Source organism: Neolamprologus multifasciatus, chromosome 6 (assembly GCF_963576455.1).
Source record: "Neolamprologus multifasciatus chromosome 6, fNeoMul1.2, whole genome shotgun sequence".
Taxonomy (NCBI): Eukaryota; Metazoa; Chordata; class Actinopteri; order Cichliformes; family Cichlidae; genus Neolamprologus; species Neolamprologus multifasciatus.
The window spans coordinates 12,673,460-12,917,252 of record NC_140444.1 but is presented as its reverse complement, the minus strand read 5'-3'; the positions used below and the strand labels follow the sequence as shown (position 1 = coordinate 12,917,252).

The window sequence follows — 243,793 nt, the reverse complement described above, 5'->3', positions numbered from 1 at the left end:
ATTAAAACTAACAAAACAAGTTTTAAAAAGAGACTTTTCCATTTGATTACATTTTGTATGATGGATTATGTAGAAAAAGTAGAATTGGGCTGAAAGATCTATCGCTTTATCACCTATTCAGGTTGTAAATCATGTTTTTAAAAAGTAACTAAGTAACTAAGTAACTAAGTAATTAATTACTTTTGAAAATAAGTAATCAGTAAAGTAACGGGATTACTTTTTTGGGGAAGTAATCAGTAATTAATTACTGATTACTTTTTTCAAGTAACTTGACCAACACTGGCCAACATACAAAAAAAGAACTTTGGATTTGCTTCAAGAAGTTTGTATAGCTATTCTTGAAGACTACTTAAAGAAAGAGAGTTCAGGCTGTGTTGAAGAATAAAGGTGGTCATATCAAATATTGACCTTCAAGCTTGTTAAACTACGTTTAATCCTTATATAATGTATACCCATTGTGTTTGCTACACGTGAGGGGTGATAGAAGACTTTTGTAAAGCACTGTATACTGGACAGCAAAGAAGCCACAAATAGGGCCCCATTAAGACAATAAAATAAGAGTAACATTACATGTGATTCCTTCTAGTCTTAGGGTCATTGAAATTGTAGGAGTCGAGATGCAGTTTGTGGAGTTTATATGATTAACATAATTTGGATTGCGTCTCTCATGTTTCCTGTTTTACTTTGACAGTCTCGTGTGCTATGTTAGCATTTTCCGTTTTCCTTCCCCCGGTCTCGTTGTGTGTGATTTCTCACAGCTGTGCTCTCCTCCTTTGTCTCATTCCCTCATTATCCATCTGTGTATTTAAGCCCTTTGTCTTCATCTGTTTGTTGCTGGATTGCCTGTGCATCATCCTCTGCTTGTTCCAGGGTTCTTTGGCTCAGGTTTTCGTGTTCTGTGTTTCATGTCTCCAATCAGGTTCTCAAGGTTTTTAGTTTCTTTATATTGCTTTTGTAGTTGCTTACTTTAGTTTAGTCTTTGACATTTTTCTGTTTTTGTTTGTATTCTGTCCTCACTGTAAATAAAGGCTCACTCACAGTTATGTCTGCACTTGGGTCCTGTCTCCCTCTGCTCCACACATCTGCCACTGCAGATGTGTGACATTAAAGAAGAGAAAACAGAATGTTGCTGTTTTTGTGGAAGTCTCATTAAAGGTTGTAGAGCAAAGTTGCATCAAACCTGTTGGTTCCACATTTTTCTATCTAAATTCTAAATTTGTGCTTTACATTGAAGTAAACATTTTGACATGTAAAGGTTTCAGTACTACTTAAAGCAGCACTGACTATTTAAAAATCAATGCCTGGTTCTGCTTGGTTAACTCTTTCATTTTTGCAACTGGGGGGGGGGGGAACCCTCAGAGTGCACACCCTTGGATGAGGAAAGGCAAGAAAACTGATTCTTTTCTTTTTCAGTAGATGATTTGAGTGAGTGTTCCATTTTACCTGAAATACAACAGCTATCAATCTTATTTCAAGTCTCTAATGTAACTTTATTCCTCTCGCTGTGTGAATTAATACTTCAAACCATCAAAGGCTCCATGAGTATATTGCAATTAAATTTCCTTGGATTGTGGGAACATGAAGTCTAACATATTTAATAAACTGAGGACTGCTTATATCACCTGGCTTTTTTAACTCTTAAAACACATTTTAGCAGGCTGACCAAATCGAAGCTGTATGACAAAGTTGTAAAATACACTACATTTGTTGACAATCTTCAGCTGAACTGAATCAAATGTAAAAATCTGTTGTTATAGTAAAAGCAATGCTCTAACTCTGCTGTGAGAGTATGTAATACACTAAATCAATGGAGTATTTTTCTAGGATGACAGTATTTCTCCATAAATGTGACTAATTTCACGCTATTGATGTCAACTCTGCATTCGCACTGATGCAAGAGATAATCTCACTAGATCATCAGGAGTTAAACATCAGAGGTAAAGACACTCTGTGTGAGTTAAAGAGTTAAAGACAACATCAAATAAGCCTCATTACTTCATACGTCATATCTTTGTACCTTTATGTATTATGAGAAAGTGGGAAAGGTCGAAACAAGTTTTTAAAAAAGGCAAATACAATAACCAAGTGAACTGAAAATGTATACAAATGTTTTGTTTCACAAACGTGCTTTTCCAAATGTGGTGCAGCAGATGGAGCTAGAGACCAGCATTGCCATTGCCGCTGGTCTTGCTGTTGCAGCTGGAGTCCAAAGAGAATAAGATGACTCATTCCACGGATCCAGACCTTCATGGTCATTTTGAAATTATATTATGTAACAAATATGGACAACAACATATACGTAGGCTCTACAAGAACACACAGAAAAACAAATGCACACTAAACTGAAAGACTGTCCTTCATGAGAGGACATAATGCACCTGGGGCCAACCAGAGCAGACTACACAAAGATACTGTGGCCTTCATACAAAAACAGCACTGATGGGAAAATGCTGCCTGTGAAGCGTTACCAGGAATAAGACGCTGTTACCATAGTAGAGAGAAGAGGTGAGGAAAGAAAAATGTTTCCTTTTCTGTATAAGATTTTTCAGATTAGCAATATGTATGTTTGGAATTGGTAAATGGTAAATGGCCTGTATTTGTATAGCGCTTTACTTAGTCCCTGTGGACCCCCATGTCAATCAGCAGGTATATTTACTGACATAACCATATATTTACTGACATATATCAGTAAATATATGTCAACCAATAGATTTTGTCTATTTATATAGCTAAATGTTATGATGTGACAGAAGTGACCAGAGAACTCAAAAAAACTGTAAAGAGAACCATAGTCTTCTTTGAGGGAGACACAAGGACTACTTGAACAGATGAGAGAAAATGCTATTAGTGAGGCTGCAGACATCATTCTTCAAGTTTAATAGTTTTTTTGTCCTTTTGTGCAAAGAAGAAAAATTGGAGACCATTCTTCTAGTTTCAGTTCTATTTTAGGAATATAAAAGCAAACTACTTTGAGAACACATCGTCCTCTCATCAGGCTAAAGAAAATGAAATACAAGACTGACAGCAGAGACGTTCACACCCTATTGGTAAATGTAGCTGAAAGAAATGAGAGTTATATGTTCCTACTTTTCACCTAGAGAATTTCATGGAGTTTCAGTATGAGATATCAGGCATTTCCTCGAGGCAATGGCCTACTCCCACAAAATAACTGCTCGCATGACTGCTTAGGTAAGGCTTCATTATGATACTGCTGCTTGCTGCAAGTTTTTCCTGTAAAAGAAATAACTAGCCTCAGCCTGAGTCACATTGTCAAAAGTTTTTGGACTCGCTTGTTAAATATGTTTAATTATGTACACATCAGTGTGTTTTGTTCAGTGTGCTGTGCATGGATTTGACACCAGGATAAGGGATTCTTCCAGGTTTCATGGAGACTAAGAGGCTGACCTAATCATGATGGAATCCTGTAGCTGGTTCCCGGGTTCCACTGGTCAAAGCCATCACATAACAGATTTATTTATATCCCCAAATCACTGGCTTTGCCAAAAATCGCCAAACCAGCTTTCAGCAAACCAGCTCAGGTTCACAGCAAAAAAACCCTAGCACAAGCACGTGCGTTTAGATGTCTTTTGGGGTCATCATCGTGCTATCAAATATACCCATTCTTAACATTTTTTCTTTTCCTTTTTAGACTCTTTCCATTTATCCTATTATCAATTCAACATTTAATTTACAACTTTTTTCTTATATTTGGCTTTAACTTGTCCTCACTGTTATACCAAGACATTTTAAACCTAAGTCTTTAATCAAATAACTTCTTAAGGAGGGTTTTTGGCTGAGAGATGGCGCAGGTTTGCCATGCAGTGGTTTTTAGCCCTTTTCTCCTCATTTCTCTGCTTCTCCCCTCCTTCCCCTTGTCTCTCACGTGGATGCGGCGAGAGCAGCATGAGGAGGAACGTTAAAAAAAGAAAAAGAGGCTCATCTTTTTTCACTGGGGCAGCTGTGCTGGTTTGCTGTCCCCTATTTGTGTCCTCTCTTCTCACAATCTATACACCTCTGCTCTTTTTCTTCATTTTTCCATGCTTCCTTCGTTTTTTTCTCGTTTGAGTTATTCAGCTTCGTCTTTTTGATCTCAACTAGGTTTTCGTTTAAATTGCTTTCATTAACATTGTAGCGGATCTGAAACATGTGCAGGCAAGTGCAGGTTCCAATAAAAGTGAATTGTGTGTTTTTGACAGTCACTGGACTGGAAAAATGAAAATCTACTCATGAAATTGAAGTGTATAAAAGACATTTCTGAGGCTTGAAGAACTAATCTTTAAAAATGTAATTGAAATGTTTTTCTTAGATCATGTTTTGATCTAAGAATCAGCTATCACCATCACAATGATGATCAGTCACATGTTTACACACATCTGGCATTCTAGCTGTCTGTTATTATGCATTATATGGTCAAGCGGGTCCCACAACAATTTATTGGTGTTGGTGTGCTACCTGATTCACTAGAGACAGAATGTCAGATGACTGCTTCACTTTCTAAATAGTTGTTGCAAGTTTTGGAGCAGTGCTTTGGGTCACTGCCCTGTTATGGGAGGAAAACAGCTCTCATTAATGTTTGTCCACAGGGTGTGGTGCTGTGTTAGAAAGGATGATACAGTAGCCTTTATCAAGCACAAACGTCCCACTTTACCTTCATTAAAATACCCCAAACTCACAATTTTCACAATGCTCTTTTTTAGTCACCTTAAGCTGTCTCTTTGTAAAACATTACAATCCCCCCCTCCCCCTCTGATATTCCATCCAGTATTATTTTTATTTAATTTTTGACTTTTTCCTCATGTTAGCAACTTTGCCTGAGAGTTGCAAAGAAGGCCAGAGTCTGATGCATTTTTTGCTCAGCTGCACACCAGGTCCTCCCAGATTAGAGCCAGTTTGCACTGTTCAGTGATAAGAGTATTAAGTACTTTTGCTGGAATTTCAGAGTTTTTTTTATAATGTCCCTTGTGGAACAGCAGAGTTTCTTAAAGCAAATATATGATGATGATGTGCTTTGGACGAATTTTATATAGAAAAAAAGAAAAATAATTCCCCACTCGCCCCTGTGGGCGGTCAGTCCTTCAAGCTTGGGTCCTCTACCAGAGGCCTGGGAGCTTGAGGGTCCTGCGCAGTATCTTAGCTGTTCCCAGGACTGCGCTCTTCTGGACAGAGATCTCCACTGTTGTTCCCGGGATCTGCTGGAGCCACTCGTCTAGCTTGGGAGTCACTGCACCTAGTGCTCCAATTACCACTGGGACCACCGTCACCTTCACCCTCCACATCTTCTCGAGCTCTTCTCTGAGCCCTTGGTATTTCTCGAGCTTCTCATGTTCCTTCTTCCTGATATTGCTGTCATTTGGAAACGCTACATCGATCACTACGGCCGTCTTCTTCTGTTTGTCTACCACCACTATGTCCGGTTGGTTAGCCACCACCATTTTGTCCGTCTGCATCTAGAAGTCCCACAGGATCTTAGCTCGGTCATTCTCCACCACCATTGGGGGCATCTCCCATTTTGACCCCGGGACTTCCAGGTTATACTCGGCACAGATGTTCCTGTACACTATGCCAGCCACTTGGTTATGGCGTTCCATGTATGCCTTGCCTGCTAGCATCTTGCACCCTGCTGTTATGTGCTGGATTGTCTCTGGAGCATCTTTACACAGCCTGCACCTGGGGTCTTGCCTGGTGTGATAGACCCCAGCCTCAATGAATCTTGTGCTCAGCGCTTGTTCCTGTGCTGCCATGATTAGTGCCTCTGTGCTGTCTTTCAGTACAGCTTTGTCCAGCCACTGGTAGGATTTCTGGATATCAGCCACCTTCTCTATCTGCCAGTGGTACATACCGTGCAGGGGCCTGTCCTTCCATGATGGTTCCTCGCCTTCTTCCATTTTCTTGGTTTTCTGCTGCCTGAGGTATTCACTGAGCACGCTGTCAGTTGGGGCCATCTTCGTGATGTATTCGTGGATGTTCCTTGTCTCATCCTGGACTGTGGTGCTGACACTCACCAGTCCCCGGCCCACTTCCTTCCGCTTAGCGTACAGCCTCAGGGTGCTGGACTTGGGGTGAAACCCTCCATGCATGGTAAGGAGCTTTCTTGTCTTGATGTCAGCGGCTTCTATCTCCTCCTTTGGCCAGCCTATTACCCCAGCAGGGTACCTGATCACAGGCAGGGCGTACGTGTTGATAGCCCAGATCTTGTTATTACCGTTCAGCTGACTCCTCAGGACTTGCCTGACCCTCTGCAGGTACTTGGTAGTTGCAGCTTTCCTAGCGGCCTCTTCATGGTTCATGGTTCCCATTCCAGGTACTTGTAACTGTCCTCTATGTCTGCAATGTTGCCTTCTGGTAGTTTGATCCCCTCTGTTCTGGCTACCTTCCCTCTCTTTGTTACCATCCGACTACACTTCTCCAGCCCGAACGACATTCCGATGTCATTGCTGTATATCCTGGTGGTGTGGATCAGTGAATCAATGTCTCGTTCACTCTTGGCATACAGCTTGATGTCATCCATGTACAGGAGGTGGCTGACAACTGCTCTATTCCGTAGTCGGTATCCGTAGCCAGTCTTGTCAGTTATCTCACTGAGGGGGTTAAGGCCTATGCAGAACAGCATAGGTCCTGATCCACAGATCCTTGTGGATCAGGACCGTCTGGCCTTCGGTTAGCCATTCCGGGTCTCTCGTCAACTAGCAGCTGGTCTTTAATCAACAGAGCAACTTGTAGGTTCACTAGCATATTTTTTTTCTAGTTAATAAGTAGCCTTTTAAAAATGTTGAACTTTATGTATCACAATGTGCCACTGCAATGCAAGATTGGTTGCTGTCATTGGGCCTCTCATTGGTATTATCTCTGTTTTTTTTTATTGATATTGCATTTAATAGCAAATGTGTTTTTCTTTTGAAAGCAGGCTGTTTTTAAAGCTCTAGTATAAGGTGTTGTACTTTTCACCTGTTGTACATTACATAAAATGAGCTGTGCATGTTAATAATTAACCTCTGAAGGTACCACAGACAGATCTGGCATTTACAGATAGACTTGTTGGTTTTCAAGTTTCCAGTTATCTACTGAAAATTACTTGAGAAAAATGAGGAGACTGTTTGTTTGTTTGTTTGTTTTGCTATATTTATAACTTTAAACTTCTGTTTTGTCATTTGTGTTAATGCAAATTATCTTACCAGCAATAATTTTGTCTCTCTCACTCTAGAGAGGATCACGGGGGTTATTCAATCCTTTTTCTATAAACCTCTCTCACTCAGTATTAAGTCCTCCACACTGCCAAAAATAGCCACGGGTTCTCCTTTGGGAACGACAGCAGAGCTTTGCTGTAATAATCTGTTTGTATATGTCTGTGTACATGCATGCGTGCTTGCATCTGTGTGTGCCTAGTTTCAAAAGCGTTTACAGAGACATCTTCCCCAACACAGCATCATTTAAGATTGAGAAAGAATAGCTGTCAGCTGTGTTTTATTACATGCAGGGGAACTTTCACAGCTGAAACCAAAACCTATTAGGAAATAAATTCCATTAGCTTTTCTAAATAAGTTATCTCTGAGCATGGCATTGAACTTGGTTGATGAGACTCCCTGTGTGTTGCTGGTTGTGCGTGTGGTTGTGCATGTGCGTGTCTGTGAGCATGAATAACTTGCACAGGACATAAATGTTGCTTGATCAGCACAAGCAGACAGAGGCCCTGACAGGAGAAAACAACTGCGACAGCAGAATCAGAGAAAGAAAAATATAGGACAAGAATTCCAAATGGTGGGGTGAAAGAGGCAGAACAGAAAGAGGGGGTCAAAATAACATAGCATTACTTCCCTGCAAACAGTGTGCAGAGATTCCTAAAATGGCTGAAAGTTGTCAGCAGGGGTGAAATGTTTAAAGAGACAGGAGCAAAATAAAGGAAACGACAAGAAGATCTGAACACATAAAAACAGGTTATCTCTGCAGAAACATTCTTAAATTATGTTTCTGTTCACCTTTTTAGACTGTGAGACCATCAGCGGTTAACATAGAATACATTAAAATTACTTAAACAACAACATATTTTATGCTTTTATAGCTAACTTTAGCTTTGCTTGCATGCATAGATATAATGTAATAATGACACCACCTACAGGTTACTCATCTGTTTTGAGTTAAAAATTATCAGGAAAACTGGTGAACCTACTTCTACATTATAAAAGCTGGCATCAGCCAGCAGGTCTCCTGGGTTCAGTCAAACAAATTACACCCAATGTCTTTCTACTTCATCTTCCTTCAACCTCTACTTGCACTGGGCTTTTTGAAAAGAATTTTGAAACACGTTTTTCTTTTTTTTTAACATTCAAGGCTCATATTTTGACCACTACTTAGATGCATTTTACACAATTTCAAATCTTCTCGATCAAAAATGACTAAACACCCTTAATTTTGGTCTCGCCCACAGTTAAATCAGTGTGTGTGACATTGGTAGGTTTGTTACATTTAATCTTGAACCCAGTAACCTTGTCGCATTGTTACTTTCCACTCCCCTGTGTTACAGGCTCACTCTTAGTGTTTTAAACATTTAGCACAACACTGAGGGAGGACAACAACACAACAGCAACTTATCGTTTTCAGTGAGATCGCTCTGTAGTGAAACAAAGTTACAAATGTGATCTCGAGCGTTACCTTTGAAAAAGTAAAGAGCATTTAAACAGACGTTAAATGGTGAGGCTGGGATACCACATGCAGTGTAGGGACCTAAATACTTACTAAATGCTAGACTGAGAAAAGAAAAGCAGACAGACAGAGAGAGAGAATAGGCGGAGGTCAGTGTGGTCGCCAGCTGTTTGAGAAGAATAGACCGTTATATAGAACAGAGGGCGGCAGATGGCTAGTCAGCACTGACACACACACACACACACACACGCACACTATTTACACACTCAAATGACAAAATATGAAAACTTGCCCACTGTCTGACTAATCACATATAATAACTTTTATATCATTTTAGATGTTTGAGGTCCCTTTCCTGTATTCCTCACACATTCAGCACAATGGACGTCAGTTAGAATTATTATATTCTGTGAGAAAGTCCATTTTACTGACTCAACCATTACTATAATTGTGACTGCTTTGTTTGTTTGCATAAAATATCTACATTAAAATTCTAATTTAACACAAAAATAGGGTAAACTAGACTCCAGTTTCTCTTATTCTGCTATATCTGAAAAGCAGTGGCAGAGATCCACAACAGCTGATTTTTATTATTCCCAGTATGATTTATGTTTTGTGTCTGGGGCGATCGTGGCTCAAGAGTTGGCCGTTTGTCTTGTAATCGGAAGGTTGCCGGTTCGAGCCCCAACTCGGGCAGTCTCGGTCGTTGTGTCCTTGGGCAAGACACTTCACCCGTTGCCTACTGGTGGTGGTAAAATGGCCCGGTGGCACCAGTGTCTGGCAGCCTCACCTCCGTCAGGGTGCCCCAGGGTGGCTGTGGCTGCAATGTAGGTTGCCATCACCAGTGTGTGTGTGTGTGTGTGGATGACTGAACATGTAAAGTGCTATACAAATTCAGGCCATTTTGCGATTTCTTGCATTTTTTTCGATTTTCAGCTTTAATCTGCAGATGTTTCTTTGATGGTTTTATTGGGACTTATCTGTTCTTCCAGAGGCTTTTTGTTTGCCAAAAACTTTTATTTTAATCACTATTGTTTATTTCACCTTCCAGTTTACTTTGTGTGTCTACATTTAAGTCCTTTTTGTGATCACGACATAAAACATGCAAGCAGCTTAGAGTAAAAGTGCAACTCTAATGCATAAATTTGTCTCTGTGACCTGCTTTCTGTGACCTGCAGAAGAGTCTTCTTCAGAGTTATCCAAACATGCAAGACTTGTTGCATTCCAAAAGGATATCTGATCATGTGGCCATAAATTATCCACATTTATAAGGAAAGGAATTCCTGTACAGGGTCGGGAATAAACTGACAAAAAGTAACATCGTGGTGTGGTTTACAACCCATTGGCAGCGTGTGAGAAAATATTTTACAACTTTTTTTGAAGGTCATCAAAGCAATGAATGCACATATAAATATGTTCACATAAACATCCTTAAATTCTCACACATACACTCTGGTCAGGTCAGAGAAAAGTTTACAATAGCACAATAACACTGTAAACACATTATGTAACATACTTTATTCAACAAACAAGTTTCACCTAAGCTAAATTATGTATTATACAGCGCTTACCCCGATGATTCCTTTTGATGAATGTTTTCGTACTATCATCAATCGAACTTGAAAGGAAATGTGTTTCTTTTCTTTTTATATTGCAAAAAAATGTGTCAAGGACAGGAGAGGTGTTATGAATGTTTCATTTATGAGTTTCTATATCTGTAACATTAACTGTAGCCCATTTATTTAAAAACTTTCAAAAAAGTTGTTTAGTGTTTTCCCAGAACACAGTGAATTGCATCATCATTGCTGTTTTACATGGGTATACATGATGCCATCAGCTGTAGGTACTGATCTTTAAAGTTTCCTGTGAGAATGACCTAAAAACAATAAAAAGAAAAGGTTTTCAAATCCTTGCCTGAAGATAACTGTATCATCTTGGTGACACAAAATAATGAAACATGGCAAGATGTAAAGTCTTTTCATGCCAGTAGGTCTAATTTTATCCAGTTTAACTCCATATTATTACCATATAGTGTTAATAAAAGATCGCTGTCTTTTTGATGAAAAATTGAAGTGTCATTAGCACCAAATACCTCGTAATTAGTGCTAAGTAAAAGACTAATAAGATAAAGAAATGTCAGGATGGCTCGCACCTTGCCGAGATAACCATCAGATAATCTCATTAAAAGGCTCCAAAAGAACAAAGACTACAAACACAGTTGAGATGTCCAGACTCACATTAGCAGAGGCGAGGTCTAACAGAGAGATACTGTCTACAGCTGCCTGTGTTTGCACACACCAACCACACCATAAACCTAACTTAACCCTTAGCAAAATGTAAAAGTTAAAAAAAATTGTAAATCAACCAAAATTAAACCTTTTCTTGTTGCTTTTTTGGTGTCCGACTATAAACATGTCCTTCTCATGACTAAAGTTGGGTGTTTTAATATAGAAGAAACCCTCAGTAGCCATACCAGAAACTACAGTTGTCCACTTGTCACTTTGTTACTATATGAAGTTAATGCTATATTTTCCCCATGCTTTTATTTCAAAGACTTTTCACACCCTTCAAAGGGGCCTTTGATATCATTTTAGAGATGATTAAACAAAGTATAAACAAGCTGTGAAGCCAATAAGCTTATTATAAGCTTCATCATAGCTGGATTTGTTGCAGAGATGTTATAATGGGAACCAAAAAATAGAACATTTTATAATTGTGTATGGATCTATTTGTACAGTTGGTCCCAAAAGCTGAAACACTTGTTTACCACTTGCTTAGAAATGCTTGCTTAGAAATAAAGCAGGACATAGGGCACATAACAGAATACAAATTAGTTTGGGTCATGACTTGTGAGAATACATTCTTTCAGATGGTTCGCAGAAAAAGAAATCAAAAATCAAAAATCTGAAACCCAGTGGAACAACAACAACAACAACAACAACAGGCTCATTCAACAACTGCGAATATGTAGGTCGTCCCCAGTGGAGTGAAAGAGCTTCATTGCAGCTACACGGAAAATCATTATTCAGTGTGTGAGTTACTGGTCATGAGTTTATGCAATAAATCAACAAAGAGACAAAATAAAGGAAAACAATGCAGTTTGCATTTTTGTTGCTAAGATTTTGAGATATTTAATAGCAACTGATAATAGCCCACATGATCAAAAAAACAACAACATACGCATATACACCTTACATACACACAAGAAAGCAGCTCAGTGACTGCACTGTACTCAACACAAAATTTGTACGGTCACCCAAAGCTTACTTATGTGCCTTCCTGGTGATTTTTTTCTTTAGATCTTTAAATTACAATACAGAAAAGTTTTTTTATTCCTTTGACTCTGTCATAGGTCAAGGATTCAAAGCTGTGATCCTTTCTCGACCCTTTCTTGTGATTTAAAACCCCCGGTCCTCTTAGAACTTCTTGCCACATCAGAGCCAATTAAATCTGATTTATTACTTATCCAGTGAAGCACGGATTGACCTCACAGCATATATAGTTCATTCTGAGCTGAGCTTGTGTCAGTTTCTGCTGTTGATGTGACCTGGTTGGATCCACAACACACAACTTGTTTAAAAAGGAAACAAACAGCAACGATTCTGAGATTTAATCTTAAATTATCTGCAGCTATGGATCTTTATATAAGTGTTGAAGTGTGGCAATGAAAATAAAAACAAACATGTTAAGTGAACTATTAACAAGTCATTAGTTGACAGATGAAAAGCCTCTTTGTTTATGATTATGAAACAGGAAAAAGGAAAGGGAAACAAAACTGTTCTAAGACTATCCGGTATAACTGACTCCACGTTAAATGATACTGTAAGTTTAAGAAATGTAAACTTAGTATCTGTTTCCTGTTCAGATTTAAAACATGCTTTAAGTGATAAATTATTCAAGCGTCTTCGCTGCTGTATTTATGCCCAGTAACCATTTCCAGTAGTCTCGGCGTCTTTATTGTTCTCATCCGTCGGCTAAGCAGTGACATCATTCCCCTTTCACCCAGTTCTCCGGCGGCTGCAGTGCGAGGTAACTTGCGGTCAAACCGCGATGCGTTCAAATGCCGTTCTTAACCTCCGAAAACCGTAAGAATAAAGATAGAAAAAAAAAAATAGAAAAAGAAATAGAAAAAGAAATATGTCTGTCCCTTGTTGGGCCTTTAAAAAATATTTAAATGAATAACATACACAATAAATATGATAAATATACATATTGTAACACAAAAGTCAAACACAAAAAATATCACAGGGCACAGACTGCAGTAGAATAAAGTACCATTTTCTAATTTATTATTTTTTTAATAACTCCAGCCAACCTCCTGCTTTAGGCAATGACTAAAGGCAATGACTTCCACACTGATGTTATATTCCATTAATGATGTCCACAAATAAATCGCTAGTACCTTCATCTAGATGTAGATACTAGCACACATCTTTAACGTGGGCTCATTTTTCCAGATAGGTTAAATATGTATGTCTGCTGACATCTGACAAATATGAATTTAAAGACTACGCTGATTCTGTTATGCATGTGTCTTTAGGCCATTCTGCATTTTTCACTTCCTGAGAAGAGAGGAAGGTAAACTCTGTGGAGCACTTAAGGAACAGTGACATTTGCTGCCATAATCATAAATGATACTGCCCTACACGAATACCAGACAATAAAACACAATAGTCCGGAATTTAGAACAAGTGGGAAAAAAACCTCATTATTATGTTATGTTACTAATGTTTTTGTCAATCAAATTTCCCACAGCTCCTTAATGTTACATAAGATGTCTACGTTGCATGCAGGGAGTCGATATAACAGAACTCCTGAATACGGGAGTCATTTTTGTAGCCTGCTGCACAGTTAGGAGAAAGGTGTCCTATTGTACGTAGACCAATTCAATGTTATCTGTGACAATCATTAGATAAATATATGCAAATATAAAAATAAAAAAAAAATTCCCGTGTCGTGTTTATCTCGCCGCATTGCTTAGTGCAAAAGACCACGGGTGTAATGTGGCACTGACACGGTTTTAAAAACCATGCAGTTTTAGGGCAGTAATTTCTTTAAAGCACAGCAAACAGATGTGACACATTTTTGCGATGCGGAGTTAAATTTAGGTGATATGTACACCACCCCCTCCTACTCTGCTTTTCTCCATCATTCTCTGCCGAGGTTACTATCGGACAAACCTCCCTTCCTCCACTGCCGGGGTTACTATCGGACAAAATCATCCTCCTTCTCCTTCTCCTCCTGTACTTCTTCATTTTCATCCTGACCTGTTTTATTCCTGTTTTTCTGGACCCGCATATTTTTCAAGCATAGGTACTCCTTAAAAATTACGATATGTTTCTCCAAGGAGGACAATTTACGAGCTGCACGGCTGAAAGTGAAACATGTTGCATGTTAATTAAATCCTGCAAAAAGAGAGAGACCCGGGTTACTATCGGTCAACCCGAAAACGAGGAAGCTGAGACACATTCGGTCCCTTATTCAAAAACAAAACAGAGAAACGATTCAGTAACTGAGACAAAGACACATTAAAATATTTACTCACAAAAATAGGAGATGAAAAGATCAGTAGATATGCTTTCAGTTGCATAAGCGAGAGAATCAACAAGCTGTATTTTAATGGAAACCCACATTCAGAAACCCAGAATAAAAATTGCCTGCAAGAAATTCTTGAGAAGTCCTTATTGAAGAGATTATGGCTTCTTCACCTCATCACTCAGGTCAACCTTGACATGGGAGCCTTGTTCCCCTGTTAAGTCCATGTGCTTCTCTTTGTGTTTTTCACATTTTAGACACAAGTAAGTGTCTCAGATAACAGGCTTTATATGATGATTGTGTTGTGTTTTTGAAACAGCAAACTACACCAGTGACACGGATATGTTTTGTTTTCAAAGAAGGCTTTAGTCCAGTGTAATAATAACTGTGGTTTTTCTCAATGGTTTCAAGGACTTAACCAGTTAATTAAATTAATCATTTTCAATGCCTTTTCTAAAAAGACGGACTAGATGTGCACCATAACTGTGGACCCCTATTATTATCTCAGAGTTTCCATCACAGTATCTGTGCAAATTGCACCTTAGCACAAACAAGGCTGCTAACATTGGCTTGATTTCTTAGTCACAATGAGTCACAATAAGAAAAAGTATTTTCTGGCATATTTCCCTTCCATCACTTTTTCACATTTTCAGTGGGAAGTACAAAAATGCTATGACAATGACATTTAGGAAAAATAAGAAGTCACAGTGTCTGGTTTCAGAGTATTTTAAGATAGCAAGAATAAGAGGAATAAAACTGACTCAAAAATCACACAGCAAAAACGGTGCACACGAGTACAACATTTTCGGCTCTGCTCAGTCCAGAGGGATAGTTGGAGATGCCTGTTTTCATTAGAGTGAGGTAGGAGGATTGAGAAACTGTGTGATGTAAAGTTAGTTTGATGAAAACTGATCAGAATATCTGTCATTCCTGTGAAGTGTTCTTCAGTTCATGTATTGCAATTATATGTAAAGGGTTGGTGTCTTTATTACCACTGTTCATTCAAATGTTCTTTATTGGTTAAAAAAATAGTTAGTTAGTTAACTTTGTACCGGTGATATATATACATTATTGGGTTGCCTGCTCACCAATGTATACTATTGTAATTTCAAGACACATTCCTCTACAAATGCTGTATCATTAACCCTTACTTTTTTTGACAGTGCATTTATTAAACTGTTTTTGAACATTAGAAATTCATTAGTCTTTATGTGTGAGAATTCTGGTTTATTGATATGGAAAACAAACTTTGCAAGAAAAATGGGGGGTGGGGGGTTATCATTTTGGCCCCTCGGTGGGCTACAGAGTTCAACAAGGAGCAATTTTGTCCCCAATAGTTTTTAATCTGCATGTTTATGAATTATCAAAGGCATTCAGAGCCTATAAAACTAAGTGCTTAGTTGGTAATATTATGTATGCAGATGATCTTATGGTATTTAGTCCTAGTAGTCTCTTAATTCTTCACACATGTTCTGCTTATGGTGTGGAAAACAGCATAGAAATACAGAGAAACAGACACAATGCCAGAACACTGCACAATGATTTGTAGAACCAAGGAGGACGAATATCAAAGATTTTCAAGTTTAAATAATCAGATAATAATCTTACTGTCTGTAATAAGGTTAAATATCTTAGACATCTATCTGCAGATCAAATGACCAACAATGATGATATTTAAAAGCAATGTCGGATGATGTATACACGAACAAACATCCTCATAAATTGCATGTACAGACAGAGTGAAGATCTGTCTAGAGAATATTGCTCTATATGGCTCATCTGTGAATGAATCATAGGAGAATGAGTTTACAGAAACTTCATGTAGCTTATGAAGTACGAAGAACTTTGAATGCTCAGGTAAATTGGAAAAGCACTATATAAGAACCAGTCTGCTTACCATTTAGTTTATAATGAGGCTCATATTACTGAGGAAACCAGCTGACTCATGTCAGCGCATGTGAGACATTTGTAACTGCTGGAGTCAGTACATTTGAAGCATTATTTAGAATGAGATCAGTGTGGAGGTTAATGGATCTAAGGTTTGGCACCATATCAGTCTTCATTGTGGAAACACTGGTATAATTGTCTCTTTGTAGGAAGGTGATTTGGGTGTCTCAAACATTGTGGTGTATGATTTGTTTTGTTTCAATGGAATAAATAAAGATAGAAGATTATTGTTGGTTTCACTCAAGATTACTTTGGATAGCCAAAGAAAATGGACAATTATTGGAAATATCAGTTTTGAGAAAAACACTTGCTGTGGTTGGACTCTCGTTTTTAATGCAGACACATGTTTTTAAAAACTATGGAAACTTGAGCAAGGTTTTGCTATATTTTTTACATCTTTTTACACAACAGAACTGTGTCACAATCAGTGTTGGGTAAGTTACTTTAAAATAGTAACTTAGTTACATTACTAGTTACTTCTCTCAAAAGTAACTCAGTTACTTCAAGTTACTCGTTACTTTCAAAGTAACTAGTTACTAGGGAAAGTAACTTTGGTTTTACTCAGAATTCTCTTGTTAATGTGTTGCTTCCACAACTTTGCCAGTCTTCTAGCTTGCTCACTTGCCACAAGTGCACTGTGCCACCTACCAATAGAAAGGAAAAGATAATGTGCATATTTCCACGAGAGAAATCCCATGCCTGGACCATCATTGACCGCTGCCATGATTCTAGCCTATGTCACAGCGTCATGTGTACCTTTTACATCCAACACAAAAACTGCAGTCGTGATGCTTTGATTGTACTCAACTTACTGTACTGTAACTCGGAAATTCTGCCTTCTGAATAGGAAGATGTAGGTAACACCAGACTGCAGATGAGCTGCATACAGGGCTGGACGGGGACAAAAAAATCGGCCCGGGCATTTTGACTAGAGACTGGCCATTATAGGAAAAATCATAAAGCCTTTGAATGAAAACAAACGCTGTTGTGACAGTGATGTAAACTGTTTTGATGGTATATATGCATCAATCGTTTGTTGTAAGATTGAGATAATTATTTTTTAAAAGCTAGACATTTTAAATGAGAATAAGAAAGAAAAGTATTTCTTTGTGCCCACCTCTCCGTGTTAATGCCCTACCTGCCCCCCTGGCAAAACTTTGCTAGATCCGCACCTGCACAGTTACCAGCTGTCAACTACCTAAAAAGGATCCTGGGGTTATCTGTCTCTCAGAAACAGTTCATAGCTTCCCTTCAACTCATTTATGTCACCTAAAAGGTAAACCTGTTTCTCCATCACCTGTTCAGCTCTGATGATTCAGTAAGGACATCTCCTGGTTTCATCTTCATGTTTCCCTCTCACCAGATAACCAAACCGATATCATGACCAGCAGCTTTTTTGCAGCTGTGGCTCCAGCAAACATCAGCTGATACTAGAAATTAATATTAAATCAATTCTAACAACAGCTGATCAAGCTTAAAAGTGCTGCTGTTGTTTAGCGCGACATCGGCTGGTTTCCTCTTTCTGGCGCAAAGTGGGCGATAAACAAACAAGAGAGCCGATAAGCTGATCATTGATCAGTTTTCATGATTGAAGTAGAAACGGGAAAGGGAGGGGGGAGAATGAAAGAAGAAGAGGCAGCTGTGCAGCGTAAAGACAGAATAACTCCAGCTTTGTGTCTTTTTCATTGTAGCTGAATTACGGGACAAACTGTTCCTTTTCGCCTCAATAAGAAACGCGTAATATTTTCTCTGAATACCAGACGGGACGGTTGGCAACTCTAATAACTTATGAACAAAATAAAGTTCAACATCAGTAACATCATAGCACCCACCCAGCTGTATAGAAACTCCGTCATGCTAGCTAGTACGCAGTACGGAAAAAGTCAGAATAACGAAAATAAACTCCACCTAAACTTGGTTTATATCTGACCCAGATAGACTGCAGGTCACAACTTCTTACCTGAAGTTCAGTTCACACTTGGACCGGCGGCCGCCTCGGGTCTCTTTTCCTTCTGCGTCCCCTTTCCCTCATCCACCTGCTGGCCTCCACCACTTGCCAATGTTACAGAATCTGTGGTGGAAGCTCCGCGATAGCCACCACACGAAGTAACGAGTAACGACCCTATCTAAATCTCAGTAACGACTAACGCGTTCCTGATTTTGGCATAATAACTAGTTACCGTGCTCGTTACCACAATAATAACGTAGTTACTGTAACGCGTTACTTAATAACGCGTTAGTCCCAACACTGGTCACAATGTGTCTCTTTATGGATAAAATAAGCTGTTTTCAATAAAGAGATTACACATCTTACATTTTATTTCAGTTCCCTTTGTTTCAAAGAGAAAAGAAACAACGATTTGTCCAGAGAACTTAAAGTGTGCAGCTCAGTCAAAAGCTAATTACCATTATATGTATCTAACTGAAAGACTAATTACCTTAGTGTTTGAGTACGCTGCCTTCAGTTTACCACTGACTGAGTTAACAAAACGTAAACACAGACTCTAATGAAACAATGAACTATCCAGAGTTGTTACAGTAAACTGAGAAGGAGACATGCATCTTAGGATCCACTTGGCTTTGTCAGACAAGCGTTCGTTTTGTCTTTAAGTACTCTAAGAGCTTTCATTTAGATCTCTGTAATGCCTGCTGGGTGAGTTCTGTAGCACAGAAGCAGTTTTAATTGTCCCTAGTTAGTCCAAAGTCTTCAGATAAAATAAACAGCTAAACAGGTTATTGTATAACTCAGTCAATTAATTACTGTTTCTGCATGACCTAGATAACTGTGATCCATCTTCACTGATTCACAAAATTCTGGAGATTCTGTAACTAATTACTGTGACAGACAGGAGATGGTGCTTTAATTTCACCCCATGTTTAGAGAACAGTGATAATTATATAGTTAGTTAAATCGAGGTTTATAATGTTTCTTTTATTTTCTAAAGCTGAGTAATATGAAGTTTGCAAGATCACAAAGGACGATAAGACTCTGTACAGATTCTGCAGTTCATTTCGTCAGAATTCATTGCAGTATATCAAAGGACATGTCATTGCCAGATGACTGTCATGTTCTTTGTACATCAGAGAATCTGTGTAATACATCATGCACCCATCTTGCAGCTTTTCTCAAACATCAACAAAGGCTTACCAGTAAACAAATAGAATCAGTGTTGGAGGGGATTGCTGGTCTTTATCCCTTTGATACCGACCAGCAAGAGAGAGAGAGAGAGAGAGATTGAGATAAAGAAAAGTCCAAACTTTTATCTTGCAAAAAATTGACAGTGATGGTGTTTAATTTGTCAAAAAATGTTTGTTTTTTTTTCTTACAGCAGAAGTTGTTGCCAATTGTCACTGACGTTGTGGACATGCAAAGGTTTTAGAGTTGTTCCTGAATGGAAGTTTGTTGGACAGCAGAGCTATCCAGTTATCCATATTTAACCACACTTAGCAAGTTGACAAAGGTTTTGGGGCTAGTGAGCAGGCAAAGTATTGGAAGGCATTGGTTATTAGCATTTCATTAAAGAGCCTGAGTTTACAGATACTTACAGATTCTGTTAAGATTAAACAGAATCTACAAGAATTTCTGTTTTTGCTTCTCTTTACATTCAAAGAAAAAGAACATTTAAAAAGGGATGATGTGAAACTTGTTGTTTTTTGTAAACTTGGACACAGTCATTGATCAAAGTGAAAGTGGTGGCCAGATAGACGCATATGAATGACCAGCAGCAACTTGTGGCAGCTATAATTAAACTTTTGAGATTAGTCAAGTTACACAAGTTATTAAATATTAACATTGTTCAGTCAGTCAGTAAGTTATGAACAGGCCACATTAAACATGTCTGACATGTGTCACATCAAGAGACCACAGTGCAATACAAAGCAAAGAATTACAAATAAAAGCTTCCTAGTTTCAGAGTTCGGTGAAAGACATCAAAACTCAAACTCATCTCGAAGGGGATTCTGCTGGATTGCATCCCTTTGAAGTGGATCTATTTACTTACCCCAGCAATGTTATCCCAGCTGACTGTGATAGCACTGCTGCAGCTCTGAAAGAGGATAATCTCATTTCTTATCTAAATCACTACAGCACATAGTTGCTGTACAGCATCTACTGTTTATTGTGCATTACCGCATCACTCCACGTGACCTGGAGTGGTCTTAGCCTGCCGTGATCTGAGTTTAGGTTTGAAGGATGAAAGCAGCAATTAGAAATGAAGCAATGACAAGCTAACATCCATGCGCTTTCTAAGCCGCTTATCCTTAACAGAGGGCCGGAGCCTATCTGTGCACACATTGGCCAGGAGGCAGAATACACATATACAGATAGAGCCACATTAATACTCACCTATAGTATTGCTTTTCAGGAAGAATACAAGTGTACAGTTTGTTGACTGAAAAATCCAATATTTTTGCAACTCCCTTGTTTATCTACAGGACCTTTTGAAATAGAAACTGTTCTGTGTTTGTATAGGCCTTTTAAACATTCATTCTCTAAATTATCAATATATCCATGCCAATTATCCACACAACATATGGATATGGAAATGTTATATTTACAGAATCTAATAGATGCATATATTGTGTTCTACATTTTTACGATTATGTTGTATACCTTATCTCATTTTAAATTTCTTGAACTCAATCCACTGTGCATAATTTTACTTAAATTATCAAGATAAAGAGATAAGAACGCATTATTATTATTATTATTATAATTATTATTATAATTATTATTATTATTAAATGGATATAGAACAATGGTCAGTAATCTGATTAAGTCTAAAAGAAGTGTTGTTGCTAATTGAATTTTTCCATGAATCATCCACTTATTGAAAAGCGGCACAGTGCACAGAGGCGCGCGAGTGTCGCTGGCCCTTTAAGACATGTTTTGCCTCCGCACGTGCTTTCCTTATATGGGAGCAGTAACAAACGGTGACCGTTAGTTACCTCTGCTGCTGCTCTTCTCTGCTCCGCATCGAGCTGCGGTATAAAACCCTGGCGGACAAGAAAAAAAAAAACATTTTGTCAGCCAGTGAGAGAGAGAGCAACGGTGCACCGTAACAACTGAGGAGAACATTTTATTCACCCTTTGAACGAAGGATTTCAATTTATGAGAAGGAGTGGATATAAACACCGTGCAGGATACAGGTCGGTGATTTGGAAGCGCAGTTTTGACTTTTGTGAGAAACTGTGCGTTTCTTTGTTTAACAAAGAGTGTGAGAATATCTCTTTTAAAGAAAAAAAAAATTCATATTACTATTTATGAAGATGTTGTCATCTTAATATTCTCAGTCGACGTGAGTGAAAATGTCGTTTTCTTCTTTGATGAAAATCTATATTGTTTAATTATTGGCTAATTATTAGTCGACGTTTTTGCTTTAACGTCGCGGAGTTAACCAGTGACGTTAATGTGCCTGAATAGACACTTTAAGTTTAAGTCAGTACTGTTGTTTGTTTGTTTTTAAATACAAGTGAATGCATTTTTTCTTTCCTTATTTTTGCTCTTTTGTGGCGCAAGTGTCTTATGTGGTGTTTAAAAAAAGCGATGTCAAGGTAGCTATAGTCAAGTACAGGACTTCCGGTGAGGTCTACCAAAAATAAAAGGCAGTTTGTTGCAACCCTTTGCGAACCCTTAAAGAAAAACTAAAAACGTAAAAACAAACAAACAAACAAAAAATATCTACATTCTTCCTCAATTAACGCAAATCCACGACAGAGCGCTTTGCATGGTAACAGTTGTATGTATAGGTGGTCTTTATTACATCGATATTTTGTCTTTCCATTTGTTGCCTCTTAATGCTGAAGGTATGCTCACCGTACTTCTGCCTTCACTTTGGCTTACTTGATGCTGCTGCTGTGGGTCAGCGTCGCAAAGCTGATGACCGCCAGTAACCTCAGCTCAGTAACACAATGAAACAGAAGCACAAAACTCTCTGTCAGACGATGATTTGAAGTCTGCTATATCGTTGACATTTGGTTGTAGTGCAAAAGGTGGCCAATTTCAACTATGACTATTAACTATATGCTGCTTATAATTTCTTCCATTATTTTAGTTTTTTGTTGTCAGTGAAAAAAAGTCTTTTTCTTTTAAATCTATGTGTATGTGCGCAGTGGTGACGAGAATGTAGGTTTTTTTTTATGTGTAGCTATGTACGCAGTGATGACGAGATGCATTACTGTAGGTTGTTTTTTTTTTTTTCATTCGTGATTTAGGGAAGCATAAACGCGTCTTTCCAGTAAAGCATCGACGATTTTATATTTCTTTTTTTCTTAATATCGAAAACGCTCTCTTTAAAAACTCTGAGTGATTTGTCAGGTGTTTTACACAAAGCAAGACAATGAAGTCAAGGGGGGGAAAATCATGTGTGAGAGTGATATAACACGTGAGCGAGGATTGATGGTAAACAAGTATTAAAAATATAATTTTTTGTGTGTCTACCACTAGAGGCGCATTGGCTCTGCACTGTACGGGCTTCTCATCACTAAGCAGAACCGCTCGTGTCTCTCTGTATGCGACGCATTTCCACCACGTCGTGTCTCAGAATCATACAAATCCCGGAGGGTGGACTGATCGATAATGATTTATCGGGATGTCATGTTGAGCTATATTTTTATTGGAGAAAATATAGATAGAATTAAAGGTAAATGAATGCAAAGGTTTGTAATTGGCAATAAGGACGCAAACGCGGGGTTCGGTTGAGGGGAGGGGGGGGGGCAGTTACAGAGCAATAAATTCTGCCAGTAAAAAGACAAAACACATGTTTTTCTTTTTAAATCCCATGTATTTAGTAGAAAAGTATAGTGACATCTATTCACTGTGTGTGTTAAATGACGAAATGCATAGAAAGAATGCATTGTATGCATAGTTCACCATCTGCTACAGCACCATTGCTGTCTCTGATATGGTAATAAACATGTTGTTCTCCGCATTCACCATCAGTTGTGATAAAACACAAGATCGTGCTGATGATGTTTGTTTGTCTTTGGGGTTTTCAGAATTCTCCCCCGCATCCTCAGTGAATGGTCATCACAAATGGTCAACAGCGTTAAAATAATAACGAAAACTCAGACAGCTGATGTTTTGCTTTTAGTTTTGTTTTTTCAGGGAAGAGGCTCTCAACACTTCAGTTCCAGGTATCTTACATTGTTTCTCTGAAACTGTTATATATGCCCCCGAGTTCTGTTATTAAATTAAGTGACTCATGGAGAAAACAGATGTAGGAGTACAGCTGAATAAGGACAGGGGTTAGAGTATTGTTTGCTGTTCCCAAAGTTCATGTTAGTTTTTATTGCGACATTTAATGCATTTAAGTGGATTTACTGATTACTTATAAATTCTCTTCATTCTGCAAAACACCTGAGAATGTGGTTAGATTGACTAAAATGTTATTTGCTTGAAATAGCAAAAATGCAGTGTAAAACCATAGAGAAGTGTATGAATGGCTTAATAAGGACAAGGTTTTTCAGCCCACAGGCAGATCAGTTAAGATCATGTTTCAACATCACCCTGTCCTTGACATTGTTATTTTGTCATCCTGCTCTTTGGGAAATCCAGCCAGCTTTTCTCTGTATAAAGGACTTCTGCGTAATAAACAGCACAGCATTAATTCTCCCACCAAAAATAATCCAACTTCATCACCAATAAAAGCATCAAATCTGATAATACATCAAGTGCATTACTGTTAATAGTTTTTGAGCTCAGTGAAATGTTGAGATGTCAGGAATGAGCCCTTATACTATTTTTGATATGTCATTTTATATATAGAAGAAAGTAGATATGGTTGAACATGCTACAATGTCTTCCTCTCTAACTGCAGTTAACATCAAGTAAAATAGATTTCAGTAACCTTAATTAATAATTGTATCAGCCTTGAGCACCAGTGACTCTTAAGTTCTTTATTAAAGAGTTTTTATGTTACCTTTTGATCACCAGGAGAACAAATTTACTAAGTCTTCATAATGCCGTGTTTCAGATTTCCAAGGCTTTCTTGTTTTAATTATTCACATTGATTCATTTTCTATCATCAGTTGTTCCTGGTATTAAAAAAAAGAAACTGAAATAAAACTATAAGTGACTTTATAGGTAGTCTCATTAGATCGCGTTGCATAAAACACATCTGAGCAAATATCCAAGGACTTTTCGAGCTGCAGATAGAGCAAACAAATAGGCAGGGAAAAGTTTCCACCCACGCAGATTTTCACAAGCATTTGAAAGAAACTCCGATTAATCAGTGGATTATTTTGTTTTAAACAATAGGAATAAATGGGTTTACGGTGATAACTTTAACTTTTAAACGAGACGCAGTATTGTGTGCGATACTGAGCGTTAACAGGATTAATTTTATTTTGTGATTAAAGAAAAGAAGGGGTTGGGGGGGGGGGGGGGTAGGGGGGTGGTAGCTAACAACTCGTACCAGATGACGAATTTGCCCCCCACCCACCCAGTCATTCTCCCAGAAGAAGCGTCACTTAACTTTGGTACAGACGGGGCTACATGAAGTGGACCTGAGTTTGCAGGGTTTAGCACCCTTCCTCAGTCAGTAGAGTTGGCTTCATTTGTCGACTGTAGCAATACTTTCGACTTGGCTCTGAGTTTCAGATTGAAACAGTTTGTTAAATAGGTGAATGTTTTTGCCATCATTATTATTTTTTGATTTCTTGTTTCTATGTTCATGGCCTACTGTCACATGACGAGGCCGAGTTTACAGCCATATTCGGTACAAATGCGTGATCTTGGTAATCATGGTTTTGCTAATGTAACATGTAACAACTTTCTGTTCTGTTTTTTTTTTTTTTTTGTGCGTCAGTGGGGTATATTTTTTGTCATCCGTGTCTTTATCCACAGGGAATAGAGGTTTAGTTAGTCAGTTAGCTGACTTTGTTTAATTAGTGGACTTTTCACGCAGAGCAGATTGTTATTGATGAGTCCTGTATACAGTGTTTGATCCTCTTTCTTGTCTGTGTGGATTCACAGTGAGGAGCAGGAGCGTGCTCAGTGAGGTTGGGAAGACGGCAACATGGCAGTCTCCACTCAGCTGGGTTTACTGCTTTGGAAGAACTTCACCTACCGACGGAGACAGACTGTAAGTAGCAGTGTAGCTCAATTGACTGATTAATCCTGTATTTGGGTATTTGTTTTATCTGTTTGTCATGACTCTTAAAATGTTTTCCTATTTATCAGTGTTTCACTAAACCATTTTTTTGGGGGGTTAAATACCTTTTATTCAGTACCCACAAGGAAATTGTGTACCTTTTATTTTTCTTCTTTCAATTTGGTTTTATCGTTGCTATAATTTCCTACTACTGCCCATGGTATTGTTTGTCACAAAAAAGACAGATACATCGTTTATGATTTCCCAGCAATGCTTTGTCTCACTTTTTAGTTGGTTTACTTTAAATGTGATCTTTGAATGTGATCTTCCAATGTCACATGCCTAGTGATAAAAGCATTGCAGAAGCTTGTTTATATGGGTTATTGCACTGCATAGCCCAATGTAATGGCAACAGTGTAATTGTCCTTTGAGCCACTTGGAAAGAAAAGTTCTGTTGTTTACTGTGAATCGGTTGAAGACAGCTTGATGACACAATTATGTGTCAGATCCATTATCCAGTTACTCTTGTGTTGGTTGATGCCTACACACTCAAAGTTATGTAAATGAAATTCAGTTCCCAAGTGTTGAATAGTATTCCATTATAAATGGAGAGGCTTCTCTGTGTACAATTAAGCCATTTGTCCATCAAGTCGAAAATGCTGCTCAAAGTGACGGCTTAGCTGCGTGACTTTCGGTCCAATTATTTGCAACAATGGGATACAGTAAATTTTCTGAGACGTTGGCTTTGTTCTTTATCCCTACATTGTATGTCTGGCATGCTGTTAAAGCCTGTGTCAGAAGCAGATGAAGTGAGGAAGCCATATGGAGCAGATGGACAAACCCACAGTCCTTAAATCCAGCAGATCTCTCTGTCTCACTCGGTCTCCTCTTATTAACCCATATACTTTACTTTAGAGTGATGCTGGGATTAATGTTTGAAGAGCAACAGCTGATAGCCCCTTTCCTCACGCAACTGATATTTTTCTGTCTTAAAGCAGTGGAAATACCCTTAGATGAACTGTAAATACACAAACACACAAAAGCAAGGTAAAAAATAGATTACCCATTGTTTTGGGATGATTAACTTATTTTTTCACATGAAGATTGTAAAGCCTGCTTTCTTTTCATTGATTAAGCTTTGTCATCATCCATTGTGTCTTAGATCCAGTTGCTGATTGAGATCGTCTGGCCCCTGTTCATCTTTTTCATCCTGATATCAGTCCGAATATATTATCCACCCTATGAACAACATGAATGTAAGTGTTGTTAAAAGCATCATCTTAAAAATGTCTGCAAGTTTTTCCTACTTTTAAGTGAACTGGGTATCATCGGTCTGAACTTTCTAACAGTTGTTCTGCGTTTTATAAAAAAAAATTTCAGGAAAACTATGCCAAATGGGTTAGATCACTACTTTACTCATCCAGGGAATTTTTGTTTTATTCATAGAAGAATCTGTTGGACTTGCCAATATTTACTTGCACTGAGTGAACATGTGATAAGACTCGGGGAATTACATTACCGGCTGTCAATACAGCTGGTTTCACAACTTTGGCCCCATTTAAGTCAATAAGATTGCAACTCATTGATTGAAAGCACAAAATAATCCTGGTAGTATTTGTAAAAAAAAAAAAATTTTCCACTTTTGAAAAGGAAAGTTGTCACCTCCAACAGAATTTCCTCAAATTTTCAATTCAGTTGCATCGCAATTAACCCAATAAACTCATGACAGAAAGTTAGTCATGGCTGTGTCAACTTTCTGACAATGGTTTGCTTTCTCTTCTTATCTTTTGTATTATAATAACTGGTTCGCCTCTGTCAATTGTGGTTATATCGGTAATGTTAGCTCATGAGAGTTCAAATTATGTTAAAGATAAAATCAGCACTCTTTAATACTGATGTTGCAATGATGTATATGTTCCCAGTTGGTAGTTTAATGCTATCAGGTTTTCTTCTGCAGTGTCTGTCATCTGTTTTATGACGTCATTTAACAAATGAACACATTATTACATCAAATTATATCTGAATTTGTAGGTCACTTCCCAAACAAGGCAATGCCTTCAGCAGGTACTCTGCCCTGGGTACAAGGTATCATCTGTAATGCCAACAACCCCTGCTTCCGTAATCCCACGCCTGGAGAGAGTCCCGGGGTGGTGGGAAATTTTAATGATTCTATGTGAGTACTTTGGCTGTCAAATGTATTAATATTTAACAATGTATGCACTGATTCACAGAATTCAAACAACACATTTTTTGTTTCATCCAATTCTCATCCTTCTCTAAACATCAGAATCTCCCGTCTGTTCACTGATGCCAAGAAGATCCTGTTGTACACTCAGAATGATAAGAGCTATGAAGGCTACAAGGGACTGCTAAGAGCCCTCAGGAATCTTCAGAAAAACACTGCTCGTAAGTTTGTGCCATTGATTATTTGGTATTTTTTGGGTTAGCAAGCGTTTGAGGATCAGGTGACTGATCATTGATCACCCTTTAACCCACTCCTCCTCCCTTTTTACTCTGAAAAAGACCCAAGAATATATTTCCAGGTACAAGTAAGAGCTGTAATGTCTTGTGATCTGCAGTGAGATAGACTTCAGTCGTTGCAGATCAATACACTGACAAAAATATGCTAAACGTAGATAAAGTGACTTAAGATCACTTTTGCAGTGTACCAGCTCGTGCAACTAATGGTACCCTGAGTATGCAGAGGCCCCTTATCTCAGTCCACCAGATGTCATGGGCCTGTTTTCTGAGCAGCTAGTGGGTGTTGCACTTCTCCACTTTTATGTGTCGCTGGTGGAAGCAAAGTCTAAACTGCCCTGACAATCACAGCATAATCATAATAAGGATTTTCTACTTTGTCTGGATTGGAGTATTGTTTCTTCCTGTCTGTTACCGATAAAGTTTGCACATTTAGGGAGGAAACATATAATGATGTTATGAAAAAAAACATTATTTAAGGATAAAAAGGAGGATCACAAGAAAGGCATTTCAGGACAGTGTATAAAAACATTAAACAGCAGTGATGTAACTACTAACCTCCCTTAATTGGTGATGTGAAACGAGGAAGTCTAATTAATCTGGCTGCTCTTTTGTTTGACTCATTAGTGTTTCCTTGCTTTTATACTCACGCAATAATAAGTACATTTATTTTCTGGTATACTGAGAAGCTAAAGCAATTATAAATTATGCAATAAAACACGGCAATCAGTTTCTTGTTATTTTGGGTACCTTAGCTGACTTTGCTGTTTTGTTAGCCTGGAGATACAGTTCATTATGCAATGATTCCTACAAAGCAAAGCATGGTTTGCGAACAAATCAGCTCACACAAAGAAAATATGGACTGGCAGTTTTCAATTGTAAAGATTTCCCAGTTTCCACACCTTGTGTGGCGTGTGATATCGTATTCCTTTTTTTTTGTCAGAATTTCTTTGGAATGCCTTAAAAACCAGTGATATATATTATCTGTGCGTTATTACATTTTATTTTAAATGGAGTGAACAGGGAGCCATGGGGTTTCTTTTTAACACAGTTTCTCTGTATCTGTGCACTTCATCATAATTGCTTTGTGAAAGCGCAGCAGTCTGATAGTCGTCAATCCCATATTCCACTCAGTATCTCTTTTAATCCACAAAAGGAAATGAGCTGATATAGAGCAGAGACAGCGCTGTGTGATGCCAGAGAGGGCAAACAGAGCTGGTGCTGCTTCAGAGTGATGCTATAAGAATAACAGCCTAGATCAAAGAGCTGAGAGTGGAGCCTCTCACATGTTGGTTAATAATTCAGCACTTGTAGGGAGGTCATTTCAATAAGACCTTAACTGATAAAGGTGGATTGTGAAGTGTTGTGGACACGGATAAGCTTTTTGACTTTAGATAACAAGACAAGTGGATGACACTGTATGTTATTTTCATTGATCAGATCTAACAGATATCTGTGGTGTGAGATGACATGGACAAATACATCAAAGTAAACAATTCAGCAGTAATTTGCAATATCCAATATGCTGCATATTGCCATTGCTATATATGCAATATGTTTTTGAAATGTGTTTAATATCATAAGAGTAGATGAGAGGTAAATATATTTTGATTTTGATTCTTAACCATATTGCTAATCTTCACAGAAGTAAAGCTTAATTGGAATTGCATAGTGAATCTTCCACCGTCTTCAATCTGCCTGACTGCTTTAAAAGACTTTATTTGAGTGTTGTTTTGTTTTTTGAGCTCGAGCTTTTGAAGTAGAGACTTTAACAACAGTTTGCAAAGACACTCAAAAACTTTCAGAACAGTGATTATAGTTCTTATTATGTAACATCAATAATCAGTGAATGGAGAGTGATCTACAACACAAATAGGCTCACATGCCAACATACTCGTAGACAGTCCAGCAGTTTTTTTTTTTTCCCCTTGAGGTTAATTTCACTTTAAGTCTGTTAGATGAGTTTTTGTGACAGATTTGGTATCACAGAAATGTGAGCGGTGTCAGCTTGATTTTGAACTAGTTTGACCAGTGATGCCACGGTCGCTAAGGTGTGTGATGTCAGTACTGTTTAATTACAAACAAGATTGATAGGTAATGCCAGGAACACGTACAGACTTGCAAATGTTAATATGGGACTCGCCCTCATATCAGGCTGGCACCAACGCAGGAAAAACACACACAAACAAATACTTCAAAAACTGTTCCTGCTCCTGATAAGTGATAAGTTGCTGACTGCACAAAGTACTGCTAGATTTTCCATTTCAACAAGGTTGCACCATCCACACTGGTGTGTCCCGAAGGGTCTTTGGATGCGGTGCACCATGGGAGCTTTGACTTCCTACAGGGGCGCTGATTAGACCTTATTAATACTCCCTAGCTGTTACCAGCTGGGACTTGAGGTCACACATAGACAAAGACACACAAAGGCACACAATTAGTTGTACATGCACAGGTCCATAAGGACTGGTAAGGGTATTTAGGACTTTAAAAGGATGTAGATGTTAAAACTTACACCCTTACAAACAATTCACACACTATGGCGCGTAGATATGCAGGCAGTAAAAAAGTGACACCACACATGTGGCCTCAAACACACAGAAACACACTGTTCCCTTTCATTTCCTCTCAGGGGATGTTCAGTTCAGTCGAGACAAGTGTTTCCTGTCTGCATGAGTTTGTGTGCGTTTGCATCTGTGCTTGTTATAAAAACCAGAGAGCAGAAAAAGATTTACTTAAGATGATGGGAAAGGAATGGAAGATGAGAGGGGTTGTAGGAAGATGTTTTTTAAACAAGCATTCCTGATTTATAGTTGAGAACAGACTAGATGAGAGCAGATAAAAACAGAATAGACGGCCAGTGAATCAGGCAGGGTGGTAAAAGAATGTGTAAACCTTTTTTTAAAGGAAAAAAGTTGATGTATGTCGTTCCACCAACAATCTATTCTTGCGAGCTGAAGGAGTTCCTGTTCTTGCTACATGATTATTCTAGTTAGTAGTTTCATTCACGGCTAGTAAATAGATGGCTTTCAAATGGTCTAAAATGTTAGTTAGAGTGCAGAACACTGTGTGAAAGGAGAGATGGGAAAATCTGGGGAGCTAAATCCTTATAGAGGAGAAGAAGACACAATATTTAGTCCAAAGTTGAATGCCCTGTAGTAACCCCGGCTGAGTTCCAAACCTGGAGCTGAGGAATAGAGAGAAGTCAGTGTGTGTGCGTGCATGTGTTTAACCACACAGCTTACTCAAGCCAGTTTCTGAAATGGTTTGACTTCACTGGAATGCAGCAAAGTACAACGAGTGCAGATGAGACATTGTGTTTCTGGGTAAAGCCACCATTGTTCATTTCCTTTATCTTTTTTTGGAATTAGCCAAAAAAAAGGATTATCTGTGTGTGGAGGTCATTTATAATTGAATCACTGAATCTTTAATTAAGGCCTTTAAATTTTATAATTGTAAGATTGAATTTTGACAATATAAAAACAGTCTCTTTGCAGATATGTGCTTAGATAACTTATAACTTTTTGAAAGCAGTTTGTTTAAACCTCTTCTCCTGGGATATCTGCTATTTGTCTTTATGTCAGAATCAACCACTAGAAAGTGGTATTATTATTATTTGTAATCAGTGTATCTGGATTTTTTTCCTTTAGGTTTCAAGCTGAAAGACTTTTTGCGTGATGATGAAACCCTTTCTCACTTCCTGCATCACAATGCGTCACTTCCTCGTCACGCCCTGAAGCACATAGTGGAGGCTGATGTCAATCTTGAGAAGGTAAATGAAGACAGTTGTCTAGAATCATTATTATTTATTTTAAAATCTTTCCTCAGTAACATTCACCAATGGGTTAAATGTTTTCGTGCAGCTTCTCTTACTACCTGAGAACCACTACCAATACTTGTATCACTGTTTTTTTTTCTTTTTTATGAGATAATCATAACCACCCCTGGCCACAGTGTTTGTGAATAAATCCAATGACCTTGGCTTCATAGCGTCTATTGGGCCACTGGATTCTGCTGTGGCACAGCTAAGCCCTTAATACCCGAGAGAAAAATCAGAGTGGGTGAGGGGCGGATGGGTGAAGAGGTTGTCCCCTTATCATTAGTCTTTTTGTTCAGTTTGTTTTTTCTCTAAACCCAGTGTAATGGAAACAATTTAAATGAGGTCATGTATGCTTATATATATATTTTTTTCTTTTTTAAGTCAGTAATTTAATTATTTTCCATTATTCTTACATTCAAAACTCCCTTTTCTGTTGTTACCTCCCTCACTTTTAAACGATTCCTCTTGTCTTGTGTTTAATTTTCCATAATTCAGAACATGCTCATGCGCAGGTCAACACACAGAACATTTCTTCTTCTATGCAAACAAACTCCATAGAACATACATTGACCGATCTGCCTACCCTCAACAACAGCTCCCACCTCAGCACAACACATCATCCTTGCTTAGCAGTTGGAGGGCTGAAGTCACATGGCCGCTCCTCTTCACTCCTCCCTTCCCCACATTTCTCCTCACGTGCAGAGACCAAAGCTCAGAGACAAATTCCCACTCTGGGATCATGTTTTACCATCTGTTCATCTCATTCCTCTCTCCCGGACAGCTATTGATCAGATAGGGCGATGTCCTTTTGGTCAGAAATTTCATAAAGAGCATTATTGAAGGAGAGGAGAGAAAATTCAAGGAAGTATGTGTTGCCATATATTGCTGTGTCCTTTGTTGTATAAAGTGAGAGTGATTCCCAGTCCCTCGACCTGTCTGCTGTAAGCACTAATGTTTTCCCAGTGAAAAGACTGGAAGTTGTGTCTGTCTGTGCAGATTGTGAAGTCTAATTGACATGATGGCATAACAAAAAATGTTCAAGGACATTTACAAAACAAGACACTGACACAAATACACACATTTCTACAGTCTTGAGGAAAAGGGGCCTTAATTGTGGCTGCGGCTGCAGCTGCTTAATAAAATTTCTTTCTATCTTTGTGAGTTTTTAAAAGAGAAAAAGAGGGATAATTTTTTAAGGCTAAATTAATTTCTTGGAATTGAGTTTTGCTTGGAGTACTGGTACTCCAAGTACTAACGTTTGTCCAGTTTGTTCTTGGCTTACCCAGCATCGCCATTCAGAACGTTTCTTACCTCATAATTGCTCAATAATATTTTTTCTGGGAACATCATTGTTTTGCTTACATGGTCAGCTTTCAGGAATTTATCAGTTTGTGCGTGTTTTTTGGATAGTAGTCATATAAGAGCCAGTAACAGTCACCTAGGACACTTTGTCATTCACCAAATTTTGATGCAGTTTTACTTGTAAATCCATCGTAGCTTAACTCAATATATAAAACACACACAGACATTAAAATTCTTCTGTTACATTATCTCACCTATGCTTTCTTTTTCATTATTCTCTATATTATCTCAATCCTGTTTTGTCTTTTTTCCCTCCTCTCTTTTTAGGTCCTCACAAAAGGTTTCGGCTTCCATCTCAGAGATCTCTGCAACACCACACCACTGGAGGAGTTTGTCCACATTGCTGACCGCAACGTGTCCCGCATGACTCAAGAGATCATCTGTAAGAGTTCCAGTGATTGGCTGAACAAGGCCCAGAGCCACTTCCTGTCTAACTTGGACTTCCTAAAACCTGTTCGGGTAAGTTGAAATCCATGAAATGATAATTTTAGAATGGATCTTAATTTTGACATCAAATGTAATATTGCTAATAATACCTATATAACGTCTTATTTTAGTATTTCTGGCATAAAATGAAACATAAGAAAACAGATGAAAAAAAGCAAGAAACTTGTAACTCAATAGTGTGTCAGAGTACAGCACTATAAATCTGCCAGCTGTGTTTACATATTTGACCGGGATGTGGTATCTTGTGTACCTGCCCAGAACTAGGAAGACATGCCCTTCCTGTTTAAAATTTTATAATATGCATTATTGTCACGGAACTGTGACGCTTCATGGTTATAGTAAAACTATTACTAGTGCTCATGTATTTATTCAGATATCCCCAAAGTGTTTTTCAGTCAAACAAAGTACTTTTTTTAGAAGTCCCTAGCCTTCTTTTGCAAGGAGAATCACAAATGTTCTTTATAAAAACACATTTTGACCAGTCAGTGGTCAAAAGGAATTATAGTTATCACCACAATCTCTTATATTTTGTGCTCCCATGTCTATTTTTTGTTTGCTTTGGGGTTTTTTTTTTCTTTTCAGCTTAACCTCCCTTCTCCCTGCATGTTTCCAAAAAGCCTGCCCTTTCCCTCCAAACCCATGATAGAAACGTGAGTCATGATTGGAAGGATGGGAAGAGGTCAGCCAACATTATGCAGCACAGAATGTTCAAACAAGAAACAAACACAGGAGGAGAGAAATGGAGAATATCTCTGAATGTCATCATTGTCAGTAAAGTTAATAACCATTGCTGGTGTTGTCTTGCTCACTCGCGTGTAAATAAGGAACAGTTCTGGCTCAGAGAAGCGTGATTTTATCAAGCCAAAAAATCATGTGTATGTCTTTTTAATTGAGTCTTTAAAACAATGATGCAAGACTGGGAAATTTTTCCAACAGGAAAAAATTTGAATTGCATCATATGAAGACCGGAACTTGCACAAGGCAGTTTCTCCCCATTTGTGCATGCGTATGTGCATGCATGTGTGTGTAAAACAGAGGGACAGTGGAGAAATTGTTAAGGCAGGAGAAAGTCAGGCAGACGAGCGAGCAACTTAGAGAGAAAGAACTTACTAGAAAGTTAAATTGTCTTTCTCTCTTCTTAGAAAGCCATTCTGTCTTCAGAAGCACCTGTGCTTTATCGAATTTCAGACATTCCACCAGCTGACAACTAAGTGTGATATATGAGAACACTCTCACGCACTTGTATACTCACAGCAGTCTGACAAATGGAAACCTAGGTCAAACTAACATTGACCTGTTGTTCTTTCTTGGGTCCCTCTTCATTCACCTTTGACCCAAATGTTATTCCTCCTCTTTACCCCACAACTTTCTCACCTTTCTCTGCCTGTGTGATAAATCTTCTCCTGTGGTCATTAGTAGTATATTTTGCAAGAACAAAAGCAATTAGAAAATAGCCAGTCTATTTTTATTTGTGCAGGCTACCTTAAAAATCTCTACAGCACAGTAACTGTCCTCTTTGTATCTCACAGAGGGATGTGAGGTCTGATCCAAAAGACATTCAGGAAGTCTCAGCTGCAACCGACAATCTTCTGGAAAGCCTGGGAGCACTGGCCGTTGAGGTAAACACACGATGTATACAGATAACGTAACCCCCCCCCATGTTAACATAACACGAACAAACAAGGTTACTGAGGTATTTGTGTCCAAAGTTCAGTCCCCTATAAAATCAATGCTTACCAAGAACCAAATCTCACTAAAGATATTTAAAGTTAGGGTCGAGGTAGTAATAAGTAATAGAAAGCACACTGTGCAGTTTGATTCGAAAAGGTTGTTCTTATATGAGTCTTTTATAACACCTCATATAAAATCAGATCTCCTCTACTGACACAGTGTGCTCTGATTTACTAGGGTCCCTCTGTTTTTAAGCGATTTTGCACCACAGATCACGTTTTTGTACAAACAGCAGAAAATAAATTATAGTCTAAAGTATAAAAAACTACAGTAATGCATCTTGTTGAAGCTTAGATAAAAGTAAGCAGGCTGTGAAATATTCCTGTAAAAGCTTTGCTCAGCAGGCAACCAGGTGCACTGTCTTCACTTGTCTCACATCATTGCAGACAAGCAGTATAGAATCACGTGCATGCACACTCACATCCACGTCTGAGCTAATGTATCTTAGCGTTGCTGGAGTGTAGTTAGAAACGAGAGAAGCAACAACACAGCCTTCTTTCTCTCAGGCCCCTGCTTGGTGAGTTGGCAAAACATAAAGATCCAGTCGCGAATGCAAGTGTGTGTATGTGTTGGTGTATGTTCCTCCTAAGCAGCTGCAAGAACACCAATGTACTTCTGTCTTCTCCTCTTCTTGGCAGCTGATGTTGCATTATTCCACTCTCTGTTCTGTGTAAATGATTGATAAGCATAATCTCATGAAAAATGGTTTTTTTTTAAAAAGAATTTCAACTGAAATCATTCTTGCACAACTTCCTCTGTGATTTACCATGCTTATATTCATTTTGGCCACAGCTGCTTAGAAACTTTTACACGTCACTGGAGACTTGGTTATGTTTTAGGTTGCTGAAATTGGGAATGAATTGCTATCATGCAGTGGCATAATGACCAAAAAAAGACTATAATTCTTTTCAGTCTGTTACTTTGTTAGAAGCAGATTATATGACGTTGCTTAGCTGGCTGATAGATGAGGTATGCAGCTGCCAGAATGGAGACATGCAATCATGTACCCTCTTGTTCCCAACCAAAAATCATTCACAGCCTGTGTTTCAAGCCAAGGCTTATCACTATTGAATGGCATAAAGAGCTTAATGCATTTTCAGAATTTCTCTTCAGGAGCAAAGAAAAAGCCCTTTTCCACATTACCAGTGACAAACCTGTGACAAACCTCATGAAAAAAAGTACAGATGTTAATGTTTTTAATGTGTCAGGTTTATGTTGTTGATTGTCATTTATGCTTAGAAATATCTACTCATATATGCTTAGAAGTATATAATCATTTGTAGATTGAAAGAATGTCTCATCCTAGGAGGTCTGTAACAACTCTGTGTAGCATGAAGAGGGGGGTGCGTTCACTCCTCTCCAGAGTGTTCTGGCATAGATCACAGACCTCTTGGGATCATGAGCAAGGTTGTATCTTTTCTTGCCGATATACGGTATAGCAAACACATCTATATCTGTTTTACTCTAAGTGCCTTTTGTTTAGATGAACTGCTGGACTTCTAGACCAGCAGGTTTAGGGAAGTCGATTATGGGGTCACGCTCTGCCCCCCCCCCCCCCCCACACACACACACACACAAACTTACACAACGCACAGGCAAGGTACTCTTTGTGTGTATGTAGACTTCATATGTTAATGAACCTATGTATATTCATGTAACCTCAATAAAAGAGCAGTGTTACGGGGGAGCGGACGAGAGCAACTGGGGTCAAGCGGTGGAACGGCGTTTGTCCAGTTCTCTCCCGTGCACGAGAAACATAAAGAACTTTGCCTACTCGTGTCTTGCTTTGCTGTGTAGTTAAATTGTCTTGAACGTTCCAGCGAATAGGTTTATGCTACAAACCTATCAAATGTTTGTTTGGGTTTATTTTTTCAAAAATGTCTACTTTTTAAAGTACACACAGCATGCAAAATGCTTGCAGTATGAATTGAATTGCATTGAATACATAAATATTCACATAACTGGGCAAGGTGGGCAGGGTTTTAGCTACCTCGTGGCTTTTCATTAAACACTGGATAAGTAGTATGAGCGAGCCTGGCATTATGGAGCAATAAGATGTAACTATTCTTATCAACCAGCATCTCATAACTACATGGAAAATTATGCAAAAAGAAATGGTCCATGTCAGACATACATAATGGTCGTTGTCTGAATCAGACAAGTCGCTGCCTTTTATTTCTCTGCTAGCCATGATGAGTTTAAATTTTTAATGTATTGTTAAACTAATTACTTAAGTACTTTATCTGAAGCCTTTTCTCAGTTTGTAAGTAGATTATTTTGTTTTTGCTGAGGAGGCAGGCATTTGTGCACTAATAATCTGGAATCCCCCCTTAGAATTTATACTAAAACCTTCATTATGATTGGTGGCAATTATTGAAAAGGGGGTCATGAATTGTCTTCTCTGGCGAGCCTGGCAAATGCAGACTATTTGTGAAAAATTCATTTAAAACTCTTTTTAGAGTTTGTAAAGTCAGCTGAATCTCTGACATGACCAGACGAACAAGAGAAAAGCTTTTAGCTTAACTTTTTTGACTTGTACAGTGTTCATTAGAATTTTTCACAAAGAAGCCCAGTTTACAGTGCATACAGCAACATTCTTCACTTATTTACTCTTTCCTGTTTTATAATGATCAGTGTATTGTTATGTGTTTTTCTAATAGGTTTACGTTATTAGAAAGAACAACTGTGTGCACCTGCAACTCCTATTCTATTGTTTTGGGTCACAAAGTTATGTAAATGTATTTTATACTTGTGATTTGATGTTCACAATTATTTTAGGATTGCCCTCCGAGGGTCTGTTCTCGTCTAAATAGCTGTGTGCTTGAGCGGAAACTTGAACTTTAGTAACCTCGCGTAGACTCAGCTGTGGGGTTACTCTAGGATGATCTTTCTCTGCTGCCTCCATGTCTGTGTGGATGTGCGTGTGTGTATTTTTGTGCAAGTTCCTGCATGGATGTGTGTATTAGTCACCTAGTCACCCAAGATAACATGGGCAGTAACCCACTAGGGAAATGACACATTAATTTAGTCACACAAAAACGTTTTCAGCACAAGGCAAGTACGCACTATATATAAATTTTGCCTGGTGGCTACATGCAGTGTTAAATACAAACACACACATACACATATGCATAGCCTGATATTTTTTTAATGTACTGTGACAGCTACAAAACAAAACTTCCTAAAAGACTCTGATATGCACCCAGTCAGCACAGACAGACACATGCTGACAGAAATCATCACCCACAGTTCTTTGTACATGACAGAGCAGGAAAGCATGTGACCATTTGATGTGGCTGCAGGATCAGCTGCAAAGCGACCGCATGCAAAACGAGCTCAGCGAGTGCAAATGTAGGACGCAACAGGTCTTTAAATTATGGCTCAGTTTCTCCTTGTTTGAAAACTACGTTGAATATTTGTTTGCCTGGCAAATAGCGAATAAATAAATGAATAAAAATGACATGAAACAGCTGATATTAAGTGACAAAGATGACAGAGAAAATTGTGGTTTTCAGTCTAAAGCAGGAATGCGTGGCATTTCAGAAAGGCGTGTGCGTTTCTACTTGTCTGGCTTGAATGTGTTTATATGCGTTTGTGTGTGTGCATGTGTGTTTCTGTGTCAATGAGCATGTACTCAGTAACAGTTGTCAGAATAATAGGGCTGTACTTGTGGAGCCTGCGGATGTTTGCCAGTTACGAGAACGCCCGATAGTAACCTTTCTTTGTTCTCGTACCTTCCTCTGCTTTCTGTGCTCATTTCTACCTCCTGCTGCAGCCTCTCACACACTGTCTTGTTTGTTTGTTTGTTTGTTTTTCTTCAGTTTCTTTCTTGCTTTCTTTCTTTCTCACATTTTTATCTCATTTTTTCAAGAAAGGGTCTGATTCCTTCATCCTCCATGCTTAAAGCACAAAGCTCAAACTTACCGTATGCCCTAGTACCCCCCTTCCTTTCACAAAAGTCCCCCTTTGAGTTGACTTGAAATGCTTGATTTTTTTTTTGTGCGTGTGTGACGCTGGAATTGCTGAAGTTATCGTCTGTTTTCTTTCTTTTTTACTTTAACAAAAGACATCCTTCTCTGTCACGAGTCGGTGACATAATTGCATGTGTAGGTAGCTGATGACCAGTTTGGAAACTTAACAGTGAACTAGTGTGGACTTGTCTGATGACCTGTAGTAACCTCAGTGTGAACCAGAATGAACTCCCTGCTTCCTTCAGTTTGATGTAACAATGCAAATGTATGTTGACATCACAATAATTCCAGTTTTTCTGGAGATTAAAACTGGAAGGATATGCAAAAGAAAATAATCTTGGTCATTTTAGATTTGTTACATTTTGTGCCAATGCCAAACAAATCTTTAACTGAATGATGAGTGAATGTCACAAATTTTATCTAACTTAAAAGTCAATTTTCCTTTATCTGTGTGCACATTAAAAACACATGCATAAGCAGCAGAAAACTAGCAGAAATAACTGCTGTTGAAATGCAATGCAAGTTCTGTGTTATTTGTTACAAAACGTACACATGTGAAATGTACACTATGATAAATATCATCATCACAGCTGCTTTTTATGTAAGACGCTCAGCAGTAGCATGCAAGTCACGTGCAGAAATACGTGTTACATTTTATCTGACCTCTCCTCATGCACACACATACGCAGGCATAACGATAGACCAGGAACACCAGTTAAATTTATCTGAGGCAGGCAGACAGCTAAGTGCTAAGTGTCTCCACCCCTCAGTGCAGCACTTGACTTCCACGTCCAGAATACCAACCATAGAGGAGATGATAACCTTCAATATCTTCACACCTCCAGTGTCACACACAGGCACTCAAACATTTTATATAACTGTTGTCACAAACGATCCCTTTTCAAATAAGGATGTGGGCATATTATTTTCAATTTGCTCGTTATCCGTTTACTCATTCAGGACATTTGAGAATACCTGAAGAAGAAATGTGTGCAAAGCAACTTCGAACACGTGTGGGATGACACTTGAAGTGATCAGTGGTGCATTAAACACACTCATGTCGTCATTCAGGATGAATTTCAACCATGTGGATCTGCATAATTAAAAAAAATAAAAGTGACAGTCTTAAATATATGTAGTTACTTTACTGTAAAAAGGCAATATGGTTAAAAAAAAAAATGCCTCCTGCCTGAAAAATAAAAATTGTTCTAATATTTTAAGATGATATTTTGTGTCTAAAATAGGTCTTTTCAGGAGCATTATCTCTATTTGTGTAGACAAACCAAAGATTGTCAACCGATTTTTTGAGGACATGAGAAGTAGATCTCTAATTTGACCTACTGCCACCTAGCAATCATCAATATGTTGACATTTCTATCTGCCTGTCTCTACTACAGCTTTCCAGTATGAAGAGTTGGAAGGATATGCGAAAGGAGATCCTGTATCTTACCGCAAATGCTACAGGGTCTCCAAATCAGATGTACCAGGCCGTGTCACGTATCGTCTGTGGACATCCTGAGGGAGGGGGCCTCAAAATCAAGTCTCTCAACTGGTATGAAGACAACAACTACAAGGCCCTTTTTGGAAACCACGGCAACGATAATGACAGTGAACCCATCTCCACTTACGATAACTCCTCCAGTAAGTGTCCAGAGCTCATCTATCAATTTAGTTTCACAATAGTACAGTTTGTTAGTCAAATATTTTGTTGTTACTAATACAAGGTTCACCATTTAAATGTCTCTATTTTTATTTTTCAGCTCCTTATTGTAACAATTTGATGAGGAACCTGGAGTCCAGTCCCATTTCCAGAATGATCTGGCGAGCTCTGAAGCCCCTTCTCATGGGGAAGATCCTTTATACACCAGACACTCCAGCAACACAGAGGATCATCCACGAGGTATAGTTATCGCTTAACATATAAAATCCCCATTAGAGGTGTGTATGAACCATTAAATGAAATTATCTTTGGTGGGTCTTTCAGGTTAATAAGACCTTCCAGGAGCTGGGTGTGCTGAGGGACCTTGGAGGGATGTGGGAGGAGATGAAGCCCAAGATTTGGAACTTTATGGAGAATAGCGAGGAAATGGACTTGGTCAGGGTGAGTGCGTGCAGGGGCATTTTCCTTTGGCACACATCAGAGCTGTCTGCTTTGTGTGCTTCCTGTTTACATGAAAGGATCGCCTTTACTGAAATGTAATTATGTATAATTATATATCTGATGTGACCTCAATAGCAAAGAGTGTTTATGTTCTGGGATTTTTTTGATGAATTTATTTGAAGCTATCGAAATGAGAATTTGGCAGCTGAGGAAAAAAAAGCTCATAAACAAAAAATAAGAACTGATCTCATTTAGGCCACACTTGTTCTCATTCAAATAAGAAAAGAGCCGGACCAACCACACATGTGCTTGGTTGACTACTTGTTCTGCCGAGATTAGTGAGCATCGTTCTGGATTCATCCTATTGGAGTCAGTTTACTTGTTATTATGTTCTCAAAAATATATCACAATAAGAAGACATGTAGTTTATAACATGGCTGTGCCTGAGAAATCTGTTCAGCATTTTCATGTGGGAATTACATAAAGCACCACCTGGTGGTGAAGGGTTGTAAAAATACTTTGATGTTACTTACTGATAATGAGCTGCATTTTGAGTTTAATGATAAGTTGCTGTCAGGGATAAACTGCCCAAACAAGCAAGAATGCATGCAGGATTTTTTCACAGTTTGGCATTTTGCATCACAAAAAGAAGAAGGTTAAAAGACAATTTAAATGAAAAAAAAAAGAACTTTCAGCTTTTCCAGCATCTTAAATATTTTTTTTATATCAAAATCAGCATTGTTACTTTGATTTTATTGGTTATTAAATGTTATTTTTTCTTTTTGCAGACCCTGCTCCAGAATAATGCCAGCGCTATGTTCCTTAACACCCAGCTTAGTGGGACTGAGTTGCGCGTGTCAGATATAGCAGCATTCCTCTCTAAGACCTCAGTTAACAAAAAACACGCAGGATCGGTCTACACCTGGAGAGATGTCTTCAATGAAACCAACCACGCCATACAGACCATTTCTCGTTTCATGGAGGTTAGTGTTAATAAAAGCATGTATTAGCAAAAAGTGCACACCAAACTGTCATGTGCTGCCATGTTTTTTGAGATTTTGGGATTAAAGCCATAATAACGTGAGTCTGAAGTTGTGTCTGTAGAATAGGTCTTCATGCATGCAGACAAAACCCCAGCTAATTTTACATTTTTTGGCATCACAGTACAAATCTGCCATCATCTTCCACTGTTCAGTGCATTTGAACTGCTTTCAGATCCTCACAGCTATTTACTTCCCATAGATAGATAATTTTATTACTGTAATTGATCATTTTAGTGTGAATCTCAATGTGAATCTGACCTGGTTTTGTCTGACCTGTTGTCTCTAGCCACTGTGGATAATGTTATTAAATGCACAAATGCAATACAAATCACTTAAAAAGCTTCACTTAGGGTCAATTACATGTTCCGCAAACTCACAAACAACTCACTGACCTACTGACTGTTTCACCCTTTAAGATCATATGATGTGTGAAGCTTCTTGCACTGTGAACTGTGTCGAGGACAACCGTAAACAGTCAAAAATGACATACATATGTAGCATATGGTGTATTTTAATTGTTATCGTCCACCCACATTTCATTATGCTTTCTAGCTTTCTGTTGGCATAGTAGAGACTTGCTGTGGGAGGATCTGGTACAAGTCTGCTTCTGTCAACTAAAAAAGTCTGAAGCTAATCTGTAGGAGCTCTCAACAAATCAGCTAAACAATCCTGGTGTGGTTACAAAAGCACCTGAGTTTGTGCAATCGGGTGTAAAGTTCATTGCTGTTTTCCAGTTTAAATAAATGTAATTCTGAGAAACTGTGTGACTACTTGAGCTGAAACTTTTTTAGCATTCGTAAGAGCGGAGTAGTTTGTTTTGGAGCTGTTAAGGATTTAACACTTGAACTCGATGTCTGCAGGCTGATGGCGTCTTCAGTATGAACAATTTTCAGATAAAAGTTATTGCAAAAGTGCCTGTTTCTAGCTAAACTCTAATTAAATCCATTCTTTATCAAAATCCTTCAGTGTGTGAACCTGGACAAGCTGGAGCCAGTGGCTAATGAGGAGCGATTGGTCAACAAGTCCATGGGTCTTCTTGATAACCAGAGGTTTTGGGCTGGAATCGTGTTTCCTGACATTGCCCACAACAACAGCACTGACCTGCCACCCAATGTCAATTACAAAATCCGTATGGACATCGATAATGTGGAGAGAACAAATAAGATTAAAGACGGGTAAGTGGCCGTGTTGAACAGACGGTTTTTATTTATTTGACCCTCCTTTGACCCTTCTGTCAGTCTGCCCCAGGGCAGCTGTGGCTACAACTGTAGCTGCCTCCACCAGTGTGTGAATGTGAGAGTGAATAGGTGGATGACTGGGTGTGTAAAGCACTTTGGGGTCCATAGGCGGGACTAGTAAAAGCGCTTTACAAATACAGGCCATTTACCATTTACCCTCTTGATTTTCATCTTGTTTTGCAGATATTGGGACCCTGGTCCCAGGGCAGACCCCTTTGAGGACCTGCGGTATGTCTGGGGTGGGTTTTCCTACCTGCAGGATGTAATCGAACAAGGAATTATCAGAGCTGTCACCGGCACCAAGCAGAAGACAGGAATCTACATTCAGCAGATGCCCTACCCCTGCTACGTTGATGATATGTAAGTGAATGCTGTGGTTAAAAAAAGAATGTGTTTCAGTTCTACAGAGGACATGTGTGTAACATTCAATGCGCTTTTTCAGATTCCTGCGTGTGATGAGTCGGTCAATGCCTCTCTTCATGACCTTGGCATGGATGTACTCAGTAGCTATCATCATCAAGGGAGTGGTATACGAGAAAGAGGCACGCCTCAAAGAGACCATGAGAATCATGGGACTGAACAACGGCACCCTTTGGCTCAGCTGGTTCATCAGCAGTTTAATCCCCCTGCTGATCAGCGCTGGGTTGTTGGTGATGTTATTGAAGGTTGGTGCAGCCACAGGCACACACACACACGTATGCCCAATATGTCACCATGAAGGAATGTCAGCAAATTATAGAAAACAAGTGAACATACTCGCACCGATCATTGCAGATGTTCATACTCAGCACAATTAAGTCACTCTTTTTCCATGATGTCTCCAAATTTAATTAAAAGGTGGAAAACAACTGACATCATTCTTTTCTCTCCTTGTCTCTTTTGTCTGACGTCCTTCTCAGATGGGTAACCTGCTGCCTTACAGTGACTCCGGCGTTGTGTTTCTCTTCCTGGGATCGTTTGGCGTAGTTACCATCATGCAGTGCTTTCTCATCAGCACGCTGTTTTCTCGTGCCAACTTGGCAGCCGCCTGCGGTGGCATTATATACTTCACTCTCTACCTGCCCTACGTGCTTTGTGTTGCCTGGCAGGACTACGTGGGCTTTGGAGCAAAAATTGTTGTGGTGTGTTGAATAGATTTAATTACACACTTATGAATACAAACATGATTCTTTTGCATTTTGTACTCTTTCCTCGTGCCTTTGTCTTAAAATATTACTTCTATGTTTGAATATAGGGATTAAAAACAAGCTTGCTGTATGCAGGGATAATTTTCTGTCCTAAAATTTGAATGCTCTTTCATTTTCACAGAGTCTCCTTTCTCCTGTGGCTTTCGGTTTTGGATGTGAGTACTTTGCCCTCTTTGAGGAGCAAGGAGTGGGAATACAGTGGTCAAACCTACTTGCCAGCCCTCTAGAGGAAGACAGCTACAACCTGACCACCTCCATCTGCCTCATGCTGTTTGACGCTGTGTTGTACGGAATAATGACCTGGTACATTGAAGCTGTGTTCCCTGGTGAGTTGTGCAAAAACTATGCAGTTTGGGTATTTTTCCCTTTAGCGGACAAATTGCACATGAGCAATATGAATTATTTGACAAGCAATACATTCTGTTACAGGTCAGTATGGGATCCCTAGGCCCTGGTATTTTCCCTTCACTAGGACATATTGGTGTGGAGAAAAAGAGAACAAGAACATCTCCACCCCTCTGTCAAAGAAGGGTAACGCTGATGGTACATATCATAATCATTATTATCATAATTTTTAGATATACAACACATCTTCACTTTAAACTACGTAAAGTTTGGATGGAATACCAGGATAAATTATGCTGTTTTTTTGTGTCTGATTTGCAGCTGTCTGCATTGAGGAAGAGCCAAGCCACATAGAGCCAGGTGTTTACATTGAGAATCTCGTGAAGATCTACAGCCATGGAAACAAACTGGCCGTGGACGGCCTGTCCCTGAGATTCTATGAGGGACAGATCACCTCCTTCCTCGGACACAATGGAGCTGGCAAAACCACAACTATGTAAGATAGTGCACATGTCGTCTACAGTGCTCCCAAGTTTTGCTGAGCTGAGAGTTCGACACTTGATAAAGGATTTAAAAGTTTGCCCAGCTGAAGTGCTGACTGTATTTTTGTGTTTCCTTCTTGTTTCTGATCAAGGTCAATCCTGACAGGGCTGTTTCCACCCACCTCTGGCACAGCCTACATTCTCGGCAAAGACATTCGTTCTGAACTCAGCACAATCCGGCAGAATCTGGGTGTATGCCCTCAACACAACGTACTTTTCAGCATGTACGTATGCGTTACTGGGGACAGACTTTTGTGGAAACTTTCAGTCTTTTGTGCTTTGGCTGTTAAGTGAACTGTTGCTTGCTGTAATGCAGGTTGACAGTCGAGGAACACATCTGGTTCTACGCCCGCCTGAAGGGTCTTTCAGAGGAGAAGGTGAAGGCGGAAATGGAACAAATTGTGAATGATGTTGGACTGCCTCACAAACGAAAGTCTCGCACAAGCACCCTGTCCGGTCAGTTTAAATTTGATTTATTTCAGTGGGCAGGTTGTGCAAAGGGATTTCCTGTTTAACGCTTTTACAGAAAGTCTGACACTGACTTTTATTTCTTGATGTCTTTTTAGGTGGGATGCAGAGGAAGCTGTCAGTGGCCTTGGCTTTTGTTGGTGGTTCAAAGGTTGTGATCCTGGATGAACCCACAGCTGGTGTTGATCCCTACGCACGCAGGGGCATCTGGGATCTCTTGCTCAAATACAGACAAGGTAACTAGAACTGATATTGTCTTAGCTTGTTATTTTTGTAGTTTTACATAGAATTTGAGTCAAGAAATCCACCCCCAAGAATGAAATGACAAATTCAGTTTTTTCTATTCTTAGGCCGCACTATCATCCTGTCCACTCATCACATGGACGAGGCTGACATCCTGGGTGACCGCATTGCCATCATTTCGCACGGGAAGCTGTGTTGCGTAGGCTCCTCTCTTTTCCTGAAGACCCACTTGGGGACAGGCTACTACCTGACCCTGGTCAAGAGAGACTATGACTTGACACTACAGTCATGCAGGAATTCTGCAAGCACAGTCTCCTATAGCAAGAAAACAGAAAAGGTACAAGAAATTTAAAAAGCAATATTAAGCTTTTTCAAATGAAGAAAAAAAAACTTTCTGTATCATTAATACAGAAATATACTCTACTATAGTAAAATAGAAAATATGCATGCCAGTTGCTAGTGAAGGACAACTGATTTAGTCTTTTTCTTCCCTCTTAACATTGTCTTGTCTTTTAAACAGGAGGACAGTGTATCAGAAAGCAGTTCAGATGCTGGTCTTGGCAGTGAACCAGAAAGTGAAACCACTACTATTGGTAAGAATCAATAACAAAGTGGCTGTCTTTCTTATAAAATTAAGCCCACATTATCAGTTTGAGCTCCAAAAAGGAAAGCTGTAATGTAAAATGACCTCTGTCCGTTTACTAACTTCTCACTCTCTCTGCTTTTTCTTCCCCACAGATGTCTCTCTCATTTCCAATGTGATTTTCAAGCATGTCCCTGAGGCTCGCCTGGTGGAGGATCTCGGCCATGAACTCGCCTATGTCTTGCCCTACCAGGCTGCAAAAGATGGCGCCTTTGTGGAGCTCTTTCATGAGCTTGATGACCGACTGACTGACTTGGGAATCTCAAGTTATGGAATATCTGATACCACCCTAGAAGAAGTAAGATACTACATTTTCCTTTGGTTGGAGTTAACTTTTTTACATATTTATATGTCATTTGCATTATTTTTTGCAGTCTGTTTTCACCTTAGCTAGTATTTTAATTTATTTCCCTCTAACTCTTCAGATTTTCTTGAAAGTGGCTGAGGACAGTGGAGTGGATTCAGTTGAGCTCTCAGGTAAATCTGGGATATTTATTCCAACATTTCCACACCTAACGTCTCCTATGCAATCTACATTATAACACCATTTGTTGGTAAACATTAGATGAAATAATTAGAAATTAAATGCTGTGTACACCGAGTCTTAAATAGGAAGCATCAGGGAACATAGAGAAGACAAAACAATGGAATTTAAATAGTTTAGCTTAACTCACTGATTCTCATGTGGCTGCAGATGGAGTCGTGCCCACCAGAACCCGTCGTCGTCATGCGTTCGGAGATCACCAGAGCTGCCTGAAGCCCTTCACTGAGGATGACTTTGATTTCAATGACTCTGAAGGTGACCCAGGTAGAAATGGATTACCCAGCATGAAGTGCAGTGATAGCAAAGATCTTTTTTGCTATCATTCATCAAATCTTTCAGCCTATGCTTGTACCTAAAGTTTCATTTTACCAGATATATACATATAAACAAAATTACAAATTTGCAGACATTAAGTTATTACAATCCATGTGTCACAAGTTATGTTTCCATGTTGTCACACTGCAGTTTTGCTGATGGGTATCATGTTGTCTGTGTCCAGAATCCCGTGAGACCGACTGGCTTAGTGGAACAGATGGCAAAGGGTCATACCAAGTGAAAGGCTGGAGTCTGAAGAGACAGCAGTTTGTAGCACTACTGTGGAAACGATTCCTCTATGCTCGACGCTCTAGGAAGGGCTTCTTTGCCCAGGTATACTGGCATTAAACCCACATATATGGGCTCTACACACACTGTTAGCCATTATATGAATGTTTATGCCTCGCTCAATCATGAGGCTCTTCCTAACTACTAACTTAATTGCCCCTTGGGGATAAATAAAAGTCTTTCTGATGCTGATTCTGATTCTATAAAATAATAGCTGTATTTTTCTCTTTTAACATCAGTGCTGTTATCTTTCAGATTGTGCTTCCGGCAGTGTTTGTGTGTATTGCCTTGGTCTTCAGCCTGATCGTTCCTCCATTTGGAAAGTACCCCAGCCTGGCTCTGGATCCTGGCATGTATGGAGAACAGTTTACCTTCATCAGGTAAGATCAAATCTGTCTGCAAAGAACTTTAATCCATTGTTTTGCAAAATAGCCCATTTTCCTCAGCCCATTAAAGATGTAAAACGTTACATAACGCTGCCTATCCTTAAGTGTTCTTACCAAAGCTGTAAATGCTAACTAGAATTTTGTGACAATGTTCTTTTAACATGTATTTCTCCTACTTTTAGAGATAGTGTAAAATGTCATGTGTTATTAAAAGGAATGCGTTTTAATGCAGTAATGACATGCCTGAAGACCCTCATACCAACAATCTGCTTGGAGCTCTGACAGCAGAACCTGGCTTTGGAACACGCTGCATGGAAGGACAGCCAATACCGTGAGTTAACTTACATTTAGGAAAACTATTTAGATCTATATTATAGATTGTGTAAGAATCAGTCAGAATTTCAGGAAGAATGCTCAATGCATATGGACAAATTGGAGATTTTAATATGAGCGCCCTCTTTATGCTCCAGGGACATTCCCTGCACTGCAGTTCAAGATGAGTGGTCGGTCCCTCAAGTCTCTCAAAGTGTGAAGGACATGTTTGACAAAGGAAATTGGACCATGCAGAATCCGTCTCCATTGTGTGAGTGCAGCTGCGAAGGGCGCAAGAGGATGCTGCCCGAGTGTCCATCTGGAGCTGGGGGGCTTCCACCACCACAGGTTAGAGGTCTTTCCTTCTTATTGTTACCAAAGCACTTGCTCATAGGGGGTCATATGATTATATTTTCTCTGTTTTCTTTGTATTATTCTAGGGTCTGTACTTTACAACATAAATTACCTTGAGGCGACTGTTGTTGTGATTTGGCTCTGTATAAATAAATAATTGAAATTGAGATGGCAAATATAATCTAAAACCAGTTAAAACAAAATATAATAAGTGTGAGCAACCAAGTAGATGAATAATGAACACGAAATAACGGATTTGTCTGTTTTTGTATCCAGATGAAGCTCAGTGAGACAGACACTCTGCAGAATTTAACAGGCAGAAACGTTTCAGACTATCTGGTTAAGACCTACGCTCAGATCATTGGCAAGAGGTAACACTCCTCTGACATGTTATTATTATTTACCTTGATTTTTTTTAAATGCAAATTGTTCTCATTCAAGCAACTATCAAGCACTGAGTAATTTCTTTTCCTTTCTTACAGCCTGAAGAACAAGATCTGGGTCAACGAGTTCAGGTACAGTAACAGACATGATGCATCTTTAGTTCCTTCACAAATCAATAATACTGAGTGAGTGCTTCTCAGCTGTGTCCTTTCAAAGTATTAAAATGGCTGTAATCTATTGTAGATATGGCGGATTCTCATTAGGTGCAAGGAGTTCACAATTTCTGGCCCACACAGATGAAACTGATCGGGCAATTGCTCAGCTGAGGAGACGTTTCCATCTTGAAAGAGTAAGAGATTTTATTACATTATGTACTGCATAACCCATAAACCGTTCCATAATGGCCTGCTTTGATTTTGTCGGGATAAGACTCTTACAGGGGGTCTGTCTGTGCTGTTATAATTACAGCTGTACTGATGATAAACATGGTATCTTATTACAAGTCTGAGCAGTGTCAGTTTACACATGTGCTAAAAAAGACTTGGCTCACTTCTTCTGTCTGCTGCCTCGCCCATTCTCCAGGGAGCTGCAGCAGATCGTTTCTTTCACAGTCTTTCCAGTTTCATCCAAGGATTGGACACCAAGAATAACGTCAAGGTTAGCACACACACGCACACATGCACACACGAGACAGCAGTTATACAACAGCACGTGGCTCTGGACATTACAGTAAAGCCTCCTTGATCAATTCCTTCAACAATGCCATTGTTAAACCTGCAGCTTGCACACAAAATGTGTAGTACTCAACCTACATGCTATTTATGTTGAGTATGTCATAGATAATGAACATTACATAGATTCCCCTCCACATTGGTGAGATTTATTGCCCTATGTTTTCTTTCTTACAGAGTACCAAGTAATGTGTATTTTTCTTATACTTGTACTTTCACATTTTAAATGCAAATGGTGTCTGGCACTATTTGGTGTCCAAAATAACAGCAAATGCACTATAACATTAGAACCTAAGTGGGTTTTTTTAAGTGCTACTTTGACTGTGGAAAGATAATAAGTGCTCAAGAGGGGGTAAAATAAATGAGTGCTGTAGACTTTCTTTACTCTTACAGACTTGTAACACTTAGCTGATCTCCAAGCTGCTGTTTTATGTCTAAGCTCCTTTTATTAGTCTCTAATGTTACATCAAGTGAAACTATCACAATTACCTCTCTTAATGCAGATTTGGTTTAACAACAAAGGCTGGCACAGCATTGGTTCCTTCCTCAATGTGATGAACAACGCCATTCTACGGGTGAGTCTGCCAGGTGGAAAAGACCCCACAAAGTTTGGCATCACTGCCTACAATCATCCACTCAACCTCACCAAGGAGCAGCTCTCACAAGTCGCGTTGTGAGTATTACAGTGACTACAGTGCTGAATTCAAAGGTTTAACTATCTCTTTGGCCTCTCCTTACTCCCGTTGTGTCTTTTGTTATTTCTTTTCCAGGATGACAACGTCGGTGGACGTGCTCGTGTCCATTTGCGTCATCTTCGCCATGTCCTTTGTGCCCGCCAGTTTTGTGGTCTTTCTCATCCAAGAGAGAGTGAACAAGGCTAAACACATGCACTTCATTAGTGGAGTGCAACCCTTCCTCTACTGGCTGGCCAACTTTGTCTGGGATATGGTAAGTTATTTTAGTTTTTCTAAACTTAAGGTTCATTTCGCTCAAGTCCGTGTAAAAAAGACTTGAAAATTTCAGACTACAGTCGTGATAGAACATCTAGCTTATTGAAATTACATTTTTTTTTATCCCATTTGCAGTGTAACTACATCGTTCCCGCCACACTGGTGATCATCATCTTTGTGTGTTTCCAACAAGACGCCTACGTCTCCTCCACCAATCTGCCTGTGCTGGCTCTGCTGCTGCTACTATATGGGTAAATTAGGCACAAACACAATTTCTTTGTCTCTTTCCGTTTTTGTTTATCTTTAGCCTGTTTTCATATAAAATTCTGTTTGTGTCTTTTTTCAGATGGTCAATCACCCCTCTGATGTACCCAGCTTCATTTTTCTTTAAAATACCCAGCACAGCCTACGTGGTTCTTACTAGCGTCAACATACTGATAGGAATCAACGGCAGCGTGTCCACATTTGTTCTCGAGCTGTTTGGAAGCAATGTAAGCAGTTATTAGTAGCAGGAGACTTGTAAATTTATAAGGAATTACTCAAAAATATCTAGAGTTGCAGGTTTTTGAATGACTGACATTGAATTTTCAACCTTTCTTGGCTAAATGCTGCCTTCATTCCTCTTTCAGGAAATCGGTGGCATTAATGATATCCTGAAGAATGTGTTCCTCATCTTCCCTCACTTCTGCTTGGGAAGAGGACTTATTGACATGGTGAAGAATCAAGCAATGGCTGATGCTCTGGAGAGATTCGGTAAACACAGCAGGCAGTTGTTAACTACAGCAATAAATGTGTCCTTATTAGTTTTTGACAAGGCACAAAAAATAAGTGTTTGTTCCTAAAATGTATGTCCTGTTGTAGGTGAAAACCGGTTCCGCTCTCCTCTGGCCTGGGACATGGTTGGAAAGAACTTGTTTGCAATGGCCATTGAGGGTGTTGTCTTCTTCTGTATAACCGTCCTCATTCAGTATCACTTCTGCTTCAAGGCCAGGTGGGGGAAACTTATTACATACATGTGATTATTCTGTTTTAAATGCATTAAACTTTGTTCACCATATCACAACACTCAGACTTAACTCCTTTCCTCCCTAACTTTCAGGTCATCCACTAGTCATCTGAAGCCCATCGGAGAGGAAGACGAGGATGTGGCAAGAGAGCGACAGCGGATCCTCAGCGGTGGAGGACAGTCAGACATCCTGGAGCTCAGACAGCTCACCAAGATTTACAAGCGTAAACAGAAGCCAGCAGTGGACCGGCTGTGTGTTGGCATCCCTCCTGGAGAGGTATTGCTGTCTTTTAGCTTTTATACATATGAGGATAAGTAATTTCTTTTTCAGTTAAGGATTAGCAGATGGCATTTTGAATGTGAAATATTAAGTAGAATATATTCTTCCTCTTTCCTGCAGTGTTTTGGTTTGCTGGGGGTGAATGGAGCAGGAAAAACCAGCACCTTCAAAATGCTGACAGGAGATTCTGTGGTAACAAGTGGCGAGGCCTACCTGGCTGGCAAGAGGTGAGAGACAAGAAAAGACGTCATATCATACGACACTATGTAGATTACAACACTACTTAATTCATGAAAAGGTGTTACATTTCAGGTTTCTTTTTCTTTCTTCATATCACTTAAAAAACCCACTTTAATCTATTTTCTCTTACTGCAGTGTAACCACAGAGATTGATGAAGTCCATCAGAACATGGGCTACTGTCCTCAGTTTGATGCTATCAATGACCTACTGACTGGCAGAGAGCATCTCGAGTTTTATGCTATCCTGAGAGGAGTGCCCGAGAAGGAAGTCTGTGAGGTCAGCAACAAGCATACACACGTGATACATATTTGCCTTTTACACGTAAACTACACCTATAATTCTACTTGTGCAGTGTTATTGTTTGTTTGGTTTTTTTTTTCCTATTTTGTATTTCAACTAGACACTTTACCTGATAACGATAACACTTTCAGCCATGATGTGTCATGTTTCAGCCAGAAGACAGTTTAACACACTCAAAACTCTAACCCTCCACTAGGTGGCAGACTGGGGCATCCGTAAACTGGGTTTGATGAAGTATGTGGACAAGGCAGCTGGCAGCTACAGTGGAGGGAATATGAGGAAACTGTCTACTGCTATTGCTCTAATAGGAGGACCACCTGTTGTGTTTCTGGTCAGTGAAACTAATAATAATAATATAATAATAAAGCATTGCTGAATGTTAAAGCTCCTAAAGTCAGTGAACTGTGTGGCAAATATGATTGTGTAGCAGCAGCTGAGTACCTGCTCTTACATGTTCGCAGGATGAACCAACTACAGGCATGGACCCCAAGGCACGTCGTGCTCTCTGGAATGCCATCCTGAGCATCATCAAAGAGGGGCGATCTGTAGTCCTGACTTCTCACAGGTTCGACAGGCCCTTCCGGTCCATGTGTTTGTTTACCTGGACATTCTTTCCCCTTATGAATATTTTTCTTATGTGTCTTGTAATAGTATGGAGGAGTGTGAAGCTCTTTGCACCAGGATGGCCATCATGGTCAACGGCAGGTTCCGCTGTCTGGGCAGCGTGCAGCACCTCAAAAACAGGTGAGACCACAAAAAAATCACTTCTCACAACATTGTAGCTCACAAAAAGCCGTTTTACACTTTTAGCAAGATTAATGGTATTATTTTATGTTTATGACTATATATGGCAGCAATCCCGATTCTGTATTTCTGTTAGCTGCAGTAATGATTCATATGAAGGAAAGACTGGTCTTTAGCCCCATAGCAGGGAAAAAAACTGAATGTATATATATATTTAATATACTTGTTAGATTTGGAGATGGCTACACAATCATCCTACGGGTGGCGGGACCAGACCCAGACCTTAGGCCAGTAATGGACTTCATAGAAAGGGAGCTACCAGGGAGCACGTTGAAGGAGAAGCACCGCAACATGCTCCAGTACCAGCTTCCCTCATCCCTCACCTCTCTCGCCCGAATCTTCTCCCTGCTCTCAAAGAACAAAGAGACTCTCAGCATAGAGGACTACTCTGTTTCTCAGACCACTTTAGACCAAGTAAGCAAACTTACAAACAATCATTATGAACATCCAACTTCAATTTAAGCATGCTCATTTGTTTTTCCTCTTCTTCGCCCTCCTTTTCCAGGTGTTTGTAAATTTTGCCAAGGACCAAAGTGACGAGGACCACTTGAAAGATGTCCATCTGAGCAAGCGGGACGCTGTTGTAGTGGACATTTCCCAGCTGAACTCTTTTCTCACAGACAACAAGACCAGGGAGAGCTGTGTCTGATTCCACAACATACCATCTGTGGGAGTTGCAATGCTTCGCCCACCCTCCCCACGACCGAGAAAAGATGGACCACTAAACTCTGGGGAGACAGACTGCGTTCATTTTTTTTTTCTACTTTTTAGTCTTTTTCAATTGTCATCATTTCTCAGTGGACCTGCATTTCAATGCACAGCCTCTTAAAAAGGCAGAGACTGCAGGTATTGTGACAGACACTGAAACAATGAAAGCTCAATGCAAATCAATGCAAGAAATATATATATAATTATGTTTAAGATGACGAGATATTTCTGTGAGGGTAGGAGACAGGTGCTTCTCCTTCACTAGACTGACAGAAAGAAAGGAAAGACTCAGAACACTTGAACTGACAGCAGAATTTTAATACTGTATTAGACTGGAAAGCATGTGTAGCCTAGCTACCCACTCAATGGGCAAGACCAAGGGGACGGCAGAAGATCTCTCAGTTTTAAACCCCTTTCCTAAAGTAGTTAGCTGTGGTCAGTGAGGGTGTTTATATATTTGCCTGTATGGAGAAATCAGGATGATATAAAAAAAACAAAAACAAATTTGGATCAGTCACTGCCAGCTGTTAAATCTGTTCAACCTTTTTAACCTGGTTAAAAACAGACTGACTGCTTTTTTATTCAGGGTCAAACCTTTCTAGATTTCTTTTCATTACCAAGCGCAGTTTGGGGGATTTTTTTCTATGTCAAATGATGGTAAAAAAAAAAGCTTTTACAATCCACTTTCAGTCACAAATGTGCAATCATCAGCATAGTAATTTTTACTAATTACATTTTTAAAGGTAATTTAATTCCTCCAGGCAAACATAACCTTGACAGAGTTACTTTTCTTCGAATAACAATTAAGAACTGCTAACCAAGTTGTTTTGTTTTTATTTGTCGTACTTGGTGTCCTTGACATTATCCAGCATAGTGCCTAAACTGGTGGAGACAGAAATTTGAGCACTCCATTAAAACAACAATGTATGTAGGCTGCCAAGGAATGTATAAGACAGATACCAACATGCATCATAGCACAAAAAAAGCCCAATTTCTTTGTGTGTATAGAGAAACTTGACTGTTTTGTTTTAAAGTGTGTCCTTCATCGTGAAAAACAACAACAACAACAAAAAAAATCTTGTGGTTCTTTGTTATATGCACAAGATGTACAGTCTGCTATGCTGGCTTGTTGTTACTCATTCTGTCCAGTTCGGACAAAGGAGGGCTAAGGATTACTGAAGAATTTTTGAAAGTCAAATGGAAATATATAGTGCATGCTTTCCAATGGGCCACACACCTGGACTGTCCGGACTTTTTTCTGTGTACCAAAGCATGCCGCCAGATCTGAGTGTGACCAGGATGTGCTTTTATAAACATCAGTGCAAGGGTACCACGGAAGCTTTTCAGATCTGAGCCAGTGCCGATGTGGATATTATGTACAGTAGCAATTTTGTGACGTCAAGTCGAAAAAAAAAGATGTTACCAGTGGAGTGAACAAACAGTATCTGTGCCAAATGAAGATGAATATGTATCCTTAACCAACCAGCATAATCTGGAGGAGGCAAATGTTTTTAAAAGTTTGTGTTGTGCTTTTATCCATCAGCTCAGTCAAAATCCTCCTATTCTCATTGTCAACAGCGTGAAACAAACTTGTGCTCTCATTCAGTCTTATTTAGACTGCAAGTTCTTTCTATCCTCTGGTCATGTTGCCAAATTCTACTCTGTCCACGTCCATAAACTGCCACACTGAAGGTATCTGTGCTGTCAGTAGCTCTAATATAGGACAAGCTGTTGAGATATTTTGTTTATAAGAGCTAGTCAGTAAGCCAGGCTAAAATCGAGGACCATGTCAATTAATATTTTTGCTTGTAATGCTTTATAGTTCAGAAGTCCAATCCAGGCTTTAAGGTGATAACAGGTGCTCTGTTTCATGCAGAATCTTAGAAGGGGGTTCCAATATCTCGGGGATAACTGCTCTGGGGCTGACTCTGTTACCAACACCAAGGGTCTGATCCCCATCCCACCAAACCCCTGTTTTAAATTTGAGCACTTTATAGGTTTAGTATAGTCTTTTATTTCAACTATTATAAAGTGGAAATCATGGCAAAAGAGACATGTAAAAACAAATCTCTGCACTGGAATACAGACAAAACAAAGTTAATCCACTGCATAAAAGGATTTGTTTGAAACTTGAAATAGAGAATAGGCTTACATGTGATCGCGAGAAATGAGTGAAATAGTCAAAAGCAGAGATAGTAGCAAGTTAACGAGAGAGCGAGACAGTACTAAGGTAGGGATTTTTCTCTTCTCATGCTCAATATTATTATTTGTTTACATTTTTAAGTATTATGGCCGTTTGTGGTTGTTACCCATTGTGTATAGTTATTCTTTACATTAATAAATTCATACATTTTCAAAAAAAAAGGCTTGATGTGATTACTTTGACTTTGCTTTCACAGTATATGTGTGTTAGATTAAAAAAAGAAAAAAAGGGTGGGCTTGTCACATGGAAGTTTGTAGCTACTGGATGAACAAAAGATCAGTTTATGTTTGGGTGTGTGGGTTAATGTGTGCTGGTGACTAAGTTTCTAGAGATTTCATGCGTCTGTGTGTCCATTTTCATCTGCTGTGTTCCCACACACGTATACCAACCCACCACACACACATTTTATTTGCCTTTAAAAAGAGAAGCATACTCACGGGTTCCTGTCACTCCGAGTTATTCATCCACCAACATCATGATCGGGAGAGTTGTTTTTCTGGGACTTCTGCTCATCTGTGTGACTGCAGGTAACAAAGAAAAGCCCTCTATTCTAAACAAACAATCATTCTTCTGTATGTGGGGTACTTTTAAATGAAATTATATTTGTGTTAGATCGGGGTTAGTTAGTTTGGGGAGCAGCTGCAGTTGTAGAAGCACACTGACATAATGAAGTTTTGTTTTACAACACTGAGTTGAAGGGTTTATGCACTTCAACACTGATCACCAAAAACAACAGTCAAATGTCACGGAAAAAATATCTGTAAAGTATAATTAAGTTGACTTCATTATAAATAGGAAATACAGAATACTTAGTTACATATGCATACGCATTTTGCAATATGGGGCTGTTATGTCAGGTGTGTCAGTATAATGACTGTTTACTTTAGTTATTAAATTCTATGCACTCATACACTTAGTGAACATTTTACATATTAACAATACAGTTTGAATCAGTGTAGTTACTTCTTTGAAGGCCAAATTATTTTTTTGGCCTTTCTTTATTTCTTGACTATTATATGAACTATTTTTAATATAATTTTTTAAAAGTTTTCTTTGGGTTTTTTTAAGGTGCAGAAGAGAGGTCTGGACTCATGAGAAAGGTGACATATTTTTAAATAGAAACTTTATATTTGAGTACTTTCGGGGATTGGATTTGTTTTAACTGAAGCTACAGCTTTGTTGTTAGTATTATTGTATCTATTATAGAATATAAATGACAAATGTTTACCTTTCTGCCAGCCTACTTGTCCTGACACGGCAGAGATTGTGGCGTGTCCTTTGAACCTCTCTCCTGTATGTGGCAGCGATGGAAACACTTATGCAAATGAGTGTCAGCTGTGTGCCCAGAGACAGTGAGTACACACAGCTGCTCTACACTCCCAGTATTCACACATTACTTCAACATCACCCAAGCCTGCATTGAGGAGGATATAATACTTGCACATCCCTCTGTTTGTAAAAAATAAAAAAATAAAAAATTAGACAAATAATTGCTTCATGATTCAAATAATGAAGCTTTCCAGTTCAGTCTTGATTCACTTTTACGAGTAATAAGCATGTAGATGTTATGTGATTTTTTAGGAAAGTAATAGTTATGTCATGGGAAATTATAAAGTTCTACATTTGAACAGGTAATTTAGCAGCAATGCTCTTATTCAATACTGCCAAAAAAAATACTGACAAAACTATAGAAGATAGGATTAAGATAAGATAAAATCCTTACATAGGAAATATTGTGAGTCTGAGTAAAATAAATAAAGTCAATGCTGCGGTAATGTGAGTTTTTTTTTAATTTTTTATCAGGTAATGAATAAAATAAAACATTATCTTGGCTTATATAGGCTTGAATCTTCCTCAAATGACAGACAGGTTTAGCTACAGGAAAGTAATGCTATTTTAGGATGATGTCATTCTTTTAAAAAAGATCTCTGTCTCTGTTTCTCCCTCTTTCTGTTTGTTCATGACCCGGTAACTCCTGACACATTTTATCTCTGTTCACAGATGAAATGTGACCTGTGGTTAACATGACCTCATTTTCACTTTTTATCATATGTTAAACTAAAAGTCATCTGACATAAATCATCCCAGTCATGTCGTTATTATTTTCTTATCAGATCAACGAAGATGGACATTATGATTGTCAAAGAGCAGAGCTGCTGACTGCCACACCTGGTGATGTCACTGTCAAGGGCCCAATCAGAATCAAGTGAAATGATTCCAACTGTTTTAAATACTTGCCGCAATCAATAAATATCATTCAACAGTGTGCTTGGGGTATTTTCTTTTGTTATCCACCAAATTCACATTTCACCAAAGCAGACAATAATAAGGAGGGTGAAACAGACGAAAGATCAAATAACTAAAGGCACTAAACAAATGTTTCCCCGAAGACAATGCTGAATAGAACATGGGGAAGAAAAGAGAGAGATTTGTTATTTAGAGACAGGAATCAGTGTAACATTCCTTTGTAAAGTCAAGACACAAGGTGAATGAACACTTGGTTATCTAACTGGGTGAGCTGACTGTTTACACTCCTTTCACTGAGTAACACAGTGGTCGATAGTGTATGTGTGTGGCAGAAAGAGTGACAGAAAGAGGAAGGACTGGACAGACAAAGAACGAGAGCAAACGAAAAAAGAAAAAACACAGAGGACAGTAAAACAGCAGAGTTATAAAAGTGTTGAGTCCTGAGGTCAAAGGTCAACTTCATATTAGTCACATGACTAAAACCAGGAAAAGGAGAAGTGGGATCACTCCACAGCCTGCTTTATCTTTACAGCACAGCAGAAACAAAGCTTTCTGGACAGTAATGAACCAACTTATTGAAAGATGATTCGAAACTTGCTGGAACATGAGTGAGTACAAACTTTAAACACTAAATGTTAAATGTGTTACATTACAGATCTTTACTTTGTTGTAATCAGCTGTATATTGTTGGCGCAGTTCGAGTTTACAAACTGATTCTAGGAGTTTGAAACAAAGACACAGGGACAGAACTTGAACTGACTTTATCAGTGCACTATGAACCCTTTTTATTAAATGCTCTTTTATCTCTATCTGATTTAGTAAGTAAAGCTTTGGTAAGGTTTTGCAAGGCTTATTCCACTCAGATCAGCACTTTAGTTTAAATAGGCTCTGTCCTGTTGGTGTCTTTTTAGTCTATCAAATTAATTTGTACTCAGCAGAACAAAGGGGAACAAACTAGGTGTTCCTTAATTTGTCATGTGTTACAGTGCATTATGTTACATTGTGTTCATAGTACCGTTGTTTCTCCAGGGTCTCCCCGGATGAGGATTGTCACCAAAGAGTGTCTGTAATCTTGCATCTTTCACTCATACCAGCAGTAAGCTATTCATTCATTAAAACTGCATCTTAGACATGGTCAACTACAACACTGCCTATATTAAGACCATATTAATAATGCAGAGTTTCAGAAATTCCCTTAATAATTGAAATTTGTTTTGTATTTGAACAACTCAAGTATGTAGTGTCCCAACTTAATTTCAGCCAGGCCTATTTTATTCAAAAGATGTCTATTATCTGTGGTGGGGTGTTTTTTTTATTACTAACTTTTTTTGTAGAGAATTGAAAAACATTTGTAATGTGTTAAATTACTACGTTATCCAAAAAAAATATTATATTTACTATTCCACCCAACAGTGGCCAGAAATACAAGCCAAAAACTGTCACCTAACTCAAGAAATGAATAAGTGTTGTGTGTGCTCACAACAGAAAACTTAGCACTCTAACTTTGGATGGTAACTTTAGTCACTTTTACTGAAGACAACATTAAAAAAATAAAAGAAAGTCTGGGGTGACTCTAAACTTTTGCATAGTATTGTGTAACCAAGGATTACGAGTAGCACTAGCGCAGTGCTACTGGGAATGCAGGGTAACAGCATAGCAACATACAAAAAACTGCTGCCACAATAAGTGAGCAGCACTGACTGGTGCAGCAATATATAAGGATCAAATAAAGCCTTTATAAGAGATCCATATGCTCACCCTATTTCCTTGTTCACACAGTTGATGCGAACGTGACATTATTATTTATTATAGTATTTATGATGTGATATCTTTTCATCCAGGTGTTGATTGCAGGGGTGCTGTCATTCCTTCAGAAACGAGCCCAGAGGCTGGCCATTGACGACAGACTGCCATTCCTAGATCGACGTTTTGCTATAGTTGTGTAAGTCGACAGGAGTAGTAACAACAGATGGGTCCTCAAGTCAGTGTCTTATCTTTTATTATACAATATCAGTCATAAGTTTGTAGTTTTAAACTAATGTATTAGTGTAAAAATTAATGAATTACGTAATCATCTAGGTAAGGAATTCTCAGAAAGTTGATTTTGTTCTTCGTTTTCAGCGGGAGAAAGTTTTCGTCACTCTCCCTCTCATGAAAACCAGCACCACTGAGGAACAATGGGAACAATTACTCGTCAGCCTGTTGTTTGTCAGTAGTGTTAGTTTCAGTCATTATGCAGAACCACTGTTTATAACGTTGGGGAAACCTGCATTCAGCTGAGACCAAGGAAGTCACTTGGATGGGTGACGAAACCGTTGTCCTACTGAAAACGCTACGTCCAGATGACCAGAATCAACTTTTTGGGATATCCCCTACTAAGTTTCACTGACATCCTTTAAGAATCATTTACTTGTGTCTGTAATGTATGACTACAGCATCACTATGGCTTTTTCTGTACTTATGGTTGTTTTTCTATTAATCATTGTGCCTCAGCCCTTTGGATACTGTAGGCAGCCTCAGCAATCGTTGGTCTTATGGCTTTGCCTTTGGGGCCGTATCAAGCAGCGTCTTGCTCCTGTTCTCTGAAAACTACGTCCCGCTCACTGTTCCATCCTGGGCCAGAGGTACATTGTTATTCAATTCAATTCAATTCAATTTTATTTATATAGCGCCAAATCACAGCAAAAGTCGCCTCAAGGCGCTTCATAGATACAGAGAAAAACCCAACAATCATATGACCCCCTATGAGCAAGCACTTTGGCGACAGTGGGTAGGAAAAACTCCCTTTTAACAGGAAGAAACCTCCGGCAGAACCAGGCTCAGGGAGGGGCGGCCATCTGCTGCGACCGGTTGGGGTGAGAGAAGGAAGACAGGATAAAAGACATGCTGTGGAAGAGAGACAGAGATTAATAACAGATATGATTCAATGCAGAGAGGTCTATTAATACATCGTGAGTGAGAAAGGTGACTGGAAAGGAAAAACTCAATGCATCATGGGAATCCCCCGGCAGCCTACGTCTATTGCAGCATGACTAAGGGAGGATTCAGGGTCACCTGGTCCAGCCCTAACTATATGCTTTAGCAAAAAGGAAAGTTTTAAGCCTAATCTTAAAATTAGAGATAGTGTCTGTCTCCCGAATCCAAACTGAAAGCTGGTTCCACAGAAGAGGGGCCTGAAAACTGAAGGCTCTCCCTCCCATTCTACTTTTAAATACTCTAGGAACAACAAGTAGGCCTGCAGTGCGAGAGCGAAGTGCTCTAATAGGGTGATATGGTACTACAAGGTCATTAAGATAAGATGGGGCCTGATTATTTAAGACCTTGTATGTGAGGAGCAGGGTTTGGAATTCAATTCTGGATTTAACAGGAAGCCAATGAAGGGAAGCTAAAACAGGAGAAATGTGCTCTCTCTTTCTAGTCCCTGTCAGTACTCTTGCTGCAGCATTTTGGATTAGCTGAAGGCTTTTCAGTGAGTTTTTTGGACATCCTGATAATAATGAATTGCAGTAGTCCAGCCTGGAAGTAATAAATGCATGAACTAGTTTTTCAGCGTCACTCTGAGACAGGATATTTCTAATTTTAGAGCTGTTGCGCAAATTATCCTCTTACTTTTTTACTGTAGAGTTTCCAAGAATTGTGTTGACAGATACACTGTTCTGACTGTTATCCTCAGCTTTTGTGTACCTGATTGGAGCTTTAGAAGTGGGCTTGGTGTATTTGCCTTTCTTTGCCTGTCTGTCCACACCATTCAGAATGACAGGGGCAGTGCTGGGAATACTCTACTCTCTATTTTGGTAAATATTCAGACATAGTCTATGTATGCATGTTTTACAACATCATTTAAAGCTTCTCAAAAACTAAAACAAAAATAAACTAATGGTTAATTTAAAAAAGGAACTAAAAACACAAAATATAATAAAAAAGTTGGAGATTAAATAGATGGATTAACTGGTTGATGTGTGGGTGATTTAATTTTATTAACAACCGTATTACACATTTGTGTTTTTATGTTGTAGGATAGGAATTACAGCCTGGGAAACAGTCACTTGTCCCAGTGGTAAGGTAAGAAACCCAGCAATGTACCGTCCATCAAGCTTTCATAATATTCGACCCATGTTAATTAAAAACATTCAACTCTGCTGAACATTTAGCTATGAAGTTGCCTAGTGCATTTATGATTGTCTGTGTTTATGGTTTTAAAGATACTGGGTAAATACCAGAAGGTGATTTCCCAGTGGCCCCGTATGCTCTCCCTCATCTTCCTCTTCGGGCGATTTATTTACATCCTGGTCAAAGCTATTCGAATACGCCTGCACATGGAACAAGAGGTCAGAAATACCAATACATGGATTGTGATGATTCCTACTAAATACGTGTAAAACATAACGTCATTACTGCCATCAAGAATATTATGTCGTTGGTAGCAGGTTTGTGTGCATGTGCCCCATTCTGCCTGTAAACACAATAGCTCAAATATTTTTTATATTCTGATAAAACTTTGTAAGGGTGTAGAGTGGGGATGTGTTAACATTACATTAAAATTTGATTTACATTCACCAAGGTCTTCAAGTTGAACTTAATGATTTATTGGTTAAAAATGGACAAAAAGTCTCATTACCTCATCACACAAACTATTATTCTTACCAGTGTAGTTTGTATTTTCAACACACATACACATTTTACTAAAAATAATTACAATAAAAAATTATGTCAGGTATTCTCTATTGAAATGGGCTTCAGGGCAAACAACAATAGCCTGCAGTACAAACTTCCTTACATTTAAAAAAAACAAACAAACAAACAAACAAACAAAACAAAATTCATACATTAAAAATACAAAGATAATAAAATGAATACTCAGATAGTAGCTGCCTTGGTTGAAGTCAATGTCAGTTGCTATCTTAATAACATTTTTTTTCATAATAGATTAGAAAGTTACAATTTTTTATGAATATAGTGAATTTTGTCTGAGTATAAATGTCTGAATCTGTTGCCAGGATTCTGCGGAGCTAACTGAGCGACACCAGGTTCAGCATGTTAAGAGACTGCTGCGAAAGACACCCGGACATAGGTAAATACACCCACTCATGTACACAAATGAAATTGGTTTAAGGCTGCCGGCAGCCAGCACCATCTTACCCTTCCTCCCGTACAGACATTATACAGACATCACATGGGGAAGACAGGTCAGGTCAGAACTCCACCCATACTGATACTGAGCTCCTAAAGTGAGATCAGTTTGAGAACAAAATAGACAACAGAATAGACATCCCCCCTCATTGCATAGACAGCATGCATCTGGGGGGGGGGGGGGGGGGGGGGGGGTGCGTTGTATCTATGTGTCAGTGTACATGCGTATGCGTGCGTGTGTGTCTGTGTGTCCCGTGTTTAACTAAGAGAAAGTGTCCATACACCGAAAGTCAACAGTCCTTCAGTCGATGCAGGTGGCCTTGAAGGATGTTTTGACCAGAGTCAAAACACGCTCCCGCTTACAGGGAGAAGAATTTGTTTTTCTGGAGCCGCATGAGTGAAGAAGATGGTTGTTTGGGTTAGTGCGAACAACTGCCTTCCAGTTTCGCAGTTGGTCTAATAAGTTACTGGTCACCAAGTCTATCAATTTCCACTGAAGAGCTGTGAGCTTCTCCAAGATCTTATCCATATTGTGTTCAATAAACACAGTCTGAGTACTCATGGCTTGCCCATCATCAGTCATGTCGGCCAGCCTTGTGGTGGTTTTGAACAGCTGTAACCTCTTCCTTTGTTCTTCGATAAACCAGGTCTGATCAGCCAGAACTCTGTTATCATGGTTCCGAATAGGTAGATGTCATTCAATCTCCTCCATCGAGAGTGTCACCAGGCACACAATGCAACCGACCATCAAGTATCCATCAGCAAACTTCTGCAGGACAATTGAGAAGCTCTCCCGAGCCCAAGCTTCTCAATGGGGTGTCAATTTCGTTAAGGGACCAGTTGATCAAATTCATAATTCTTTAAGTTTTAGAAAACAAGACTGAGAGACTCTCAGAGGGTTAGAGTTAGACTAGACAAAGACATGAGAAGCCAAGCAGGGAAAGATATTTGAGATTTCCTGAATTTTTATGTATTTTTACAAATCTTCAGGGCATCCTAGTTTCATTCTAATATGAAATGTGACTCAACATTGGATGTTAAGTTTTAATGATTGCATTTTATAGAAACCGAGCTTCAGACTGATTTAAAGTCCAGTCTGGTGTGTTCAAGCCATTTCAAAAGGTTTTAGTATCAAAAATGTGAGAGTTAACAATCCAGCTAATTGAAAATCACACGTGTCACAGTTCTGTAGAGAATTTTCAGTGCTGTTAAAAAAATGCTGCAGCTGCTATTGAACCTAAGAAGAGGACAAATTGAAACTTTTAATCCATCTTTGTGTTGCAGTATGCCACTTACCTGGTTCCAAAGGAGAGTTTATGAGTGGGACCCCTACTTCAAGTTTCCCAGCAGAATCATTGGCACTGTTGTAATATCCCTAATAGGCCTATATACGGTACGGAAAAGTATATTTTATGATTTTCTTGAATCGTCTAATTGATTCCCTTTGTTTGGTGTTATTTAAATGATTTATGCTTCTTCTGCGGGGACTCCTATATTTATTTGTCTTTTCCATTCCTTTAGATGACACTAGCAGACTACAGTGTCAGTAGTTCTACTTTTGACAAAATTGAAACTTGGAAAAATACACTGAAAGATGTGGTTACTGCATGTAACGAGACAGAATCCCTGGGATACATGGTACCATGGCTGGAAGAATTTATCGTCGTGGCCAGGAGTAAGTTGTTCCTTCAGACTTTTAAAGGGGGAGCATTTATGAACCCTGTGATTAATATCACATATTATGTGTAAAGTGGATATCAGACACATTTTATTTCCTGCTGTTTCGAGAGTTAATATTGCCAGTAGGAATTACCAAATAAACCTGTATTAGAAAATTGAATAATATTTTTGTTAAATATTAGGAACACAATGGTCATTGCCATTTATAAGAATACAAAGTAATATACAGTAATATAAAGTTATGCATGTTTGCATTTATGTTGGTTTGTTTATTTAAGAATCCTGGCTAGCCACCACCATCTTTGCCAGTCTTAACTCTGTTGCCTACACCTTCCATGTTTTGGCATGTTACAGGTAAGAAATTTAAGAAACGGGTAAAATGACTGTTAGCTATATTTAGTTTACAGCAAGACTACCATTTCTACTACCAGCAAGCAGACAAACAGATCTGAATTTGTCTGTAATTTAATGAGCTTACTTTTGCATTAGGAAACACTTAAGGAGGCTCTGGAAAGGACAGAAAGTCTTTCTTCCTGAGAAGTTTCATAAGCCTAGATCTGCTACGAGTGTGGTAAGAAAAACACTTGGATGCAAACACACATACTGTAGAGCTGAAGTGATTTTAAATTATTGCATTCTTAACAAAGTACACAAAAATGTTTGTGCCATGAATTTTACCAGGCTTCCATTGCAAGATACTCGGGCTGGCAAATCGCTTTCACACTGTGGGGTAAGCTTTTCTTACCGTAAACTTTCAAAACAAGGACAACTGGCCTGATCTACATAGGACATCCTGTATTAGGACTTGAGAACCAAATCTTAAGAATCATTTTCATACAATAGATTTCATCAAAATGCAAATCTATGTAGATGTAATCTATGCCAATAGATGAAATTAATCACCGAAAAGCTGTCTGATTTATTATACAGGCAGCTATTATAAGGAAAATATTTTTACAGTTGTTAATTATTTCTGCTTTTTTTTAGGCTACCTGATTGTCCATTTTGTCTACTTCCTGTTTGCTTTGCTGATTGCTTACGTGGTGGTTCTTCCTATAATGAATGGGAAAGTGCTTAGCATGCTCTCCACACTGGGAACTATATTGTAAGGCTGTTTTTTCTTTCTATAACTGTGTTGCTATGATTACATATATAAATTAATGTGCACTCTGGCTGACCTTTAATGTTTTTCTGTGTCTCTTTTAGTCTGACCATCTGCATTGTAATTAGCCTGGTGATTCTTCAAATAATTTTGGTTCAGATCTTCTTCCTTCAGAACAAAATAGATGCCACAGACAAAGAGAAACCTCTAGCCCTCAACAACAGGTAGGTGTATCTCATATAAAGTGTGTTCTTGAGTCACACCGACACTCAGGTCTTTCATTTGGCAGCAATTAGTCGTGGTAGAAAAATGCCAAAAGGCTGATGTAATTTCACTAACCCACCTTTTAAAAATCCAAAACTCTCGTAAATCTCACATACTCATTAAGTGGCTCATTAGATAGCAGACACAAAATATTTAAAGTAGTATGAAAGCATTATTGGCACTTTTTCAAGGAGATTTGCATATTCACAAGCAACCAGATGACCACCAGAGTCATAAAGAATTATAGTTAATAGTTAATAGTTAATAGATATATATTGATTTCCAATACTAACATCACTTAACAATTATTTTTCAAATATTCATAAGACAAAAGGATTTAACTCAAAGCACATTAACTTGAAATCACAATTTCCCCCTTTTTAGGAAGGCATTTCACTGCTTCAACTACTTCTTCTTTTTCTACAACGTGGTTATGGGGATGAGCACCTGCATACTGAGGCTTCTTTTAAGCATTGTGGTGGGAACATGGTTGGTGTCTCGCATAGACCGAACTATTATGCAGAGGGGGTATGAGAACATGGATGCTGGTAAGCTTAGATTCAACTAAAAACATATAGTTAAAAAAATATATATCACAGTCAAACCTAAACTCTTTGGTATTTTTAATATACTGCAGTAATAATAAAAAATAATTTTATCATTCATATTATTTGATGTCCAGAAGACCACATTCAGATGCATCCACGAGATGGCAGCATTTCAGTGAGAATTACAAGTTACTTTGTCTCAAGGCAAATATTGGTATCAGTCAAATATTGATTAAAGCTAGTAAAAAAAACAACAACAACAAAAAAATATGTTATTTCACAATAAAACATGTAAAAAACGTGTAAAATGACAGCTTTGTGCTCATTTGTTCTTATGTTACTGCAATACCCTGTCTGATGGTGTGTGAATTTGTATCTCTGAATAGTGATAATTGTATTTCCCCTTTTATCCAGGCTACACTACATGGATTGGGATGATCTTTGCTGACCATTATCACAACAACCCAGTCCTGGTATCTTTCTGTCAGATGCTGGTGTCAAGTACGCTGCAGAGACACAATTCATCTGCTTACTCCACATTCGACAATAATGTGTCAGGTCAGTGGTGTGTCTGTGTGTCTCTTCCATTTATAGACACTTTTATACTGCTTTGACCTTTCTGTCATCTAATCTTTCTCAAACTTCTGTTTTATTATCACTTTCCATTTGTTCAGAACCCCCTGTGAACAGTCGGGCCAGGAGGCGTTGGGCTTTGCTTTACACATTACTAAGGAACCCTCCCCTGATCATGCTAAGAAAGCACCACCTCTCCTCATCATCTCCCCCAGCAGACACAGTGCTGCAGGCTTGGATTTTGGCATCTCAAACACAGAGGCAACAGGCATTGTCAAAGCTGCCACCAGAGATCAAATTGTCACCAGAAGAAGACTGTTAATAACACATTTGATTCCGGTTCTTTAAAAAAATATAAGCTGGAATCCTATTGAATGACGAAGACCTTTAATGGGGACCTGTTATAAAGCAGAAGGAAGTTTTTCAGCACTGCCATCTGACTAACCTAGATAATCTCACTACCTGTTATGTCACCAGCTGAGAGTGCCATAAATAAGTTTAAAACAACTTCACTAATTTGCTAGTTAGTGAATGTACTTCTTTTTAATTGAGTTCTGTGGCCTAGGGTCTGTGGGTTTTATGTGTGTATTGTTTTTCACAAATACATAGTTTTTACTCAGACTTGGCATAAGAATTCAAACATGAGTTCATGCCATCTCTTTCCCTGACTCAGAATGAAAGCATCTGCTGTGAAGGCAAATTAAAAAAAATATAAATGTATAAATGCAAGGATAAACAAACCTTTGTATATTGTCACAACCTCTATAACATCTCGAGTTGGAGCTGGCCATACAGTTACTTGACCTACACTACACAGCTATTGTGCTTGTTATTTTTATTTTGTCTTGGCAGCATAAAATCTAACTGCTAATAAACACTACTTTTTCCTTAAATGTCTGGTTGTGTTTAATAGTGAGCGTTCATACAATTTTTTATAGTAGTACATATATAGAAAGGCCAGTGTAGGTTGTCAGCTGAAAATAAAATCAAAATACAAATTAATAAAATGATACCAGAAATCCTAGAGTTGATGTTATTTGGATTAATACTTTTGAACAATTATACCAGATGCAAAATTACTGGTATATTGTATGAATGATGCAAAACAGCATACTAATAATAAATTTACAAGAAATTTGCTTTGAGAATAGTGAAATAGTCTTTTTCTGCGATAAAAGTTTACATTTTCCACAACACTTAAAAGCATATTTTCAAAAAAATTGATTAAACCTTTTTTGTGTGATGTAAGAAAATATGTGTTAGCTAGTTAAATGTTTACGAGACAAATTTTTAAAAAAGCGACAAAATTGTGCTATTCAGGATAATTAACTACTGGGAGTTGTGGGCGTGCGCGAGATTTTGAGTTCGCGAGAGAAGAGTTTCCAGGCGTTTGGTTATCGACTCAAAACAGGTGCAGGTACTATTAACTTTTAACCGTCTCCCTGTCGATAAAATTACCAAATTTAAGTTGATGTTAATTGCGCAATATAGATGTTTTTTCGCTGGTTTATGGTTTATGTCAACTGTGGGCCGAAATGAAGGACTGTTTCCGACCTCCGAACGAGCTACTTTGTACTAACAGTTAGCCGTTAGCCAACTCCCGCGTTTTGCGCCATTTTTCTCCATGAGGATTAAAAAGGAGTTCAGTAATGACGCACTGAGATGTTGCTCTTTGCATCAATGATACAAACGCGGTATACCAAAATCTCACACACCAAACTTATTGGTGAGGTTTTCGACACCTGAAACTCCTACCTAATCTTTGGTCACTTCTGTGACTCCCTTTACAGGCTAAATTCATGAACCTGAGTGGAGAAAAAAAAAGATTTCGGACATAATGAGTGTTCCCCAAACGTGTTAACGGTATGTTAACTTGGGGACCAAAGATTTGTAGATTTTTAAAGTATCCAAACTGTAAAATATATCAGAGCTCTTTGAAAATAAGAAATGTGCTGTCGAAGCTCACCTTTTTGTTACAATGTTATGTTTTTTTTTTTGTTTTTTTTTAAAGAACATGTTTTGCTTTCTGTTTTTCTCAGTTCTGTGCAAGTCTCAGTTTGCCAAGATGGCAGATGCTGAGTTCGTCAAGAGGATATTGCGGGCTGTCCTCCAGTCCAGCAAAGACGGCGTGTCAATTGACAACCTTCAGTCAGAGTACCGGTCACTGTGTGGAGAGAACATCCCACTGGAGAAGCTGGGCTTCTCAAAGCTCGAGGACTACCTCAGAAGCATTCCCTCCGTTGTGAAACTTGAGTACCGCATGGGTCAGGTGAGTGTATTGTTTAAAAAATGTTTTCCCTCTACACTACTGCCTCATCAAACATCAAAGAACTGGGAGACGTATAACTGCTAGAAATTTTTATTAAACAAATTTGTATTAATCTTTACCTTAGTTACAGTGCTTAGCTGCAGTGTATGAGGAGACTGCCAACATTGCTCAATTGGTTGCCAGGCAGAAAACCTCGAAGAAATCTGGTCGCTCCCAGATTGTGAACTGCAAGATGAGATTCAAGCCTCCCACCTCGTACATGCTCAATGGTAGGAGATGTTTCTTAGTTGGAACAACTAATTAATCATGGTCTCGTCTTAGACAGAGAAAAAAAAGATTAATGTCATAATGATTGGGCAGGTTTTCATACACTGTATCTGTGGGGAAACACTGGTCATTATTTATATGGTTTGCTTTTCTTTCCTTGGTTTTAGTGAGGCCAAGGACTTCACTCCGCCAACCTTCAGCTCATAGTAAATGTTATTCACCAAAAAACCGTTCTTGGCCCTATGGTGGCTATAGAGGTTTCAGTGCCTCAGGGGACTACAGGTAAATAATATCTGCTTTATTTATTTATTCAAGGAATTATAAGCAATAGTTAGACAATAGCTTTATGTAACTGTAATTTCAGCTTTGCAGAAATTCTTTGTCACACTCTGTCATGCTCTTCTCAAATGCTAGGAAGTTGGACCAAGGTTTAAGCTCCATCACACCAGTTGAACACAGACAACCAGCTCCTCAACCAGCTTTAAAACCAGCATGTGTTACAGTTAACAGGTGAAGATACACTTGTGGGCAAATTAAGCTCAAGCTCTCCTCAAAAATGTACTGTGTAATTTTAGCATGTATAGCCTTTAAGAATCATAGCTACATGAATGCAAAAGTCTGTGTCCTTACTCCAGTTATAATATAAGTTTAAACTAAAACATGGCCCAAGTAATCTTATATCAGCATTAAAGTCAGATTTGATGGCTTTGAAAATGTGACAAAACCAAGAAAAGAATAATTGAGAAACATTTGAGTGAGACACCAGGCCAAGTTATTTAGCTTACTATTGAATGAAAAACAATATCACTGTTGAGTGACAGCTTATTGTTATGAAATCACATTGTGCTTTAAGATATCTATGTTGCTAACAGGAAAGAGAAGAACTTGATGAACTCCAAAGGTATTTGAGATTTTTCTTTCTTTTTTCTTCTTCTCATAGCACAACTTTCTAAGTTGAATCCAAGTATAACAAGAGTTACACAAATATAGTGCTTTTGCATATATCTGCTTTTACTAAAGAAAAGTACAAACAGTACCAAGCTTGTTAAAGTGAATTTGGCTGTGCAGCATCACAATATATCACTCTTGTAATCAGCTGCACAGATGACAGTTTAACCAGCACCATATTGAAGTGTTTGACTTTTTATCAGCTATAGTGCTCAGAACAATGCATGGTCACAATAATCATAGGATCTGAAACGAAACAAAGTTTTGCTCTAGTGCTCATGATTGATTTAAGAAGTTAATACAGCATATGTATAAAGATTAACAACAAACAGCAGTGCTCTGCTTTTGAGACTGGCTTGTATCAAAGTGTATTTACTTAATTTCTATCTTTTCAAACATTTTTCAGAAGTGAACCTACAGAGAGTATCTATGCCCAGCCAATCCCAGGTACGGTCTGTTGCTGTTAATTTTGTCAATATTAGAATATAAAGTGCTCTTTAGATGGTCAGGACAATCTTAATACTTCTGAGTAAATACATACACTTAGAATCCATATTTATACTATTTCAGTTAAACTATTTGATCACTGAAGTCACATCTGATGCTTTCTGTTTAAGAAAATAACTTTTGCATAGTTTTGATAATATGGTATAGTAGAAAGTTTTAATCCATAGGTGGCAATGCAACACATGATCGTTCAAATCCCTCCATGCAGGATAGTGAGTATGACGTGGAGCTGGTGCAGAGTCAAATAAGTCAACTTCTGGAGAAGTACTACAGTGGACTGTGGATGTCAAAACTCTCAGAACTCTATTGTGATACGTTCAGTCGGAACCTCCATCCTCAGGTGCTCAGGGACATGGTAAAGTGGACACACGTGTGTATGGTAAGTTGAGTATTTTGGTTTTTTTTGTTCTTTTTAATGTCTTGTTTTATATTAGGTTGTAAACCCAGTGACAGTTTTCAATTTCACACTCAGTTCTGAAGTCTCAGAATCAATTATTTTGAAAACTTGTAGTTTATAATGCCAAAAAAGGGTTAGTAAGGGTGGTTGTGGACGTATCGTGATGCCTTTTAAAAAAAGTACTTTTAGTCAAGTTTTTTTTTTTGTTTTGTTTTTGTTTTTTTAAACAAACTCTTAGGAAGTGATAGTATTTTTAGTTGAAATCGTTACCAGTACTAGTTTTCAGACCTATAGCAAAGGAAAAAGTAATGCTATGCCTCAGAGTTGTTGAAGCTAGCTTAAGAGAGGTGGCAGTCAATGAGCAGCAGTATGGCTTCCTGCCAGAAGAGTGCACTAGAAGGAGCTTCACTGTGGCCTTTTCTCAATTCTAAATACGCGAGTACGCACTCGCGTTCTCGGGGAGACCGGACTTGCTGAGACCGCATGGGAGTACGGACTTGCCGAGAACGTGACCACGGACTCGCGATTTGTACAATTGGAACACCAGCGTACTTGATGATGTCACAGGTCCGGAGTTTTTACTGCCGTCCCCTCTTAATTTAACTGTGAGTAATATGCTATGAAGCGTAACTTTAATCACAGCCAAACCGATTTACTCAGGAACAAATAAAACACTGAAATAAACCTAACATTTAGAAGTGATCTAAGTGACTTGTATATCATGTTTAACCTCAGTAGCGAAATAAAATAAAAATAGTGTACATGTATGTTTTAATAAAAACAAGGAGGTGAGATGTTAGAACGCTTTTATTTATATTTTAGTGGACACTCAATACAATAGACAGCTGCTGGGGTTTGGGGTTTGTGGTTTGTTTAACCTGAGTAGCGAAAAGACCGTGGGGGGATTGAAAATGATGTGCCGGGAGTCCGCTGCTCTTGTTGGCTCTAGTGATCCTCGACCTCGCTATCTGCTATAGAGCTGGCGGGTCACAGACGTCTCCAAAAACATCAGAGCACGTTTGGAAATATATGATATCTTGATAAATCGAGCAGATATTTGAAGCTTACACAGCTACATTCTCGCTTGAAAATAACTTAAAATTAAATGTAGATTTAAAAATACTGTCAAAAACACTTGCTCTCAGGCTAGAGCAATATCTACCATTGTTAATTTCTCCAGATCAGACAGGTTTTGTGAAGGGTAGGCATGGATTTTTCAACCTGCGCAGGTTTTTAAACATATTACACACCAAGTCAACTACAACCCCTGAAATTGCCTTATTACTCGATGCTGAGAAGGCATTTGACCGGGTGGAGTGGGATTATCTGTTTTATACTCTACATAAATTTGGATTTGGCCCTAATTTCATTTCATGGATTCGGTTACTTTACTCCTCACCTATGGCACGTGTTAGAACAAATTCGTTATTCTCTTCTTATTTCCCACTTCTCCGTGGTACGAGACAAGGTTGTCCCTTATCCCCTCTTCTTTTTGCATTATCAATTGAACCATTGGCGATTAAACTGCGAGCTGACAGTTGCATTAAGGGCATCTTCAGAGGTGACCAGGAGCACAAAGTATCCTTATATGCTGACGACCTCCTGCTGTATATGTCAGAGCCTTTATGCTCTCTTCCCCGTGCTCTTGCCATTTTTGAATGTTTTGGTAATATTTCAGGTTACAAGTTGAACCTACATTAAAGTGAACTTCTCTGTGTCAACTCTATAGCCCGGAAGATTTCATTTTCAGATTTTCAATTTAACGTTAAATCAGGTTATGTGACCTATCTGGGGGTTAAGGTTACCCACTCATACAAAGGTCTTTATGAAAGAAACTTTGTCCCGCTGCTTAAGAATACTGAGACAGATCTTCAGAGATGGAACAATTTACCACTGTCATTAATTGGCCGCATCAATTCTATCAAAATGAACATACTACCCAAGTTCCTTTATTTATTTCAATGTATCCCATGCTACTTACCCAATAAGTATTTTATAACACTGAATAAGCATATCTCTGCATTTATTTGGAATGGCAAAAGTCCACGAATTCGTAAAGATTTCATGCAGAGGACTAGGCCAATGGGTGGATTAGCCTTGCCAAACTTTCAGTCTTATTATTGGGCAGCAAATATTCGAAATATGCTGTACTGGATGAGTAATTTTACTGCAGAGACTCCAGCTTGGCTCCAAATTGAGTCATCCAATTGTGGCAAATTTTGCCTATCAGCTTTGTTGAGTTCAGCTCTCCCATTAGAACTATACACCTATAAACGTAACCCTTTGTTGTATGACTCGCTCAGAATCTGGGTGAAATGTAGGAAAAGGTTGGGGTTACACTTAATGTCAATTAAAGCACCTATCTGCGCAAATCATATGTTCCCACCCTCCATGATGGATTCTGCCTTTAAAATATGGGAAAGTAATGGCCTTAGACATATCAAAGACCTTTTTGTAGATGGGATTTTTGCCTCATTCACGCAGCTCCTGAAGCAGTTTAATGTTCCTCTGCAACATTTTTTCCGCTATCTACAAATTTGCCACTTTGTAAAGAGTCGATTTCCTTCATTTCTGGAACTACCTGAGGAAACTTCTTTGGATAAAATTATTAATATAAACGTTCATAAGAGAGGGGCGATTAAAGAAATCTATGCTATATTATTAGATCTTCAATCTCCTTCTCTCTCCATCCTTAAAGCGCAGTGGGAGAAAGACCTTGGGATGACTATAACAGATGAACTCTGGCAATCTTTTCTCCGGAGGGTACACTCTTCTTCGATATGTGCCAGGCATGGGCTCCTTCAATTCAAGGTCCTACACCGATTACATATCTCCAAGGAAAAGTTAGCCAAGTTCTATCCAGGAGCTGACCCTCTGTGTAACAGATGTAAAGCAGAAACAGGTTCGCTCCTTCATACCTTTTGGACATGCCCTAATCTTCATAACTATTGGGTGTCTATATTTAACACTCTGTCAGAGATGTATAGCGTTAAATATGATCCTTCTGCTCTAACGGCTATCTTTGGGGTGATACCTCAAGACATCACTTTGCCAAAATACTATTCGAATTCTATTGCCTTTGCTTCACTTATCGCAAGGCGCCTTATACTTTTAAGATGGAAGCAGGAAGCTCCTCCCACACATGAACAGTGGCTTGCAGAGCTCATGAGGTTTTTACATTTAGAAAAGATGAGATATACACTGGCAGGTTCAACCACCAAATTTCTTAAGGCATGGCAGCCATTCCTGATGTACATGGAAACATTTAAAATGACCACCTTATCATGACCGGATGCCATATCTCTATATCACTATCATAGTTAACTGTACACCGAATGTCCCTTATACATTTTATTTTTATATTTGTTTGTTGTTGTTTGTTTGTTGTTTTGTAGGGGTTTCTTTGGTTTGTTTGTTTGTTTCCCTTCTCTATTTCTGTTATCTTTTGGGGTATTGTAAATACTGAACAGCAAACTACTGTATGTTCAATGTTTTGTTATTAACATGCTGCTGTGACTGAAAATAAAATTTATTAAAAAAAAAGAAAATAACTTAAAATTTTATTTTGATACCCAGAAAGAGTAATATTTAAAAGTTTTTAGCCCCGGTCGTCCGCCATTGCTGCGTTTGAGTTTTGGACGAAATACATTCTGGGATATTTAGCTGTACCAAGTCCACACAAGTTACCACTGATGCATGCTTGATAAAACAGGTGGAGCAAGAACACATCCGGGACTTTTTCGCGTTCTCGGCTTGATGCGTACTTTGAATTGGAACAGTACTTGGTCTTCGACTGATGATGTATCACGAGAACGCAAGTACGCACAAGTACGCATATTGAGACAGGCCCTGTGTCTCTGTGGATGTAGAGAAAGCATATGATAAGGTGCCAGCTAGTCGGGTCAGGAGTGGCAAGGAGAAGCATGTGAGGTGGTATAGGATATGTATGCGGACACTGAAATGGTGGTGAGGTGTGTAATGGGAGTGACCGATGGGTTCAAGATGGGGATGGGATTACATCAGGGATCAGCTCCGAGCCCCTTCTTGCTTGCAGTGGTGATGGGCAGGTTGACAGATGAGGTCAAGTAGGAGTTTCCCTGGACTTTGGTGCTCACAGATGACATTGCAATCTGTAGTAAAAGTAGCGAGCAGGTGAAGGAGAGTCTGGAAAGATGGAGGTATGCACTGGAGTGAAGAAGAAAGTTGGATGCAAGACAGAATACACACACATAAAATGAGAGGGAGGTAGCAGAGTTGAAGATGCTCAGAATTTCACTGGGAATGACCAGGATAGACAAGATTAAAAATGAGTCAAAGTTTGAGGAGACAAAGTTTGAGGCAAGGTTGAGATGGTTTGGAATTGTGTAAATGAGGTACAATGGATTTATTAGACAAAGATTTTTAATGGAGCTGCCAGGCAGGAGTACATGTAAGATTCCTGGATTTAGTGAAGGTGGTCATGGAGAGGGTTAGAATGACAGAGAAGGGTGTTAGAGATGGGGTAAGTTGGAGGTGTGTTGCTGTCTTTGATTGTATGCTTAATGGCTTTATTTAAGGTTTTCACTTTTTTGTGTGTCTCATTTATCTTTTTCCAAAGGTAGAGGAACTTTCCACCAACCGAGCCGACCGGCTGGTCTACCCTCCTCTGCCTAACAAGAAATATCCTGTTCCTTTAAAGAGCACCACCAGCACTCCACAAGCATCGCCCAACAATTTAAGCACTACCAGCACACATTTTTCTTCATGTCCCTCAACACCTGAAAGCCCTTGTACACAAGTCACATTCAATCCCACTTCTGATTCTACACCATGTCCTCCATCAAAACAGTGTGCTGTCTCAGCTGATGTTCGTCAGAAAATAAAGGAGCTCCTTTCCAAATACAGCCAGGGTCTGTGGGCCCATGCTATGCCCAAACTTTTTATGGAGACATACAAGGTGCCATTCCCTGAGCATGTGCTGGACAACTTGTCTCTTTTGCTTGATATATGCAATGTGGAGTACCCCTCGCCACATGACAAGAAGAAGGTAAGAGATTGATGCAGTGTAGGTGACGTATAAGTTGAGTAAACAGCAGTAGGTGTTCTGATGGGTAACACAGAAACTGTAGGGGTGAAAATGGTGATTGTTTGCAGCTAAAACAACAATGATTCTAACAATGGTTATGTTTTCGTTCTTTCCTGTAATCAGGCCATCCTCTACAAATCAAGCAGAGCAGACATAAAACCCACAGACGGTCGAGAAAACCAGCAGGGTATAAGGCATCCTCTTCCTTCTGGTCTGAAGGTCCTGAGTCCTGTGGTTCCTCCCTCTTTAGTTCTTCCCTCAGTGCAATACCCATCAGTGCTGGTTACTGAAGTCAAGACCACCAATGCCGTTACTGTAAGGTGAGACAGACTTTATTAATGCAGACATTTTTGTACTTCTTAATGCATTATTAAATCTAAAAAATAATTTAAGCCCAGTCAACAAAATGGAAGAGAAAAATCTAAAACCTTTGAAAAATAATTTTGTTATAAACATACCGTGGTACAGGGGGTTGGGAAGTTCATCTTGTAACCGGAAGGTTGCCAGTTCGATCCCCGGGCTCTGTCTGTCTTGGTCGTTGTGTCCTTGGGCAAGACACTTCACCTACCGCCTACTGGTGATGGCCAAAGTGGCTGATGGCGCAATATGGCAGCCTCACTTCTGTCAGTCTGCCCCAGGGCAGCTGTGGCTACAACTGTAGCTTGCCTCCACCAGTGTGTGAATGTGAGAGTGAATGAATAGTGGAATTGTAAAGCGCTTTGAGGGTCTCGAAAAGCGCTATATAAATGCAATCCATTATTATTATTATTATTATTATTATTACATAATATCAATTCAGTCTTTTTTTTGTTTGTTTGTGATTTATTATGACTAAAATCATGTCTTGCAACCTTCATTATTTGGATTTAATTTGAAAATACAAAAATGTTTTCCCCCACAGTAAGTTATGACAAATTGAAGAGTGAATTGATAAAAATCTGTCTTTCTTCAGGTATGTAGGTGAGAACTACTCCAACGCCCAGGAAGCCATGGAGGATGCCATGCAAACCTTTTACAGCCAAAACTCCATTCAGCATCCTGTGTCTAATCCCATAGTTGGTCATCTTGTAGCCGTCAGAGGTGAGGATGGAGCTGAGATGGCCAGAGGACAGGTCTTAGAGGTCACAGGCCCCAACAAGGTCAAGGTAAATTTCTTGAATTTATTTATTTTTAACTATAGTTCTGTGCTAGTGTGTTTATGAGTCCTTAAAGTCCTAAATGTTTATATTTAAAATATTTAGTTGCACCCACTACAATTTTAGTCACCCTGAGAGTTTCTGACACACAATGTCACTGTTTTTGTTGTTGTTGTTTTTTAATCCCCTTTATGCGTCTCAGTAAATTATATTGATAGAGCCAAGCTTTTTAATTTGGCTAAACCATCAGGCAGTTTTTATAAGTGTAAGAGCATTTAACTGTCCGAAAGTCTTGATCCATGTCTCATTTCTCTATATTTTGCTGGCAAAATTGGAGATGGTGGCAGTGATTTATGAAACATGAATAGAAGTAAAGCATATAAAGTTTGAACAGACTTGAAAGTCCATATTGGTATGCCCACATGTTACTCTTTAACACAGACTGAACTCTGTTTCTTGGAATTTCTTGGAAGTGGTGCTCAGGAAGTGTTCTCCAGGCATATTGAGGGTCATTCAAAGCTCTTCTTTTTGTTTCATTCTCAGTCTAGATGATCCCACATATTGGCGGATTAAAATCTAATGGTACTACTGTTTCCCTTTCTTAAGAATTAGTTGAAGAAGATGAGTTTGATAGTGTGGCTGTTAGTCTATGTAAAAAAAAAAATGCAAGTTTAAGGAGAAGTGGCTTACGAAAGTGGCATGCTTACGCAAATTAAGATAGGCAACATAGTTTGCTTTGAAAGTGTTTTAACCTTGACACACTGGAATATTTGTATTTGCATGGGTTTCTCCAGTTTCTCACAATACAAAGAAATTTTATGGCACTGCAACCAGGAAGTGTCATTTTGACCTCTCCTGCAACAAAAAAATGTATTTCCCTCGGATTAGTTCTCCATACTGTGCACTCTCAGTTGGGTTCAGCTATGGTTTCCTCGCTGCTCTGTACAGTCAGTAAAATGGCCAGTTCTCCACGTTTGGTCGCACACTCCCATCTCTTTCCCACTCTGCTTTAGTTCAGAATCCCATGCTCACCTTGGGAGCTTTTTTTTAAAAAATCTAAATACTATAACGTATACATTTATTTATCTATAACATCTGTCTAGCTCTGGCTCATGTTATAGCATCTTTCATGTCAAAATATTTGTTTAAAATTCAGCACACCTAGAAATTCAGTATTTGATGAATAAGCCCTGTGTAGGAATATGAGATGATGGGGTTTTATTTTAACAGAGGTAAAAGGATTTTTTTAAATGCCAAGTGGTTAAAATGACCCCCTTTGTGGTTCTAATGTTAAACTAAACCAACTTTATGTACACTTGCAAAGAGGGCATTCTTACTTTTTAAAATTAATACTCTGTATGGGTTTTTTTGTTTGTTTGTTTGTTTTTTTGTTGTTGTTGTTTTTATTGTAAGTTCAGTCTCAACATGCGTGAGACTGCTGTTTAAGCTCCATCACAATACAATGTGTATTAAAAGGTCTCCAAAAGTCTTATAATATTTAACGTGTGTGTGTGTGTGTATACGAAGACATGTGAAACCAAAGAACCTCTCTGTGTGTCTGTCAGGTTTACTACATGGACTATGGCTTCTCTGTAGAGACTAACATGAAAAATCTGCTGGAACTACACAGGGACTTTCTTTCCCTGCCCTTTCAAGCCACTAATGTTCAGCTTGCAGGTCCGTAAAACATTAGGAAATTCTGTTTAACTGTTTTATACAGAACAAACTCAATCTCTAGATAAAGAAGGAAATGTTTTTAGGAATCACTGTTACCCTGATGGTCTTGCCATTTTCTTCATCTTTTTCTATTTCTTTACTATCCTCCTGTTAGGCCTAGAAGGATTCAGCTCCCATCCATTGGTGCTCTCACTTATGGATAATGTGGCAGTTGGAAAGATCCTGCTGATGGAAACATTAGAGCCATGCCAAGAGAGTGAAGTTCCTACAGCAGTACTTTATGATACTTCACAGGATAACGACCTCAACATCAACTCCGCCTGCCTGAAGGTTCTACAGGACAAGACCATGAACAACCCTCTGTCTGTAGGTTTACATATTATTGAGGATATACCTCTTTTTTTTTTCTTTTTTTTTTTGTGGTCAGACAATTAGTTCTAGTGGGGAAGACTTAGATTTGTAATTATTTTTCCTCCCCTTTTCATATTTTTCTTTAAACTCAACATAACCACTAAGTGGTGCTGTGTTACCCGTACTTTATTGTGTCTTATGTTACAGTAGGGGGTGTGTGTTTGCGCGTGTGGGTGGTTTGGAAACTGCAGTTTTATATTCAGCTTGGAGCAAAGTGATTTGTTAGCCCTCAGGCAGAGCTTGCTGCTTGTTATTTTATTGTTAGTTCATTATGCTTCAATAAATGAATCTGGGTTTCATTTATTGAAGCATAATGCACTCATTTTAGCTCATCAAATGGCCAGAAATAATATGAAAATGCAAAGACTGTTTTGTGTGTGAGACTCTAACCATTATCATCATTGCTGCATCACACAAGTTTTTGATGAATTCTTCCAGCATTGTCTAATATGATTCTAATATGATACTGTTGCCTGCAGGTAAATGTTACCTATCAGGATGTGTCTGTCACAAATGTGTGTCAAGATGGCACCTTGTACTGCCAGCTCCCTTCCCGTGGAACTGCAAGACTGAGCAAGTTACTAGAAGAAACAGAGGCCTACTTCATTTCCCAGGTATATAATACTTTATAGTACATACATTCATGGAAGAGTGGAAGACAGTGAGAAGTTATAAACAGCTGAGAGAATGTAGTGATAAAGATAAGGAGGGGAAAAATACATTCCCCATACTGGGCCTCAGGGACAATGAGGTTTTTGTACAGTTGTTGTACCTCACATTGGCTGTTTAAATTGCTTTTCAGAAGCATGCATTTATTTTAAATACAAAGAACAATGAATGCAAAAAACATCTAGTTTTTAAAAAAATGTTCTTGTTGGAGGTTTTTCCTTAAGGATGACCTTTGAGCACGAATGGCTTCCTTTCTTCTTCTTTTTTGTCCCTGTCTTTTATCTTGTTGACAGTGCATTTGATCCCCACCAAAGACTTCAGACACTTGTCTGTCATTTACTGGGTTTTATTCATTATTTGTACTTCTCTCAGATATGAGTTTCTTGCAATTGCCGTTTCACCTGTGGAATGGGCGAAGCTTTCTGACACTGTTACTGTGATTTTTTTATTTTATTTTATTTTTTTCCCTCCCCCCCTTTCCCTACTAGATCACATCTGAGTTCCTGGTGTCAAGGCCCTTCATTGGCAAGTTCTGTCTAGCTCGCTACAAAGAAAAATGGGCCAGAGTTGAGGTAGGAATCAAATATTGGCAATGTATTTGTTTGAAGACTAAAAAATAATTTAAAGAAATATTTTGAGAATATCAAAAATCATGACCAGTAAGTTCTTCATCATCATCATCATCTGTTGCTTTTATTTTTAGATCACCAACATGTACGGTAACAGAGTGATGGAGATTTCCGTCATTGACTTTGGTGTCCCAGCAACACTAGAACTCACTGATCTTCGGGAGATCCCCCCTCTTCTTTTGAAAGACTTCATTATCATCCCACCACAGGTTAGTTACTTGTCTTTGTTCTAGGTGATGGAGAAATCAGTGGTCAGACAGGCTTCACGAGTTTTGTAACACATGTAAAGGTTTGTAATTGGGTCTTCCCCAGGCTATTAAATGTCGCCTAGCTGACCTTCCTGTTCCTGAGGGAGACTGGAGCCAAGAGGCCATTCTGTGGGTCAAGGAGGCTGTTATGGGCTCTGAAGCCTGTAAAATGAAGGTAATATCTACATCAAAAAATAGACTTGGTAAATGCTGCTGATAATAAAATCTTCACTTTGAAGCACAGTAACTTGTAATTGCATTCTGGAATAATGGCCAGTGTGAAAGACCGGAGTGATTTTTGACAAATTTTCAGGTAAATGGAATGAAGTATCTCTAAACAGGAAAGATGTGACTGTTGAGACATACCATAACCAGCATTGCTAGTGGAAGAGCTATGGACAGCATCTACTAGCACTGGTCTGGGGATCCACAAACCATGAACTTCTGATGGATAATGAGAATGTGTTGGACCAAATATGATTTGTGTTGGCTCTTTCACTCAAAATGCACAAAATAAAGGATCTGCTGGCACTGTATTAGTGCTGTACATCACAGGGCAAATCACGGGTCTTGTAGGTTCTAACAGTGTGTTAGACTTGTGGTTGTCGTATTTTGATTCATTAGTAGACGTGCAGTTAAATATCAGTTAACTCCAGTCTGTAAAGCAGTCACGATAAATTTAAGCTCTCAATTTGTACATTTTGTCCATGTATTCTTTGAACCATTCTTTTCATTTTCAGATCTTGAAATTAAACCAGGACACAAAGGACACGCTTGTCTATATGTATCTTTTCATTGGCGTTGACGGTCAGCATTTGGACGAGAGCATCAACCATCACTTGGCCCAGTCAGAGTTGTGGAAGAAGCTCACAATACAAAACAACAACACAATCACCAGTTGCAACATGAATACAGGTAATGGTGCACATCATAAACATTCTGGGTCTGAAATACTTCCTACCAGCAGTCAACATTTGACCTGAAACTTTTATTTTTTATTTAAGCACATAATCTCTAATATAATATTTTGAATGGGGTGCTGTTTAAACTTGTAGGTCTCACTCCTGTGATGGAGAGGTCGTCTCTCAGCAGCTCAGTCTCGAATCCTACAGATCCCACTGTGAAGGCTTCACCCCAGGCATGTCACGTAGCAGGGGGCGGGGATGCTACCACCAAAACTCAGACGCAACTACTTCAGCTGCCACCTCCGCTGGATCTCCCCTTGGTGCGTGAAGATGAGATAACCTTCTATTGGGAGTAAAAGATGGCTGCAAGAATAGTAGTCTCAAGCACACAGCCCTGGCTTTAAGCACAAAACTCTTCCCTACCTCTCCTTTAAATGCTTTTGTTCCCAGGGGAAGCCAATCTGAAAAAAGTTGGTTTAGAAGGGAGCATGGTGAAGCCAAAGTGGTTTGTTTCAGAGAGAATAAACTGAAGCTCATCAAGGCTTAGTTTAAAATAAAACAATTGTTTTGCATGGTGAAACATGCAGTTACTCTACTACAGTCCAACAATAAAACTGTAACGTTGAAGCATAATCTTGCTGTTCAAATTTGTCCAAAGTATGTAATGTGTGTGTATAAGCAATTTCTCACATCGGTTTACAGATTATGGTCAAATTAAATATGTAAAGAATATGGGTTTGGGGTTATTCCAGACCCAAAAAAAGCTGGAGTACCAAGAAGTCATTTTCCTTGTCCTCTTCTTTCAGCCTGGTCAGAATATAGATGTGTTCGTACCAGTGGCATGCCACCCTGGTTACTTTGTGCTGCAAGCTTGGCATGACCTGCATAAGCTGGTGGTGTTGATGGGGGAGATGATGCTTTATTACAACCAGACAGGGAAGACCAACCCAACCACCACCATCCAGAAAGGACACATCTATGCTGCCAAAATAGACAAAAAGTAAGTTGACACATGGCTGCTAAAGGTCTGTCAGTTTTTCCAAAACAAATCAACTACTTTATTTATTCTCTCTCCTTCCCTAACACATTGTTGACTTTGTAGCATATTTTTGAGATTACAAAATTATAAAATATATTCTTAAAGAATTCTTCCTTTATAAGTTTATATTAGGAAGAAAACCTTCAACTGCTTTGCTGTGTGATGCCAAGGTTCACAGTTTAAAATCAATAGGTTGCTATTGTGTCAGGGTCACTGGCTTAACCGATGCTTACCTGTATGTAGTTGGCACCGTGTGAAGGTGAAGGGGAGTCTTTCCAATGGCTTGGTGTCTGTCTACCAGCTGGACTACGGTAAGCATGAGCTGGTCCACAGTACGCTCATCAGGCCCTTAATAGAGGAGTTCAGACAGCTGCCCTTCCAGGCTATGACTGCACAACTGGCAGGTGAGTTATTGTCTTCATATAGCTTCACTGTTTGTTTGTTGTTTTTTTTTTACATATAGATAGATATAGAGATATATAGATAGATAGTAGGGGTGCAACGATACACAAAATTCACGGTTCGATTCAATACTTTGGTGTCACGGTTTGATATTTTTTTGATACAAAAAATGTTTATGCCTTTTTAATTTGTCATTCATTAAAATTATAAATATATATTTTAACTCAAAAGTACAGTTTTTAAATTTAATGTTGCTGAAACAACAAAGTAATAAAAAATAAATAAATCTATCTGATCGAGAAATCACTCATCTTTGGAAAAGAGTTTATTACAGAGAAATGACTCTTTCCAAAATAAAAGCTATACTATATGCTTCTTCTGGGCTATATTCTCAGCAGCATATTAAACATCAGGTCCCCATAAGGAGAATCATGTGCTAACGGCTGTCTAAATCAGCAATCTCCAACCTTTTTTGCGCCAGGGACCGGTTTATGCCCGACAATATTTTCACGGACCGACCTTTAAGGTGTCGCGGATAAATACAACAAAATAAAACTAGTACCGGTACCGAAAAAAAGAAAATTTATTCATAACACACGTGAAAAGACCCAGGAAAACAGAGTTAACGATAAAAACGATAACAAAATAACACTGAAAACCGATAAAAACCCTGAAAACCATACATTTCAGACCTGAGCCTTAACTCTCATGGCCCGGTACCAAACGACTCACGGACCGGTACCGGTCCGGGGGTTGGGGACCGCTGGTCTAAATGACTCGGGTAAAGTTTGTAGCATGCGTGCTTGTTGTTTTTGTCTGCTTCCACTTGTCTTTGCACTAGGATGATGTCAGCGTAAATGTGCAGTCATATTCATTGTGTTCCCACTAGTGCTGTCAGCGTTAATCTGAAATGACGTTAACGCCACAACACGGCAAATCTCCGTTAATGAGCTACCGCGGATCGCCCCGTGCGTGGGGCTGGACAGCGTCAACACGTTAACGAGCTAACTGCGCTAACGCAGTAGTTCCCACCCATGTAATTGAGCATTGCGGGGCACATCCGACATACTGTTTTACTTTTGTCCATGACGTGCTTACCTTCAGGGTCATGCTTCACATGAAGACCAAAATAGTTCCAAAGGCCAGATCTGAATGAGGGTGGGGGAGGTTCAATTTGCCATGTTGCAAGGAGCTTAGCCTCTGTCTTGCTAGCTTGCGCTGCGCTCAGTGGATCTGTGCTCGAAGTGCAGCCTAGGCGGAATAGTCTAACACAGATCCACTGAGCGCTCAACACAGACAGCATCGTCAGAAGAAAAGTTGATAAAATAAATTAAAAATTTTGTATTGTTCAATACATATGCGTTACGAACCAAAAGCACTGTATCGAACGGTTAAATATCGATACGAGTATCGGTGCGTGTGTGGGGTTGAATTTTATTTCTTCCATTGGTAGGTACAATTAGCTTGCCACTTGCAAAGAAGTGTTCAACAAGTAAATCTTGTTGCATGTGACTTAACTTGACAGCCCAACCTAGTATCCAATCAATCAATTTATTTATAAGCACGTTTTAAAAACAACAGTTTGACCAAAGTGTTGAACATTTTAAAAAGGTAAAAAGTAGAACAAACACAAAGAACAAAACAAAAACTCAGTCAAAATTAAAAGCTAGTGAGTAAAGATGTGTTTTCAGACAGGTTTTAAAGATGTTGAGTGTTGGAGAGATCTTAGTATGAACAGGCAGACTGTTCCAAAGTTTGGGCGCCGCAATTGCAAAGGTCTATTTTAGCCTGCTTCTAGGAAAATCAGAAGCAACTTACCAGCTGACTGAGAGTTCTATTTGGAGGTTTTGTTAGTTGAAAGATCAGAGAGGTGTGACGAATGTAATCCAAACATAGTCACTACTACCAATCAGTATAGTGGAAGCCAAAATGCAAAAGGCCGTGGGGGGGTGTTGTAGTAGACATGTCCATGTTTTATATGAAATCTGTGGTGTACACATACTAGTTGTTTCCTTTTCCTGATCACACAGGCGTAACACAGCACCAATGGTCAGAGGATTCCTCGATGTTATTCAGAAATCATGTAGAGAATCGTGCACTGGTCGCAGTGGTGGACAGTGTGCAAGATGTGTCGGAGGTCAAAGGTGAGCCTTGGGAGCGCAGGTTGACAGTTTACCTAGTGGACACCACAGTGGATAATCAGGACCTTTGGATCCACACAGTTATTACTGCGATTGATGTCGAGCTGTCTTGAACTTCCTAGAATGGAAACACAAGCATGGGGATAAATGTCCTTTGTTCTGTTTCAGTGTTGCATTATTCTGTACGAAGACTTTTGAGATTTGGTAGGGTCACAGTCTTGAAGTTAATAAAAATTTCCTGCATTTTTCTTTTGGTTCTAGTTAAGCCATATGTGTTCTTTATTGCATGTTTTGCTTTTTCTTTAAGCTGAGCTGACTGTGCAGAGTTTGATATTGCAGTGAATCCAGCTGTTTATTTATATAATATATATTTGAAATGTATACTTCTGAAAAAATTGGGGGGTTTTTTGGTTGTTGTTTTTTTTGTGTGTCTTTTTTTTCTTTTTCTTTTTTTTGTAGGAGGTTTGCATGTGTGTGTCCATACCTTCTGGCTCAAAAAGTTTAATTCTGATTAAAATTTTCTAGGTAGGGTCATAAATCCATTAAATTTTTCCTTATATCATCAATATCAGTTTAACGGTTTGTTGGGCAAATATTGGGGGGATGAACAATTTCTTGTCAGCAGATTCTTGCAAGTGTGATGTGTATTTTCAAAATATAGAAAGCATGCACTGTATAAAGATTTCAAGTTTAACCTCTGCCTTCCAGTATCATTTTGTATAATGGACAATATAGTTTTAATGTTGTAAAGTTAGTGTTTGCACATTTAACCCCTGATTTCACTTTTACATTTCTACCTTTCTTCTAACCTTTAAAGGCTCTTTTGTCAAGCGAAAGAGCTGTCTAGTAAGTTTGAAATATGTTGTTTTATAATATTAAAGAAGCTCAGATTATTCATGTCCAGTTATTTAAAATCGATACCTGTTATCCATTACTTATCTTAGTCCTACATAATGTCTGTGTAATCAAGTAAACATCTGTCATGCTACCCTGACCTGACTAACTGCATTACAAATGTCTTCAAGTAGCTTTAAAAAGAATATATACATGAAATATAGTAATACAGTAATATTACCTTTAAACTAAATAATGCTCAGAGTGAGCTGCTTTTGAGAGAGTGCTGCACACACATTATGAACTGTAGCTTCACCCACATTAAAATGAGTATTTTAAACAGTTTTATTTGGCTGTCTGTACAAACTGAATCTGACTGAATTGTAATTTCACAATTTTAATGGATTTGAGTGGACTTGAGTTTTCAGTGTTAGAAACATACTGTAACGTGTCTGCACAAACATCTGTTACTCCACTTATTCTACACAGTGTTTTAAATACAAGTACTTTTTAACAGACAGTCATCTGTCTGCGCTTCAGCCAACCTAAATTTAATTTGGTGCTTATTGCAGAACCAATATAAACTGATTGGTACGGGTTTGCTCACTGTACTTGTAAGAATACAATAATTTATTGCACAGTAAAGTAATAGGGATCCAGAGTCCAGCACTTAAGCGGTTAATAGTCACCAAACTAACCGATATCCTACCCAGACTTTTGCAGCTCGAATGTAAACCATAAACGTTATCGTGAGCTACGCTACATAGTGAACCATTGTCCGATAATGGAGGCAGCGCATCTTCGTGACATCACAGGAGTGACACAGCAGCCGTGAGCGAGGAGAGGAGGAGGATCTCTTCCCCAGAAGTTTGGTTTGCCCTTTGCTGGAGATGAGATTCAGTCCCTACAGTTCCACAGAGAGTCGACCAGAGCCGGGGGAGGAAACTTTGTGAGCGCTGAAATCTTCTGGATTCAAGATTGTCTGCGGGTCATGGACGGTTTGATTTAGGGGGAATTTGGCGAATTCCCGGAGTTGCGCGCTTGCAGCGGACCGTACTTCGCACTGCTGCGACTCCAGGCGGCTGTGAAGGAAACCATATCTGGTCAAAGTATTCGTTGCTGTCACCCAGCGGGACCAGCCGGCTATAAATAGCGCTGGAGGAGGTAGGGAAATTAATGCATACATTATACTGCGGGCAGCAAAGCAGTCAAGTAAGTTAAGGTCAATTCTCCGTGTTAAAGCCGTGAACCGGATTACAGTTTAACATTTACTTAAAGTGGGAAAGTGGTTTTCTAGGAAAAATTAACACCAAATATAAGTTCCCCGTTTCTGTTTTTCATCATTTGGCTGCTGCAGGTTAAATATTAAACTGAAAGATGCAGATTGGGTGGTTTATTATTATTATTATTATTATTATTATTATTATTATTATTGTGACTGTATTTGGACCAATCATAACTACATCTTTTAATTTAATTATTAAAGTTATTAAAACTTTGCAGAAACAAGAGTTCAGAAGTATATAAAAGTTGCTGGTTTTCTGTGACCTCCACACATCCACTCTAGAAATAACTAAGCTGTGGAACTTCTGTTTGTCAGTCATTTTTATTTTATGAGCACAGCTCTTAATGGTGCTTCAGAAGTCTGCTGTTTACCTCCTGGTTTAGCCTTGTATTATATTATCAGCTGGATTATAACAGCACTGGTGATGTTACACTTAACAAAAACAGTATGACACTTTGACCTCCGCAGAATGAACAAATGGCCTGACCCCAGGTCCAAGGCAGCAAGTGAGCTACTTGGTCTGGTATACAGATCATGATATATGACTCTGTGCTGGCCCCAAAGCAAAAAAAAAAAAAAAAGTGGCCACAGATGTGTTCAATGTCCTCAGCAAAATGAAGGATTATTTAACGTGTGGTGTTTAATGGTTTTGGTTGTATGCACAACTTCAATGCCAGGTCTAAATCTACGAACCAAACTGGCTTTTCTTTGGAGTGGCAGTAATAAAACACGCCATCCTTTCCACAGAGCTTATTTTCTGCCACATGCATTGTGACATGTGGCTGAGTAAAGGAGAACAGTTGTCTCTCAGCTGTTGTCTGCTGGGACATTTCAGATATCTGTGCAATTTTTACAACTGCTATCTTTCCTTTAGATTGTGTGGCACAAAACTAGGGTTTAATTCTTCAACTTTCCCAAAAATGAGCAGAGTTAAGTGTGATTATTGTAGTTTTATTCCATTTCAGCATCAGACCTAGAACAAACTGAGCAGTTAAGATATGTTAGGGGTAATTAATTAAAATCACTTTTAATTTACTTTTTTAGATATGTAGAGTTATGCTTATATTTCAATGTGAATCTGTGAAGTAGTTATGCACAAAGATGTTGTGGCGGTCATTTCAGCAGCCAGTAGAAGATGGCAACAAAGGCTTCACGTGCCATTTGTATGCTGTTTGAAAGCAGTTAACGAGGAGTTGCAAAAAGAAAAATCAAGTTACTTTAATATTGCAGCATGGGCTCATTTCTGTGATGAATATTTCAGTTTTCTTCACTCTGAGAGGATTTGTGAATATTGCAGAAATCTCTGCGTACTTCATGACTGAAAAAAATCTTGCCTTCACCCAGGAGTAGCTAACTTGTATACACGCAGTTTTAAAGACTTTAGTTCTGAAATCTTCTTTTTATCTTCTGCTCTCAGTTAGTGAAAGGCTGTGCTCATGCAAGACCAGTTGCCCTCCCAAGGTTTTACACATATCTGACTTGATTAATTATCCCGTATCAGTGTAGCTATTCTTAGAGGCTTAAGGATTGAATAGGCCTGCTTTCAAGGGCAAGAGGCAAGTTAGAGGTTTATGACTGCAGAGGGTACATTCTGGTTCAGGTCACTTTTAGTTGTTTTGCTCTTTCTGCTCAGTGAATGTCCTGTAATGAAGCAGAGGCTTATAGAAATGTTCTAAATACAGGCAAGTGTCTGTTCGATATCATCAGAACAGGTTGCAGTCTTCCAGTGGGCTTGCAGTGCTATTTGGAGTGCAGCCCAGTTCTTCATCTCTGGTTTTGGAAACTTGTCTTGACATGGAGTGAAAAGAGAAAGCAGAACAAAAGAACAACATGCTTGACCCCGCTTTTTAGGATTAAAGCCAAAGCACACTTGGTGACATCCCTAAGATCAAAAAGATAGGCTTTCTTTCACATTTGTGCTCCTCAAAAACACAATTTTCTGCACTTTGAGCTCCAGCTCAATATTTTCTGCCTAATTTGAGATCATTCCCATCGCCTGATACAAGCTCAGTGAAGTTATAGTTAATGTTGTTATGTGGGCATCCATCGGTAGCAGCTCAACACTTGTCAGAGTCTGAACTAGAGCTTTAAGGAACTTGGGGCTTAGAGACCGTGTCCGCGCCCAGTGTTTGGTGCTCTGATCCACAAATGTTCCACTGCAGCTCATCCATTTTCAGTCATCTGGTCACAGAGCCAAGACAGAGTTCGAGAGCAAGATTTGGAATGAGTCTTCATAGCTGTTTGAGAAAGAAACAAGAGCAAGACACGTTTACGGACAGCATATTTGACCTATCTAACATTTATAAAGTTTTCAGGGCAACACTTGGAGAAAATAAGCAGATGATCAGCAACAGGATATGTGCAAAATTACCAAATGTCAAGCAAGTAGGTGAAAACTTGTAAGCAAATCCAATTGAATCAGTGTTTTTTGTCTAATTGAATCAAATTGAAATGGTGACAAATAAATGGAAAAATTCTTGCAGAGAAGAAGAATAAAACACCTAGGAAGGCTTCAAAATATTTCTCCTTAAATATAATTAACGGTGCAGTTTGTCCACCTGTCTGCATTTGTAAACTCATTCATATTTAGTATTAAGTCATTCAAAAACCTCCATAAAAGCTTAAAGATGCAGTTATATACCAGACTTGTCTTGGCTAGGAGCAGTTCCATCTAGCAATTCTGTTAACAGCTTAATTGTATATTTGCTGGTAGATGGGAATTGTTAGCTTTGAGAAGGCCTAGGTTAGCACTTTTTATCTTTCCACTCTGTGCTAAGTTGTACTAACCTGCTGGCTGTAGCATCATATTTAATCTAAAGATGTGAGTGTGGCACATGGAAACCTTTTGAGGGCATGAAAATGAACACTCCAACAGCTCTCAAAAACTATGTGACGATATAAGAGAAATGAAAAGAAGAACATTTAAAGCATTACCAGTGAAAATGTTTGACAAATTCTCATACATTTCTTTTGCACTCAAAGAATTTTGTATTTTCACGCCTTCTGTATTTCCGGACAGTTGCTTTCTGGGAAATCGGAGTAGTAGAGAAGAGATGACAAGCAGAGAAATATGATGTTTCACTTCTTTCCATGTTCATGACGTACTATTGTTTTCTAATTCTGCAAGCTATTAATCTCTCTTCACACTATTTACTTGTGCCTGTTTCAGGTGTAATTGCTTTCCCAAGAGGGCTACGGGCACTTGGCTGCCTTTACTGTTATTTTACCCGAGGTGGGGGTCATTAAGGTCAGTCTGTCTTCTGAATTCCACTGTTAAAGCATTGTGTTGCTTTTCTCTGATCCTTTAAACCCACTGTTATTCCAACATTCATTTTAATTACTCGCTTCTTGGTTGTTTCCATCCATAGATATAATCTAGGCTCCTGATCTCCTACAGTTTGCCTTTTTCATTTGGAGGCGTTGCTGAGGTGAGAGAACAGTTTGAATATGCCTCACATGTTGAACACATCCCAAGAATAACAAAGAGCAAAGAGAATACAAGAAAATGATAAATACTGTTATGCTTTATTGCCACATATATTCCCTCAAACGATACAACTGTCAAATTGATTGCCGTCATTGCTCATAATTGATGTGTAAATATTTTATTTCTGTTGTTTTCCAAGATATTGTACTCTTTTTTTCCCCCCCAGGTGTGCTGTCCACAATGGCGCTTCTGAGGAAGGAGATGGAGAAGTACAGAGACATAGACGAGGACGAGCTGCTGAAGAAACTGTCAGAAGAAGAGTTGCAGCGGTTAGAGGATGAATTAGAGGAGCTGGATCCTGATGTAAGTTTATAACATTGAAGTCCATAAGGAGAAGCTATGTCAGTATGTTAGTATCAGTGGGGATTAATGGGGGCATACATGCTCAGCAGACAGCACAATGTAATGTATCACATTGTATATCACTGGAGCTGCAGTGTGCTTTCGTTTGAGTTGCTGTTAGCTGGTAATTTCTGTTTTTAAAATAACATAAATCTTAGTTTTTATAGTGGTAGTACAGTAGCAATTGTTAAAATATGTTTGAAGGAAAGGACTGAAAACAAAAGTCTACAAAGCCATGGCATTTATGGTCAGGAGTTTACATAAACTCATCATGGGAATGAATGTCATGATAATTTTGAGCTTTTAATGATTTCTTTGAGACATTTTTTCCCAGGGTGCATTGATTATAACCAGGGGTGCACATAAGTGGTCCGCAGGTGCGCATTCGCTGTCAAAATAAAAGACGCGCACCAGATAAGAAGTTGCAACGCGCGTTTGCTTACACATAAAAGGCACTGTTTTTGTCCGCTAGAGTGGGATTTTCACGCTATATTCTGCACCACATATCTGTGTGTTCATCATTTCTTTGAAGCCAGCTCACCTCCTGCAACTACTTTTCTGAGAATATGCGCTTCTTTTGCGGTCCGGACTCCTTATGACATTTCTTTGGAGGTGGAGAAACACCAAAGTAATTGCTTAAAGCAGCTTGCTTCTTTGACATCTTTAAGAGTTCTAAACAAATGTCTGTCCTCCTCCAGAAAATCCTATGTACGCAAACACGCGTTGCAACTTCTTATCTGGTGCGCGTCTTTTATTTTGACAGCGAATGCGCACCTGGGGACCACTTATGTGCACCCCTGATTATAACAGCATATATCTCTAATGACTTGTAAAAACAAGAATTGGGTGCACAAGCAGCAATTTATTTTGGATTTCCTCTGATCCACACCGGTCAAAAGTATATACAAAATAAAATAAAATATACATACACTCACTTACATTTTTTCATAAGCGGTGCTGAAGGTTCCATAGTCTCTTTTAAATTGACAAAGCCAAGGCCTACAACTGGTACTTTCTCTTTGCCAGCATAAGAGGATTTGTTTCATAGCAGTTGTCTATTGCTCTGAATATTGGTCACTACTCAGAGCAATAGAAAAGAGTAGATTTGCACAGGTTGGGAAGGTCTCTTGGAGCCATTTCTAAACAAGTGCACATTCCAAGATGATTCAAAACAATTATGCGTAAGCACATCTTGTCTGGATGTGTCACCACTTTGCCAAGGTCTGGAAGAAAACCCAAACTGTCACCCTCAGATGAGGGATGGTTGTTCAGGAAAAACCCAGGTTCAAGGTTACCAGAAACCAGAAACTACTGGAATACCAACTGCCACAGGGAAGCCAGTTTTTACATCGCCATGCACTGAGAGGGTCCCACATGGACAAGTTAAAATCCCTCTTAGTAAACGTTTTTTGGTCAGATTTGACAAAGATTGAGCTCTTTGGCCACAATGGCAACAGGCATATTTGGAGAAGTAAAGATGAGGCTTTCAAACCTATGAACACTGTACCAACTCTCAAGCACGGTGGTGGTTGCATCATACTCTGGGGCTGTTTTGCTGCTAGTGGTACTGTTACATTACTCAAATAGATGGAATTCTTCAACTTCACTTCACACTAAACTAAACATGGACAGAATTGGGTGTTCCAAATAAAACAGGTCAGCATTAAGCTTCTTTAATGGCCTTCCCGAACCTCCAGCCTTAACCATGTTGAAAATGTTTGGGATAACCTGTAAAGCTTACTCCGTGCCACAAAATGAGCCAAAATAAATGAGCTCCACCAATTTGTTTAACATCTATTCCAGGTGCAACTTTCTAAGGGACGTTTAACCAAATATTAGTTGGGGTGTAATCTACACTTTTGACCTTGTGTGAATTAGAGAAAATCCTAAATGAAATAAATTCTTTATTCTTTATTTTTATGTTTTGAAGTCATTAAAGATAGATGCTGTATATTCATTCCACCCTGGAAAAATATCAGTTCAAATAAACAATTTAGTGCATTTACCACAATGAGCGTATCCAAGCTTTGGACCGTGACTGTATTAGAAGTTGCTGAGCGCAGATTAGATTCTCTGTGTAAAAGTATTACAACTAAACATGAAGGTCTTTTGTGTCTGTGGCAGTGTTTGATTCAGTAATACATGTAAAAATGGTGAAACAATAGAAAAATGAAGAGTGAAAGTGTGAAAAAGTAAAATACTAACCTTAAATTAATAACCTCTTGTTACTGTTTAGTCTTCCCTGTTATTCAAAGTATTTCTCCTTTTGTATTAAGTACAGCTAAAGCACTTATAATACTACATCAGCACTCGTGTTTATTCGCTGCTGCTTTTTATGATATGTTTATTTCTGCATTTGATTCTCGTCCACCGACAGACCACCGAGTAATAAATCAGGGGTCGAGGTGTGGACAGCTGCTGCAATAGCTGCCAGATGAATGTCTAACTCCTCATAAAGAGACCGGAGTCCCCCTCAGTGCCAAGGGGATAACTCGAAGGGTATAATGTGGAGTAGATATGTGCGTGTGTTTGTTAGTGAGGCTCATGCCAGCAGTGAGTGACTGCAGGGACTCGCTGACGTAAACAGAGGAAACAGAGAGAAGCAGTGCGTATGTCCTTACCTTGTTTGTGCCTGTTTATGAGGGTCACCTGTTACACAACAGTAAAGTGCCCATTTGCTCTGACTGTAACATTCCCGGCACGGTTTCCCACATCAGTTCCAGTAAACAGACTGAAAGTTTGCACGCATGTCTGCCATTATTGATTATTCAGCAACAATTACAAGAACATTTTGTGTTTTACAACACACAGTACTGCCTCACAAGTGTACTGACCCAAGCTTGCTTCATACTCAGTTGTTTGATTGTGTGGATGAATACAAATTACACGTAGAAAAAGTTCCAATCAAAGTGAAACGTTTGACATAGATTAAACCATCAAAATGGCTCTGAGACTGCAACTTCCCATTTTAAGAAAGTTGTAGAGAGCCTGTAGCTACAGAATAGATGGATATTTTCCTGAGAAGGTGGAGGTGGTGTTTTGCTAGCAGGTATTATTGGATATGTTTATTAGAGCGTATGAAAGTTGAAATCTGTGCTGATGTTTGTTTGCATTTGTTGCAGGTGGTCGTTTTTATTTGCGTTATAAATATGCTGGTATCTGAAATGGATCTTGATGTGTCGTATATCGTGAAATGATATCGTCTCAGCTTCAGGCTCATAGACACATAGACACACGTATTGTACATGTGACAGTTAGTTGATGGTTGCTGAGGGAAACAGAGGCCGACTCGTGCTGTTAAAAATAAAATACTGGGACTGAGCGCTGTAACCTACAGCTGATATAAGCTTTGTGTTGGTGATATCTTAGATTGTGCTGACTGCGCAAAGTGTTGGGTATGTTCGGTTGGGTTTTTTTTTTTAAATTGCTGTACAACCAGATTATTATTTGGAAGCTCCTAATGTAAGGAGAGAGTCTGACTGAAGATGAACAACAGTGAGAAGCAAAAAGAGAAACCGACTTATAAAGAAAGGGAGGCCCCTAAGTGCTGAGAAGCAGATAAGATATGCAGCTATAAGTAGCACTTCTAAGAGCATGGGTTTGAATGTTGCTTTAGGTTCAAAATAACTTGGTGTGCACTAATGGTCTGGGAAATTTCTTGGTCCTGTGTTGAGCTAGAGAAGAGAGAGAGAGAGAGAATTATATGGTGTCATGCTGTCTAGGCCTGACATCATACAGTTCACTCAGCAGCTCATAAAACTTGTTACAGAAGAAAAAAAATCAAAGTCGTTTGTTCTTAGCTTTATGTTTTGCTTCAAAATATTACAAGACTTAACTAAAAGAGTTTGAACAAGATAAAGAAAATAAAACCACATAAGCACCTGTTCGAGGCCACTTTAGCATGAGATAACTGCTGACAGAGACATAGGGAAACATAAACTAAGTGATCCGGTGCCAACAAAGCTACTTACTGACTTTAATCCTAATATAAAGAAAGATATGCTATGCTGTGCTTGAAGGATGTGATTGAAAAGTCTGATTAGTGTAATTTTATCATAGACTTTACACTGCCCTGCTTTTGCAGTCAAAGAAGCTGCCCTGTTGACCATTAGAAAGAATGCAGGTGTAAGTCACTTTACTTTAATTTTTGTAGCTCAGATTCAACTTGGTGCAGGAAACATTCCTCTGGGATTTTGGTCCATGTTTACACGATAGCATCACACAGTTGCTTCGGATTTGTTGTCGGCACATCACCGCAACCTGAAGATGCCCAGTTGAGCTCTTGTGACTGTGGAGGCCATTTGCGTACAGTGAGCTCACTGTCACTGAGATGATTTGAACTTTATGACATGGAGCGTTAATGTTGCAGCAGCAAAAAATCTCATCATCTCATCATCATCTCATCTGTTCTTAGCTGACAGCAGGTGTGGTCTTGTGCTATAAATCAGAGATGACTGTGTGGGAAAATCCCAGTCGATGAGTACTCACTGAAACATTCAGACCAGCCTGTCTGGCAAAAACAACAATGTTACATTCAAAGTCGCTCAAATTATCTTTGACTCCAGTTCTGGTGCTCGATTTAGACCTCACCAGGTAGTCTTGACCATGTCTGCATGATTGAGACCAATCATGTGCTATGTGCTTGGCTTCTTAGCAGGGATAGCTCAGTAGGTAGAGTGGTGGCCCCATGATCGGAAGGTCGGGGGTTCGATTCCCCTGAACAGCTACCCTGAGGTACCCCTGAGCAAGGTACTGTCCCTACACACTGCTCCCCGGGCGCCCAATGGCTGCCCACTGCTTCACTGAGTGAATGGGTTAAATGCAGAGAGGAATTTCCCCACGGGGATCAATAAAGTACACTTTCTTTCTTTCTTCTTTCTTGGAGCGTATACAGTCTCTGCTACCAAGTTCTGTGGAAAAAAAACGAAAACCTTTTTAACATGATAGAATGAGTAGAAAGGTACTTTGGGAAACTCAAGGATTCATTCTCTGGGGAATGAATGTTGAGTTACATTAGGCTGGATCGGAATTGTAAAGCAGGGAGCAAGTCTGGCTAAAAGCATCTAAAAATTCCTTCACACTTCACACAGTGTAAAGCATAGACTGGTCAAGTTAGCAAAAGTATGGGTTATTTTTCCAACATGCAATACCAACATATTGTAAATATAAATCCGTGTCTAGAATGCATTGTTGCCTGCTGGGATGCGCCAGAAGGACCAGACAAAGAAAGCACCAACAGGGACGTTTCAAAGAGACAACCTCCTGGCCCATCTGGAGAAACAGGCCAAAGAGCATCCTGACAGAGAAGACCTGGTGCCCTACACCGGGGAGAAGAGAGGTAGGAACTGGTGTGTTTAATAAAAATCAAGTTAATCAGGCAAATGTTTTCATGATTAATCTTTTTATTAAGATATTATTGTTATTATTATTAATAAATGAATGCTGTTTAAAGCTTCCTTAAACATGATTTAAATGATGGTGTTACTTTGTAATTAAACAAATATCTCTGGACTCATGGATGGATTTTAAAAAGGCAAATTGATCAGTGAAAACAGCCAACCTGTAGCTCAGGTGTTAACACTAAAACTCGGTTTATCAGAAATCCACAGCGTAGACACAGATTTGGTGGTGAAGAACTTCAGCCATGTCAAACTCTTTAAACTCTATAAAGTTTCTTTCTGTTTTTCTGACTTTTGTTACGTTCTGATTTGCTGGTGTTGTTGCTTTGGGACTCACTCCACTTGCCACAGCTTTTGCCGTGCCCTCAGCAGTGCCATGACATTTAACCAAGACAGGTCACACGTGACCTTCCAAAAACTGCTCTCACAGAGCCATGTGTTCATATGAGCATCAGAAAAAATGTCTGGCTGAAACTCGAGGAGCAAGCCACACAAATACAGACATAGCAAACCTATCGTTAAAGACATCTCTGGGCTTCTAGAGTCAGCCGCTTGTCAGGTGTGACATGAAAGCATACTCACCTCACACAGCTTGTGTAACAGAACTGATTTTGGCAACTGGACTGACCTTGTCTTACATGTCCTCACCTTAGACTGACAGTTACATTCAAATTCCATACTACTGTATGTACTGTATTCAGGTTCTAACAGGTTGATGGTCTTCATTGTTTTTGTAATTCACATTTACTTAGCTTTTGTTCTGTCTTTTTTATACATGACTTTCTATGACAAAAGAGTGAGCCTTTGTTAATGGTAGTAGCAATGAAAATGATTGTTGTGTTTCAGGAATAACAGAGAGTGACAGACAATCATTCATGTTCACATACACACCTACAACCGATTTAGAATGTCCAATTAACCTAACATGGGAGGAACACAGGAGGAAGCCAGAGTATCCAAGGAGAACCCACAGAGGCACAGAGAGAACATGCTAACGTCACACAGAAACACCCCGACTGTCTAGTGGATTTGACACCCCTCGCTGTGAGGGGACAATCCACTTCCGGAAAAAAGTTGTTTATGCCATTATTTTAAGAAATAAAAACAATATATCGCAGAGTTATCATAGTTTTTTATTTTTTCTTTTCTTACTAGTTTTTAATTTTACTTCATTTTGACTTTTTGTTAATCCAGTTTAGTTTCAGTTTGTTTCCAGAGTGGGTTTGCTTGTTTCAGTTTAGCTTTTATTGTTTGAAAATGTTCAGCTTTCATTAGTTTCAATCTTTATTTCTTGTTATTTTATTTACGGCAAACGCCAGAGGCAAGAACTATGAAAAATCAGTGTAGATATTACAATGTAAATACAAACTTTTCAACTTTTTGGCCTCAATAGAAGCATTCATCAAATCCTCATCAGGCAGTTTATAATAAATGACAAATTTTAACATATTAACAAATACAAAAAGTAAAGACATTTCATCTGTAATTGTATTTTAGTTTAGTTTTCCAAATTCACAAAATCTTTTCCATCAGTTTTATTTTTTTTCAAAGGTGTAGTTTTGTTTTGTTTTTTTATTTTAGTTCACAAAAATATGTGTTCATGCCTAGTTTCAGTTTTTATTACTTTAGTTTTTAGTTTTATTTTTAACTTTAATATCTTAATACACAGCAGTTCAACAAATTCAACCTTAGAGAGAAATTCAGTGCATATACTATGAAGTTGCATTTCCACTGCATGCAGTCACACCACACAGAATATGTAGAAATTTTGGGTAATTTTGAGAAAAAATGCTACTTAAGAAGCAAATCTGTAGCCATAGAGGTCCCTAAATTGACAAAAATCCAGGAAAAACTGGAGTGTGTCAAATGTAACTTCTAAGCTAAATGCTAAATTAAAGTTACTGATAATTGTCATTGTAATAGTAGTGCTTGCAGTCACTTACTTTGAATATATATATATCCCCTTATATTACAGGGAAAGCCTGGGTGCCTAAAACAAGAGTGGATCCAATCATAGAGTCTGTGACTCTGGAGCCAGAGTTAGAAGAAGCCCTGTCCAGTGCTTCCGATGCTGAACTCTGTGATATTGCAGGTAACTATCACACAACATCTCTCTGTAGGCTAATTTTCTCTGTAGGCTAATTTTTCCAAGAAAACAAACAAATAAAAGTACTTAAGTTTAATTGGATTTTATGTCTGCACATGTAGCTGAACTGTAACTTTTCTCCATTTCAAGAGTTGTTTCTATATATTTCTATATGAAGATTTTAGGAATGCTCTCACTAATGAATGTAAGTAGACTACCATAGGTTTAACTAGCCCTTGTTAATCTAACTTTCACTCATTTCCTCTAGCACTCCTTTCATCTTCATTCCACTCTTACCATTCAACTCTTCATCATCATCATCCGTACCTTCATTTTCTGGATCTTTCTATCTATTAGTTCATCACCGCCCAGGGTATCTGTACGCTGCACATAGTCCTGCATGGAACAACTCTGGTCTTCTGTGACATTTGTGCTTATTGTTTTACTTTGTAGTCGGCGTATCGTTGCATGTGCGGACCGTGCATTGTATTTAACAAAAAACTTAGTTCATGCAGGGCGATTGGACCTGCTGGTACATTTTTTTTCATAGTGGGGAAGGACGATGTAAGCTACATCACAAAAATTTTTAAAAATGATATTAATGACGATGTAGAAAACACCCAGTGTTTTATCAGCTTGCAGCTTGCAGGTGGCGGCAGTTGGGAATGTAAGTGCATGACACCGCTATAGCAGGTATGATATGATATGACGCAGCTCATTACACACTGCAGTTATTGTCATTTGCTGGATTTTGTCTGAATAGTGTTTGAAGTTATTTTTCTTTGCCTTAAATTATAAAATAATAACTTTTTCAATGTCCATACCATCAGGAGAAACTCGAGCTGCCATTAAAACAGTGTTGCTGATGTTTCAGGGTTTTTTCTGTCTGTTTTGTTTGTTTGTTTTTAGCCTGCCTGAGTTATTGCAGCAATGTGCTGGACTTATTATATTAAGGATGACAGTGAGTTGACTTTGTGGGAAGTATACTTACTCATACCATGTAAACACATGTCGTTTTAACCACTGTCAGAGTAATTACAAGACAATGCATACTTCATGCGTGACAAAAATATTATCCAACCCTGCTGCTGTTAGAAGACGGGGATTTAAAATGAGAAATGCTCGTGGTGAACAAGCCTCTTAGCTTGTTGCAATACACGCACTTCACTGCATTCAGTAATCAAATAAACAGTCAGATACTCTCAATCTCTCTGACAAAGAAACAAGGCAAAGATGCTCCGTTAATTGTGTCCTCAGAGTAACTGCTTGGCTGGAAACATATTTCAGATTTCCTGCTGCCAGAGCACATCATAGATTTTTTGCCTTGGCTGGCTGATATCTCATTATTTTTTATAACAAATAAAGTATCTTGCACATTGATTTGGCTTCGGTCCGCTAAGAGCAGAAGGTCAGCTGTGGTTGCAGAAGTCAAAGCCAGTACACAGGAGCTTTTTTTCTTCTTCTCATGCTTGACTTGATTGCGATGCTGAAAGTGACTGGTGCATGGTGGTCTGGTGTAAGGTTGCAAGCCAATCAATAAGTCCACTCAGTGTCAGCACTGCTCTCTTGCTTTCTCTTTCTCGATCCTTTTTTTTTCTCAAGAAATGTTCATTCTTCAGTCTCCTTCTCTTCTTCCAGCCATCCTGGGCATGCACACGCTGATGAGTAACCAGCAGTACTATGAAGCCCTGGCCAGCAGCACTATAGTCAACAAGCAAGGCCTTAACAGTATGTGAAACACATACATGCTTGCACTCACCTACCAAAATGTATACTACTGGACACAAGTACACATGAATTACAGGGACTTTCGAGAAACAAGTAAAAGGACTCTAAAATAAAGCAGATCACTCAACTAGTACCAAAAAAATTGCATCATTTAAGAAAAATGCTGCAGTTGGATTGGAATAAAGTGTGATCTCATGTTTGCAGAATGTTTATTTTACCAAAAACAGTGTATGCTCATATTTTTTTTCTGTTTTGCACTTGATACATGCACAAATAATGTGAAACAGGTTAAAGTAAACTAGATAGGTAGATAAAAGAGTATAAGCACACATACATTTTGCTATTATCCTGCCAGGAATACACTATCGCTGGTTCATCTGTTTGCACTTCATGTTATGCTACATCGTGTAAACGATTGAGTTCTGGGATTACTTTTAGCTCTCCTTCACAGGTTAATGAGCTATTGTTTATCTTGTGTGGTGGCTCATCCTATAGTTACGCTTCCAGCTCTAAACAGAGACTGAGCATCTCACATCCAAATATGACTACCTTATAAAGCAACCCAGAGTCTCCTGCTGAAGTTGTCACTCTGTTTTGAGTAGCGATACAGAGGAGGGCACAAAAACCCTTTTTACAAAAGCATTGGTCCATATTAACCTTAATGACTGAATCTCACAGATTTGCAATCCATTACTAAAGTAGGTGCACATTTCCCGTGCTGGTAAACCAAACGGATTCTAGTTTTTCCATATTTCAGATCTTCTGCTGCAGAGCACTTACAACGAGGTACTCTGTACAGCTTTTGCAAAGTATAAAAAATATCTTTTTGAAAATCTCCTGAGGTTATTGTGGCCAAATACTAATACTCTGCCTGTACTGTGCTCTGCAAAAAAACTATCGTTGGAAGTACGCTTAATCACCTTCTTAAGATTGATACCAATCCCCTGTCAGTAAAATAAATGTGAAGCTACACAGATGTTTAGCCTGGATTACCATAAAAAAGGGGGCAAGCATGGAGAAGAAGAACAGCATTTGTGAACCAGCAGAGTACTCCATGACCAAAAGCAACACTGAATGTGGAAAACTATACTTTCACCATATAAATGTGTTCGCTTTGCTTGACACAAGTAAAGTCTCAAGCAGTCATCCAGAAAATGCTGTTTACAATGTTTAGAGTCGCAGATTCAGAAATTGGGTCAACTAGTTAATGGAGAGGCGTATTTTTTGTGCTGCTTTTAAAATGAGATTTAGTCCAATCAGACCCTGAGTAAAGCAAATTTATCCATCAGCAGTCTGATTTTGTAAATATATTTTTATATTATACGTGTGTTGCACCCCAGGTGTGATCCAGTGTACCCAGTACAAGCCAGTCCCTGATGAGGAGCCCAACTCCACTGATGTAGAGGAAACTCTGTTGAGAGTAAAGAGGAATGATCCCGACCTGGTAGAAGTCAACCTCAATAACATCAAGGTAAGAATGCTGGGTTGTGTTAAAAAAAAGAGAGAGAGACAGTGCAGGTTTAATAATCTATATTTATTATAAAAAATTATATTTAAATTTGGATGTATATTGGATTTGGGTTCAAGTTTTATACATAAACTTCAAGCATTTGTTTCCTTATGAATCACAGCAATTACTAGTTTTTACTGTTTATGATAAGGGAAAATGCAAAAATACATAGAAATAAGTTTTTCAACATTTAATTTTTTTGTTTTTCTGTACCCAGAATATTCCTATCCCAACTCTGAAGGCATATGCCGAGGCTCTGATGAAGAACACAGTGGTGGAGAGGTTCAGTATTGTAGGAACAAGGAGCAATGACCCTGTAGCATTTGTAAGTCTAATGCTTTTCAACCTAAGTTGCTTTTTTTTTCAGTTCTCTTTCCTTTTTATCTTAACAGCTTCCCAGTTTTTCACTTTTTATCATTAATGGGGATGAGTCCTATTTTGACACACACTATGAAGATTAAAATAAACATGTTGTGGTTTGACAAAGTTCTCCTAAACAGATCAAAATACACAAAGAGGGTAAAAAAGCAGGGCGTAAACAAAAAGAAGAAAAAGCTCTGCAGAACAAGAGCAAGATATCCAAACTCAAGGCAACAAGGAAAATTAGTCCCAACAATACAGAAAAGAAATGTGACACAAATAGGAGTACATGTGGAGTCAAGAAGATGATCAGACAAAGGAAAAATGGTAAATGGCCTGCATTTGTATAGCACCTTACTCAGTCCCTAAGGACCCCAAAGCGCTTTACACTACATTCAGTCATTCACACACACAGGCAATGGCAAGCTACAGTGTAGCCACAGCTGCCCTGGGGCGCACTGACAGAGGCGAGGCTGCCGGACACTGGCACCACCGGGCCCTCTGACCACCACCAGCAGGCAAACATGGGGTTAGTATCTTGCCTAAGGATATTTGGCATGCAGCCAGGAGGCAGCCTGGGATCAAACCACCTACCTTCTGATTAGTGGCTGACCTCCTCTGCCACCTGAGCTACAGCAACCCCAGATTTTAGAATGAGACATAGGTGGACATAAGTGGCAGATAGCACAGTGGAAGGAACTCGGATAGGCGAAGACACAGATGGAAACAAGCAGGAAATGAGAAGAAAAACAAAGACAGGAAGTGAGGGCACAGATGACGCACAAGGAATAGCAGTTACCAAAATGAAGCAGGAGATGGAAACAAGCAAGACGAGGGAACTAACACAGACAAAACAGAGACTAAGAGTAGGAAACAGTGGAGACATTTGTACAATATGAACAGAAGAAAAACCAAATCAAAATCAAAACGGGGACCAAACCACAACGAAAGCCTGACAAGAACAGCCTGGCTTCAAAGCTGTTCCTGAATACAAAGTGCTGTGTGTTTTCTCAGGCCCTGGCAGAGATGTTGAAAGTTAACACGATGCTCAAGAGCCTGAACGTTGAGTCCAACTTCATAACAGGGACTGGAATCCTGGCCCTCATAGAGTCGCTGCAGAATAACACCACACTATTGGAGCTCAAGATAGACAATCAGGTAAAAGCTCACACCCTCCATAGAGTACAGACAGATTTAAACACACTGGAACAGTATGTATGTGTCATGCAGTGTACACAGTTCATCATTGCCACTTTGGTCTAATGCTCGCTGATTGCATTGCAATGTCTCATATGCCATAGTTGGACATCTGTGACTCATTGCCCACTAATGCCTACTTTTATTTCTCTCCTTGTTCTTGGCCCTTTCTTTTTTGCTTTTCAAGTCCATTTATTGATTGAAATCAACTTTTTTTAAACCCTCAATCCCACCACTGATTTTTTATTTTTTTTGCCTTTAATCATCTATTCCTCTCTCGTCTTCCTCTCTCCACCATCCTTTCCTGCACTCTCTGTGAACTCCAGAGTCAGCCCTTAGGCAACAAAGTGGAGATGGAAATAGCCAACATGCTGGAGAAAAACACCACATTGCTGAAGTTTGGGTATCATTTCACCCAGCAGGGTCCACGCCTCCGGGGCTCCAATGCCATGATGAACAACAATGACCTGGGTGGGTACACACACCTGCATGATCACTGTATGGATGTGGCATTAGGTCTCGAACTGACAAAACATCAACTAAATACTCTAATTAAAGTTTATTTTCATTCTTTTAGTTATGTCTTTTAGTAATGTTTCATTTGGCAGAGTTAGACGTTAGTATGGGCATGAGTGCACTTTATCATCACTATATCTCCTTGAGTTCTACTTCAATCAGAGGCTAATAGAAGAATGAGAGTGATATCATCAGTTGGTTACTCAGTAGAGCTGCCAAAAAGCCTCAGCCAATCATAACAGTACCTTCCTGAGTTATGACCTCAGCACTAAGAAAAGCCTGTGAGCGTGAGAGAGAACATAATGAAGCGAGTGAGTGGAGTGTTTCCTGTCATGCACAAATTACAAATTTCACCAGTAATTGTTGTGTTTGCTGACCTGATTTTCAACTTTTTTCCCCCAAAATATTTACTTTGTACAACAAACTAGGGCAGAATAAATCCTCTCTGACTCGATTGCTGTAACATTCACACTACAGAATGTAGCTTCAAAACTAAATTAGATGTGGATATGATTTTGTTTGTGTTTTGTTTTAAGTGGTCTTACTATCTTCTTGTATTTTGTGTATTTATATGATGTTCAAAACCACTTTACATCATTTATGATGCTTTCTCTTCCCCACGTCATCTTTAAGCCCGGGTCGTCAGGTCGGAGACAGACGGCTCTTTCACCCTCACTCTATCTGTCCCTGAGCTGGAGAGGGCCTTTGGGAAAAAGTTCAAGTCTAAGACTAAGTAAAAAAATTTAAAAAAAGTACAGTACAGTCACACACTGTATGACCGCTCAGCCTTGCCTTTCTGCTGCCAACATCTCCCAGTTCTTCTCCGGACTACCGGAAGCTCTGCTGCCTCCTGTCATACTCTTCTGAGAGTTTCTGTTGCTTGTCCACATCTTCACTCTTTTAATCATCTCTAGCTTACGGAGACTGCTCTTTAGTCCCACGACATTCCTGAAATAGCGCAAAAATCTTGCAATTTTGGAAACATGTAGATGAGATAACTACCTGTATAAAAAAAGAAAGAATCTCATAGCACAGAATTTGACTTTGAAATTATGCTGTATTTTTCTATACTGACTTTGAGTGATTAGTCTTTGGTTTTTCTGCTCTTTTCATCTGCATTTTTGGAGGAATTTGATTCCTCCTGTTTTTTCACTCCTTTCAAGAGCCCCAAAAGTGGACCCACAGGACTCTCGTGGAGTCTGATCACTTTTTAGTAATTAGTTTCTGGTTGTTGAACATGCATTATTACGTGATCTTGAGACAGAATTTTCTTCAGAGCTGAACATATATTCTGTTTTATTGTGCGCAATAACCACAAAGTAATTACTGACAATTTCCTAAGGTCACGTTTAAGAAGACGCTGTCCTGTTCTTTCCACTTGCTTACGTTTGTCCTGTGTATTTATTCACAAAGAACTCTTCTTACACGTTGCAGCCACCAATTTGTTGTGCTGTTCTTTTTGCCTTGCTTTTTTTGTCAGCTATCTTGCTTCCTGTCGGTTAAAGAGGTCAGCTTTGCTGTGCTGTTGCTTAAGATGATGAGGTTGATGTTGTCTTTCATCTTTCTTTCTCCTGTAACCTTCCATTTTCCCTCTGTCTACAGTAAGAAAGAGAAGGCTTGAAGGAGGACCCATTTTCCCAAAGTGTCGGACAAATGTGTAGAAACCAGGGCTACCTTCAACTCCTGCCATCTGTCACCCCCTTCCACTCTATCAGGTTCAATTGTTTTGGTTTCAGAGACAGTGTCTGAACTTTTTCACTTACAGACTTTTACTTAGTAAATGTTAAATGATCCATTTGGATTGATTAACAGATCCTTCTGAGTTTCCAGTGCATGCAACAACAAAAAAAGTGACATTAATATTATTACATTGTGCTCTGAAGTTTGCATTTTGACATATTTTCTAGGCTTGGACAGCTACAACTGCAGCTTTTTGTACAAACCAACTCCTACTCTGTAATTTTGAGTCTTTCAATGCTTCACCGAGTGTTTAGACCTCAGTGAAGGGCTTAAGGTCTGGTTTTGAATGTGGTCCCATATGAAAAGCGATGGGCAACTTTTAGCAGTCTGCTGAGTTGAATTTTAATAGTTATTATTATTATTATTATTATTACTACTACTACTGTGCTGTAAATGACTGGTGTTGTCACTACTGCTGTTGCTTCCAGGACACCTTACAAGACTACGAATTTCTGCCATGTCAGAATTATTCATTTAAATTGAATTGAGAAAAAAAAATGAACATCTGGTTTTGCCCCCATCTTCTGATGTTTTTCTCTTTTCATTTTTCAGTGTGAAAAAAGTATTTAGTGACTCATTTCGATACTGAGCTACACAGATTCTTGAGCAATTTACAAATAGCTGTATAAACCTGGCAACTGTGAGATTTGTCACTACATACGTATTTATTGAAACAGACCTGGGAAAGAGTCAGAAGCCATTCATATGACTTGGTTTGACTATGCTGGATCATCAAATAACCAGTAGTAAAAACGTTGCTGTAAAAGAAAATGTACTGTCAAATTACACTGTGACGTTATCCAGCGTTTATATTAGCACTCGCTGCCTGTTAATGTGCAATATTCAAATGCCAGTGTAATGTGCTTTATATTTTCCTTTAAATATCCAGCGAATACGGCACTGTTATATAGAAGTGTTTACAGCAGCGGCATTGTAAGAGCGCCAGAGAGAGAGAGACAAGAAGCTCAACAAATTCTGAGAGAAATTCCTAAAAATAAAGATGGTGTTAGAAAAAAAAACTCCCAGAGAGTAAAAAGCTTTTGAAAAACTTTGCGATGGGACAAAATCTGAAAAAAAATGTAACAATTTTAAACAGATAATTTGATGAGATTCTTTACATGCAGTTTTTTAGAATAAATGTTACATGGCTGCTGAGTGGCAAGAGGGTTTTGCTTACAGTCACCAGATTATATTAACCCAAGCAACTTGTGAATATTTGAATGGATTTGTTTTACACTTTCAGCCAGGTCTGGTTTGTTGATTGTTTGTGTTGATTTGTATTTACTGGAGCTACAATGTGTGTTTTAGTATGAAATGACTTTTTTACTACAGGTTTCACATTACTCCCTAAATCCAGGTTTGTTGTATTTTTGTATGCAGGAAACCTTTCATGTCTTTGCAGCTTTCAGACTATAACAATCCCCCTTATTCATATGAAAAACAGACTATTTACAAGCATGTCTAGCTATGACAGGTACTGAAAATCAGAAATATGGTATTGCACCATAATCCTAAAGAGATCAAAATGAAATGATTCTCATCATAGGCCAAAAAACCACCTGAATAAATGTTGATTTTATGCTGCTGTATACTTTGGAGCAGATAGCGGGATTTCTCATAACTTTAAAAGTCAGCAGTGCAATGAGGGAAAAGTAGAGTTAGCTGTTATATAAGCAGGAATTAGAACAGTTCCAGTAAAAATCACAGGATGGTTTGTTAGCTTTTATTAGCTGTCGATGAATTATTTGTTTTAGGAAACGTTTATGTCTTCCTAATGTGAACAACTCTTGCTCAAAATTCTGATTGCATGTTTAAGGGCTAATAACACATTCAGTGTTATTATTTATCACCACTTTGTTACTGACAGTGTCAAGGCCAATGTCCAGTGAATGGTCGATATCTTCATTATAAAGATGAAGAATTGAAAGCTAAAAGTGAAAGAGGACTCTGCTCTCACAGTCTCTGTGTGTCATGTTCTTTTCTCCTGTGTAGGGCTTTTTTCATATTGTACTGCTTGACTCGGTTTTTTTCATAGATAGTTCACATTTTTTTGTTCTGTTTTATGAATTAAATAAAGCTTGAAAATTGTCTTTGTTTATACACCTTCAGCACATTTGATACAAAGACCGCAGGGCCCACAGTGCCACTCTGTGGCGAAAGAGAAGAATTACACCAAGCTGGTGAAGCTTTCTATCCCTTTTGGCTCTCTTGGCTACGGTCCTCAGTGGTGGCGCTTGGTTGCAATTGATTTTAAACAGCAACAAGGAAAAAATCCACATGTCATATGTCATATTTATGAAAAATTACAGGTTCTCATTGTCATTCCAGGGAGGTTGTAAGCAATGATCTGAAAAATTTTTTTTTAATTTCATTGGAGGGAAAAATTACAGTTTTATGGATCATTTGTTTCAGTACAAGGTTATTACAGTTAACTGGACTAAACTAAAACGATTTTAGTTAATCGTAATAAAAAATAAAAATGAGACTGATTCAGTGAAAGGGCTAGATGTTACAATCCCTGATAATTGTGGAATGGAAATGGAATTGTGTTATTACAAAAGTAACTAAAATGAAATAAAATTCAAGAAGGAAGGTCTTTAGTTTTTGTTAATTTGGTGAAATTCAACATGGCAAACACAAACACATATTTATATTCTATATTGTACCATTCAGAACGTCGTAATTGTTCCAATCTAACAAATACTGCATGTATACTGAGACTGTAAAGTGCAACTTACCATCATGATTTAAATATGGAATATCACAAATAAGACAGCGACACGCTTTTATGTGTGAACAAGGTTTTAAGTTTTTATTGAATCTCAGGCAGAAACATACATGATAAACCTTTATTGCTCATGGCAACCTGCATTGCCCTCATTGGACCATCATCACATCTAAGCCAACAATAAGAAACTGAATCAAGCATCACTTTAAATCGTCTTTGAAAACACACCAGCTTTTTTTCTGTGTAGCTAAATTAGAAGGCAAACTGCAGTATTCACTGTGTGTCTGTGCGTATTGAGGGAAGGCAGTCTTTCTCTCACAAATCATTGTATAATGCGAAACCTGGTCTTATAATTCACTCTCGACTCAACGCTGCTTATTCAAAAACACATTTTTTATTCACACTGTTTTGTTATTATTCTTTCCCTTTTAAGTGATCCTGATGGTAATAGTATATATGCTGTAAATTCTGGTTTTATGGCTGAAAGCTTAAGGTTTTTGGCTATTATATGAACAGCCAAGCAGTCATTCTTCATCAAAACAATAAAATAACAAAAGGAAAACCCTGCAAACATGTAAATTAAACTTCCTGAAAGCATACATATTTATATATATATATATATATATTTTTTTTTTTATTACTAATAATATTAACGGTTATATAGACATGAAAACACAGTCAAACTCAGGTGTTATTGCCATATTATTTTTTGCATGATAACAAAGAGGATAAAAGGAGACCGAGATGATGGGAGCACATAATCACACGACTAACTCTTACAGACAAATGGCATGCAGGACGTGAAGAGACACAGAATGTGAGAATAGAAACATTTTAAACACTATACTACATGAAGGGCATTGTGGGAGTGTGTGAGGAAAGTAGACGACAGGTTTTACAGAGATTTTAACATTGTGTGCAAAAGGTTTCACATTAATTTTAGACAAGGCTGAACATAAAACGAGCTTTAGGAGCACACAAGAGTAGTCTTTAAAGTTCCTTTTTAAAATATGGCTTATCAAGTTATTACTTTTTTCTTTTATAGACAGACATACAGAATAATATTTTTTAATATATAATATTTTTGATTGTTTTTTTGCCCACATGGAGGGTTGTTATGCACTGCCTTATTTATGTACAAACTGAATGAATATGGTGTACAAGGGTATTATTTTCCAGTGGTGCAAGAAAGCTTTTGCATCCCTTGCAGGGGACAGAAAGGGGAGTTTAAAACTTCTCAGACTAGAAGGATAAATCGTCTAACATTTGTCTTTGACCTCTGCTTGCTGTTAGCTTTGTAACATAACTAACGTTCACATGGCCGGTAAGCCAGCCTAGCTTAGTCCAATGGCTGCAGTTCACACTGTTGGTGCATTTCTTCATCACAAAACCTTGACTTGCCAAACAACATAACACTTTGCCAAAATGTAACTTCATGTTATTTGTTTAGATGTGTTTGAAAAAGGAGAAAAACCAAATTAAAGTAACTGTAGCCTGTGAACTAAGCTAGATAGTGTTAGCTAGCTACCTAGCTTACTTCTTGAGCATGTCTTGCAGTGGGCCTGGCAGGTATTTCATCACTGTGTCCATGATGCTTTCTTCCTCCTCCTCATCACCACAGCCAGCTGGCACAGCCTTCTTAGGTCTAGTCAAGCTGCCCGCTGCAGGCTCTTCTTGGGCGGCTGCTGCCTCAGCCTCGGCCTCTTCACGCTTTTTCAAGCCATACTAGAGTTGAAACAGAAACACAAGTTTGCTGATAAGAGTTCAGACAAAAAATACATTGCAAATTTGTATTTGACAAAAGCACACAAAGAAAAAAAAATCCATTTAAAAAAAGATGTTGCAATCAAAACATCATGGAAAAAGAAGTATTATTGCGCTGTCAGCCAGCTTTTTAAAGAGTGAATGCTTCTTGTGAATCACATTTTTATAGACGCCTACACACTACATTTGTAAGATGCCATTTCTGGTTGACAAATGTCAGTCAAGTAATTTGGTAATCATAAAATAAAGCAGCTATGCATATGACACTGCTAGCTTTGCCATGCTCCAGCAAGGACATGCACATAGTGTGGGCATTTTTCACACAATCTGGCACAAAGGAATGAAGCTGTGGAGGAAACTGACAGTATCCTTTTGGTGACAAGCACTTTAGGAGCTGTTCCTCACTCTTTGTTTTCCTCCGGGAGAACTTAAGAAGTATAGACGAGGTGACGAGCCAAGGGAGGAGTGTTGCTTTTCAACCCGCTGATTCACAGTGGGCTATTCCCTTCAGACCTGTCCCACCCACAGACTGCCTGCCTTTCACACTGCAGTGAAGTGGTTACACTGCAGCCACTGCAGTTTCAGCGTCTCTACAGCCCTGACTAGTTTGTATAAAAGAAATACAGTGTGTAATCATGGAAAAAAGACAAACGTCCAAATAATGGCCTAATAATATATATGTATATGTAGCTTCAATTGTATCCTGGCTACCATTACTGTTTCTAAATCAATCCAATCTCATCTCATTTTTCAACAGCTTTTTACTTCTCTACAGCTCCTTCCTGATCTACTGATCTATTTCATGTGTACGAGAGCTTTAAAAATAGCACAAAGCAAGCATAACAATGTCACGGTAGTCTATTTTAAACAAGTTTTATATATATATATAAATAAACAGTTGTGCTGTCAAGCCACCAAGATGAGAAGCCTTTAGAAGGTACGTGAAAAACAAAAGAGAGAATGGTTTCTAAAAATCCAAGTTTTTTGCCCATATGCATCTCTCGCGCAGTAAGCAGTGCTCATTGTATGACATTATTTAATTCTGCATTAATTGTTTCTTTATTGTCTTTGTTTTGGTGGTTGTTTTCCTTACAAGACTGACTGACGTATTATAGTTCTGTTTGTTGGGTTGATAACTGTAAATTTTACTTTATGACTACCTTAGCTAGCCACAGTGCAAAATCCATTTTTTTCATTATACCTTATCTCTGATGCCTTGTCTCATCGATTCCCTCTCAGCCTCCATCTTGGCATATTTGGCCTTCCTCTCCTCCTCCTGCTGCCTCAGTGCCTCCTGTCTCTCCTCCTCTTTTTTCGCTGCATCAGGGTCCTCTTCCTTTTCCTCCCCACCAAGCATTTTGCCAACATCAGGAGGGCCTCCTGAGAGACACGAAACAAAAAAGAAACACATTAGACACAACAACTGCTCCAGCAGGCTTTCAAGATTGAGCTGTCAAATTAGTTTGCGAGACACGAGATGACGAGCAGATAAACTGACTGAATGAAATAGAGGCAGATGTATTTCACAAACACAGGTACAACCTTCAGCATTTCACCTTAGAGCTATTATTATCTGCCAGTATCCAATGCTATTTGACATCAAATGCAAAAACATTTCCGTTTTTGGTCTTTTGTTGGCCCTTTTCACTCACTATTTAATTTTCTTAAACAGATACTGTCTGAGCAGTTATTAATGGCACCTCTAATATGTTTACAAGCTGATTTTAAAGATTCTTTTAGAACAGCTCCTTTGCTGCCTGAGTTAGTTACAAGCATGGTTTAAATTAAAATGTGGTACTTCCAGCTACACCACAAAAGCAAGGGCTTACCTTTACTCATGATTAGCTTTGGACACCACAGTTCTTCTTATTAATCTATCATGCCATCCACTTTGTTGAATGCAAACACTGCACTACAAGGGCACCCAATAAAAACAAGTACTCTACCGTAGTATCTTCAGTTACCCACAACTGACTGAAATTATTCCTGATGTCTTTACTATTTGTATTTGTTTTAGTCCTGCACAGTTGCCGTGGAGCACCCATAATTTCGCTTTATTGTCATTGCTCTTTGTTGGCTCTCTGATTCTTATATTCTAATTCCAACCAGATACTGCCTCACAGTCCATTTGGGGAACATGTGTTTATAGTTGGTGCCCTCACATGTCGTGTCACAATAAAATAGAGGGAAATGGATGTCTGCATTGACCATGATGTTCACCCTCTGCTGGTAACACTTGGTTATTAATTCAGAACTCACAGTATGGCCCATTTTGCTTGATTTGGGGAAATGAAACCAAAACATATCAGGCAAAGTCTATTTGAAAGACCAATGCAGATGATCTGGTCCCAACAATCATCTGACTCATACAAAACTGAGACACATTTTGATTAAATGGACAGCAAAGTATACCAAAAAAGGCTGCAAAAAAGAACCTTATGTTAGACCCTATTTAATATTGCTGGAAAGGCATTTGCAAGTCCTTTGTAGATGAGATCATTAAAGGCATTTTTAAAATAAAAAAAGCAAATATTGGCTACTGGTGGCAATTAAAACATAGCTGAATTTGCCCTTTCCTTCTAAATTCCAGTCTTCCACAGAGCTCTGTGCTGAAAGCAATGGATTTTAGATTATACATGCTTCCCTGAAGTCATGTTATCATAAAACACTGGATACATGTTCACTATTATGCAGATGATACCCAGCTGTTCTTATCTAAAAAGGCAGAAAAATGAATACTTCACGTGAATGGATGTCTTAAAGACACACAGGTCTGGATGACCTATAACCTTCCACTTCTAAATGAAAACAAAGCTGGGATTATTGTATTTGCCCCTAAAAATCTTGAATTGAATGTAATAAACTTCTCCTGATATACAAGGTTTTAAAAAAGTCAAACAACATAGAAACCTCATAGAATCACATTATTTAAACAGAGCATTTTGCTCCCACACAGCATGTTTGCTTGTGGTTCCTAGAGTTTTAAAAGTAAAACAGGAGGCAGAGTCTTAGGTTATCTGACCGCTCTCCTATGGAACCATCTCCCAGCTTGCATTTGGGAAACAGACACGCTCTCTACTTGTAAAAGCAGGATTACAATTTTTCTATTTTTCCTTTTGAAGAAGCACATAGTAAGGGCAACAGCAGGTGATGCTGACCTATCCCTTTGTTAATCTGCCTTATGCTGCTGGAAGATGACCCATGATGCACTGAAAATGACTTCCTTCAGCTAGTAAACAGCATGCCATGAAATGTCTTTTCTCCCACAGTTTGTGTTTTGTCCTTATGTCTCTATGCTCTCATTTTTTTCCCTGTTCTCTTTCCCCTCATCCCATAACCTGTCCCTAATGAGTTTGGTTGTGCTGGGAATCTTCATGTTGAAAAGGAATTCTTTTGTCCCACTGTTGCCGAGTGTTGCTGCCAGGTAAATGCCTGATGGTTGAGTCCTTACCTTGCAATATAAAGCACACTGAGTTAGTGCTATGTAAATATAACTGAACTAAATGGAATTCTGCATTAACTAAGTAGTTTAAATGTTAGTGACCCCAGTAATGGCTGAAGTCCTAATAAGTCTCAATGTGGAATTTGAGGAACATAGATGACATCAGATAGGCTATGGATCAAACGGTTTTTGCATAGCACACTGTTGATGTATACAGTTATTTGCCAGATGACACGGCATACGCTGTTTCTGCAACAATCAGAAGCAAACAGGAAAGAAAGACGTAGTCAAGAGACTAACAGTATAATCAGTATGACACAAGATGAAAGAATGGTGACAGATTTCAGAGAGTACACAGTTCTGTATATTAAACTACAAGGCATAAGCCTTTGAATATGCTTTACACAAATCTGCTTTCTGTGCCTGTCAGAGTTATACATCTAATAAAATAATACCTCCTGATTTCAGTACAGAAAATGTTGACTTCTGCAAACATGAACAATAGAAAACAGTAGAAACAGTCATCAAGCATCATGATATAAAAGATTAGGAGAAAAACCAGTGGTCTGAAGAATCTTGGCAAAGACGGGAGGAGATAAGTAGCGAAGAGGCGGAAAGAAGAACTGGAGAATAAGGAATCTAGGATATCAAGGCAGTCTACATCCGAACATTTTGACAAAACAAGAAGGGAAGCAAGAAGAGTTTGATGAGAAGGAGAGAATCTGTCAAAAATAATCAAGTCCAATTTGTTGAAGTGTTCCAGTTAGTGGGATTATCCAACAGTTCATGTGAAGTTACAGTGTGACACAGAGAGAGGGAAAGTTGGAAAGGAAGCAATATGGAGAAAGTGCTCAATGAAGGAATAAGTTGTGTTAGAAAACAGTGAAGTAAACGAGAGAGTGAGGTTAGAACGAAGAGTGGGACGTGGGACTGAAAAGATAAGAGGCGGGCAAGGACGTTGGACGAGAAAAATCAAGCAACCAAAACACAAGACTGACTACTCCTTCAGTCTTCCCCTGGTGCTGTTAGTTTTTCTGATTCATCAGCATAATAAAAACAAACTGTAGTAAAATGTGGAGAGAGATAAAAAACATTTAAGGCAGAAGACGAGAAAAAATGAGTTGGCAATGGGCGAGCATAAGGGTGCTGAAGGACAGAAAACGAAAAACACATTTTTGTGTTGGGTAATTAACAAAACACAAATGACACCAGTTTTTCTGCTCACACCTCAAAATAAATTGCATCAAATATTCAAACAGAATTTAGCATAAAACAAAGCAACCTGAGTAGTCACAAAACACAAGTTTTAAAGGATGCCTGTATTTACATAAGCAAAAAAGGTTATCTGGGCTTTGTTAGAACAGACTAATAGTAAAACTGCTGGACAACACTCGTAACATTGAATCATTACAGCTTGTATGGAGAAGTAGGCTTATTTGCCCTCTTAGTTAACCCCCAAATTATATATATATATTTTTTTTGCAAAAATTCTAATTGTAATAAAGGCCCTACAGCTCATTTGATCTATAACCTCAATAAAAATACATAAAAAAAAGTCACATTTTTTATTTTAAGTCACATTTAATACAACAGATTATACACATTATAGCACATATAATTTACAACTTATAGTCCTAAAATGGAAATAGGGTACGATTTAGCACAGAACTACTTTAACTGACAAGATGCTAACTTGAGTGTATTGAGTGTCCTCATTTTCTTAGTCAGATCCACTTCTCACTCATGATTTAACTAAACAGGATGGTGATGGTAGAAATGCTCACAATAAGGCTTCAAAACAGGACCTCAGCTAAAGGGCCGTGGCTACACTTAAGTATGCTGAAAGATGCCCTAGAAGAACACAATATCAAAATCTAAAAAGCTCTCCAGACACAATGAGGAAGAGGGCGATTGAAAGACATCAGTCTTAGAAATGTTACAAGGCTATTTCTAAGGCTCTGGGGCTCCACAGATTCAGAGACTTTATTACAAAGGAAGAAGACTTAAAACAACAGTAAAACTCTGACAGCTCAGGTTGCAAACACACACTGTGCCAGTGCTTATGTAAAAAAGTACACTCAATGGAATAAGCTCCAACTCGTGTATGAAATGGAACACATTAATGTTCTAATGTTAAAAAAACATAAAAATAAAATCTATAACAGGGAGGAAAAGTTTTCTAACCCTGGAGCTACACCACCTACGGCTGGTTTCACCCGCTTGTACTTTGCTAGTCTTGCAAAAATAAGGGATTGACAACTGGAGAACTAGTAATAGCTCTAGCCCAGGGGCTAGGAAAGAAGACTGTAATCTCAAGACAGTTTGAACAGGTGTTGTATGGAAAGTGTAGAGCAGCAAAGCTACAATTATTAACAAGCTCAGTGGTTCTCAGACTTTTTTCCCACTGCAGAGGCTGAAAAAGTTCACACTCCAAATTCCTTCAGTTCTATCATTCAATGAGAATAAAAATAATCCAAACTGAATTTCTTCTATTTCTTTTTCCATCAATACAAATTATGTTCGTGCAAGTTAGTTTCACTCCATATCTGTGTTCCCTGCTTATCCACACCCAACCAGCAGTGAGTTTATTCTCAACCAAGATTTTAGGCATTGCAATAGCAGCACTTTTTTCAGCATTTAAAGCAATTTATCAACAGCATTAATGAGCCACTTGTATTAAACTGAAAAGGACAGAGAAAGACAGAATCTCTTTATTAAAGAGAATAAATTCAGAGGGAAGGGAAAAAAATACAAGGTAAAGTGAGGTATTAGCTGCATCAGCATTGGATGAGTAGCACATAGAAGCCAACACAGCAACATCTGGCAGAGCATGCTATACTTGCTCCTTTCAAGTCTGCATCTGTATCAGACAGTGAAAGAGAGGGAGGTTACAGCTAAAGTCCTTAGTTGTCAACATATATGGTCAAACATGAGGTTTTGCATGGTTATGCAATTTCTTTTTATATGTCTTTGAATGCAAGTGCACATTTCATATACTAAAATGTGTACACATGTTCACACGATGATAAACATTGTATTGCTTTCATATGTGCTGAGAAAAGGTGCCATTTAAATGGTAAATGGACTAGCAGTTATAGAATATATAGTACTTTTATCTAACATTCACACACACACTCAAATGGATGCATTGGTGGTAACTCGGGGTTCCGTATCTTTCCCAAGGATGCTTCACCACATTGGAGGAACTAGGGATCAATCAACCGACCTTCCAATTAGTAGAGAACCTGAACTGAAGAGAACTGAAACACCACTATTCTTTGACCACTGGTTTAGTCAGGAAAAAGGCACTGCACTATGCGAAACTATGGAAACTGAAATAAATGTTTACATGAATCGATACTGTCAGTGTCAGAAAATCCCAGATAAACATGGACTTCAAGATCAGCTTATGGCCCAGATCTGGAATATTTCCAACAGAAGCTGTGTAAACAATGCCGCTGAATCCTGTCAGTAATGCAATGACTCACAACTAGCTGAGCCTCACTGTCAAATAATTCCCTAGAAAAACACGGTGAAAAGGGCCCTGAGCTCTTATTTTAACAACACTAAATCAAACCAAAATAAACTTGGTCTGATTTCACAAAATCCTATTTGTGCATTCAGATCATATTTGTTCAAATAGAATAAAGGATGATAGCTTTAAAACTGAGCAATGATGTTGTTTTATAGGCCATTTGCCACAGATACATTAACGCCCTTTTAAACCAAAGTAAATTTATTTAGCTTGCTCTTATCACAAAGCTGTGGTGAGCTATGTTTTTCAATTAAAATCAGTAATATCAGCCACTTTATCCATAACAGACATAGACATGCCCTGCTGTGCCATTGGATATTGTAGATAATCTTGCTACTGACCACATCGAAAATACAATTCCAAGATAATCCAAGTACCGGTACAACAACATTTTAAGTCATTTTCCTGTATCACCTCTCTTTTTAATTAATATACTATGATTTCTTTCCTCCATGTTTGGGCATTTCCTGCTTAATAAGAAGTGTCATTTCTTTAATCCCTTCCTTCTGAAAGTTCTTCAGTAAATCTTTGTTAAATCCAAAGTCTTGAGGGAAAGTGGCAAAGAAGACTTTCAACTTTTGACAGAATCAGATAAACAGTACTTATCTCTCTTTTCCCACTCAAAGTTCTCGGGCAAATCCCCTCTAAGCCCAGTGTGTGGCGAGAAAGTTCGCAAGTGTGCTGTAAAGATTTCCAGCAAGTTTGGCCTTTGGGATATAAGTCATTGTCTAAATAACAGCTTTGTGAGACGGTGGAGGAGATGGTGGGGAGTATGTTGACTGTGATTTTGATTTTTTTTAGCCTACTAATTGGTAGCAGCTTTAATGTCAGCTTATATTCCTCTCCCAAAAGTGTCCCAAGGAAACATCTCCACCCCATTACACCAACAGCAGCCTGACCGTTGCAGCTAAAGTCAAGATGCGGTGAGCAATCAGACCAGACCAATCTTCAATTTTCTAATTTTGGTTAGCCCATGCAAACTCTACTCTCAAGAAGAAAATGGGAAAATTATGTGTGGGTGTCAGCTGTAGACCTCCACACCAATCAAGTAATGAAGGCCTCACTCCCTTTGCCAATCATGTTAGAAGCTTGCTAAATGTGATTATCTCTACTTTGAGGTGATGGGGTGAGCAAGCAAAATCTCAAGGTGTCTCTTCTGTTCATTCCACCTCAAATAACACAGTTTTGTCAGACTTAACTAATGAAAATGTCTTATGATCACATTTATGTGTTAGAGTAAATAACTAAATATTATTACAGCAGGGAAACGATGGGGTGTTCATATTTTTACCAGGAAAAACTAGCATGTTCTCATTTTGTTTACAATATGTAGAACACTAATTTGCTGATGCAGTAAATTCTTTGTAGTTTTTAGCCAACAGTTAGCAGTCTGTGTGAGCGTGTTTGATCATGGTAAAATGTGGTCTTGGAGTCTTTTACTGCAGCAGGAACTACCAGATATGTGGTGAAGAAATTATTACTGGGTGCTCATGGGTCAGAAGATGGTATCTAGCCTTAATGGTTTCCAGACAACAGCAGAAATGAGCGATTCAGCTATGCTGGCATACTGATCTTTTAATTTAATGATGAAGGAACTGTGTGTATTTAATTATGAGACATTATTCATGTCATGGTCTCAGGTCTTTGACCAAGCATTTCAAGTTTGGGACTGAGTCTGATTTCTTAGCTCCAGCTTTTGGTTATAGTTTGATTTTCATTGTTTTCATTAGTCTATGGCCTTCTGGTTTTTCCATATAATTGTCATGCCTCAGTGTTTAGTTTCTTTGTTCTTGAAATCTTTTTTATTTGGTTTTATTTTTCAGTCTTACCTTGTTTATCCCCGAGTTCCCTATGGGTTATTGTAAAATTTTTCATCACTATTGGCAATTTCCTGTTTGGTTACTTCCTCTGTTATTTTGAAAGTCATATGTTCCTTGCGCTTTTTTTTTTTTGTTTACCTCCCCTTGCCTCTTTCCCCATTTTCAGTATATAGGCCCAGTCTGTTCTTTTCTCCTTTGTGAGAGCATCTGTTTAACCTCCTCTATGTTTCTAGTCAGTCTTACATTATGTTTTACCACCTGTTCATGGACTTTTGCCATTCATGGACTTTGATCTTCACCCAAACAAAGGCCAGCTTTTTTGTTCATTGGTTTCACATGCAAGTCTCCATATCATTCACAACATCTGACAAATAAAACATAATACTCAATATAGGTTTTACCTAATATTTATTGATTTTATTCTTATTCATTTTTTTTTATCTTCTTACGCTATTTATATTTATATTGTATCCCATTCTTATTTATTTTATCTTTTTATCCTGTATATATTCTTATTGGGTCATATCTCCAGTGTTTCCTTGTAGGGGGCTCTCTGCACCGGGGCTGTGATCGACCATGGCTGCTGGGGCTCTGTCGGTCTTCTCAGCCTGGCTGAGGGGCTTCTTTGCCTCCCTCCTCCTGTGTGCCCAGCCTGGTGGCTGCGGTTCCCGGTGCAGACGGCTCCCTGTGATAGTGTTTCCTCACCTGGCTCATGTGTGCCCAGCCCAATTTTACTCTTTGAGTGTGTGTGTGTGTGTGTGTGTGTGTGTGGGGGGGGGGGGGGGGGGGGTATGTATCCATGATCGCTCATGTTAATGAGAGTGTGCGGAGTGAGTTGGAGGGCGGGGTGGGCTGCTTTTAACCATGTAAAGCACTTTGTGCTACATTTTTGTATGAAAAGTGCTTTATAAATAAAGATTGATTGATTGATTGATTGATTGATTGATTGATTGATTGATTGATTGATTGATTGATTGATTGAGCATCAGCAGCTCTATTTAATTTCTAATTCCTGCCTTTTATTCTTTGGGTGTCATATTGATCAGAATCAGAATCAGAATCAGAATCGTGTTTATTGGCCAAGTATATGTGCAGACACATACAGGGAATTTGGTTCCGGTAGATGGTGGCTCTCAAGAACAGCAATGTAAATCACACACACACGTCTCTATATACACACATTACACATACATACACATACATACACATACATACACAACGCTGTGTAAGCCAACTATAAATAACTAATCTAAACTTATATACATAAAATACAGAAATGAAATGAGGTGGAATGAATACTACAGAATGTACATAAGGCGCAGTTGCAGTCTGGCAGTGGGAGCAGTGTGACAGGTCAACTGTTAAGAAGGGAGATGGCGAGGGGAAAGAAACTGTTCCTGTGCCGGGTGGTCCTGGTCTGCAGGCTTCTGTACCGTCTGCCAGAGGGCAGCAGATCAAAAAGTCTGTGTCCAGGGTGTGAGGGGTCTGTGATGATTTTCCCTGCCCGTTTCCTAGTTCTTGAGAGGTACAGATACTGGATGGAGGGCAGGGGGGCGCCGATGATCCTTTCTGCTGCCCGTACAGTCCACTGCAGTCTGCTCCTGTCCTGTTTAGTGGCTGCTCCATACCAGACTGTGATGGAGGAGCACAGGACAGACTCAATGACCGCAGTGTAGAACTGGATCAGCAGCTCCTGTGGAAGACTGTACTTCCCCAGTTGTCTCAGGAAGTACATCCTCTGCTGGGTCTTTTTGAGGATGGAGTTGATGTTGGTCTCCCACTTCAGGTCCTGGGAGATGGTTGTACCCAGGAACTTGAAGATCTTCACAGTCGACACAGGGCTGTCTGATATGGTGAGGGGGAGCAGAGTTGAGGGATGTCTCCTGAAGTCCACTGTCATCTCTACAGTTTTAAGAATGTTCAGCTCCAGATTGTGCTGACTGCACCAGAGTACCAGCCGCTCAACTTCCTGCCGGTATGCAGACTCATCACCATCCTGAATGAGGCCAATGACAGTGGTGTCATCTGCAAACTTTAGGAGTTTAACAGCCGAGTTCTTGGAGGTGCAGTCGTTAGTGTAGAGGGAGAATAGTGGTGAGAGGACACATCCTTGAGGGGCACCAATACTGAGGGACCGAGTTTCAGAGGTGATCTCCCCCAGCCTCACTTGTTGCTTTCTGTCTGTCAGGAAGCTGGTGATCCACTGACAGGTAGCTGGTGACACGCTGAGCTGGGAGAGTTTGGAGGAGAGAAGTTCAAGCACAATGGTGTTAAAAGCCGAACTAAAGTCCACAAACAGGACCCTGGCATAAATTCCCGGGCGGTCGAGATGTTGCAGGATGTAGTGCAGCCCCATGTTCACTGCATCATCCACCAACCTGTTTGCCCGGTAGCCAAACTGCAGAGGGTCCAGCTGGTGGCCTGTAATGTCTTTCAGATGGGCTAACACCAGTCGTTCGAAGAATTTCATGACCACAGACGTCAAGGCGACAGGTCTGTAGTCATTCAGTCCTGTGATGGGGGTTTCTTGGGAACAGGGATGATGATGGAGCGTTTGAAGCAGGAGGGAACTTCACACAGCTCCAGGGATCTGTTGAAGATGCGAGTAAAGATGGGAGCCAGCTGTTCAGCACAGGTTTTGAGGCAGGAGGGTGAGACGCCATCTGGTCCGGGGGCTTTCCTGGGCTTCTGTTTCTGGAATAGTCGGCTCACATCCTCAGTGTGTATTCTGAGTTTCAGGGAGGAGGAAAGGGGGGTGAGAGGTGTGGTGGAGGTTGTTGAGTCTGGATTGGAGAGGGTGGTGGTGGTTGTTGGGTCTGGATTGGGGAGGGTGGGGGTGGTCGTTGAGTCTGGATTGGGGAGGGTGGGGGTGGTCGTTGAGTCTTGATTGGGGAGGGTGGTGGTGGTCGTTAGGTCTGGATTGGGGAGGGTGGGAGTGGTCGTTGAGACTGGATTGGGGAGGGGGAGGGTGAAGGGGGGAGAGGTGGAAGGTGTGTTGGGGGTCAATGTCTGAAGCAATGTCCCTGGGGAGGGGAGGGTGGGGCGTGGGAGTCTGTCCGTCTCAAACCTGCAGTAGAAAGTGTTTAACTCGTTGGCCAGGTCTTTGTTTGTTTCAACAGTGGGTGGGTGGCGTCTGTAGCTGGTGATTTCCTGCAGGCCCCTCCACACTGACACTGGGTCGTTGGCTGAGAGCCGTTCTTCCAGCTTCTGGGAGTAGATGCTTTTAGGTGCTTTGATCTCCTTGGTCAGTGTGTTCCTAGCTTGCTTGTACAGGGCCCTGTCACCACTTCTGTAGGCGTCCTCCTTGGCCTTACGAAGATGTTGGAGTTTAGGAGTGAACCATGGTTTATTGTTGTTGTATGTGCAAAAGGTCTTTGTTGGCACACACACGTCTTCACAGAAACTGATGTATGATGTCACTGTGTCCGTGAGCTCATCTAGGTTCTCAGATGCAGCTTCAAAAAAGGTCCAATCAGTGGAGTCAAAACAGTCCTGCAGTTCCTGCTTTGCTGCGTTAGTCCACTTCTTCACAGTTTTGACTACAGGCTTCGCACGTTTGAGTTTTTGCCTATAAACTGGAATAAGATGGACCATGCAGTGATCAGAATGTCCCAAAGCTGCCCGGGGCACAGAGCGATAGGCATCCTTTAGAGTGGTGTAGCAGTGATCCAGTATGATGTTGTCCCTGGTGGGGCAGTCTATATGCTGTCTGTATTTAGGGAGTTAGTAGTTTAGGTTTGCTCTGTTAAAATCCCCAAGAATAATTGTAAAGGAATCCGGGAATTTCCTTTCCAGGGTGGTAATCTGGTCAGCCAGCTCGCACAGTGCGTTGGCCTGTGGAGGGATGTAAACTCCGACCAGCATGAAGGAAGAAAACTCCCGCGGTGAATAAAAAGGTTTACAGTTGATGAAAAAACTTTCCAAGTGTGGGCTGCAGTGTTTCTGTAACACTGTGACATCAGTACACCAACCTTCATTAATGTAGAAGCAGACTCCACCACCCTTTGTTTTCCCTGAGAGCTCTGTTTCGCGGTCTGCCCGGTGAAGTTGGAAGCCCGGCAGATTTAACACAGCGTCTGGGACTCGCTCACTGAGCCAGGTTTCAGTGAAGCAGAGGGCAGTAGAGCGTGCAAAGTCCTTGTTAGTCCGGTTTAAGAGCAGTAATTCGTCAACTTTGTTTGGAAGAGAGCGGAGATTCGCGAGGTGAATGGAGGGGAGTGCCATGCGGAATCCTCGCCGACGTAGTTTCACCAGCGCACCAGCGCGACTCCCCCGTCTACGTCTTCTCCAGAGAGCTGCTGCGCCTCCAACTAAAATCTCCAAAAAACTTTCCGGGTTTGTGAAAAATGGATAAGAACTATAGTGAGACGACTGCCTGATGTTTAGCAGTTGATCTCTGGAGAAAGTGATGTGGTCTGAGTGACCAAAAGCGCAGAAAATAAACAGAAACAAGAAAAGTGCGAGAGAGCGCAGTACCGAGGCTGCCATCCGCGACGCCATCTTGTCACCTTGTCACCTTGATAATTATATCAATATGATTATATCAATATCAATAATTATTCCACTGTGCCAATTCAATTAGTTGTCTACTGTCCTACTGCAAAGTCCCCCTAAACAGATCTTCAAAGCTGGCCTTCAGGTGTACTTGAACTTCACACCTGTAAAGTTTCATGACTGTGTTTTGCACATTTGGTGCCACCAACAGACAAACATATAAACTCTAGTGTACACGAATTGTGTAAATTGTAAAATTCTGTGTAAAGACAATCTTCTTGGCACATCTAACCTTCCCATAGCTGAAGAAATTGTTGAACAAATGGAAAAAATATAAAACTTGCGTTAACGAGCGTTAAATGAGTAATTAAATGTGACTATTGACTGGACGATTGCACCTCTGACCTTTCTGCAGATGCAGCAGTCATGGTGTCACTGCTGTTGCCTGAGGCCTTCAGAGTTTGATTGAGCTCCAGACCTTGGGACTAAATGACTAGCGCATTTAACAGCTTCCCGTTCTGCAGCCCCCTCTAGCTTCTGCCCGGTGGCTACTGGGTGACCCCTCGTCTGGGGATCTTCAGCCCTTCCCATGAAGGTGGCACGGATGCCCCTCCGGTGGTCCTCCTTGGGCTCTTGCACTCTGGGGCCTCTGGATGTCTGGGGCCTGGATCTCCTCCATGCCTGCTTCATGCCCTGGGGGACAGGGCTATGGCTCTCTACATCCTCTTGCAGACCATTACATGGGGAAACCATTTGAATACAAGCGCGCCGATCCACACAGGTGTGCACATGGGTGTTCACTGTTCATATACTTAAATCACACCTTTCTTGGCTGCTACTTCAAAGCACATTGTGCGCTGTCTGTCCTGCGTGCTGCACAACAACATTCAATATTTAGTATTTACTGCTGTTTACACTTAGCTAGATTAATGCGATGGTGTTGTGTTTAGTATGTTGCTTTGGTTTTTTTTGCTTGTTTTCTATTCTTTTTCTCTCAACAGGTGATCCCGGAGATATTTTTTTCCCCCCCTTTCTCATTGTCCCTCTCCCCTTCTGTTTTTCTTTTCCTTCCTCTTTCTTTCTCCCTTTCCTATCCCTCACTCATGTCTGTAACAACTGAAAATAAAATAAAATAAATAATAAAAACAAAGGTCGATCAAATGGACCAATACGGCAATGCCATGATGATCCATTTGGCAAAATTCAGCTTCCCGTTCTGTCAAACTAACTTCAACTTTTAGTTAGGAGTCAGGAGGTGCCAAGTCAGCACCCAAGCACTCAGAGGTCGAAGCAATCACTTAATAAGGAGACAAAAGTGGATCCGGAATTTTAAGATTGAAAGCAAAAGCTGCGTTACTCTGTACCATAACTCAGAACTAGCAACAGATCTTCACGGATGAATCATAATAATAAAATCTAAATGCATAATTTTTTGTTTCCATAATGGAGATTTTTAGGATGCTGTGTGCTTTTAAACTGTAGTCCAAGAAGCTCAAGGTACTGTATAATTTAATTTAATTTAATTTAATTTAATAATTTTTTAAAATGATATAAACATGCCTAAACATACCTGTTCAAGTGGTTGTAAGCACCCCTCATTTGTATGTGCCCATCCGTGCATGCCATTTTACTCTGAGAAGTTCCTTAAGTTGGATTAAAATACTTGTTTCATCTCATTACATCTCGTTCTTTTCTTTGTATTTTGTTTGCTTCTCACTAAGACAGAAATTTATAAAAACAAAGTAGTTTCATTGTATTTTAAAATGTCTGCATCACCAAGCAGGTGCCTACAAATTTTTCAATTACACTGTTTATATCCCATCTAGGAGCTTTCTGCAGCTTGCACACAGCAACAGTATAAAAATATGTTGGTAGGTTTTCATTTTTTTATTTTTTTTTTGTAGTTGTTGTGTGAGGAAAAATAATGTGTCTGGGAGTCGCATCACCAGCGGTGTCGATTGTGGCAAATGCAGCAAACTACCCAGCACTCTTCAAGCTTTGGATCTTAGTCCTGCTGAATCATCACAGTTAAACATCGCTCTGTTTTCTTTCAAGTATCTGTAACTAAAGAAGCCTTGGAGGATTACTTAATGCACTGGCAGCATCCTCTGTCACACAGACTCCGACATCCGCACATCGCCAAACATACTCAGCAAAACACTCAGTGGCAAGATAGCAAATCCAAAAACAGGTAAAAAAAAAAAATCATCACTGGATGGAAACGAATGCTGTAGAAATGAAGAAATGCTGCTTGATTTATTCTGTTTTCTGTCTCTCAGCAAGCTACCTTTCTGCAGATTGTTTAAATTGTCTCATTAAGGTTGTCTGAATATTGACTTAAGGAGGAAAAAAAAATAGTCACAGGAATAAATGGAGGTCATATAAATGTTTCTGTCAGGAGTTTTTCAGTGTATACATGCTAGTGTGGATAGTAGGGGTCAACACTAACAAGGTCAACACTCCCGAGCCAGCTTTTCCAGCTCTTCTGAGGGAACACCAAAGCTTTTCCAAGCCAGAGCTTCTGGGTCTCCTTAAGGTTGCCCATGACTACACAACCTCTCTGAGACAGCATTGTTGAGGGGTTCTAATCAGATCCCCAAGATACCTCAGCTAGATCCATTCTGAGACCCTTCCAAAGCCCATAACCCTATCTCTAATGGTGCCCCTAAACAGCTGATGAATGGTAAATGGACTGGCTCTTATATAACAATGTTCTACTCAAAGCATTTTTAACTTCCGACATGGTGAATGAGTTACTTGTAAGCATATTTCCCCAACGGCACCACAAGATGTTCCCTCTAGTCTAGTGCTATGGAGACCAGGCTTTTGCCGAAGTCTCCATTTTGACATCCAGGATATTTCTAGCCTGACAAGCCATGCCACATCCCATGCTAGGCAGGCTAGACTAAACATGTGTTGGAGGTTTTACATTGACACCATTTCACATTACAGGTTGTGCATCCAGCCTGTAAGTCATTGTTTGACAGCTCCACACATAGCAGGGAGAGAGGGGTTTGACACATAACAAAGGTCACTGGTTGGAATGAAACCACAAGCACTGTATAGCTCAAACTGACCCCCCCCCCCCCCTTCAGGGAGCTTTAATGATGTTTTGCAGTGTCAATACTTTGCGGACATTTTCGTTGAAAGAGGTCACTGTGTCCAGACTGGAACTACAGTTTGCATAACATACAAAGGCGTTAACAGCAATGCATCCCAGAAGGAATAATTATTAAATATTAAATATGACACCCATCCTGATAATCGTCAAACTTTTTCTCTGCATCCTTACTCTCTCACCTTTCTCTCACATATACAACAAGGATCTGTTCACGCAGACAGGCCTTTGCATTCACTGTAATTTATCTTTTATAAGGCGCACACATCTATATAACACACCACCCCGCCCCTGCACTGGCAGTGTACACAGATAAACACCCACACTGTCAAATCTATTCCCAATGTCTGCAGGGGGAGTGCAGCCCAACCTATGCAGAGCAAAACTACATCCAGTGCAGTGCAGTTGATTTAAGAATTCACAGCACAGCTACACAGCACAGGAGTTATGCAGAACAAGGCAGCGCTTGCATCCTTTGCATCCCAATGAGGAGTTGGGGCTATGCTTTAACTCCAGCTGTAACTGCCTAACATCTCTGTAACCTGGACAACAGCTCAACATCATGCACGACTGACCAGGTATGAGTGAAACCGCTGCATTGTAGCTACTGGTACCACTTTCCTGCCCTTCACCTTGAAGCTATAGCTGACGAGAAGGATGAATTACAGAGCTATAATGAGGATTAATTAGGGGGCAAATAATAGCTGAGATAATATTCTAAGGGATAATACCTGAAGGCTTTAAAGGACAAAAGTCAGCATTAATTCTTGGCAAAACCGCCCTTCTCTATCTCTCTTGCCTCAAAAGGTGCCACTGGTTGGACTTGAAAAGCCGAGTCTGCTTGGGTATTAAAATCATGTGAAAACCTCATGCATTAAAATCAGCCTACAGTAAGGCTGCCTCTATGCTCAGAAGGTGACATTTTGGAGATACACGGCTTTTTCACTTGACCGACGTATTATTGGTATATGACTAGATCTATCACTGCTGCTGCTGCCGTCCTATTTCATCTGCAGCGGTCCTTAACCTGGTTCCAGACTGATATGCTGGCCATAAAGACAAGGTTAAAACACTCAGCAGTTCTTGACAATAATGAAGCACTGGCCAACAGGATGCAGTTATTGAAACAAGTTATGTTGCAGCCTTGGAGGTTTTAAAAAGCAGTTGGCATAAAACAAAGAAAAAAATATGATGCTATAGAGAGTAGTTTGATGTTGGATGCAGTCCAGTGTCTCCATAACTATGAGGCCAGTACCAGTATACTGCTGCTACTGCCGCCAAGCATCCTGTTAAATCCTTTACGCTGCAGTGCTGTTAAATCAACCTCACGCCAGGCAGTCTACTCACCTCCCAGCGCAGCTTTCATTACAAAATTCATGATGAAGCAGTTCTGTGTTCTCCTCCTTCAGTGGTCGCGTTACAGGGACAGACCTGCAGCCAGGGAGACAGAATACACAAACTGTGACTGTAGGAACACCACTGTTTTACTCCAGTGATTCCTACACAAGTTTGATGGGATGGGTTTGGGGTGGGGGTAGAAATGACGAGGCACAATGCGGACACAACACGATGTTCAGACGGAGATCCCTGTTTGGTAAAGGAGTCACTCTAAAGAGAATATCTTCATATTTAGTAGCTCTCTGGAATTTTATTTCCATTAGCTGCGCTAAAAATCTACAGAAACCATCTCAAAATGTGAATAAAACGGGGAATAGTTAAACTTCGAGCGGTTAAAACATCGTTACCCTTCAGGATAACACTGTGTCCTGAGTTTGGTTGAGGTACCTGTGCCCTCAATTTACAACTGCGCTCTGTCTTGCGCATTTTATGCTGACACTGCTGGACTGCCTGCGATTTGTCTTCATGGAAATAACTCCCAGAAGCAGAGGGAAACAAACACGGGGTCAAAGATGAGCAAACCTAGGCACAATTTGTGTCACTGCCTGGGTCTTAGAAAGCTTGACCACACTGCTTTTAACATGCAGTCTGCTGATTTCTTATAGTACGTCTGATTCTTTTGTGTGAGTATATTGGTAACTGTGGCGTTTTACTGCATGTCTTATTCCTATAATAATCCTTTACATTGGATTTGTAGGTATTCAGAACAAATCAACAGTTCATTTATAACTTTAAAAAGAAAAAGGCTATGATTCTCTACGCTGCTGCTAAGGGGCTCACAAGTGAAACGTGCAAACGTCAAGATACTTTGTAGTCATTTCAAAAGATTATAATGTCCAAAAGACATTTCTACAGCATTCAAAGCTTGTGTTAAATCCCTTTTTAGGACATAACAACCATGTAAAGTTCTGCAGCATTCGCACCATCCCACTGACATTGCAATACACACTATAGCAGATTTTTTTTTTTTTTAAAAATCCACTTGAGAACTTGCTGCACGGTTGCGGCATCGCTCTTTCGTCAGCGATTTTATGCTCAGATCATTTCCTGGATTCCTTCCTCTTCATCAGTCTCCTTAGCTGCACCTTTTTTCCTTCCCCCCATATGAACCCTCGCAGTTAACACTGTATTAATATCTGCAGCATGTCGCCACAGTTCATGCACAGAATGTACTATCTACTCTACAAGCTTAGAGCGATGCATCCCCTACTCTTTTCAGGGGACACAACTTACACACATGCCAGTGTTTTTGTTTCTTTGTTATTTTTTGTTGTTGTTTTTCAGTGGACGGAAGCATCGGCATCTTATACCAAGTGCCCGGACCTATCACGCACCCTGTCCCGTACAGTGAAGCCACACGTCAACATCCCAGTGGTTGCTCGGGACATCCTTTACCTTGTTTTTGATCCTCGTCCAAGTCCCTTCTAAAAGCTTCGTCGCGGTGTTAAAATCTTCTCTCCTTCAAAGGGAAGGCGCAAAATACAAGCCTTAAAGGCTGGCTTGTGTCTTTCTCCGTGTCTCACCGCTCACGCTCTCAGTTTGCGGACATGCCGGGCTGCAGCGGTGGAGGAAGAAAGACTATTCCTGCAGGACGAGGGAAGAACATGCAGAGGGAGAGGGAGGAGGGAGGGGGCAGGAGGGATGCTCATGAATCTAATCCGGGCTAACTGGAGGTTCTATCTAGTTTCCAAACTCCATTTCTTGTTCATTATAACAACGTTAAAAACTAACAGTAACAGTAAGTAAAAAGAGCGCCTTAATTACCCGGTACAACGTGCAAGAAGTAGGCTATAACAGCGTTGGTTCGTTACCTCAGATATTCTCACACCTCTTAACTGATTAGCTCTTGATTTGTTATTATTCACAATTCAAAATTCGTATTTTTATTGTCTTTTTATAGAGAACGTAATCATAATGTAAATAATACGGCACAGGAAATGGTTAACATAAATAATTCATACATAGATAAATACAAACTGACCTCAATTGAAATGACCAGTGTTCACACACAAAAGAAACATGCTCCGAATTTGTTTGTTAGTATTTATGAATTCACATTATACAAAGTTCATTATAAACAACAACAACAACAATAATACTAATTAATGAATAACTAAAGCTATAACGAGATACGAAACAGGTATTATTGAGTAGACTGCCGTTATTATGACGTCTTCCGTCATTGTTGAGATCAGACTGTTGCAAGTTTTGTTTTTAGTGAGTCAAGCCAGATGTTTTGTATCAGTTGTTTACTGTCATGATGCTGAAGGAGTCCTCATATTATTTCCTCAATACACTGTGTCACAGTGCTTACAGACTAGCATTTATATAACACTTTTGTGATCTTATTGACACAGTGCCTTATTCTGATTTCTGACCTTATACACTTTAAACATTTTATCTGCTTCTCATCCATAATCCGTTTAGGGTTAAGAGTTAACCCAACTGCATGTCTTTGGACTGTGGAAGCTGCATCTCCTGGAGGTAACAACAACATAACATACAATTTGAAACAGGAAGTTTCTCACTGTGAGGTGACAGTGGCAACCACTGTACCGCTATGTCCACACCAGTTTATGTAGTACTATGGATTTAAAGAAGCAGGATAACAAGTAAAGTAACAAACACAACATGTTGTAAAAGAAATGTCAACGTTCAGGGATTAAAAAATGAAGATAGAAATACCAAAAACTGCAGTTCCTGGAATAGCCATTTGAAGCTTGCTCAAAAAGCACAGACACAAATACGGCCAGATGCTCCACATATTTCTGACACTGCCTCCTGGTCTCACTCCATAGCTGCAACATGCAGATGACGCTCTGTGTAGGCTCTTGTAGGAACTCCAACACACAACCATGCAGGGCCTTCAAGAAGTCTATGCTCCAGTTTTGATGAGATTTGATGAGATAAATTTTAGTATCTGTTTCTTTGCAATGCTAGGAATTGAGTAGGGAGGCCGGTACCGTGACTTTAGTTCACAGTCTGAACTTGTATGTTTTAGGTTTATTGACCATTCATAAGTCAAATTCACTTGTGCAGTGCTTTGTGACATACAGTGTGCATGGTGCTTTTATCACACGCACCCACACAGTAATGGCTGCGTCAACTGGAGGTTCAATATCTTCCCCCTCTTTAACCTGTGGACTGGATGAGTTCAGATCAATCTGCCAATGTATGCTGGACAACCCGCTCTATTTCTCCTGAGCCACAGTCTGTGTGAACAATGTCTGGAGCCAGAAAATATCCACATTTTCATCCAGAAAGCATATAGAGGTATCACAGCAGCTGGATCAGGTCAGTTCTCAGTTCTTTTAGGTTTATAGCTTGTTTTGTCTCCACCTGAAATCCACATCTTCACCTGTTCCCTGTTTGCCTACAAGCCCACCATATTTGCCCTTTCTCCTCGTTGGTTTGTAATGCTCTGTGCCACAGTTTTACTGCCTCCTGGGGCTGTTTGTCTGTCTATGCTTCGGTGTCAAGCTGTTTTACTGTGTGGACTCTTGTGTTTGCAGGCATTTGTATATTTCTAAGGTTAGAAACTCTTAATAGTTCCAGTCTGTCCTTATGCGAGTCTTTCTCTCGTACACACCCTATAGGAGATGACCCACATAAAGGACAAAGTATATATTTATCACCTGAACTTAACCTTGTTTCAGATGCTACGGGCCTAGTGAACCTCCAGCTCTAAAAGAAGATTTTTTTTAATGCCCTTGTAAGTACTTATAATGTCCGTGCTTTTTTTTTTTCATATTGCAACATTGACACGCTTTGCAGACATGGTGAGACAGACAGGCAGAGAGAACACTATGCACCAAAGGGAGCTTGTACTGCTGAATCTGCCATCAATTAATCAAGACATAGGAAGCTGTGTCCAGTCAGCACACTCTGACACACACATCCATCATGCAGTTTACAACCTAAGAATATTTAGTAACAATAGCACCATGCATACGCACGGAGATACGCCATTGTCCCGTGATTGTCCTCCATCACTACAATGTGTTTCTTCTAATTTGGGTTGAGGCTTCTACTTAGACACCTCATTATTCAGTAGCTTGAAGAGTCACCTTTAACTGTAGTATTCATTTTCTGGGAGATGTTAACCGTCTCTGTTCTTCTAAAGGAAATTTGGCCCACTATTCTTCAGAACTTTAACTCAGTCCATTTAGGGTTTCAGGCATTTCTTTATGCACAGCTCAATTAAGGTCCCATCACAGCATTTATTTGGGTTGAGGTCAGGATTTTGTTTAGCCTATTCCAACACCTCGATTCTTTTCTTTTTCAGCCATTGTGTTGTAGATCTTGCTGGTTTAGGATGATTGTACTGTTGCATAACTAAATTTCGGTCAATTTTTAGCTGTAAGGCTGATGGGCTCACATTAGGCTCTAGAATAATGGGAGGTCAGAGTCAACTCATTACATATATGGTGCACAGGTCCTGTAGCTGAAAAACAAGTCCAGATCAGCAGCCCTGCACCACTGTGTGGGACAACTGGATGAGGTAATTGTGTCTGTCAACACTACCAAACAAGCCATACATGTTCCATGTTCAATATTTTTCTAATTGTACTGGCATGAACTTTAATGTTTAACATGATAACTGAGGCCTGTAGAGTCTGAAATTTGACAGTTGGATTTTTTTTTAGCAATTTCTTTGAGCATTTTGTGGTTTGACCTTTGGGTTAATTTGCTGGCGTGTCCACTCTAGTGAAGATTTTCAACAGTTTTTTTGTTTTCCACTTATGTATAATCTACTGTAGAATGATGGATTTGGGACTGTTTGGTCTTATAATCCTTTTCAGATAAGCAGAAACAATCGGTTCGCTGCTGATGTCTTTTCATTGGCATCATATCAACACACACCTGAATGGTCCATTCTAATTCTCACAGTGCTCGTATTTTTTTTCATTGCAGCATAGAGTCATTGACAACTTCATATATTTATTTATTTACATGACTGTACAACATCATAATGGGACCTCAAACGTTATCTTATCCAGCATCTTAGTTTACAGTGTGAACATCTGCCCTTTAGCAATTTTGTCAGGTTTGAAGGTATGTGGCTAGAAAATCCTTATCAGAGAATAGTTATAAGTATGGAATAAATGAAAACGCCAGCAATGTTAGAATAAATGAGGGATAATCAGCAATGGCCTTCAATTTATAAACTTCAATTTCCATTGTAGAAATTGTTACTTGGACCTGGTCTACTTAAGCTGGTGCCATAGGAAATAGAGAAGCTGACAGTAAAATACAACACAGTGGGTGCTAAATTTCTGGCTTATGGCACTGCTGTTGTTGAATATAAGGAGGATTATGGCACATGAAGAACCATAGTGCTGCTGTACCATTTCTTAAAGAAAGGTTTTTGGTTGTTTTTTTTTTTTTAAGCCAGCTGTTAATTTCCTTGCAGACAACTCTTCTTCATAGCTGTATGTTTAAATGCTGCCTGCACACATCAGTAAATATGTGGATTGTATCTTCTTAGACAACCCAAATCCACCAATCCAATCCCCCTAGACTGTTTGACTAACCAGTAGGCCCCTGTTTTATGACCTTTGACTGGTGGTCCATTCAGTACTTAAAAAACCTCCTCCACAGAAATAAGTGTGACCTTTTCACATGATGAAGAATAAGAGTAAGAGTTATTATGAAATTAAGAATATAAACACCTTGAGGTTTTGTGATTTAACACTAAATAAACTGAACTAAAATGAACTGAAATAAAATGAACCTAACTGAATTGAATAAGATTAAAATATGTATTTCGTTGAAAAGTTATTTCTGTTTTATTGTTATTTACAATTTTTTTTTTATCACATTACATATGATATTACATATAATCCCTGCTTTCATTTCTATCCCCTTGCAGACCCAAGCAAGTTTCTACATAGTTACTGTCCTAAAATAGCATAGAGGGTTCATGCATCACCTCCTGTGTGTAGTCAAAGGTGCCTCTAATGATCTTCACAATGTTAAAAACGTAAGATCCATTCTACTTCCATAATTGTAGTCTTAAAATGTTAAATAGCATGATTCACTGGGGACATTGTGTGCATTAGTCATATTTAAAGTCCCCAGTGAATCAGTGCATTCACAAGGTGATAATTGCATGACAATGAAATGTCTATGTCTCTAGAGCAGATGTTCAGTATTCATATTTTAAAGAACAGATTATAATATTGATGACTTCTCAGCCCACCCTTTTTTCTTAGTGCTGTATCATTGCCAGCATTTCCTCTCTTCAGTGGTAGGTCATGTTATTTATTTATTTATTTTTTCTGAAGGGCATACTGGCCTCTCTCCGGCTATTCTGTGAAGTCAGAGGGGAGGGGTGGTTTTCTTTGGATATTAGTCTGCTGTCCATCATTCCTGCTGCACTCTGAGGTCCTCAGAGATGCTGAAAGAATGAAAGGGAGGAGGTGAAGTGAGGGATAAAAAGGAGGGGAGGGCAGTTGAGGGATTGCATGTAATTTATGTGTGTGTCTCTATATGTGTGAGTATGTGTGTGTGTGTGTCCATCAACCTCTGAAGTCCCAGACATAGGGAGGTGTGTACTGCTGCAATGCGTAAAGGCATTACAGCTTCAAGCAGTGAGCAGACACTGAGTGTGACTGACTGAAATGCTGAATGACTGACTGGTTGACTGATGGGATCAGAGTTTCATACAGTACAGTTCTCTTTATGAAAAAAAACAACAACAACAACCTGTCAAAATAGTTAACTACCGAGCTGTCTTTATAGGTTTTATAGGCTTTTACAGCCCTTGCACATCTCATAATCACAGACCCACTGGTCTGCTTCATCTTGTGATAAATCTACTTTATTGTTCTGATCTTTCCTCATCAAACCAATCTAAGTCAGCCCTAGAGTTAATGCGATGATCTTCACTATGTTAAAAACACTAAAAAGCATTCTTCCAATCCACCCTTTGTTTGTTTTTTTCTCCCATATTCACAAATTCATATGAACTACATGGTTTCTCCCTTCAAAACACTCAGAAAGTAAAAGTAAAAAAAGTAAAAAGAAGAGAGTTGAAAGTGCTGGGCAATTATGAAATTTTATACAGAAATCATTACTTACTAATTAAGAGAAGAGAAGGTGCAGCAGGTGATTGAGAATGGCTATTTTTCCTCTTAGTTCAGGAGTGCAAAAGCTGGGCGTGAAGGATTGCAGGAAAGCCATTCAGCGGTGTCTAGTCTGCACTGCTGCTTACCTTTTTTTTTCTCCCAGAAGGAGGGTGTTTGATTTAATTTCATCCTTCCTGTCAATGAAGGGTGGTTCAGCTTTCTGTTGTGCAAATGTATATATTGTGATGCACATATATACTTATTTTGAACAAAGGTAAAAATTTTCCTCAGTTATCCGTTATTTCAGCTTTCACACACCAATGTAAACGCCCCATAGCTGAGAAGTTCATACTCGAGCATGATGTCACCATAGCTTGCCATATTGTGGTGTCAGAAGATCATTAACTTCCTGAGGTCTGACAGCAGGGCAAAGGAGTGGTGAGGGAAGCATCTCAGTGTGACAGCTGGAAACGCTCCAGTTTGAAGAAACACACGGACAGATTTTAGAAAAAATATAAGGAAAGGAAAGGAAAGGATTAAGTCATAGCCGAGCTACAGTACAGTAATATTTTTCCTCCATCTGTCTGTGAAAAAAACATAATTCGGACTTGACATTTCCAACTGAAAGCACAGCCAAGACTCAGAGCTGATTTGTTCCTTCACTGTGCTCTGGTGGCAAGGTCACTGGACACTATTGTTTACCAGTGCAAATTTCTTGAAACCTTCAGTATCCTTTTGAATCTCCCCCTGTACCTGTCTGAAGGCATAAAATACTGCAGGAGGCTGGGCTCCCCACTCTCCTGTACAAAAACGCTTGGAAAGCATCCAGAGTGAACGCATCATGCCCCAGAAAGCTAGTGCAGTAGAACTGTCAACAGGACGGCTAGAGCTGAATTCACACCCACCACAGTACCAAATATGAGCCTGCAGCTAGTGCAGTGGACGGGAACCCCAGAGATTTGGGGCTTTTCTGAAGACATTTGAGCTACAGCTCAAAAAGCACTACTAAGAAACAGACTAACAGTGAAGGGGGTCTAAGGAATTATATTTTAAGGATTCAATCATTGTTAATCTTTTGAATCTGATATGTCAATTTCCATTATACAAAATGGACACACGTGATTAAAAATGAATGATGAAATGCTTTATGGCTGTACGTGACAAATTATAAAAGACATTATGGTTCAAGTGCAGTTTAAGTTTAAGCTAGATCAAAAGCTACTGTGAATGCTCAAATTAGCCTGCTCTTATAAAGTGACACCCCCTCTCAGCCCCTGGAAAGGAATGAAAAACAAAGCGCAGAGAATCAGGTCCAAAGTGTCTTGTTTCCTTTGGGGAAGCATTTTCCAGTGCACTACATCTGACAGTCTGACTGTCTAACCAGCTTCTCATTTAAGATACCAGAGAGAGCTGCTTGCTGTCAGACATTCTGCAGTGCAGTCATTCACACAAATATTGAAGAGATAAATGCATGAAAAGCAAGGAAATAGGATTTTAGTTTTTCAGGAGCAATCTAATCTTTTTCATGGCTTCATTTGTTTAGAGACCAATCAGACTCGATATTTTTTTAACATGTTTTTAAATCACATCTACCCCCACATCAACACCAGCATCCTGGTGTTGATGTGGGGGTAGAAAATATGGACAAAAAGCAGAGCACAACAGACTTGTGATTCAGGTGAGAGAGAAAAAATGTGAGTGTGATACATGGGATATGAGACGCACCACCCCCACCTTTTAGAGACTGAGAATAGTGTGTTTGTATGTGTGTGTGTTTTTGGCTGGTCTGTGAAGTCAGCCTAATTAATAGCCAGGAGTGTTTGGCTTAAAGCAGTATTCTTAAATTAGAAAAAGCTTTCTGGTGTCCAGCTTGCCAGAATAAAGCAGCCACATTACTGCTATGTTCCTGAAAGATATGTAAAATATCTTTTCTGAATGTTTTACTTTCCTAAACAAAATAATACAAAGCTATATTCATCACATACCTGTCTTTCAGTCTACAGGTCTCCAGACTGGTTGGTGACCATCTGCCAACCATCAGTTGCAAGGGTATAATGTGTATTCTCCGCCTGATATTGAGTGATTATTGGCAATATCTGTGAAATTGATTGCTTAAGCCCCATTGAGACCAGTTGGAGACTCCCTGGTAACCACCAGTGAAAGTGTATTCCATGACCATCAGGTGACATGCTGCTGGAGGTTACCTGCAGTTGCTAGTGTGAAACTGCTTGTAAAGAGTTATAAAGTGATCTGCCCAAAACCTTGCGATTGCTTTGATTGGCAATATTTCGCATGGAAGATGTCAGCTTGTCTTCAATCAAAAACTAATCACCAAGGGATAGTGAAACTAAAAAATACCACTTAAACCAGAAATGGAGAATATTTGCCTTTAAAGGAAAAGTTGGGCCTTCTGAAAAGTGATGGCAAAACTTCTGCTTTGTAGATGAATGTTTTCAGTGCAAACCATAAGCAGCATTAATTATTTTACCGATAAGTTCCGTAACAGTTTTCGTCAACAACTTTTCTTTTTCTGACAAAAAGGAAATGATAACTAAATAAAAACTAAGGCATGGGGACAAAAACTATTACGAAATGTATTGACATAACTGAAAATATATTGGAGAAGCAACATCCAATCTAAACTAATTAAGTTGGGTAGAAAGGCAGGGTAAGTTTGGAATTGACCCGATCAGAAGTAATCTCCTTGTGTTGTAAGGTTATTTGCTTAGGAGGAAGAAAAGAGTAGACATATGGGCACATTTTGCATTTCATGTCAAGGAAACTAAAATGCTTCATGTCAGTCACATTTCTGGCTCTAAGCCCAGCAGCTCCACCCAATCACTGTTCAGATCTTCTATTTTCAAGAGGGAGCCAATCAGAAGAATTCGGAGTGAGGAACTAAAACAGCTTCTTTCAGACAGTGGCCAAACTGAACGGCTGTGTCGAGAGATACACTCTCAGATAAATAATTATCATTTGAAACAGTGTATCATGCGATGATACTCTATTAGATTTAAAGAATAAAAAAAATGGAGCTGCGCATTTAAGAGGCAGTTTCTGCAAGATCAGTATTAACCACACCAAAGGGGAGGACTCTAAGCAATATGGTGGATTGGTGAATTTAAAGATGTGTGGGTCTTTTGGTATGTGCATGTTGATTAAAGTAGCCTGACTGTAGTGATCAATACTCTATGGGTCACAGTAGCTATATAAGCTATGGTCCTTTTACTGCTTTTATTTCATGAGTCAGTCACCAATGTGCATTGTTTCTTTCTCTCTGTCTCACACACTGACCCAAAGCACCTATCCTTTGAGGATAAAGATTCTGCTGACAGAGCAATCTTGCATTAACCACCCCATGGCTCATGTCCAGTGATTTTGTGTGTGTGTGTTTGTGTTTGTGTGTGTGTGTGTGAGTGCGCGCACGCGCATTTCTTCCATGTATCATTGCTGAGTATAAGCCCTCTTGGGTGTACTGACAGTAGTATCATTCAAACATTTTTTAAGTATCATTTTAAAAGTTTGAAAAGGTTTACTTCCTGCTGCCAACATTGCCACTTAGTGAACCATACAAATCCTGCACAAAATGTCAGAGACCCAAAAGTACAGTGAAGTCATGGAATATGATGCACTTCTCAATAGGCTTTAATAAGAAAATATATAAAGTCATAGAGTTAAAAATCAGGACGTGAGAGTTTTTTTAAGTTTACTTATTATTTCAGTTTGTTTGTTAGTAACCCATATATGAGAAAGCATTGTTTTTTATTCTTTTTGATGATTGCACAAGCTTTTAGATATACAGAAATGTTTGCATTTTTAGTGAAATTTGGTTAAAAGCCTGAGCACTAGAGCCCCACAGAGCTGTGTGTTCTGTGTGCTGAGCACATATGATTACTCCGATTTCAGCAAAACATTCACCAAATTTCCAGATGACACTGCAGTGGTGGGGCTTATTTCTTGGGGGAGGAGTTTGCTTATCAAGATGAGGTGGAGCAGCTGTTTGAGTCGTGCAGAGGCAGAAACCTGATCTCTAACATGTCTAATACTAAAGAAGTGCTCATTAGCCTCAGGAAGACATTAAAATATTAAGCCTTTATTTATCAGCAAGGAGTATGTGGACAGAGTCACAGACTTCCATTTTCTGGCGGTTTCGGGGGAAATAAACACCACAGAGCTGGTTGGGAAGGCATAGCTGAGACTTTACTTCCTGAAGGTCATCAGAAAGAGCAAAAAAGACTGTTGGTGTCCTTCTACCGCTGCTCCATATTTGAACATATTGTTTCTGTGTGTGGTTCTCCTGTTCACAGTGGCACAGATAAAGGAGCTCCAGAGGGTTATCAATATAGCCCAGGAAAATTATTTCTTGCTCCTCTCCCTACTCTGGATGACCTATACATGTCTGGCTACCTCAACAAAGGGCAGTGACATCATAAGGGATGGATTGTTAATGTCAGTTAGATAGTACTGAACAATTTTTTAAAAAAGGATAAAAAGACTGAAAAACCATTTTGGTCCCAGAGCAGTACAAGCATTAAATGCTGCAATAACAATATCCATATAATTGTGCTTGGTGCAATAAGAGATTTGTGTAGTTTGGGAGAATATAGAAGGGTTGTGTTTGTCCTGGTGTGGTTTCATCTCGTAGATGGTTTTATATAGTTTATATTTTTATATAGGTTTTCTCATGATTGTTGTGATCTTCACACTTTTGAGAAAAACATTTAATTTCGTTGCACATGTTCCATGTTACAATGAAAAAGATATTCTGTTCTATTAAAATGAAAATACATTACACTTTTGTTGACATATTCAGAACAAGCAGTCCAAAGCCGCTCACGCTACGCCTTTCTTCCAGAATGGGTCTTCCATGAATCATTTTATTGATTAGGTTTTCTGTCTTATTCTGAAGATGCACACACAAACTGCTGATGCAGGGTTTTCAATGTGCTGGAGATCTGTGAATACATTATATATACACACTCAGAGGGACCATACATATTTGATGACTATAAAAAGGTAAGACCGGGGGAGAGCTATGATGGCTCTCCTGCCCTTTCAGGTTGAATAACACAGCTTCTACCTTAATATGCATCACTATGTATAATAGCACATAGATTTTCATTAGAAGCAGCGCAGCAAGGATGCTGTCTGTCATTACCTTGATTGAAAATCTAATTTCTTGCAAAACAAGATGCATTTGTTATATATGCATCTGTCCTTTTTTTTTCATGTCAGCATGTTAGTAAACATCCTTTATCTGCTAAACCTACATGCTTGCAATTTATGTTTACTGGAAATTAAGGTTTCGCCCTTGAATATTTGCAACTACAACAAGGTGTCAGTGAGTGATTTGTGATTAGATATTTAGTGACTGTCTAGACTAAGCTTCAGCATTCTCTGCCCTACTGCATAGTCTGTGTGATAAGCCGAAAACGCCCATACAGCCTCTCCCTGCTTTACATGTGACTTTGCAGATATGATGTGTGCCCTTGAAAGAAACCTTGGCTTGCATTGCAGTCACGATGATGGCTATGAGAGCAGCAATGTGGCTGCGCTGCTGCTCCCCTGTGGACAAAATGAAGAAGTGCAACTGCAGAGGTTTTTATTTTTTTTTTAAAAATGTGCTGCAAATAGTTTCAGCGTAAGTACAGAGGGGAAAACCCATTGAATGACTAAATATGAGCTGAGCTCCTCTAGCACTGTTACCCACATCTATGATAATGATGATTAAAATGAGAGATGTGTTATGAGGATTATTTTTGTTAAATATTATGTGTGACAAAACCAGAACAAGTAAAGATAGGACTCGTTATCTTTATCTCTTCCTTTTCCCACCTCTTCTTCTGCCATTCCTTCTTTTTCTCTCAGGTGGAGTTGTAGGCTTGTTTTCCTCCCTGGAGGAGCCTTTTCTTCCTGGGATCTCATTTCCACAGCTTTTCTGCATTCACTGGTCAGCTCAAGGTACTTAAGGACCAGCTTGTGCTGGCCAGATTGTTGTAACCTCTATAGTGGTAGTTAGGCGTTTCATGTCTTCACCTACTCTTTGTTTTTCCAAGCTCTTGAACCCTGTTCTCTTGTCTGTTCTCCAGTACACTGCATGAAGGCAGAGCAATAGCTCAGCTTCCTTGGAGTCCTGTTGCTTTGGGGAGATTAATTGAGTTCAATTCAATTCAATTCAATTTTATTTATATAGCGCCAAATCACAACAAATGTCGCCTCAAGGCGCTTCATAGATACAGAGAAAAGCCCAACAATCATATGACCCCCTATGAGCAAGCACTTTGGCGACAGTGGGAAGGAAAAACTCCCTTTTAACAGGAAGAAACCTCCGGCAGAACCAGGCTCAGGGAGGGGCGGCCATCTGCTGCGACCGGTTGGGGTGAGAGAAGGAAGACAGGATAAAGACATGCTGTGGAAGAGAGACAGAGATTAATAACAGATACGATTCAATACAGAGAGGTCTGTTAATACATAGTGAGTGAGAAAGGTGACTGGAAAGGAAAAACTCAATGCATCATGGGAATCCCCCGGCAGCCTACATCTATTGCAGCATAACTAAGGGAGGATTCAGGGTCACCTGGTCCAGCCCTAACTATATGCTTTAGCAAAAAGGAAGGTTTTAAGCCTAATCTTAAAAGTAGAGATAGTGTCTGTCTCCTGAATCCAAACTGGAAGCTGGTTCCACAGAAGAGGGGCCTGAAAACTGAAGGCTCTCCCTCCCATTCTACTTTTAAATACTCTAGGAACAACAAGTAGGCCTGCAGAGCGGGAGCGAAGTGCTCTAATAGGGTGATATGGTACTACAAGGTCATTAAGATAAGATGGGGCCTGATTATTTAAGACCTTGTATGTGAGGAGCAGGATTTTGAATTCAATTCTGGATTTAACAGGAAGCCAATGAAGGGAAGCCAAAACAGGAGAAATATGCTCTCTCCTTCTAGTCCCTGTCAGTACTCTTGCTGCAGCATTTTGGATTAACTGAAGGCTTTTCAGTGAGTTTTTTGGACATCCTGATAATAATGAATTGCAGTAGTCTAGCCTGGAAGTAATAAATGCATGAACTAGTTTTTCAGCGTCACTCTGAGACAGGATATTTCTAATTTTAGAGATGTTGCGCAAATGGAAGAACGCAGTCTTACATATTTGTTTAATATGTGCGTTGAAGGACATATCCTGGTCAAAAATGACTCCAAGGTTCCTCACAGTGTTACTGGAGGCCAAGGTAATGCCATCCAGAGTAAGAATCTGGTTAGATACCATATTTCTAAGCTTTTCAGCGCCGAGTACAATGACCTCAGTTTTATCTGAGTTAAGAAGCAGAAAGTTAGTGGCCATCCAAGTCTTTATGTCTTTAAGACATTCCTGCAGTTTAACTAATTGGTGTGTGTTATCTGGCTTCATGGACAGATAGAGCTGGGTGTCATCTGCATAGCAGTGAAAATGTATGCTATGTCTTCTAATGATGCTGCCTAGGGGAAGCATGTATAATGTAAACAGAATTGGTCCTAGCACTGAACCCTGTGGAACTCCATAATTAACCTCAGTGTGTGAAGAGGACTCTCCATTTACATGCACAAATTGGAGTCTATTAGATAGATATGATACAAACCACTGCAGTGCAATACCTGTAATACCTACAGCATGTTCTAATCGCTCTAATAGAATATTATGGTCAACAGTATCGAATGCTGCACTAAGGTCAAGAAGGACAAGCACAGAGATGAGTCCACTGTCAGAGGCCATAAGAAGATCATTTGTAACCTTCAATAAAGCTGTTTCTGTGCTGTGATGAACTCTGAAACCTGACTGAAACTCTTCAAATAAACCATTCCTCTGCAGATGATCTGTTAGCTGTTTGACAACTACTCTTTCAAGGATTTTTGATATGAAAGGAAGGTTGGAGATTGGCCTATAATTAGCTAAGACTGCTGGGTCTAGAGATGGCTTTTTGAGTAAAGGTTTAACTGCAGCCACCTTGAAGGCCTGTGGTACATAGCCGATTATTAGAGATAGGTTGATCTAAGGTTGAGTTAAGTTTAAAAGCTTACCTGCCATCTCTCCACTAATAATCTCTCCACTTTGCTGGAATCCCAACTGCCCATATACCCCTCCAGATTACATTCTCAAGAAACAAACAATAAAGTCTCCAAATCAAATTGGGAAAAACTGCAAGAGTTTGTCAAACTCATCTTGGTCACCACTAGCCTCTTTGGCATACAAACACTTCTGCAGATTAACTACCTGTCAGTGCCACTGACCTGCTGATTAAACTCTGCTCTCACTATTCAAATAGAGTTGATAAAACTGCTGTCGGCTTCTGGGTTCTGATGCTTGACTAAACATCTTAGGGAAAACTTTGGGTTCAATGTGAGTTTAAAAAAAAATTGATGTGGACTTATTGTGAATTTGTGGGGGAAAACACCCTAATTAAAAACGAGCCACTACTGACAGAGCATATTGTGTGTTACTGTGCTGGCTGCTCACACCCAGATATCAAACTGCTCCAAATCTGTCAGCAGCTCTCAAAAGGAAATTACCCTGTTCTTCTGTGAGCGCTCTCAAATTAAAAAAACAAAACAAACCAGGCATCATTCTTTTTTTTTTTTTTCAGACAAAAGAAGTCTGACACTTAATTCTGGATTCTTTTCCTTTATTTATTCCTAATGCACCTGGAGGGATGTATTGACCAGTGAAAGCAGATAGTGACAATGGGCCATAACAACTGATAACATGTGTATATGGGTTTTGTTTGTCTGCTGTTTGTTTTGCTGATCTCGTGTAGGTGTTTGTCTTCAGGAAATCTGACACTCTCTGTTATCTCACAGAGCCGCTGAGATAAGCTTCTTTCTGCACCCCAACTGGGTTAGTCACAAAGAGAAATACAACATAGAGATGCTCAAGCCTGCAATGGCATGGATATAAAGGAAGAGGTGGTGTGATTAAGGAAGAAAGAAATGCTTTGTGGGTATCCTGGAGCACATGCTCACAGCTGGATAAGGAAGGAGGTGTAATGTGTAAATGGGCTCACGGCCCTCATTTCTTTGCTGGTCCTTTGTTACCATAATTTTAAAATCTTTTAAACTCCAACAAATTGTTTGTCAGACCAATTTCACTGTATAAAGATTTTACATTTACAGGTAAAAAGAAAGGCACTGTCTTTGCGAGTTGGTCTGTAGAAATGGTACTAGGCCTAGAACTGTAGCTTTAATCATGCCTATGCACAAAAGCACATCCACATGATGCAGTCACAAGTTCCCCACATGACTGTGTCACTCAAGCCTATTTTTCCTCATTCTCTCCCTCCCATCATTTACAGCAGATGTTCGGTGGCTTTTTAAAATCATTGTCAGATATCAAAAGCTGTCATTTGTGCAGGATTAAAATACCCAAATGTACACATTTTCCCAGTGTTCAATTTATTAATATGGTATAAACACTGATATAAACTTGTTTAAATGGGTAACATTTTTTCATCAGAGATTAATTTAACATATATCTGTGCAAATTTTATAATTTTAATGGATATAGTTTTTTCTCTTGATACATTTTTCTACATGTTTTTCAAGCTCCTCAGCAACTCTTCAACTGCCAAATGGTTCAAGTAAATCTTACACTGAATGCAGTGGACTGCTCTTTTACACAGGCAAGCACTCTCATTTCAGCAGCTGGGAAAACAGGTATTTTTTACCCCTCAGCCATAAAAGTCTAATGGGGTATTGTTTTCACCATGCCGGACAGGTGGATTGGCAGGCAGCGTACACACCAAAGTTTATGAACGTGATAACTTGAGAATGAGGCCACATAGGAATTTTCAATTCATACTATAGGTGCATCATCTAAAAATCTTGGACAAGTTAGAATCACTGTGATCTTGACTTGGTCAAAGTCAAAGTTTTCATAAAATCATCCAGGATTTTCAAATTTATACAACAGGTGCATCTACTAGGAGGCTAAGGGATAGCACTGGTGGCCACCAGTATTTTTTAATATATTAAAAATGATGGCACCATGTCGGTTGTGACAGCACATGGGACAGCTTTTACCCAACCACTATCAGGCTGTTTAATTCAGAATGCACTCATAATTGGATATAGTACACCTTAGCCATGTATAGTTTTTATGTAATGTTCTTACACAGTGCAATATCATTTTTTATTTTATTGTTCATTATGTAATAGACAGTTGCATCACAGTCCTTGAACCAGGTCGACATAATTTCACACATACACAATATAACACTGCCTGGTGTTTTGTGAAATCTTAAGGCTAATTGGGAGGAGGAAAGAGCAAAGGGGGGAGGGTATGTATGAGTGCATCTCCTAATGCATTTCACACACTCACTCCTTTACTTGCTTCCTTGACTTCACAGGCCAGTTTAGTGCTCAGTCCTACACTTTTCATGCTTTTCAAACGTCTTTCCACCCTCTGCTGAGTTTCCTCTTAGGGTCTATCCAAACCACCATGATGCAGTCAGTTCATGCTACTTCAGTCCTGCTTTTCAGGAAATGAACTCTGCAATGCAGCAGTTATAAAATAGCATCAGTCATTGTAGGGGCTGCATCCAAGGCGAAAACACTGCTGTGTAAAGGTACTGCTTAGAAAGACATTCATTTATGTGTTTCTCTAGCTGACTAGGTTCATGCCCAAAGAAATAATGTCGTCGCAATGTTTTCCTCAAGGTTAAATCATTGTAACCTGCTAGTGCTACAGTTTCTAGATTCAACATGCCCGTGCGTGTTGCACTATGTACTGTAACATAGTTTTAAATCAGTTTTAACAATTCCAAACCATGCGTTCAGTTTTCTTTTACACAATATAACCAGTGTGTACAAATCTTTCCAGAAGAGATGTGCAGCATTCCGATTTCCCCCACCATATTTGACTACGTGTACTGCGTTATCCATATGCGCAATTTCGTTTAATTCTACGTTGTTGCCGGGTTTTTTGACGTATCTTAGCATTCCCCTGGAGTAATGATAAAGCTTAGGGGGAAAACTCAACCAATAGCATTTCCGGGTAGGGTTCAATAAAATAAAAGCTTAAAAGCGTGCACAATTGTGTTTTTAGCTACTATAGGACAGTAACTTTACAAGGGTAAAAATAACGCACACACACACACGACCGGTATTGTTACAGATTGTGTTGTTGAGTCCCGCCGTGTAAAAGGCATTTTACCAGGCGTTGATCGTGAGCGCTCTGGCTTTTATTTTGAAGGTCCAAACTATGTGCATCTGGTGTCGTCGCGATTTGCTTCATGTTTGTGTTAGCTTGAAACCCCCTCGTGTGAGAGCACCAATGTATAGTACTGGGGACGTAATCACAGAAACCCAAAAGCGGAATAGAAAAAAGTGTGGCCATCGATGGTTTTAGCGTGAGATGAGGACGGCGTTTTTGGAGGATTCATGGTGAGTGTCTGTAAGTGGATTTCCACAGCAATCTGATTAAAATGATGGCTACACAGATGGAAACTTAACGGAACTTTAGTATAATTTCGCCAGCTAACCATAGCTAGCTTGGAGTGTCAGGCCACTCCGAAACGTTTGTTCACTTTTTGGGGATTGTCCGGATAAAGTGTCACTCACTCAAACTGGGAAACACCGCGCTGTTAGGGGTGTGCTGATGTTAGCAGCACTCTTAGCTCATTTACTATATTGATTTCTAACGTGCTAGCTAACCCTAGCATAAGTTTCTGGCTAAACCAGGCGACAGCCGCCCTCGTTTAAAACAGTTAAACTTCCTTGAGACAGCTATTCGTTTGAACTTAAGGCGAAAATAACAAATTATTCCGATTGTACCCGCCCGAGCATGTCTTAAATTCTTTAAACATTATTTTACGTTTAGAGAAGTCCGAAGGCAATAATTTTAATCTTTATCTAGTCTAAAAATATTTCTGGTTGCAGAACGATAACTTTCTGCAACTGAGTTCAGCGATACGTAGTGGTGATTAATTTTTAAATAGAAATAAGGGCATGCACTTGCAAACTTGCATTATGTAAGGGGCTTTTAAGTTAACGGTCAGTCACTGGGTGTCCCTGTACCCCCTGAGCTTGAAATTAAGTAAAAGTACACACGGCCCAGTGTCACTGTACCCTCTGAGCGTTACGGGGCCGTGTATATTTTTACTGACCTCCTGAAAACAACTGAAAATTTTTATAATGGTTAATGTTGGCATTTAGTGTGTTATGGTCCACCGATTGCACCGGTCACCTGTAAAACATCCACACAAGAGCATTGATGTAATTTGAGCAGGTGGGTGTGGATGAAAGTTCCAGTTAGTAGTGTAACCACATCTACAAGACACCAGTGGTAGAACTGCCCTAAAAAGCTTGCTTTCTTAAAAACGACATTAGATGGCAGTGTGGTATTAATGTAACGTCTCAATTTGTTTGAACTGGATGACTTGAAGATCATGGTTGGTTGGATAGAATACTCTGTCCATATTTTAGATGTCTGAATGTTGTGTGTAAGCCTTTACAGGACAAGTGAATGAATATCATAATTGTAAAGTAAAGATCCTACAATAATACAAAGAAGACAGCAGAAAACAACCCCAACAGTCATATGACCCCCTATGAGCAAGTGCTTTGGCGATAACCAGTCGGGGTTATGAATGAGTGATGTAAAGGTGAAATAAAAATACCAGAGTGTAATGGATTGAAAATTGTAATAAGGTATTTCTGCATATATTCAAACAGGTGTGATTACATAGCAAACCAGTAAAGAAGGATGGAAGCAGGATGTGTGCACATTTCCTGATTTATTGCTTTGTTTGCTCATAAAAAGTATGGGAATAGTTGCTGCATATTTAAGAGTCATTTATGATTGTGTTTTATGATGTAAGCTCCACCACCACTGTCCCACCCTTGTAGATAATTATAGACAAGCAGTATTTACTCGGTCTTACTTGAATGCTTCAATATGTTAAGACAGTGGTTCCCAAATTTTTTTGCTAGGCTTCCCTAGCACATCCTCCAACCACACACACACACCCTTCTTTAACAACAATTAAGCAGATACAAGTAAACTGCAATAAATTACAGGTAGTACTAAAATAAACTACTAACTCTTTTACGCTACGTCCACACCGACACGAGTATTTTTGAAAACGCAGCTGTTTCTATGTGTTTGGGTCTTTCGTCCACACGTAAACGGCGTTTCGAATCACTGAAAACTGAGATTTTTAAAAACTCCCTTTTTGTGTTTACATGCAGACAAGGAATACAGAGTTCGTCACGCAAGGTCAAAGGTGTGTGCCTTTTTTTTTACGTCACGCTGTGGGCCATGTTATTGTTTACATGAGATGAATTGCAGAATGGCAGATAGAGACAAAATACTGTTGCTGTTAATCTGACTATCTTCAGGTTTTACACTCTTACATACACACACACAGTTACTGTCCCTCCATTTAGAAAGGCAGAGGCGTCATGGTGTAATTATTTTATGTGTAGTTGTTTTTTTTTCCTGTGTAATAATATTCAACATTGCTATCAATACATTTTTCAAAAAATGCCTCTCTGTGCAAAATAGGTTCAAAAACAAACAACTGTGGGATACTGTTTGTCCGTGATTTGAACCGGGGAAACAAATTGTGGCAGGATCAGCCTGATATTATTTGCATCCCACTGTAACTTTACTGTATAAAGAGCTAACATCTCCAACATGTCAGGAGTAGTCATTACAAGAAGTGTTTGTGAACTAAAAATCAAGAATGTGGGATACTGTTTGTCCGTGATTTGGAGAGCCCAACGCTGCTCCCGACGCAGGGAAAACCAATTCTGCAGGGGAGACCTACCTTGGCACTTGTGCAGGGGAAGTCAAATGGAAGATATACTTCACCCTATTTTCTAGTCTTTGGCTTGGAAGGAAATTGGTTTGGAAACACATTTATCTCCTGCATATATTTATATTCATCTCCTGCTTTGCGTTTGTGCGGAAGCCCCGTCAAAAGTCTGTCCATTATGCTAGCATGTCCAAGTGTTCTTTTTTTTTTTTTTTCTTCTTACCGCACCCCCCTGCAATGGCTCTGCCCCCCCCCCCCCCCCCCCCCAAGGGAACAGGCCCCACACTTTGGGAACCTCTGTGTTAAGAGGAGCTAAAAAAAAGTGTTGTGATGGTCTCCAGTATGAGGAAGATTTGGTGTGAGTTCTTTTGTATGTGTTTTTGTTCATGTGTGTAGGTGTGTCTGTGTGTTTTTTAAAGAGCATGAAGAAAAGCGAGTAGAACAAGATCATCCGTGCTGACAGTTGGTGCTGACAGTTGGCCTGTGCTTTGATGCCACGTTTACTGCTGCAGAAAACAGATGTACTGATGATTTAGATGTTTAAAAATAATGTTAGTAAAAATTTAGTATCCAGCATAACAGCTCTGGGTCCGTGGCTCTGAGCTTTACTGGCCCATGTATATTTTTACTGGCCTGCTGAAAAAAGCTGAATAAATTATAACGTTTAAATATTAAAGCAGTTTAATTAATTTATTATTTAATTTTATAAGTGTGCATCTACATTGAAACTAATCTTGAAACAGTGGATGTGGTATAATCTGTCAGGGATTGGAGGATTTCTGGGCTGAAAGCTTCATGGACAGAGAAATAGAGAGCTACTGAGTGGGCTGTGGGCTGGAAATCTCTGTACAACATGTTCAAGTCTTTGCAGCACACTGTAAAACAATGTCCACACAGGAAGACCCTTACATTCAGTTCTTGGTCAGCTTAATGGGAAAAAGTGCAGATTATTCATAATGCCCTTTTACTCTCTTGGTCTTACCTGGGAGCTGCTTTTGACTCTGTATTGCTATTTTTGTGTTATTTGTCAATCAGCACACCTGATCTGTATAATTTGTATACCAGGATGTTCCAGCTGTATGCGGATGGTAATGTATTTGCATAGTTCTTAATAGAATTGACAGCTTGTTGAGGCAGTGCAAACCCTGATGTCAAATATTTAGCTATCATGTGTCATAACCATTATACAGTTATACTGTAGTATGTAGTATACTGTACTGTAGTATAATACAGTAATAGTATTCTCAGTATTTCCTTTACATGGAAGTGTCACTAAGGTTACATCGTAGTTGTCTTTAAGGTCCTCAACTGTCATTTTGTCAGGCTTTATTTGCAGTTTTTATGAGCAGTGTGCAGGAGAGAAGCAATCATGTGAAGACGTCTGGGCCTAGTTGTGACTACTCCCTATTCTTTGGAAGACGGTGTGCTATACTGGTTGGCATTATACCACTGTGTTACATAAATTGGTAATACAAGAAAAGCCTAGACTGCAAATAAGGTGCTGTTGGCATTTTGGCAGCCATATTTAATAAATATTTGGTGTGGACTTTGGCCTATTTGTGTCTTTGCAAACATTTTAACTGCACAACAGAACTACAGAAACTGGGTACCTTTGAAAAGGAAAGCAGTTAGATCAACTTTTAAATTCAAAGATTACTGTCATGGATGAAGAGTGTTCTTCGTGTGGATTTCTCTGTTGCAATATATTTACTTAGGGCAAAGCAGGAAGTACTTCCCTCTGTGCTTTTTAATGAAGACTTTATATATCTGAATGAACATTTTAGCTGCTGTTGTTCCTATTTTTCAGTGTTCTGTCACTTTTGGCGTGATTTTCATCGGTGCAACACAACTCTGTTACTTAAGCAAAAAATCTATTTTCCTTACAAATGTAAAACATACTGTGAATAGGCATTGTTACAGTAAACAAATAATCAACCAAACACAAATTACTTACTTTTTGTGCCAAGTTATATAAGTGATTTCTTGAATCAGTAGGTTAACAGTCAACAGCTCTTGAATGAGTTGACAATAGACTCTTATTTTGGTTGGCTGGCCACTCCTGGGAATGTTCACCACTGTTTTATTTTTAATTTTATTTCAGAATATGTGCTTTCTTTGGTCAATATAATGGCAGTGAGAGATATTTCAAAAAAGAAATAATCTTTAAGAAAGCAACTTAACAATGTGTTACACTTCCTTTTCTTTTAACGTGTTGTGAACTTGGGAAGCTTGGTGTATAGGTTGCATGTATCGCCCGCTTAGCTGTTTAGCACTGCCTTTGCATATTATTGATTTTGCATAAAAAGAAAGTCCTGCTTCAATATTTATAAAAAATATAAAAAATACATTACATTCAGAATTATTTGTATTTATTGAATAGCATAAAGACCAATATATTTCAGAAATAAGCGGTTATCTCTTTGTAAATCTTCTAACATTTGGAGATGAGTTCACTGTCACATTCAGTGATTGATATGACTGGCTTTTGAACTGTACACAGATTTCAAGCTAGATTCTCCAACTCCTCTTTAGCGTGTTTTTTAAAGATGCGTTCAAATTTTTGTATAAGACCATTAGGGATGGGTATCGAAAGCCGGTTCTTGTTGAGAACCGGTTCCCACTGTTTCAATTCCTTGGAATTGTTTGCAATTTTTGCAAACGATTCCCTTATCGATTCCAGTCGCCCCGAATGACGTCACCACGTTGCGGAGCGTCATTTACCTGGCAGGAAACATGGCGGCTCAAACGCTCAAAAGTTTGGTTATACTTTACGAGAACAGATGACAACAGGGCAACTTGCAATACTTGCAAGTAGATATTTAATTTAAGATACACACGATAACCTTAAATGAATGTCATGTTTTTAATTCCGCTCCCGCCTCATGAATCTCAACCCAGCAGCAGCGGTAACGTTTGCACATCCTCTCCCGTTAATGCGGCAGGTAAATAATCAACTAACAGTGCATATTATGTTAGCGAGATCTGCCTTATTACAAAACCTGCCATTACTGTGCATTTAGGGGACCATGATGAGAGAGACAGACAGAGTCTGGCTGGCTCAGATGCTGGCAGTTCTCGCTGCAGTCTACCGGTAGCATCTCCTTTCAGGCCAGGATAGACGAATGTCACCGAGCAGTGACTAAGTTTGTGGTAAAAGGCTTGAACCCATTTGCCACAGCAGATGCCCCCGACATTCGGTAAGTGAATGTGTTTAATTGTAGGCAGGGACATTACTGGATATTCTTGTGTAATTGCTACAGAATAATTTGTGTTATTCTTTGTTATTGCTACAGAAGAATATTTATTTTATTATTCTACATTTACAATTTTTTTTTCCTGGGGACCCTGTGACACCCCATTGAAGAGCCGTAGGCTGTGGATCTCTTAAGATGTCACTGTTGGGTTTGTAAGGCCATGTTACTTCTAAATTTCTATCTTGTTCAAAGAGAAGATATAAAACAAAGTTCTAAGCTAATCGACCTTTAGGCTCTCCTTTTTAAAAAAAAGAATCGATAAGAGATTCGATAAAGAATCGAATCGTTAAACAGAATCGAAAATGGAATCGGAATCGTGAAAATCTTATCAATACCCATCCCTAAAGACCATGCAGCTTTCAGCTTCACCTATTGATCTTCAGTCAGCTTGGACCCAGGCAAAGCAGGATGCTTTACAAATGGTATAATATTTGCGTGTTTGCATGCTAAAGTGTTAGCTGTTGATGCAAGGACGAGCTGTTTCCTGATATTGTGATTTTTCACTACATAAACATATCTGTTTTCATTGCTTCCTTAAAGCCATTTTAAGAGATGCAATGCATAGTGACGTTTCTGTCAGTTGTGAAATGTCCCTCATTCATGACTTTATTCAGACATCCCCACATTTGCCTTCTCTCATGATTCTCTCTCAAGTCTCATGCCCTATAGGGAGAATGGTCAAAACCCGTCTGAACATAAGAATTGCCTGAGTTGCACACGTCTGCTTACAAAAGGTTAATAATTAGACCCACCACTGAATGTAACCTTTCCCTACTGGTCAGTTACAAGTCGAGGTTGTATTTGTATCCAGCTATTTGACTTTAATAAATACTTTCAGCTTCATAGGATTAATAGCGTGCTGCTTTAAATGTGAATGTTGCATGTTTTTAGGCACATGGCCCAGCACTGATGACCTCGTTAATTATTCAGAGAGAGAGAGAAAGGATCGTTAGGGCCTAACGGTAAATTTCAATCTGTTTTTCTTCTTCTACTGACATAGGTGAGCTGTGACACAGACTAAAAGATTAGTTGTCAAATAATTTGTTAAACATAATGTTGTAGTCTGTTTTGTTTTTTTTATTCTTTGTAATTTGTTTTTGCAAAAGCAAAAATATATTTGTAAAGTTAATATGTTTATATGTATAAATTCAAAGTCAGTATTTGCAGTAGTGGTTATTGTATCAATATATTGTGCATAAACGTTTTCCTGTAACTATCCCTACTATGACCCCTTTAATCATTCATTTAAATTGACTTAATGTAGTTCAATTCAGTTTGTGCAGTTCAATTCATTTTCATGCTGACAGCAGATTTGGTTTGATAATCACTGAATTAATTGGAGTCAAATTCTTGCACCTTTTAAATGTACAGTGGCAGCTAAACACTATTTAAAGCTGCTTTAATAATTTTTGAAATTATTAGTAAATCCTTACTATGTGTTTTCGTTTTAGTTTAACATCGCATAGACGTTTTTTTTCTTTCTTTTTTTTTAAAACAGGGTCATGAAAAACAGCACTTAACAATTTTATGTCTATTACTGCAATAGGGAATTACTTTATTTTGTCATAATAACTAGAGGCATATGATCTAGAGTATGAAGTGCCAAGCCTTTCTTCTTCATTGTTTGCTGTCACATACTGGGTGAATCATTGGCATTATTTCAATTGAACCCTACCCTCGTCTCCTACAGCTCCTCCTACAGCTCCTCCTACAGCTCCTCCCCCAGCTCTATGTCTGTGTCGGGCTCCCTCTCTCACTTCTTTTCTCTCGTGCTGTGTGCTGGGTTGCGCATGCCCTCCCTTCATTCCTCAATACGTCCATGATAAGGGCCAAAAACAAATCCTTGGATAATAAGAATATAATAATAACAATCAAAGATTGCTTTTTAGCCAAGAATCTGTAGAGGTGTGGCATGGATATGCGTCTGGGTTCTGTGCAGATAAGTCCTCACGTAAGTCAGATGGGCCTTTTTCTCATTTAGCATGATTCTATATATATTTTTTTGTTCGTTTGTTTTAAATCATCATCTGATTATTGCTGGTCATTTTATTTTCTCCCTTCTGTACGTTGAGCATCTCTGTCTGCCTCCTATTGCTGTGTCATTCCTGCCTTTGCCTTCTGCATGCATCCCTGCCCCCTCCCATACCTTAATGCTGGCTGCTGATGCTGTCTTGTGATGCTTGAGTGGAACCAACCGCATGCTGAATAAAATTTAGGGTAAATTACAGGATTTACCAGTGTAGGTAACACCAGAATTAATGTTGCTTTCACTAAATCATAGATATAACACTTGGCATGAATACTTGGTTGAAATTGGGTTGAAGAACATGGTGCACCACACTGCTGTGATAGCTGATTGAATTCTTAATTATTAAAGTGAGGGTGCCTTTTCCTGCAGCAAAGCCCTCATTCTAAACAAAACAAAACCAGCTTTTCTATTAATTAACGGTTAACAACAGACATCATCCACATTTCTTTCAAGGTACTTGATTTTGGAGGCAATGATGGAAAGCTACAAAATGCTACTGAAAACATACACTATATTTGAAAGATGTAGAGGTCCAGGCCTGAAAGTGAAGCCAATGTGGATACACCTTATACCTGCTATCTTAGCAGAAGGAAGTGGTTTGTGTAGAACGCTACACATGGAAAATAGCGCTACTACCCATTTGATTTGTGACCCCAGTAAACACTTTCAGTGGAGCTCAGTGGCTAGATTCATGGCTCTGTCCTTCAGGGTAGGACCATCTTATGATACTTCAGCTTCTCAGTCTCAAACCTTGATTGTCAGATGTGGTTTCAATAGACTAGCTTCAGTTATTTCTTCAAGGCCAAGCTTAACTTACTAGTTTTTCTTGTGTTATTTCCATTAAACTCAAAAGTTTGCAACAGAGGCAGCATAATGATAACAACACACTGACTATCTGAGTTGCTAGCTGTATGTTCTGTGGAAGAAATATTGGCTAAAGTTTTAGGATTTCTGCTTTAAAATGGTGTTAGCACCTGACAAAAGCAAGACTGTTGATTTAGAGCTTTATGCTAACAAGTGAAATGTTTAAATCTTTACCGTTGTACTCAAATGCCAAGGAAAAGAAAATGTTAAGCATCACTGCATTAGTTACATTATTGTATAACGATAGACTAACTTGGTTGTAGTTTCATATTCAAATCTTTCTCAATTTCACGATTTATTTGCATTTTTATATGTAAACATCAGTTTAAATAATTTGAATAACATCTATTTATGATTTTATTTAGATTGAACACACTATTGTATACACAATATAGTGTGTATACACTATATTGCCCTTGGTGCTAAACAAATTTCCCCTTGTGGGACAATAAAGTACTGAATTGCATTCAAACTTGTTTTTTTCTCTAATCTGTAACCATAACATTATTCTATAAGGCAGAGATCATAGAAATTGATAAAATTAAGAACAAATTTGACAGCCTGGAACTTTTACCCCTTATGTCCTTATGTAAATTGGTCTTATTTATCTTTAGTGACAAAGGAAGATGAATGTCTAGATTTGAACAGGCTCATCTTTTACTGTTGTGTTTTTAGGTGTGTCTTTATGTGCCTATTGCTTCCCTTAAATGACATTGTTCAGGTTGTTTCATTAAGACTAGCAGGATCTGGAACAACCTGTTTAAGCAACAGAAAGACACAAAGGATGTTTCTTAGACAGTACCTCAAGGCAAGATCATCACAACCAGGGCATTTTACATTAGCAGTCAGGATAAACAGGCGCACAAAAGTGTTTAACCCAGGGTAACTTAACCCAAGCTAAAAGGAGTATTTCACAGGTCATATGACCTCCTCCACAAAAAACAATCCCTATGAGTGACAGCTGTTCTATAGAACTTATCAAATGGTGATTAAAAATCTATAAAGAACAAATAAAAACCAGTAAAATGCAACACTGGCAGAAGAAATTGCTGCATAAAGGCATAAATCTAGTTATTTATCATGCAGAGCAGTAAGATAAACATTTTAATTCCAGTTAATTAATGTATGGCCTAGCATATTTTCAGTGCTGCTGTTTATTTTTAAGGTAATGGCTACACATTAGAGCTCTGAAATTTTAAACTGGATCCATTTAAAAACTTGAAGCTTACTGTCCCACAGTTTAATAAATGAGACATGGAAATTAGTTTGTTTGTCGATAAAAGTGAAATCAATTTCAGTGATTGAACGGGCATTCTTAGTGTGGATTAGAAACAGTAATTCCAGCAGTTTAAAATAAAGTTGCATTTAAGAATGAATTGGTCAATAGGTGGTGATTTGTTGCTGCTGATCTCTAATCTTATAGCACAAAAAACACGGGTTAACCATAAGGTTATCTGGATAAGCCAAAATCCTGATTCATAATAATGGCCTCTGGACTACCCCCCTGTTAATACTTATATTGTCTATGGCTGCATTTGGGTTGCAGTTGAACTACCTGGACACAGGACACATTTTAGGGTTGGTCATTCTGAGTTGCAGAATTATGATTTAGATATGTTTTTACTATGTAGAAACTTGGACTAAATTCTATACGCCATCCAAATTGTTTGTCTTGTAGCTTTGTTAAGCTCTTTCACAGAACATCTCAAGCACATTATGGATAAACAGGGTTTTGAAACCTTCATCCATGCCACGGCTCCTCCCCGACCTTATCCTGGACTTTTTAAAAAAAGTATTTTTTGAGACATTTTTTCTACATATTAATGTACAGAATTCACCTGCTTGCTGCTACTACTGCACATTCACCCAATGTATATACTATATATTTATAATGTTCTTCCTTTACCTACCCCCCCCCCCCTTTTTGCACATGTCGAGGAGCGTGTCAGGCTACATTTCACTGTGTGTTATACTTGTATAACTATGCATGTGACAAATAAAGAACCTTGAACCTTGAATATTATATGTTACCAGCATTAGTGATATACCTCATTTGCCTAGATATATAGACACTTAGACTGGTAAAACACAACTGATATGGTTTCTTCCTTGCAGCAAATGGAATCAATATTATCTAGTGAATAAACAAAGCTATCATCAATGAGGAATTCAGCACATTATATTTCAGCTGTTGGAGGAGCTATAAATCCTTTAAAATGACATATTGCAGGATCTGGTATTTATTCAGAATAATGGGTGAACGGAAGAGGAGCAATAGATTTTTTTCTCACAGAAGACAGTATGACAGTTTACATTTAAAAAGTACTGTAAATGATGTCTTTGCCAATCCAAAGTTCTTGCATACGTCTTTCTGTGTTTCTGTTAAGCTGACAGCGTTATTAGCTGCATGGCTGGTGCTACAGGTTTTCTTACATCACATTACTAGGTGTGTCACTTTGGCCTTGTAAAGTAAAGCACTGTTGTAGAGCATGTTTTCTGTCTGATAAAGAATGGGTTTGTGTGTGTTCTTCATGTTAAATATGAATCATTTTTAGTGTAGTTTTGTTTATTTTCATGCTTCAGCCTCTGAATATTTGGAAGGCCCAAGTGAGTATGATCTGTGGGTGTTGTGTATAAAGAAAATAATGTATAAGATAATGTTTTACACATTCTTATTTTGATCTTACCTACAGCATTTTTATTTTTTCTCCAGGAGCAGTATTTTCTGAGAATGCAAAGGAACAAAGAGAAGAAATCAATGGAAAAGATAGGAGAGTCAAATCAGGTATGATTTTATGTCTTGGCTTAATAAAAAAAATGTATATAGTTGTTGTGAAGCAGATGCATATGTAGTATATAGTTGAAATTCAAGGATGTGTGGAGATGATAATATTCCTTCAGACATCAGTGAAATAACTGAGAGGAACGTATTTCTTTGTTTTGCATACTAAATTAAAATGACAAAAACTGTCTGTGTGTGTCTCTGTGTGCGTGTGGTGCTTACACTGTTTTCTGGTTTAGTGTAAGAGGAAACTGAGGGTGTGTGTGGCAACATGCAACAGAGCAGATTATTCCAAGCTGGCCCCCATCATGTCTGGGATCAAATCCCACCCAGAAGACTTTGAACTGGAAGTTGTGGTGCTAGGTTCACATCTCATTGATGACTACGGGTAAGACGACCCAACTTTTTTCCTTTGCAAATGCCACTTTTTCTTTTCTTTTTCACTTGTGGACCTTCAGAAGGTGCTCACTAAATAGCCAACAACATTTTGTTTGCTCTGTGACCTGTAAAATAAATGAACCCTGAAGGACACCAGTGCATCCAAACCACATAACTGATTTACTAGGAGTAAAACTACATAGCAACTCATGGGGTTTGGTTGCTGAGGAAAAGATTACAGTTGTGGAGTGACGGCAAAAAACATTGATATCAATAGTGAGTTTGAGATTTGTGATATTTATCCAGTTTTGGTGTGTAACGGATCGGATTCGAACACTTGTGAAGGAGTCAAACAACTGCACAGACAGTATAACAATGGTCTGCATGTTTTTAAGCAAGACAGAGTATATAAGCCTAGAATATTCATAGAGACATGTCATATTTTCCATACTCACTCAATATTTGTGTGCAAAAGATAACTCAGATAACTTGGTCAGCATTTAAAATTTGAATCTCACATTGCCAAGTTCCAAAAATAAGCTTCCAGTCTTTTTTTTTTTTTTCCTCTTGCATCTCAAAAACATTGGAAAAATGAAACCTTTTGTTGCCATCCCATGGTTTGGAACTTTCAGTATACATTGTGCTGTTTGCAACTTACCGAAATGTTTTGTTTTTGCAGGAACACTTTTCGGATGATTGAGCAGGACGACTTTGACATTGGCTCGAAGCTCCACACTATTGTGAGAGGAGAGGACGAGGCTGCCATGGTGGAAAGTGTTGGGCTGGCACTTGTAAAACTCCCTGATGTTATACAGAGACTGAAACCTGACATCCTGGTCATACACGGTGACCGTTTCGATGCTCTCGCTTTGGCAACTGCTGCAGCATTAATGAATATTAGAATACTTCACCTGGAGGGAGGAGAGGTGAGGAAACCCAGTTGAACAGTTTCTCCTTCATTAGAGGCAATTACATTTCTTGAAAGCAGCACACAATGACAAGAAAATTAAAATATGGGGGCAATATTGCATCATAAGTACTTAGATTTTTTTTATGCATTCTGCCAGTGCAGAATCTTTTCTTCTTCTTTTTGTTTTACCCCTCAGCTGTAAAAGGCTGATGGGCTCGGCAGGTGGGCAGCTTGGACACCCAACTATGTCATAACAGTATCTCAGAAGTTGTCATCTAGAGTTTTCTAATTCATACAATAGGTGCATCTTCAAAAACATGCCAGAGGAGTTTGAATTTTGGTGACATTGACCTTGAGATTAAGTTCAGAGGTCAAGTTTTCTGAAAATCTTGTTAATGTGATAACAAAAGAAGGGAGTCACCTAGAATTTATAACATAGGGGGCACTAGCTACTGGAGGATGGGGGTGGTTATATCATTATTATTATTATTATTTTTAACTCTATCCTGTGCTGCTTGTTCCAGGTTAGTGGTACAATTGATGACTCAATCCGCCATGCTATCAGTAAACTGGCCCATTACCACGCCTGCTGCACACGGATGGCAGAGCAGCATCTCATAGCTATGTGTGAGGACCACTCTCGTATCCTCCTTGCTGGCTGCCCTTCATATGACAAGCTGCTATTGTCTCATCACAGAGAGGACTACATGGATATCATCAAAAGCTGGTTGGGTATGCAGAAATATATTCACAGGACAAAATTATTTAATGAGAAATGAGTCTACGTTTGTATTTTATGTGATATTTGCATCTTGCAGGTGACAAGGTCCAGGAAGGTGACTATATTGTAGCATTGCAGCACCCGGTCACGACGGACATCCAGCACTCTATTAAAATCTATGGGCTGATGCTGGATGCGCTGATTTCCTTCAACAAGAAGACTCTCATCCTCTTTCCTAACATTGATGCCGGTTAGCTCCACCTGTGGTTACTGTTTTTAAAGTCCTCTTTTCAATAAGGTTTGGACACTCAAACAGAAGTTGAGAAAAATAACATAAGCATTTCTCCTATAAACAGGAAGTAAGGAGATGGTACGTGTTATGCGAAGAAAGGGGATTGAGCAACACCCTAACTTCCGTGCAGTGAAGCACATTCCTTTTGAGCAGTTCATCCAGCTTGTGTCACATGCTGGCTGCATGATTGGAAACAGCAGCTGCGGGGTACGAGAGGCTGGGGCCTTTGGCACACCTGTCATTAACCTGGGAACAAGACAAACAGGCAGAGAAACAGGTAAGTGTAACAAGAATGTCAATTGTCCTGAGCTTATCTCATACAAAGCTTCACAGGAACTAAACAAAGGCGCAACGTTTTCTTCTTCTTCTTTTTTTTTTTTAAGTCACGCAATATCAAGAGGAAAAAGTGAAAACAAGTTACAGCGGGAATGATTATCCCATCATGAACTTTCTCATACTTTTCCCATAATATACGCTATCAATCCCATCTCCAGGAGACAAACACCCAGCACTATTAGTAGACAGTCAGGTCATCATAGTCCAAAAGACTCCACTGAGACTCATGTTTTATTTATTTTTTTAGTATATGTTAATGATTGAGTAATATAATGTCAGTATGTGTGGTATAGCTGGAAAGAATCATTTACTGGGACATGAATTAATTGTCCTTGAATATTTAAAGGATTGAGGCTGCTGGAAGACAAAATAGTACAAAAACATTAAAGTTATTTTCCTCAACCTACCAAGCTGTATTGTTCTGCTAAATTTGTCTCAGGTTGTTTTTCTTATTAACTTGAGGACATTTTTGTTTTCTCCCAGGTGAAAATGTTTTACATGTCAGAGATGCCGACACTCATAATAAAATCTACCATGCTCTGGAGCTGCAGTTTGGAAAGAGATACCCCTGGTATGGCCAGTGTACAATCTTCATTTGTCCCCTGGGTGTTTGACCAAATTTTTAACTGTGTATTTTCATTTGCCAAGCCTTCTTTCAATGAAGGAACTGCTGTGTATTTTCAATAACTTTACTTACAGTGCCAGTTAAAGTCCTGTTAAACAGGATTTCAAAAATATGTTGGAAATTACAGTCTGTCATTATCAGTTTGTCACATTCAAGTTGTGTGACCTGCTTTTCCTCTGCCAGCCAGTACTTACTTTTTGCATATCTATCAAATGAGTCAGTTGATGAATTGTATTTGTTAAAGCCCTTTAAGATATTAGAAGTAGAAGGAAATGGCAAGATGTATATCCCAGGGTATGTTTAACATAACATGTTTTGTACAGAATCAGGTCAGGCTCATTAACCAACAATAGACATGCAGATGAATGTTATATATGTCTGTGATTATTGTGTGCAGTCTTAGAAAGAAGAAAACTGTGTTACTTTACCAAACTGTTTGTCTATAAGGCAAATTTTATCCAAATTATTTTAAAAAAAATGGGTTATGGCAGAGTCACTGTCTGTGACATAATTTAAAAAAAAGGTTTGAGAATCAGGAGAAGGTAATAATGTAACAATGGGTTACACTGAATTGTATTTGGAGTCAAAACAAAATTTAAAAAAATGTTTATATTAGCATAATGCAAAAACGCAAATATGTTTGTTTGTTTGTTTGCTTAAATCAGTTCTAAGATTTATGGTGATGGCAACGCAGTGCCTCGTATTCTCAAGTTTCTTCGTTCTATTGACCTGGACGAGCCTCTCCAAAAGACCTTCTGCTTCCCTCCTGTGAAAGATCCGATTTCCCAGGACATTGATCATATCCTAGAGACCCAAAGTGCTTTGGCCGTCGACCTGGGAGGGACCAACCTCAGAGTGGCCATTGTCTGCATGAGGGTAGGCTGGATGAACACTAAACTTTAAAAGTTTTTTTTAAATGTTTCTTCATTTTCACTTTCAAAAGCTTTTGTCTGTTCTGCTGTTTTGTTTTTTAAACTTTTCCAGGGCACCATAGTGAAGAAATACAGCCAGCCCAATCCAAAGACTTTTGAGGCCAGAATGGAGCTCATATTAAAGATGTGCAATGATGCCATGCGGGATGCTGTGGGCCTTAACTGTAGAATACTTGGTGTCGGTATGAAAACACACTAATACTAAAACGCATTTACACATGGGAAAAAAACCCAGCACAACAACTTCAGATTTACTTCTGCTCTTTAGGAGTGTCCACTGGTGGGCGTGTAAACCCCCAAGATGGTGTGGTCCTACACTCCACAAAGCTGATTCAGGAGTGGTCTTCTGTGGACCTAAGAACGCCCATATCAGATGCTTTACACCTACCCGTCTGGGTTGACAATGATGGCAACTGTGCTGCACTGGCAGAGAGGAAGTTTGGTCACGGCAAAGGACTGGAGAACTTTGTCACAGTCATCACAGGAACAGGTGAGAAGTTTTTGTTTTTTTCAGATGAGGATCTTTATCTATTTGCATGATAACTAGTGGTGCAGCGGATCACGGTTGATCCGTAATCCGAACCGATCCCACTCCACGGTTCGGCACACACGTAATCCGAAGATTTGAAAAAGAAGAAAAAAAAAAAGTATGTGTATGGTGCGCGTGGTGGGTCTGTCAAGCAATAGTTATGGCCAGCGCTAGCGGTCCAAGTGGAGGAGCAGAGGAGTTTGCGGTATTTAAGCAGCCCTTTGCTGCCCAGTCCGATCGGGCTAAAGCTATTACAAAAGCTATTGGGGTGTTTAGCTGCAGACGGGAGGCCGTATTCCGTTGTGCAAAACAAAGGGTTTAAACTATGATGAACGTGCTTGAGCCACGCTATGATATCCCGTTCGCGTCCACTTTAGTGGCAAGATCATTCCAAGCATGTATGAGCAGGAAAAGATTTAAGTTGTGGCTGAACTGTCCCAGGCATCTTCTGTTGCTCTAACTACTACAAATGGGTGGACCTCCAGGGCAACGGAAAGCCACGTGACCGTGACAGCTCATTATATCACAGCGGAGTGCGATATAATGAGTGATATAGTGTATTATTGTAGGGTCTACCTTACAATATAATGCGCCTTGAGCCGACTGTTGTTGTGATGTGGCGCTTTATAAATAAAATTGAATTGAATTGAGTGGTAGATACAAAGCCCTATACTGCCCTATATTGTACCATAACTTTTTTTAAATAATTGCGTGGAATGAGTCTTGAGTTGAATGTTTTTAACAGGCAAAAAATACTTCAATAAGTAAATGTTAAATTTTTGTCTTTTTTTGCTAATCCGAAAATTGATCCGATCCATGACTTAAAACCGTGATCCGATCCGAACCGTGAGATTTTTGATCCGTTGCACCACTAATGATAACTGTGAGACCTGTATGAATTCAAACAAACTACGATGATGATTTTTACAGCTGAAATCATATTTACTGCCTTATTCTTTTTGTAAATTACATCATCTGGTTAAGTCTCAGGAAGTAAAAAATATTTTGACTCTGTGTGCAGGTATTGGAGGAGGAATTATCCATCACAATGAGTTGGTCCATGGCAGTACCTTCTGTGCTGCTGAGCTGGGTCACATCATGGTTTCCCTGGAAGGCCCAGAGTGTATGTGTGGCAGCCGTGGCTGTATAGAGGCCTATGCATCTGGGATGGCCCTTCAGAGAGAGGCCAAAAAACTGCATGATGGTGAGCGATTTGTTTGTTTGTTTTTTTGTATAGTGGATATTGGCTATGCGCTTACCAACACTTGGCTTTAGAAACCTTTGAAAATGTAAAAATTGAAATCTCTCCACAAAAACATAAACACAAAATAAATCTTTATCCAGCAGCTAATCTTTTACAAGTTTTCTTACGATACCAGAGCAACAGAAAGTGCAACTAAATTTTACACCATCAACTTTTTTTTTTTTAATAGAGCATTGGCAGGATCGCCTCTAACGAAATGAAAATACTTTGTCAGTGTCGTCAGGAGCAGGGTTCATATCCATGTTGCTTGTATGCTGCTGTCATGATGACAGACTATCCAAGAGTGTGAATGTATTGACACTAGGTGGTAGCAGCAGCAATCAGCATTATAGTGCAATAGTACTGAAACAGCATAAGTTCAATGTAAGCACAGAAGTAGCCTAAGTAGTGTTTACCCAGGAAATTTTAAGCAGATGCTAACACATGGCTCCTTCTTTGAGTGATAGAGATTTAACCTGCATTGATAGATGGAGTGGTCAACCAACCCCAATCATGTTTCTGACCTGTTGCCAGTTAATATTAGTATAATTAGTTCCCAACTTTTGAGATGCGTTGCTGGCATCAAATTCAAAATGAGCAAATATTTTTCATTAAATATTAAAGTGACTCTGTTAAAATGTTTGATACGATTTTATATTTTCTGTTTTGAGTAAAATGTGGGTTTATGGGTTTGGGAAAGTGTTGTATTCTGTCTATTTACATTTTACACAGCAGGCCGGGGTGGGGTTTTTTTGTTTGTTTGTTTGTTTTTAAATTGGGGCATGTATTTTCTTGATGGGGTAGAGAAAATTGTACCTCAACTCTTATGTTTTTATGTTGTATTCTATAATCTTTTTAAACAAATATATATTTATTGAGTTTATGTTTAGCAACTCAGTCATCCATCACATAATCTGGTAAATGGTGAGATTGGTATTATTTAGATAAAACTGTATCCTGCAATGCTAGTTCCTGTTTCTTAAGCTGTAAAGTCAGTTTAAATCCAGCACAGGAATGAACGACGTCAGGAAGTAATTAAACATAACCCTTCTTGTTGTATGTCTCAAGTGGCTTCATTCCATTTATCATTATCCATGTTCATTATCCATGTGGTTTGTTTTTTTGTTTGTTTTTACAGAGGATCTGTTGAAGGTGGAGGGGATGGATATGAAACTCTCAGAGCCAATCACTGCTGCACATCTTATCAGTGCAGCCAAAATGGGAAACTCCAAAGCCGACGCTGTTCTGACCAAAGGTTAGTTCACAAAGGACACAGAGAAAATGGTAGAGAATAGTAGGTTCACCTAGCTTGAAAATGGGGTTGACAATATTTCTACCTCAGCAGTGGTCTAAATTAGAGATGGCACGATACCACTTTTTTATGTCCGATGCCAATACCAGTATCATAAATTTGGATATCTGCCGATACCGATATGAATCTGATATAGTGTGTTTTTTAATTAATAAAACTCTTTTTTTAATATCTTGCTGCATTTTGTGTAAGTTCATACTCAAGTTTAAATAAACAACAACACTAAAGCTATTCTGTTATACCTGTATGTAAAAAATACACTGCACCCAAAATATTTCATAGTTCTGCAATACTGATAAAACTAATAAACTTGAACCTACTCCATCCTTCCTATTCTGGTATTTTAAAGAGTACTTAGCAGAACTATTAAGCAACCTAACTAATAACTAGGGTTGCAAACTCCCAGCAAAAAAAAAAATAGGGAACCACCCCCCACCCTCCACCTCATGATGCTTAATCGATGTGGTCAACTTTAATTTGATGCAGGTTGGGGGAAAAAATGCACAGAAATAAATTATTTTTCAAGAATAATTAAATAGATTCAACATCTTTCTTCTACAGAATTGCAGACTGCACAGATGGTATCTTTCCAAAGGAAAAAGTAGTATAGCTTACTAGGGTATATTAGACTTAACAGTTACTATATACAGTAATGGACTTCTATATATTTTATATAAGATTAAAACTTTGGGTGTAAGATTCAGATAATTATTTATTAAAAGCTAGACATTTTAAATGAGAATAAGAAAGAAAAGTATGTCTTTGTGCCCCCTTTTCCCTGTTAATGCCCTATCGGCCCCCCTGGCTAAACTTTGCTAGATCCGCCCCTGCACAGTTACCAGCCATCAGCTACGTAGAAAACGATCCTGGTCTAGAAAGTAATATTAAATAAATTCTAACAACAGATTATCAAGGTTAAACGTGCTACTGTTGTTCAGTCGCTGGTTTCCTCTTTCTGGTGCAAAGTGGGCCAAAAACAAAGAAGAGAGACGGACTCGCGACAGAAAAGCCGATCAGCTGATCATTAAGCAGTTTCATGATTGAAGTAGCAACAGGAGAGAGAGAGAGAGAGGGAGGCAGTCGCTCCATATATCGGTTGTTAAGCTTAACGTGGGAATGCTTTACAAACATTCAGAGATGAACTTACACACTTGCTTTACTTCTCTCTGGGATCACAGATGAAATGCCGGTTGAGGCTACAAATCCACACAGCCGCTCTATCATGTGAGCACACTGCTCCGACGTGCTACGGTTATGGGCCGAGTTACGCCGTGTCGCAAGTTATGTGAGGTGCTTTTTTGATATTTAATGGATCGGATTACATTTTTTATTTCTCCGATATCCGATCCAGTAATTTACGTCAGTATCGGACCGATACGTAATATCGGATCGGTCCATCTCTAGTCTAAATCTGATTTATTTTCACATGTACACAACAGCCTGAATTTAACTTAAGAGTCAATACTATAAATAAATTACTCGTGGACATATTACTGGGCATCTTACATTTACAGTAGGCATTATTTGAGTAGGAGTTCTTCTGTGGGGTTAACACAGCCGTGTGTTACCGTTTATAAAGAAAATCTCCCCTTTTGTTATATGAAAGAAATCACAAAACCTGGCATACACGTGAAAACAGATGGAAATAGGCAGCCTGTTATTTAGATTATGTGGTAATGTTTTAAAAGATATATTTAAAAAAAGATCAAATATAACTTCCTTATGTGTTCTTACCCTTTTTAGCTGCCACTGCACTGGGTGTGGGCATCATCAACATCCTCCACATAGTCAACCCTTCACAGGTGATTCTGTCTGGAGTCTTGGCCTCTTACTACCAGGCGCCAGTGCAGCATGTCATCTCGCAGAGAGCGCTCTTCTCTGTCCAAAACATCAAGGTTGTAACATCAGACTTGGAAGAACCAGCTTTACTTGGAGCAGCCAGCATGGTGTTAGACTATGCAACCAGAAGAATATATTAAAGAACAAAATCATTAAAACCTGCAAGGCAGTTTTGTCCCTGTGGTCTAAAAAACATACAAGTACAGTTATTATTCTCCAAAGTTGAAGTCTGTTAGTCGGATTAAAATCCGGAAACACGTGTGAAGTGGGAGTGGGTCTGGTGCACGAACCAGAAATCCTAATTCTCTTTTGTACAGTGCCTAAAGTATCGAAGTTGAATTAATCTCCAAAACTTATCTGTACAAGCCAGAACCTTCCTTCTGTGCTTGTGGTGTGGATGGATGGAATAGTCTATTTATAGAAACCTTGTGACCAAATTATAGCTGAATCTTGCTTCTGTTGCTTTCTTTCTATTGTAACTTTAGTTTTCTATCAATTTTGTGCGGATGTTGCATTTCCAATTGTATCTGTTTTCAACATTACACAATTTACATTTTTAGTTTTTTTGTGTGTGTTGTTGTTGTTGTTCTTCTTCTTCTTTTTTATGAATGAAATAATCTAAAATGGTATTAAGTAACTTTAAATATACACCAATCTGTCACAACATTAAAACTACTGTGAGGTGAAGTCAGTAGCAGCAATTATCAAATTGTTCCTTTGTTGATATTGTTGGCACAAACAACTCACTTACATGAAGAACACCCAACAATGTGGTAGTAGTCCCCAACAGCAGCACCAGCCTTGCCTTACTATAAAGATTCAAAGGAACCCACAAGACCTTTGCCCCATTTAGAGGACAAGTGGGACATGCAGAGTACTAGGCAGCTGGTTTTAATGTTGTCGGTGTTTGGTGTATAATAAACATGATTAAAAGTGCTTTGGATCTATGGATGCTATAGTATGATAAGAGGTGGTGGGGGGGGGGGGGGTTGTTTGTTTGTTTGTTTTAAGTTTTTCCCAGGCTTGTTATGAAGTTGTTGTTTTTCTGAAGGTGTACAACATGGTTTTTATGTACACCTTTATACTGCATTGCACATTACATGCTATTCGTAAGTTTTAAATACATTTCTGTGGATGTTTGTTTAATATTCATCTAGAAAATAAGTTTTAGACAATTGTAAGAAATAGACTAAGTTAATTAAGTATTTATTATTCAACTTTTTAGTTAGTGTCCAAAGAAAAATTGAAACTGCATAGCAATTCAAACATTTTTTTCTTTGCATCCTTGAAATGTTAAAGTGATTATACATCTAAGGTGTCATTTGACCAGATTAAAATGTTTACTGATTAGAAGGCAAAATGTTGAAACACCTATTTAATCAATTTTTTCTTTCTTTTTTTTTTTAAATTAATTTTCAAATTTTGATGTCTTCAGTTTTGTTTTAAAACTTATAAATGTTTAATTTATGCATTAAACATGCATTGAGGTCTTTATGAGGTTTTCACCTGAAATGCTTTTCCAGTGGACCTGAAGGAATTCCTACAAATGTTGAGCGCTCGATAGTGGCTCCTCTCCTATCTGTTGACCAGATCAGTTTTAATATTAACGAACAAACACTGAACACTTTACGCCGATTCATCTGCTTGTTAACGCAAATATCTAATCACGTCACAAAGCTCAGAACTTCTTAAACTAGTCAAAAAAAACCTCCAAAGTCACCAGATCTCAATCCAATGCAGCACCTTTGGGATGTGGTGGAAGGGGAAGACTGGCTTCATGGATGTCTAGCCGACAAATCTGCAGCAACTGCGTGAGGCTATCAACATGGACCAAGATGTTTATTTTATCTTGTTGAATCTGTACTACCAACAGTTAAGCCAGGTTTGAATCTAAAAGGCTGTTGATATTTGTGTAATAAAGAACTTTTAATTACCACCGTCTGCGAGTTTCACTGCCGAGAATATGAGGCTGTTTTTTGTTGTTTTTTTTACACCTGCTTTGTTCTTTTTGCTCATTGATGAAATCAATGACTGAAAAAGCAAGAATTAATAGGTCGAAAAAAAGCCAATGGTGATAACTTCTAACAAGTTAGGTCATCTTGTAGTACATCAAGCTATCAATTTTCATCTCATTTATGATCCCTTTCAAAGCCACCAGACCTCAAACCTTTTTTTCTTTCCACTATTGCCAGTACTTGTTGGGGTGGAATCCCCAAGAAAGATCTGCCGACTTCAAAGGACAGAAGAAATATGTCTTATCAGACATTGGTGATCCAAGGACACTGACATAAAGGCTCTTAAAAGCTCTTAGCATGCCTTGTGTTGTGTGGGTGTTTTCGGTGTATTCTGACTCTCTGTTGAACTCAGCTGCCACACATTTTTCAGTGTCCACCTGTCCCCAATCAGCTACCCAACAATATGAATGCTGGCTAGGAGCTACTTGGTTGGTTAGTGTGTGAACTGGCCTTGAAAGTGGAGAGGTGTTCAGGTGTCCTTTGTCCATCTGTCCTTGAGATTAGTGTTAGTTGGGTGTCAGTTTGGGTTTGCTGAGGTATTTTTCTTTGCTGCTATAGTAGTGTAGGCTTCTCTTTGTGTTGGGTCTTTATATATGTATATATAATGTATATATATATATATATATATATATATATATATATATATATATATATATAAACTCTTTAATTTATACAAACTACCCTGTTTGGCTTGTTTTTCTAATTGGTTCTTAATTATTGCTCACCCCCCTTCCCTGGCCCTTGATGGGGATAGACCAAAAGCCATTTTGGTTTCTTCTGGTTTGACTCACATTCTGAGAAAAGGGGCAATGATCAGTGAGAAGCTATAAAGCATCATGTCAAGAAAGAACACGACAAATTTAATGTTTGTTTTGAAAGTGTTAAAAAAGGCACATACAGAAGGTTCACTGTATTTTTTGTGGATCTAACGGTAAATGGATTGTCTCTCATACAGTCCTTTTCTGCTCCAGTGATGCACTCAAAATGCTGTATAGAACATGCTTCGTTCACCCATTCATACAAGTGCTTTTTTTCTATGCCCAAGTGCTTCCTAACATTTGTGCACAATCAAACACTACTGAATCAAGGCATTGCAGAGCAAATTGGGGTTCAGTATCTTTCCCAAGGATACTTTGGCATGCAGGCTGGAGCAGCTGGGAACCACCAAATAGTGGATGGCCACCCTGTGTTCTTTAGAACACAAATGATAGGAGTTGTGGTACTACATGAGGAAGTCAAGAGTGACAGAGAAGTATGTGAGGCTGGTACAGGACATGTTTGTGGACAGAGAGACACTGGAAGGGTGTGTGGTAGGGATGACAGATGGGGTCAATTCTGAGCCCCTTCTTGTTTGCAATTGTGATATACAGGTTGACAGATAAGGTCAAACAATGATGGCTTCAGCATATTGGACAGAGGAGGCATGAGTCTTAGTGGACTATGTTTCTAGACAACATTGTAATCTTAAGGGAGCAAGTGGAAGAGAGCCTGGAAAGAAGTGGAATGAAAAACAATTACATTTGCACAAATAAAAGGGGGATCTAAAAGTGTATAAGTTCAAATACCTTGGGTCAACCATCCAAAGCAATGGACAATGTGCAAGAGAGGTGAAGAAGAGAGTACAGACAGGGTGAAGTGGATGGGCACAAGTGTCAGGGGAGCAGTAGTGAAAGAGAAAGTTTACATGGTAGTCAGACCTGCTTTGATGTACTGTTTGGTGAAGGTGGCATTAGCAAAAAGACAGGGGTGGAGCCTATAGAATTCCAGTGGCTAAGATTTTCATCACGAGTGACTAGGATGGACAAGATTTACAAAGAGTACATCAAAAGGGCAGCTCAGGTTGAGCAGTTGGAAGACAAGGCTGAGTCTGGGTTGGACGTACGGAGGGATAGTGGATACACTGAGCAAAAGATGTTAAATATAGAGCCAGTCATGAGAAAAAAGGAAGACCTCAGAGAAGGTTCATGGATGTAGTGAACAAAGACATGCAAGGGGTTGGTGTAACAGAAGAAAATGAAAGAGATGAGCTGCTGTGGCAACCCCTAAATGGAGAAGCTAGATGATCTGCTGCACTACAGGTCATGTGGTTCACGACTGTTGCCTTCTTTCTGTAACCAAGCAGCACGGTTTCTCCCACTAAACACAAACTGGATTAGATTGCCTTGTAGTAAATAAATTGCCCATTGTTTTACTATTCAATTCCATCATCGCATTCATGCTTTGTAGTTGTAGCAGTTAATTTTTGTGAATGTGCTTGAAGAGGCTTCCTGTCTAAAATAATGATGGACTTTTAAAAAAATCTTTACTTAGTTTAGCAACTACTTCCATAATGTAGATTGCAACAGTAGTTAAATAGGGGTGTTTAGGGCATACCAGCTTGTAGTCACAAACATAACTGACTGTCTTAAATGTATTGTTTAAGAGATTGCAACTATTGTGCAAAGCTATCACCTGTGAAACTGTGAATACTGTGAGTTTAGCTCAGGTGTAGGCAACTCCAGGCCTTGAGTGCCGGTGTCCTGCAGGTTTTAGATCGCACCCTGGGTTAACACACCTGAATCAAATGATTAGTTCATTTCCAGGCCTCTGGAGAACTTCAAGAAATGCTGAGGAGTCATTTAGCCCTTTAAATCAGCTGTGATGGATCATGGACACATCTAAAACCTCCAGGACACCGGCACTCGAGGCCTGGAGTAGCCTAGCTGATACAGTAAATTGCAGCATAATATTAATTTAGGTAAAAGCATTGTAAAGGGCGATTTTGCATGGAGAAGTCATGGCCATGATAATATAGTCTTTTGTCAGTAAAGTAATTCATATTTCAGTAGTGTACAGTTCACTCAGCATATGTATTAGTAATTCAAATAAGTTGTGGTGGAGTTTTTGAACTTCTTTGAATGTTATCTTTCAATTACTATAAAAATAAACAAACTAATAGTTTAAGTCTTCCCTGAGTAACTCCGATAGTATTCCTGTTTTAAAACAGCAGTTGCACCCAGCTATATAACCTGAGTCAGGTGAACGCTTGCCACCTGAGCCCTTTGATACTGTCAGAACTGTGAATAATTAACCAGCGCGGAATTATACTGGGGTTGGACACAACTGCTGCCGGGGTTATGAAGAGCAAGCTGGAAAACTGTTTGACAGAAGACGACAGAAGTCTTAGTCCTAAGACTAAAATAATTGGAATAATGGTCTGTGATCGAATAGGACAGTTCAAGACAATTTTCCAATATAAGGGTTAAGCAATATCAGGGAGTTAAATCAATAACAGGCCTTGTAAAGTTAGAGGGTAAACGAAAAACCTGAGGAAATAAAACAGAAAAAAATGCTGAAATTTTAATTTTATTTTTCTTATCTGACGAATTCCCAATCATGGCTATGCAAACAGTTGTGTGTTAAACGTGCAGCAGATAAAAAAAAAATACTGCAGATTTTTCTCTATTTCTGACAGCAGCACCCAGCAGGTCATGGGATCCGCATGAAACGCTTTCAAATATTTGATTGGTCCCGTTATGAGAAAGTTGTTACATGATTGGCCATGACTACTGCCAGTAATCCATTCTTGCTTGTGATTGGTTACTCTGCTGTTTCCGCTACGCCAGCTTTTACCGTTTTTCCCCTTTCGTCCTTCTTCCTGCTGGTCTCATCGGTTTCAGTGGTGCTACACCTGCTCGTTGTTTCACACTTTTATCCCTCTATCACTACAGACAACATGGACGATTTTGACATGCTGAACGCGCCCAGTGCTGGAAACGGTGTCGGCTCGGAGGAGGACCCCGCTGCCGCTTTCCTGGCCCAGCAGGAAAGCGAAATTGCGGGCATTGAAAACGACGAAGGCTTCAGCATCTTGGACAGTGGAGATGTCCCCTCTTCGCTAGGAGACACTAACGGTGCGTGGCTGTTATGCTCAAGCGAAGAAAATGTCGCTGTATGTTGTCTGTTTGGCGTCATTAGTGATAGAGGATTTTGTGTATGTGTAACTAAACGTTCAACATGCGGTTAATCTAGACGCTATTTTGGCCCTGAATGGGCACTAAAGCTAAGGCTAACTGAGCTAGCAGATTAGCCAAGTGGACATGGTTAGCGTTGATATTAACCTGTGTAAGATTACTTTGAACTCACAAGGAACACGTACAGGTGAAACTTGAAGTCCTTTATTAATACATGCTATTTTATGCTAAAATAAGCTACTGCTGCTGGCACTGCCACTCATTGCTTTCCAATTAACTTGATTGCTTGCGGCTACATTTACAGCAGTTTGTGTCAGCCACTTAGGAAACGGGCACAGCTTAACAACCTTTGCTCATGATTTACTCATTTCCTCCAATCTAGTATGGCCTCAGTTGTAGGAATTGTTGGTCAGAAATGCTGACATCCATTATTACGAAACAGGAGTGCATTTAGCAACAGTAATTGGTGCTCCGTTAGACAAGTTCACGGCATGGTAACTATCTCTTTTAGGACATTTAATATTTCAAGATGTTTTGTCATGTTTATGCCTTTATTTGTCTGTTTGATTTCTAACTGCAGTCTCACCTCTACCTGTTTTAGATGGTGTCATCAATGGAGAGCTTCATGGGGTAATGTCATCTGCTCTTTAGTTATCATGTTGGAAATCACCTTGTGTTTGTTCCTGTGTTTTGTGTGTATAAGTGCACAAAGGATTAAAATATTTTAAAATGGTAAATGGCCTGTATTTATATAGCGCTTTTACTAGTCCCTAAGGACCCCAAAGCGCTTTACATATCCAGTCATCCACCCATTCACACACACATTCACACACTGGTGATGGCAAGCTACATTGTAGCCACAGCCACCCTGGGGCGCACTGACAGAGGCGAGGCTGCTGGACACTGGCGCCACCGGGCCCTCTGACCACCACCAGTAGGCAACGGGTGAAGTGTCTTGCCCAAGGACACAATGACCGAGACTGTCCAAGTCGGGGCTCGAACCGGCAACCTTCCGATTACAAGGCGAACTCCCAACTCTTGAGCCACGATCGCCCCACGATCTTAATACAGAAATTGTTTGTGTATGCACTAACGTATAGTGTTAAAGGAAGAATAAATAGAGGGATGAAAAGGATGTTTTGTACTAAATGCCTGCACCATAAAGAAGGATTTGAATCTACAAAACAAAAAGATACCCTCAGTGTGTTGAAGTTGCTTCATAGTACAGGGCCCATTGATATACAACAATGAGAGGGGCCTTTTCTGGTACAGACCTATTTGAAATTGGTCAGACTGCAGACTTTCAGCACCATGGCTGCTCATGGATGACCTGCAACCAGTTCAGTGACTCAAAGTAGTGCCTGATGGCAGGCAATTGTCCTTCAGTAAAGGTGAAAGGGGGTGATTTATTTAAAAAAAAAACCCATTTCACTCTGTACAGCTTACTAGCATCAGTTTAAAAACATGACACTGAAGATTCTCATGTTTGGATTTAAACTTCTTTGCTTCTTGACACACTTCATTTTAGTTATGTTCCTTGATTTCAAGGATAATTGCTGTTTGTTATATAAATATAACAATTATCCTTGAAATTCATTTACTTGAATACTAAGATTTGCTCAAAATGTTTATATATCAATTCTGCAGAATTTTCACTGTGTGCGTCATTGTGGAAAATACTAATTTCCTTTTAACACCGTAACAGTGATTTTTAGTAGCCGAGCTTTTGAATATTTGTCTGTTAGTCACTTCAGCTTCCTTTTCCTGTGCTGTCATTGCAACATTTCTTCCTTTCCTGTCAGTGAGAGAATGTTCTAAGAGTACATGTACGGTATGTGTATTGGGGGGTGGGGAAGCCAATTCCACTTTAATTACAACTTTCACATACGGGTTAGAAAAATGAAACACTGAACATGAATGGATAAATAGCCAAATCATTGAAAATATTGATAAAACTGTAAACTGTGCTTACCATTTTGCTCCTTTTTCAGGAAAGCAATGGTCCATCAGATGCCTATGCAGCAATTTCTAATGCAGACCGACTGCAGGCTGAACCAGAAAGTCTGCGTAAGTGGAGGGAGGAGCAAAGAGAGAGGCTGGAGGAGCTAGGTAAGCATCCAGAAGAACGCTTTATTATAGGGTAGGACAGAACACTGATCTGTGAGATGTGATAAGTAAAGGTGGAGATTTGGGCTGTGCTATCAACAATAATATTGGTAACAATTTTTACATGATATAAATTATCATGTTGCAATACCGTTGCTATAGCAATGCAAGGGGTTTACTTTCTCTGTGAGTGACAGTGTGAGAACCCCAGGCATCTCTGATTGCTAAGCATTAGATCCTTATAACAATTTAGTACCTTTTGTAACATCAACTTGTCTTGTTGTGTCACTGTATGCAAGTATCATCAGAAATATTATCACAGATTTTTTATTGAAATATTGTTGTATAATTTTTCTGTCTAAATGACCTTCCTTTACTGGATATTCCACATACAGTGTTAACCAATTATTTCTGTCCCTGTTTCCTTTCACATCATTATGTTTATCATCTTTTTGGGGATGTTTATTCTTTTATCAGTCTCTGCTCTTGTGCGTGATTTCTGTATTTTTGCATTTACTTCTGCAGATGCTAACTCTCGCCAGCAGGAGACAGAATGGAAGGAGAAGGCCAAGGTGGAGCTGGAGGAATGGCATGCCAGGCAGAATGAGCAGCTGGAGAAAACCAAAACCAATAACAGGTACTGTAGTCCTGGACGCATAGAAACAGGATGGAAGATCAATAAAAATGAAAGAAGACTGTGGGGATATATGAGTTATCCCGGCTTAAAAAGAGTGTAGATCTGTCAGTTGTGGCAGGGGAAGAAATGATGGCCATCCGGTCACTCAACTTCTGTGTCCTTGAGTAAGTTTACAACTAATTACTGAAATTTGTATCCATATGTTGTTTTTTTCAGGAAGAATCGGAATAACCTATCCTTGAATTTCAAGAAACACAGTATGCCGGTGTCCCCATTTGTGTGTGGCATCAGTTTTTGTTTCAGTTGTCTACAGGTTCATGTTTTAAAGAAAATCCATTCTCTCTAAGAGGAAATCTCATGTGGCTTTTCACCACCTTTTTAGTTAAAATGCTATTTGACCACCACTTACCTTATTTTTCGCACTAAAAGGCGCTCTTAAAATCCTTTAATTTTCTCAAAAATTGACAGTGCGCCTTATAATCTGAGGCGCCTTATGTATGAAAATGGACCCATTCATCGACAGTGCCCCCTATGGTCCAAAAAATACGGTGGAACCCCGGCTTACAAAGACCCCATTTAACGAAAAATTCAAGTTACGAAAACACTTAACAGCAATATTTCTGCCCGTGGTACAGCAAAATGCCCGCGTAACGAAATCCGCTGGCTGAGCCCAGAATGCTCACAATGCCTTCCGAATCATGTGAAACTCCTTGGCTTTCGTACTTGCGTTTCGCTGTTCCACGTGAAAGACGTATTGTTGTTGCAGTGCGCTATTTCACGTGCTTTTCGTTTGCAATTAGCCTATCGTTCATTCATAATGTGGCCGAAAAAACTTTCTGCAAGTAATTCAAGTAAAAAGAAGAAGCGTAAAGTGCTCTCAATGGAAACAAAGAAATTATTGATAAATATTAGTGAGTTCCTCCTCCACCAAGAACTTCGTCTTCAGCCAGTATCGCCTCACTCAAAAGGCGATGGAAAAAGGTGCTTCGACTTACAAAAAAAATTTTGACTTACGAAAGACTCTCTGGAATGAATTTATTTCGTAAGTCGGGGTTCCACTGTATTAAGTTTCCCAGACACTGGAGTTATTGTTCACTGCATGTCTTCAGTCATTAAAATTACCAATACCTAAGACAAGTCTATGCAATTTGCTGTTATTTCTGGAAATGTAATAACTAATGTGTGATATTTTAAGGAAAACAAATGGAGTCAAATATCTCCTGTGAGGTAAAAACACTTTTTACTGTGTCTTTTATTATTACAGGGAGGTTCTGTATAGAGATGCACCCATTGCAATTTTCTTGGTCAGTTTAGATGTTTTTCTGATCTGCCGTTACTGATTTTTGCAGGCTTTTAACTGACAAGTTACAAACAAAACTCCACATTTCTTCCGTGTAAAATAAACTGTAATTGTCAAGTTTATTGACAATTACAGGATCCTTTTTTAAAATTTAAACTACTTCAGTGCAGTATAAATAATTAACTGAAAATAAGCTGTTGTACACCCACATTTACCTGAAATGACTTCACCAGATAACAAGACATTGTCTTCTTTTTCTCTGTAATTTTCCTCATAACCGCTTTAATCCTTTGCTCATCCTGAGGCTGCCTCTGAGCTCTGGATAGCTTTAGCTACTTTTCCTCTGTTAGTTTCTTTAAAATGTCCATGTTTAAATATTTCTTTAGATTTGTTGTTCTGAACGTTTTTTTTTTTTTTTTTTTTTTTGACTAAGCCACCCTTGTTTCTTATCTCACTTCCGTGCTAACAGTGTAGCATGTGGGTGGGTGTGCAACTAATAGCCTGTGCTGCTATATGTGAGTCATACATGAATTAAAAGGACTGGCTTATAATCGGTCATATGGGAGTCTGACTGATCACCAGGCAAGGTGTAAAACACTGAAAATAAGCCGATTCCAATTTATAAACGGTCAATCGGTGCATCTCTACTTTTGCATTCATGACTTGATGCAGGTAATTTACTAAAAAGGTCATGACATCTCACGACACATCCTGTGGGTGACTAACAGTTTTCGAGGTAATGGATGCCTCATGGAGTGTGTAGCTAATTACTCCTATGTGTCGATGGGGTGTTGAGGTGTTCATTAATAGCGACATCTACTGGATTTAACATTGCAGGCAGTGTGGAGAGAGACTGAACTAGGTTCTGAACACTAAATGAGTGAAGGGTCCTTCTTTAACCAGCTGGTGATATAGTCCAACTAATTTGATTATAACAAAATAATGTAATTGAATAATATAGTATGCCAAATGCAGAATTCACAAAAATCTTTTTTTTTTTTTTTCTCTTTCTTGTGTATGTGGGCGGAGACGGTAGAGTTAAATGATCCCAGATTGGAAAAATGTTCTTTTTCCTCCATGGTCCCTTTGTGTAGTGGGTGATGACAAGCCAAAAATTTAAAAACACAAATGGCACTTAAAGTGGTCTCGTCTACTCCTCAGCACAAATGTGAATGATTCAAAAGTTGCGCTTACGTGTCAGACACTGCACTGCTGTCTAGCACAGCAGCTGTTTCACCTATCACATGATTTTTCTTACAGCATTGCATGCACCGATGTGGGGTTATGCTTATTGTTATAGCTATAACATACTGGGTTAAGAGATTCCACTATTTGGCTAATTAGTTAAAAATGTGAGAGAGGTATGAAGAGCTATAAGTGTGTTGTGCATGACTGGTGCCATGACATTAAAGATGTAAAACTTTCTTTAAACAGTCTTTAAATCCCTCTGACACTGATCAAACACCTGATTGATTATATCCCTAAGCATATTATTGTATGGTAACTTGCAGTGCTTCTGTTTCCATTCCTCTTCTCCCTTTTACCGCTTTCTCTCTTTTCTCCTGCCTTCTTGCTGCTCTGTCGTTTGGGTGGATATTTGTCCAGGGTGTTGGATGAAGACTTCTACAAGCAACCCTTCTCTGAGCTCATTGGTTATGTGTATGTTGCTCCAACTAACATCCTCCTCTTATTGTTTATTTGTTTTGTTTTTTTTCCCCATTGTCAACAGCCATTGACATCACACATCTCTTTAGTTAGAGCATCAGTTTACCTTCTTTCTGCTGCCATGTGTTACTTTCTCCTTCAGTCATACATTTGAAATGCCTGGATTCATAATCGTTACTTTGCTTATCCAGCTTGAACTTTTTTCCAAATATAAACTGCATTTATAATTTGAACTCCATATCCATATCATCTGCATGGCATTTGTGAGTTGATGCCTGTCGGTATATTTCAGTAACGCATGCCATCACATCCATGGAAATCAAATTAATACTTTCACAACTGTGCCCATGTTAATTTTCATTCATTTCTCTTTGATTCTCTTCAGCAACTCATTATCCAAATGCATTTCATAAATTTCTAACAATTAACACCTGCTTGAACCAACTGCGTAAAAAAAAAAATGAAAATGTTTTGGGTTTTTTTTCCACTTAACAACTTTATTAATGTTGGCTTTCTTGTTTTACTTACAAGTAAGATATGTAGAGATGGTTTGAAGCAATTGTGTGTGGTTTTTCTTTTCCTTAATCTCATATATTATAATCATGGCCAAAAGTTTTGAGAATGACACACTTACTGGTTTTCAAAGTTTGCTGCTTCATTGTTTTTAGATTTTTTCTTTTTTTTCTTTTTCTCAGTTGTTACCATCATTCTGGCAAAGGCATTGTTATTCACCAAACTGTTCTTGGGTGGTTGGAAGAAGTTGCTGTTGCGGGATGTTTTGGTAGCATTCTTTATTGGGTGAATGCCATAGGCCAGGAGTGTTGAACTCCAGGCCTCGAGGGCCAGATATATCTCCAGACACTCCTGACACTCACGGTTAAAGAATTTTTTTGATACCATTTACCGTTTCCCCATGAATTACGTTTGTTTCAGGATAGGAAATCTATCCTTCTCTTAGATTTCAAACTCTGGAATTGAAGCACTTTTTTTTTTTTTTCCTCTCGTGTTCGTTTGTTTTCATGGCAAAGAAGGAAATTGCTAAGCTGAAGCAGCAAACTTTGTGTAGACGGTAAATCATTTCACTTCCCAATGGTACTTTTGAGGTTTCTTAGTATTATATAAACATCAGATAGCATATAAATAATTAAGAAAACCGTAATTATTTAGAAACACATGCCAGGTTTTTTCTTAAATGCTGAATGAGCCTGGAGTTTGTTTCCAGGCAGTAGTAATTTAGTAATAATTTTTATCTATAAGAAATGTGAAGATATCAAATTGTGGATACGCAACTGCTTCAAACTGAGCTGTGTTCATGCTTTATTAGAATGTTAAGATGACCTGCTGATACGCCCAGCTAGCTATCGAATAGCTTGAGCTGTGCAGCCTTTGGTTCTGCTATCAAATTACTTGGGTGTATCCATTAGCCTTCATTGTGGTGTGCACGTTTTGTTGCTGTCAGCTTAGTTGCCAAATGTAAGAATTTAGATTGGTGCAAAACCTGGTTTCATGTAAAGAAATTCCAGGCCTCTTGTTATTCCTACATTGCCTCCAACATTTTAAAGTATTTCGTTTCTTTCTTGTTGAGCTGCTCATCTGAAAATTGGCATCACGTTTCCGCTGTCTTTATGTTATTTGAATAGTCCTTTTCTCAAAATGTGCACACCCGTGAAGCTTTCCAACTTATTGTTATGCATCTGGGCCATCTGACCTCAGGAATTCGCATGATAAGGTGGGGCCAGGTTTCACAATGAGCTCACCCGAAACTCTGGCTGATTGGGACCCACACCCAGTTTCACACCTTGGCTCAGGCGATTAGAGGATCATCAGGGGGTCCTTTTGTCCCTCTGTGGGGGGACACTCCCACTAGGTTTAAATCTGGGACTCTCCACCATTTGACCTTAGAACTGAAGAAGCTTCTCGGATGAGAGGTGAAACGTCTTCAAGCAACTTAAAGTCCAGACGCTTTTCTTTGCAAGCTCCTTTGACTACGATGACCTGGATGACTGAGAACCTTCACAGACAACTTATTGTTATCTTGTACTCACCTAAACACAGAATGAAATTTTAGTCTTAGTATTGCAGAATGACACTGAATCTTAATCGCTCCTCTTCCTCCATCTGATTGGTGTCACTCTATGATACCTACTACTCGGAGGAAGTGAGAATTGGAGTGTTATTTACAAATGTAGGAACATTGTGTGTTTATAATTCATGAAAAATAGATATAGAAGAAGTGAGCTGTTGGACTCTGTAGATCAGATTACTGAGATGATGCAGATAGTTAAATTTATTAACTTTACAGATAAGCTGATATTTTATTTATAGAAAACATAGAAGATCAGTTCAGTTTAGCAAACCAAAGGCTGCACACTAATCATTTTCATTTTTAGAAAAAATAAAGCCAAAAGAAAAATGATGCTTTTGCATGCTGACTTTAAACATCTGCATTTGAGCTCATTTTTGTTGTCTTTTATTTCACCCCCCTCTCTCTCTTTCTCTCTCTTTCCTAAATTCTGACTTGTGAAACTGTTTCTCCCTGTTTTCTTTTCCTATGCACCTTAAAGCACACATATTAACCATCCTTGCTACCGCCTAGACCAGTTAAGTAAAAATATAAAACCCCGGAATTTCAAAATACTTTATCATTTTCACAGGGGTTAGATGCAGTTCTGTCTGTGTATGTGTTTATAGTGCATTGCAGAGGTACCCAGTTGAATAGCACAAGAGTTAGATCCAGAGCTTAGAGTTTGGTATAATGTTCCTCCTGTGATGTTGTGGTCCTTCCAGTCCCTTGTGTATTGTAGATGGTTGTGAAAGTGAATGCTCATTAGCTTCTCACCTGCCCTATTTTTCTTTGTGTACTGTGTTTAAGTTATTAGCTCAGGTGGGGTGGAGACTACAAAAGATCATTTTAAGTAGAACCAAAGAATAGCATTGGAGTTTCATGTTTGTGGGTGGGGTGTCACAAGAGTTTAGCCATATCTGTGGCTTGCATCTCAAATTGCCTTGTAATAGTGGAACTGATCCATTTAAATTTTTTTTATTTTTATTTATTTTTGTTCTTGTTTGCATTTGTTTAACTACATAAGTAATCTTTGTAAAGGCCTTTTTTGGTCTTTGATGGATTTAATGAAGCCACACCCGTGCCTAAATATTTTAAAGTTATCTGTTTGGCATTTGAGACACATAATTTCAACGTCAGCGCATTCCTTGCCACAGCCGAAACACCCCGCTTTTCTGCTTGCCAATGCATGCCTAATGCATTTTTTTGTTTTGTTTTGTTTGTTCTGCTAGGCTTGATTAAAAAATCTCAACATGTACTACTGTTCCTATTAATCAAGGACAAGTATACAGATAACTACATATCACTATACTTGGTTCTTGTTGAGTTCCTTAATGAACAGCACTTTTACCCAGCCAGAAATACATTTTTCTTAATTTATTGTTGTTATTGTTATTGTTATGATTATTATTATTATTATTATTATTTGGGGGGGTTGGTTGTTTTTGGCTTGAGCTTGATTTCTCATTGTTGTGTATATCTCTAACCCTGATGTTGTTGAGAGTAGAATATACAGGTGACTTGCCGTATTCTGTAAAGTGGGGGCATGCCACAGGTAATGAAGCCGGGAAAGCTTGTTCCTTGTTGATTACTCAGTTTTGGGAGTAAAGATAGATGGATGTTTGTGTGTAGTGATTGGACTGTCCAGCCCTGAGGTAGACGCTGCTGAACTAAAAAAGTCCAACCCAGACAAAATCAGATGGAAAAACTGAGTTTTTAATGCCAGGCTTAAAGTTCAATTTCAGTGTAACCAAAACTGAGAACTTGAGTCAAAATTTCACTGTTGGCGCCTCTGACTTTGTCTAAAGAACTTGTATGTGGTGTTAGTCAGCAGAGATCTTTTTCAGGGCTGCACAGCTGTGTATCTCACAACTTCACACACTGATGGGCTCGCTCTTCTATGTCTTTTCCTCCTTTAATGCTTACAGGGCGGCTGAGGAAGCCATGATTTCAGATCTGGATGAGAACAACCCAGGCACAGAGTGGGAGCGGGTGGCACGGCTCTGTGACTTTAATCCCAAGTCCAGCAAGCAGGCTAAGGATGTGTCCCGCATGCGTTCGGTCCTCATCTCCCTGAAGCAGTCCCCACTAGTCCGCTAGACACCCAAGGCTGCTCGGGAAATTATTCCATATCATATTTTTCCATGACACGTCAACGAAACCAACTACTCATGCCCCTCCATTTGTATTCTGATATCAAGGGGCACTTACACCCCTGTGTCCATATCTGTCAGTCATGCACAGCCTTGTTTCCCCACCTCAAAGGGTATAGTCACTTGCCTTACCCTGATGTATTTCCTCCTGGCAGGGCTGTAAAAATTAGCCTTGATGTACCTGCTCACTATTGTCTGCCCCTTAAAGATTTTACCTATACACCTCTTTAATAAATCAGTCAAGACTTTGTTTCCCTTGTTGTTTAGTAAAAATGAAATCAAGGACAGATCTACACAAGGTCTCATGGTGTGTGTGACAGTTGTGCAAGGGTGGTGAGTTGGGACACTAAAAGGGAAGGGCTGACATTTGTTTGGGCCAACAGCTACACTACAGTGCTTTACAATGCCCCCCCCCCCCCCCCCCCCCCAACCGATATCATTCCTATAATGCTGTGTTGTCACTGTTAATCTGTCAGCCTCATTAATATTTTTACTTTTGAGGGTTGATATTACATGGTTTCATTCACATTTATTTCCGCAGCATGTCCAGTACAAAGTATTTCTTTTTGATTTTGATTTGAAGGACCAAACTCTCCAGACAGAACTCCAAATTCAGTGTGTGTACTTTGAACTGTGTGTAGAGCCTGCTTGTGGCATATTGTGTTAAACTATGCATTTCTTTTGAAAGCCTCTCCCCCTCCTAGTCAGGAACTGAACTGAAGTCCAGTCATTACAATAAATGTGACCTATTTGTATGTGTGTTTAAACCTCAGCAGTGTATGTACTTGATGCGTGTACCTATGTACATATACAGAAGGCAATATATATACATTATATAAAACATTTATGTCACCTAAATTAGACATTTGTGGTTTTAAAGAGAACTAGATCCTAGCCAGATGTTGGTTGACCATGTTTGTTCGATGTCCATTTGATTTCAATATCAATAAAAAGTAAATTAAAGATGTTGTTCTGATGTCCTTCAACTTCATATTGAATATCTAGTCTTTGTTTACCTTTTTATTTTTTTTATCTTGAGGTCAGAGTATAACTCGATATTGCTTCAAACTAAGGGGAAAAAAATCTCAGATTTGAATTAAATGTTTTTATATGAACTTTACCACATTGAAGACTCCTTTTTACTGTCATCTAATGTAAATGTATTGATCAACATCTTATTTATTTTTTGCAACATTTGTGACATTGCAACATCGTGCAGATGTCATATAAAACCTTATAAGGTCACAACACGTTCTTCCTGCTCTTAAATGATATGAACACCTATGTACTATTACACTATCAAAAGTACACAACCCCCCATTATTGGGGCACCGTTAACAGAACGCAATGATGTAAAAGTCTCAAACTCATATTCTCATACTCACAAGATGAATAAGTTTCAACTGACAGATTTTACTATTTTACTTAGAACTCTGTTCAAAATGGTTTGGGTGTTCATATGTGGAAGTTGTAGATTGTAATTGCTCCTCAGTCAGATGTAAGACTCAAAAACCAGTCTTATTTGTAATCATCTATTGTCCACCTGAGCCTTACAGAGTTTGTTTGATTTCTCAGACTTTTCATCTGATTTAGTGCTCAGCTCAAATAAAAATCTTTATTTTGGGCAATTTTAACATCCATGTAGATACTAAAAATGACCGCCTCGACACAGCATTTAATCTGTTAGTAGGCTAACAGATTAAATGCTGTGTAGATTTAGTAAAATGTAAAAGAACCCACCTGTTGGGTCTGTGTTTCCACAAGCCCCGCTAATTCTAGAGACTTATCCATCATGAAGAAAACAAGACAGTCAGGATCGATCGATTACTTGCGCAAGGGAGGCCTCGTCTGTGTCCACCACGACAATGACCCCAAATCAGGCCTCCTCCCGCTGCCTTTTATTGAGAGACAGTGTTGTGGATAGGCGTAGCTTTGGGTCACGTGGTGCCGGTAATAGTGATCGCTATATCACCTGTTCACGTCCCGAGGGAATTTTTGTGAATGAGTGGGTGATGGGGGACCGCTCAAGCTTAGAATGTTTTTTGATCACTGTTTTTTCTACGGATTTTAAGGATTTGATAACAAATAAAGAAGTTTTTAATCTGGAACTTTGACTTACGTTTTGAACAGCGGGCGCGTCAACATTATTCCCCTATTCAGCTGCTCGGTGACTCAAAGGCTTGACTGTCGCCAATAATTGTCAGCAAAACGTGCGACGGCAATGGAGCCTCCCGCAATCAGCGCTGAATAAACGCCGATGCGAGCCCACACACCGCCGCCACTACACCCATAAAATCGGCTAGTCTGATAGATAAGGAGAAGACGACGGTGGTATGTAAACTGTGTTTTTGTGCCACGTGTTTGTTTGAACGCAGTTTGGATTCTGACCATACGAAGATGTTGTTGTGACACGCCCACCGCTATGTTTGCTGTTGGATTTGATGTGTGTGTGTGCTGTGGCTCTGCAGGCGTTCAACTGAGTTTGAAGGAATTGCTGTTGCCTTTGTTTTGGATTTTGGCATGCTGCTTATGTTGAATGCGTAAAATGAGTGGATCACAGGCTGCATCTGTTGTTGGAAAAACTGAAAAGGATAAAAGATTAATTTCTCTCACTGAGAAAGCTCTTGCAAACAACATTGAAACCATCCAAACAGATCGCAAAAGGCATGTAAACAAAATGAAAAGTGTTATTATGTCTCTTAAAGAGCTAATGAAAGATGATAAAAATCATTCACAAGTCAAAAAACAGTTTGATGAGTTAACACACCTGTTTAAGGATGCCAGTGCATTGCATGAATCTTTACTTTCTCTAATGTCATTTGATGAGAAAGATAAACAAAATACATGGTTCTCAAGCATCGCTAAATACAGTAAAGGGTTTATGGAGGATGTTAAGATATGGCTTTCTGAAACTGATAAACGTTCGGGGAGGCCATCATCTGACAAAGCACAGTCACAGGAAACTTCCCTGGGAGGAGAAATGGAGGTGCGAGAGCACACTGGAAAAGAACCTCAATCATCTCTTAATCCCCAGAATGATGTTAATGATGACGTGTTGCCATCCGACAGTGTGTCAAATCAAGGCAGTAGGTCAAGCTCAAGAGTATCATCTACTTCATCTGCATGTCTCAGGGCAGAACCTGAAATGGCCGCCTTGCTCGCATGTCAACATATGCTGAAGAAAAAACACTCTCTTGAAGAACAAGAGGAACAATTGAGGAGAAAGAAAGAACAACTTCAGCTTGAAGCGGATATAGCTGCAACTGTTGCAAAGGTGAACGTGCTGAGAACTGGATCCACTATGCGGAGCGTCGCTTCACGGAAATCTAATGGAATGGAATCATATTTTAAAACAAAGGGAAACAGCCTTGAAATTGTCTGTGAAGGTTCTCAGTCATCCAGGTCATCGTAGTCAAAGGAGCTTGCAAAGAAAAGCGTCTGGACTTCTTTAAGTTACTTGAAGACGTTTCACCTCTCATCCGAGAAGCTTCTTCAGTTCTAAGGTCAAATGGTGGAGAGTCCCAGATATAAACCTAGTGGGAGTATCCCCCCACAGAGGGACAAAAAGGACCCCCTGATGATCCTCTAATCGCCTGAGCCAAGGTGTGAAACTGGGTGTGGGTCCCAATCAGCCAGAGTTTCGGGTGAGTTCATTGGGAAACCTGGCCCTACCTTATCATGCAAATTTCTGAGGTCAGATGGCCCAGGATGTGAGTGGGCGTTAAGGCGTCTGGGAAGGGATCTCAAAACTGGATATAGATGGCTTCTTTCAAACCATCTGTCCTCTCTGTCCAAAATGTGAACATTGGCATCCTCGAAAGAGTGTCCTTTATCCTTAAGATGCAGATGGACAGCTGAGTCCTGTGGAGGTGGCTCTTCTGTGTTGTGCCATGCGCTTGTGAAGTGGCTGTTTGGTCTCTCCAATGTAGAGGTCCGGGCATTCCTCGCTGCACTGTACAGCATACACCACATTGTTAAGTCTGTGTTTTGGCGTTTTGTCTTTCGGGTGAACCAGTTTTTGTCTGAGCGTGTTGCTGGGTCTGAAATGCACCGGGATGTCATGCTTGGAGAAAACCCTCCTGAGTTTTTCTGATACACCGGCTACATAGGGGATGACAATGTTGAAAGCCTTGAAATTCTTAATGCGGATGCAGAGACTTTTGTTCCACAGATGCTTACAAAAGGAAATGCAATCACTGAGAATGCAGAGCTTCAGGTAAAAACAGTGCAACAGAATATGAAAAGGGAAAGGCCTGCACCCGCTCTTATGGGGCCTTCTGACGCTTTTGGATCAATTCCACCTTTGCCTAAGCAACAAGCTGCTCATCCAGTAGCCAATGAACATCTGTGGTCCATTATGGCAAAACAAAATGAATTAACTTGTATGTTGGTCCATCAGCAAAGTCTTTCGTCACTGCCCAAAAGGGAGATTCAAACCTTTGATGGTGACCCTTTACATTTTCAGGCCTTTATGCGCTCATTTGAACAGGTCATAGAAGCAAAGACTGGCGATGCTGGCGACTGCCTGCATTATCTTGCACAGTACACCAAGGGGCAGCCCAATGAACTTGTTAAAAGCTGTCAACATATGTCTGAAAGTGCTGGATATGTAAAGGCAAAGACTCTGCTGTATGAGCACTTTGGGAATGGACATGTGATTGCATCTGCTTATTTGAACAAAGTTCACTCATGGCCACTGATTAGATCGGAAGATGGAAAAGCTCTTCAGGCATATTGTTTGTTCTTACGTGGATGCTGCAATGCAATGGAAGAGATTAATGATCTCTCTGAATTAAATACACCTGCCAATATGCTTGCTGTGATTAGAAGACTGCCATGTAAGTTAAAAGACAAATGGCGAACAGTAGCATGTGACATTCAGGAGAGGCAACATCGCAGAGCCGCATTCATTGACATTGTTTCCTTCCTTGAGCGTCAAGTTAAAATTGCAACAGATCCCGTCTTTGGAAATCTATGTGACATTCCAGCAACACATCCAGCAGCCAAGGGCAGCAATGGAGGGAAATGTTCTCCACATCTAAGAGCTAAAGGAAGTAGCTTCGCCACAACAGTCTCTGATGTTGAGAGACAGAATCAGACAGGGGCTCAAGATCGTCACAGCACTGTGAAGGCTTGTTTTTTCTGCAAAGGCAGACACACACTGGAGTCATGTGCTCTGCTTGATAAGAAACCTCATAATGAGAAGATTTCTTTTCTTAAAAAGAACAGCATCTGTTTGGCTGTTTGTGTACTGGGCACATAAGTAAAGAATGCAGAAAACGCCTTTCATGTAAAATCTGTGGTCTCCGGCATGCAAGTATACTCCATATCCACCACAAAGAGAAGAATGAAGTCAAACCTAATAATGAGGCAGATAACATTCCTGTTACGATCCAGACTAGTGGTCTTACTGGGGCCGGTGAACAAGACTGTAAGCTTGCCATTGTGCCAGTTAAAGTAAAATCAAAGAGAGGTCAAAGAATAGTGGACACGTATGCCTTTCTGGACCAAGGGAGTTCAGCATCCTTTTGTACAGTGGGTCTTATGGACAAGCTGAATATTGCTGGGAGGAGGACAACGATTCTCCTGTGCACCATGGGACAGGAAAAAGTGGTGGACAGTTTCATTGTACCTGAACTTGAAGTTGCTGGATTGGACAGTGACATGTACTGTGATATGCCTAACCTCTTCACTCAGCATAAAATGCCTGTAGATATTGGTAACATCCCAAATCAACAGGACCTGGATGACTGGCCACATTTGAAGCATATTCATTTGCCAGAAATTAAGGCCAATGTGGAGCTTTTGATTGGCATGAACATGCCCAGAGCTCTAGAACCTTTGGAGGTCATCCGGAGTGTAGGTGATGGACCTTTTGCCATTAGGACTGTGCTTGGCTGGACAGTGAATGGGCCACTTAATCAAGAATGCTGTGTAAGGCCAGGATGTTTGGCAACAGTTACTGCCAACAGAGTTTCTGCTGTCACACTGGACAAGCTATGGAAACAGCAGTTCAAGATGGACTTTCTCTTAAACTCTGTCTTTTGGACGGACGGCACTGCAGTGTTGAAATATATAAACAATGAGACTTCCAGGTTCCGTGTTTTTGTGGCGAACAGTGTCAGAAATCCTCAAGGCTTCTAGTGCCTCGCAATGGAGGTTTGTGAACACCACACATAACCCTGCGGACCTTGCCTCCAGAGGTATGAAGGCAGAGACCTTTTTACGTGACACTGAATGGATATCTGGTCCTGCATTTCTTACACAGCCAGAGAACAGTTGGCCTGTGAACCCAGAAAACTTGCAAGAACTTCCACGTGAAGATCCTGAAGTTAAGATGTCTGCTGCCATCAAGGTCTCACAAGCACACGATGATGATCATCCTCTGACCCTTTTAATCCATCGTGCCTCATCCTGGACTCGTCTCATCAGGGTGATGGGTTGGATTTTGAGGTTCATGACATTGCTATTGCATCGCAAGAAGATACATTTCCAGTCTGCATCTGATACAATTCAGTCTGAAAATGCTCAACATAAGGTTGATTTCCGGCATGGCTTTCTTTCATTGGGAGAGATTGAGGATGCTGAGATGCAAATAATTAAGTTCTGTCAGAGGAAAAGATACGCCGAAGAAATTTCTCGTCTCCAAAGGGGAGAGTCTGTGAAACGAAGCAGCCACATATATAAGTTGAATCCTGTTTTGATGTGCTGCGGGTTGGCGGACGTCTCAGTAGGGCTGTCATGTCAGAAGATTCCAAGCATCCTGTCATAATCGCTAAAGAGCTTCACATTTCTAATCTCATTCTACAGCATATTCATAAAGAGGTGGGTCATGGTGGAAGGAACCACATACTCTCAAAGCTGCATCAAAAATACTGGATTCCTGGTGCTGGTACTTTGATTCGAAGCATCATGTCGAGTTGTGTGACCTGCAGAAGGTTTCATGGAGCTGCAGGCCAGCAGCAGATGGCTGAGTTGCCTGAAAGCAGAGTGACCCCTGAGAAACCCCCATTTAGCTTTGTTAGAGTGGACTATTTTGGTCCATTTAAAGTGAAGCGTGGGAGAAGTCTTGTGAAGCGTGGGAGAAGTCTTGTGAAGCGGTATGGTGTTATTTTTGCTTGTTTGGCAATTAGATCAGTACATATTGAGGTTTCCTCATCTCTTGACACTGACTCTTTTATTAACGCCTTACAACGTTTCATCGCAAGACGAGGTCAGGTACAAGAACTGCGCTCAGACAATGGGACTAATTTTGTGGGCGCAGAGCGCGAGCTGAGACGAGCTATGGAACAGTGGAATCAGGAAAAGATCTCTGATGCTGTGTCTTTGAAGGGAGTGAAATGGATCTTTAATCCTCCAACTGGATCGCATCATGGCGGAGCATGGGAGCGGTTGATTCGTTCTGTCAGTCCTTAATTCCACTCTCCAAACACAGCATTTGGACGAGGAAGGGCTCCAAACTGCTCTTTGTGAAGTGGAGTCAATCCTCAACAGTAGACCCATTACGCTGGAATCCACCGATCCAAATGATTTGGAAGCCTTAACACCAAACCATCTCCTTCTTCTCAAATCCAACCCGTCTTTACCACCTGGCCTGTTCCGGAGGGACGATCTCTATGCACGTAAATGATGGAGGCAAGTTCAATATATATCTGATCTGTTTTGGAAAAGATGGACTCGCCACAACTTCAGCAGCGCCAGAAATGGGGAAGGATTAAACGCAACTTTGTTCCTGGAGATGTGGTCCTTATAGTGGATGATTCTGCACCTCGTGGTTCCTGGATCATTGGGAGAGTCACCGGAGCTGCACCAGATGAAAAGGGGCTTGTGCGTCAGGTCTGGATTAAGACCCCAACCAGCCATGTGTGCAGACCCGTCACAAAGATATGCCTTCTTCAGAAGGCCTCTGACCCATGACGATGACATTGTTGACACAGTGTGACATAACTAACTTTGAATTGACTTTAATGTTATGAGATGTACATCACAGACTGACTACATTTAGGCTAAGTGCTGGTAACCTCTGGCCTATGACTGACTGACCGTGGTCAGTCAGTCTTCTTTTCACCGTGCCGTGAAAAGGAGAGAAGAAATGAGAAAATAACTTTGGTGGACTTTTGAGTATGTTATGTTGTCTCACTGGGTGTCTGTGATGTGATTTTTGATCACTGTTTTTTCTACGGATTTTAAGGATTTGATAACAAATAAATATCTATCTAACAGACTCCAATTTGTTCATGTACATGGAGAATCCTCTTCACAGGTCAATTATGGAGTTCCACAGGGTTCGGTGCTGGGACCAATTCTGTTTACATTATACATTCTTCCCTTGGGCAGTATCATTAGAAGACATAGCATACATTTTCACTGTGAAGTCAGATAACACACACCAATTAGTTAAACTGCAAGAATGACATAAAGACCTAGATGGCCTATAATGTTCTGCTTCTAAGTTCAGATAAAACTAAGGTTATTGTACTCGGCCCTGAAAATCTAAGAAATATGGTATATATATAGAAATGCATTAAAGTAACAGAGCAACTGAAGATAAAAAAAATCACTGGAGATGAAACTGTTTGCACAGGGTGTATCTAATATAACTGGTATGAAATAATTAGCGTTGTTCCTGAATCAGCATAAGGTTTGTCCAGGTTCAACACTGCAAGTGAGTCACACTTGTAATGACGTTATAGGTTTACCAATTTCCACTCAGGGAAAAAACTAAAGGCTGTTAGGGGTTAGTATGTATCAGGGTTACAGGCCTAGAGATAGGGTTCAGGTTTTGTGTGTGGTGTGATGATGTTTCGACGTTGTAAAACGATGACTTAAAACAAGTAAGATAAATATTGCAGAAGTATTAAGAAAATAACATGCTTTCCAAATTGGATATGCAGAAGAAAATGTTCACATATTAATGAATAAATTTAAGAATTCATTGAACAACCTGATTGGAAGGAAACACTATAATTTAGATGTTTCTGCAAAAGTTGCATCTTAATCTCGGTTATGCAAATCGACAATTTCTACAAGCACAGAAGAAGAGACATTTTGTTTTCACATTCTGTCCAAGTCAAAACCTATTAGTATGATGACAAAAAACTTTAAGACTGGCCAAATCAACATTCTGGCAGATGTGATTCTTGAAAAGAAAGAATGAACTGGCCAGCTCAGCAACACCAAAAGAATATAACTGAACTGTGGGAAGAGATCATTCTTTCCTTGGTTAAGAAAAATACTTTACAACATCTAGACAATTTTTCTGGAGGTGGGGCTGTATTTTTTTTCCCCAATTTGTTTTAATCAAGCTTATACAGAGGGTCTAGAACAAGATCAAGACCACGAACAAGAAGGCCAGGTTAGACTTTGCCACCAACATCTAAAACAGCCTGGGTATTTCTGACTTTTACATTTCTGAGAGATGAAACCTAAGTTAACTTGGATCAGAATAATGGGAAGAAGGTTTGGAAAAAGAGAGAAACAGCTCATGATCCAAAGCATACCACAGGGCTAGAACAGGGTTATCCAATCAGTCTCTGACTGCTAGTTGCACTGATATCTGAAGAATCCTAATCAGAATGCTTTAATAATCCCTAAGTAAATTATGTAGAAGGTGAAGACTTAGGTGAGATATGTTATTGAAGAAGGCCTCTGGGCAAATCAATTTTTATTCTACACACTACTTTGTAATTATGCATTTTCAACAAGGCATTTTTGGAGAAGTTTAAACAGATTTAAAAGTATTTGAGATGCAGAGATAAATTTTACTTGACTATACTTTGGAAACTGATATCCAAAGGATTATTTCAGTTATATTTGCCAATATCTAATATTATAAATAAAAATGTTTAAGTTGTAAACACTATCTTTTACATCATTTTATAGATGAGATTTTATTTTCATCCAACAAATAATTGTATATTTTATTTGCACTTGGTGTAAGGTACCAATCAATGTAGAAATGTGTACATTTCTTATTAAAAATATTATTAAAATGTAAAAAGTAGCTTGCACATAATTCATCAATCTTGCACAAAATTGCAAACTGTAAATAGAATACTGATCTATGTCTGTGCAGTTTTATATTTTTAGGGTTTGCATGGATTGCAGCATTGAAGTAGTGAGACGCCAAGTCTCTGCCGGCACCCCTTTTAACAATATTTGTTAACAAAATTGTTGACTCAGTTGGAGTATGAATAGAAAATGTTCTTCCTTAAAAAAGTAAAAGACAAATGTCAGTATTGAATTCCTGTTTTAAACATCTGCATTTGTGTTCATTTCTCACCCCCTATTTGACTTTGTGTACTGTGTTTCATTTAGCATCTCAGTTTATGTCAGCTTTGAAACAGAGACCACAAATGATCCTTTTTAATAAAACATGATAAGCATGACAATTGTAGGTGTGGGGTCACAACTTTTTATATAGTGGTTCTGATCCATTTTATTTTCCATTTATTTGTTTGTCTTATCATGACAGTTATTATTGGTTTGTTGAATGAGTTGAAAAAGCCACACTTCTTCCCAGAAAGCTTCTGAAACTAATGATCTTTTTGGCACTTAAACACTTGGCACTTAATGACTTTAATGTCAATATATTCTTTGCCAAATAAAGTTCTTTTTTTGCTTCAGCAAAATGCATGCCTTATGCATGTGTTTTTTTTTCTTGCACAAAGCACAAGAGTGAAATAGTAGAATGGAGAACGTGTGCAGGACAGAAATCCCTGTAGCATACCACCAATACAACTTTAGCTTTTTGCACACATCTGCACAGGGGGCACTCTAACACAACACAAAGCGAGCCAGAAACCCGGAGTAATGATAGAGCTAAGTGCATGTCAATCTCAACCCAGCAGCCAGAGCTTGGTTAACAAACTGGTAACAAACTGCGTCAAAATGCTTCAGTCGTGCAATCAAGCTTGTAGCCTCTGTTTCTGTTCTGTCATTCATACTCCACACAGCAAGCGATTACACAGATTATCCCAAACTGCGGCAACATATACACAGCCACAAAGGCTCAACTGTAGAAATGATGGCACCACTCCACACTATGCTAGACCAGCACCATTTATGGAGGAATAATGGTCCCTGACTGAAATTTGGCAGAAATTGCTAAATGACCTATTTAGATACAGGATCATCCAGTCATCCTCAACAATCTATCTGGGAAGAAGAAATGGACCACTGCTAGTTTTCATGGATAGAAAAACAAACAAACAGTAGGTGTATTCAAACCTGAATAACATGTAAATTTAGGTGTTGCAGAGGTGGGTCTCCCCAGGATTATAAATAGCAATGTGCCCAACAGCATCTTCCTCTCAACCTGGAAGCGTTCGTCATTTGAGATTCACCTGTGAATTTGACTCCACTCAGAATTTTAGCCTGTTAACTTTCTGTCGCCACTATGCCTCTGCAGTTTAAACTGTGTCCTGGCAGAATGATTGGGGGCTCCGATCCATGTTTCATTATTGCTGAAATTGGACAAAACCACCAGGGAGACATTGAGATTGCCAAGAAAATGATCAAGATGGCAAAGGTAAATTTAGGAGGTGATGGTGTGCCTGTGAATGATGATGAAAAAATATTTGAACTGTAAAATCACTATGTTGCTCTTCTCATCTCTTCTCTCATCAGGACTGTGGTGCTGACTGTGCCAAATTCCAGAAAAGTGAATTAGAGTACAAATTCAGCAAGCGAGCCTTGGAGCGCCCCTACAATTCAAAGCACTCCTGGGGGGAAACGTACGGTGACCACAAGCGTCACTTGGAGTTCAGTCATGATCAATACAGGGAACTAAAAAAGTATGCAGAAGACATCGGCATCTTTCTCACCGCCTCTGGTATGGATGAGGTATGAGCTGCAAATAACTATGTATTGTCAGGAACATTCACTTTAAATGTTTTATTACTTTTGATGCGGTAATGTGTGTGTAACCCTGAAAAAAAAAAAAACTTGGAAGAAAATGTAGAAAAAATGATGATAATGATTTCACCATGCACAGATCATCAGAGATTAATGAAAGTTTCAAATTCTGTCTTGAAAATGTAGAATTAATAGAGTGTTTACATTCTTTTTCATACTGTAGCTAAATAACTAACACGTAGAACAGTACATATATCACAGATCACTGATGATACTCTGTGCCTTAATTACCTTGATATTCATAGATAGCTGTGGAGTTTCTTCATGAGCTGGATGTGCCGTTCTTCAAAGTTGCGTCCTGCGATGCAAACAACTTCCCATATCTGGAAAAGACAGCCAGAAAAGGTACAGGCCTTTGTTGTATTACACCTAAACAGCACTCTTGCCTCAATGTTAAGGAAACATGAAACTGACGGTGTGCAGTGAATTAAACACTGTGTAACAAGGTGGGTGTGGTCCTTAGTAAAAAAAAAAAAAAAAGAACAAAAAGAAAAATGTGAAACTGCACTGGACAGGTATAAAAGTGGGCAGGATTAAAAGTGTAACAACATGGCATGGAGATAAATTTCAAACAATAATCTCCTTCACAGATTCTCTAGTTTTGAAGCTATTTGTGGCTATTTTTTATTCAAGTATTGATTCAGTTCATCAGTGTAAAAATATAGTATGAATTTAAACTGTACAATAACACAAATGTAGAAAGGGCATATTTCTGTGGAGCTGATGATGTCATGCATGAGAATGTGTCTCTAAGTTGAAGAGAAAAAAAAGGTTTGACCATAGATGCTAATTTATGGCCAGGCCTGGATTCTCCCACATTTCAGTCATTCAGTGAATAAAATAATATGAACTTTCAATATTCATTTAGATGGTTTTTGAATCAAAATTTTCTTTTGTAATTAGTCAGCTTTTTCTAATGTACATTTTAAATAAGCTCGGCTACCTGCTAACTTCAAAACCCCTTCTCCTGTGTGAGTATGAGCTTTCAACAGTTCTCCACTTTGTCTTTCAGGTGAATGATTTGGTGTATTTCAGCTCATTCAACATTTTTTCACCAAACATTTCACACACACACACACACACACACACACACACACACACACACACACACACAGTCTCAACTGTCAGGAATCACACGTGCTGTGAATGGAAGTTTGTTTGCTGTTTGTATTGCAGACTATTTCAACATGCAGCTGTATAAATCCAGTGGGAGTACAAAAATAATGACATAATACATATGAATACAATATAAATTAATTATGTGTAATTAAGTTTAATAAATAATAGTGAATTTGTTACGACCCCCTCTGCTAGGCGTCAGGGAAGGAGTAACATACACAAGCCCCCAACACAAAACTGAGTAAAGAAAAAGGTTTTAATTTCAAACTTTGAACAGAAAACCGACAGGGCTGTTCAACAGACCACTGGGCAAACAATTATTACATAAAGAAAAAACAGTCAAGAGTAAAAGCTAAAGGTTAACTAAGGCAAGCTGGCAGCACACAAAATAAAAGCTAAGGGTTAACTAAGGCAAGCCAGCATCACAAAACTCTAATGAAACTAAGTTCAGCTGGTTTAGCAAACAAAGAGCAACACAGCAAACAGTTTCAACAAAGTTCAAGTGTGAGGCAACGAGGAGGACACTGCATGTCACTTCAGAGCAGCAATTCCCCATAGTGTGAAGGATCTTCAGCCTTTTATACTCCCAGGTGCAGACAATCAGCCAGTCAATTGGTCTTGGAGTGGTCATGGGATCTCCAGGCAGCCAATCGTCCGCGAGGTCTGGCACACTGTGATCTGCATAAAAGAAGGCTGGCACAGGACTCCCAGCAGCCAGTCATCCACGAGTCCTGGCACACTTAGATTTTCATAAGCACAAAAGGGTAGTCTCACTCTCTCCAAGGCCCAGGGCTGTAATGCAGCAATTCGCATTTGCAGCAGTTCTCAAGGAGCACAACAGATGGAGCTTTTAAAACGTCCTCTAAACAAAATGGAGCCGACATGGCGCTCAAAACAGGGAAGAGGGCAGAAGAAGAAAACAAAATGGAGCAAAACACACTTTCTCTCTTTCACAAATGGGAATCCTCCTTATGGGGAAAAGGAGATCCCGGATGAGCCCCCACTTATGTTACGGGACGAGTTATTTACCTGTAATAAAACAATTATTAATATGATTTATTTATTGCTTAAAATATTAACTACATTTATTAATAAGTCTGTTGGGTTACATATATACAAATCTATCATTGTCAGGGCGACCAATGGTGGTATCCACTGGGATGCAGTCCATGGAAACCATACGCCGTGTCTACAAGACAGTAAAGGAGCACAACCAGAAATTTACTCTCCTGCAGTGCACCAGCGCCTACCCTCTGGATCCTAAAGATGTCAACCTCAGTGTGATCAGGGTAAGATGAATGAACATCATCATCATCTCCTCTGGGTAAAATGTGGAGAAATAATCAATATGCCAAAAACTACATGAAATGTACGAGAAAATATTTTTATATTGTTTTTCACATATGATTGTATCAGATATATTAGCTTTTTATTAGTTATAGATTTGAAGTGGGAAATAGGTTCAGCAGATACTATTTTATTTACTCCAAAAGTCAAGGATTTTCTCTAATCAGATCAACATAAACTAGTCTAAATTCAATTCCTATCTGTCCTTTGTGTTTACATATACTTAGAATCGAATTATTAACATATATCATGAATGAAATTGCAGTAGTATACAGAGAATACAAACTGCCAGTGCACTGCAAATGGCACATTACTATAAACATTAGCAGTTTTATAGTACACAACAGCTAGCTAAACAATTACTTTCAAATCCAGCCCCTAAATGTTACACAATCACAAAGTAGATGCTGATTCTGGAGAGAAGACACCTGTTAATGAAAACCTGTGATTGTGTTGGGCAGTACAACACATTTGACTGTAATATGCTCAGACTTGTGTTTAGATTTTAAATTAAATTGTTTGGGTATGTCTTAGCATTGTATTGTATGACAGTTACAGGTACACAAAGAGGCAGTGCGTGCAGCAGACAATAATACTATAGGCTTTTTTCTTTTCTACTTCTTTTTTTAAAGAAATACCAGGAGGAATTTTCAGATGTTCCAATTGGATATTCTGGACATGAGAAAGGGATCTACATCACTGTGGCTGCCGTGGCGATGGGAGCAAAAGTTGTGGAACGCCATGTGACCCTGGATAAGACCTGGAAGGGAAATGACCATGAGGCATCCCTGGAGCCCTCCCAGCTGGCAGAACTGGTCCGAGCAATATGACTGGTGGAAACAGCAATGGGGTCACCAGTCAAGCAAATGTTACCATGCGAGAAGACCTGCCATGATAAGGTCAGTTTGAGTCATTTGACTTGAGTTTTGAAATTCTATCATGTCATAACACTATCAAACCAGTCATCGTTGACTGTGTTTACTTCCACCCTCTTCAGTTCACTGAACATCCATAACTGTACAAATTTGCAAAACGTACATGAGCTGGATTAAAATATCTTTTATGTATTTATATTCCTTTTCTACTCCAGTTGGGCAAGTCAGTCATTGCTAAGGTGAAAATCCCTAAAGGAACAGTGCTGTGCCTGGACATGTTTGCAGTGAAGGTTGGTGAGCCAAAGGGTATCCCTCCAGAACATATGCAGCAGCTGGTGGGCAAGAAGATCAAAGTGGACACTGAAGAAGATGACAGCATCTTGGCAGACATGATAGAATAAAGGATCTTCCCAAACTATTGGGACAGAGAGGCAGGCAAATAGAGAAGGATAGAAAATAAATATGAAGTAAGTAAATTAGGCAGATAGCTAGAAAATGGACAGAAAATGATATCATGTGTGAACAGTGAAAGGCATATGGTAAATTAAATGTGGGATAAGACAAATATAAATATTATTGAACTTGAAATCTATGTCTTTATGTAATTTGAATAAATGTAATAATATAAATGTAAACCCTTTAGAACGTAGATGTATATTGAAATTAGATCATGATGCCAACTCTATATGCAGTCATAGGCTATTTTCTGAATGCCACAGGCCACATTTTTCATTCTTCGCTAGTTTGATGTCTTCTCTCCCTGCCTATTTTTTCCAGGATGGAATCATAACAAAAAAGCTATGGTTAGTTACACAGGATGGTCATATGCATGTATTGCATGTGTCAGGAATATTATTGTGAAATTATTTGGGGGACTGCATATACACAGGTGGGGCTTTAACTGTAATCAAATGTTTCTGTAATATTAATACTTCAAATAAACAAGGCTTTAGGAAGCTGTTTTCTTGACTTTTCATCAAGTTTACAAACAACATTGAGACATTCCTTCAACTAAAGGAGCCTATAAATTGTAAAATGATCAAATGTAAAATAAATATTAAAAATATAGAAAAAGACAAAATTAAAATAACTGTTGTTGTAGTGTGATAAGTTAGTTAGCAAGACATATCTTTTTCTGTGTCCTCATGTTTCCGATTTGTCTGCATTCTTAACAAACTAGGTGTCATCAAAATTATATACCAAAAGACTAAAAAAACATTTCTTGGTCTATTGAGTCTTGATTTCTGCAACAAAATTTGGATGGAAGGATCAGATTTGGGAGTAAATGACACGAAAGCATAGAGCCATCCCTCCTCAATGGATCAGACTGCTACTGATGATAAAATTGTGTAGGTGGTACTTCTTTGCACACCTTGAGATCTTTGTGAGCATTATTTATCCACCACAGCCTGGGTATTGTAGCTGATTAAGTCCATCCCTTTATGACCACAGTGTGCTCATTTTCTGATGGGATGGATAACATACCATATTACATGTACCAAGACACAAAATTCCAAAGATCTCAGTTTGATTTAGTGAACATGTGTCTTTAGGAAAACTAAAGTGGGCAAAACTAAGACTAAGAACATGGAACATGGAATTTTTATAGTTCCTTCATCATCAATTACAGTCAAGTAGCTGCACTTCTCCCTTCAGCCAAAGTGCCCTTTGTTTGACCTCCCAGCCCATTGTTGCCTCGGTGGGCTGGTTTCAGTCATTATACAAATGTAAGTTTACTTACAGTTCTTACAGTAACTGTAAGAAATGTACGTAAAAATTACCCCAAATAACTGTAAAATGGCAACGGTAAATTAACATTAAATCAAAAATGATTAAATGATTGTAATATCTATATTAAATTTCTGTATATTGTATATTTCTGTAACAGTGATTTGTTTTTAGTTTTACACTGCTATTATGTTGAAAATATATTAATTTATAGTGGTGCGGTTGCCCCTCTGTTGGTCTTCCTTGGTCTCTTGTGTTCTGAGGGCCTCTGGATGTCTGGAGCCTTGATCTCCTCCATACCTGCTTCATGCCCTGGAGGACGGGGCTCCGCCCCCCCCCCCCCCCCCCCACACACACACACACCGTCTAGCAGATCATTACATGAAGGAATGTTTTAAATACAAGCGCGCACATGCTCACAGGTGTACACACGGGTGCTCACACACACAAACTACACCCTTTTTGGCTCCTACCTCAAAGCACACTGTGCGCTGTCGATCTTATGTGCTGCACAATAATGTTTAATATTTAGTATTTACTGTTCTATTCCCATATATCATCGTGATGTTGTTTATTGAATTACTCTCGTTTTCTTCTGCTTGTTTTCTTTTTTCTTTCTCAACAGGTGATCCAGGTGATTGATATATGTATTTTTTTGTCTGCTTATTTAGTTGGTTTTTGCCCTTTATCCCCATCCCTCTTCTCCGCTGTTTTTTCCCCCTCTTCCTTTCTCCCTTTTCTTTTCCTCATTCAAGTCTGTCCCGTATCTAGCAAGTGAAAATAAAAAATAAATAAAATAAACAATAAAAGGTGAATCAAATAGACCATTACGGCAAGGCTGGGATGGTCAATTTGGTAAAGTGAATCTGTTGGGCATCTTTCTTCGCCTTTAGACAATAATTCTGATGGCAAAAAAAACAAATGGGACAGGCAAAAAAAAAAAGTTTCTATTTAACGGAAGTTCCCATTAAATCGAGGAAGCTGTGAGCTGGAGATCAAACTTATTTTCAGTCATGGTTTGTAACACTAGCCAGTAGGTACTCGCCGATCCTTAACGGAGGTAACTCAGCTATTTGGTCCCAGCTTTGATCTTGTCAAAGGGTTAGGAGCTAAATTTCTTCAAAGTGAGCCACAACACAGCAAAAATGCTGTTTGTTCAGTATTCAACTGTGTCTACTGGATTTATGTTTAGTTGTGTTTGCTGCCTTTTCTGTGACTTCTCCATTCGGCTGCAGCTTTTAAATATTATTCTGTTACATTACTGTATAAACAGATGAGGTTTCTGTATTTCCAGAAAGAACACTTCCTCTGCTTCATCCTCTTTACATCTCAGTGAAAGATCAAAGTCAGTGAGCTGGCCTATCACTGGTCAGCTTCTGAAACACTCTCTGATGTGCTTTTATTCATCTTTTAGTGATGTGCTGCTCTACAGGTGGTTTCAATAAGAGTGAACATTGATTCCAATATAAAGTCCTCTTTATTGAAATTAGGCAAATAAACTTCTATATTTTCTATAAATATATAAAAAATATTTATTTAAAAATAAATCAAACAAAAAGTGGCAGAGCATCACTCTACACCTCTGGCTCCAACACTTCAGCCAGGTGGAGCTCCAGTGGTGTGGAGGATCTTTACTTGGCCCAGTTTAATACCACCTATATGAATATTGTTGCGGACCATGCAGTGTTTCGAGTGAGTGTATAATCTATAAGTGTTTAATAGTAATTTTTATTTAATAAAATGTGCATCTTAACATGTTAATTAAAGCACAGATTGAAGCTGTCTCATTGCTAATTCTTCCTCCTCTGTCCGTTTTTGTCCTCACCATTTATTAGTTTAAACTACGGTGTTTTTGATTTTTGTATGTGTACATTTGTGACATTTATTTTTGGTTATGTTTGCCACTTAACCTATAAATCCTATATTTCACTTTGTTAACCAAATTTGATGTGCCATTACAGTCTCTCCAAAATGTTAGAATGACATTTCTTTATGTTTTCTTTCATGTGAATTTTGGAGCGCTCTAAAGCTTAGAAAACTGTGTTAAAAAAAAGAAGAAGCTTGACCTTCTTAAAGGTTATTAGCAAGTTCCTTTGACAAAAAGAGCATCAGAAATCTCAGCTTTCGTAACACCTGATCACTTTTTACAATATACAGTCATGGCATTTGGAATGAGAAATGCTCCTGCTATCTTCCAGAGGTTAATGTCAACTGTATTATCTGGTGTGGCAAACTGTAATGTTTATCTTGATGATGTGGTCATCTATTCTTCCAACTGAACTGGTCAAAGCATGTCGACACTTTAGCCACTGTGTTCAAGCGTTTAGCTGATGGTTCAGATTGGGGTCTGGGATGCGGGGCCTCCCTGCTACTGCAGATAAGGAGGTGGTCCGCTTGCCTCCACCCCAGAGAGAAGGGTTACATCTCCTGGGTCTAGGTGCAGCTTGCCCCTCTGGGGGCGGGGGTACCTGGACCTGGGATATAGAGTATGTTTGGGGAGTGTGACTGTCTGTGCAGTGTCTATTTGTGTCTGTCTACACGTTGGGTGAGTGCCGAGTATTCAGACGTTGGTGTGTTGGTGGTTCTTGTTGACTGGGGCTGGGCGCTCATGTATGTACTGGCTCACTCCTGGTGGCCGATTGGCGGGGCCTGGCGCCTGTGGCCCGGCTGGGCCCCTTCCGGGGGGTGGGGTGCCCTCAGGCCTCTGGGCCTGAAGCTCGGTCCTCTCTGGCACAGCTGGCTGCCGGCAGAGCCCGCGGGCACACCACTGCAACCCCCTCTGGCCTCTGCTACGTAGCTGCTGGGTGACCTCTCGTTTGGGGCTCTACCCAGCTATTCCCAGGAGGGTGGCACGGTTCCCCCCCTTTTGGTGGTCCTCCTCGGGTCCTCGTACTCTGGGGCCTCTGGATGTCTGGGGCCTGGATCTCCTCCATACCTGCTTCATGCCCTGGGGGACGGGGCTATGGCTCCCCACACTCCCTAGCAGATCGTTACATGGAGAAACCTTTGGAATACAAGCATGCTGATCCACACAGGTGTGCACACAGGTGTACACACGGGTGTTCACAGACGCGGACTACACCTTTCTTGGCTGCTGCCTCAAAGCACATTGTGCGCTGTCTATCTTGCGTGCTGCACAATAGCGTTTAATACTTAGTATCTACTGTTATCTACTGCTAGCTAGTTTATTGTGATGGTGCTGTATTTATTATGTTGCTCTTTTTTTGGTTTGCTTTCTCTTCTGTTTTTTTTCTCCATACAGGTGATCCAGGTGTTTTGTTTGTTTTTCTTTCTTTCTTCCCCCCTTTCTCACCGTCTCTTCTCCCCTCTGTTTTTCTTTCTCTCCCTCTCTTTCTTTCATTCTTTCTCCCTGTCCTATCCCCCAGTCATGTCTGTCCTGTTTGTAGCAACCGAAAATAAAATAAATACATAATTATAATAAAGGTCAATCAAATGGACCAATATGGCAAGGCCATGATGATCCACTTGGTAAAATAAATCCGCTTGGCATCTTTCTTGGCCTTAAGACAACAATTCTGATGGCTAAAGATCCAAATGGGACAACAAAAAAAAGAAAGAGAAAAAAAAAAGACAAACCTGTGCAGCCCGAAGGTACCATTCATTTAGAGTCCTGAGTGTCAACATGCTTTTGAATGTGCAAAAGGTCTTCTGTCGAGTTCACCTGTTCTTGTTGCTCCAGATTTTTCTAAACCTTTCAAGCTTGAAGTGGATGCCAGTGAGGTGGGGAGCTGTACTTCTGGGCCCTCTGGCCATTTTGGTTGCCATACCTGTATGGGCTTGCATGCCTTTGTGACTTGTATGTGCATTTTTGTTTTAATGTACAGACTGCTTGTAGGGAAGAGCTGCCTTTTGTTTTGACACCCTGTTTTCTCCTGTTTATGTGTTGTTAGGTAGGTTATGGTTATAGGTTGTATATTTTGTTTTCTTTGGAGTTAGGTAAGTTTATTTTATTTTCACATCATGGATGTTTTGTTTGTTATGTTGGCCTTGGCTCTCCCTGAAGTTATACCTCAGTCGGAACCCAAATTTCCTCACTAGCATTTACAGTTTTTCTCAGTTGCTTTGGTGCATTTCTCACAACAGAATTAAACTTTGCACAATAGTTAGTTCAACCTCCACAACATGTAGTCGTTTTGGCACAACCTTGTGGCAAATGCCTTTGGACATGAAGCAGTTGAGAAAGTACAAATATCTAAAGAATGGTCACATTTGGCTTGCTATTTATCACTATCTCCTTGCTTTTATCATGAATGTCACATTTATTTATATTTGTACCGGCTGAATAGTCATTGTCCTTACAACTAATAGTCTTCATTTCATTGCTTGTGTCAGTGCACTCAAAATTGTTGAACATGGTAAATGGACTGGTTCTTATATAGCACTTTTCTACTCTGTCCGAGCACTCAAAGCGCTTTATACAGCTAATTCATTCACCCAATCACACCCATTCACTTCTAAGCTTAAGTGCTAAGTAGCTAACATTCATACACATTCACACTCCGATGGATGCATCGGAGAGCAACATGGGGTTAGTATCTTGCCCAAGGATATTTGGCATGCAGACTGGAGCAGCCTGGGATTGAACCACCGACCTTCTGGTTAGTGGCTGATCCGCTCTGCCACTGAGCTACAGCCACCCCATAACACCCCAACATCTTGTCAAACAATTTGTACACCCATTTTGAAAACCCTATTTTTAAGGAGTTTCCATGAAAATCTCTATAAATTACTTTTCTCAGTTGAACCTTATCTCACACTAATGAAAATTGGTGTGTGTTACTCTTACTTGCAACCAATGAAAAGCCTCTTCTACCCAGTCACAGGTGAATCGCGTTACAGTATCCCCTACTCTACAAGTATATATATAATGTAAACCAACAGACAGGATTGGCATGAGGTGCATACTGAATCTACAAAACTGCAGAACATGGAACGTCAGCCTTGTGGAAGAGGGGTGAGGATCGGTGGAGGACAAGGACAAAACTGGGTAAGAAGAGGCCAACCACATAGACACGTTCCTGACGAAATCAGGGCAACACTTGTGGATCATGTGATAAACCATGGCCTCACAATGGCCGAGGCTGGTCGAAGGGTGCAGCCAAATGTTGGGAGAACTACTGTAAGTTCTATTATTCAGACATTTTGTCGGGAAAACAGGTGAGCATACTGTAATGTAGTTATTCAGCACAAACTAATTTGCTCTGCACTTTCATAGTCATACAGGAGACTTGCATTAGGACATGACCTTATAGATCTTTACATGTAGACGTACTGTAACTGAAGCGCAGACTTGGCCCAGGTGTGGCATAGTGTGCTGTGGTACAATACAGTAATGCTGTAAAGAAAGGAGTTTTGAATGATAGTCCTGTAACAATTACTGTAAGCATGTTTGCGCTTATTTATGTTTGTGTTTTTTCATCTGCATCTCAAAAAGGACTGCCAGACAACCTAGAAGAGGTGGAAGAGGTCCACTTTTGACTCCGCAGCAAGAGGAAAGAATTTGTGCAATGGTGGCTGCAAACCATGCTTTGAGACTGAGAGAAATACAAAGAACTGTCGTAGAAGATGACACCATCTTCGGAAATATTCAGTCAATATCAATTTCCACCACAGACAGAGTCCTCAGACGGAATGAAATGTCCATGAAGCAATTGTACAAAGTACCATTTGAACGGAACAGTGATCAAGTGAAGGAGCAGCGTCACCAGTATGTACAGGTAAAACATGTTTGCATATGTACCTCTGTTTACTGTAAAAGTTTAGGCCATGTACTGCACTTACATTTATGCATGTTACTGTAATCCTATTTACAATTCAAACTGTACAATCTGTTGTGCCAAATGCACCATTACAGACTTTTTTATTCTCATCCTTTGTATAGCGTATCCTGGAATTGGATGCCAGGGAACCCCTGCACACGTTTGTATATCTTGACGAAGCGGGATTCAATCTCGCAAAAGGCAGACGGCGTGGATGAAATCACATTGTAGAAAGAGCCACCATTGATGTCCCAGGCCAACGAGGAGGAAATATTACAATGTGTGCAGCAATCTCAGAAAATGGCGTTCACACCCATATTCCTCGTATTGGTGCATACAATACACCACACCTGTTGGCTTTTCTGGACGCTCTTTATAGGGACCTAATCCCACAAAATGAAAGGGATGATCCTGGTGACAATCGGACAATGTATGTAGTAGTTTGGGATAATGTTAGCTTCCATCACTCTGCTGTAGTCAGGCAGTGGTTTGCAGCACACGACAGGATGCTTATGGAGTTTCTTCCTCCTTACACTCCATTCCTAAATCCAATTGAGGAGTTTTTCTCTTCCTGGAGGTGGAAGGTATATGACAGGCATCCACATACCCAAATGACCCTGCTAGCAGCTATGGATGCAGCTTGTGATGACATCACAGCAGAGTCCTGCAGAGGGTGGATTCGACACTCAATATATTATCTGTTTTGATTAAGGGACTTGCTTTTGAAGGGGGGGTTGAAAACGATGTGCCGGGAGTCTGCTGTTCTCGCCGGCTCTAATAATCCTCGACCTCGCTGTCTGCTATGGAGCTGGCGGGTCACAGATGTCTCCAAAAACGTCGGAGCGCGTTTGGAAATATATGATATCTTGATAAATCGAGCAGATATTTGAAGTTTACACAGCTACATTCTCGCTTGAAAATAACTTAAATGTTTATTTTGTGACCCAGAAAGAGTAATATTTAAAAGTTTTTAGCCCCGCTCGTCCGCCATTGCCGCGTTTGAGTTTTGGACGAAATGCATTCTGGGATATTTAGCTGTACCAAGTCCACACAAGTCACCACCGATGCATGCTCGATAAAACGGGCGGAGCGAGAACACATCCGGGACTTTTTTGTGTTCTCAGCTTGATGCATACTTCGAATTGGAACAGTACTTGGTCTCTGACTGATGACGTATCACGAGTACACGAGAACGCAAGTATGCACAAGTACACATATTGAGAAAGGCCCAAGCATTTGCACATAAAGAATGCTAATGCTAAGCTAGTCAAAAAGCCAGAGTGGTGTTAGAGCTAGTGAAGGCCGACCACAGCCCATGGGCCAGACCCTGAACTGGTAACAAACTGATGAGCATTCAGGCTGCAGCCTCCATCTCTACCTGCTCATGTTTCTAAAGTAGAATCACTGTGCCGATCGGTTTAAAGTCTCTCTGTGCTGGTTGGTTTTGCTTTGTGCTGTTGACTTTATCTTCATATCTAAATACTGTTAAAGAATAAATATATATTCTTAGTGCTTATTTTCTGATTATATTGTTTTATGTATTTTAATAATAAAGGCCTGTATAAAGCAAGGCCAGCTTTGACTCACAAACCAAGTGCTCAGCCAGACTGAAAAACAGGAAGTCTTGTGCAGAGCTGCAGAGGCATATTAATAAGAACAGGAACATGCAGACAGAAAAAAAGTGGAACTAAGCCCCCGCCCCCCCCCACACACACACATACACACCCACACACACACACACACACCCACCAAGTTAGGCTAGAAGAAGTTGTTTTGTTTGAAACTGTGTGACATATGACAGGTGTTGGGTGGGCGTTACTGTAATTAAATTACTTTTCCACTGAAAAAGTAGAGTAACTAACTACTGTTCATTTTTAGGTATTTTAATTACAGTTACTTACAATGTACTTGCGTTACACTGTAAAATAATTAAACTCGCTGAATGTCAGCGAGTTTAAATTAATAAACTTTAGAAGATAAATTTCAAAAATTTATCTTCTAAACGTAGAAGTAAACTCTGCTGCTTTAACATCATGCATGTCATTTCGCGCCAGTTTGCTGCATAGTCTTATTCTAAAGCGGAAGATGTCGGACTCGGCTGAAGCTAGTGGCTGTTTTATTAACACAAAGACCTTATTAAACGCAGGGTAGTTTGGGCCCAGAAGCACGGTTCATTGCGTGATCACTTAAAGAATGGATATGCAGCCTAACTAGACTAACAAGTTTGCTTCAGGACAGAAAATTCTGATCAAGACATGGAAATATCCAACTGACACTGGCAAACAAAAACAAGCTTTAATAGATTCTGTGTGGTATGATCACGTCCAATCACTCATCACAACATACTCAGCACTGGTTTCAGAGAACAAAACAAAACAAACAACTTTTTTCTTTAAAAAGACTAAAACATTTTTAGAGAATTAAAAGTATAGTTTGCAAACTACACTTAGGCCTTTAAATGTTTTCTTTCTTTGACACTGGCTCAAATGATTGTGACAAGAAGCCAAGGCATGACAGTTTAATGACAGTTAGTAAAATGTCATAGGTTAGAAAAGTATTTGTAGTCACCACCCAATGTGATACTTGTCATTCTTGTCACACAAAGAAAATGTTTTTTTCTTCTTTCCAGTACTTTTCAAGGTGACTAGCCAGACAGTCTGTTCTATATTGTTATTATTATTACTATTATCATTACATTTTATGTGTACAATTCCAAATCACAACAACAACTGAAGAAGAAGCTCTCAATTCATCATGGGAAGCCCCCAAAAGCCTACACCTATTGGAGTGTAACTAAGGGAGAATTCTGGGTCAATTGCTCCAGTCCCAACTATAGGCTTTGTCATAAGGAAAGTTTTAACCCTAATCTTAATAGTAGAGAGGGTATCTCTCTTCCAAATTGGGAGCTGGTTCCACAGAAGAGGGGCCTGTAAGCTGAAGGCTTTCCCTCCCATTTCACTTTAAAACACTCTAGGAACCACAAGTAAGCCTGCAGTCTGTAAGTGAAATGCTCTCACAGTGATACTGGAGGCCAAGATAATGTCATCCAGAGTAAGAATAGAGGCCTGGTAGAAATTATTTGATTCAGGTGTGGTGACCCAGGGTGAGATCTAAAACCTGCAGGACCATGGCTCTCGAGTAGTGATGTGTCGGTCGTGAACAAAATGGCTCTTAGAGCCGGATTTTTGACGTTAACGACGTGAGCCGGCTCCTTATCGCGAGCCGTTGGGTTTTCTTTTCCTTTCTCTCACCCTCTCTCTCGCACTTTTTTTCCGTTTCACTCCGCACACCAGCCTTGTGCTTTGCCCTGGGATGACGGGGAAGGGGCGGTAGTTATTTAGTTACACTCGCAGTAGCACAGGAACGGAGCGGGAGAGAAAGAGAGAAAGAAAGCCAGGGACAACAACGCCAGTGAGGACGATCAAGTTCTTTCACTAAAAGTCCCACCATTTGCCTTTTCTTCTTTTTTTGCATAATGGGAGATAAGAGGGAGCAACGGAGAAATCTGGGCCAGGCCGATGCGGGAGGTACACAGAGCCCGGAGCTGGGTCGCGACTCTCAACGTGATGCGGCTATCACAGAGAGCAGCTACGAGCGGGGTGCGGGCGCACCGCTCGGCGAAGTCACATTTACCAGAGCATTGGAGGTTTTGAAACGGGACATCTGCGACAAGCTTGACTGCAAGATTGATACAGTTACCCATACACTGCAGTCAGAAATATCATCTGTGAAGGCTGAGTTTAAAGCTGCAATAACCACCCTACAGGCCACTGTTAATGCTCAAGGGACCACCATTAAAGATTTGGAGCTTTCAGCTACAGCCTGCAGTGACGACCTGACTTCTCTTCAATCTGCTGTAAGTGTCCTAACGGAGGAGGTCAGACAACTGCAAGCTAAATGCGAGGATCTAGAAGGAAGGTCAAGGCGCAATAATCTCGCCAAGAGTGAACTGTTCCCTCTGAATGCTGCTGCACAGAAATATCAGTGTACAGCACTGCCTTTTCGAGTTGTATCGGACAACTTTACATATTTAGGGGTTAAAATTATATGTCAATTTCATAATCTTTTCAAGCTTAATTTCAACCCACTTGTGGAGAGACTTAGGCAGGATTTGGACAGATGGTCTCTACTCCATCTGTCTGTAGCAGGGCGCATAAATACAATTAAAATGAACAACCTCCCAATATTTTCTTTTCTTTTTCAGTGTGTCCCTGTATTTATCCCAATTTCCTTTTTTGTCAAATTAGGCAAGATTCTCTCTGGGTTCATTTGGAACAAAAAAAACCCTAGAATACGCAAGACATATCTTCAAAGACCGAAAAAGATGGGGGGGGTGGCTTTACCAAACTTTATGTTCTATTATTGGGCATGTACTATTTGTATTCTCAGGTACTGGCTACAGGGGGAAGGCATGAATAATGCCCCGGCGTGGCTGAGCTTGGAGATTTCTTCTTGTGCCTTATCCTATTTACCAGCCCTGATTTATGCCCAAAAGCAACCTCCGAGTGCAGGTTTTTATAATAACTCTATTGTCAAAGTTACCTTGAAAATATGGTATCAATTTCGTCATTATTTTAAGTTTACCTTTTTTTCCCTTCAGTCACCCATTTTGAAAAATCCCTCTTTTCAGCCTTCTTTATAAAGAAGGCACCATCAACTATAGTTGATGGTGCTTTTTATTTGTGGGCCTCCTTGGGTATCAAGTCTTTTTCTGATCTTTATATTCAGAATACATTTGCCTCTTTTGAACGGAGCTGTAAAAAGAATAGAGGTAATAAAAACTGACAGAGGCCAACAGTGATTGCTGACTGTTTTTAGGGCTTGTTGAGATTAACTAAGAAAAGATACAAAGCATTAAAACATTTTAAAAACACAAAGGCCTTAATAAACGCAGGGTAGTTTGGGCCCAGAAGCACGGTTCATTGCGTGATCACTTAAAGAATGGATATGCAGCCTAACTAGACTAACAAGTTTGCTTCAGGACAGAAAATTCTGATCAAGACATGGAAATATCCAACTGACACTGGCAAACAAAAACAAGCTTTAATAGATTATGTGTGGTATGATCACCTCCAATCACTCATCACAACATACTCAGCACTGGTTTCAGATAACAAAACAGAACAAACAACTTTTTTCTTTAAAAAGACTAAAACATTTTTAGAGGATTAAAAGTATAGTTTGCAAACTACACTTAGGCTTTAAATGTTTTCTTTCTTTGACACTGGCTCAAATGATTGTGACAAGAAGCCAAGGCATGACAGTTTAATGACAGTTAGTAAAATGTCATAGGTTAGAAATACAAAAAGTATTTGTAGTCACCACCCAATGTGATTCTTGTCATTCTTGTCACACAAAGAAAATGTTTTTTCTTCTTCCCAGTACTTTTCAAGGTGACAAGCCAGACAGTCTGTTCTATATTGTTATTATTATTACTATTATCATTACATTTTATGTGTACAATTCCAAATCACAACAACAACTGAAGAAGAAGCTCTCAATTCATCATGGGAAGCCCCCAAAAGCCTACACCTATTGCAGTGTAACTAAGGGAGAATTCAGGGTCAATTGCTCCAGTCCCAACTATAGGCTTTGTCAAAAGGAAAGTCTTAACCCTAATCTTAATAGTAGAGAGGGTATCTCTCTTCCAAATTGGGAGCTGGTTCCACAGAAGAGGGGCCTGTAAGCTGAAGGCTTTCCCTCCCATTTCACTTTAAAACACTCTAGGAACCACAAGTAAGCCTGCAGTCTGTAAGTGAAATGCTCTCACAGTGGTACTGGAGGCCAAGATAATGTCATCCAGAGTAAGAATAGAGGCCTGGTAGAAATTATTTGATTCAGGTGTGGTGACCCAGGGTGAGATCTAAAACCTGCAGGACCATGGCTCTCGAGTAGTGATGTGTCGGTCGTGAACGAAATGGCTCTTAGAGCCGGATCTTCAGATTGATATTTAATTGTGTTGTGGTTTGCAGTGTTTTGTGTTGTTTCACTTTAAATTTGTTTAAAAGGAAAAAGCTGAAAATTTAAATAGTTAAAAGTTGAAATGTGAATAGTTGGTTTTAGTATTATATGATTTATTTATTACATTTTATGTGGAGTGAATAAATATAAGTATATTTACGGTGGCCCCTAGAGACAAAGGACGTACAAACTCCAAAACACGTACAAAAGACGACAAAAGTGCTCCAGGATGCTAGGGGCAGTGTTGAGCTTTTGTTACTTAGTGGCAACACAAGCCAGCAAGTACCAACGACCGATTTGGTGTGTGGTAGTAACAGGTAAATAAACTTTTTTTTTTTTTTTAATTATTTCAATATATAAGAGTGCTTGTGTATAAATACACAAACAATACACATATGCTTTCAATTGTGTAATTTAAGTGATCTAGGTAGCTCTGTTAAGGAAGTTCAGTTAACGCTAGAAATGTGTTTTGGAGTTTGGACGTGCTTTGGACTTTGTGCATGCTTTGTTTCTAGGGGCCACCGCATATATTTATATATAAACATATATAAATAAAACAACTTTTTTTTACATTAGTAATTCCTTTTGTGCTTAATTTTATATTGATGTTAATAATAAATTAATTAAAGCAACAAAACTACCTGAAGAGCCGGTTTGGAGCCGGAAGAGCCGGTTTGGAGCCAAAAGAGCTGGCTCTTTTTAGTGAGCCGAGCCGAAAGAGGCGGTTATCTAAAAAGAGCCGGAAATCCCATCACTACTCTCGAGGACTAATGTTCCCTACCCCTGATTTAGATTGACATTTGTGAAATGCAAATCAAGAGTTCCAGTGAATCGTAGCCAAATACAAATACATATATATGTTGTTATGGAAAAGCAAGAGAACAGGTTTCTATTGGGCATGAGGCTGCTTGTTAGTCAATTGCCAGTAATTACCTATTTTTTTCTTCTTCTTTTTTTTTTTTTGCCTGTCCCGTTTGGATCTTTAGCCATCAGAATTGTTGTCTGAAGGCCAAGAAGGATGCCAAGTGGATTTACTTTACCAAGTGGATCATCATGGCCTTGCCATATTGGTCCATTTGATTGACCTTTATTATAATTGTGTATTTATTTTATTTTTGTTTTTTAAAGACGGGACAGACATGACTGGGGGATAGGACAGGGAGAAAGAATGAAAGAAAGACAGGGAGAGAAAGAAAAATAGAGGGCAGAAGAGATGGTGAGAAAGGGGAGAAGAAAAAAAGAAAAAAAAGAAAAACAAACAAAACACCTGGATCACCTGTATGGAGATAAAAAACCAGAAGAGAAAACAAACAACAAAGAGCAACATAATAAAAACAACACCATCACAATAAACTAGCTAACAATAGATAACAGTAGATACTTTTTTAATTTTACCTGTTGAGAATGAAAAAAGAAAACAAGCAGAAGAAAACGAGAGCAATAGAATAAACAACATCACGATGATATATGGGAATATAACAGTAAATACTAAATATTAAACATTATTGTGCAGCATGTAAGATCGACAGCGCACAATGTGCTTTGAGGTAGGAGCCAAAAAGAGTGTCGTTTGTGTGTGTGAGCACCCGTGTGTACACCTGTGAGCACACTGTAAAAAAGAAAAAGTTGAGAAAACGTAAAATTTCAAGGCAACATGATGCAAGAGATTTTTGAGTTTTCTCAACTTTTGCCAACTATTGTTGACTTAACTAAGATTTTCAAGTTCTGCCAACTTGGATCTACTTGTTCACCTAATTAGGATAATCCTGTAAGTCTAACAAAGAAATTCTGGTTTCAATGCCATGTATTTCTGCCTTCACCAAACAAAGATATTCCTGTTGAATTAACATACAATTATTCCTCCAATGCCATGTATTCCTAAATTCACCAAACACAGATATTCTTGTTGAATAATCATACAATTCTTACTCCAGTGAGTTGAAAATTTACCTAAATAAATAAAGAAAAATGTATGCTGTTATCGTACTTGAAAAAACACTCAAACAGATATAGAATAAAACAAAGCACAACTGAATGTTATGTAAAAACGTATTTATTTTGTTCAACAGTGCTTTCAGTATATTTCAGAAGGTCATGGGTAGTGGGGTGAATTTCTGTAAAAAAGCAAACAAACAGAAAAAAACGTGTTGCCAGTTTCTTTTGGGTGCTTTGAGCACCCCAGCAGAGACATTAAAATTCCAGAGTCCAGAACCAAAAAAGAAAAGTGTCCAGCAGCTTAGTCATTCACGCTCACACCCTGACTGTCTTGTAAAAGCTTAACTTAACTATTGCACACTAAATAGGGTAGTGCAACAAACAATTGCCTATGTACCCAGACATTGACATTTTACATGGGCTTACTATGATGGACTACAAAGGTTAAAAGTTATTAGAAATGTTAGCATCAATGAACAGCGAACTATCAGGTAAAATACCAGTTCTATGCTTCAGGTGGAGTTAAAAACACTATAACAAATCTTTTAAAATCCTACAGACAAAATTTCACCATAGATTCTCAACAATACAGATTCATCTGACTAAAATTTACATTTCAAATAATCACTTATCCACTTCACCTTCATATTGACCGACCAGGTCAAAATGAACCATTCTGTTTTGACTGTTCCTTCTATTCTCCCTTCTTCCTTTCCTCCCTCTTTCCTTCACTTATTCCTAATTAATTTTAAAAGTTCAAACACTAAATATGCAACTCTTTGTAACAGGTGAATGATTATATAGAGGGAAAGGGGTTGAACTACTGTTTTTTTTACACAGCTCTACAATGCACTTGAACGGGTTTAAGAACAAGTTAAACTCATGTCTGGCTTCCCCATTAACAGTCACAGCAAAAGCTTTGTTCTTAGAGACCTTATGCGCTGTGAGCATCGAGAGCCACCGAGCTCAAAAAAGATGGCCTGAATTGCTTCAAAGGTATAACTCATCTGCTTTGGATTAACAATGTTGAGGGCATACAGAAGGCCAAAGAGGTATGCCAAGGCAGTAGAGAGGTCTGGAATGTTATGTAGCACGATGTCCCCTTCCAACACAACAGCATGTTCTCGCACAGAAGTATCGGCATCGTCATTTTGTAGGATGGTGAGGATGGCAACTGATGCACCATTCAACAATGGCTCCAAAATGTCAGTGTCCTGAAGAGAAGAAAAGTAAAATATGAATTATTGAAAGCTAAGAAAAATTAAAGACAAAATACATTTCTAAAGATCTTAACTTTAACTTCTATACCATGATGGTCATTTGACTCATGGAGGTTTTAAAAAGAAAAAGCTTATTTTCCTTTAATTAACAGCACAATATCTTTCACCAACCAACCTTGTGATGAGTTTTGTACAAAAATATTTTCTGCTGTTGAACACCCACTAACAATGCCCAGGTGCTCCTCAGCAGAAAAAAAAGCAGCGAGAGTTAACGGCAATCCTCACCATAAAATTATCTGGACTGCACTGAGGAGGTGTACATTTCCATTTTGGATTAAATCATCCTTTAAAAACATCCATCCATCCATCTTCATCCGCTTTATCTGAGGCCGGGTCGCGGGGGCAGCAGCCTAAGCAGAGAGGCCCAGACCTCCCTCTCCCCAGCCACCTCCTCCAGCTTATCCGGGGGAACACCAAGGCGTTCCCAGGCCAGCCGAGAGATATAATCTCTCCAGCGTGTCCTGGGTCTGCCCCGGGGCCTCCTCCCAGTGGGACCAAGCCCGATAGAACTCCTTCTTCAGCTTGGTGGCTCCCTTCACCTCTGGTGTCCACCATTTGGTTCGGGGATTACCACCACGGCAGGCACCAACCACCTTGCGGCCGCAGCTCAATGCAGCAGCTTCGGCAATGGAGACGCTGAACATGGTCCACTCAATGTCCCCAGTCTCCCTTGGAATGCTGTTGAAGCTCTGCCGGAGGTGTGCGTTGAAGATCTCGCGGACTGGGGCCTCTGCTAGACGTTCCCAGCACACCCTCACTACGCGTTTAGGTGCACCGGGTCTGTCCAGCATCCTCCCCCGCCACCTGATCCAACTCAACACCAGGTGGTGATCAGCTGACAGCTCAGCCCCTCTCTTTACCCGAGTGTCCAGAACATATGGTCGCAGGTCTGGTGATACAATTACAAAATCGATCATCGACCTGCGGCCTAGAGCGTCCTGGTACCACGTGCACTTATGGACACTCTTATGTTCGAACAAGGTGTTCGTTATGGCCAAACTGTGATTTGCACAGAAGTCCAATAACAAAACACCGCTCGGGTTCAGATCAGGGAGGCCGTTCCTCCCAATCACGCCCCTCCAGGTCTCGCTGTCATTACCCACGTGAGCATTGAAGTCTCCCAGCAGGACAACAGAGTCTCCAGGTGGAGCACCTTCCAGCACCCCACCCAGGGACTCTAAGAAGGCTGGGTACTCTGAACTGCCACTCGGCGCATAAGCGCAGATGACAGTCAGGACCCGTTCCCCGACCCTAAGGCGCAGGGAACAAACCCTCTCATCCATCGGGAAAAACCCCAACGTGCAGGCAGCAAGCCGAGGGGATTTTAGAATACCCACCCCAGCCCGCTGCCTCTCATCAGGGGCAACTCCAGACTGAGACAGAGTCTGGCCCCTCTCCAGGAGACTGGTTCCAGACATTTAAAAACATCTCATAGCAATTAGTTTTGCTTGCATTACTTTTTTGTACTTACTAAGCACTTCAGGAAACCTGTGTTGCAGCCTCTCTGAGGAAAATGGGCAGGCCTCTCAGTGCTGCTGTCTTTTGGTGGGACACAATGTCGGATGTCTAAAGAGTATTCAGTGGAAAACAAGCATTTAAATTAGTATAGTAACGTGGTGTACTTACACACAATGCAAAATCAGAACTCTTATAGTAATGAAAATAAAATACAGATCAGACCCAGCAACACGTAAAACTTAAAAAACAAAACACCATGTTAACGATTTTACTTTCTTTTTACAAATTAAATAAAATACCGCCAAATAAAAACAAAGTAATGACTGATGACATTCATTTCCATTGATGTGTTTTGACTGAAGCCAACATTTTTTTCTGTTATGACAAAGGTATACTCTCTTCTAAAAATGTCAGGTAAAGGAGCACTTACCTGTTCATCAAGTTTATCCAAGAGGTCTTCCATATCCTCACCAAGAGCTCCCTTCTTAGACCAGTATAGTTTCAGTAGGCCAGGCACAAATTTGTCGAGGGATGCATTGAAGGTCCCCAGGAGGTCTTTGCTTGTGATCCGATGAAATTCTTCAGATATCTAAACAAGACAATAACCAAAATATTGCCATTTATTCAGCACAGAAAATTCCTGGGTAGCTGTCTTGTACAGTCTGCACCATGTTATATGCCTGACTGTGTTATCAACAGCAAAACCTTCAAAAATCTCTCATGAATACACAATTTGCACAGGAATAGAAACACCCTCCACAAAAAACAGCATCAATATGCAAATACATATTATGTTCTACGTTGCACCAAAATCTGTGACGAATCAGATTATGTGACCTGCCTTAGTATTCTTTCCCTAAAAATCTCAGTCTATAGAAGTCCTATTTCCAACACTAAAAGAAAAAAAAAATACATGCTAAGTCAAAATTATGAGATTGACTTTCTGTTTCACAGGAAGAACAATTTCGATTTAGCATGGGGACTTTTTTCTTGTACTGGCAGAAATGTTCAGGGTAAGAATATTAGGACAGGTCAAAGAATCTAATGGGTCACAGATGGGCCGCTACTCTGAGCTAAAACCTTAGTATAGAAGTAGGTGAAGGCTGGAAATGTTAGGGATGCCCAAATTCAGAGGCTGCTTGTAGCCCGATTACAACACAGCGGCGCGACGAAGGCTGCCCAAATTCATAGTAGACTCCTCTAAATGCGTCAGAGAAATACGTCCTACTTATAATAAGCATCTCTTAAAATGTTTGCAATATTGAAACATTTCAATATAATGTAGAAAGAAAACGAGAAAAAAAAAGTTACGGATCGGACTCCCCGATCCTTATTGCACATGTGCAAAGTCGGACTGTACAGACCGGGTCCACCTGTGGAATTAGTTTTAATAATACTCTTTCTGGGTCACAAAATAAACTTTTAAGATATTTTCAGGCGATAATGTAGCTGTGTAAATTTCTAATATCTGTTCAGTTTATTAAGACAACACATATTTGCAAAAGTCCTCCGATGTTTTCGGAGACGTCTGTTACCCACCAGCTCAATAGCTGGGGGGGGGGGGAGTTCAATTAAGTCACTTAGATAACTTAAAAATGCTATTGTTGGGCTTTTTCAGTCTTTTACTAGTTCCATCCTTCCGGGTCCTTAGGAGGATGCAGCCTAGGCGCTTGTAGAGAATCTTAATAACAGATGTAGTTAGCTTACCTGCTAGGGTAAATGGTCGGCAGCTCCTGCACCTGTCCAAAAAAATTATACACTCCAACTGCAGAAGTGAAAATCCTCAATGGTCGAAAAATTGCAATTTACATCGAACTCTGATCACGATGGTTCAAATTTTCTTAGCAGGTTTTTAGTCTAGAACACATGGTAAACCACTATCACACAGCTCAGGTCTGCTCAGGCTCAGTTGAAAGTCCGTTTGGTTTAGTTCAAACTTGTTCAGACCACATGTGTCAGTCATCTACGGGGTTTCCCACTGGTTCCCAACTTGACTCAAAAACTCTGCTCAAAAGTTGATAATCTTTGTTATGCTGTCTAGAAAATTCTAGTTAGGACAACAATGAAATAAATTTGTTGGGTAGACAAGCTTTTTTAGGTTGTAAGTGGAAAGTTTTATTTCTAAGTCAGATTAAATTTAAAAACTTTAATGAAATCAACAATTACTAGTTATTGTTTTTACAGTGCATGAACGTGCTTGTTTTTAAAAGGTTCCTTCATGTAATGAGCCGGTGTGTACCTGGACGCCCATCCCCGGACACATCCCCGGACACAAAGAACCACCAACGCACCGATGTCTGAGGGCGTCTGCCACTGGTAGGGGAAGTGGTGGGGGAGATAGGCTTCCACACCTTGGAGGACCTGGGATGTCCCCAGAGAGGTGGTGTCTGATACCCGACCTGACATATGGACACAGACAAACAGGCACACAGATACAAACATCCATTCCCACCCTCATGCTCTCATATGCAATTACTCAACACTCACCCAATGTGGAGACAGACATAGAGAGACACTGTACACACAATCACACTCCCCTAAGCCCCGAGTCTAGGTACCCTTGCCCCTGGAGGGGGAAACTGCACCCAGACCCAGGTGGTGTTATCCTTTTCCCTGGGGTGGGGAGAAGCAGACCACCCCGACTCCGCAGCAGCAGGGAGGCCCCACATTCCAGACCCCAGTCGGACGGCCAACTTCTCCTCCTAGCCCCCCGTTTCAGCAGGCCGCAGAGAACGGGGGTGTGTGAAGACTCCAAACCTCCCTCCGCCCGCTCATATGTAGTGTGGATGCATGTGTGTTCTAAGGTGCCTTTAAAACCCAGGAGGGCATGGAGCTACCTGCCAGAGAGCAGCAGGTAAGCGCATAGCCCCTCCTGCTAGCCCTCAATGTCTACGTGTATTTAGAATTGAGCGGTGGGCAATGACGCCAGGGGTGAGGTTGTACAGCCTGATAGTCTTATGGATTCTGTGTAGCGTGCCCACCCCCAAGATCCTATATGTATGTGTTATGAGAGTGTGAGTAATGTGAATGTCTAAGTTGTGAGATAAAATTGAGGCACAGGAAGCCAGAAGGGGACAGAGGGGGAGATACCTCCCCTGCACCCTGGTGACACACCTTTACCCCAAGGCCCTGCATGTGTGGGTGATTGTGGTGGAGCAGGAAGAGGGAGGCAGCTGGAGATGGGGAGGGAAGAAAGGGAGGGGCAAGTGACCCCTCCCTGGGGCCAGCTCCCCCGCTGACCCCAGTAGGCACCCCCATACTCTGCAACCCGCCAGGGAAAGGGGGCCCAGGCCCATCCGGACTGGGGCCCAGTACAGCAGCGCCGCCCGGCCCCACAGAGCCCGGGAGAGCCCACCCGACCCCACCTCAGAGAAAACTGCACCCACCCCGTCATCCATTCATCTTCCAGACTACACAAGACAATAGACACCCAGGCTGAGATCTTCCTCCACCTCTCCTGTATCTCCCCCTCCTGCAGAGTGAGTTCCTGACGAGAGGAGAGCTCCTGCAAGATGTAACAACCTCCCCCACCAGTGGAAGAGCCCCCCAGGTGGCTCGATGCACCGGCGGCACCCTGCGCCAGGACTGGGCCCCCATACACCCACCTGCCCACAACCCCGGCAACACACCAACCAGGACCCAAGTCCCCAGAACCTCACGCCGGTCCCGGACCCTCCCAGGGGCAGCCAGGCTACCAGGTCAGTAACCCACGTCCGTCAGCACAGACCCTCCCCTAGCCCCGCTGCATGCAGCCACGAGGAAACCGTCACCTAAGAGCCAACAGAGCCCTTAATAGGCCATGACCGCTACCCCGGGTTGAGCCCTCCAAGGAAGATGCTCCTGGGGAACCCCCCAACGCCCTGAGTCTGTCTCTACCCCCACACCAATCACAACAGCGAAGGTGGGACTAAACTATGACCCCCCCACCCCCACTAGGTGATGGAGCTGATCAAAGGAGCCCAGAGCAATTGATCTGATGTGGTGGCAGAGGCTGTATCAAGACTAATGTAATCTAATAGATAATTTCTATATTGGTTAGAATTAAGATTATTTTTATTTTTCCAGTTCATGAGGACTGTTTTCTTGACTATGCATAGGGCAGTGAAAACCATATGGGCCAGTAATTACCTCTAAGCCAAGAAAATAAGGAACTACAAGACAAAAGTACTTTGCCAGCTACACTTTACACCAATAATAGCAGCTTGACCCTGGAAACCCATGCCATGAATGTCCTGGCACACAGCTTTTCTTTTGATGTTACTGTCAGAGTTTTGGAACTTTGCAGTTATCGAATCAGCAGATTGTTGGCAACACAATGCGCTTCAGATCCTGCTTCGTATTGTTTTCTGCATTTTCATCCACTTTATAGCTGAGATTCTGTTGTTACCAAGTGTTTCTTCTTTGCAAAAATCACAAAGACACCTACAATTTGTGTCTTGTTAAACCTGTAAATAACTCCAGGGGGTATTTTCTTTTTGTGACGCTTCTACACCCTACTCTGGAATTCAAGTCAAGAGCCAAAACCAAAACCACAGACCATACTATCTGTAAATATTTGTAATTAAGTATAAACCTAGCATACTTTAAAATGTTATAAAAAGTACTGAAAGTAAAAGTAGCAAAATTAGAAAGTAGTAGTAATTTACAAAGTACTCCAAGAAACTAGAAAATTGTATGTCAGCACAACATGGGCAGCACGGTGGCACTGTAGTTAGCACTGTTGCCGCACAGCAAGAAGGTTCTGAGTTCAATTCCACCATCAGGTCTTTCTGTGTGGAGTTTGCATGTTCTCCCCGTGTTTGCGTGGGTTCCCTCCGGGTACTCCGGCTTCCTCCCACTGTCCAAAGACATGCAGCTTGTGGGGATAGGTTAATTGGATAATCCAAATTGCCACTAGGTGTGAATGTGTGAGTGAATGTGAATGGTTGTCTGTCCCTGTGTGTTGGCCCTGCGACAGACTGGCGACCTGTCCAGGGTGTACCCCGCCTCTCGCCCTATGACAGCTGGGATTGGCTCCAGCGCCCCCGTGACCCTGAAAAGGAGAAGCGGAAGCGAATGGATGGATGGATGATATATAACAATATCTGGGATTAACATATATGTTATACTTCTTATGGGATTTTATGTAGAAGTTACACAAAAACCTAGAGACCTAGTCTCCACTGTTAGTATTTATACATGTGTTGGCTGTACTTTTGGTGATGTGCCTTTACAGTTCAAGCAACTTGCACATCAGGTGATGTAAAGATGAAAAGAATTAGAAAGAAATTAGAGTATCAATCTTTAAAAAAAAAACACTACTGCTAAAAGAAAATCAGCTCTGCAAACCTAAAGTTTGCAGAGGCGATTTTAATCTGGACGTAACATTTTCAGTTTATTATTTTAGTCGATACTTTTAGGTGTTGAGACAGGGGCGATTTTAGCCCATTTTTGGGGGTGCTTCAGCGGAGCGGAGGTGTAAGTGCCTGGCTTAAAACAGGACATACTAGCTACATTTAACCTACAGTTACTCTTTATATAGTTAGGTAGGAGTCAGACCATGAAAACATTACACCCAGGTAACCTGCAGTGTTGAAAACGTGTTTTCCAACAATGTTTGCTGCCCTACAATCCGTCCTGCTCTGTAGTAAAATCAGCAACATTTGACCGTCCTGTTGCTCCCATTGAAATGTATACAGCCTATTTAAAATCTAAAACTTAAAATTGTCCGTAGCCTACTGTTTTTACCACTGTCCTGTTTTAAATGGATACTAACTAGCTAACTGACTGGATGCCCATTAACCTTATAACTAGGGGTGGGTTTTTATAATCGATTTATCGATTAAAATCGATTCTGGCTTGGATAACGTAAAATCGATTCATTAAAATCCTGAATCGATTTTTTAATATAAATTGATTTTGCCCGAAATGCCTGAATCTCTGGTGAAATCTCACAAAATTTCAACAACCACCAAACAGCTAAGACAGTAAATGAGAGCAGGTACACGGATTCTGCACAAAGACTTAAACACGCAGTGCAACCCGCAGATCAGTGTCAGGAGTGTCGTGTGTGGAGGCGAGGAAGTGACCCAAACGCAGGACTTGTGGATAGTGAAGAACTGAAGATGGTTTATTATGAATCGTGGATGAACAGGGCAGGAACGAAGGACTGACTGGCTGAAAGACTGGATGGCTGGCTTGCTGGCTGGCTGGCTGGGTGACTGACCTGAACATACATATGGAGAGACGACATCAACATCAATGACACGATAGTGAACGAGTAGAAACAGAGGGCTTAAATACACAGACTGATGAGGATGATAATGAGAGACCGGTGAGTACACAGCTGAACATAATCTGGCTAATGACACGAGACGAGCTGACACGGGAAAAGCAGGAAGTGAGAACATGAAAGTGGCAAAATAAACTGAACATGAACAAAACTGAAAGCACTGGGTCAATGACCCTGGAACCCTGACAATCAGAATCAGTTAGATGTCGAATTTTTCACAGTCGGGGCAGAAAGCCGACAGCTCGCTGATTCTGATCTGTCGGCGGGTCCACGCTTTGTGTTCACGCCCTTTATGCGCTGATTCTAAAGCTGTTAGTTTGATGTCTCTCCAAACAATATTGACCGAACCAGCAGCAAAAGAAGATCCAAACTACGCTTCACATAAACATCGTCATGTATTCACTCTTACTTTTACTGTTTTGCTTCGACCACGATGCACAGCTCTCTCTCTCTCTCCCTCTCTCTCTCTTTCTGTACTTCAAGAACAGTTTCCCGTCTAAAAATCTGTTTTCTTCATTATTCGTTTGCTTGTTACGCACAACTCTACCGTTGTTTACAGCGCTGTTGGCAAAGGTTTTTTTTTCTCGTTTTATATACTTCCGAAAAGAAAACCTAATTTCTGCCGTTCAATACTGAACAAATTTAAACTTTTTAAAATTATGCAAAATGCAAAACGTTTAGCTGTGTCTCTAATAAAACCGCTGTAACTTCAGAGGTAAAGTTCATGTGTTGATTAATGGTTTTCTTTCGTTTTTGATGTACTGCAGAATATTTTTATAAAATCCCAGGCCAGGAAAATCACCTTCATGTTTTTCTGTGTTTTATCCTCAGCTACTTTGACTCAAGGGCATCTGCTGTGATGCTTACACCTTTGATAAAGTCTTGCATGTGTCAGCTTCCTTTTTATAGATACAAAAATATGTAAATGTACTGATCTGAAATATAATATTTCTGACTGTCAAAATTTCCCAGATTCAAATCGAATCGAATTAAATCAAATCGTGGATCGAATCGATTCGGGACCTTGTGAATTGGAATTGAATCGATTCTAGAAATCAGTGACGATACCCAGCCCTACGTATGATTTAATAAAGAAATTTGCAGACTTGCACAGAGATGGTAAAATTATGATGACTGATAACGGAGACGAAGACAACACACGACGAGGACAGGGAGGATGCAGGGACTGACAGAGACAGGGAAGAAGTCTCATTGTGACGAGTAAAGTGTATGTTGGCTGGCTAGGCAGCTCTCTGGGTGCTCAGCACCCCCAAAGCTCTGATCCTAGAATCGCCCCTGGTAAAACCATTGTGTGGCTCTGCCGTCCGCTTGTTTATTTTCCACATAAACCTTTCACAATAAAGCTCAAGTTTCTGTTGAGACTTTTCAAAATAAACTGAAATGATATACATTATTCTCAAACATAAAATTTCAGAATATGCATCAAACAAATGAACTCAAATAAAAACATCAAGTAACTATAAAAGGCGCTTACAGTCACCACGCAGATGAAGGCACAGAGAATACCAGCATGGCCAGCAAGGATGAAGCAGAACCAGCTAGCTCCAAACAGAAGGACCAGTCAAAAGAAATTGAGGACCTTATTGTTAAACGAGGGGCTACCTCTGTAGCATGGACATGAAAAGTCTGACACGCCCCAGAAAACTGTGCTATGCAAATTATGCCGCAAACTGGTCCCCACCACCACTCAAACAGGACAAACCTCTTTAAACAGCCACACAAGAATCACATGAAAGAGTTTCGAGAAGAGAAAAAAAAAGAGCTGTCAAATGCTCAAAATAATCCTTAGACTCAAACGTTAGAACAGGCTTTTCCTCGCAGCACGCCGTGTAATAAATACTCAGAAAGAAAATGGTGGCCGTTTAAACTCATGTCTAAAAATGTATAAAAAATTTGAGTATTTTTATTTCCTTAAAATCAGGTTGCCCTCATGTAAATGTGTTTATTTACATTCATTAAAAGTGGCTACCAAGTGTTTTCTTCAAACAGGACACCTGACAAACAAAATTGTCATATTTAACAATATGTTCACATTTAATAATATCCAGAGTAACTTTTAGTTAAAATCACTGCCTTGTGGTAGTTTTGCCTCAGCCAAATGGTTAAGGTGTGGTTTACATCCATGTCTGTCCACTTATGATACAGTATACACATGTAGTCAGTTATAGCCAAACACCTTTGATTACTGAACTGCATTCACTTCATTAATGAAGTGAATGTAATTCACATTTGTGTGAACATTTGTCTGAGATTAACTCTTTGGGGTCTTTACCTCACAATATAACATACTTGAGTCAAAATTTGTTGACTGTTTAAGTGGTGCCACATGAATAAAACTGAACAGATCTAAAGAAGATGTTCCTGAACTTTGGGTTTATTCGAACAGGACGGATGGATAACCACAGGACTTTCCCCCATATGATAACTAAAACACAAAATAAATTAAGACAGATTACTGTCCCAAACTTAAAGATAAAAGTGTATTTACTGGACTTGTTTTGTCAGTGAGGAGCAAAGTACAATTAGAAGTGCTTGTTCTGATGAAAAGTTAAACTGTAAACAGCAGCGTAGTGAATAAGGATCTGTGTCCACGAATCCTCAGCAGTGACAACACTTAAACATCATAGTTCAAATTCCTTAATGCACACCTTTTTCTCCACGGTGTTCAAATGCTCTTAGCTGTTTAAGTAGAGTAAAAAGTCTGACATATTTCATGACCATTAAATGTTAGACAAGGCTCTGAAAACAAGGTTATGGTTACAAACAAAAACCTCTGCTTGTGCGCACAGACCCTAAATCACAACAAATAAGACAATAGTAAGACAAATTACTACAAAGTCTTGTTACCACTCTTCATATACCAGTGTGACAAAGTCCTGAATGCAGCCTGCATGTTACTACATCAAGGTCCATCTGAGCTTTAAATAAAATACACTCAGCTTTTCCTTGGATTTTCAGAGTTGCTCAGTTCATACAGGAACTGCAGCAGTTGTGGTTAACGTGTCGCTGTGTTGCTCCTCCATGTCAGCCATTGAGACTAGTTGCAATTTATTCTGAGGAAAAAAAGAGAAACAACAAGACATCTTTAAAAAGTTTGTATTTTTATAATTTTTTTTACCTAGAACATAAACAACATAAACAAAAAAAAGATTAGGGCTGTGCGATATGACGATATATATCAGATGACGATATAAAAATGAAAGAAAGCACCCCCAAAGATTTCTTACTTTTTTAACAATATTTGCTGTTTGTGTGAAACACTACTAAAAATATAAAAAGCATACAGTACTTGGTTGAGACGTAACATCCCCCCCCCCCCCCCCCCCCCCTCCCATAATGGTTTGTTCCAGCTCGCCTCTCCCCTACTTTGGCTCTAGCGCCGTTGCTAGAGCGATGGTGGCTCAGCGGAGCAGAGGTGTAAGTGCCTGGCTTAAAACAGGACATACTAGCTACATTTAACCTACAGTTACTCTTTATATAGTTAGATAGGAGTCAGACCATGAAAACATTACACCCAGGTAACCTGCAGTGTTGAAAACGTGTTTTCCAACAATGTTTGCTACCCTACAATCCGTCCTGCTCTGTAGTAAAATCAGCAACATTTGACCGCCCTTTGCTCCCATTGAAATGTATACAGCCTATTTAAAATCTAAAACTTAAAATTGTCCGTAGCCTACTGTTTTTACCACTGTCCTGTTTTAAATGGATACTAACTAGCTAACTGACTGGATGCCCATTAACCTTATAACTCCTGTTGTGTGTGTGTGTGTGTGTGTTTGTGTACAGAGAGACAGCCAGGTTCATAATGGATATAAGCAAGTTTTGTCAAAAAAAGGAGCCACATTCAGGTAAAAGTTTAAAATCAAATGATCCGTCAATCAAGAATAATGTTGGATGAGTGTTTCAATATTGATCTTTTATTAGATGTTCATGTGGTTTGGTTATTTGCCTTTTGGTTGAAAGTACACTGAGAGAGGACTTTTTGTTAGTGATCTTAATAGTATTTCTTTCATATTAATGTAATTTTTCATCTAATTGGATACAATCTATTTGTGTATGATTGTCAGTCCAAAGAAGGAGAGAGGAAAGAGGGAACGTGAGGAGAAAGTACAAGGTCAGGAAGAACCAGGTAAGAAAACAGACAGGGAATAGTGACAGGCAAAACAGAAACTGTTAAACTGACAAAGAGAAAAAACCTGATTTTACTCACACAATCAGGAAGTTGTGTTCTCCCTATATTAAAGCTGCTATACAGAATCTGCTAAACAAACTGGGTTGAAACATTTTTGACCCTCTTTAACAACATTCCAACATAACATTATAATTGATTGGGGAGATTAAAATTAATGATATATTTTTATGTGGTTCAGCCACAACTCTACTAAAACCTCAGCCAGTAATAGGTAGGCTAACTTTTGGACCATCCAGTTGTCTGTATGACTGCCGCAGTACATACATCACATTTGCACACTATCAGAAAGTGCCAAACAGCCCTGGTGGAGTGAGGAGCTGTAAAGAGAAGCAGATGCTCTGTTTATATTCTAAAAATGTTTTAAGCTAGCTTGTTTCAAAGATTCTGTACAGCAGCTTTAAATGTTTTCCAAAAGCACACATACACTTAACTTATCAGTGTTTCTCAAACATTTTACAGTGTGTACCACCTGATAAAAAATGTTAAGCTCTCCTAAGTACCACTATGACAGCATGAAACTCATAACTCTTACAACACAAAATTAGTATTATTAAATTAGTAAAATTAGTATCTGCAGTAAAGATTTTTTCATGCATGGTATACATTCTACCACAGGCAAAGTTGCCTCCATTTTTATATATTTTTTAAAAATATTTTGTAATCATTTATTTGTAATCATTTATTCTGTTTTGGGAGTGTTTTTTATGCATCTGTATTATATTATACATACACATTAAAAGTGAATCTCTGTCCATAAAATGCACTCAGTTTACCTTTCACTCACTATGGGCATCATTCATAATTTTCCCCCAGTAATTAAGGAACTATATGCATTTGTTTTATTCCAATCCATTCTTCTTTTGCAGCATTTAAATAACCTTTATCAGATTTGATGGTTTTGTTACAGACTTTTCAAAAAAGTGTTTTGCTTTTCTTTCACAAATGTGGGGGTTAAATTGCGTTAAAATGCACAAAACAGTGATGTCGTGTTTTGTGACGAGGACCCAGGCACAGAGAGACTTGATGAATTTAAGAATCTTATGATTTAATAAAGAAATTTGCAGACTTGCACAGACATGGTAAAATTATGATGACTGATAACGGAGACGAAGACAACACACGACGAGGACAGGGAGGATGCAGGGACTGACAGAGACAGGGAAGAAGTCTCATTGTAACGAGTAAAGTGTATGTTGGCTGGCTGGGCAGCTCTCTGGGTGCTCAGCACCCCCAAAGCTGTGATCCTAGAATCGCCCCTGGTAAAACCATTGTGTGGCTCTGCCGTCTGCTTGTTTATTTTCCACATAAACATTTCACAATAAAGCTCAAGTTTCTGTTGAGACTTTTCAAAATAAACTGAAATGATATACATTATTCTCAAACATAAAATTTCAGAATATGCATCAAACAAATGACCTCAAATAAAAACATCAAGTAACTATAAAAGGTGCTTACAGTCACCACGCAGATGAAGGCATAGAGAATACCAGTATGGCCAGCAAGGATGAGGCAGAACCAGCTAGCTCCAAACAGAAGGACCAGTCAAAAGAAATCGAGGATCTTATTGTTAAACGAGGGGCTACCGCTGTAGCATGGACATGAAAAGTCTGACACGACCCAGAAAACTGTACTATGCAAATTATGCCGCAAACTGGTCCCCACCACCACTCAAACAGGACAAACCTCTTTAAACACCCACACAAGAATCACATGAGAGAGTTTCGAGAAGAGAAAAAAAAAGAGCTGTCAAGTGCTCAAAATAATCCTTAGACTCAAACGTTAGAACAGGCTTTTCCTCGCAGCACGCCGTGTAATAAATACTCAGAAAGAAAATGGTGGCCGTTTAAACTCATGTCTAAAAATGTATAAAAAATTTGAGTATTTTTATTTCCTTAAAATCAGGTTGCCCTCATGTAAATGTGTTTATTTACATTCATTAAAAGTGGCTACCAAGTGTTTTCTTCAAACAGGACACCTGACAAACAAAATTGTCATATTTAACAATATGTTCACATTTAATAATATCCAGAGTAACTTTTAGTTAAAATCACTGCCTTGTGGTAGTTTTGCCTCAGCCAAATGGTTAAGGTGTGGTTTACATCCATGTCTGTCCACTTATGATACAGTATACACATGTAGTCAGTTATAGCCAAACACCTTTGATTACTGAACTGCATTCACTTCATTAATGAAGTGAATGTAATTCACATTTGTGTGAACATTTGTCTGAGATTAACTCTTTGGGGTCTTTACCTCACAATATAACATACTTGAGTCAAAATTTGTTGACTGTTTAAGTGGTGCCACATGAATAAAACTGAACAGATCTAAAGAAGATGTTCCTGAACTTTGGGTTTATTCGAACAGGACGGATGGATAACCACAGGACTTTTCCCCATATGATAACTAAAACACAAAATAAATTAAGACAGATTACTGTCCCAAACTTAAAGATAAAAGTGTATTTACTGGACTTGTTTTGTCAGTGAGGAGCAAAGTACAATTAGAAGTGCTTGTTCTGATGAAAAGTTAAACTGTAAACAGCAGCGTAGTGAATAAGGATCTGTGTCCACGAATCCTCAGCAGTGACAACACTTAAACATCATAGTTCAAATTCCTTAATGCACACCTTTTTCTCCATGGTGTTCAAATGCTCTTAGCTGTTTAAGTAGAGTAAAAAGTCTGACATATTTCATGACCATTAAATGTTAGACAAGGCTCTGAAAACAAGGTTACGGTTACAAACAAAAACCTCTGCTTGTGCGCACAGACCCTAAATCACAACAAATAAGACAATAGTAAGACAAATTACTACAAAGTCTTGTTACCACTCTTCATATACCAGTAATAAATACTCAGAAAGAAAATGGCGGCCGTTTAAACTCATGTCTAAAAATGTATAGTTTCACGCACCGGTGAAAACACTCGACTCCAGGTACACGACGCCCAACTGAAAACACTTCACATAAGTCGAGTTGCCCGAGAATCACAGAATTTACAGAAAATGCACTATTTTGTGATATATATCGTTATCAGGAGAGATATGTTTTATATTGGGATATGAGATTTTGGTCATGTCACACAGCCCTACAAAGGATTATAATTCACGTAGAGTTGCATACACATAACACCATTCTGTTGCAACAAAAGCAGTTTATAATTAAAGTAACATACATACCTTGAAAAACTAAATCAATCACAACATTAAACTCACCTTGTTTCTGTAGAGAAGGTGATCAGGGTTTTTCTTCATTTCCTGAGACCAGCTGCTCTGGATCATCACCAGTTTGTATCTTCATCTTTTTTTTCACTCGGGGAAGTCTTTCCTTTTCTTGGCCATTGCTCTGCACTGGAAAACCAAAGTGTGTGTTCAAAGGTGAAATAAGGGATATTTTTATGTCTGTGAAGGTTCTCAGTCATCCAGGTCATCGTAGTCAAAGGAGCTTGCAAAGAAAAGCGTCTGGACTTCTTTAAGTTGCTTGAAGACGTTTCACCTCTCATCCGAGAAGCTTCTTCAGTTCTAAGGTCAAATGGTGGAGAGTCCCAGATTTAAACCTAGTGGGAGTGTCCCCCCGGGACCAACACCCAGTTTCACACCTTGGCTCAGGCGATTGGAAGATCATCAGGGGTTCCTTTTGTCCCTCTGCGGGGGGATACTAGACTAGACTATTTTATTTTATCTTATGTTTAACTATACGGACTCTATTGTGCCTGCACTTTATGATGGCATTTATTTATCTACTTTATACATATTTTTTTTCTCTTACAGACTTGACTTATCTCGACAACTAAGCTGACCACTCATTATGTTTGTGTTTTGTTTTTGTTTTTTTTGTTTTGTCAGGTTTATATAGTGGATTGTCATTTATGCTACTCATATATGCTTAGAGTTGTATAATCAATATCATGTTGGTAGAGGTTTGATCATAGATAGATAATTGGCAAACCTTCTGGAGGAAACCTGGTCTTGTTAGGAGAGATGGCATCCATCCCACTTTGGATGGAGCAGCTCTCATTTCTAGAAATATCGACAAATTTATTAAACCCCTCAAAACATGACTATCCAGAGTTGGGACCAGGAAGCAGAGTTGCAGTCTTACACGCCTCTCTGCAGCTTCTCTCCTCCTGCTACCCACCCAAAAACCCATCTCCATAGAGACTGTGTCTGCTTCCAAAAAGACAAAAAACAAACTAAAAACCAGCAACAAACAACTTAAACAATCACAAAGAAAGAACAATACAGTATCCACATCTGAACCAAAGAGTAAAACAGTGAAATGTGGATTATTAAATATTAGGTCTCTCTCCTCCAAGTCTCTGTTAGTACATGACTTAATAATTGATCAACAAATTGATTTACTCTGCCTTACAGAAACCTGGTTGCAGCAGGATGATTATGTTAGTTTAAATGAATCAACACCCCCGAGTCATTCTAACTACCAGAAATCTCGAAGCACAGGTCGAGGGGGTGGTGTGGCAGCAATTTTTCACACCAGTCTATTAATTAATGAAAGACCAAGACAGACTTTTAATTCATTTGAAAGCCTGATGCTTAGCATTGTCCACCCCAGCTGTGAAACTCAGAAACCAGTCTTACTTGTTATCATCTATCGTCCACCTGGGCCTTACACAGAGTTTCTGTCTGATTTCTCAGACTTTATATCTAATTTAGTTCTGAGCTCAGATAAAATAATTATTGTGGGTGATTTTAACATCCATGTAGATGCTAAAAATGACAGCCTCAACATGGCATTTAATCTGTTGTTAGACTCAATTGGTTTCTCTCAAAATGTAAAAGAACCCACCCACCACTTTAATCACACTCTAGATCTTGTTTTAACATATGGCATAGAAACTGAACATTTAACAGTGTTTCCTGAAAACCCTCTCCTGTCTGATCATTTCTTGATAACATTTACATTTACAATAATTGATTACGCAGCAGTGGAGAGTGGACTTTATCAAAGTAGATGTCTTTCTGAAAGCGCTGTAACTAAGTTTAAGAATATAATCCAGCCACTGTTATCATCGTCAATGCCCTGTACCAACACAGAGCAGAGCAGCTATCTGAACGCTACCCCAACAGAGGTCGATTATCTTGTTAATAATTTCACCTCCTCACTACGTACGACTCTGGATACTGTAGCTCCAGTGAAAACTAAGGTCTCTAATCAGAAGTACCTGACCCCGTGGTATAATTCTCAAACACGTACCCTAAAGCAGATGACTCGTAATCTGGAGAGGAAATGGCGTGTCACAAATTTAGAGGATCATCATTTAGCCTGGAGAAATAGTTTGTTGCTTTATAAGAAAGCCCTCCGCAAAGCCAGAACAGCTTACTACTCATCACTGATTGAAGAAAATAAGAACAACCCCAGGTTTCTCTTCAGCACTGTAGCCAGGCTGACAAAAAGTCAGAGCTCTTTTGAGCCAACCATCCCTTTAACGTTAACTAGTGATGACTTCATGAACTTCTTCACAAATAAAATTTTTATCATTAGAGAAAAAATTACCAATAATCATCCCACAGATGTAATATTATCTACAGCTACTCTTAGTTTCATTGATGTTAAGTTAGACTCTTTTTTTCCAATCGATCTTTCTGAGTTAACTTCAATAATTACTTCCTCCAAACCATCAACGTGTCTTTTAGACCCCATTCCTACAAAACTGCTCAAAGAAGTCCTGCCATTGATTAATTCTTCGATCTTATATATGATCAACCTATCTCTAATAATCGGCTATGTACCACAGGCCTTCAAGGTGGCTGCAGTTAAACCTTTACTCAAAAAGCCATCTCTAGACCCAGCAGTCTTAGCTAATTATAGGCCAATCTCCAACCTTCCTTTCATATCAAAAATCCTTGAAAGAGTAGTTGTCAAACAGCTAACAGATCATCTGCAGAGGAATGGTTTATTTGAAGAGTTTCAGTCAGGTTTCAGAGTTCATCACAGCACAGAAACAGCTTTATTGAAGGTTACAAATGATCTTCTTATGGCCTCTGACAGTGGACTCATCTCTGTGCTTGTCCTTCTTGACCTTAGTGCAGCATTCGATACTGTTGACCATAATATTCTATTAGAGCGATTAGAACATGCTGTAGGTATTACAGGTATTGCACTGCAGTGGTTTGTATCATATCTATCTAATAGACTCCAATTTGTGCATGTAAATGGAGAGTCCTCTTCACACACTGAGGTTAATTATGGAGTTCCACAGGGTTCGGTGCTAGGACCAATTCTGTTTACATTATACATGCTTCCCCTAGGCAGCATCATTAGAAGACATAGCATACATTTTCACTGCTATGCAGATGACACCCAGCTCTATCTGTCCATGAAGCCAGATAACACACACCAATTAGTTAAACTGCAGGAATGTCTTAAAGACATAAAGACTTGGATGGCCACTAACTTTCTGCTTCTTAACTCAGATAAAACTGAGGTCATTGTACTCGGCGCTGAAAAGCTTAGAAATATGGTATCTAACCAGATTCTTACTCTGGATGGCATTACCTTGGCCTCCAGTAACACTGTGAGGAACCTTGGAGTCATTTTTGACCAGGATATGTCCTTCAACGCACATATTAAACAAATATGTAAGACTGCGTTCTTCCATTTGCGCAACATCTCTAAAATTAGAAATATCCTGTCTCAGAGTGACGCTGAAAAACTAGTTCATGCATTTATTACTTCCAGGCTAGACTACTGCAATTCATTATTATCAGGATGTTCAAAAAACTCACTGAAAAGCCTTCAGTTAATCCAAAATGCTGCAGCAAGAGTACTGACAGGGACTAGAAGGAGAGAGCATATTTCTCCTGTTTTGGCTTCCCTTCATTGGCTTCCTGTTAAATCCAGAATTGAATTCAAAATCCTGCTCCTCACATACAAGGTCTTAAATAATCAGGCCCCATCTTATCTTAATGACCTTGTAGTACCATATCACCCTATTAGAGCACTTCGCTCCCGCTCTGCAGGCCTACTTGTTGTTCCTAGAGTATTTAAAAGTAGAATGGGAGGGAGAGCCTTCAGTTTTCAGGCCCCTCTTCTGTGGAACCAGCTTCCAGTTTGGATTCAGGAGACAGACACTATCTCTACTTTTAAGATTAGGCTTAAAACCTTCCTTTTTGCTAAAGCATATAGTTAGGGCTGGACCAGGTGACCCTGAATCCTCCCTTAGTTATGCTGCAATAGATGTAGGCTGCCGGGGGATTCCCATGATGCATTGAGTTTTTCCTTTCCAGTCACCTTTCTCACTCACTATGTATTAACAGACCTCTCTGTATTGAATCGTATCTGTTATTAATCTCTGTCTCTCTTCCACAGCATGTCTTTATCCTGTCTTCCTTCTCTCACCCCAACCGGTCGCAGCAGATGGCCGCCCCTCCCTGAGCCTGGTTCTGCCGGAGGTTTCTTCCTGTTAAAAGGGAGTTTTTCCTTCCCACTGTCGCCAAAGTGCTTGCTCATAGGGGGTCATATGATTGTTGGGCTTTTCTCTGTATCTATGAAGCGCCTTGAGGCGACATTTGTTGTGATTTGGCGCTATATAAATAAAATTGAATTGAATTGAATTGAATCCTTAGTAGTCTGTGGAGACTCTGTGTGCCTCCCAGAGCACTCTGGCATGCACACACAACTTAAGGTCAGGAGAGATGTTATATCTGCTCTTACTGATATATGGTATAGCAAACACACGTATATCTGTTTTACGTGCCTTTTGTTTAGATGAACTGCTGGACTTCCAGACCAGCAGGTTTAGAGAAGTCTTTATGGGGTCACACCCTGACCCCACACACACACACACTTACACAACGCACAGGCAAGGTACTCTTTGTGTGTATGTAGACGTCATATGTTAATGAACTTATGTATATTCATGTAACCTCAATAAAAGAGCAGTGTTACGGGGGAGCGGATGAGAGCAACTGGGGTCAAGTGAAGGAACGGCGTTTGTCCACGAGAAACATAAAGAACTTTGCCTTCTCGTGTCTTGCTTTTGCTGTGTAATTAAATTGTCTTAAACGTTCCAGCAAATAGGTTTAAGCTACAAACCTATCAGGTTTGTTTGGGTTTTTTGTGTGTCTGTGTAGGGGTGTGGGTTCTGAAATTCTGCACATCTCTCTTGTACACTCAGGAACTGCTATCCTGTACTCCAGGGTTTACTATTTGTATTATTAGATTGGATCCTTTCTCTCTTTTTTTGTGTACACCCACTGGTACTCTTATAATTATAAGGTGGGAGTGTATGTTCCATATTGTTTTATGTTCTTCAAAAAGAAAATGGCATATTGTTCAATTTGTCTTTCGTAAAAATGGATGCAGAAAATTTAATAAAAATATCTGGGGAAAAAAAAGAAGATATTTTTAGAGGATTAAAAGTATAGTTTGCAAACTACACTTAGGCTTTAAATGTTTTCTTTCTTTGACACTGGCTCAAATGAATGTGACAAGAAGCCAAGGAATGACAGTTTAATGACATAGTTAGTAAAATGTCATATGTTAGAAATACAAAAAGTATTTGTAGTCACCACCCAATGTGATTCTTGTCATTCTTGTCACACAAAGAAAATGTTTTTTTCTTCTTTCCAGTACTTTTCAAGGTGACTAGCCAGACAGTCTGTTCTATATTGTTATTATTATTACTATTATTATTACATTTTATGTGTACAATTCCAAATCACAACCACAACTGAAGAAGAAGCTCTCAATTCATCATGGGAAGCCCCCAAAAGCCTACACCTATTGCAGTGTAACTAAGTGAGAATTCTGGGTCAATTGCTCCAGTCCCAACTATAGGCTTTGTCAAAAGGAAAGTTTTAACCCTAATCTTAATAGTAGAGAGGGTATCTCTCTTCCAAATTGGGAGCTGGTTCCACAGAAAAAGGGCCTGTAAGCTGAAGGCTTTCCCTCCCATTTCACTTTAAAACACTCTAGGAACCACAAGTAAGCCTTTAATTGTGTTGTGGTTTGCAGTGTTTTGTGTTGTTTTACTTTAAATTTGTTTAAAAGGAAAAAGCTGAAAATTTAAATAGTTAAAAGTTGAAATCTGAATAGTTGGTTTTAGTATTATATGATTTATTTATTACATTTTATGTGGAGTGAATAAATAAAAGTATATTTACGGTGGCCCCTAGAGACAAAGGACGTACAAACCCCGAAGCACGTACAAACTCCAAAACACGTACAAAATACAACAAAAGTGCTCCAGGATGCTAGGGGCAGTGTTGAGCTTTTGTTACTTAGTGGCAACACAAGCCAGCAAGTACCAACGACTGGATTTGGTGTGTGGTAGTAACAGGTAAATGAACATTTTTTTAAAAATTATTTCAATATATAAGAGTACTTGTGTATAAATACACAAACAATACATATATGTTTTCAATTGTGTAATTTAAGTGATCTAGGTAGCTCTGTTAAGGAAGTTCAGTTAACGCTAGAAATGTGTTTTGGAGTTTGGACGTGCCTAGGACTTTGTGCATGCTTTGTCTCTAGGGGCCACCGCATATATTTATATGTAAACATATATAAATAAAACCACTTTTTTTTACATTAGTAATTCCTTTTGTGCTTAATTTTATATTGTTGTTAATAATAAATTAATTAAAGCAACAAAACTACCTGAAGAGCCGGTTTGGAGCCAGAAGAGCTGGTTTGGAGCCGAAAGAGCTGGCTCTTTTTAGTGAGCCGAGCCGAAAGAAGCGGTTCTCTAAAAAGAGCCGGAAATCCCATCACTACTCTCGAGGACTAATGTTCCCTACCCCTGATTTAGATTGACATTTGTGAAATGCAAATCAAGAGTTCCAGTGAATCGTAGCCAAATACAAATACATATATATGTTGTTATGGAAAAGCAAGAGAACAGGTTTCTATTGGGCATGAGGCTGCTTGTTAGTCAATTGCCAGTAATTACCTCTTTTTTTTTTTTTTTTTGCCTGTCCCGTTTGGATCTTTAGCCATCAGAATTGTTGTCTGAAGGCCAAGAAAGATGCCAAGTGGATTTACTTTACCAAGTGGATCATCATGGCCTTGCCATATTGGTCCATTTGATTGACCCTTATTATAATTGTGTATTTATTTTATTTTTGTTTTTTAAAGACGGGACAGACATGACTGGGGGATAGGACAGGGAGAAAGAATGAAAGAAAGAGAGGGAGAGAAAGAAAAATAGAGGGCAGAAGAGATGGTGAGAAAGGGGAGAAGAAAAAAAGAAAAAAAAGAAAAACAAACAAAACACCTGGATCACCTGTATGGAGATAAAAAACCAGAAGAGAAAACAAACAACAAAGAGCAACATAATAAAAACAACACCATCACAATAAACTAGCTAACAATAGATAACAGTAGATACTTTTTTAATTTCGCCTTTTGAGAATGAAAAAAGAAAAAAAGCAGAAGAAAACGAGAGCAATAGAATAAACAACATCACGATGATATATGGGAATATAACAGTAAATACTAAATATTAAACATTATTGTGCAGCATGTAAGATCGACAGCGCACAGTGTGCTTTGAGGTAGGAGCCAAAAAGGGTGTCGTTTGTGTGTGTGAGCACCCGTGTGTACACCTGTGAGCATGAACGCGCTTGTTTTTAAAAGGTTCCTTCATGTAATGATCTGCTAGAGGGTGTGGGGAGCCACAGCCCCGTCCACCAGGGCATGAAGCAGGTATGGAGGAGATCAAAACTCCAGACATCCAGAGGCCCTCAGAACACAAGAGACCAAGGAAGACCAACAGAGGGGCAGCCGCGCCACTATCCCAGAAAGAGCTGATGAGAGTCCCAGATGAGGGGTCACTCAGCAGCCACGGAGCAGAAGCCAGGGGGGGTTGCAGTGACGCGCCCGTGAGCTCCGTCGGCAGACAGCTGTGCCAGAGTGACCGAGCCCCAGGCCGAGAGGCCGGGGGCACTCCACCACTGAAGTGGCCCGAGCGAGCCCCAGGCTCCAGGCCCCGATAAGCAGCCACCAAGGAGTGAGCCGGTGTGTACCTGGACGCCCATCCCCGTACACAAAGAACCACCAACGCACCGATGTCTGTGGGTGCCTTTAAAACCCAGGAGGGCATGGAGCTACCTGCCAGAGAGCAGCAGGTAAGCGCATAGCCCCTCCTGCTAGCCCTCAATGTCTACGTGTATTTAAAATTGAGAGGTGGGCAACGACGCCAGGGGTGAGGTTGTACAGCCTGATAGTCTTTTGGATTCCGTGTAGCGTGCCCACCCCCAAGATTCTATATGTATGTGTTATGAAAGTGTGAGTAATGTGAATGTCTAAGTTGTGAGATAAAATTGAGGCACAGGCAGCCAGAAGGGGACAGAGGGGGAGATACCTCCCCTACACCCTGGTGACACACCTTTACCCCAAGGCCCTGCATGTGTGGGTGATTGTGGTGGAGCGGGAAGAGGGAGGCAGCTGGAGATGGGGAGGGAAGGAAGGGAGGGGCAAGTGACCCCTCCCTGGGGCCAGCTCTCCCGCTGACCCCAGTAGGCACCCCCATACTCTGCAACCCACCAGGGAAAGGGGGCCCAGGCCCATCCGGACCGGGGCCCAGTACAGCAGCGCCCACAGAGCCCGGGACAGCCCACCCGACGCCACCACAGAGAAAACTGCACCCACCCCGTCATCCACTCATCTTCCAGACTACACAAGACAATAGACGCCCAGGCTGAGATCTTCCTCCACCTCTCCTGTATCTCCCCCTCCTGCAGAGTGAGTTCCTGAAGAGAGGAGAGCTCCTGCAAGATGTAACAACCTCCCCCACCAGTGGAAGAGCCCCCCAGGTGGCTCGATGCACCGGCGGCACCCTGCGCCAGGACTGGGCCCCCATACACCCACCCGCCCACAACCCCGGCAACACACCAACCAGGACCCAAGCCCCCGTGGCCCCAGCCCAGAGACGGAGCGCCCCCAGAACCTCACGCCTGTCCCGGACCCACTCAGGGGCAGCCAGGCTACCAGGTCAGTAACCCACGTCCGTCAGCACAGACCCTCCCCTAGCCCGCTGCACGCAGCCACGAGGAAACCGTCACCTAAGAGCCAACAGAGCCCTTATTAGGCCATGACCGCTACCCCGGGTTGAGCCCTCCAAGGAAGATGCTCCTGGGGAACCCCCCAACGCCCTGAGTCTGTCTCTACCCCCACACCAGTCACAACAGCGAAGGTGGGACTAAACTATGACCCCCCCCACCCCCCCACCCCACCCCCACTAGGTGATGGAGCTGATCAAAGGAGCCCAGAGCAATTGATCTGATGTGGTGGCAGAGGCTGTATCGAGACTAATGTAATCTAATAGATAATTTCTATATTGATTAGAATTAAGATTATTTTTATTTTTCCAGTTCATGAGGACTGTTTTCTTGGCTATGCATAGGGCAGTGAAAACCATATGGGCCAGTAATTACCTCTAAATCAAGAAAATAAGGAACTACACTACAAAAGTACTTTGCCAGCTACACATTACACCAATAATAGCTGATTGACCCTGGAAACCCATGCCATGAATGTCCTGGCACACAGCTTTTGTGTTGATGTTACTGTCAGAGATTTGGAACTTTGCAGTTATCAAATCAGCAGATTGTTGGCAACACAATGCGCTTCAGATCCTGCTCCGTATTGTTTTCTGCATTTTCATCCACTTTATAGCTGAGATTCTGTTGTTACCAAGTGTTTCTCCTTCACAAAGACACCTACAATTTGTGTCTTGTTAAACCTGTAAATAACTCCAGGAGGTATTTTCTTTTTGTGACACTTCTACACCCTACTCTGGAATTCAAGTCAAGAGCCAAAACCAAAACCACAGAGCATACTAAATATTTATACTGTAATATACTGTAAATATTTGTAATTAAGTATAAACCTAGCATACCAACAGAGGTTGGTCGATTGTCTTGTTAATAATTTTACCTCCTCACTACGTACGACTCTGGATACTGTAGCTCCTGTGAAAACTAAGGTCTCTAATCAGAAGTACCTGACTCCGTGGTATAATTCTCAAACACGTAGCCTAAAGCAGATGACTTGTAAGCTGGAGAGGAAATGGCGTGTCACAAATATAGAGGATCATCATTTATCCTGGAGAAATAGTTTGCCAGAACATCTTACTATTCGTCACTGATTGAAGAAAATAAGAACAACCCCAGGTTTCTCTTCAGCACTGTAGCCAGGCTGACCAAAAGTCAGAGCTCTTTTGAGCCAACCATCCCTTTAACGTTAACTAGTAATGACTTCATAAACTTCTTCACAAATAAAATTTTTATCATTAGAGAAAAAATTACCAATAATCATCCCACAGATGTAATATTATCTACAGCTACTCTTAGTACCATTGATGTTAAGTTAGACTCTTTTTCTCCAATTGATCTTTCTGAGCTAACTTCAATAATTACTTCCTCCAAACCATCAACGTGTCTTTTAGACCCCATTCCTACAAAACTGCTCAAAGAAGTTCTGCCATTAATTAATTCTTCGATCTTAAATATGATCAACCTATCTCTAATAATCGGCTATGTACCACAGGCCTTCAAGCTGGCTGTAGTTAAACCTTTACTCAAAAAGCCATCTCTAGACCCAGCAGTCTTAGCTAATTATAGGCCAATCTCCAACCTTCCTTTCATATCAAAAATCCTTGAAAGAGTAGTTGTCAAACAGCTAACAGATCATCTGCAGAGGAATGGCTTATTTGAAGAGTTTCAGTCAGGTTTCAGAGTTCATCACAGCACAGAAACAGCTTTAGTGAAGGTTACAAATGATCTTCTTATGGCCTCTGACAGTGGACTCATCTCTGTCCTTGTCCTGCTAGACCTTAGTGCAGCGTTCAATAATGTTGACCATAATATCCTATTAGAGCGATTAGAACATTCTGTAGGTATTACAGGTACTGCACTGCAGTGGTTTGTATCATATCTATCTAATAGACTCCAATTTGTGCATGTAAATGGAGAGTCCTCTTCACACATTGAGGTTAATTATGGAGTTCCACAGGGTTCAGTGCTTGGACCAATTCTGTTTACATTATACATGCTTCCCTTAGGCAGTATCATTAGAAGACATAGCATACATTTTCACTGCTATGCAGATGACACCCAGCTCTATCTATCCATAAAGCCAGATAACACACACCAATTAGTTAAACTGCAGGAATGTCTTAAGGACATAAAGACCTAGATGGCCGCTAACTTTCTGCTTCTTAATTCAGATAAAACTGAGGTTATTGTACTCGGCCCTGAAAATCTTAGAAATATGGTATCTAACCAGATTCTTACTCTGGATGGCATTACCTTGGCCTCCAGTAACGCTGTGAGGAACCTTGGAGTCATTTTTGACCAGGATATGTCCTTCAACGCACATATTAAACAAATATGTAAGACTGCGTTCTTCCATTTGCGCAACATCTCTAAAATTAGAAATATCCTGTCTCAGAGTGACGCTGAAAAACTAGTTCATGCATTTATTACTTCCAGGCTGGACTACTGTAATTCATTATTATCAGGATGTTCAAAAAACTCGCTGAAAAGCCTTCAGCTAATCCAAAATGCTGCAGCAAGAGTACTGACAGGGACTAGAAAGAGAGAGCATATTTCTCCTGTTTTGGCTTCCCTTCATTGGCTTCCAGAATTAAATTCAAAATCCTGCTCCTCACATACAAGGTCTTAAATAATCAGGCCCCATCTTATCTTAATGACCTTGTAGTACCATATCACCCTATTGGAGCACTTTGCTCTCGCTCTGCAGGCCTACTTGTTGTTCCTAGAGTATTTAAAAGTAGAATGGGAGGGAGAGCCTTCAGTTTTCAGGCCCCTCTTCTGTGGAACCAGCTTCCAGTTTGGATTCGGGAGACAGACACTACCTCTACTTTTAAGATTAGGCTTTAAACTTTCCTTTTTGCTAAAGTACATAGTTAGGGCTGGACCAGGTGACCCTGAATCCTCCCTTAGTTATGCTGCAATAGACGTAGGCTGCCGGGGGATTCCCATGATGCATTGAGTTTTTCCTTTCCAGTCACCTTTCTCACTCATTATGTATTAATAGACCTCTCTGCATTGAATCATATCTGTTATTAACCTCTGTCTCTCTTCCACAGCATGTCTTTGTCCTGTTTTCTTCTCTCACCCCAACCGGTCGCAGCAGATGGCCGCCCCTCCCTGAGCCTGGTTCTGCCGGAGGTTTCTTCCTGTTAAAAGGGAGTTTTTCCTTCCCACTGTGTCCCACAAGTGCTTGCTCATAGGGGGTCATATGATTGTTGGGTTTTTCTCTGTATCTATGAAGCGCCTTGAGGCGACTTTTGTTGTGATTTGGCACTATATAAATAAAATTGAATTGAATTGAATTGAATACTTTAAAATGTTATAAAAAATACTGAAAGTAAAAGTAGCAAAATTAGAAAGTAGTAGTAATTTTCAAAGTACTCCAAGAAACTAGAAAATTGTATGTCAGTGATATATAACAATATATGGGA

General features: G+C 39.5%; 10 protein-coding genes and 1 pseudogene across 27 annotated transcripts; 8 read left to right on the top strand and 3 right to left on the bottom strand.

The window, feature by feature from the left end:
* Nucleotides 1-282: 282 nt before the first annotated feature.
* LOC146516594 (uncharacterized) lies at nt 283-20,714 on the bottom strand. Its single transcript, XM_085163470.1, has 2 exons — nt 18,367-20,714; nt 283-16,532 (listed from the first exon to the last, which is right to left on the bottom strand). Exon 2 carries the CDS (start codon nt 6,294-6,296, stop codon nt 5,448-5,450), a length of 849 nt encoding a protein of 282 aa, XP_085019596.1. The 5' UTR covers nt 6,297-16,532; nt 18,367-20,714; the 3' UTR covers nt 283-5,447.
* Nucleotides 20,715-21,072: 358 nt separating this feature from the next.
* LOC146516593 (phospholipid-transporting ATPase ABCA1-like) lies at nt 21,073-56,797 on the top strand. Of its 2 annotated transcripts, none has more exons than XM_085162604.1 (49): nt 21,073-21,267; nt 25,094-25,202; nt 26,374-26,467; nt 27,243-27,384; nt 27,499-27,617; nt 31,340-31,461; nt 33,139-33,330; nt 34,848-34,937; nt 40,418-40,661; nt 40,781-40,920; nt 41,005-41,121; nt 41,910-42,104; nt 43,131-43,339; nt 43,586-43,762; nt 43,845-44,067; nt 44,302-44,523; nt 44,711-44,915; nt 45,019-45,132; nt 45,256-45,430; nt 45,569-45,700; nt 45,793-45,932; nt 46,043-46,180; nt 46,295-46,524; nt 46,708-46,780; nt 46,926-47,128; nt 47,256-47,307; nt 47,525-47,629; nt 47,874-48,022; nt 48,233-48,357; nt 48,596-48,694; nt 48,834-49,023; nt 49,306-49,400; nt 49,512-49,544; nt 49,657-49,762; nt 49,996-50,070; nt 50,648-50,817; nt 50,915-51,092; nt 51,230-51,345; nt 51,441-51,585; nt 51,724-51,847; nt 51,956-52,085; nt 52,194-52,377; nt 52,501-52,607; nt 52,756-52,897; nt 53,118-53,252; nt 53,383-53,486; nt 53,573-53,665; nt 53,896-54,139; nt 54,231-56,797. In XM_085162604.1, exons 2-49 carry the CDS (start codon nt 25,137-25,139, stop codon nt 54,372-54,374), a joined length of 6,807 nt encoding a protein of 2,268 aa, XP_085018730.1. In that variant the 5' UTR covers nt 21,073-21,267; nt 25,094-25,136; the 3' UTR covers nt 54,375-56,797. The 2 variants fall into 2 exon arrangements, with proteins under 2 accessions (XP_085018730.1, XP_085018729.1); XM_085162603.1 differs by having other exon boundaries at nt 47,525-47,638.
* Nucleotides 56,798-56,969: 172 nt separating this feature from the next.
* spink4 (serine peptidase inhibitor, Kazal type 4) lies at nt 56,970-58,902 on the top strand. The gene is made up of 4 exons (XM_085162642.1): nt 56,970-57,163; nt 57,705-57,736; nt 57,876-57,988; nt 58,751-58,902. Exons 1-4 carry the CDS (start codon nt 57,112-57,114, stop codon nt 58,794-58,796), a joined length of 243 nt encoding a protein of 80 aa, XP_085018768.1. The 5' UTR covers nt 56,970-57,111; the 3' UTR covers nt 58,797-58,902.
* A 115-nt stretch (nt 58,903-59,017) lies between these two features.
* Nucleotides 59,018-69,173, top strand: stra6l (STRA6-like). The gene is made up of 18 exons (XM_085162621.1): nt 59,018-59,491; nt 59,913-59,979; nt 60,725-60,825; nt 61,377-61,507; nt 62,557-62,677; nt 62,900-62,945; nt 63,086-63,211; nt 63,881-63,954; nt 65,298-65,406; nt 65,535-65,688; nt 65,972-66,047; nt 66,183-66,264; nt 66,375-66,423; nt 66,681-66,798; nt 66,900-67,019; nt 67,444-67,607; nt 68,022-68,165; nt 68,282-69,173. Exons 1-18 carry the CDS (start codon nt 59,466-59,468, stop codon nt 68,500-68,502), a joined length of 1,929 nt encoding a protein of 642 aa, XP_085018747.1. The 5' UTR covers nt 59,018-59,465; the 3' UTR covers nt 68,503-69,173.
* A 317-nt stretch (nt 69,174-69,490) lies between these two features.
* Nucleotides 69,491-88,194, top strand: tdrd7a (tudor domain containing 7 a). 5 transcript variants are annotated; one of them, XM_085162607.1, is made up of 22 exons: nt 69,491-69,591; nt 70,220-70,449; nt 70,574-70,718; nt 70,884-70,998; nt 71,131-71,226; nt 71,589-71,617; nt 72,071-72,111; nt 72,380-72,550; nt 77,166-77,594; nt 77,757-77,953; nt 78,586-78,778; nt 80,335-80,446; nt 80,601-80,812; nt 81,337-81,471; nt 82,015-82,098; nt 82,230-82,364; nt 82,468-82,578; nt 83,144-83,318; nt 83,459-83,628; nt 84,115-84,308; nt 84,591-84,751; nt 86,780-88,194. In XM_085162607.1, the coding sequence occupies exons 2-22, from the start codon at nt 70,246-70,248 to the stop codon at nt 87,001-87,003; spliced, it is 3,333 nt and encodes a 1,110-aa protein (XP_085018733.1). In that variant the 5' UTR covers nt 69,491-69,591; nt 70,220-70,245; the 3' UTR covers nt 87,004-88,194. The 5 variants fall into 5 exon arrangements, with proteins under 5 accessions (XP_085018733.1, XP_085018734.1, XP_085018732.1 ...); XM_085162608.1 differs by having other exon boundaries at nt 69,496-69,597; nt 70,237-70,449; XM_085162606.1 differs by having other exon boundaries at nt 69,499-69,597.
* A 326-nt stretch (nt 88,195-88,520) lies between these two features.
* On the top strand, nt 88,521-109,463 carry tmod1 (tropomodulin 1). 3 transcript variants are annotated; one of them, XM_085162622.1, is made up of 13 exons: nt 88,521-88,888; nt 92,179-92,256; nt 92,378-92,437; nt 92,663-92,799; nt 98,020-98,176; nt 100,213-100,329; nt 101,962-102,051; nt 103,392-103,522; nt 103,779-103,886; nt 104,936-105,079; nt 105,445-105,589; nt 106,268-106,367; nt 107,237-109,463. In XM_085162622.1, exons 4-13 carry the CDS (start codon nt 92,677-92,679, stop codon nt 107,253-107,255), a joined length of 1,134 nt encoding a protein of 377 aa, XP_085018748.1. In that variant the 5' UTR covers nt 88,521-88,888; nt 92,179-92,256; nt 92,378-92,437; nt 92,663-92,676; the 3' UTR covers nt 107,256-109,463. The 3 variants fall into 3 exon arrangements, with proteins under 3 accessions (XP_085018748.1, XP_085018749.1, XP_085018750.1); XM_085162623.1 differs by lacking the exon at nt 106,268-106,367 and having other exon boundaries at nt 88,528-88,888; XM_085162624.1 differs by lacking the exons at nt 88,521-88,888; nt 92,179-92,256; nt 92,378-92,437; nt 92,663-92,799 and adding an exon at nt 92,814-95,887.
* Nucleotides 109,464-110,158: 695 nt separating this feature from the next.
* cplx2a (complexin 2a) lies at nt 110,159-131,280 on the bottom strand. Its single transcript, XM_085162641.1, has 4 exons — nt 131,069-131,280; nt 129,623-129,706; nt 113,068-113,246; nt 110,159-111,827 (listed from the first exon to the last, which is right to left on the bottom strand). The coding sequence occupies exons 2-4, from the start codon at nt 129,651-129,653 to the stop codon at nt 111,636-111,638; spliced, it is 402 nt and encodes a 133-aa protein (XP_085018767.1). The 5' UTR covers nt 129,654-129,706; nt 131,069-131,280; the 3' UTR covers nt 110,159-111,635.
* On the bottom strand, nt 123,169-124,257 carry LOC146516588 (uncharacterized). Its single transcript, XM_085162629.1, has one exon. It carries the CDS (start codon nt 124,255-124,257, stop codon nt 123,169-123,171), a length of 1,089 nt encoding a protein of 362 aa, XP_085018755.1.
* Nucleotides 131,281-147,986: 16,706 nt separating the features above from the next.
* On the top strand, nt 147,987-170,502 carry gne (glucosamine (UDP-N-acetyl)-2-epimerase/N-acetylmannosamine kinase). 8 transcript variants are annotated; one of them, XM_085162617.1, is made up of 16 exons: nt 147,987-148,148; nt 149,955-149,989; nt 159,254-159,277; nt 159,384-159,455; nt 159,692-159,840; nt 160,510-160,756; nt 161,265-161,472; nt 161,559-161,711; nt 161,818-162,030; nt 162,573-162,660; nt 163,380-163,590; nt 163,699-163,828; nt 163,915-164,136; nt 165,197-165,379; nt 166,557-166,673; nt 168,474-170,502. In XM_085162617.1, the coding sequence occupies exons 4-16, from the start codon at nt 159,402-159,404 to the stop codon at nt 168,707-168,709; spliced, it is 2,211 nt and encodes a 736-aa protein (XP_085018743.1). In that variant the 5' UTR covers nt 147,987-148,148; nt 149,955-149,989; nt 159,254-159,277; nt 159,384-159,401; the 3' UTR covers nt 168,710-170,502. The 8 variants fall into 8 exon arrangements, with proteins under 8 accessions (XP_085018743.1, XP_085018740.1, XP_085018742.1 ...); XM_085162614.1 differs by lacking the exon at nt 149,955-149,989; XM_085162616.1 differs by lacking the exon at nt 159,254-159,277.
* Nucleotides 170,503-174,180: 3,678 nt separating this feature from the next.
* On the top strand, nt 174,181-185,429 carry clta (clathrin, light chain A). 3 transcript variants are annotated; one of them, XM_085162635.1, is made up of 7 exons: nt 174,182-174,477; nt 175,139-175,167; nt 176,529-176,646; nt 177,169-177,280; nt 180,186-180,239; nt 182,810-182,845; nt 184,236-185,429. In XM_085162635.1, exons 1-7 carry the CDS (start codon nt 174,300-174,302, stop codon nt 184,405-184,407), a joined length of 699 nt encoding a protein of 232 aa, XP_085018761.1. In that variant the 5' UTR covers nt 174,182-174,299; the 3' UTR covers nt 184,408-185,429. The 3 variants fall into 3 exon arrangements, with proteins under 3 accessions (XP_085018762.1, XP_085018761.1, XP_085018763.1); XM_085162636.1 differs by lacking the exon at nt 182,810-182,845 and having other exon boundaries at nt 174,181-174,477; XM_085162637.1 differs by lacking the exons at nt 180,186-180,239; nt 182,810-182,845 and having other exon boundaries at nt 174,184-174,477.
* Nucleotides 185,430-195,745: 10,316 nt separating this feature from the next.
* On the top strand, nt 195,746-201,419 carry LOC146516584 (N-acetylneuraminate-9-phosphate synthase-like; annotated as a pseudogene). Its single transcript, XR_014874528.1, has 6 exons — nt 195,746-195,990; nt 196,089-196,304; nt 196,622-196,721; nt 198,630-198,784; nt 199,475-199,741; nt 199,933-201,419. The product of XR_014874528.1 is annotated as an N-acetylneuraminate-9-phosphate synthase-like (transcript).
* The last annotated feature ends 42,374 nt before the right edge of the window (nt 201,420-243,793 follow it).

Bases quoted from the DNA above. Each gene is read 5' to 3' on its own strand.
- spink4 (XM_085162642.1), top strand. From the start codon at position 57,112: ATGATCGGGAGAGTTGTTTTTCTGGGACTTCTGCTCATCTGTGTGACT. The intron at 57,737-57,875 runs GTGACATATTTT...CCTTTCTGCCAG, and splicing joins GGTCTGGACTCATGAGAAAG to CCTACTTGTCCTGACACGGC. The intron at 57,989-58,750 runs GTGAGTACACAC...TTTTCTTATCAG, and splicing joins CAGCTGTGTGCCCAGAGACA to ATCAACGAAGATGGACATTA.
- gne (XM_085162612.1), top strand. From the start codon at position 155,690: ATGGATATGCGTCTGGGTTCTGTGCAGATAAGTCCTCAC. The intron at 155,729-159,253 runs GTAAGTCAGATG...TTCATGCTTCAG, and splicing joins CTGTGCAGATAAGTCCTCAC to CCTCTGAATATTTGGAAGGC. The intron at 159,456-159,691 runs GTATGATTTTAT...TTTCTGGTTTAG, and splicing joins AGATAGGAGAGTCAAATCAG to TGTAAGAGGAAACTGAGGGT.
- LOC146516594 (XM_085163470.1), bottom strand. From the start codon at position 6,296: ATGGGAACCATGAACCATGAAGAGGCCGCTAGGAAAGCTGCAACTACC.
- stra6l (XM_085162621.1), top strand. From the start codon at position 59,466: ATGATTCGAAACTTGCTGGAACATGA. The intron at 59,980-60,724 runs GTAAGCTATTCA...CTTTTCATCCAG, and splicing joins ATCTTTCACTCATACCAGCA to GTGTTGATTGCAGGGGTGCT. The intron at 66,265-66,374 runs GTAAGAAAAACA...GAATTTTACCAG, and splicing joins CTAGATCTGCTACGAGTGTG to GCTTCCATTGCAAGATACTC.
- cplx2a (XM_085162641.1), bottom strand. From the start codon at position 129,653: ATGAATTTTGTAATGAAAGCTGCGCTGGGAG. The intron at 113,247-129,622 runs GTGAGTAGACTG...CGTGTCTCTCAG, and splicing joins AATGAAAGCTGCGCTGGGAG to GAGGCCCTCCTGATGTTGGC. The intron at 111,828-113,067 runs GTATAATGAAAA...TTTCAACTCTAG, and splicing joins GACAAGGCATCAGAGATAAG to TATGGCTTGAAAAAGCGTGA.
- LOC146516588 (XM_085162629.1), bottom strand. From the start codon at position 124,257: ATGGTCCATCTTATTCCAGTTTATAGGCAAAAACTCAAACGTGCGAAG.
- clta (XM_085162635.1), top strand. From the start codon at position 174,300: ATGGACGATTTTGACATGCTGAACGCGCCCAGTGCTGGAAACGGTGTC. The intron at 177,281-180,185 runs GTACTGTAGTCC...ATATTTGTCCAG, and splicing joins AAAACCAAAACCAATAACAG to GGTGTTGGATGAAGACTTCT. The intron at 180,240-182,809 runs GTATGTTGCTCC...TGCACCTTAAAG, and splicing joins TCTGAGCTCATTGGTTATGT to CACACATATTAACCATCCTT.
- tdrd7a (XM_085162605.1), top strand. From the start codon at position 69,843: ATGTTGCTCTTTGCATCAATGATACAAACGCGGTATACCAAAATCTCA. The intron at 69,907-70,219 runs GTGAGGTTTTCG...TGTTTTTCTCAG, and splicing joins CTCACACACCAAACTTATTG to TTCTGTGCAAGTCTCAGTTT. The intron at 70,450-70,573 runs GTGAGTGTATTG...TCTTTACCTTAG, and splicing joins TTGAGTACCGCATGGGTCAG to TTACAGTGCTTAGCTGCAGT.
- tmod1 (XM_085162622.1), top strand. From the start codon at position 92,677: ATGGCGCTTCTGAGGAAGGAGATGGAGAAGTACAGAGACATAGACGAG. The intron at 100,330-101,961 runs GTAACTATCACA...CTCTTCTTCCAG, and splicing joins TGAACTCTGTGATATTGCAG to CCATCCTGGGCATGCACACG. The intron at 105,590-106,267 runs GTGGGTACACAC...GTCATCTTTAAG, and splicing joins GATGAACAACAATGACCTGG to CCCGGGTCGTCAGGTCGGAG.
- LOC146516593 (XM_085162603.1), top strand. From the start codon at position 25,137: ATGGCAGTCTCCACTCAGCTGGGTTTACTGCTTTGGAAGAACTTCACC. The intron at 26,468-27,242 runs GTAAGTGTTGTT...CTGAATTTGTAG, and splicing joins ACCCTATGAACAACATGAAT to GTCACTTCCCAAACAAGGCA. The intron at 49,401-49,511 runs GTAACACTCCTC...CCTTTCTTACAG, and splicing joins GCTCAGATCATTGGCAAGAG to CCTGAAGAACAAGATCTGGG.